At 36.4% G+C, this 273,111-nt stretch overlaps 5 protein-coding genes and 1 non-coding gene across 11 annotated transcripts; 2 read left to right on the top strand and 4 right to left on the bottom strand.

Annotated features, from left to right (window-relative positions):
* Nucleotides 1-24,473: 24,473 nt before the first annotated feature.
* LOC133520326 (uncharacterized) lies at nucleotides 24,474-25,028 on the bottom strand. Its single transcript, XM_061854698.1, has one exon. It carries the CDS (start codon nucleotides 25,026-25,028, stop codon nucleotides 24,474-24,476), a length of 555 nt encoding a protein of 184 aa, XP_061710682.1.
* A 12,413-nt stretch (nucleotides 25,029-37,441) lies between these two features.
* Trnaf-aaa (transfer RNA phenylalanine (anticodon AAA)) lies at nucleotides 37,442-37,514 on the top strand. The gene has a single exon. It is a non-coding gene; the product is annotated as a tRNA-Phe (tRNA).
* Nucleotides 37,515-51,546: 14,032 nt separating this feature from the next.
* On the bottom strand, nucleotides 51,547-148,353 carry LOC133520838 (uncharacterized). Of its 2 annotated transcripts, XM_061855523.1 has the most exons (6): nucleotides 147,013-148,353; nucleotides 79,671-79,777; nucleotides 61,976-62,089; nucleotides 54,145-54,259; nucleotides 52,058-52,217; nucleotides 51,547-51,946 (listed from the first exon to the last, which is right to left on the bottom strand). In XM_061855523.1, the coding sequence occupies exons 2-6, from the start codon at nucleotides 79,740-79,742 to the stop codon at nucleotides 51,820-51,822; spliced, it is 588 nt and encodes a 195-aa protein (XP_061711507.1). In that variant the 5' UTR covers nucleotides 79,743-79,777; nucleotides 147,013-148,353; the 3' UTR covers nucleotides 51,547-51,819. The 2 variants fall into 2 exon arrangements, with proteins under 2 accessions (XP_061711507.1, XP_061711508.1); XM_061855524.1 differs by lacking the exon at nucleotides 147,013-148,353 and having other exon boundaries at nucleotides 79,671-82,395.
* LOC133520833 (dynein axonemal intermediate chain 3) lies at nucleotides 65,084-76,597 on the top strand. Its single transcript, XM_061855513.1, has 2 exons — nucleotides 65,084-65,854; nucleotides 73,043-76,597. The coding sequence occupies exons 1-2, from the start codon at nucleotides 65,734-65,736 to the stop codon at nucleotides 76,342-76,344; spliced, it is 3,423 nt and encodes a 1,140-aa protein (XP_061711497.1). The 5' UTR covers nucleotides 65,084-65,733; the 3' UTR covers nucleotides 76,345-76,597.
* A 17,103-nt stretch (nucleotides 148,354-165,456) lies between the features above and the next one.
* LOC133520821 (alkylglycerol monooxygenase-like) lies at nucleotides 165,457-216,291 on the bottom strand. Its single transcript, XM_061855499.1, has 10 exons — nucleotides 216,086-216,291; nucleotides 200,287-200,437; nucleotides 193,670-193,797; nucleotides 191,924-192,075; nucleotides 189,065-189,168; nucleotides 183,931-184,093; nucleotides 183,168-183,319; nucleotides 181,533-181,667; nucleotides 177,692-177,805; nucleotides 165,457-168,658 (listed from the first exon to the last, which is right to left on the bottom strand). The coding sequence occupies exons 2-10, from the start codon at nucleotides 200,428-200,430 to the stop codon at nucleotides 168,395-168,397; spliced, it is 1,356 nt and encodes a 451-aa protein (XP_061711483.1). The 5' UTR covers nucleotides 200,431-200,437; nucleotides 216,086-216,291; the 3' UTR covers nucleotides 165,457-168,394.
* A 22,876-nt stretch (nucleotides 216,292-239,167) lies between these two features.
* On the bottom strand, nucleotides 239,168-264,274 carry LOC133520820 (alkylglycerol monooxygenase-like). Of its 5 annotated transcripts, none has more exons than XM_061855493.1 (10): nucleotides 264,167-264,274; nucleotides 263,050-263,186; nucleotides 262,029-262,156; nucleotides 259,461-259,612; nucleotides 254,199-254,302; nucleotides 243,552-243,714; nucleotides 243,097-243,248; nucleotides 241,394-241,525; nucleotides 239,900-240,019; nucleotides 239,168-239,499 (listed from the first exon to the last, which is right to left on the bottom strand). In XM_061855493.1, exons 1-10 carry the CDS (start codon nucleotides 264,198-264,200, stop codon nucleotides 239,239-239,241), a joined length of 1,383 nt encoding a protein of 460 aa, XP_061711477.1. In that variant the 5' UTR covers nucleotides 264,201-264,274; the 3' UTR covers nucleotides 239,168-239,238. The 5 variants fall into 5 exon arrangements, with proteins under 5 accessions (XP_061711477.1, XP_061711481.1, XP_061711480.1 ...); XM_061855497.1 differs by having other exon boundaries at nucleotides 263,050-263,229; nucleotides 264,167-264,263; XM_061855496.1 differs by having other exon boundaries at nucleotides 263,050-263,254; nucleotides 264,203-264,244.
* Between the last annotated feature and the right edge of the window lie 8,837 nt (nucleotides 264,275-273,111).

Genomic DNA, 273,111 nt, shown 5'->3' with positions numbered 1-273,111 from the left:
TTATGTCCATGGGCGGCGATGACTGCTTCCCATTAGGCGGCTCGTCTGCTCGTTTGCTACCTGTTACATATAACAAAACACTAGTAAATATAAAACATACATGCAAGTATTTATTTAATGTTTTTAGGTATATTCTATGTATGTGTTTCTTCACATAGGTACTTTTTTTTCGCGTTGTTAGCATACCTTTTTTTCACTAATATTGTCTCCTCCACTCCATTTTTACAAACTCACTCTTTAAATAAGGTTTCAAATTTTCATATTAAAATACCTAAATTGAAACTTTTAGTTTTACGTTTTGTATCAGCATTTGTTATTTCAGCGAAATAAATGTTTAACATTCGAAAAAGCCTGAAAACTGATCATTCCCTTCGCAATTAGGAATGACAGACGTCAAATAACTCTTCGTTAAGCGTCCATTCTTCACTGTCTTTTAAAGTTCGCAATAAAAACAAACGACAAAATAATCTGTTTATTCTCATCGCAGAACTCATCTTTAAGACGAGTAAAGACTTAGAAAAACAAATACTTAAGACGAAAGTAGAGGACCAGCGTGAAATCGCCTATTCATACAAACGTAGTCCTCATTTTCCTCTATGGGTATTAACATTATTGAAAATATTTTGCCTCATTTCCTTGTATATCAACCACAGAAATATCCCTGCGTTTGATTTTTTCGAATTTTTGATTATTATAAGAGTTAAGAGCATTTAAAAACCTATGGTTTGTGTATGAAATCTGATTATTGCTCTTAATTTTATCAATAATCAAAAAATCTAAAAAAAATCAAATGTAGCTTAGGGGTATATATGTTTCTCATCTGCTATGGTTAATATACATCAAATTATCTATAATGCCAATATCCAGAGAGAAAAATAGGGACTACGTTTGTATGGAGAAGCGGCCTTCCCCTTTCCTCTAGAGGCTATTCTTAAGGACGTAAAACTCATGCCGTCCTTTTCTAACTTGTACGGTTTGACAAGAACAGCAGTTGAGTGGAAAGGTTAACTAACATTGGATGTTTTGAAACTTTTCTAGTTAGCTCCATTTTGCTCATTTCATTTGTTTTCTCGAACAAAAATGAGCCATGCAAATACTGAGTCAGGAAATTAGTTTGGAAACTTGTTTGCTAGATTTTTCCAGGTGATTCAGTGATTATCGCGTTTCATAAAAGTGATAGTACAGGGCTATAACCGCGAAAATAGAAGCTTGACGAGCTTGCGGGCATGAGTTTTAATCGATTGCGGGCATGAGTTTTAATCGATTGCGGGCATGAGTTTTATAAGCATAAGATGGTTCTATAAGCATAACTGAAATGAAAGCTTACTTATGATTATGAGGGTTTCTAAAGACACGGGCTGCTAAAATCTCTTTTAAGATGGAACTAAGTCCCTGGCATCATTATAAGATTATGTTTGTTAGGTACGATGGAGCGTTGCCACGTAAATAAACTCTTTTAGCGGAAAAATGCAGCGCCGTTATTTTTTTAAATTTATTTAATTAAAGCTGCGAATAGTAGACAGTCAGTATTGTTGCCATACATAGACAAGAGGTTAATACTTAGGTTTTTGTTTTCTTGTACGAAAATATCGGTCATGAGCATGTCGGGCGATGCCCAGTGTAGGTTTCCGTAGTTACCATTCTGTCAGAATAGGCTAAACGAGGGCTATTAGTAAGTATCATGTATATTACAAGCATAAGGGAGTACCTTCGCAACGCTTTGTACCTACGTATTTTTACTAAGAAAAGAAGACTTTGCAATAACTCAAAAACGGCTCGACTGATCATGATTTCATAGTTTTTGGAGCAATTATTTTAGAAAATATTCACTTTCTTAAAAAATGGTTTTCGTTTTGAAAGACCTATCCAACGATGCCCCACACTATTGGGTTCAAGCAAAAAAAAAAAACATTTTGTATGAGAGGTACAGTCGAGTGTACGTAAAAATATGGGTATACACATCTTACTCAAAAATATGTCCCACGGCATCTTATTCCAGTGTAATAAGAGCGTAGTACCATATTTTTGCAGCTGACTGTACCCTAAAAAATTGTTTTGTTGTTTTTATTTTACCGTTCTGTCATGCCATGTATAAATGCCAAATTCACGATCACGGAGCAAAGCTGCGGACGGACAGACAGCCATGGCGAAACTATAAGTGTTGTGTGTTCCTATATTCTGTATTTTTATTTCGTAGACTAAAATTACATTTCATCTGGTACTAAGACTACGGAATTAAAAACAGACCTTAGTTGATTGAATAACTTGTTACCGTTTTGAACCCAACCAGTTCAAAACGGTAACAAGTTATTGAATCTGAATCGAGCTCTAGAATAGTGCAATTAAGCAAAACGATGAAGCGAACATTTTCAATCCCGATTTAACTTCGGGCACTTTCTCGAAACAAATTCATGGTCCATTTTATATCGCTTTCAGGGATTGGAAAGCGGCCAAGCGTCATTGAGCGATTGGGCAGATAATTGCTTAGTAATTTATTGCTCGTATCGCTTACGCGAAAATGATAATGACGACCGGTCTGGCCTAGTGGGTAGTGACCCTGCCTATGAAGCCGATGGTCCCGGGTTCAAATCCTGGTAAGGGCATTTATTCGTGTGATGAACATGGATATTTGTTCCTGAGTCATGGATGTTTTCTATATATTTAAGTATTTATAAATATGTATATATTATATATATCGTTGTCTAAGTACCCGCAACACAAGCCTTATTGAGCTTACCGTGGGACTTAGTCAATTTGTGTAATAATGTCTTATAATATAAAAAAAAAATGTAGTTAAGCGTAATTTTAGTTATGTTATAAAAAAATCTACAAAAAAACATGGAGATATTTAAGTTATGGGTCCCCCGCAATCTCGGTTCTCCATAGAAATTACAAACGTAGTCACTGCTCTGAGGCTTTGTACTTACAATAGAATAAGGTATATGCAGTCCTGTAATTAGTTTATGTAGCTTCAGACATCATAGTTTAAAAAATACAGCAAATATAAGTTTTTCATACAAAACTTGTTTTTACTCTTCGTTTGTTTTATAAACTAAAACTATATACTAATTTCAGGACTGGATACACCTCATGTCATTGTATGTGCAAAGTTTCATTACAATACAACACGTAGTTTTAAAATGAGAACGAAACTCCGTTTGTATGGGAAGGTGAAATCCGGCCGAGTTTGCCGGGGACTCTTAGGGCTGATTTAGACGGTGCGGTGCGGTGCATTACATTGCGGTATTTGATCGGTCGGCCGAATTGGTTGTAACCTCAATAGTCCGCAATGTAACTAAAATCGCATGCGAGTTCGCGTGCCGTCTAAATCAGCCTTATTACTATAAGTATCCCGTAAATACGATTACCAATATAAAACTCCTGCGAAAACGTTTTCTCCCGAAATGGAATTTCATAGAAAAAGTACCGTTATTACGCTAGGATCGCAAAGCTATTTCTTATATCATATCATTTATTCATTGTGAAGTCATGTACATTTCAATTAAGATGTTATATATACAAATAAGTCAGACCATGACACCCCGTAGGGGCATACAATATTGCTTAAGAGGCTGTCAATACCTAAAGCGCGCACACTGTCTATTTGTATCGGAGTAAATGAGATAGCACTGTCGCATGTTACTGGGCCTGGGCAAGGGAATAATAAGAAAAATATTTAAATAAAAAAAGTGGATTCTTAGTGTAATATTTTACTCAATAGCGGTTTAGATATAAATGTTTTGAAATTGTGATTTTAATTGCAGACCCATAAGTCAAAAGAATAAAGACAGAACCGTTTAATTGTGATTTTAAGACCAATCTTTGCAATTATTTTCTATTGAGCCGATTTCGTTCAATCATGTATCGAGTACAACCACGGTCTTTGAAATATAATTAATATGAACATATATTTTTCTTACTTGACTAAAACAAATAGTCTTTCTTAAAAAACTGTTTAAGTAACATCAATTTCTAGGACATTGGGTGTTGACAGCCTCTTAAAGCTAATTACAGTACCTACATAATTAACTAACAAAATAATTACAAGAATGAGAAACTTATACTATAGGTCAATTATTACATGTCATATAATATCTTTTATTATAAGCTATAAATTATTATCATTTAAAAAATCTTTAACAGAGTAGTAACATTTGTCAATAAGGAATTTAATTTATTTATTTTTAAATACTGTCAATTGGGGTTCTAGGTTTATATAACCAGGAATTTTATTAGTTATAACTATACATTTATACTGAGGACTATTTCTGTATATTTCCAAGTTGGTTTTTGGTAATATTAATTTATTTCTATACCTACTTCGTTCTAGTATTTTCCTTATCTTAGAGCTTTAGTTCGAATAAATCTGAATTTTCCCGAACAAAGAGAGCGGTTTGTAAAATATAAATGCAAGGCAAGGTTAATAATTTAAATTCAATAAAGAAAAGGCGACAACTGTTGGGGATATGCTTTGCCTGGACACGAATACATTTTATTTTGCATCACAAACAGTTTTTTGGAATCGGTACTGTCTCCCCACAGCACCACGGCGTAGGCGTCTACCCTCTAAAATACCAGTGGCTTGCTTAGTCATGTACGCGTCTTCATTATGCAAACTCGCAGCCTCTTAGCTAAATCTTGGCTTCTTATTACACCCTAATTGGGCCGTAACTCCCAGAAAACCCAATAAGGGTCTAAGGATATATAGACCCCCTTGACCCTCGATAAGTGCGGTCGGCTGAGCCTCTTGTTTCTTGATTTATGGACCCACTCGGTGTTGTTTATTATAATATATGGCGTATTAGGATGGCTTGGTTGGAAAAAAACATTTTGTGTGCCTACTTTATTTGAAATTAGAAGATTGTAACGGATTACAAAGCTATTTTGAAGGCTAGTTTCGAGTTTAAAATGAAAGAAAAATTAAAATACTCTAATGAGAGTCGATTCGCGAATCCAACCTCTGCCAACATTATTAAACATTGAATAAGTTTTAGCAAAATACAAAATTTTATCGCTGACTGTACTTTTCTTTCCACGGGCAACTAATACTCATCGAGACAAATCTAAAAACCCCAAACACAATTAATTTTGCGTTGATTTATCACCGAGTTCCCATGGCCACCTCCCACCTCCTGTCGCCGTCATCAGATCAGCTCCATGTCATCATAGCATTGCACTGTCATCCGATTTATATTCATATGTATGCAAAATGTAAATTAAAATTAAGGACGATTTCTTACATAACCACTTCCTAACTCTAATGCTTTTCTCAAAAATTTAAATAAACCATCAACCGGGGAAAATACATGCTAAAAGGGGGTTGCGTCAGGGGGAGGGGAGGGGACGCTAGTGTGTGTAAAGCACCATATCCTTAGGTATCATACTACATTCGTTTCAAGCTGGATATGATTTGTTTGTCTTCCCCATACATTAGAATATAACTAGACAAATCAAACAGGGCAAGTTAACTAAAATCTTTTAAGAATTAGGACTTGCGAACTATGTGATACCAACAAGGCCAACAAGGGTCGGTTTGTTTGTAACAACGAAATCGGTTTTAGGGTATTACTTCTTTATTACTTAAGTTCAGTTATGCTTTGAATTACTATTCATTAATTGAAAAAACACTATTCTCTCTCATTGGAGTTCGGATAATTATTTTTTTCAGTGTACCGAAAATTAATCGTCTGCAGCAAACATTTTCATTGTATATTTCACGAACACTGTGGTGCCATGAGCAGACTTCTCTGCCAAATACAACATTAAACGTGAAACAAGTAAATATTATACACCGTGGGTATAACCCGACAGATTTTAAATTGTTGACCGCATTTAGAAACTAAAATGTCATACAAAGTTTTCTGAAATCGGTCTTGTTTTTGATATAATGACAATTCTTGTAAAAATTTGTTTCTGTAATAACTCAGTGAAAACGCCTTTTTAGTTGCGACGCTGCCACTATGTGGCTTAGTTTAGACATCAACTGACAGAACATTAAAGTTTAAAAGGAAACTCATAATATCTGTAAGTAAAAATACTTTACTTATTCGTTGTATATTTTTTCCGCCGAGATGTAAAAAGCAATAACATGTCGTGTGCAGCAAACACACACACACACACACCAAATATTTTTTTGCTGAATTTGACCCAAAGTCGTCGAAGTGCCTAGGACATTTTTTGCTTCTTATTATGACTTGCGTGACTAGAAATACGTAGTTAAGATCTGTCGGGTTACTTGAGCCCAAGGTGTATATATCTGTATACTTTATCTAAAAATAAATTATTCATATCAATTTCGAAGTAGTAAATTATATTTTTGGGTACCTACACTAGATGAATTTCATTTGCTTGGAAAAAATATATACAATTTTATAGATAAATTAATAAAAATAGACTATAAAAAAACTTAAAATGAATGATATAGGTAAACTTAAAATAAGGGTCTTATAAATAGAAAACGTCCTACAGCTCTCTACCGATAGAAAGTGTGCCCAGAAGGCTGGCCGCATTGCCACGTTGAATGGCAATGATTATACGTTGAGCGAAATGCTGGCCAGCCTTCTGGCCACCTGTGGTGTCTATGAGGCGCATCGCAAAACTCTTCATTAGCCAACGGGCGCTTTGCCCGCACGACCCAAGCGTTTTGACCCCAAACCCCTCTAAAATGTAACCACTGCCGAGGGTTGCGTAGAAACATCGTTATATTCAACACCCACAGCTATAAATAATTCGGGTGACAAATTGTGGTCGAAGTTCACGACATCACGTATTGTATCTACTTATAGGTACTTTACTTTTACCTACTTAATTCCAACACGATTTTTCACACGGATAATTTATAGCTTTTTCGTGGAAGAGAATAAAGAGGAAAGTGGACGAACCATAGCAAGTTAGAATGTTTATTTTTAATTATTTATAGGAGTACGCAGAAAAACAGCTTCTAGAAAATGCCCTATAACCATGTTTTATCGTCGGCTGAGACTACGTTTGTGCCATATCCATTTTTTAGCAAAATCGTATTTTAATGATTCCTAAATAAAATATCAAAAAATATTATGGAAGGTAAGGAATGAAATCTGCATGAACCAAAACGTGTCATCAAAACACCTTAAATAGGTGGCGCTACAATCCCTAAAATACTTGAAAAAAAAATCTAGTCATAGACAGCGCACTTCACTCCGTCAATAACGCCTAGGTTCTTAGCTACTCTAGCGGTACTCTAAATATATAATTGACACTAATCGGTTTTTAAAAAACCTTATTTTTCTAAAATGTTGTGCCATATCCACATTTTATAGGATAATTTACACTCCGTTAACAGAAAACTATCACAAAAGCTGTGACATATCCAAAACTTTGTGTCAAGTCGTACATTGTATGTTGAACATTTACTCATCAAAAACGGACATGGCAATAATAAAATGCTTATATTTCATGATCACCACTATATTCAATATATTTGTATGGTGCTGTAAATAGTAACCATATGTGGCTACTTCAAAATCAAATTAAAATCAAAATAGTTTATTAATACAGTGAAACTTATAATTAAAACAAGGTTAAGTAAACTTATTCTAGTTAAACACTGCTAAATTTGTTTCAAGTTATAGAAATTGCCCGTGACACCTGCACTAGGCTATGCCTGTTTCGCAGGATGGCACTTTTCCTAGTTTGCCAGTTTTTATTGATTATAGGCGCTAAATAATTCACTATCAGCTAAATCTCTTTTTACTAAACTGAATAGTTTGCGCGAGAGACACTTCCAAAATGGTAAAATGTGTGTGGGGGGGTCTGTAACTTCTAAAATAAGAGAATGATAAACCTAAAAAAAATATATGATGTACATCACCATGCAAACTTCCACCGCAAATTGGTTTGTATCAGATCTAGTAAGTAGTTTTTTTTAATACGTCAAAAAATTAAAAAAATATATATATCAAACCCATACGTGTGTGGTCTCTAATCTTCATCGTCTCTAATCGTCGTCAATAGGTCGTCAAAAATGATATTGAGGTTTCTATTATATTTTTTTTCTAAACTGAATAGTTTGCGCGAGAGACACTTCCAAAGTGGTAAAATGTGCCCCCCCCTTGTAACTTCTAAAATAACAGAATGATAAAACTAAAAAAAATATATGATATACATTACCATGCAAACTTCCACCGAAAATTGGTTTGAACGAGATCTAGTAAGTAGTTTTTTTAATACGTCATAAATGCGACGGAACCCTTCATGGGCGAGTCCGACTCGCACTTGGCCGCTTTTTTATTTTCATTTCATTCTTTTAAAACATTTTCTACATAGTATTAGGTCTACTTGGGAGGTTAACAAGTATTTTTTTTGTTTTGTTTTTTTTTGTTACAAGAAACTAAACAAAAAAAAAAACTTGTAAACCAACCAAGTAGACCTAATATTATGTAGGACGAAAGTACACGAACTGATGCATATGTAGTTGTGCACGCACACATACATACTTAACTTGGGGAAGAAATCAGAGATGGCGCTTTCAAATGAGTTTCAATAAAATGCTTAAAGAGGGCTCTCTTTACCTATATACTTACTTTACTCTTTGGCGTTAAGTCTCATTTAGTATTGGATTTAGAAACAGCGCCTCAAGCGGGACGTTTTGGATACCGAAAATCCCATACAAAATGAGACTTAACGTCACGTTTCGCAATCTAATAAATTTACACTAGGGGTACAGGACTAGATATACCTTATTCTATTGTAAGTACAAAGTTTCAGAGCAATCTAGCTAGTCGTTTTGAAATGAGAGCGTAACTAAGTTTGGAGAACCGAGCTTTTTGGGGACCCTTAATTTTGGTCCATAACGTCCACTCCACTCCACTCCACTTCACTCCACTTCACTCCACTTCACTCCACTTCACTCCACTTCACTCCACTTCACTCCACTTCACTCCACTTCACTCCACTTCACTCCACTCCACTCCAGCATGGAATGTCCTCGAGAAACGGATCCTAATCATACTCGTGTTCACGTTTATAGGTTAACTTCGTGAGGGATACATAATACGACTACGAATTTAGATTTCCCGATATCATCGCCAAATTCACATTTCTATAAATAAAGTTTTATCAGAGTAAAGTTGGCTCGTTTTCTTTTATCTTATCATTTTTGTTGGAGAAATAAAATAGTAACAAGTGTAACAACTAGATAATCTGATTGAAATGGAACAAGATTTTACTTATAAGCAAGCATTGAGGCAAGCTTTTAATAGTACATTACGATACAAGTGCGAAAAATAGGAAATCCCAAACGAGTGGCGATAAATTAAAACACGATCGAAGTATATCTATCTGCTGGTTTAATATCTTGGGGGGGGGGGGGGGGGGGGGTATACGCTACGAACGCCATGCAGAACTTTTTAGTACGACCGATAGAAATTGAGAAACTACTGGTATTGAATACTCGTTTTAAATTCTATTTATTTCATTATGTATATTGTTATTGTCAATAAATACATTGTTAATGCCTAATAGTGGAAATAGTATTGAACGAAGCACACGAAATTCAAATATCGGCTTCAGTGCAGTGTATTAAGGCAAATATAAACCAGGGACATAGTCACGATATGTTCACGTCCAACATGGAAGAAGAACAGTCAACTAGACCCTTTCAAAAAATGCAAAGCAAGTAGGTGTTCACTTACTCGTAATATGAATGCTCATTCAACCGCAAGTATTGGCCTTTTTAATCTTGAGCGGAATTATGTCTTTCTCATGCTTCCCACTTTCTTTAAAAAGGGAAAATTTCTTTGATGTTTTATTTACGAATTTAATAAGAAACCAAGTGAAACGGACTGTTTATGTTTCCAGTCATAACTCGGCGCAAACTGAGGCAATAACAAGCTCACGTGGAGGCAGGAACTGTTGGAGTTATTGGGTTTTAATTCAGAGGAGATAGCGGGAATTTTCTGTCAGTTAATTTTATTTATTTATTTATTACTAGCTGTGCCCGCGGCTCCGCCCGCGTGGTATTCGGTCTGTGTCAGTAACCGGCTCATTCACCGCTAATTTCTCTGCCTCTCCCCTGGAGGTGGAACTTGAAGTAAAGTTGACAGATGGATACGCTATAGGACTGTAGTCTAGATAAAATATTTTACAATTAGGTATCACTTAATAAAACTACACTCCGAAATAAATTTTATTTTTTTTCAAATTCGTCCTTATTCAAATTTTTGACGTGATTTAAACGACATAGAGTAGTACTCGTAGATGTATATCGGACAATACAGTTCCACTTTTGTATAATTTTTTACGTCCTTGACTGTAGCTATCCAAATCATGTCCATGGAAAATATCATCCAAATCGGTGCTCCAGACCAATCAGTCTAAAAGGCATGAAAAGGTAAGAAATATACCCATAGAAATCCATACTTCCGAACACTATCGAATTTAGGTGTAATACCTATTAGTTAGAAGTAGGATTAGAGGAAAGGAAAATACTCGTAGATATCAAAAACTTGAGGCCGAGTATTAACATTTTGTTTACAGTTATGTTTATGTATGCACAACTAAATGTATACATATAATTATATCTACAGTTACATACTAATAATTAGGTATGTAATAGTATATTTTCATAACATTGACATTTTACAATATTTATTTGTACACCACATTGCGAGTCTCCCCGGCGGGCATCAGCACGAATAGCTCCGTGCAGCTGGTAACGCGCGAGCACGTCACGTAGAGCTGCCCGTGCGAGAAGCAGCCCGTGCGCAGGTCCACGCCAGCGGCACGCAGCGTCTGCCTCTGCGACTTGTTGATGTTCATGGCGAAGCAGACGCTCACGGAGAACTGTAGGCGCTTGAAGTGGAACGGGAAAATTGCTCAAGATAAGGGGGATGCGCGGGATGAACACGACTTCTGCAGCGCCGCACCCCGTCAGGATCTGAACCTCAATGAGGATTCGCTGCAGCTGGTTCCGTTGCATAACTTTGGAGGCGACAAATTCAGAAGAAGCATGATTGGAACTCCAACTTTCAGGGTTAATGTGTGTGCTGGGAGTCCTGAAGCACTCAATGAGCTAAGGAACTAAGGAACTCTACCACCCGGTAGAGTTCCTTAGTTATGTTGTGACATTGCCTTCATCCAAGACAGTGTTAATGGAATTATATACTGCATGTTCACCTTCGATTTCCGCCTGCTCATTTTTCTGCGTGAGCATGGACCGTTCCTCTATGGGCGTGAGTATGGATCTCTCACAAACCCAAGAATGGCTCAGGTCTCCGTACACGCTACGAATGAGGTTTTCAATGGATGGAACGATCCTGCATAACGTCTCTGGTAGTTGTGGCTACGCCTAAAATCACGATCGTCGCTATAGTTTCGTAACCTCAATGCGTTGCGAGACTTTCGTGTAAGGTTCGCTTTTTTTCGGGAAGGCATTTTCAGTTTTTAGTTCTTATGGCTTTTTAACGCGTATAAAATGCGAGTCCCAAATCGTTTGACATTTACACCGCAAACATCAGAGAATTTTTTTTTTCATAGTAACCACCTTCGTAGCCATTATTAAGTGCTTAAAAGAGGCGATACGTATGAATATGGATACGATAAATTACGATTAGGTATAATTCATGACGGAGAAAATATTTTTTTAAATAATTATGCAGTTATACGCGTGTTGATTTTGCCACTACTTAACTATGTAAGTAAACTCATTTTTAACCGACTTCAAGATTTCAAAAGGAGGAGAATCGAGGGAACTCTTCAAATATGAAAGTCATACATATAATGATTTTTGTATTTTCTTTAACATATCTAGCATTTACATTTAAAAAAGTGACATTTGATGAAGTGGAACTGCTGATGATGATCAGAATGGAATTCTTCAACGATACACAGTACACGTTTGGCGATTTGTCCTCTTCGCTGTGTTTGTTAAGTAAATTAGATTTTCAAGACAATTTTTTGTCAAGTTCGAGTTCTGACGATGGGGTCCATGAGGAATCGAGGGAACTCTTCAAATGTGAAAGGCATACATATAGTGATTTTTGTATTTTCATCAACAAATCAAGTATTTACATTTGTAGAAGTGACATTTGATGAAGTGGAACTGTTCATGATGAACAGAATGGAACTCTTCAACGATGCATAGTTCACGTTTGGCAATTTGTTCTCTGTGCATGTTTGTCAAGTAGTTAGGTTTTCAAGACACATTTTTATATTTCTATCCTATTTAGTTTATTTAATAATTATCTGGTGCTTTATTTCATGCATGGTGTGAAATAATTTATCTTAAATACAGTCGAATACTCTATTGCGGGTATCTTACCAGTCAAGTGGGTCAAGTGTCAAAGTGGGTGCAGTGACAAAAAAAACGTTACCTCCTTTTCTACATAATTAGGCGTAGGACGCTGTCTTTTTAATTTAATTGTATGAAATAAAAAATCAACAATATTCGTTCTTTCACCGGTCTACCTCATTGAAGTCGGTTTTTTTTTCTTAAAAATTATTAGTTTACTTGATTACTAAATTTTTACTCAGTTTCCCAAAAGATAGCACTGTGCAATGTATGGCAATTAATTTACTGTCGTTTAATTTCGTTGTATTATTACATCAACACAATTGAAATTGAATTGATATCCGTACCCCCCTCTTCTAACTTTAGAGTTAATTTGGCAAAATCCTTCCTCGGTGGCTCATTTTCAGCACCATATCTGTTAGTTTAGCAGGGTACTCGATACTCGTAGCACATATTTGTTGTAAAAGTTTGCACCTCCTTCCTAAGTAGCGCCATAAGATTCAGGTGCAAACTTAACTCAATCGAGTGTAGTGGCTACCCCCCCTTCTAAAGGTTGAATTTTTATAGCCTATAACTTGGCCGGGCATTTTCTCGACAGATTAGTAAAGTTTGCATCAAAATCCGTTCAGCCGTTTTCACGTGATGCGAGGTCAAATAAACAGACAAACAGAGAAACAGACAAACAGACAAAAATTCTAAAAACTGATGGAACGTGTTCTGTTAACGATTCTTAGTATCCCCAGCCTACTTTTTTTCGAATATCTTCCATGTACAGACTTTTGACCCCCTTCAGCTTTATTATATGTATAGATAAAAATTAGTTACACAGTATTACTACTAAGAGTACTAAGGCAAAAGGAACTACAAAACAAATGAAACACAAAGACACGAAAAATATTTGTACAAAATACAACTTTAAATTTAAGCATCATCTCATCATGATCAAGGAATTGTACTGCCACTAAATAAAATCAAAGATAAACTAAAATTTTCTGTTAGCTACCCTACATTAGGCTAAAGCTCCCATGTCTATAATTTGAAGAGTTACCTATGTAAGTTTCTTCAGGAGACGTATTTGAGAAAAAAAAAAGATCCCCGCAAATTAAAATTCTTTGCTATGCTCATTGTTTCCCAATGGGACAGCGAATTGCCCAACCTGCATAGGGCCAGCGGCGTGGGAACTATGGCCCAAGTCCTTTCGCGCCTAAGAGGAGGCCAGTGCCCAGAAGTAGGACGTATATAGGCTATTTTATTTTCATGATCAATTTGCTAGACCGCTTTTCTCTCGTAACCCATGTCCGGACCTTTCTGGCGAGTGCCCGACAAGCCCTCCTAATTGGATCAGGCCTGTCGTCAGGAAATAAGATCCTAATTTTATTTGATTAGCCCACAAAGCATCACGACTCTAGAACTTTATTTGATTAACGGCATGCGTTCTATTTATTTTTAATAATTACTTTTAATAAATAAATGCTATAAATGTTGTATTGACTTGTAAAAGAGCCCTTGAGGCCTACTTGCAGAATAAATTTTTGAATTTTGAATTTGAATTTTGAATAACCCTCCATTTTCGATAATAGAAAGTACGAAAAAGTATAAAGAATTATTATTTTATTTTAATATCTCTTACTTTAAAAGTGGGTCATTGTTGTTCTATAAAGTGTGCACAAAGTGATATGTTTCTGCACTAGAGCATTTTACATTACAAGTAAGTTTTTTTTAATATATTTACGATAAGCAAGTAAAATTTGGTTAAAAATAAATTTGCTAGACAGTTTCGATTTTGGTATTGAACTTTCCGTTTCATAAATAACGATATCTTTACCTAAAAAAAATATTAATTGAAGTATTATGTAAGTTTATACGTAGGCATGTTTTTAGGGTTCCGTAGCCAAATGGCAAAAAACGGAACCCTTATAGATTCGTCATGTCCGTCTGTCTGTCCGATTCTGTCACAGCCACTTTTTTCCGAAACTATAAGAGCTGTACTATTCAAACTTAGTAAGTGGATGTATTCTATGAACCGCATTAAGATTTTCACACAAAAATAGAAAAAAAACAATAAATTTTGGGGGTTCCCCATACTTAGAACTGAAACTCAAAAAATCTTTTTTCATCAAACCCATACGTGTGGGGTATCTATGGATAGGTCTTCAAAAATGATATTGAGGTTTCTAATATCATTTTTTTCTAAAATGAATAGTTTGCGCGAGAGACACTTCCAAAGTGGTAAAATGTGTGTCCCCCCCCCCGTAACTTCTAAAATAACAGAATGAAAAATCTAAAAAAAATATATGATATACATTGCCATGTAAACTTCCACCGAAAATTGGTTTGAACGAGATCTAGTAAGTAGTTCTTTTTTAATACGTCATGAAATTAAAAAAAATTTTTTTTTTTTCAACATACCCATACATGTGGGGTATCTATGGATAGGTCTTCAAAAATGATATTAAGGTTTCTAATATAATTTTTTTCTAAACTGAATAGTTTGCGCGAGAGAACCTCCCAAAGTGAAAAAAAGTGTGTCCCCCCCCCCGTAACTTCTAAAATAACAGAATGAAAAATCTAAAAAAAATATATGATATACATTGCCATGTAAACTTCCACCGAAAATTGGTTTGAACGAGATCTAGTAAGTAGTTTTTTTTTAATACGTCATGAAATTAAAAAAAATTTTTTTTTTTTCAACATACCCATACATGTGGGGTATCTATGGATAGGTCTTCAAAAATGATATTAAGGTTTCTAATATAATTTTTTTCTAAACTGAATAGTTTGCGCGAGAGAACCTCCCAAAGTGAAAAAAAGTGTGTCCCCCCCCCTGTAACTGCTAAAATAACAGAATGAAAATTATAAAAAAAATATATGATATACATTACGATGCAAACTTCTAACGAAAATTGGTTTGAACGAGATCTAGTGAGTAGTTTTTTTTAATACGTCATAAAATTAAAAAAAAAATTTTTTTCGTCAAACCCATACGTGTGGGGTATCTATGGATAGGTCTTCAAAATGATATTTAGGTTCCTAATATAATTTTTTTCTAAAGTGAATAGTTTGCGCGAGAGACACTACCAAAGTGGTAAAATGTGTGTCCAAAGTGGTAAAATGTTGAACGAGATCTAGTAGTTTAAGTAGTTTTTTTTTAATACGTCATAAAGGAACCCTTCATGGGCGAGTCCGACTCGCACTTGGCCGCTTTTTAATACACATATATATAAATTTCCTCGTATTCGAAAAATTAGAGTACTTAGAACATCATGCTCAATGCATTGATACCAAATATACCCATATCCGAGATGACTTGTTCCAAAATCGATCTCTAGGAGACTTTTGAACCAATTGCTGAACTCCTACCAGTAATGGCTCTCAGGTTTTACCTAACAAGATTGACGACCTGTCTGGCTTAGTGGGTAGTGGTAGTGACCTTGCCTATGAAGCCGATGGTCACGGGTTCGAATCCAGGTAAGAGCATTTATTTGTGTGATGACCACAGACTATATTTGTTCCTGAGTCATGGATGTTTTCTACGTATTTAAGTCTTTGTATATTATATATAACGTTGTATGACCGGCTTACCGTGGGACTCAGTCAATTTCTGTAAGAATGTCTCTAAAATTTTATTTATATTTAATATATATATGGCGCTGTTTTTGTTCCTTCACCAAAACGTAATAGGTTTTTCGTTTATAAGTTGTAAAGAACTCATTGGTAACGAGTTGGTATTTGAACCCACCTTAGTAACTCGGATATACGTAAAGATATATCAGTCAGATCTATCTGGCAGATGTGTTTATCGAATAAGTCTGTCAAAGTACAATGGGAAGTAGGTACAGATGTATGTCCAGACAAATGTCAAGCAGTCATATTTGTGCTCAATTCCCACGATACATTGACAGATTTTTCCACCAGACATCATCTGCCAGACAGATCTTTATGTATATCCATAGCTATCACTAGGTAAAGTAAGGACGCTAATCACAAAAAAATCATACATTGACACGCCATTTCCTATCTTTGTCGAACGGTCAATGCCACTATGCGTGCAATAGAGATAAAAAATGGGTCAATGTACGAAATTATTCGTGCTCGGTCTTATTTTTCCAACGCTCAATTTTTAATATCCTAATAGGAAATGAGAAATGATTGATATTATAAACGCACAAAAAAAATGGGAGAGAGAATATTTGAATATAATGGATATTAATTGTGGTCCAAGGTTACGGAATTATTTTTATCGTTAAAATATGGCGGCAGTCTTCATTGCTGAATATTGAAGTTGCTCTAATACAAACTTTTATCTTAATACATAAACGTTATAATATTATGTAGAACTTTATATTATGCTTTAAGTGTAATAAGATCCTTTTTATCTGAAATCCCACCAGAAATCCTGATAGAAAGGTTCTTATTGGAGACAGACATATTATTATATAGATATATCACTTAAGTTAGGGGAGATTGGGTCATAGTGGCTCTTATTTTTTGTGCGCCATTTTTAATTCAATTTGTATCGTTTTGTTATCTTAGCCTACAGTATATTAACTCCTAAATCTTATTAAGAAAAAGCTGTAAGGTTAGCTAGAAATAAAATAAGATGACATTTAAATAAAAGTGGAGAAAGATTCACTGTCACCCAATGTGTGGGTAACAGTGAATCACCGTCCAATTAAACGAAACGATAAGAGCTGCTGCATTGATTGAGCATTTATTCATTAAAATATATTAAGTTTTAATGGCATTTTCTCTAAATGTTTAGTCTAACTATTCTTAAGATTCACATAACTTAACGATACCTCCTAAGTATAACGAGGCAAGTGCAAAAAAACGGATTTTATAAGAGAGTGGTTTAAAGATAAAACGGAACGTGACTTCCTTATTTGTAAATGTAGTTCCATAAAATTTTGGATTTGTTCTGGCAAAATCTCATAGATTATGTCTGCATTAATGGAACTGTAAAATTTATCGCAATTTATAATATAAGAATAATATTATACTCCAGTATATGCATATTTAAGCGGAGCCAATAAGCACTTGACAGTATACGTCAAAGGTTGCCAGAGCTCAACGGGTTGGGGGCAACGCGCATGCAACTCGTCTGGAGTTGCAGGCGTACATAGGCTACGGAGACTGCTTACCATCAGGCGGGCCGTATGCTTGTTTGCCACCGACGTAGTATTTAAAAAAAAAAAAATTTTTACATTTTTACGACAAAATTTGATACTAAGTATGTTACCTACCTAATTATCAAAACATTTAAAATTAATCAAATAATTATAATTCAAATTGCCATTATCAGTTTCTTTACTACAAACCCAGTGAGTTGTATCAGTATGCCACACATTTGTTACCCTCCTTCGCGTTAACTGCCCCGCGTACTATGGTGTAAGTGACTTGCCTCTATACAATGTTCAAGTACCTATATAAAATTATGTTAGTTGCATTCATATATATCCCTTTATTTCCAAAACTAATACGAAATTCAGCACGCAGTGAAGGTAAATTTTGGTATGCTAACATAAATATGTTAAATAAAATTGTCACTTGCCTCAGTATACTTAGAAAGTATCGTTATCGTCTGATCCAAGACAGCATTACTAACGAATGCTAAAACCGAAACACATACATTACACATGTCGTTATGCATGTTTTAGTAGACACGTCTGGTACCCAGCTCGCTAGAAATGAACTAAAACGTTACTGCATAAAGAATTCGTAGTTCCTTGGATCCGCAAGGCACTTTGCGGATTATAATATTAATGTATTCTCTATACTACCTACTTTTTTGCAATGAAACACTACACTTGACAACTTAATGCACATTTATTGCTTTTTTACAAGCTTTTATTTACTTTCACCTGACCGTTGTCTGTTTGTAATAGCTAATAAATAGACCCCAAGCTCCCATGAGACGTGGCAAAATGCTGGGACAATGCGAGAAAGAAGAAGAATGTATTATGTAGGTAATTTAATATGTGTTCAAAACGCGAAAGCTTTAAATGTTTATAATTGCCATGATCCTTTTTACTACTGTCGTACTATTACAGTACATTATGGCCCTTTATTTATCGTCATACTTACATAATGTGCTCATTATCGCACTAGTGCGGTAAAGTAGCACTAAAAGTAAAATGTACTTTAATAGTACATTACGATACAAGTGCGAAAATATGAAATTTGAAACGAGTGGCGATAAATTAAAACACGACCGAAAGGAGTGTTTTAAATCGACACGAATCGCGAATTGCCTATTCGCACATGTACTCGTATCGTACAACGTTTTACAGTACATATGGCCCTTTACACCGTGGCCCAAAATTACGTTGACAAAATTAAAAAGTAAAATTTAAAAAAAAAGAACGCCAAACGAATTCGGTTCATTTTCTGTTACATTCTTACACATATTGGCAACGTTTTATGAATAATAGCTTGTTTGAATTATATGAATATTTTTGGTTTTTATGATGTCTACGCAGCGTAAAGCAATAATTTCCTTGCACGAAGCGGGAAAACGACAGTGTGAGATAGTTAGATCGCTCGGTGTCAGTCGTCAACTGGTGTCCAAGACTATTGGGCGGTATAATGAACTCGGGCATCTTGCTGACCGCCCAGGAAGAGGAAGAAAGAGGACTGTTAGGACTCCGAGGCTTCGAAATGTTATAAAAAAAACGGCTTAGTCGTAATCCACGGACCAAAGTGCGAAAAATGGCTCGGGAACTGGGTGTAAGTCGATCAACGGTCCAACGTATTGTCGCTAATGATCTAAAATTAAAGGCATATAAGCTACGTAAAGCTCAGCTTCTAGAAGATAAAGATAAAAAAGTTCGTCTACAGAGATGCCGTTTGATTACGCGACGTGCCGCTACTGAAAAATGGAAAAATATCCTTTTTACTGATGAAAAACTTTTTTGTATAGAACAGGCCCACAATCACCAAAATGACAGAATTTACTCTTCTAGTCGCCCCGGAGAGGTCGCAGTCATTCCCCATCGTCAAAAGCCGGATTCAGTTATGGTTTGGGGTGGTATTTGCTCTACAGGCAAAACTCCTCTCATTTTTATTGAAAAGGGTGTAAAAATAAACCAAGAAATATACAGGAGAGATATTCTGGAAGCTGTAGTTCTTCCTTGGAGTCAACAACATTTCGGCAACCAGCCGTGGATATTCCAGCAGGACTCTGCTCCATCTCACAGGGCCCGAAGTGTGCAGCAGTGGTGTAAAGACAATTTTCCAGGGTTCATAAGCTCGAAAGAGTGGCCGCCCTACTCACCTGATCTAAATCCAATGGATTATAGTTTGTGGTCTATCTTAGAAACAAGGGCCTGTGCTACAAAACACAAGAGTGTAGACGCTTTAAAAGCGAAACTTACCCAGGAGTGGGCAAAAATAACCATGGAGGAGCTGCGGCATATCGTTGAAAATTTTACCAAACGTTTGCGTTTGTGCATGAAAGCCAAAGGGGGCTATTTTGAAGACAATTGATTTTTCTTAAATAAAAAAGGCTGTATTTTTAATTTTAAGTTGTATTGAATAAGTTATGTAAGTATTTAATATTAAAACTTAAAAAAATCTTTGTCAACGTTTTTTTGGGCCACCCTGTAAATGTTCGACACAGTAAAGTAATATGCAAATTTTCGCACTAGTGCTATAAAGTAGCACCATATGTACTGTAAATATAATATTAGTTTATCCCAAAGGTTATAATTTCATATACATTTGACCAAACCTAATCGGTATGGGCATACTAATCTAACTTCATAACATAACCTAAAGGTTGTCTGGAAGAGATAGCTTTTTAGCGATAATACCGCCTGTTGTTACCTGGTTCTATTTTCATTTGAATTTATTTGTAGTTTTACATGTATGTAAAACGTATAATTTTATTGTTGGTGCAATAATAGTATTTTATGCAACAGTTGTATAAGAAGGGTCTAAAAAGGCGAGTGGCGTGAGTTACAATGTGAGCCGGAGCCGAAGGCGTAGGCGAACATTGTAAAGGAATACTCCACGAGCATTTTTTGACCTACTTATACAACGTTGCATACAATATTTTTCCTACGAGTCAACAAAAATAAATTTAATTTAGGTAAACAAATTACAGCAAAAGTATATAGCCAAGACGCGCGAGCATACCTTGTTACGCGCCCAGCCCGCCCCGGGCCGCGGCCAGCCGGTCAGCGACACCTCGTAACTCATGAGGCCCTGGTATTTGCAAAATTAAATTTTTGGACAGTTTTTTCTCAATTTTGGCCACCGTAGCCTACGGAGACTAACAAGCAACGCTAAGCGGTCTTCGTAGTCTATGGGTGTTGCTATATTACGGGTGTCACATGCGTGTTTCTGACTTATGAAGTAATTATTTTTAATATGCAACCAAAAAATATTTTGTAAGTTGGCAGCAATGCACTTAGTTTAAAACTGTATTCGTTTTGGTTTTGTTAGGTTGGTAGCCATTAATCGCAGTAACGTTATAGCGATTAAAAGCACAAGAGCTTTTATGAGGAATAGACAATATAGACTTTTCTTGAAACCTTTTATGTATGTTCTTATATTCGTGTTACTGAATGCATAAATGACAGATAACAGTAGAGGAGTAGGAAAAGAATATTTAAATACTTCATCTTTGTGTTCCGCGTTTTAGGGTTCCGTAGCCAAATGGCATAAAACGGAACCCTTATAGTTTCGCTATGTCCGTCTGTCTGTCTGTCTGTCCGAGGCTTGGCTCCGTGGTCGTTAGTGCTAGAAAGCTGAAATTTGGCATGGATATATAAATCAATAAAGCCGACAAAGTTGTACAATAAAATCTAAAAAATTAATTTTTTTTAGGGTACCTCCCCTACACGTAAAGTGGGGGTGAATTTTTTTTTCGCTTCAACCCTAGAGCGTGCGGTATCGTTGGAAAGGTCTTTCAAAACTAATAGGGGTTTTCAAGAAACATTTTTTGATAAAGTGAATATATTCGGAGATAATCGCTCCGAAAGAAAAAAAAAATGTGTCCCCCCCCTCTAAGTTTTGAACCATAGGTCCAAAAAATATGAAAAAAATCGTGGAAGTAGAGCTTAACAAAGACATTAAACGAAAACTATAGCAGACATGATCAGTTTAGCTGTTTTTGAGTTATCGCAAAAAGTTTTCCCTTCATAGTAAAAAGACTTACTTTAATTAGGTACTGATTATGCAAATTTGCCTATTTGTTTAACTCGGGTGAAAGGTACCGTTTCATCCCTTGGTTAACAATTTACTATACTTTAAGCTCCAGTTTAGCTTATTGTGACGGAAGAGTAACTACGGAACCCTACACTGAGCGTGGCCCGACATGCTCTTGGCCGGTTTTTATAATTTTAATGTATTGCCTGATTAAGACAATCGGTTATGGTATTTTTAAACTGGAAGGGTACGCTGATAGATGTCAATTTCATAGAATTTTGCGACATTTAGCATTTTTAGGTTATAAATTGTATCGAGATCACACACGTCAGCGTACCCTTCCAGTTTGAAAAATACTATAATAGTAGAATAATTCACAATTATCACGACTATTTCATACTTTTTAGTTCCGTACCCAAAGGGTAAAACAGGACCCTATTACTAAGACTCCGCTGTCCGTCCGTCTGTCTGTCTGTCTTTCTGTCTGTCTGTTCGTCTGTCCGTCTGTCTGTCCGTCTATCTGTCTGTCCGTCTGTCACCAGGCTGTATCTCACGAACCGTGATACTTAGACAGTTGAAATTTTCACAGATAATGTACATATTTCTGTTGCAGCTATAACAAAAAATACTAAAAAAAGCACGGAATCCTTGATGGGCGAGTCCGACTCGCTCTTGGCCGGTTTTTTTTGTAGTGTTGTCACATACTGATTATCAAAGACTAATTTTTTCAATCGCTGCAAATTTATCTTGGTCTAATTCTCTTTGTATCCGATACTTCTTATGCAGGCTGTTTGTTCGAATATTCTTTCTTAGATCAAGGATTCATGGCACGATGAATAGTTCATATAGCAAAAGCAGTAAAAGCACCCCTTATCCATCAAAAGAATTTAGAAGTGTCACTTACAACTTATCTATCATATTACATCTTTTTCATGTAAGAGACATGTTAATAATAGAGAGAGGTAGTTTCCATAGGTACAACATTTCGGTGCTCATGACTAACCCATTATGTAAATAAATAAATATTTGGAGACATCTTACAGATATCGACCTAGACCTAGCCTCAAAATAAGCAAAGCTTGTAGTATGGGTACTAGGCGATAACATACACATACTTATATACATCGAAAATATCCATGATCCAGGAACAAATATACAGATATTATTAGTATTACACAGGTTCATCACACAAATAAATGCCCTTACCGGGATTAAAACCCAGGACCATCGGCTTCATAAGCAGGTTCACTACTCACTAGGCCAGACCAGTCGTCAATGTATCGCAGACAGCTTAAATAAATTATAATTATAAAAGACAGAGAAACTTAAATGTTACACCAAGTTTTCTGATATCGGTTTTCTTTTATCTATAATATCAATTTATCAGAAATTTAAAATTTTCTTTCTATAATAACTCCGTGAAAAACTGCCTTTTTAGCAGCGGCGCTGCCACTACGTAACTTGAAGATATATTTCTACTGACAAACATTAAATTTTTAAAAGATTTTTTTCTGTAAATAACAAAAAACTTTACTTATTCGTTGTAAGTCGTGTGCAGAAAAGCCACACACACACAATCATTTTCTGCATTAGTGTTAAATTCCGAAACAATACACTCCTTATGACCTCAGGAATGCGTGACTGCGACGACCGACACATTGTACGAAGATTATCAGTCCCTATTATTTAATTATCTCTGGTTTTTATACACTACAACAATATCTTTCTCACCATAACTAGTAGAAAAACTTCACTTTAGTCACAATGTGCTATGTCTCTAAAGAATATGAAAGCCATGTGGCTTGGCGACAAGTAATATCTTTCGTAATACATTACTTTTATTAAGGCGCACCACTTCGACAACGAGCTGGTTTTGAAAATCGCTAATAATATAATAATATCTAATACTTACTATACAGGATGCTTTTGTTATCACTAACCAATGGCCAGGACAAGATGATGACGATGATAATCATGCGGAATTAGCTTGGTCTGACTATATGGCAGGATGTGAAATACCGCTTGAGGCCAAATTGAGGGGTGCAAATAGTGCTTACACTTGTCTCACTGTCTTGTGCTTTGCGGTAAATAAATTAAATGAAATAAATTAAATATCATTTATTTTCAGGCAACTAAGGCCCATACAGACGACCGGTCTGGCCTAGTGGGTAGTGACCCTGCCTACGAAGCTGATGGTCCCGGGTTCAAACCCTGGTAAGGGCATTTATTCGTGTGATGAGCATGGATATTTGTTCCTGAGTCATGGGTGTTTGCTATGTATTTAAGTATTTATAAATATTTATATATTATATATATTATATCGTTGTCTAAGTACCCTCAACACAAGCCATGTTGAGCTTACTGTGGGACTTAGACAATTTGTGTAATAATGTCCTATAATATTTATTTATTATTTATTTATTTATACCTTACAAGACTAAAAATCTTAAATAGAAAAAATATTTTGACGACGCAGTTTTTCGCAGCACGACAGATTCCCACGAAATATCACACTCTTCGGCCAGAAGTCCGCGCCCGCGATGGTTTCCAGCAGCGGCCGCGGGACGCGCACCACAAACAAGCAAAAGTGCACATAATGGCGTTATCGCAGCTGGAATATTTTCAGCTCGTAACGGATCTTCGGTAAAGTGTAAACTGCGTATATGGTAATTGGACAATATGATTAAGGGCTGTACACACCAAATGTCAAAACAAGTCATTTGTCAAGGTCGCTCCGAGATGCGATACCACATAACGGCACACCATTACTTAGCAGGAAGTCGCCCAGGGTGATGGAGCGGTAGTAAAAAATAAATAAAAAATAAAAAAAATAAAATAAAATAAAATTCATTTATTTCGGACAATAAGGAATCCATATACCTATACAGCTTATAACTAAATTACAATAATAAAAATTGAAAAAATTTAAAAAATTTAAAATTATTATTAAATCAAATATACTACAGCTTTAAAAATAATAAAATTATAAAATTAAATTACAACCATTACAATTAATAAATTGACCATATAAATTACATTAAATAAATATATTATATCACATTAAATTGAACTTATTATTAAGGCTAACGTGCATGGAGGACCAGTGCTTCAAAAGGCCACTGTCCCACCTGTTAGCCACGATCGCCAGGAGGCTATGGCGGCTGTCACGCACCCTACCAAGCATCGCGGCGCAACGCTTGCGGAGCATGGCGTAGAAACCGTCCACGCTCGCGTCCGCAAACATCCCGGACGCGCTGCAGTATCGCGGCAGCCGCAACAGCACCCTGAAGGCGTCGTTGTATTGGACCCGCAGAGCATTTAGCGATCGCTGGGTATATCTGGTCCATAAGCTGCAAGTATACAGCGATGTACAGTACGCTCTGAACAGAGTTATTTTTACTTGGACTGTACATCGATGAAACCTGCGGGCTATCATATTGGCTCTCATCGCCAATGCTCTGCGCTCCCTTTCGATGTCCGCGTCGTCGCGCAGATCTTCGGTTACCAAATGCCCTAAGTACTTGAAGGTCGTCACCCTCTTCAGTCCCTGACCATTCAGGAGAATCGGAGGTACATACGTTGGGCATTTGTTTCCCGCTTTGAACACCATGTACTCACTTTTGAGTTGGTAGTCATATAACGTAGATTCCCCCCACTAGATATTGTATTTTCACGTGACACGTGACTCGTGGATCGTGGAGACACATCAACAGGGTACGAGGAATGCAAACACGACTTTCTCGCAGTCTAGATATCTTACTTAAGAAAATAACTGAATATATTTTTTTAAATATTTATCATATCAGGTTCTAAAAATACAGTTATAAGAGCCTTGGTAAATATGCTTGATAGTATATCTGTAAAATTAGTCTGCTACGACAGTAAATTTAAATAAAATTAAAATCGTAGTAAATAATATCATTTTATATTTAAATCGATTATTGCAGTATTTTCCCACACTTCCCTTAAATTCATTCTCAGATCTTCTGGATCACCAAGAGGATTCTAAAAAGCCCAAAAATCATACCTCAAACCATCACCGAGTTCCCTCGTACTATCTTAAAGTTCATCACTAGGTCCTGCTCGTCACATGAGACCCAACTGATCACCAACAGGATTCTAAAAAGCCCACAAAACATATCTCAAATCATCACCGACTTCCCTTGTATTGTCTCGAAGTTCATCATTAGGTCCTGCTCGTTACATGAGACCCAACTGATCACCTAGAGGATTCTAAAAAGCCCACAAATCATACCTCAAACCATCACCGAGTTCCCTCGTACTATTTCAAAGTTTATCATTAGGTCCTGCTCGTCACATGAGACCCAACTGCTCACCAAGAGGATTCTAAAAAGCCCACAAATCATACCTCAAACCGTCACGATTCCTCTTATTATCTCGAAGTTCATCATAGGTACCTATTAGGTGATCGGATTAGGTAGGCCTAATCCTACCTAAATGACCTAATGACCAAGGACTTAATGGTCCTGCTCGTCACATGAGACCCAACTGCTCACCAAGAGGATTCTATAAAACCTGCTCAACATTAATATCAATCTCAAACCAACAACAAGAGCCCGCGCACTTCCTCTAAGTTCATCATCAGATACATCTCGTGTCATAGTGCATCAATTTTTCATCTTATGTGCTCTATCTACTGATAAGCAGTGCACAGATGCATACACAGTATCGCGGTGTAGTAGTACAGGGATGTGCGTGATGGATGAACCCCTAACAGGGGGCCTACCGCGAAATACGAAAATCGAAGTTACATTATTTGCCTCCCGTCACTCTAGCATTCGAGTGATAGAGAGCCAGACAACGAAATTTCGAGTTTCGTGTTTCGCGGTAGGCCGTCTGACATGATGGACAGAGGAATCTAATTAGCAATGGGCTGCGTTATAATTGATGTTCCAAATGTAATTTTACCAAGGTTTGTAATAATTACCAAGATGATCTTTACGTAATTTATCCCTGTTGATATTTAATAAAAAAAACTCCTAATTTCTGCAATAAGCTTCGTCAAAAACATCTAAACTAACGCCCATTCCCGCCCTGCAACAAGCCCGGCCCGAAAGTTCCCATTATGCCGGCAGCATTCCCATGCTGTATGGCTACCCATTCATTTTATACATTTAATTTTTCTATTAAATTACCTACTAATGAGGGATAGATTAAAATACGATAGTCGAAGAATATTCTTACATAGGTTACCTAGGTTTTTACTGTTGAACCTTAGAAATATTTTGAAGTATAGAAGATACTCGTATCACACTCTGCATACATTGATGAAAAACCCATTTATAATAAGTTTATTTAGATATCTATGGTAGGTAATCTCGCAACAAAACAGCTTAATATTTAAAAAAAAAACATTATATGGACCATGATTACCTTTTGTATTTTTTTCGAACTCCCGATATTTCGACGCAGTTACATGCATTTTGCTTGGGTAACTAGTATAATATCGGGAGCTCGAAAACAATACAAAAAGTAATCACGGTCACGGTCTATGGACCCATGGTCCCGGTCGAATTAAGTCCAGTGAAACTAACCATGAATCATTCTTAACTGTGTTTTAATACATTGTCACTGTCTCGATATTTAATTACGTCTTGTCTTCGCTTCGCGATGATGAGATGGAAAATTTAATATACACCCAGCAAAAAACTTTGCTTGTCACTCACGCTCGCTCTAAATTCTACTTTAGAACTTTTGTTCAATTTTGGAATATTTCGCTTGCTCAATTTAGACAGGCAGAAGTTTTCTTGATAAGACTTAAATTAGATATATTTAATGTCAACGTGTCTAACGCGATTAAATTTCATTATTAAATATGTGTACAAAACGTGAGAGTTTAAATTGTCATCTGGGTAAGTATGTATGTTCTTATTGGTTGTATTGTCTACCACATTTTATATTTAATTTGACTGTTTTTTTTTTATTAAAAAATAATAGGCAAATTATTGATTATTATTCACGAAAACGTGACTTGATCGCATTAAGTCCCGATTTCGTAACAACGTGTGTAAATCGTGAAAGCTTAAGGGCTCAAGCTCGATTCTCCATACAAACGTAGTTACGCTCTCATTTTAGAACGAGTAGCTAAATTACTCTGAAACTTTGTACTTACAATAGGATAAGGTGTATCTAGTCCGGTAATTAGTTTATGTAGCTTCAGATACCGTAGTTAAAAAATACAACGTATTTAAGTTTTTCATACAAGACTTGTTTTTGCTCTGTTTCGTTTGTTTGATAAATTAGAGCTATATTTACTAATTACAAGACTAGATATATCTCATGTGATTCTATGTACAAAGTTTCATTACAGTCAAACGCGTAGTTTCAAAATGAGAACGAACCTTCGGTTTTATGGGAAGATGAAATTTGGCCGAGCTTGCCGGGGACTCTTAAATCAGACATATTGATTCTTGAACTTGATTTTCAAATGAATTACGATTATTTATATTTTTCTATCGGGACAGAATTCGGAATGAGGAGATTCGCCAACGCACAAAAGTTACCGACATCGCCAAAAGAATTGCGCAGCTGAAGTGGGAATGGGCCGGCCATATCTGTCGCAGGAATGATGACCGATGGGGCCAGCGAGTACTGTTCTGGAGACCCCGACTGGGAAGCCGAGGTGACAGAAAACCACGAGCCAGATGGTCGGACGATATCAGAAAGACGGCAGGGCAGACCTGGCATAGAACCGCCGCATACAGAACAACATGGAAATCCATGAACGAGGCATATGTAGCAGTGGACGCGAATATGCCGAGAAGAAGAAGATTGTTTTTTATTAAGCCCCTATTTAGGCTGTTCAAGAATTTGCATGCAATATTCGATGCATTGCAAACTACAGACTACAAAGAATTTACAGTCAATCGGCCAAATACCGCAATGTAACTAAAATCGCATGTAATTTCTTGATCTGTCTATACGAGGCTTAGTAACATAATTCATATTTTGAGTTAAAATACGAAGTGACGTTTTCATATTTTGGGTTAAAATACCATGTGACGTTTTCAATTATTGACCGAGCGTTAGCGAAGGTCTCCGTTTCAGCTTGGGCAAAAATGCTTTTGTATGTCCGGATTTTTTCCTCTGCAGGTCGCATTTCTTAACCGATTCTAGTGACATTTTGTGAGCTGGTATGGTAGTTTCATAGATTTTTCTGTCGTTTTGTTTATTGGAAAGTCTAAAGACTATGGCACTATTGTAAGTGAATAATGACTCAATGAAGGATTTTTTATTTTTTTGGTTTCTGCAACACAGAACCACTAGAACTGCGACTACGACACTGACAAAGCTACTAGTAAATAAATATGGATAGGTATCTAATATATTATAATACTTCTTTATTTTGTAAATAAAGACTATGCAGCTACATTTACTTAATGTCTCACAGTTTTTGCTACGGTACATTAATCACCGAAAAAATTTGGGCATTATTCGGGCGACGTTAATGACCATGTCGCTGTCAGAGTATAATCTAGGTTATTTTCTGCTTTGCTAATGTACCAAGTTTTATTAGGTTTCGTTGTTCGCTGTAAATGACTTCAAAATTTCGAGGGAGGTAATCCTTGTTATTTGAAGTTATTTGTTATTATTTATGTGTGCTCCGAACCGATTGGAATATTTCATTTTTTATTTATTATATATTTAGTTTTCGAGTGACGAAATCGAGCACTCGAAATTCAAAAATCGGTCCCCTGTAACTACCTTTGTATTCCTATTTCTACCACGAAACCCCTTGACTTTACAAAATTCACCAAAACGATTGACTGACCATCGTTACAAATGAAAGGCTATTCTTCAGTCGATCTACCTCCATTTTGCACTATTCGAGCGTGTTTTTCTCCATTTTTACGAAACGGGCTCACACGACCCGTTGCGTCAGATTGGGCCATTTCCCTAGCTTTTGTTTTCGAGAATTCGGGACCGTTTTCGATTCTAAAATATAGAGGGTTATATTGCCCTCATTTAGTGTGCGAAATAGTTAAAGTTTTTTCGGATTTGAGAAATGAACCAGGATTTTGAGGAATGTAGGTACATGTTTATACAGTCTAATACGAACTAAAATGGGTATGGGAATGGTAAAACCAAAACACGGTTTAGAATCTGCAAGTTAAATGAAAATAATAGTATATTATTGCAGAGGCCGGGAAAGGCAATTCGTGGATGAGATTGATTGCTGTTCCTGCCGAGGCATATATAGCGCTTTTCTCCAAACATGCGAGGAAATCAGGTAAAATAATCATAATTTAAACATGAAACAGCACTCAACCTTCACATCAAAAACGTCAAAAACGATTTCCCTCTTTAATTATTAAAAAAGCGGCCAAGTGCGACTCGCCCATGAAGGGTTCCGTAACATTTATGACGTATTAAAAAAACTACTTACTAGATCTCGTTCAACATTTTACCACTTTGGACACACATTTTACCACTTTGGTAGTGTCTCTCGCGCAAACTATTCAGTTTAGAAAAAAATGATATTAGAAACCTAAATATCATTTTTGAAGACCTATCCATAGATATTTATTTATATATGTATGTGTGTATTATGTTTGTATGTATATGTTATTTTATGTATTTTTGCTTGATTTGTTTTGCTATTGTTATTGTAGCACCGCTCTCAATCTCTCTGCTTAGCCTTAAGGTTGACTGGTAGAGAATACCTCGTGGCATTAAGTCCGCCTTTTGTACTATAAGATTGTTTTCTTTTGTGCAATAAAGATTAAATAAATAAATAAATACTCCACACGTACGGGTTAGATGAAAAAAAAAATATTTTATGACTTATTAAAAAAACTACTTACTAGATCTCGTTCAAACCAATTTTCGGTGGAAGTTTGCATCGTAATGTATATCATATATTTTTTTTAGATTTTTAATTCTGTTATTTTAGAAGTTACAGGGGGGGGGACACACTTTTTTCACTTTGGAAGGTTCTCTCTCGCAAACTATTCCGTTTAGAAAAAAATGGTATAAGAAACCTCAATATCTTTTTTGAAGACCTATTCATAGACACCCCACACGTATGGGTTTGACGAAAAAAATTTTTTTTTTTAAATTTTATGACGTATTAAAAAAAACTACTCAGTAGATCTCGTTCAAACCAATTTTCGGTGGAAGTTTGCATGGTAATGTATATCATATATTTTTTTATGATTTTTGATTCTGTTATTTTAGAAGTTACGGGGGTGGGGGGACACACATTTTACCACTTTGGAAGTGTCTCTCGCGCAAACTATTCATTTTAGAAAAAAATGATACTAGAAACCTCAATATCATTTTTAAAGACCTATCCATAGATACCCCACACGTATGGGTTTGATGAAAAAAGATTTTTTGAGTTTCAGTTCTAAGTATGGGGAACCCCCAAAATTTATTGTTTTTTTTTCTATTTTTGTGTGAAAATCTTAATGCGGTTCATAGAATACATCCACTTACTAAGTTTGAGCAGTACAGCTCTTATAGTTTCGGAAAAAAGTGGCTGTGACAGAATCGGACAGACAGACGGACATGACGAATCTATAAGGGTTCCGTTTTTTGCCATTTGGCTACGGAACCCTAAAAACAGTTAAAGGCACAACTATTCTGCCAGTCAGTACCATTCAATATAATTGTGCAATATAAGCTGTATTTGCACGCATTAGATCCTTAAATAATAGTCTTTGATTTTATTAAGCAGTATTCGCACGATCATACACGTCGGTCTTACACGACTCTATCCTATAGCTTGAAATGATGCTGACCGGGTCGTGTAGATGTAGCCCGTAGCTTTATGAATTGGCTGTATGCGTTTTTCTTAGTGGATACATGTTTTTAAAAAGTGAAAAACAATACAGTAATAACTTTCCCGTCCGCTAAAACACGACAACAATGGTTTGAATTTTTAATTTGAGTTTGACCATAATGAAGAACTTCCCGTACTATTTTTGCTACAATAAGGTGAACATTCCCGAGCATATTGGAGAAAATATAAAATAACATGCTTTTGAAAAACATTTTCACCATATATTATACCAGCTAGATGGAAATAAATAATTTTAGGAAAATTTTACACAGATCAAGCTAGTCACAGAAAAAAAGCGCCGTAGTTATACTCTTTTTTTAATCAAACAACTTTAACTATAATAATACAATACTTAGTTGTTTATGTGACTGTTACTTTCTATTCTTTATTTAATTAATACATATTATATATCTATTGTTACTAATACAAATATAACAAATACAAATAATTGATTGAGAAAAGTATTATAAAGTGGCAACTCTAAAGTGTTATTAGAGAATAGAGAAGATAATGAAAGGTATAAAACTATGAGAGTAGGTTTATGAATCGAACGAAGTGAGTTTCATAAAAAGATCAGATGGGTGTTTATTGCCTAATTATGTACATACAGTGTTTTATCTACACATATATTATAAACTTTCTCTAAGGAACCGCATGTCACGACCGGCATTGCAGCATCGTTTCTCTCACGGAACTCCCGGATCTGACATGGCGTCTCTGAAATATCTTGATTCTTCATTTTATACGAACTCAACGATAGTGAATTGCCAAAATTGTTTGCAATAGTCCCTTAATTTCGAATAAACTTAAACTCTATACAGTGTCTTCTACTACCTACATGGAGCTTTAAATGCAGGGCTCGATTCTACTCGCTAAATAAAACTACTTTTACTATAGCGAAAATATCTCAATTTTTTCGCGATTTTGAGGTTGGTTCTATAATAAAAACAGCTTAGTGTAGCGAATAGAATCGAACCCAGGAGGGCTAAGATGGTCGGCTGTCTATCATTTGTCATCATACCTGTCACGCTCTAACGAATACATAAGTACGAAAGTGACGCATGCAAATGACAAAAACACGACCATTATAGCGCTGCTACATTGGCAGCATAGTTTTTGTTTTATCACTTGTCACTATGCCTGCCATTTTCGCACTTGTTCAAACAAACGTGACAGATATGATGACAGACGATAAAAATGCAACCGTGCTTAGCCCGCTGTATTTAATTTTAAAGCCCCCTGATGTAGACTGAATGTGAATGTTTCAAGGAACGAGTTACGTAACAAGATAGTTTGCGGGTAACGAGACGTCGTACAAGTTCTCGCCATAAATGCAAATAAAACCAAATTGCTTCATATACATTCTAGCCAATCAAGATCGGTAAGAGCAGTTAGGATTATAGGGCACGACCACCAGTGTCTCCACTCTCTACAGAATTGTGACCAAAATTGTAATTGTACGCCGTTGGAACAAGTTTATAAACATAAATATTTAGGTGTTATAATTGACAATCGCTTTAACTGGAGTGACCACATTGACTCAGTGTGCACGAGATTACGAGCTTTAATGGCAAAAATATATATTCTACGAAATAAAATTCCATATAATATTAGATTGGATATTTATAATGCACTCGTGGAAAGCATAATTTCCTATGGGTTAAGTAGTTATGGCCGTACATTTAAATCATACCTTGACAAAATATATAAGCTGCAAGTTAGGCTGCTAAAGTTAATAGTACCCCGTAAAATGAGAGAGAACCTTGTGTGTGATAGTGACCTCTTCACTTTATGTAAGGTCCTACCGGTTCACACAAAGTTTAAACACCATATGCTAAAAGAGCAATACTTTAGAAATGAAATCCAGCATTTAATCTCACATCCAATAAACACGAGGCAAGTAACAAATCAAATGCTTCAAAAGCCCCAATTCAACAATTTTTATGGCAGAAGAACATCAGAATACATCATACCAGAGTTAATAAATAAGTTACCTAAAGAGTGGAAAGATAAGATAACACCAAACAATATAGCATATATTCTTAACAAGGAAATGCTTAAACAATTAAATTATTTTAACTAATGCATATTTATGTTATTTCATTTAGTGCAAATGGAGCAGCCTGTATCGAGTAAGCGTGGACCGGTTCTTGTTTTGCTCGGCCGGCCGGTATGATAACAAACGCGCTCAGTTTGTGATATTTGCAATTATAATGTCATTTACGAATTGGATGTATATGTGTATTGCATTGTATTTCTACTTAATTATTAAATACTGCGGAATGGAGTATCGAGACAAACCATTGTGGTTTAACGATACTTTTTGATCAAATATTCTGTAATTGTGATTTATCTGTAATAAATAAAAAAAAAAAAAAACACTTGAGATTCTTGAGGAACTACAAATTGTACACCGACACTCGCTGAGATAGCTTCACATTTAGGTACAATGTATTTATTTCACACTCCGGAATTCGAGATATTGTCTTTCTCGCATTATAAGGAATTGAATATACATAAACAGGTGTCAGATGTTTTTCGAGCCGGCGAAAGTTTACAGTACCCATATTTATGTATGTATGTATGTCAATTTATTGCACATAAACAGGTTAACATAAAACAAAACAAAAAAAAAGTTATGTACAAAGGCGAACTTATCCCTAAAATGGATCTCTTCCAGCTAACCTTTGAGAAAATACAAAAGGATAAAACACTAACAGGTGAAAGACAAATCAATATTAACAGTAGCAATACGAGAATTTTGGATACACGTAAATGTAGGACGAGAGCAATCAATAATAATAAAATAAAATAAAAAGTAGACAATCCGTAGTATAAATACGCAAACTATAACATATACGTAAATCTATATCTGTGGCCCTAGTGAAAAAGGGTACAAGTCTCTGGCAGTTTAGGTGTATAAGGGCATAAGTGTTACGTGGAACTTACACCCCTTTACACCTGCGCTGCCAGAGACTTGTACCCTTTTTCACTAGGGCCACAGATATACACCTATATATAAGATACATATTGTAAATAAATATATGCATACATAAACATATAGTATTTCAGTGGTTATTAGGTTTCTTTAACATACAACAACATTTTAAGTAATGATTATCGTGTAATTCCAGAGAAAAGTGTGATTATATCTCCGACAAGTGTTTGTTTACATGATAGGACCAGTAAAGATGAATACACTTTAATCCGAGATGGTTTCCGATCATAAATCAAAAATTAAAATTTGTAATTATTATTTTGAGAAATAGTGATACTATTGTTTTATTTCCAACCTGATTTTTTATTTTTGATCAAATTTAAAATCTATATTAATACATATCAAGTAACAATTCGACTCCATAAGTCTGACGTAGTAACACCGCCATTGAAATCATACATATATAATTATATATGTAGGTACCATTGTAACCATATTACTGCCTTTGTTACTGCGAATAAACCATTTGTATGTGTATTTGTATTTAGAATTAAAAAAAAACATAAATCACGATAACATGCTTCTTTGAAATTAAATTATAAGTTCAAAGAGGAGAGCTCAATTTTGAATGCACGTTTCATAATCTTAGGTTAGAAAGGTTTGGTGTTAATAGCATAAAGTTGGAGTCAAATGGGGTCGTTTAGAGTTCAAGATAGTTACTATTGTGGGTAAGAAAAAGGTTCCTTTAGTTAAGTTGGCGGACCCGAAATAGAGTTCTGTAGAAACACTGAAAACTGTTGTTTGTAACTATTGTTTTACCTTCCTTTATAAACATACAATACAATTTGACGTTTTATTACATTTGAAAAGTACCATTGTTGGTTGTAATAATTCACATAGGAGGTAATCATGTATATGAGAAAGAATATCCACGAATTCAAGATACGGTCTCAATACAACCCTCGCCATACCAAACGATCCCTTGATATAATACCGAATGCGAATAGGCTAAAACTTGCAAAACGCTCGCCAAATGCAATGGGCTGTGAACTTTACAATAAACTGCCTTACCATATGAAGAATATCGAAAGTGAGAATTCTTTCCGCAAACGCCTGAAAATGCTGCTATTATCTCGCACACTGTATAGCGTTAAATAATACCTCACTAATGACTACTCTGAATTTAACGTTGATATAATAAATGAAAAAACATATAAATCAAATGAAATAATGTAAATTTTATTGTAATATTCAATGTAAATATGCACATAATTATAATGTTTGACGATAATTATTTAAAATACGTATAAGTTTGAAGTGCAAATTTATATTGTGTTTTTATAATGAATAAACTATTCTATTCTATTAATATTAACATCGTAATTTGCCGCGGCAGTCGGAGTGATATCTTGGATACAATAATTACATCAATTAGTTCATAGCTGATTCCAAGTAGCAATATGTTAAATTACTCTGAAAGTCAAACATTGATTTGATATTTAGATATCTTCATTTAAGGTTCTTTTAAGGTTAACTTAACTATCATTGACTACAGTTTCCCAATTTCGTTTTATGTCGCATGCGTTTTAAAATATTTCGCGAACGTTCGTTGATTTTCCAAACGAACAAATAAATTCAATTTATGTTTGCTGCAACGTTCAACGCTGGTACAAACGAAACGTGCGGAAAGCAATTAAAAACTGCATAACTGAGTGGCGAAAAAGCAGAGGGATGTTATAACAGGGTTATATTTTTTTACAGATTTCGAGGCTGATTCTGATTTATCAATGTGTTATGATTTTGGTTTTGTAATGATAGCCAATTGGACTGGAATTGAACTGTATCTTTCGGTAATGGTTATTTGAAATAAGAGTAAACAAAACCTACCTTCAAATGGCTCCTTAAGCCAGTCGAGGGTAAATGAAAATATAATATGATCAAATAATGTAGGTTAAAGTCAGGTCGTTCAGTGACAGATCCAGGTGGTTTTGTATTTGGTTGGTTAACCAATAAATGTTATAACTACCCGATAATTGACAAATTGTTTGTTTACTTTTATTTAAATACCTAAAGATACAGAGTAGAGTGCGTCTCGTTCGCACCAATACGAGCGAATGGAAGATAACTGAATGACATCAGTTAGATGTCGTTCTGATAACAAGCCTTGGCATTAACGAACAGTGAAGCGAGCAGACAAGAAAGACATGGTGGTCTACAGTGACCCGCGACTTGGAACGAGCCCAACTTACCCCAAAGACAACTCAGGATAGACGGTCGTGGCGCATGGAAACGAGGAGAACCGACCCTAAATAATGGGATTAAGTGGCTCCCTAGCACCAATGAATGACCTTCAATCTGAATCCCTTAGTTTTCTAATGTTTTTTGTAGCTTATCATATTAACAGCAACGGCCTTAAGCAATATAGACAATATAGTGTCCCATATTTACTGCAAAGTTCACTGTCTTCGAGATATTTGGCATTAACTTTGAACAATTTTAGGCCAAAAAACTGGTTTTCTGGCCGTAACTTTTGTGTTTAGTTTAAAATTAAAATCTCTGACCAATTTTAGAGACATTAAAGACGGACCCAAATATGTAGATTTCGTATATGTAAAATCCTTCATAGCAGTCGAGTAACGAAAATAGTGTGTTTTAGACAATGTTTAAAAGAATATAAAAAATAATTGTTCGTATCTTTCAAACTCTGGTAGACCAGAATAGAAGTAAAAGATTGAGGAATCTACAGCCGTTTGTCTTATAATTCTATCTATAGTGCAAATGTAGGAGTAACGACTCAAAACTTGGCCAAAATCGATTAAAACCGCGGGGAGCTCCTTGAGGCAAAGAGAAAGAAGAAGATTCAGATAACAATGTACGTCCAAAATAAGCCGCGTTATGAACCATACTTACCAAATTGAAAGATGCAAGTTACCAGAAAGCGCTAGTGTGTACCTTTGCATATTCGGTTACGCATAACTAAGTATTGATCTGTTGATGTTTACGCCAAGATTACCTTCTAAGTAGTTTAGGCTAGCGTTTATTGTAATTGGCCTATTATGTTGGCACGTGACAAAGAGCCCACACGTGCCTCAGTTATATTGAACGCGAAGGCTAAAAGTGCCTTTATGTATTCGAAATAATAATAAACAGTCAAGTTTTCTTCCTGCGAGAAAGTTGTCTACTTTAACTTTCAAGAGATGTAAATTTTAAGCTTAGAATAAATATAAAAGTGGGAAAATTACTGTCTTGGGTGTGACTTAAACTCTACGCTATGGATGAGGTCTTGGTAGCTCAGTTGGCAGAGCGCTGGAGTAAAGATTCAGAGGCCGTGAGTTCAAGTCTCACACAAGGCAGTAATTTTTGCACTTTAAAATTTATTCTAAGCTTAATAGCATCGCAGACGTTTCTGCTTCTCAAAAATTAATTTATGTATTTTTTGTTTCATAGTGAATAATTGAAGAAAACTAAAGTTTGAGTTAGACCAAGCTAAGTTGGCAGCAATGTTGATAGCCCAGAATGTGCAAGTGTTATTTTAAACGTCAAACTTCTATGAATTTATGACTTTTAAATAACCCTTGCACAATCTGGGCTATCAAAATCGCTACCAACGTACATAGATTGGTCTAACTCTAAATTCATGCCATATTTTATTTTTAGTGTCTTTTTTTCCTAGTGCAGTTAGTTGCAATAGTATTATGTGGGAAATTGTATTCGCACACTTTAAACCTTTCGATAAGAGTGCGATACGTGTAGATAAAGATCCTGACCCAATGTTTTAGTCATGTTTTTCGCAAGCGATGCTTTCTGCTCTACACAGCACAACGGAGGTTACCCACCACTTTTGATCCCACATACGAGTAAAAAAGGTTAATTAAGGGATCTAGTGGGTGGCGACACTGCTTATGAGGCCGATGTGTGATGAGCTCGGATATTTGTTCCTGAGTCTTGGGTGTTTTCTATGTATTTAAGCATTTATATGTTACATATACCGTTGTATGGTTGCACACAACACAAGCCTTCTTGAGCTTACCGTGGGGCTTATTGTTAGTCAATTTGTGTAATAATGTCCTATAATATTTATGTACCTGGATGCCTATTCTGTTTTACTAATTTGACATGAATTTCATCTCATTTTGATATGACGAAGATTCGTATGATCTGGAGGCCGATTCGGGCCCATATTTTGATATTAAAATGATGTCATTTTATAATCATTAGCGTGTGCATTTCGGTCGTATTTGATTGAACATGTATTGGTGCAAACAAGACGCACGGGCGAATGATAACCAAATGACATCATTTTGACTGCAGAATTTTAATTCGAATTGGCCTTCAGGCAACTCACGTTGATCAAAATAAAATAAAATGTTTTGTTGTTACCATATCAAACTGAACAAATCAAGCTATGTCATTAAATATCTGGATTTGTGTTTTTTAAATAACACTATATATAAATTATAAACTGAAATACAGTAGAGCCTCGATAATTCGTACACAGGCTAATCTGAACTGCCGATTGATCCCTTTCTTTGAGGGAAAAAGCCTTTGCTTAGTCAAGTTACACCACTTTGTTAATAAGTTTCTTTGTTTTTGTAATTCTGGAGTCTTATTAAATATGTTTTTCAGAATATACTTATGGTTTATATCAGACATAAAATAATCCGAACGCTCTGTGAGTCCGAACAGGGGTTGTTTTTTTGAAGTACGGATCGTATACTAACGGCCCAATTCGAAGAATAATTAAGACACCTTTAAAATTTTGGACAGATCTTTAAAAGATCGATAGCTAAACGACATGTCAAAATTGACGTTTATTTCGATTGCGTTGTGATCCCAACAAGATCTATCTACGGTATTTCTAACGTCAAAGTGAGATTGGTTGCCCGAATCGAGCTGTTTCTGTCAATTATACGACATACAAACGATATGTAAATGAGAACTTATCTAAACCAGCAGTGACAGCATGGTTACAATTTTATCGCTTGTCACTATGCCCGTCACGTTCGCACTTACATGCTTGTTAAAACGTGACAGGCATGGCATGGTGACAAATGATAAAGAGTCAACCATCTTAGCCCTACAGAACTTATCGTTATAGTCTCCCATTCTTCGAATCGGGCCGTAAAGTAAATGTGACTCCAGTGGCGAAGTATGACATCTATTTCAGTTCATATCAAATAAGCAAATTCGGTCTCCTGTTATATTTTGGTAGAAAAAAGGACCAGACCGAATTTACCCTGTATCAGACTTAATGTCCCGTTACTCTAGACCACTATAAATTTTGTTATCGCACATATCCAGGCCATTGGTTTGCATCAAAGAGTTATATTATCATTGGTTTGCATGCTTCAATAGTCAGGGAAATGAAAGGCATGATTACGAGAAGAGAGAATGTTTATCTATACTTATGTGTAAACGCAACTCTTCTTTTGAAATAACACATCAAAAAAAATAGTGCCTTTGATGATATATACTGTGGCAGTATCAAAAATATTTGTAGGCAGCTCTGAGTTGTCTCGTTCGGAGGCCAAGATTTTTTTTGGATAATTGAGGCAAAATAGTCAGTTAGTCAGGTTTGAGTCAATTTGCCTTTTTTTTCTTCGTTTGTGTGGGAAACTATGTGTGTTTAGTTTTTACATTATGTAAAATATATACCCCAGTCAGCCAATGTGGCCTTATATCGTAACACACCTAAATCAAAAAATAAATAAAACTAATCTTAAAATAAATAATTAAAAACTATCCCCCTGCGGCACGGTGCCGTAGATGCTGGCAGCATTTCCTCGTTGTATCGCAATACTTATTCTCTGTGCGAGGAAGCTGCCAGCTTTACGATCATCGGTAGCGTCTGCTATTTTTTTGGCTAAATCCTTGAATAGTGTAGACGCATTCGGACCCCACGGGCCAAGGGTCTCGACGCCAAAAGGTACGAAATCGCATTCGGGGCCGAGACCCCTATATTTGATCTTTTTTAATTTTTCGGCCGCCTCTGCCGCCGCGCCGGGTTTTGCAGTTGTGCCGTGGAGATGAGACGGGGCTAGGGTGTCTACACATTTGGCATCCCACACCAGCACCCGTCCCTTGTAAAAAGTAGTTTTAGGTAATATGACGATGTACAATCGATACAAATAAAATCTATTCTATTCTATTCTATTCATACGTAGTCATTTTCCTCTCTGAATATTGACATTATAGAAAATGTTTTTGCATAATTTGATGTATATTAACCATAGCTATGGGGCATAGCCCTATTTTTGACTTTTTTCCGATTTTTTGATTATTGTACAAATATGGAGCGGAAAACAGATTTCATACAAATGTTTAAATCCTCTTAAATATTTTCAATAATGTGTGTTTTTTCTATCGCATGTACAACGGGGAGTGCTCCGAGGAATTGTTCGGATTAATCCCTGCCGCTTCTTTTCGCCATCGCCCTACGCGACAACATTTCCATCGTCACCACTTAGATGGTTGGCAGTCCTCAACTGTGCGTTTTTCCAGGAACTTTCTGCCTCGCACAGCTAAACTGTGGAATGAACTGTCGCCTGCGGTATTTCCGGACCGATACGACCTTCAAACCTTCAAGAAAAGAGCGTACTCCCATCTTAAAGGCCGGCAACGCACTTACAACCCCTCTGGTGTTGCAGGTGTCCATGGGCGGCGGTAATCGCTCACCATCAGGTGATCCGTCTGCTCGTTTGCCTCCTCTACCATAAAAAAAAAAAATGTTATTATCTAGAGACGAAAATGAGGACTATGTTTGTATGAAAAGGCGATTTCGCGCGGGACCTTCACTTTCGTCTTAAACTTATCGAGTTAATAATTATGTGACCATATCACTTTCCGTGGCTTCTACGAGTCGAATCGGGCCCCTGATCTATTTGTTTAATTTCAGTTTCCTATTCCATGCATAATCCAAGGAAGTCTGTAATTTAATCCTCAGATTAATTACCTACTATAATTAATTTGATATACAATGACAAAGCTAAGCATATCACGTATTACATTCGATCCTATTAACTGAGAATGGTCTTAATTTAATTTTAGTTTGTAGGAAATTGATCTTTATGTTGCAGAGTTAGGGTCGATTTTACAGTAAATGTACATTGGTGTTTGTTGTTGAGATGTAGGTGGTGTATTTTAATTGTTCATACCTCATTTAAAGGAGAAAGGTAGAGGTAATAATTGTAACGCTGCGTGTAAGGACATGTTTGTACACTATTAACTTCTCTATTATTTCTGGTACATACAAATTATAAATTCCCTTTTAAAACTACAGTATGGGATTCTTCAAAAAATGAGTGTACAGGTTTGTAAAGGGTCGGCAACGCGCATGTGTCTTTGGTGTTCCAGGCGTCCATAGACTATGGCGACTGCTTGCATAGGCGGGCCGTATGTTTGTTTTCCACCGAAATTAGAAGTTTTTTAAAGTACATGTAGTCTTCAGAAAAGACGCACAACGCTAAATCATACTAACGGCCCGATTAGAAGAATGATTAAGACACATTTAAGATCTTAAAAAGATCAATAACTAAACGACATGTCAAAATTGACGTTTATTTCGATTCCGCTGTGATCCCAGTAAGATCTATCTACGATATTTCTAACGTCAAAGTGACATTGGCTGCCCGAATCGAGCTGCTTCTGTCAATTATACGACATACAAACGATATCAAAATGAGAACTTATCTAAACCAGAACTTATCGTTATCGTATCTCATTCTTCGAATCGGGCCGTAAAACGTTTTTGACAATACCTCAAATATTTTACGCAATTCATGAAAAGCAGTCGGATCTCGATAAATAGTAGTGCGATAATTACCATATTATAACGTAAATATGTCGAAAATTTAAAGGGCCATGCGTACGATACATGTGCGAATAGGCAATTCACAATTCGTGTCGATTTAAAACAATCCCCTCGGTCGTGTTTCAATTTAGCACTTGTTGCAATTTGCCTTTTGTTTGTTTCGTTGCATTTTTCGCACTTGTATCGTAATGTACTTTACAGTACATATGGTGCTACTTTCCCGCACGGGTGCGTGAATGAGCACTTTCCATGCATATGTCAAAACTTTAAAGAGCCATATGTACTGTAAAACGTTGTACGATACATGTGCGAATAGGTAATTCGCAAATCGTGTCGATCTAAAACACTCCCTTCGGTCGTGTTTTAATTTACCACCACTCGTTGCGAATTTCCTATTTTTCGCACTTGTATCGTAATGTACTATTATTTCTATTATATACGGTACATTATTTAAGGTGTAAATATTGATATGTTTTAATACAGAGAAACTCATCTGTTACGCTTCTGTTTCTTTATTATTTTATATCCCTTGAGAAATCGTGTCTTAAAAGCTAGAAACGAAGCAAGCCTACTAGATTTGGAAAAGTAGATTATACAACTAAGGTGTAAGATACAGTAATCCCGTTCCACAGACGCGGTATCAATACTTAATCTATATTAGCACAACTCAGAAACTAAACTAACATAAATAACAATAACAAGTAGTAATATAGCCATTTGTTCCGAGCTATATAGTTACGTTTCAAATGAGCTTTTTTTTATAATATATCCCTCAGTTCGGTGTGCCGTAAGGCATAGACCACCTCCACTGGGCTCTGTCTCCATTGGGCTCTGTCTGCAGCAACCCACATCCAGTATGGACCTAGAGTCAGACGAATGTCATCTTTCCATCTTGTTATTGGATGCGCTTGCTTTGCTTTGCTTCAAACCGACTCTAAACTTAGAAGCGTGTTTGCTCAAAAACCACAAACAGCTACAAAAGTAAAAACGCCTTAAGCGTGAACTGGATGGTTTTGACGTTTCTTTTTTTTAAACAAGTAAAAATTGGTCCTATAAATAACCTAATTTAAGTTGTTAAAGGAAAAAGTTGCGCCAAAAAAAACCTTTTATTATCACCAATGACCGATGATGATAACAATGAAACATTGTAGTAGGGGTGGTTCAGGTGCTACAGCTATTGCCTACTTTCCAGCTTAGTTTTAGACCATCTATTGCCTAATTTCCGAATAGATTAACATATTCGCACACAAACAATAAAAATAAAGAGATTTAAACACAATGAGTAAGTGTCGACAAAGGAGAGGAAATAGATTATACAATGCTTTTACAAGCTCATCCCTATAACGGTCATAATAAACAATTACGTATGTTATTAACTAAAACGGGATAAGCTAAATTAATATATTATTTATTTAATAACATTTATAAACTTGGGCGAATTTAGGATGCAGTCACTACACTGTAAAAGATTCGTAGAGGTGCAAATACGTAGGTACGTGGCAGGGTGGCCTAAAGGTCATGGCGTATCCCGCGTAAGATGAACACGCCGGTTCAAATCCGGCCTCGGATACTGGAGGGACACTTTTTCTTTTTTTTTCTTGTATATGACATCTATTACAGTCATAAGGTTTTTCTCATTAAATATGCCGCTTTTTATTCCTTAAATTATTGCCCAAACTTGCAATGAAAAGTTAACATTTCATGCAATGTACAGTATGCAAAATAACCATTAATTATAACCATTCATTAAAGCGTTTATCTCAGAAACCACGCCAACGTTCACACGTCGTCGGAATGGGCCTAATAGGCCAATTTGTCAAAAATAACGAGCACGTACAGTAGGCAACATAAGCTGTGTTCGGTGTTGGTGCGGAGTCTTGCTGACAGGTGTACAGGTGTCAATATATATACATATATTATATATATAATGTGCAGAATGGTAATTTTGTCGTTATAATGATGAGTGGGTTATGGTGTAAAATCTCGTAATTATGTGTTACGATATTTAAGTTTGAATTCAAAATATGTATGCAAAACAGGTAATATGCCTTGAAAAATACACTACTAGAACTAGAAATTGTAATACAATTCCAGAAAAATAAGTAAAATTTACGCTTATTATGACCATAAAAATCGCCTATAAATATCGCCGTTGACTATGTTAAAATGGCATTTTGGCAAACTTTCTCGGACTGTGACAAAATATGGATACCATATGGACTCAAGACAAGCCATTTCTTATTTTCTGACGCCACTTAATTTTAGCATGTAAAAAAATCTTCAGGTTGGTCAAGTAGATCAAAATTCAGGTTTCGGAACGTGCCTTACTTACTGTTTTTAGAATATTTCCTACGGCCCCTAAAATAGCAATTTGTTAGGGGAAATTGCGAGGCATTATAAGTGATAATGAAGCACGGGTTCTGATTGATCCCCTAAAAACCAAATGCGTTCCAAGATTCAGTTTCCCATATGACGGAGATGATGTATTGCATTAATGTATAGATGTTTCCGTTTATTTTAGACGAGCTTAACATAATAAAACGCGTATTTTGCAAAAAAAAGATAAGTACCTACTGTGGGGTTGGGTATACTTAGACAGGAAGAAGGTTCACGTCTCTCCTTTAGACCGAAAGTAAAGGGCAATGAAGGCTTATGGGACTCTCTGTGTAACCTACGAATTATACCTACGCGTCGCGCACCGTAGAAGGTGTAAACGGCTAGTAGGCGCCGACGCGACGCTCTCTTTTACGACAAAATGATTTCGGCTCGTACTTATCGTATGTAGCTTGGAAATGTAGTCGCGTTGAAGTTCGCTCCATTGTATTGCGTATGGTTCCTTTTTCAGTACCCTGCGGTGGCATCATGGTTCCATTTTTATCACTTGTCACTATGCCCGTCACTTTTGCGCTTACATATAGGTACTTGTTAGAACGTGACAGGCATGGTGACAAATGATAAAGAACCGACCATCATAGCCTTACTGTATAAATAACTACACAAAACACTAATAACACACAAGTTGTTGTGTTGTTGACTAATAACCACACAAGGTGTAAACATTGTAGTTTATATTCGTTCGTTAAGCACGGCATGGTTGAATGTCGAATGTCGACAGAGTGCCCAATGTAAACACGCCCTGGAGCTAGGCTTTGTTGAACTGCAACTAGTGCAAACATTCGGTTAGCTAAAAGGCTTCCTAGAATGGCATTGGGAGTTTGAAAATGTATCTCTATTTTATCCAATTTTGATATTATGTATTTACAACGCAAATGGTTCGTATCAAATGATCCATAACAAAAGTTCATTGCCCTCGTGGTGCGCTCAACATTTTTCAAGCTGCAATTATTTTAGCTTTAATTTAACGCTAATTTCATACAATAACCAACCCCTTTTATTACAGCCGTTAACTTAAATGTCTCATAAATCTTTTTCATATGGAAAATAGCTTTATTACTAAGTGCTTTAGACTCAAATTGCAACGGCAATTAATTACGTCAAATATGTTTTCGGTGTTTTCATTGACGGTGGTGTTTTATTGCAGTCATTAAGGAAAGTTCTGTAACCGTTTTGAAATTATTGAACCTTATTGTGTTCGTGTTAAGGTATGTTTTTGTGTGACGCCGTCAAAGGTCAGGTTTTAATCGTTCAATGACGCGAGCGTAAAGTGTGAGGTTGGAATTATAATTGACAACGAAAAAAAAAAATGCCATAAGAAGATTGATTCAAAATGAATTTGCATGAAAAGTATTAGTAAATGTGCCTTGTTAACACCTTTTACTTTGCTGAAAAAAAAATTTTACCCAACATAAGAAATTATTATTATTTCTAGTAACATTATAAACTTACAATGGTTTCCAAATGTTTATAATAATTACATTTCTACATACGATCATTGATAATAAAAGTTTGTAATAAACTGTGTAAGTACAACATTTTATTAGTTTTTTTTTTTAAACTACGTCGGTGGCAAATGAACTTATGGCCCGCCTGATGGTAAGCGGTTACCGTAGCCTATGGACGCCTGCAACTCCAGAGGTGTTACATGCGCGTTGCCAACCCTAACACCCCGCACCCTTGTTGAGCTCTGGCAACCTAAGCTTATAAAAGGTACAACCCCTGAACACGTGCACAAAACTTAGACAACATTTCCCCTCTTAAACTTTCTTACATTTAAGCCAGGTTCGCAACTTCTGACTTTGGCAAACATTAATAAGCGTGGCGAGCTTTAAAGTTTTCGAGAGCAGAAGTTCAGAACCTTTTACCTGGTCTCCATTTAGAATAAAGTACAAATTTAACCGCTGCAATCTTTTGAAGAAAATTGCACGTCGTTCGCTGCAAGTAGAAAGTAAATTTACATTGGACAAGTATATTTATCTATGTGCATGAAGGCTCGGAAACCGGTTAAATTTTCAAACCTTTAACCTACCTTTTAATTTCGGTTTCGTTCGTGAAACCTTTATTTTTAAACCGGTATTTAGAAGAACATTTCCATGAAGTTCTTGTCAGATTAACCGGTATTTGTTTACGCAGCACACCACCTGGCCGGCAGGCCGTCTCGTAGCTCGTCGAATAAACCGGTTTATTTAGGTTACAATATAGTTCTTAAACGTTTGCGTCCTTATGAAAGTGTCGAAGTAATACCGAAATAAACCGGTATTTACCGTTATTTTTAAAACCGGTTCCGAGTCTTGATATACATGTACAAAATGTCCTTATTTTAAAAACGGGGATGAGTGGAGATGAATGGAGACGTGCAGAAATTATCAATATTTAGGATTGGTTGCGTGGTTAATCATCAGAGCGGAGCGGATAAGAGAACCAATGTTATTGGAGGATTCCCGCACGCCTCCTTGTCTCCACTCGTCTCCGCCTTAGTGGAAAGGAAGCCTAAAGGTGCAGTGTGAAAATTAGTTTTACAGTATATATGGTGCTACTTTATCGCACTAGTTCGATAATTAGCACATTACGTAAGTATATTAGAAACGGGTCATGTATTTTAAGTAGAAAAACGCACGACATGTTCTACTTTGTACCGAGGAGTATCGTCAGGAGCTTGCGTTGACGGACCGACGTAGACTGCGGGCCGCAGCCCTCCGCGATGATGATGACGTGAGTGTCCCGTTTGTAATACATTTAATATGTCTGAGACTCACGGAACTTTTCTTAGTAAAATTACGTACGTATGTATAAAATTTAAAGGGTCATATGTACTGTAAAACGTTGTACGATACATGTGCGAATAGGTAATTTGCAACTTGTGTCGATTTAAATCACTCCCTTCGGTCGTGTTTTAATTTATCGCCACTCGTTTCGAATTTCCTAATTTTCGCACTTGTATCGTAATGTACTATTTCATTCTCTTAATTCTACGATGTCTACAGGAAAAACGCGGGTTAAGAGTATAATGACTCATGCATGACTCGAATGTAGATAAGAAAAAAAAAATACACCAGATTGATCTATTTATTTACAAAAATATAAGTTACAAGGTAGTAACTAGAAACTATCCCGAATTTTATATTTTAAATGTACAGGTTCCTATTAAAATATAATAATTTAACTAATTTTACTAAATTAAATAAGTTGACATAATTATAAAGCTAAAAACACTTAGCACGCATATAAATTCCCGTACCAGGAACAAAGTCTATTTACACTCAGTACTTAATATGTATTGATGATAAAGCAGAGACGCTTTCACATATATTTTCGTACATTGACTTGCCTGTTGCTATCTCTATTGCACGTGCATACCTAATTATATTGCTGTCCCGCCCATGATGCCACTGTGCGAACTGGACAGCAATATAATAATGCGAGTGCAATAGAGATGTCAACAGGCGTCTCAATGTACTAAAATCTATGTAGAAGGCGTTTCTTCTTTATATTTATGAAAAAATCATACATAATATATTTGCATGATAGGAGATATTCTAATGAAGTCTGCATATAACTGATAAAAATATCAATACCTAATATTATATTCCAATAAATAATACAACTCGTAAGTTGGCAATCGTAATTCGTTTACACGAATCCGCCGCCAAAAAAACCGCCCCCATACAATCGAATATACGCTCTCATTTTTAAAAGTCATGATTAAATTATGATACTTGGAAAGATCATGTATGTAACATTTATCTGTCTCGTAATTTTCGATGCTCAAACTTGTTATACCAGTAGCTATACAGATTTTTTTTCGCTAATCAAATTAACTACATCGCACTCCAGGGGGAATTTTGTGGGCACGTCAGTTAGTAACGTGTGCAAATACATTAATAAATTTTCTAGTTGTCCGAATAAGGTATTTGTACTTAGTATTTTTTACTTGGTACAGTCAGCGTCAAATACTTTGTAGCAACCAAAGTAGCCAAATAGTTCGGTACACCATATATTTAGTATGGTGTACCGAACTATTTGGCCACTTTGACTGCTACAAAGTATTTGACGCTGACTGTACCTATTTAATCATAATGACGTATGACTTTAACTTGTTAAATGTATCTCTCATGACAGTTCATTTTTATACGAAGTAGCTGTCAAGTGAGCATTCACATGTAGTGATTTTTAGAAGTTTGTACGTTAATTTACTTGGCATGTAACTTTTAAGATATAAAAATACGGTAAAAACACATTTCCTATTTCCTTTCATTAATCTCAACCACAGGAGACTTGAAGGAACTGTCATAGGAATCATCATTCGACGCGAGAGATATAACAAATTATTAAAAATCATGCGTCATTATGATTAAATACCGTTACAAACACCTTATTCTGACAACTCGAAAATTAATTGATCTATTCGCAAACGTTACTAACCGAAGTGCCCACAAAATGCCCCCTCGAGTGTCATGTATGCTAATCAAAATATCAAAATAGTATCTAAGACACATGCACACTGTTTGCATCGGGTCACTATTTCACGATTACTTAAATGATGTTTATTAATATACTTATTCATTTGCTCATAGAAAATCCTCTATAACTGTAAATAGGTTAGAGGAGTATCATGTCTCATATCGAGCCTCTTAAGGTAAACTTGAATAATAAACATCACTTTTCTCGTGTTAAAACGAGCGCAAAGAAATTTGAAAACGCTCATCTCACTGACGTCGGTGCGAAACGTCATATGCGTAAATCCGGATCGGAACCCTCTTATAATTACACTTATAATAGTTCTGGTCACCTCTACTGCCCCACATACAATACAGTTTTAAAAGTAAGTTCCGATTTGCAAGCCATATCAGAGGGCCTACCGCGAACAACGTTCGACGCGTTGCCTCCCTGTAGTGTGATAGGGAGGCAACGCGTCGAACGTGGTTCGCGGTAGGCCCTCAGAGCTCACGCTCGTAATTAGCCAGGGTCACCGTTGCCTCGGCATGGATAGCTATACTGAGTTTTTATTTAGTCACCTGCAATAATTTACTGGCTGAATATATAGGACATACCGAGCAACTTTTACTGTGGGACCAACTCAGAAATTCCGAAAAATTATTTTCGCGATTTCTGGTTTGGTCCGATAATGAAAGTTGCTTTGAATGACCTATATATTCAGCCAGTAAATTATTACAGGTGACTAAATAAACGTATATTCGTGTCCCGAGTCCAAAGCACGCATAATTAGAACTTACAATGCAAGCGGAAATCGTTGACTAATAAATTAAAGAGAATATTCTATTATGAGAGTTTTTGCTAAAACTTACAATCCTTTACAAAATGGACCCTATAGTGATGGAGAATTTAATAAGTACTGACTATTGAATCTTTTGCTCTATTTGCTATATTTAAATTATTATTTCTAGATGATAATATTAATAATTTATAGTTAGGTACCTACATCTTAAATTAGGTGTCAATATTACAAAGTTATTTACAATTTTGTAGTTTTGAACTAGGTACATCAATATTTGTAAAATAGTAAATTTATAAGTAAACATAAGTATACAATGTGTTTAGGAAGCTATGCTGTACCGTAAGATGTTCATTAACTACGTATAGTACGATAAAAAAAATCTCATATTGCTACGGTTAAATTGATTTGTCTTTCACCTGTTAGTGTTTGATCCTTTCGCATTTTCTCAAAGGTTAGCTGGAAGAGATCCCTTTTAGGGATTTTTTGTTTTGTTTTGTCTGTTTTATGTTAACCTGTTTATGTGCAATAAAGTGACATACACATACATTAATTATATCGACAAATGAGCCCCATTTTTTTTTGTCTACCATTAAAAATGATAGAGAAAAAAATATTTACATAAACAGTAAATAGTTAAATTACCAAGTGCGCCGGTATTTATATGGGTGCAATTTAAAAATAGCTTAGAAAATATTGGTTATAATTAATAGATAAAGTGTATTCATATCACGCTCAACGAGGGGGGGAGGGTTTAGGGTCGGCAACGCGCATGTAACTCCTCTAGAGTTGCAGGCGTACATAGGCTACGGAAACTGCTTACCATCAGGCGGGCCGTATGCTTGTTTGCCACCTACGTAGTATAAAAAAAATGCTCCGTGATTGCTGCGCCATTTAGGGTTCTACCTAAATTGGAAATTTTATAGCGTACGTATTGAACAACCAATTTAGCTAGGACCCTAAATGGCTCAGCAATCGCGAAGCGTGACTGTCCTTATATTGTTAACGAGTCCACCATAGCTGTCAAAATACATTGTATAATGTATACAATGGAAAATAATTATGTAGCCATCTTTTTTTTTCTATAACTACTTGTTTTCGAGCTATTTCCTTTCAATAAATAAATAAAAAATTGGGGACTATCTCACACAAATCGACCTAGCCTCAAACTAAGCGAAACTTGCACTATGGGTACTAGGCGACGAAGGGTTGTGGGTACTCAGACACAGATTATATAAATACTTAAATTCATAGAAAACACCCATAACTCAAGAACACATATCTGTGTTCATCACACAAATAAATGCTCTTACCAGGATTGGAACCTGGGACCATCGGCTTCATAGGCAAAATATTCTTTTAGCAATCATAAAAACGCCCAATAATCCAATAAAAACCCTACTCCAAGTTATAATTCAATAAATCCTATAAGTTTTCCCAACACAACATAATACAATGTTTGGCTCTAGCCGGATTTCCGCCTGTCTGCGTTGTGGGAGTTCCTTTCATAACTCTGTAAAAGCATGTCAGTTTATATCTGCTTGTATCTGCCTTTAATCGGGCAGGGACGCAGTGCGAGCGTAGGAGGAAGCGGGAGCGGGAGCGTTGTATACAATACTGTTGGAACTTGGTATTATGAGACTTATGAATTAACAGTGTATAAAATGAAATAATTTGTGATGTGATACTAAGAAAGAAAATACATTTATTTAACATCATAATTTGGCTACCATATTATAAAATAAACACATACAACACAAATTAGACGTTAAACAGGATCCGCACTCAGCGTACATACTACAATATGAAATTATGACTCTGTCCCAGAGCAACAGTATATATATATGTATATATATAAGATAAGATAAAATAAGATCTATACATCTAGAAATTAAATCTTAATAAAAACTACTAAAAGACTTTAATAGTAAATTACAAATATATATAGCCTTACTACCACAAAATTTAATTGTACTATAATACAATCCACCGCATCATTCAAACGTATACATTCTATCTTAGTAATTTTCACTATTATCAACACCATTTGAGTCACACTTTTAACGTTTATGAATATGTATTATGCCCATGGCTTCTTAGCACAGGTCACACTTTATATCAACCAAGCTACCCTTCCTCCCTTATCCCTAGGAGGGGTAGGCGCGGGATTTGCGGGCGCGGACACGCGGCGGCGTGCGAGTGCCCGCGGAGGTTCGCGTCATGCGCAGTCAATCCGCGCGCACACGGCCGCGCTCAGGAGCGTAGCACAAGCGAGAGCGATTTGCACGCACGCTATGACGACCAGGTCACGGGGAGATGGACGGGATTCCTCGTCATATGCATCTCTGTAGGATGCAAAGAAAATCAGTAAATATAAATCAAGATTCATGAGAGCGTTTAAGACATACCCAAGTATCAGACCTGTAGACATAAATAAGTATATATTTTTCTCTCACCCATGTTCTAACCCAGGTGGTCCCATTATCGTCCTGCAGCACTGCACTACCAGTGCAATCAGAAGACATGCCGCACCCGCCCATAACACGCTCGCCACGCCTGCGCCCGCTGTCGCTCCGCTTGTCACAGCCCAACCTCGCGATGTGTGGATGGACACAGCTGGAAACAGGATTTAAGTTAATTTATCTGAACAAAAACTTTTTATTTTAATAGGATATTTTCGCAAAAATGCTTTTCCGTCCGTAATGGGCTATGGAAGCATCAAATAATATTGCATCGGAAAGATAAATTGAACCGAGTACAATTTTAACTTTTCCGTTAACAAAATATTGTTGACATAGATTAAAATAGGACGCGGTTAGTTTACAACCTACAAACTTATGTGTGATTCTCCAATTGGTTTTACTTGTGTATTGTCGTCTCACCTTTTATCATACTCTTTCTTTCTGCTAATCATCTGGCACAGTGGGGGTTCTAATTCAACTCTCCGCCCGCTTTTAAACCCTTCCCGCTCCGCTTATCACCATACTCTTTCTCCTCTAAGTGTCGCGGGTAACAAAGCATATCTTGTGAGCAGGTAATGTAATAAGGAGTGTGCCGAATTGTGATACTTTGTGCTTGTGGCACGTGTGCAGAGGTTATTTGACTTTACAAAGGCCTTTGTAGATATAATGAAGTGTGCATCCCATACAATGTTAAATATTACGTTATGAAGAGGCAATGAGATAGGTCAATGTATTCACGGAAGTTAGTTTAAGAAGTTAATTTATAGCATACGTAAAATGATGAAGTAAATGCATAAATGTAACGCTCGGCAAGAGTTTCGGCACCGCTCCACATGGACGAGCATAAAAATAAAATGAAAATCGAAGGCCAGCGTATAGATTTAAAAATATGCAGTAATTTCAAATCTTCGAAATGAAATGACAGGTTGAGAGTTACAGCTTTTTGATGAGCAGAATTATTGCCATACCGAGAATTTTAAAGCTTAGCTTGTGACACAAATTACTGACTAAACTCTAGCAGACGATTTATATAGAGTGGGTATTTTTAGATAAGGAATAAAATATAAGTAAGCTGGTCTTCACAGAACGGGTGGTCCACACTTTCTGCAGCCATAATGAGCGTACATCGCACTTGAGGGGGCATTTTGCGGGCACGTTAGTTAGTTAGTATCGTTTGCAAATAAATCAATAAGTTATCGAGCTGTCAGAATAAGGTATTTTTACTTAGTGTTTGTAACACGGTATTTAATTATGGTGACGCATGATTTTTCTTTGTTCTTCCTCTGACGTCGAATGATGGTTCCTATAAAAAATTATTTAATATGATGTACCTGTCATGTAAATATATGTTACCATTTTTAGAAGAAGTACATTAATTTACTAGGCTTATAACTTTAAAGAAATCTCCTAAACTTTTTTAAATGAAATCCGACCAAAAGAGACTTGAAAGAACTGTCATAGGAAACAGACACATCGATTTTAAATACTATTATTAAATGGATATTTTGCCATTATTAAAGTGGAATTTTAAATCGATGATACAACATCATTCGACGCAAGAGATATAAATTAAAATCATGCGTCATTATGATTAAATATCAGGATTACTAAGACTAAGTACAAATACCATATTCTGACAACTCGAAAATATTGACTTATTTGCAAACTTTACTAACTGGCATGCCCGCGTTTTCTGGCCAAACCATTCGAAATGAAGACCTATGAAGTACATGGAAACACCAATTAACGAAGAAATCGCTTAATGGAAATGGAGATGAATAGAACATACTATTCGAAGAGGGGAAACGAATACCGCTACCAGAGCTTTCGTTTGGAAACCGCCGGACGGAAGCCGTGGCTCTGGCCGCCCTGTATACTCTTGGTGTGCCGGGCACTGTCTCGTTGGCAACGGTCCGTCCAAACCTAAGAGAGCGAGCGGCCGGGTTGATCTGGAGCGAGGCCAGAAGGCGAGCTGAAGATAGGCGTGGCGCGAGCTTGTGAAGGCCCGCTTTAGGACAGCAACAAAATGCCCTCGAGTGCTATGTATGATAATGAGACAGACAGGTCATAAGCAGTATTACCAGCTGCTAAAACGCTGATCCCTCCAGCAGGTATGCCGAGACCCATGTTGAATTTCTGCCTCTCTTCTATGAAGGCCACGCTACCCATCACCATGGCTGATATTCCACATACGATCTGAAACAATTGAAAATGATGAAAATAATGTTTTACGATTATGGAGGCGCTGTCTGATATCCATTTATTATATTTATCGTCTAGTTTCCATTTCACCAGCCTTAAAGTGAGGCCACACTGGTAAGTTGCGTTTGCGTCGCGTCATCGTAACGAATCAATGTGGCATGTCATAAAATATGTAAAACGACGCAGCGTTGACGCTGCGACGACGCTAGCGACGAAACACGGTGGCCTCACCAGTGTGGCCTCACTCTTATTGAGCTTACTGTTGGATTAGGTCGATTTATGTACCATAATATTTATCTTATTTATAAATGAACAGTCAGGCCAAAAACGAGATGGTAAGACGATCTGGACTCATTTTATGGCAACCGGTAGGAGCATGCACAAGCTGTGATGGGTGGTGGAAGACAGAAGAGGCCTTTGCCCAGCATTATAATAATTAATAATTCAGCCTATATACGTCCCACTGCTGGGCACAGGCCTCCTCTCATGTGTGAGAGGGCTCGCGCTATAGCCCCCACGCTAGCCCAATGCGGATTTGGGACTTCACATATACCTTTGAATTTCTTCGCAGATGTATGCAAGTTTCCGCACGATGTTTTCCTTCACCGAAAAGCTAGTGGTGAATATCAAATGATATTTCGTACATAAGTTCCGAAAAACTCATTGGTACGCGCCAGGATTTGAACCCGCGACCTCCGGATTGAAAGTCGGACGTCATATCCACTCGGCCATCACCATTGCCCAGCATTAGGAAAGAGAATTCATTGTAATAGAGGGGCAAAGTCTAAGAAACAACGTGCCCCTTAGTTTGACATCGAAAACAGATGGCGCTGAACTGCACCATATGTTTTGCAGTCAGTGAATTGTCAAACGTCAACTTTTGACAATCAGAGCTACCGCAAAATGTATGGAGCTGTAAAGTGCCATCTCGTTTACCTGTCAAATTTGAAGCCCGAAATTGTCTTTGATTCAATCAATCAAAATTTATAATCACAAAAAAGACATGCTTCGTAAAAGGTCACAGTACATTTCTATATGTTCCTATTCTATGATGCAATTATTCGATAAATTATTTAGTAGGTATTAATTACTCATTCATTTTAATACATTAAATTAAATTGAATATTTTCATGTCATATAATTTCAAAGATAATTCAATATCAGTCAAAATTTACAAGGAAATAATAAAATAATAGTCAATAAAATGCAGATAGTAATTTAAATGACAATAGTAATAAAATAATAAAGTATAAATAGTAATGTCAAGCGAGAACCCCTCTTAACTGAGGGTAAAGGCCTCCTCCAGAACATTTGGCATTAAGACACAATATAGGCTATATATATTTTTTTGCATCCAGTGATATCTCAAAATGATAAATACTGGTGACTGCACTGCAATTTGACTGGAGTTATTTTTAAGCGACTTTAACCGGGACTAGAAAGAAGTTCTAATTTTTTTGGGCCTATACAAACTAATGCAACCAACTATATATTTGTACAAACAATTAATACTATATTGGAAATACAACTATGGGTATGACATTGAGCCTCTCTTAGTCAAACCCGCATTATTCTACTCGTGCCAAATCTAGTGGTCAAACTTTAGTACAATTTGAAATCTGTTCTAGAGGGCCAAAGTTTCCAGTTAGCTGATCCTCAAAGGAACTTAGTTCAAGTTTGGATACGGGGTAAGAAGTTCCTGGAAAGTTGGCTTGAGATTATCCTCCACTAAATGCCGCAATATAAAAAATTGAATAATATTGAATTTGATATCCACAGTCTGGTACATCGTCAGTTTTATCGTAAGTTAACCTGTTGAGCGTACACCAAAGTTTCAGTTTAAGGAATAACATTGGCTGTTACGGCGTATTTCATTTGCAAGCTAAAATATACGTTTTTGGCAAAAAGTAGGAGTCATCGCGGCTGTTTCGTCAGTAGAGATAGTGAATGAATAACTCTCATTTCTGGCATAGAGAAATAAGTAACATAGAGTGCTCACTCCATACATCAGTTTTGGTACCAAAACACTTATTATTTTCGTAGTCGATATCTATAGATGTCGTTATTTCTCTATGCGAGAAATAAGGGGTTATTCATTCACTGTCATCGAGTAGCGGAATTATCAATACCGCAACTTGACACTAGATAGTGTGGCTACCAGAAGTTGGGCACTGATATAAACACTATCGAGAACGTATTTTACTTTCTATACATCTCGCTCGCACTTATATGCAACGTACGAGCGAGATGCACCATGAATCTCTGACAGTGTCAAAACTGATATATACGCTATCGAGAACGTAACTTACTTTCTATGCATCTCGCTTGTACTCGCATATAAGTGCGAGCGAGATGTATAGAAAGTAAATTACGTTCCCAATAGTGTATATGTCAGTTTTGATACTGTCAGTGACTTGGTATGAGTATAGATGTTTCAAGTATCACAACTGACGAAATTAGACCCCTGCAAAGAGATATTCAAATTCATTCAGTCTATTATACAAGCAACGTATCTGTGGCAAAGATGATGTGAAGTTCCATGTGGCTCCGTAAGTTTGTCCTGTTATTCAGCCCAGTTCTGCGATAATTGGTTTAGAACTGTCACTTTCAGAACACATGTTTTACTTCATTGCATGAGCTCTGTCTAATGATGCCGGCTGCTCTTGGTCTTAGGACTATCCAAGTACAGCTACCACCAGTTTTGACATATCGGCTCAAGTCTACGTAAATTACTTTCTGTACATCTCGCTTGCACTAATATGCGAGTCCAAGCGAGATGCATACGAAGCAAAGAGAATTTGAAATAGAGGTGTATTGTCAAAGAAAACTTTGTAGCGACGTAAATTTACTGCCATCTTCCGACACATAATTAAAACTTTTAGACGACATTTGACTTTGATCCTTATTATTTCACTGATTTGTTAAATATCAAAAAGTGGCGCCATCTAATAGATCAAAAGCCAAAGGTATAGCAGCATTGTTTCGAGCGATGGCGCCATAATCTTTAAGTACGTAGTGCCCGGTAAAATGGCGCGTACATGCGCGTTGCCGACCCCAACACTTCGCACCCTCGTTGAGCTCTGGCAACCTTACTCACCGGCCGAAACACAACAAGCAGACTCCGTAGCCTATCGACGCCTGCAACTCCAGAGGAGTTACATTCGCGTTGCCAACCCTAACACTCCGCACCCTCGTTAATTTCTGTGGCAACCTTACTCACCGGCAGTTGGGCTCTGCTCTAGATCTGGAATGACATCCGCTGTGCTTTGCCCTACCACACTAAGCGACATGACATTCACAGTACCCATCCCTTTCTTGCTCTAAGCGTATAACGTATAACATCTATAACGAATGCAAACATGGATTTCTAAAGCAGTTCAAAAGCCTGTTAAATGACACCCTCGTGTTCTATTTGGTGCCTCACAAAGCTTAGGTATTATAGGTAACTTAGAACCTAATACAGTCAAATCATTTGCAATCTTGAGATTGCCTCTCGGCCTCCGAGCCCTCTTACCTATCGCACACATAACCTGTACATTCCAGAGCATGTATGCTTTTGATTGCAGCGGTCATATCGTCAATAAATAACTAATTGATCAATTTTGCGTATCGGTTGGGGAAAGGCTAACCGATATGCAGACATGGAATTAGTTATGCGGTAACAAGTCTCAATCAGCTATTAATCGTAAATGATGTTCGAAAAATAACGCAACATTTGAATTTAATGGAAAACACATAAAATACACTAAAAAGGCTTATGTGTGGAATTGCATGTCAGGCAAATGGCCTCCACAGCTTTACTGGCACAATTTGGCTGAGTGGGGTTGGCCGGTCGAAGTATTAAACAGATGGCGCCATCATAGCTTGCCCTGTCAATCCCTAGAATTGTGTCAAATTCTTGTTTTTTTTTTTGGAATTTTGTGACCTGGATTCCAGTACTTTAAGCCAAATCTCATAGAACAAAACTAGAGACAGGGGCAAGCTATGATGGCGCCATCTATGCAAACCTTTGACAGTTGCTAACCCCATTTGACCGATGCAGCGTCAAAATTCTTCCTTCAAAGCATGGGTGGCTGTGGGCTTGTCTTTCTCTTTCTTGAAATTAATTAAATTGTCCATAAATTTTATCAGTAATTGTATAAACTTCATATTTCTTAAATGTTATCATTAATTAAGTAACTTATTTATAATCTTCATTTTAGCTTTTAATTGCCTTGTTAATTGTTTAATACGTGCATGTTGTTTTTCTCAGAGCAATAATTGTGTTACCTATAAGTGGAAACTGTTCTGGCTGTTGTATTAACTTAATTTGTTAAAATGTATTGTATGTGTAATGATATGCTGTTTGTTTCCCTTTGCAATAAATAAATAAACAAATAAATAAAGTATCGTGTCCTGATTATTGCGAAAAAGTACTTAGAATTTTTTTTTAAATATATTTTCGTAGCTGTGTGCAGGCCAAAAATAATAGATGTCCTAAATGTGTCCAGATTTCCATTATCAATTTATCGAACAATAAGACTATCTGCAGTGGCAGCATGTTTCCATTTTCATGGCTTGTCACTATGCCTGTCACTTTCACACTTACATATTAGTTAGAACGTGATAGGCATGATGACAAATGATAAAGAGCCGACCATCTTAGCCCTACTGGAAAATATACTCTTTCAAACCAAATATACTTTTACGAATACAGGTTCTTTTCTTCCGATATTCAAAAAACCGTGGGACATTTATAAAATAAAAGCAATTGAATCGAGAACATTCTCCATATTGATGTCAGTTAAAAACCAAAACAAGCATCCTCTGTCAACAAATCGGGAGAGAAATGGCTCCACAAGATAAGTGTCGACATCAACAACTAATGAATATGGAAATGCTCTGAAAACACCGTAATCGGATCAGTGGGGATGAATATTTAGCTACCTACGTCCTCATCGCTGAGTATTTATGATTTTAATTGGAATACTTAATCAGTTAGCTACAGAGATGAACGAACTTAAGGTACGTTCAATGTACATAATTATGCACAGGCTTTTCATACTAAATTTTAATATGAAAACTGTGAAAACTTTTGTATGGAAAATGTCTTTTACACATTTCCCATAAGCTAGCCATGTATCACATTTAGCAGACATTAAGCCTACGTCCAAAAATGGACAAACCCACATAATGAAACTTAGTTTTAATTTCTTTTTTTGTATTGTAGATTTAAAAAAAAAATGTGTTAACTCTATAATATATTTGTAACATTTATAGTTGGGTAATAAAAGGCTTTTATTTATTTAAGCCTTTGTCTTTAGTTGACGCCGAACGCTGCTTACAGCGTCACGTTCTATAAAATGGTTGCTGCCTTACCAGTACAATATGACGCTAAACGCAGCGTATGCATCGGCTCGATTATAGAAAGTGGTTGTCTACAATGTCTACTTAGCTGGAGATTTTATAATATTAGATATTTGACAGCTACAGACCCTTATATATATGAAGCTAAGACAGTTTCACTTAACGCCTTAACGTATTTAAAAGTCTAATCATAACTTATTTTTTTCCTTAGCCTGCAAAACCAGAAATGTTACATGCGCGTTACCGACCATTTAAAAACCACGGCAGGGAGCTCATCCCACAGCCGGAGCTTCCGAGCTTCTGCGGGAGGAAATTCCTCTTAAACCGCACATTACGCGACCGATTAAGTTAAGGGCTTGAGGATTAACACCCTGTCGACGAAAAGCGGTGCGGTGATAGAAATCAGCCGATGGTAGGTATAATGTTAAACAAAACAGTCATATACCTATGTGATCTTAGATTGCACCGACTATTTGTATAGTACTTAAAATTTGGGCATACATTGATCGTAACAATAATTTTCTTTAATCTCACACAGGTGTAATAACACAAAATCAGGTAAAAGTTCCCATGCAATTCCAAATAGTCATAGTTACAAATTGAACTGTTCTCACAATAATATGTTCATCCCAACAGTCCTAACTTTACAAAAGTCACTTGGTCAGCGTTTTCACGAAAATTATATTTTACAAGCATTTAATAATCATCATTACGTTTATAAACTATAAGGCATAAATTCCGCATTACCATTCCTACTAGTTCAAAATACTGGGTAGAAATTGCAAACAAGCTGATTTAGTATAGAGCAGGGTCTTGATTCTTGGTCCCTTTTGCATAAAGTTATTCAAATAAGACAAATCAAAGGATATTGTAATCATTGGAAAATGAGTCCTAACTCTCTGCGATATGGTTTACAATGGATTGTGGTACGAGTATAAATGCTTGACTACCCATTTTCATTGTTCCATAAGTCATAACTTTAATAAATAAGGATGATATTATGTGGGATAGAAGCAAGTAGTGTAATTCGAGATCACTTTACGATAAACGTCTTAGCTGTTGTCCGAAAGTCAAAGCATTTTCCTTGTTGACGTTCCTGGAAAATCTAAAGAACGTTATTTTACCTACTGTAATTAAGTCCAAAAAGCACTCTTATTCACCACACAATAAAGTAATAAATAGAATAAAGGAATAACTGTCATATTTCCTGGAACAATACTAAAATCTTGAACCAGGATTTTTCACGCACGGTACAGCGACATCTAGCGAATAATTTTACAACTGAAATTAACTCATTGTCATTTTGATACAACACCGTATCAAAATGCCAATCCAATCAATCGAAGCAATCGAACCATTATTTTAACTAAAAATTCTCAAATTATATGACTACAGTCAGTCTCAACTACGTCAAACTTTTGATACATTTAATATGGTTTGACGGAGATTAGACGCGGGCACAAATCTGGAGAATGACCCTAGTACAAGTATTAATTTCCGATATAAATACAAGTTTTTAGTGGATAATCTTGATTTTTTTTATTACTTTCGCACAAAATATACTTCTTTACTAAATTCACGGCGTTTCTCAAGATTGCCGCCTTTGTTATCCAAATTCCTTTCTGTAAATAAAATATGGACGACGGGTCCTTTCTATGCTAGAAAAGAGATTTAATTTTTGGACAAACAAAAGATTTTATGGATTTATATTTATATGAGATCTAACTTTGCTATGAATAGAGGATCGTTTTCAAATATAGACAAATAAATCAAACTTTTATGGATTCTATCTAACCTGAATGAAAAGGGTCAACATTCTTTTCGTCATCTTATTTTTGACCACTCTGTCACGCTTGTATTTTTGTTTTATATCAAATAAATGAAACAAATGAAAATGAGTGCTATTGCATGTCTTTCTAGCTGTAGATTATATTTAACATGAGAAAAATGAAAAAATAAATTTCATCTCATACAAAAAGCTACACCCCGGCACATTTTTTGGGGACGAGAAAGAGGACAACGAAAAGAATTTTGACCCCAAGTTTTCATTTTCCGATTTTTTTTGTCATATGTCTATTTTATTCGTCAAACTAGTATGGTGTTTTGTTGGACTATTTTACAATAAATAACTTACAATAAAAAAATGGTTTTTTTTGGAAGTCGGTTAACTAATAAATAAGGAATACATGTTTATGATTTGGGACCATAAAAAAATTTCTTTATTTTTTTTGTCCCAACAGGTCTTAAAAGGCAAGAATAGCTTAGCGATCCTAACGAAATAACTGTACTTTTTCTATGAAATTCCATTTCGGGAGAAAACTGTTTACACTAATTCTTGGTTAAAGTTAAAAATGCAATACTAACCTGTAGTACGCGCAGGCGCAGCACCAGAGCGAGAGGGTATGAGAAGCCGAATATAGCGCCGTCTTTGTCCCCCGTCAGCGGCGCCGCCGACTCCTTGCGGCGGGAGAGAGCCGCCTGCAACAATATAAAAATACATGCTTTACTCCTGTATTTAAAAGTTTAAATGTTAGTAAAATAAGTTGTCTCTTTCTTACACACACAAATGTCAGTGACAGTAAATTTTTTTCGGTTCGGGTCGCTCTCAAGATGATAATCCTTCATCGACAAACGCCAAATAGAAAAAAGTATCAGGATAATACGAATGCCACGAAAAGTGACTTGACTACTTCCATACATTATTTAAGATTTAATTGGCGCTTTCTATCAATGATTTTCATCTTCGCTAGGCCCCCCGTTTCGATCAGTTCAATGAGGGCGACCGTTTTTGTACTCACCAGTTGGCGCCACAGTAGAGTGAGGTCCGGAAAATCAGACCTCGAATTTTTTTTTTTTTTTTTTTATACTACGTCGGTGGCAAACAAGCATACGGCCTGCCTGATGGTAAGCAGTATCCGTAGCCTATGTACGCCTGCAACTCCAGAGGAGTTTCATGCGCGTTGCCGACCCTAACCCCCTCCCATCCTCGTTGAGCTCTGGCAACCTTACTCACCGGCAGGAACACAACACTATGAGTAGGGTCTAGTGTTATTTGGCTGCGATTTTCTGTAAGGTGGAGGTACTTCCCCAGGTGGGCTCTGCTCTAGATCTGGAATGACATCCGCTGTGCTGTGTCCTCCCACACAGAACGAGATGACATTCACAATGCCCATACCTCTCTTGTGGACATAGTTTAAGGACATACCCGGGTCCAAAATTCTGCTATGGTTATCTTTTTTAAAGCAATACGTTCTAATATACACTAAGGTATTTTAATGTCTAAATATGCCGTTTTTTAAACCTGTTTATTTTTGCATGGTTGGCACTTTTAAACCACTAAAATTGACAGGTTTGAAAGATTCACGGTTAGTTTTACTAGACTTAGGTCGACGGGGATGTAAACCGTGATTATCTTTTATATTGTTTTTAAGCTCCCGAGATATTTCGACGCAGTTACATGCAGGGCTCGGAACCGGTTTATTTTTAAATCCCGAAAAAGCCCAATATTTTTAAGAATTTTGTACTCTTTACGTAGGACTGGATCATGTATTTAGGTAACAACTTCGCATTATTAGATAGTCCCATTAAAAATGAAATAATAAACCAAAGAACGAAAAAGAACGTAATATGTAATACCGGTATTTTTTGTATGAAGAAAAAACCGGTTCCGAGCCTTGGTTACATGCATCTTGTTCACGGGTAAACAATACAAAAGGTATTCACGATTTATATCCCGGTCGATTTAAGTCCACTAACATTGATTGAACTACCTACATATCATATTAATCAAAATAATAGTATATTAATCATTTTATTATTAATATATTAATTATAGTCATCATCAAATAGAGACCACAATGCCAAAGCAGTGAACATTCGCGATAAAAAAGCTTAAAACCGCCAAAATTTTTATGTATTTTACATTTTGAAAGACATACTACAATGGCGCCCCTAGCGGCGAAATTAAGCACGTTAGTCTAGACGAAAACAAGGCGTGTTATGCAATAGGGAAGTACGTAACTTTTCACTTTCAAACAAATAGCTAAAATAAGGATTTCTAAATAATATTTTTATTTTTTGCTTTAGTTAATAACTTTCTTTTTAATAAATCTGGCGCTACGAGATCAAATATCAAAAATTAATAAGGTAATTTTATCGTCGGGGCGAGCCTCTTGTTCACGGGCAATGATCAATTTTCACGGCTGTCACTTGTAGGGAACGACATCTGTACCCGAAAGGTTCTTCGTCAGAGCTGAGCAGATACTTTCATAAACGCAATTTAAAAAAGTTATGGCTTCCGGACGAAACTTAATTTAAATGATGTGTGTGGTTCCGTAGTTTTTGGACATAGGTATGTAATTCATTTTTTTATGATAAAGGAGGAAAATGAACAGACGGATCAACTAAAAACATATAGCATTTAAAACTCTCGCGTTTTGAACAAATATTAAATCACGTTTTTAACCGGGTAATAGAGCATAAGCTAAAAATGCTATATTTTTTTAATGTACGAGAGGTAAATGGACTGATCATGGTATATTAACCAAGTACAGTCATGTTTGAAGCCATATAACTTTGAAGAGGTGCATTTTTAATATGGTCGACAAAAAACATAGGTATGGGGGTGATTTGTCCATAAAATTCATCATACTATACGTGGTTAACGGCACCACTATACGTGTACACACATTGTAGAATATATATGCATTTAGTTGTATATGTATATTTGTTATATGCCATATACCATTATAGGCCATAAGTAAATTAAAATCATTTTTCTACTAATGTACTAAGTAGGTAGCAAGTTCGCGCGGCACGATCAAAATCTACAGAATTGAATGAATCTGAGGGCCTACCGCGAACCACGTTCGACGTGTTGCCTCCCTGTCACACTTACGTACGAATTTATAAGTGCGACAGAGGGGCAACAAGCACTCCTGCTATACCGGCCTTCAGTAAATGAGTACAAGCGCAAGAGTTAAAAGCGACGAAAGAGCTTAAAGGCGGTCTTCCCTACACAGATCCCGGGTAACTTTAAAAAAGGAGGAGTTATATTTACGAATAAACGTTTCAAACGTTTCGCTGGTTAAGGCCACTCCCTCCTGGTCCGTACAGGTATTGGCGAGAGCGAGATGTACGGCCGACTGATATAATTTAGATTATCATTTTGATTTCACCCTGCTAATTAGAATTACCCTCCTACGCACGAGCGACTGACATCATTTGATATCATTTTGATGTCACAACGTAAGTTAGAATTGGTCTCCAGATCGTACCGTACCTCCTACCTACCTTTCAACCGTGACTATTATTTCCACCGCATTGGTACCACCACGTACCAGCAGCTTCGCGCATGCTCAAACTTCCAACATTTCACGCTAGTGTGTACCATCGTTACCACTTATATTTAACTATTTATAAACCTTATCACCGCGATATAAGGACTAATATTGGTCAGTTATTTCAGCTTCAGTTTTACTTAGCAACAGTTGAGCCAGTATTTACATAAACAGCGCACTGACTGTTAGTGTTTACACTCGTCGTCAAAGACTATCGTGAAAATTTTCGAGCATACAAGAAGTCAGTGGATTGCGTTCAAACAGAAAGGCTTTATTTAATTTTGCTTCGGTAACAACGCAAACTCTTTTGAATCCGTAGATAAAATGTGATAGTTGGTAACTTGTATGCATTTTATAATTGCGTGGAATAAATAGAGAAAATTGACCAAGCTTTACAGAACGCTCAATAAGGCAAATATTGGTTAAGATGTACAGGTGATGGTAGCTAATTTCAAGTGATATGCAGTCAACAAGTTCACCTCAAAGTTCGTAGTTGGTTTTGTTTAAAGGCGCTTTGTGATAGTCTCTGTCAGTTATCATCAAAGCTAAAATACATATTACTTCCACTGCTATTGGCTACCCCCAACTATCCTCACAACGACTGGTTCCTTCAATTGGTTCGATCGGCTAAATAAATGCAATAAGCGATCGACAGCACGTCTGTTTCCATCGGGGCGGACCACGGTACATCATCTATTGCTTCGATCATTCAAGCTCTGGATCGTGGTTGCCATTCATGAACTTTTCTCTAAGAAGACAATACACATATAAGTAGAATTAAAAATGAGTGACTCGGACAGCGATGTCGAAGAGAAACCAGTTGAAGTTGTGGCCGATAGCGAATCGGACAGCTACGAAGATGAGCCTGTGGCGGCACCTGGTGAGGCGCAGACGCTGGTCGAACGTAAGTGACTCTGAACTTTATTATTAGGAAATAAAGATTCAATCTTATAAACAGCCTATCTCTGGGAACCTAGAGGTTTTGGTTACTTTTTTCGAAACATATAAATAAATAAATATTATAGGACATTATTACACAAATTGACTAAGCCCTACAGTAAGCTCAATAAGGCTTGTGTTGGGGGTACTTAGACAACGATATATATATTATATAAATATTTATTAATAATTAAATACATAGAAAACACCCATGACTCAGGAACAAATATCCATGCTCATCACACGAATAAATGCCCTTACCAGGATTTGAACCCGGGACCATCAGCTTCGTAGGCAAGGTAGTGACCCACTAGGCCAAACCGGTCGTCAGACCTTATACAACGTTCTTACGGTAGATGTCGCTAGGGTCCCCTAGACCCATATGGTAGAAAAATTTGCTGCCTATGGATGACGTCTTGGTGGCTCAGATGGCAGAGCGCTGGAGTATCGATCCAGAGGCCGTGAGTTCAAGTCTCACCCAAGACAGTAATTTATCCACTTTTAAATTTATTCTAAGCTTAAATTGTAAAGCCATTTAGGGTTTACTTTACATTGGACATTTCATACCGTTAGTATTGACAGCCAAATTAGCTTGATCGCTAAATGGCTCAACAATTTAAGTCCGTGACTGTACACTGACATTTGACTGTCATTTAGTTATATTCTCGTATTTGCCCTTACATACATGTATTGGAGCGGGCGAGACACACGGTAACTCAATAATAGAATTTCTGATCTAAATATACGTTCGAATAGGCCTGAAGTCTCATTTTGTATGGGATTTAAAAATAGCGCGCCAAGCGGGACGTTTTGGAAACTCAAAATCCCATACAAAATGAGACTTGACGTAAACGCGTACGATACGTTTCGCTATCGAATAAAACACTAGGGGTACTTATTAAAGTCCCGTTTAAGTAAAAAATTACAAATTTTTGATTCGTTTGAAAGTCATCTAACCTGAAAGCAGTGGGGCAACGCTCTCTCTTTCGGGCATTCTCGGCTCAGCATTGCTCCGAGCAATTATTAGGGTTGGCACAACTTGACGTCCCTTTGCGTGCACGACCACAGATAAGACAATGACTTCAATTTTGACAACTAAATAGCTGAAATCCCACAAAAGAAAGGACTTTTTCAAAGGGACAGCAAGATTCGTCCATGAATCGCTGTCAAATTAGGAGTATCATTTCTGTACGGTAGTACAGTCACGTTTGAAAACATCGACACAATCGAAGTGCCAACAATATGTATATAAGACCTTATGGCCCATATATTAGGGTGGTGTATACATATTTTTGGCACTTTGACCGTATCGATATTTTCAGACGTGACCGTACTATTATTTATTCTGTGCTGAAAGTTTAATTACAATTTAATACAGCACAAATACCGGGCGTTTTATAATAAAAATTGCTACTCCAGCTGAAAAAGAATTACTTATTCAAGAAAATCCAATTGAAAATGTCTTCCCCAGACTTGTTTGCTCGCGGTTTGCTGAAACGTAACTTTTGAAATTATACTCAATAATTGCTGTGTGTAAAGTGTGTTTTTTGTGTAATATTGCGAAATTTTAGATGTCTAAATAATGGCTTCTGCTACCTGCACTTAGCCAACGTCAAGTATTTAAGATATATCTAGTCTTCTTCTTCCTCGCGTTGTCCCGGTATTTCCTGGGGTCCGCTCGACTAATCCCAAGAATTGGCGTAGGCACTTGGTTTTACTAAAGCGATTGCCATCAGACCTTCCAATCCTTTAGGGGGTAAATTAGGCCTTATTTGGATTAGTCCGGTTTCCTCTCAAAGTTTTCCTTCACCGAAAAGCGACAGGTAAATATCAAATAATATTTCGTACATAAGTTCCGAAAAACTCATTGGTACGAGCCGGGGTTTGAACTCGCGACCTCCGGATTGCAAGTCGCACGCTCTTACCGCTAGGCCACCAGCGCTTACTTTAGATATATTTAGTAGTCATGGATATTCAGTCATCCGTCGAGGCCTTCACAACGCACTCGAGGATGGCTGTAGTAGCAGTATAAAGTATAATGTCGGAAGATCACGAATCGTCGAGTGATGTCGAATTGGTCATTCGCATTTCCAGAAGATTTCTTCATTAACTGCACCATGTCTGCACCTGTTGCGCTTGCCATTCACTGCATAATATCAAATAATATCGTATCAAATAGAAATAAGACAGATATTTTGTGACATTTGATTTAATTGACGTTTTGAGTGAGTCAAACTTAGACAGATAATAATAAATTGTCAAATAAACAAATGACCTTGAACGCAGTATTTTTAATAAACTAAAAAGGAGGAAGTTCTCAAATCGTTTTTTGAGTAGACAGGTTATTTACGTTTACATTTGATTTTATAATCTTGAGATTGTCTAAGATATATAAAGACTTCGAGTTTGTCAGCTAATGTACATGGCGCCGTACGGCTCTATCCAAACATTAATTAAATTGCTGTTACTCGTACACTGTCAGCCTCTTTAAGTTTGCGTTGGTGCCATCTAGTTCAGCTGTCAAACTCGGGGGCACGTGACCTTACTTTTATAGTATTTTCACATAGCTGACATGGTGACAGCCAATGCCGGATTTAGAGGTCTGGAGGCCTCGGGCAATAAAGGAGTGGAGGCCCCCTGGCCCGAAATTATTTTCCAAATAAAATTTAAATTTTCCGAAGTCTTTATTGTGGGGGCCCCTCTTTTGTGGAGGCCCCGGGGCTGTAGCCCCAGTTGCCCTCCCCTAAATCCGGCCATAGTGATAGCTGTCATCTCAATACATATTTTGCCGATTTTGAGTTTTAAGCAGGGTTTGCACGGCGGATCCGAAATGTATGGTAATATCCGCGTATCGGGATCCAGATCCGGATAATTTCGGATCCGGGTTGCGAAACCTAGGTTTAAGGTTACAAATTGTATGGAGATGACAGCTGTCACCAGTTCGTCTAGCTTCTATAGTCTTGTAGTAGAATAAGTTCCTAGATTTAATACTCAACTGTAGTTTGTTCTGTACATAGTAACTAAACTAACTGCTTTGGCTCAGCGATCCAAAAAGAATCATGGCCTCCGAAACGAGAGAACGCCACCTGTCCCGATCCAGCGCGGTTTCCTGCCATGAATTGGCATTCAGCCGACGCAGGTCCGCCTCCACGACATCACACCAGCGGTACCTGGGGCGCCCGATCGGTCGACGGCCGGTTGGTCGCCCCAAGTACGCTTCCTTGACTACGCGATCCTCCCCCATTCTGAGTGACCGAGCCAGCGAAGTCTGTGGGATTTAGTTACGCCGATGATATTGGGCTCATCCACCAACTCTTCGATCTCTACATAGTGTAGTGTTCATATTGTTTAATAGTTGTATGTAGTCTATTAGTAAGTGGTAATTTGTATGTCTTTGCAGATTTATCGGATACTCCACCGAACACTGTCTATAACCGTAATATGATAAGATTTATATACTAGCCGTGTCTTATCCAACTTCGACATTGGCAGAATCAACAACACCTTGATGGAGCCATAACACGAAAAATTTATTGATTATAGTCTTGTAAATGTGACTGTAATTATAGCTAAGAAATTTATTGACATGTGTACATACAACGTGTCCCAAAACTCAACGATAAGCCGGCACCAGAGGATGGAGCTGCTTATGATTAGTCGAGAAAAAATAAGGAAAAAAATATATCTCAATTATTTTAGAAATTACAGAAAAAAAATGAAATTCATTGAAAATCGACATCCCTAATGGTATTTTTAACGACCATGTCTACAAATATTCAAATATTACTGTTTTTTATTTTGTTTTTGGAAACTTCAGTAGCCCTGCTATCTAACACAGTTCTTAAAAATACCAAAATACATGTAGTTTTTACACAAAAAATAATCAAAATTCATTTTGTCCCTACAATTTTGAAAGATTGTTTCTTACAGTCCACTTTCAATCATCATGGTGTAAAAAAATAGTATCGACACCACTATGGCAATTATTTTCAAAAGTTGACGCAACTAACCAAGATTCCAAAATGGTATAATACTTTGGGAAACCTAGTCACAACAAAAAACAACGAATTTTTAAACAAGAACCGACATTTTTAAATGTTGATATTAATCACTTTTGAAAAGGGTTGTTGTTGCAAGTTTTAAAATTTCAATGGAAAATGTGGGTAGTTAATACAATTTTCAAGTCAGTACACTCTGATCCTTTGTTCGCTGTGCACCGTTCCGTATTAATTGATGTGGCTCTCATACTAACAACTCTTGGCTTTGCTTTTTGGACTGGTGATCTGCAAACTGTACTGACCTGGCATTATTTTGGACTGTGATTGTGTTTTGTGTATTGGACTTTTTCCGTATTCTGGATTGTTTAGCGTTTATCATGCCGCTACCGTACACACCGTTGGTTCGTGCAGTGCGAGAATACTTAAACCAAGAGTATCCAGGGCGTTGGATCGGGCGACTTGGTCCTATCTTGTGGCCACCCCGTTCGCCCGACCTGAACCCCCTGGACTTCTTCTACTGGGGCTGTCTTAAAGACAAAATCTACTCAAAACCCATAGCAACAATGGACGAGCTTCGCCAAAAAATCACACAAGCTGCGGATCATATCAATGGTAGAAGATATGCACGACGGATAAAACGATCATTTCTAAGGCGATGTCATGTCTGTATTAATGCCGGTGGCAGGCAATTTGAACATTTACTGTAGTATTAATAATGTAGTAAATGAATTTAAAAAAAAGGAAAAAAAATTGTATCATTTCTTTGCATTTATTCAACATTTTTCAACAACAAAAATCCTTTTTTGGGTACAGTAAAAGTGATTACCGCCAACATTAAATAATGTCGATTCTTGTTTAAAAATTCGTTGTTTTTTTTTGTGACTAGGTTTCCTAAAGTATTATACCATTTTGGAATCTTGGTTAGTTGCGTCAACTTTTGAAAATAATTGCCATAGTGGTGTCGATACTATTTTTTTACACCATGATGATTGAAAGTGGACTGTAAGAAAAAATCTTTCAAAATTGTAGGGACAAAATGAATTTTGATTATTTTTTGTGTAAAAACTACATGTATTATGGTATTTTTAAGAACTGTGTTAGATAGCAGGGCTACTTAAGTTTCCAAAAACAAAAAAAAAAAACAGTAATATTTGAATATTTGTGACATGGTCGTTAAAAATACCATTAGGGATGTCGATTTTCGATGAATTTCATTTTTTTTCTGTAATTTCCAAAATAATTGAGATATATTTTTTTCCTTATTTTTTCTAGACTAATCATAAGCAGCTCCATCCTCTGGTGCCGGCTTATCGTTGAGTTTTGGGACACGTTGTATATTTGTATATTATTTATACATTTCGGAATAATATTTGTTTCCTCCATATTTTGCATGCCAGATGTTGGTAAATTGTGTGAATCTGTAAATATTTTTGAATTACCACTACTGTACCACTTTTTATGCAAAATAAAGACATTGAATTGAACTGAATTGAATTGAATTTTTGTATACAATATTTATTTACAATAACAATATACATAATGGATATATACAGATGATTACTATAACTAGCTTATATCTAAAATAGGCCCTTGAGGCATTGTACCAAGGATGCTGGCGGCATTTCCTCCTTGTATCGCAATAATGGAGTTTTTTATTTTTATTTTGAAGTACGGCCCATATTAAACAGTAACGAAAATTTGTTTCTAGAATCCATCATAGAAAATGTAAGACACATAATACAGTCACAGACTTTAATTGTTGAGCCATTTAGGGTTTACTTTCGCCCTCAAATTATTGAAAATGTTAATTTATTGTTAAAGCATATTTGTACAAGGTATTTCCGCTCTCGTGGCCAAACCCTCCAATCAAAATCTTAAGCATTTCTTAATTAAAAGTAAATTAACTTCCATTTCCAATACGCAAACTCCAAATCTGCCTATTTACCAAGTTAATTTTAAGATGTCGTATTTTCATACAAGTTTATAAGTAGGAAATTAGAGAATGTTAACGATACCGGAATTTCCCTCTTTTATTAAAATTTTATGTCGTTGAATTAATCGCCAGATCATAATGTTTTATTACTGCTTTGTTTTAAAAAGCCGTATTAATTTAAGTAATGCTTTTTGAATTATTTGTTATTAAATGATAAGCTTACGATTTTGCCTATGTACAGTCAAGGTATTAAATATCGACACGGATAAAATGCCAAAAATATGTACACACTACTTTAATGTATGGGCAATAAAGTCGTGTATACATATTTTTAGCACTTTGTCCGTGCGATATTTAATACCTAGACTGTACCTAATAGGGAGTATTACTGCAATGTTCTGCCGCCAGAGTGCAGCACTAGCAACTTTCATAAACCATAGATTAAGTTATTCATACTGTGCCTTAAACTGTTTTTGACAAGTTTTTACAGATAATAAAATATGACATTGATGCATCAAGGCGGTTTGTTTATAAAGGGCCTTCCGGGAAACGCGAAAATGGAAATTGAGTTATCTGCCTATTCATCGCTCGAATATGCAAGAGTGATAGAGAGGTTAGATAACAAAATTTCGATTTTCTTGTTTCGCGGTAGACCCTCAGATTGTGATGGATTGTGGTAGTGTCGCCCCCTACGTAGAGTTTCGCGTAATATTCCCAATTGATGTACATCGTTAAAAATTTCAAACCTCATTCGGCCTCATTCGCACGAGAACTTATAAAGCGGTGCGGTAAAACCTGACGTTACAAGTTTCGTACGCTAAATTCGATTTAGCGGCCAACGCTCAAAGTCGAAAATCCAACAACGCACGATAAAAAAGCGCCACCGACATCATGTTAACACATACATCGATTCATTTGCGTCATTCAAACGTTTTTTTAAAGTGCTTGGAAAAAGCGTTCGTACTTATGGGGCCTTAGAATTTTGAATTTATTTGATCGAATGTTTGATCGTTCTTTTGGTACTTGTGTAAAAAGTTTCAATTACTTACACTCATATTGAAAAACTATTGAAAAACTAAACTAATACGTCAACTTCAATGACACGAGTGATTGATTACTGACATGTAAACAAATATTTATTCCATATTTACTCAGACAATCAATTATATATAGTAAACTTGCTTTGAGGATATTAAAGTTAAAACATATTTATCGATTACAGTACACGCTGACCACGGCAAGATGGCCGAAGCACCGCCAAAGCCCAGAAGAAAGCGATTCATCCCAAAATATGATGTGGAAGGAGTGCATCGGATCGCTATCGGCGAAGAAACCCAAATACAAATTGAAATGGTCATGGGCCAGGACATCACCCCCCAGAGCCCTTGGAAGCTCGTCAGTAAAGCTAAGATTATGGAAAACATAGATGTTGGCGGCGAACTATCTGAATTTTTCCCGTTGAAAGCAGAATTAGAAGCTTATACACAAAACGAAGTTCTAATGGGGTTCATAGAAGATGACTCTAACGATCTCGATGAATTCTACGTCTGTACTACTGTCGAATCAAGAGATCACTGTAAATTTCAGTCAGAGAAATTTCTAAAAAGACAGGCAAAGAAATTAGAAAAGGCCGTGCAAAAGAAACCACGTCCTTGGAAGAGTCTTGGAAGTGAAAAAGAGATAACTGAGCTTATTCCCGTAAATACTCGGCCGTTCATAGAGCTGGAAATAAAAACTGCGTTCCCCACTGTGTACCAGCCAAATAAATTTAGTGTCAGAGACTCGAGCTCCGTTCGAGATGGTTACTTAGAACTCACACCGTATAGACAGAAGTTCAATTGTGTATTTCAACGAAGAATAGACACAGAGGTTCAAGCAAATCCAGCTAGAATAACTAGATATGCGCAAACTGAGTTGAGATACCCGCAAAATGTCTGGACACAATCTATCGCTGATGCTCTTGGTGGCGACACTACAGAAGCAGGTGCTGGTGGCGATACAAAACCTGAAAAAGGTGCCGGTGGTGATGGTGTTGCCGAAGATGACGATGAAGATGAAAAACCAGAAAAGGAACCGATAGATGAAGCCGCACTTAAGCCATTTCGAGACGCTGAAATGCGCATGCGACGGGCGTCTTACATAAAGTTGATGACCAATTTCATGTCAACTAAAAATCCTGAAATGGACTCTATTATAGCGCTTAATACAGTCATGGATATGTATTGTAACGATTATCCAAACTTAGTGACTCAGAAAGCGACTGGCGTAGTATACGACTCTATGACGTTTGAGGATTATGTTTGCTTTACAGACGTCAGAGCCAAGAATAAATACGTGTCCTCTGCAGTTTTTCATCCTATGTGGACAGGAATTGTCGCTATCGCCTACGCTGATGCTTCACCTGCTGTGATGAACACACTTAGCACACGTCCTGATCCAATCAAAAGAGCGGTGTATGGATTGAACCCTGTTATGATCTGGAGTCATATCGACAGTTTAATTCCAAAACTTTACCTCGAATCTCCGCGTGAAGTTAAGGTGCTTTCATTTTGTCCTTTTAATGAAAATATCCTCATTGGTGGATGTATAAACGGTCAAGTTGTTGTTTGGGATTTGACTAATAAGCTTGAAAATGTAGAGAAGATTGAAGTATTGAGTGAAACGAGGGAAAAGTATCATATAGCGATGAATGCACATATGGGATGGATGAAGAGGATTTCTGATAAAGCAGTGGTGCCCGCAACGGCGTTGAGCAATTTGATGACGAATCATTACGGCGCTGTTACTGCTATCGAGTGGTTCTCGCCAAACTTTTTTATATCTCAAACTGGACACACAGAGCTACTAACTGACAGGAAAAAATCTTCCATATTTTGCACTGGCTCAGAGGATGGTACAATATTAATTTGGAACCTGTCAGTCGAAAATGTGGCAGTGTTTGGGGGCAAGAAGGTTAAGAAATCTATGCGAATTGCTAGAAGGCCATCTGGGCTATTAGTTGATGTTTCACCATTCTGTATCTTAGATCGCGTGTTCCAACCCACTTATAAAATTATACTTGGAATAACTGGGCAACCCGACACGCTTGCACTACAAAGTTTGGCTATGACCCCTTGTCCGATTACTTATACTTATACACCTAAACCTATTGCGACAGGTAGGAAATATTTTACATGTTCCATCTTACCTCAGAAAGAAGAAGATCTTAACATAGTCATGTACTGCGGTTCACAGCACGGAGAGATGAGAAGGATTACATGGGAGGGTCACGCGTTCAATACTGGAGAAGTTGTCAACTCTGAGTACTGCGCCATGAAGTACCGTTGTTACATTCACGATGGAATAATAACATGTTCTAAGAAAAATCCATTTCTTCATCATGTCACCATGACTGTTGGAGGAAAGATAATGGCAATCTGGTCTGACAAGTTGATGAATCGGCCCTTGATATGGAAAAAGCGCCCTCATAGGTTAACTGACGCTGTTTGGTCACTTTATAAGCCTAGTCTGCTTTTTATCACCACGGCTGAAGGTAACATGGAGACTTGGGATTTACTACTGAGAAGTGATTTACCTATTGCAGTACAAACACTCTCCGGCACACAGCTCACGGGTATAAACTTACACACGTTACCTTTAGCAAAAAATATCATCGGAGTAAGTGACTCCAATGGTTCCTTTCAAATGTTCTTAGACCCACCGATATTTATGATCGAAAATGAAACTTACAAAGCTCGCGTTGACAGCATGCTTAGCAGAGAACTTAACGTAATGCAGTCGTTTATATCATGGCAAGATGAATGGCTGAAACAAAACCCTCAAGTTTTGCTAGAAATAAGGAGAAAAGAAGGTGCACTGCTGTTAGAAAAGGAGGAAGAAAAGAGAAAAGCTAAAGAGGCAGAAGAGAAACGACTAGAAGAGGAAGCGGAAGCGAGAAGATTAGCAAAACTGCGAGTTATAGGACCGGCAGAAAGATGGACTATGATAGTTAACAAATTGATAGAACGAACTATTGCAGTCAAGAAAAGAATAAACAAAGCAGAACTCATAGAACAAGAGAAGCCACTACGCGAGTTGGAAGCGCAGCGTTTAGAAAAAGAAAGAAGAATGGTCGAGATTATGAAAAACCAGACAAATATCTTCAATGACACCGTGGCTATTCTATTCCCTGAGGCTATAAAAAAGCCACCAAAACCAGCTAAGACGTATCTACCTCCTGATAAAGGAACAGTAAAGAGAGAGTATATAGAAGACTATGAATACCTGAAAGAATCAGCAATGAGGACTGTGAAAGAGAATCCATACCACGCGTCGTTCTCATGGGAAGCTACCCTCACCGAAGGGAAGGAGAGACGCGAAGCGCTGAACACTTATGAGGAGTATCTTAACGTGCATAAAGCTAGACTAAACTTTGAAGTACAAGAGATGGTGATAAAACCACAGTTCAAGAAAGAGAGTAAGAAACTAAGATCGAAAGAAGCAGTTTCCACCGTTGAGTTTAGTGAGGCAGCGACCGAGACGTGAGTACTTTGTGTTTGAAACGGTATTTAATTTTTAAGCCGGCTTCAGTTGGCTAGCGTTATTCCTATTTGTTTAGTAAACATATATTTGTTTTTCTTTATCTGTAGAAATTATGTTCAAACTCTGAAAAAATACTTATACAATTTAGTCTCATATATCGAAGAGGAAACATATTTAATTATTTATATAAATCGAATAATACAATTTCTTTTTTGTGATTTTAGACAGCCTCAATCAAATATATTCTTATGTACTACTGTTATTTTTAATTCAACCGTCACAATTATTAATTCGTGTTTTCAAGGAATAGCTGAGCTAGACTTTGAGGCGAGAGCTTTGAGAAGTCGTCAAAATGTCAGTTGAAATTAATCTCGTTTAGAATTTTGAAGTAAACAATAATTATTACTTTACCATATTTATGAGATTATGATGAGATTCTCATTGCATGAGATTAGAACTGTCAAAATTCTCATATACAAAAATCCTCGCCGGTTTAATGTATTAATAAATTTTGCGTACTATTCGTCGTCAATCAAAATTCACAATCTTTAACTATTCTTCGAAACGTCATACATATGTCTATAGCACAATCGGAATCTCGAAATCTCAGGAACAGTCATGAAATTTGGTATGTATATAAATTAAAGGCCCCTTTTTCATGCCTACACCATTTGACATTTGGGGACTCCAAATATTAAATCGTTTTTCCTTCTAGCGCCTAAACTATTAGGCGGATTTATATACGAAATATGATTCAGAAGTCAAAAAGTTGTACTACTGACGTTTTATTCAAATAAAACTCGGCAAAAATAAATATTTGTAGGTACTTACTTTTGCCTTTCTTTCTAAACTTTGTAAACTTTTTTCTTTCGTTAATTTTAGTAACTTTGTATTGCATAGCACTTGTGTACTAATTATGAATCTACTGATGTCCATTTTATTGAAATCCTCTATATAGTTTAGACGCTAGAAGAAAAAATATGATTTAATATTCGGAGTCCTCTCAAGCCGGCTGTTTTTTTTTATTTATTCGTTCATAACAATACAATATTGTGTTGAACATAGCTTAAAATTAAAACATTACATTATATTGAAGAAATTAAAGTTTAATTTAAAAGTATTAAAGAATATATGTAAAATATTAACTGAAATTGTATCATGCCAATAAGAATTAAATATCAATCAAGCAAATAAAATGTCAATAAAAAATATTAGAAACTTAAAATTTAATAACTAAGATATATTAACAATAAATAATAATATCGTCACTTTGGTATCCTACTAGAATAATACACTAATATGTACAGAGTAAAAACGTAAACTCAGTAAAAATTCAAATAAACTATAATTAAGTACGACTTTTTTAAAAGATAACTCTTGAGTCTTGCATTGAAAATTTTACTGTTAGTAATTGTTTTAAATACAGTGGGTAACTTATTGAAAAGGAAGACGGCCTGGTAACTTGCGGCGTACTTCTTAACGTTAAGCATCGGGACTACAGAATTTTTATGTATTGATTCTGATATTCTTTACTAGAACAAATGAAAATTCCTATTAAGAGAATATCCCCTGAAAGGGTATAAGCGCTAAATCTGGGTTCAGCAAGTATTTTTATGGCAAGATGTAATTTTTCCCCAAAGATGTCTAGGACTATTTTGTGTAGAATTTAATAAGCTTGAATGTTGCCTTACACGATATTTTCATAAAGACAGTAGATTTAGAGTAAAACGCGAATTTCTCCTGTATGGTACACATTTTCCATGATGGCTGCGATTCCTCGAGGTCCCCAAATGTCAAATGGTGGGCATGAAAAGGGGGCCTTTAATTTATATACATACCAAATTTCATGTCTGTTCCAGAGATTTCGAGATTGGTCCTAATCCGATTGTGCTTCTACTAAATCGAACACATATTGGGTTAGAGTCAGACCAAATTAAGTTGGCAGCGATTTTTATAGCCCAGACGGTGCAAGCAATTACATAAAATTTTGACGATTAAAATAACACTTTCACCGTTTTGACTATCAAAATCGCTGCCAGCCTAGTTTGATCTGACTGTACGAGTTATGTACAACTACATTGCACACTACCTCTATTAGTGAGTTTTTTTCTCAATCGATTTTGTTTGGATCTCAAATCCACTCTGTATGGATTTTTAAAATGAGTCAGTGATGGAAACTACCAGATTCCGCTGCTTCGCGAAAATGGTCATAGTCTCTAAGGAGATTTCCAACTTTTTAATTCGTTATTATTAGAATCTACAGTTGACAAAACGAAAACTCATCCAAAGTCAGCAAATGCCAATTATCATCAAAGTTAGGAAAGTTCCTCTTAGACCATTTTCGCTTAGTTACGTAATCTGGCGGCTGCTTTTATTGAAACATTTAAAATATCCAATTTGTATAGTATATCCATGTAGATTTCTATAAACTATAAACTTTGACAAAGGTATTAAACTCGTGGAGGTGTAAATAGAAAGTGAATGAATCTCTTGAAATTAGACAGTTGCCAGAAAGGCTATGAGCGACTTCCAAGAATGAAACAGAGCAATTACTTTACGTTATTCAAGTCGTAAAAATTATAATTATATTGTGTTCTATGCGCAAATTCAATGACCATAAGGTCAATACGGATAAGTATGGCATATGGGTAAGTGTGGCTGGGCCGTTACATTGAGACTTGTTTACCCATTGATTCATACATTCGCTTCTTGCTTCTGGCTTTAGTGGCCATGTATGAACTCGCAATAAACACTAATTTACGAGTAATAAATTATTGTCAAAAATTTCATTTTTGATGCAAGCTGTACTTTTCTTGAAATAGGCAAATAGTACTCATCAAGACAATTGTAAAAAACCCAAACGCAGTTAGATTTTGTTGTTTTATCTCAGAGTTTCCAAGGCCACCCCCTACCTTTATCATCAGATCAGCTCGATGGTACCTTAAAATGCATTGTCACCCAATTAACATGTGTATTCAAATTTTCACCTTTATCACAAACCGGGAAATGGGTCTTATTGTAGGTCTTCCGGTCTATAACTTGCAAAATTTAACCCGTTAAACATACATAGGTACATTGCAAGTTAAATAAAGGCTTGTAAAAAGACCCCGATATGAAGGCCGCACTTATCCCGCAGCCACACTTACCTGTATTGACATTATAAGTTTGTTCGGATCTTATTGTACAGTGTAGTAAAGAGATGGCTATTAGCGTTATGTTTGGTGGGAGAGACAGAGTGTGTATGCGTGTGTGTGAGTAAGTGAAAGAGAGAGATAGAGATAAGTAGGTAAGTGTGTAAAAAAATAGAGAGAAAGAAAAAGATAGCTTACCACATTCAGCTCCTCCATGTCGTCTTCGCATGAGAAGTTAAACGAAGGACCCGCGCATAGTTTGCGCTTCATAGCAAGCCCCGGCGGCGGTCGGCGTCGATCACTATCTGGAACAACAGTATTGAGTAAGTAATATGATCGTATTCTTATATCTATAACATACAGATCGAGTATCCGAGCAGCCCTAGTGAAGCCAATTCAACTATGTGAACAACAACTATCATAGCGAGACTTTCGATACCCGAGTTAATTAAATAAATAAATAAAATAAAATGTGCTGGTGCCTCTTTTTAAGTATTCAAGATACCTGTATTAACAGAAAACCGCTCATCTACAAAAGGTTATGAATTCTTAATCTTACCCCCCTAGTCTTGCCCTCATATGATGTAGTAGGATAAATATTCGTTGATAACGTTGTATAATTTGGCAGACCGTGATGCATGTTGTCTTCTCGCAGATGCAGTGCTCGTGGACGGTATAATTTGAGTCTTTTTTCGAGTAAATCTTTTTAAAACTGATTTCGCTTCGCGCGATTATCAAACGACTATAAATGCTTTGAACCGCTCCTTTGCAAAATCACCTAGAGATTAATGGTTTAATCCAGAGGTGTGGTGAATTCGCAACGGCTTACCTAGTGCGAGAACACCTTTGAAACGGGTAACCAGCATAGACTGATCACCGAATAAAAGGGAAGGAAGCTGGGGAGACCAACTTTGTTGATAGATTATTATATTTATTATCATGATTTAAATTTGCATATAACGCCCCGCCCGTGCGACTGTTGTTACTGCGTAAACAATTCTGCATTTTGTCTTCTCGGACTGTCATTAAACGATTAATTCGTAAATGTCACAAATGCTTCAAGGCTAACCCAAAACCTGCCGACTATTTAATGGCTGATTTACCTCCATCAAGAATCATATGAGTTAAAACCATCCTGCTTACCATCAGGCGGGCCATATGCTTGTTTGCCACCGTAGTATTAAAAAAAAGAGAGGTAAGTGGAATCAATGTCAATATTGTAGCAGTCGCATCGCAGCAACGTCAGTATTTATAATCCTCTTGAGGATTACCTATCTCATCTCCGAAAATTTTAATTCTGATTATTAAAATCCAGAAATTTTCATTTGACCGAACGCGTGTTTTCTAAAAACCGTTGAATTCACCAATCAAACCTTAACGAACCCGAAGATTTCTACATGATGCTTTTTTCAAAAGTTTGAAAAATTTAACGGTTTTTGAAAAGCACGCTTTCGGTCAAATAAAAAGTGGGTAAATGAAACATCGGGCAAACATGTTTCAAAGTTGAGACATGTTACCAGTCTTGAGGCAAGGACACATATTGAGGTACCAGTGGATGGTGGGACGCGGTTAAACATCGTTTCTTACAGCTCTATAACAGTTATCTTCGAGCAACACCGGCAAGGGAGACGGCATTCGTGCTATATCCCCTCTGCTGAAGCATAGGTACAACTCTCTCTGAGTATGTCGCAAGATTTGTAATTAGCCCTATTTGCAATTAGCCCTAGCACAGGCTTCGGTCTTTTTGGGCTGTTACTGCACACTATGTCTTTAAACGCTGGTCGGGAAAACCTTTTTTATGTTATTTTGTATAAATAGTGAATAGTTAGTAACTTTGATTTGTTTTTAAATAAAAATAACTAAATAACTGTACCTAGGGCGGTGCATATTGTGACTCGTCCGTACACATAGATCGAGGTGTGGAAGATTTGTCATTGAAGTATGTCATTTTCTAGGTATTTGTGTCGTCATTACAGATTGGATTTCGTATGTAGTGAGTGAGAAGTGCGACTGTGAGCACGTATCTCCTCGCAAAAAATGGCAGAATTATTTGTACGGTATGATACCGCTTGAGCTCCTCCCTTTCGACGTGTCGGATTGGAAGCCGGCGTTGCTCGAAGACAGTTATAGATCTCAAAATTGACGGTGTTTCAACCTATCTTTGTTTACACTCACATTGAGCTCCCCTACCTACGGCCCTAGCTTGGAGTCCTTGCAGGAGTTAGCTATCAGCTAGATTGTGTAATAAAATATGTAAGAGCAGTGAATACTATATTGTTGAATGGTTCAAACGAGGATACCAGAGAAATTAAGGTAACCAATGTAGCCCGCAAAACATGCTTGTATCTTTATAGGAATAACCTGTCAAGCCGTCATTATGGCAAGCGACAGGAATTAACAGTCACGCTCTCATTTTAAAACAATATTCTGAAATAAAATGAACGTTTTTTTTTTAATGAGAGCATAACTTCGTTCGTATGAGAGTGGCTTTAGCGACGGGTTCGTGTGACTTAAGGTACCGTAGGTTCAGAGCGGAGTTTTTTTAAAATCGTACCGTTTTTTAGATCACAATGCGGTTGCCAAAAATGTAAACAGCAATGATGAGGATTTTCTCTAGTGACTTCATTGATTAAAATCCTGATTGTTTGACTTTCACTCGATAGAAAAAAATCACGAACATAGGTCTAAAACTCACTTTAAAAATGTGTAATAATAATAAAATATATAATAATAAATATTATAGGACATTATTACACAAATGGACTAAGTCCCACAGTATAAGCTCAATAAGGCTTGTGTTGAGGGTACTTAGACAACGATATATATAATATAATTATAAATATTTATAAATACTTAAATATATAGATAACACCCATCACGCCGGAATAAATATCCATGCTCATCACACGAATAAATGCCCTTACCAGGATTTGAACCCGGGACCATCGGCTTCGTAGGCAGGGTCTCTACCGGTCGGTATACATAAAAGCTAAAAATATGAAAAATGCTTCTCATCGATTACTTTTTTTTGTTAAAACTTAGGTACTACATCAAATTAAAGTCAATAACATAATATCCGCGGTCCCGAGCACGTACATCCGTCTCGCTCACACTTACGCTCAGTTAGAGTGAAAGAAAACACGAACCTACGGGGACTTCGACGCGCTGGCCGTGGTGATGGCGGCCTTTGACAAAATGGACGAACATAAGACCAGGTACACAGCATTTATTTTTCCCGTATACTGTATACGAGATTTTATCGAATATCGGAGTAGAGTAGAGTAGAGATTCGTTGCAAAATAAAAGAAAACAACAAGTAACATAACATAACATATAAGCCACGAAATGGTCCCGACTCAGCATGGTGCTAGCCTGGCTGGGCTAACGCTGGTCTTCCGTCGGGGCCATAGTTAAAGCAAACTGTGTATAGCACCTTTCAATATCTTTCATACGGCGTCTAAGTATGCAGGAAAATCTATTTTCAAAGTTATCATACAAATTTTGCTGTCACTAGGATATTCGATATAGTCTCGTATACGGGAAAAATGAACATCGTGTGAATCTAGTGGGTCGCCGAGAGCCGGTCGATGCGACTTGAGAATTACCACATTTTGTGATATAATCTCTTATTCTTCTTGGTTCTCGCCTTATCCCGTTACGCGGGGTCGGCTTTCTTAATTTTGAGGCGCCATCTATTCCGCTGTTTTGCATCGTCGACACATTTTTTCATGTCCTTTTGGACGTTAGTCATCCACGTGGTCTGTGGCCTGCCCTTCCCTCTCTTTTGTTTAGTGATGGAAAGGCACTTTTGAACAATATGGTCATCGTGTCATTTTGTGATATATAAATACATTATAAATATCGAGCTCATGTTACACTGGTGTGTTAAAAAATTCAATTCGCACGATTGTGAGCGAATAACGTCAGCTTGAGATTAGACTTTAGATTTAAAGCGATCCCTTTTAATATCGCGGTAACCGAGCTACTATGCGCAGTGAGATTTTATAAATGAGAGAAATTCGAAGAATGGCAAGACGAATAGAAAGAAGAAGAATTAGTGCTGAGGAGCTACTGTATTTAGCTACTGTACGTAGGTAAATGGCATACCAACACAGCTATCCTCTTAATATCTCAGTGTTATTGTATGGACCCGGGTGTGTCCTTAAACTATGTAGAGGTATGGGCATTGTGATTGTCATCTCGCTTTGTGTGGTAGGATACAGCACAGCGGATGTCATTCCAGATCTAGAGCAGAGCCCAACTGCCGGTGAGTAAGGTTGCCACAGAAATTAACGAGGGTGCGGAGTGTTAGGGTTGGCAACGCGAATGTAACTCCTCTGGAGTTGCAGGCGTCGATAGGCTACGGAGACTGCTTACCGTATGCTTGTTTGCCACCGACGTAGTATAGAAAAAAAACTTAACATATTTTTTTTATTTAATTCTAATGTGGAGTTTTTGTTAGGACCTAGGTACTATGTTTAAATTTTTTGGACATTAAAACTTCAAACTTTCAGGGGTGATAAGCAGGCAAGATTATCTTAAGGTGGTTTGGTTTACATACAAAAAACGATTTCGTTTTTTTTAAAGTCAATAAACACTATTACTACATAAACATGTGCGCATCTATTTACTTTCGAATATTCTTTTGCGCTAAATTGATAGAAAAACTTTGTTACACAGAAATCACACAAAAACCGTTATTTTGGCGTTACATTGATAAAAATGTAACGTTCTTTTGCGTGATTTCTGTGTAATATGTGTGATAACTTAGTAAAACGCAATTGTTTTTTGTATGGAAATCGAACCACCTTAACTGAATACGTTATTAAAAAAAAATACTTTAATCTAAATATTATCGGAAAAAAGTTGGTGTGCGCCAGCTCTAGAACCCTCGTCTAACCTAAATTAAAATTGCTACAGCTTATAATGCTTTAATACTGGCGCGGTGGGGCGTCTCGATAGTTAGCCGAGGCAATTTCTTGCGAAATGGTTTAATCTTAGTTAATGAAATAAGGAAGCCGGGTATCGGAAGTGTCGCTTGATAAACAAGTCTTGTTTTAAATAGTTTACGGCCCGATTCCAAGAATGAATAATCCCAAGAAAAAAAAAATGATTAAGACAAGTTTAAGATCTTGGAAAGATCGATAACTAAACATGTTAAAATTGACGTTTATTTCGTTTCCGCTGTGAACCCAATAAAATCTATCTACGATATTTCTAACGTCAAAGTGACATTCTTTGCCCGAATCGAGCTGCTTCTGTCAATTACGACATACAAACGATATCTAAACCAGAACTTATCGTTATCGTATTTCATTCTTCGAATTTTAATCAAAGATTCTGCAAGTCTCATGATTTAAGCGAGGTTTACACTAGCAAGAACTTGCATGCAATTTTTATTACATTGCGGTATCTGGTCAAACTTTTTAATGCAGTTTACCTTGGCAGTCGGCAATGTAACGTAAATTGCATGCAACTTTTTGCTAATCTAATCGTCGCTTTAGAATAAGTCATATTAATAGTTTTGTGTACGGTTATGGCTGTTGGACACATACGTTATTTGAGAGTTAGACCAAGATAATTCTGCAACGATTTCAAATATTGCTAAGGGAATTTATTTATGTGATGAACATGAATATTTGTTCCTGATTCATGGGTGTTTTAAATGTATTTAAGTATTTATATATTATATATGTCGTTGTCTAAGTACTCACAACACAAGCCTTAGCTCAATAGCTTACTGTGCGACTTAGTCAATTTGTGTAATTATGCCCTATAATATTTATTTATTTATTTATTTATATTAGCTGTAAATGGTTGAGCATTAGACTTTTCGTTCGTTGTAACATCTATTGTTGTAGCGGTACTGATAATTCCGCTACTCGATGATAGATGTCGACTACGAAAAAATAAGCGTTTTGGTACTAAAACTGATGAATGGAGTGAGCACTATAAGCTAACTTCTTATTTCTCTATGGTTTTATTTACTTATTCCTAAGTGTCTACCTATAAATTTACATAAACGAGCATATAGTTGGACCCGGGTACGTCTTAAACTACGTCCAAAAGGTATGGGCATTGTGAATGTCATCTCGCTTTGTGTCGCATATCGGCCAAGCGCGAGTTGGACTCGCACAGGAAGTACAATATCTATAAAAACGGTCACATATCCAAGTACTGACCCCGCCCGACGTTGCTTAATTTCGGTGATTGGATGCGAACCTCGAGATTGGAAAGAAATATTTATTTTATTCTGTTTTTAGTATATTTTGTTATAGTGGCAATAGAAATAAATAATCTGTAGAATTTTCAACTGGCTAACTATCACAGTTCATGAGATACTGCCTGGTGACAACGGACGGGCGGACGGACGGTCAGCGGAGTCTCGGTAATAGGGTCCCTTTGTTTGACCCTTTGGGTACGGAACCCTAATCTTCATGGTTCTACTTATCTATTCCTAAGTTCCTGCCTATAAATTTACATAAACAAGCACATAGTTATTATTCCACTTACATAATTAAAATGGGTAATCCTCATCAGTCTTTTATAGAATAGCCCGCTATATTTCGTGGCCACAATAGGTACATTAGCGGAGTGGGTATTTACATATTTAGATAGTCTCCATTAGCTTAATTGGCGCTGATATGGCCGCGGCCGGGCTAAGCTATTGTGGTGATAATATTGTCTATTCTACCTGTAAATTTGGATATTAGGTATTTATAACAATATCGGAAATTAAGTTACATATATATACGTATTATACAGTTCATTTTTATATGGTATAGCTGTCAGGTATAATATTTGAAGCAATTTTTTGGAAATTTGGCATATTTATTTACGTAGAAATGTAACATTTAAGAAATAAAAATACGGTGAAATTATATTGAAGAACATTACTTACAAGGAAAGGTATTCAACTGTCCGGTTCCGATTTGATTAATATTATTTGTTTATGTTATAGAGTAGTCTAAAATAATATTTTTTTAGCTGCCCAAACTCAACCTATTAGGAGAAATTGTCCTCCAAAGTACTAAAGAATTTCTAAATCTTCTAGAAAGTGATGCTAAAGCAACTTGCTAGTTAATGGCTGGTTTGATAATATGTTTGAGAGCTGGAAAAAATAATGAGCACGTGTTTTTTTATATCGGCTGAAACTCATTTTTTCCTAAGCTGTTGAAGCGGACTTGCGCGATGGCACAGGATCGAGACAACTGGCATGTACTCGTGTCGGAGGCAAAGATTAATTTTGGGTCGCTGCGCCATTAAGTAGTAGTAGAAGATTTAGTAACTTTTTTTAATGCTTTGGAGGACAATTTCTCTCAATAGGTTGAGTTTGGGCAGCTAAAAAAATACATGTCCGTTATTTTAGACTACTCTATAACATATATAAATATAAACCAAATCGGAACCGGATAGTTGGGTACCTTTCCTTGTCAGTAATAAATTACTGGATTGAGCTGTATAACGTATAACCCTAAAATCATTTCCACTTTCGCCATTTCTACAGAAGAAAAGTGAAGAAAACTATCGAAATAACGGCGGCTACAATATGTAAATTTCAAAGTTCATATCACTCATTCAGGATTCTTTCAAGAAGATAGAAAAAGGGAGGAAAAGCGGGAGTACATTTCAAACCATTCATTAACCGCGATCGAACATTAAAAACATCCAGTTTTACATAAAACAATCTTTATTTTACCTTCCTATTAAGCTAACCTACGTTATGAGACCAAAAAGGTCCAAAGAGCATAAAATGCTTTTGTAATGAAAAGTACAAATAATTTTCAAAAACTCGGTTAAGTGTCCTAAACCCAAACCTCCCTTAAGTGACTTAATAAAGAGCCTTTTTTGTGTTAAATATACTTGAAACAAATTCGAACCCAATATTAAGCTCATTTAACCTAATCTCGTTCTCCGTTCTGGCCCCTTTAACTCAAATGCCGAGTCTCTGTGGAAATAAAATTGTTTAACGGTCTTACATTCATTCTGCTCAAAAGATCTATTTCACTGTGAAGTCTTGCATGTCATTTGAAGGGTATTTATTCAGAAGTAGGGACGGAATATACAGTGTATAAATCCAATAACAATCTATCCGTATGCTTAATCATTAATTATGAAGTTGTTTGAAGAGAAAACTTCTTTAGGCGCGTTGGGCATTTTTTTGAGGTGGGAAAAACAATTGAACTTGCGACACTGTTACCGTTATCGTAACTGACACCTCTGTATACATAAACACATGTGTATGTACGTACATAGATACACATGCATGTTGGCATGTTTCCTGACGATCCAAAAATACACACCCGGACAAAAATACTTACGGACCCGGGTACGTTCTTAAACTACGTCCAAAAGAGAGGTATGGGCATTGTGAATGTCATCTCGCTTTGTGTGGTAGGGCACAGCACAGCGGATGTCAGTCCAGATCTAGAGCAGAGCCCAGCTGGGGAAGTACCTCCACCTTACAGAAAACCGCAGCCAAATAACACTAGACCCTACTCATAGTGTTGTGTTCTGCCGGTGAGTACGGTTGTCAGAGCTCAACGAGGGTGGGAGGGGGTTAGGGTCGGCGACGCGCATGTAACTCCTCTGGAGTTGCAGGCGTACATGGGCTACGGAGACTGCTTACCATCAGGCGGGCCGTATGCTTGTTTGCCACCGACGTAGTATAAAAATAAATAAAAAAAACATAATTGTATAAGTTTTCATTTCTGTCGGCACTCCCGGAGTGGCACGGTTTTTTTAAGTCACAATTATGACATGACATGACATTTCGAGATACGAGATTTTTATAGTAACTGCCAACAAGCGTTGACAGTTACTTTAAAAAGCTCGTATCTCGTAACTTGTGTGTTGCTTTATATTGCGGGCCGAAATATTTTGTATGGTTTATGTTTTCATTGTATTTTTAAGCAAAATTGACAGCCGTTATTGACGCTACGACTTAATAGGATAAGTTAGCGCAAAAGCAAATTCACTACGCGCGAAATATCGACATGTGCGCGAGTTTCGGAAAGCAAGCAAGCAAGCGCGGCATCTTAATTTTTAGTTGCAATTTTCAAATACACCACAAGAATTAAATATTACGGTATATCCCTGGTGGTACGGTACGGTACCTTACAGTACATATGGTGCTACTTTCCAGCACGCGTGCGGGAATGAGCACTTTCCGAGCATATGTCTAAACTTTAAAGAGCCATATGTTCCGTAAAACGGTATACGATACACGTGCGAATAGGTAATTCCTCCCTTCGGTCGTGTTTTAATTTATCACCACTAGTTGTGAATTTCCAATTTCTGCACTTGTATCGTAAATAACTATTCCCAGTGAAATACCTTTAGGTACAGTCAACGTCAAATATATGTTTACACTGCGCCTTACTCATTTCTAACAAGGCGAACACATATATTTGACGTCGACTGTACTTCTTGCTCAAGGGTACATATAATATACATATGTATTTTGTAACAAAGGAAGTAATTTTAGAACGGAGCATATTCAATTTATCGTACGTAACAAAGAAAATTACTTACGTAGACCTACATTTATTGTTATTGCCTTATATTACAATTACGTGGAGGTAAGAATATGAACTCTGCAGAAGGCGATATTAAATCAACAGTTAAAGCGGCATTTATCAAATTATCACACATGACTTGACAACCTAATTTAGTAGTTTGGAACTACGAGAACGCAATGTAAAACTCTCTAGAAGTTTTACTCATTTTTAGGATTCCGTAGCCAAATGGCAAAAAACGGAACCCTTATAGATTCGTCATGTCCGTCTGTCTGTCCGATTATGTCATAGCCACTTTTTTCCGAAACTATAAGAGCTATACTGTTCAAACTTGGTAACTAGATGTATTCTATGAACCGCATTAAGATTTTTACACAAAAATAGAAAAAAAAAACAATAAATTTTGGGGGTTTCCCATACTTAGATCTGAAACTCAAAAAATCTTTTTTCATAAAACCCATACGTGTGGGGTATCTATGGATAGGTCTTTAAAAATGATATTGAGGTTTCGAATATAATTTTTTTCTAAACTGAATAGTTTGCGCGAGAGACACTTCCAAAGTGGTAAAATGTGTGCCCCCCCCCCCCGTAACTTCTAAAATAACATAATGAAAAATCTAAAAAAATATATGATACAAATTGTTATATAAACTTCCACCGAAAGTTGGTTTGAACGAGATCTAGTAAGTATTTTTTTTAAGACGTCATAAAATTAAAAAAAAAAAAAAAAAACATCATACCCATACGTGTGGGGTACCTATGGATAGGTCTTCAAAAATGATATTTAAGTTTCTAATATCATTTTTTTTTAAACTGAATAGTTTGCGCGAGAGACACTTCCAAAGTGAAAATGTGGTTCCCCCCTGTAACTTCTAAAATAACAGAATGTTAAATCTAAAAAAAATATATGATAATTACCACGTAAACTTCCACCGAAAATTGGTTTGAACGAGATCTAGTAAGTAGTTTTTTTAATACGTCTTAAATGGTACGGAACCCTTCATGGGCGAGTCCGCCTCGCACTTGGCCGCTTTTTTTATTAAAATCACAAGGCCTTTAACATCTTGACGGATGATTTTATGCAGCGTTTGTATGTAAGGGACGTCTCTCGTGGCTGTATAAGCCAATGCGGGACCGGCATTTGCGACCACATTTGTGACAGCTAAAGGAGGGAGCCAAGTCGGCAACAACTTCAGGTGGGTTGTGCTTTTTCGCGCGTTTTCGGGCAAGTTCTTGGAACCACGCGTTTTCGTGAATAACGCGATCTTTCGCGATGGCACTCCTCCATCCATGTCAATAGATGTCAAAAGAGACCATGTCGCGTTTTTTAAAAGATGAAAAAAAAGTATTAGAACACTGATCCAATAGCACTTAATCAACTGAGGAAGCTTACCAGAAGCGTGTGAGTTTTTCTATTACTTGACACGACTTAATGAGACGCAAAACATTGTAGTATAGTTTTCAGATGCATCTAGTTGATAAACAAGTTTGGTTTTAAGTACCTAAGTTTTACTCTTAGGAAACGTGCAATAGCAACGCCATCTCTTGGTAGAGTTGTACCAAGTTGCTTAAAGATACTGATAATTCTGTGGCCCTAGTGAAAAAGGGTACAAGTCTCTGGCAGCGCAGGTGTAAAGGGGTGTAAGTTCCACGTAACACTTATGCCCTTATACACCTAAACTGCCATAGAGTTGTACCCTTTTTTACTAGGGCCACAGAATTATGTTTTGCTACAAATACAACACCGACAGTGATAAAAACCGACAATCATGAAGGTTTTCTCAACAACTCACGCTAATTGGTTACATTATTTTCTGGAATGTCCCATATATACCGACGATATCCACTTGGCTATTCCAAAAGTCTGCACTATTTCGTCTGGTTACTATATTTAACCTTAGATACGACTCGACCCTATTGTTTTAGGAAAAACTTCATTAGCTAGTTTACATTTTAAAAAGAGACATCTAGCGAGCAATTCAGTAACTAGAACAAAGTATGGTACAGTCAGCGTAATAGTTCGGTACACCATATAATATATGGTGTACCGAACTATTTGGCTACTTTGACTGCTACGAAGTATTTGACGCTGACTGTACAAGCCGAAAGGACTATAAAGAGTTAGCAACATGACCGTGACGCCATTATTCTGTCTTTCATAAAGATTTCATAGTCGCTAATCTTTTTGATAGTGTGAAAAAAGAAACTGATTTGACTAGTCAGTCAACTACCCTATTGGTGATATAACCAGCTGTCAATTAAGTCTCATGGTGAAGGCCCATAAAGGATTTCCGGTTCGAGCGCCATCTTAATTTAATGCTCATAAAAAAATAGGTGCGAAAACCAGACTTCATACAAATTTTTAAATGCTCCTAGTTCTTATAATAAATAAAAAAAAACAAAATGTAGGAGAATAGCTGTGCTAGCATAGTTGATATACAACAAATTGTGTCAAAATATTTTTAATAATGTGAATATCCAGGGAGGAAAATGAGGGCTACGTTTGTATAGGAAGGCAATTTCGCGAGGGTCCTGAATTTTCCTCTTAACCACCATTTTGGAGTCAACGGCGGGACGGTAGTCCACGTGCTACTTGTAAAGTCCAGCTATCGCTTTACAAGAGCTGATAATATCACCGTACACTGTCTTGTACTAACCGTACAATTTTAGTCGTATTAAAAGCTCTTAGTACCTTGATACTGACGAAATCCTCCCACTGGACTCCCTAATTTTAAAAGAATAAATCAATGAAAAGGCTCATAAAAGAACCATTGAGGGTTTCGTTTTGTTGACAAAGTCTGGAAGACAATAAGTCCTACTCGAAGAATTTGCTTTCAAGGTATACAAGAATTCAGAGGATACTTACTACGATTGATTCTGATCAAATCTTTTCAAGTCCAACAGAGCGGAGAACGTTTAAAGTCAAACAGAACGTTCATACCTAAATAAGTGGTTGCTATGTCAAAGGAATTTTCTTAATCTTATATTCGTAATAACCCTTTCACATCGTATTCTCTTTTATTTTTTTTACCTTCTGAGACTGTCTGAAGTGGCATGATGATACATATACATGAAATAGGTACCAAAAGCAACTTGGCTATTAACTAGAAGTTTGCATAAGAATAATTAGATAGATAGATATATGTATTATTACTAAAGATAGTCATTTGGTTTAAATTTAAAAAAAAAAAAACACAACAAAATGTAAATGATGATGGCGTACATTGAAAATAATACCTTATTTATGAAAAATAGGAAATCCAAAAACTTGAACAAAAGTGTCACCGTTTGAGGAGTATAATCTAAATTTTTATTATTTGCTCGTATCACAGGCCGTGAGGCCGTTATATATTTAAGACTGATGCAAAAGTTATTGCGATTTTTTATTGAAATGTCTATATATACAAAAATACTTGTTATGTGTACTTACACATCGCACTTTCCTAGAATAGGGAATATTAGGTACGTAAACTCTTCGTAGTGGGTGCCACTATAATCAATTTAATAAAACTTGTGTTGACAGTTGCAAGCAGACTAATTTTATTTCATTCGAAATACACCGTTATCGAGTAACAAGTTTTTACTTAGCACTAACAGATGGCAGCACTGGTATGGTAATGCATGGAGTGCATATTATAAATAATGATTTTGTTACAATTTTAACACAATCCATCCATCACAATCTGAGGGTCTACCGCGAAACAAAAAAAAAATTTCTTTGTCTAACCTCTCTATCACTCTTGCATATTCGAACGATAAAGAGGCAGATAACTGAATTTTGATTTTCACGTTTCCCAGTAGGCCCTTTGTAAACAAACCGCCTTGATGCATCATCAATAAGTAAGTGCTCAATCATGTTCACTAATGTATACCTACTATTCTGTAACTACCTTCTTAACTATTTACTAAGATCACGATTTGACCTTGTGGATTACTGTAATTGGCTTTATACACTTAAAATTTAAAATTGCACATGTAATTATTATAAGCTGTTGTAATCCTGAATAAAAAAAAAAAACTGTGAAAACTTGTCAAAAAACAGTTTTAGACAGTATGTGTAAGTTACTCTATTATGATGGGTGCTAGTGCTGCACTCTGTTGGCAGAACATATCCCCAATAGTAATACCATGCTGCGTTTAAATATAATAATAAGTTTTTGTCCAAAATTTAATTTTTGGTTCAAGCTTTTATAGCTGACTATACTTTTCTTTCCACAAGTAACTAATACTCATCGAGACAATTCTAAAAACCCCAAACACAATTAGGTTACGTTGTTTTATCACAGAGTTCCTATGGCCACCTCCTGTCTCCATCATTAGATCAGCTTGATGGTACCATAATATTGCATTGTCACTCGACTTACATATATTATGTATGCAAATTTTCAACTTCATCGGAAACCGGGAAGTGGGTCAAATTTAACTTGCAAGATTTGATTACAAACAGACAACGGTCCGGTGAAAGTAAATAAAAGCTTGTAAAAATAGACGATTTTCATGTAAAATAATGAACTCATATTCTCTTCAGTCAATTTACATGGTCCATAATTACAGTCTCGCTTCGCTCTCTCATCCTAAATTACGTCGAGGCGTTTGCGGCGCGGCCCAAGTGGGGGGCGTAATGCGATCAAACCTCACAGTAGAGTATAACACAGTAAGAGATACCCAACCCAACACTAGCGTCGCGAGCGTCGGCATCTAAACGGCTGCCATGACTTGGCATTTGACGTTTACGACTGCGTGAACTCCAGGGCATTCCCTCTCTATCGCACGAATACATCGAGTTTACGCATTCGCTAACATAAACGTCAAGTGTCAACTCGTGGTACGGCTACTAGTCAACTCTATGGCGGCTCAGTTGCTCAACGCAACTGCAGGTAGCTTTTATATTTTATTTTGCTCAATTTAATTTAGTAAGTATATTCAATTATTTTATACGTATATTGTACCATGGTACATATAGTTGTATAAAAACATGCAGTAATATATATTATAAAATCTTCAAGCTTCAGTTGATGCTTGTTCCCTAAAATTGCTATAAAATTCGCATCAACATTGATGGGGAAAGCCCCGCCCCACATAACTCATATTGGCTAAATAAACATCTCGTTCCACAGATTTACGACTTTGCACAAAAGCTTTCAATACGGTATACTTGTGCAATAAAATCATAAATTCTAAGTATTCCATATTATTTTATCGAGCTTACAGTTCTGGCAATACTTAACATTTTAAAAATACGTGGCAGATTGCCAGATAAATAAAATATAAGCAAAATGCTGAATAGAAAACTATTCTGTTGGTAATATGTGATTGCACCAGAGATCAGTACAAAAACAAACTAACAAAATCTCTGTAATTCTGAACGCAACCCTTGGAAGACAACATAATGGTATAGTCTTTAGTTTTCAAGCTGAGCCAGTTGGGTTTATACTGTCTAATTTATTAGAAATCATCAAAGTATTGTCATCTCTATGATCCTAGACAGTAGATACATAATGAACTGTACTAACAAATGGCAGAGTGCGCTAAGAAGGCGCGTCTTCAATAGGGATGATGGCACAGTCATGTTGAATTTTATATTAGAATCTAGTAAAATAATTTATTAGACTATAAACTGAAACATATGTCATATATAGATTGCATAGACTCGATAAAATTGCCATGTCTAGGTGGCATCTGTCGATTCTGTCGCGAAAGTCTCTGATTCGATTCCAGGCACTGGAAGTATTGGTCACTTTTTCTTTCATATATGACATCTATTTCAGTCGGTTTTATTTATTTGTCTCTGTGTTATACGAACAAGTACCAACTGGCGGTTACTTCTCGGTATAATTTGGATCTATACTTGGAGAGTCGTTGAACTTTTAGGAACTAATATCGAACTTTGACTTGGTGCCGTATTCTGCTTGACTTAACTTAATCCAACATTGATCCAAATTGACAAAACCCACTAGGTATCAATGTTTCAGTTAATTGAAAATACGGGTTGGCAAAAAACCCACAGTAAGTCGTATCATTGGTTTATGGAAATATTAAACATTTAGGATTTGGAATGTTTGAATATAATTATCATAGTAAAAAAAAATAAGGCGTCCCTGTTGGTGGCAAAGATCGGTTACCTTTTATATATTGCTTTTACTTTTAAAATTCGAATAGCGAATGATATTTCGTACATTATTAGTTCCGAAAAACTTATTAATACGAGCCGGGGTTTGTTTGACCCCGCGACCTCCGGATTGCAAGTCGCACGCTCTTACCGCTATGCCACCAGCGCAGCGCTCTTATCCTGTTACCTATCTATATATCTTACCACCCATATCTTGGAATATTATGATACAAAAGCAGATAATATATGACTACGAGTATATTACGAGTAAATATACATCCAATGACACTTGACATCATTCGGATTTTCGTGGCGCTTTTGATTTTTGAAAGGCGATAGTACAGTGAGCTGCTGAGATAACTGACCCACCTGCATAGAAATTCATTCGCAGGGGGTCAACTATCTCTGCAGCCGACGAGTACGATACTTTTTGTAGTAACGAAACGGCTACCCACATATTTTGACTAAGGTATAGAGTTTGTGAAATTAGGGCTTGTAGAGATCTGATAACTTTTTGATTTCGTTATGTCAAGATTTTACATGAAATTATTTCGATGGGATTTCACTTTTTTTGTAAGTGTTAATGACAATCTTCCGCCCCCACTTGTAACTTCTGTTGACAGCGTCTATGGACCCCAAATGTTCTCCTTTATCAAACATATGACAGAAATAATATCTCAACAATGGAACCGCTCACTAAGCACCATACTGGGCTGGCTGAGATGTAGGATCAGTATCGCCGATATACGCGCCACCAGCATATGCATCTGAGGCACGCGCCACCGCTCTAAGTCCGCTGCCGGGTAGCTTGGGTTCGACGACGGTGCCGCCCTGACGGTGACGGTACAAATGGATTGAAATCCCCCTTTATACCCTAAAATTTTTCAATTTGTACTTTATATATTTTTTTAAATCAGGGGGAAGATGATTTATTAGGTATTTAAAACAAGGTGTTCATATTATCAATTTTCAGACTTCTGGCATCAAAATTTGCGGAACCCTCATTCATCATCCCCTATTTTAAGGGGTTAGGGGGTACAAGTTAAAATTTTTAGACATTTTTGTTGTTTGTGTACTAATACATCTTCATTGTTGCTTTTTATTTTTATCTGTAGCACATGAAATTTCGCCATCGGTTAAAGAACCCGAGACAGCAACATCTTCATCCACCTGAACAAACTCATATAAATTCACACCGCAAGTTTGAACTTGTCTCAAAATGTAGGGTACAATGTACTTACCCCTGCAATTTGATAACTTTGAATTGTCGAGTGTTTGACGCTTTTCGAATGAACGCGTCGCGTCGTTTTGTAACGTAGTGATGATTTTTTTGTTCGAATTACCAAGTGTTTTAAAATGTATTGATTCTTTTCGAAATTTGAATAACTTTGAATTATAAATAGAGAGGTTCGAATTATCGCTAGCAGTCGGGTAAAAGTTCCATGTTTTAGGATGTTTTTGTTGTTTGTTTAATACTAGCTTACATGCCAAATTTCAGCTATCTAGGACTTCAGGAAGTACTATAAGTATTATGATCATCATCATGATTTTTAGTTAAACTTAACCACAAGAGACTTGAAGGAACTGTCATAGGAATCATCATTCGACGCGAGAGATATAACAAAATAAAATCATGCGTCATTATGATTAAATACCGTTACAAATACCTTATCCTGACAACTCGAAAATTTATTGGTTTATTTGCTAACGTTAGTAACTGACATGTCCGGGTCAAAATTTTTTTCGTTGTCATGTTTTCGAACACTATGTCACGCGCAAAAAAAGAGTGCTATTGCATGCCTTTATACCATGAGAAATGAGAAAATTAAAAACGAATTTAATTTTGACCCGCCCGCAAAATGCCCCCTCAAGTGCGGTGTGTCGGTGTGTGCTCATCGACAATGTTTAGGTGTATGTACTGTATGTGTGTACACATGTAACATGTATTTTCTCCTATTCTGCTTTCAGCAGGTACTTATAGAACAAAATCCCGCGTGTAAATTCTACAAACAATCCCCAAGAAACTAATTTGTTAATGGTCCTCGTAAATACAGCCGCTCCATAAGTCATTTCTGAAACAGTGCTACAGACAATTCACAAATGGCCATGTGTTGTTATTGCCTGGCCGAGGAAGAATCGAGTTCGTTAAACCAGTTTAGAATTACCTTAAAATCCGTAATAATTTAAAATACTCTGCCTTTAAAATTAGGCCTTCAAGCGCTTAAATCATGAAAACAGTTTTGATTGCTGTTTCTCGGGAATGTTTAATTTAAATTATAGTAAACGACTTCGTTTCCATACAGACGTTATCTTCCCTTGGTATTGACATCATAATTTTTTTTTACTATGCCTGTTCCTTACATTTTTTCGATTGTATAATTATTAGTCTTCTTCCTCGCGTTGTCCCGGCATTTTACCACGGCTCATGGGAGCCTGGGGTCCGCTTGACAACTAATCGCAAGATTTGGCGTAGGCACTAGTTTTTACGAAAGCGACTGCCATCTGACCTTCCAACCCAGAGGGTAAACTAGGCCTTGTTGGGATTAGTCCGGTTTCCTCACGATGTTTTCCTTCACCGAAAAGCGACTGGTAAATATCAAATGATATTTCGTACATAAGTTCCGAAAAACTCATTGGTACGAGCCAGGGTTTGAACCCGCGACCTCCGGATTGCAAGTCGCACGCTCTTACCGCTAGGCCACCAGTGCTTTTGATTGTATAATTATTAGTAGATTAAAAAAAAATATACTTAGATTATTTTGGCTTCCCTTTTTAATTATAACTAAAAAATCTAAAAATCAAACGAAGGGGCATAGCTATAGCAAATAAACATCTAGAGGTAATTTTATAAAAACATCTTCGTAAAGGGGGACTAATACTATGTTTGTATGGAGAGCCGGTAGTCCCTTTTCCTCTTTAAGACTAGCATTTTTGCTATGTTGAACATCTTTGAATTCACTTTGCGTAACCAGGTATATATCCCATTTAAAATAATCTCTTAATCAATTACTTCGCCAAGCATTTGAAATGTTTTCTTCATCTACAAAATTTACATAGCTGTTAACGGCACTGTTGATGAAAACGATCATAAAATTTAAATGCCCACTTTGATAACAAGGAATTGCAACTTTGTTTGTAGGAGTTTCTTCAACAACCCGTTGTAGCATGCCGCCACTTAGTCCTTTAATGAATATTCAATTTTAGGGGATCGGGTGTCCTTATGCAAATGGGGAAAGGCCTGTTCCCAGTTCCGATTTTGATTTGTTTATTGTTTCTTAATGATCCTTAACGAAGGTGTCAGTTTAATTTTCGACACACCAGCTCGTTTATTCGTCAAAAACTGACGAGAAAGTTGCATTTTACTCACAATAGCGGCAAAAGTAATTATGACTTGTTTCCTCATGTTGGCTGCTAAAATGGACTTTTAAGTGATTAAATGATAAACAAAAACTATTACATTCTTAATTACTCTAAAAAAACGACTAAAATGGACTATAAACTAAATAGAAGTAAAAATAAACAAAAAGAAAGACACAAATACAAAAACTAATCAAACAACCCGTCCTGAGCCCTCCCAGACGCAAAGGTGCCCATCACTCTCGCCGCGTTGCCACGCTGAATCGCGATAGATATATTTAGATAGGTAGATAGATAGAATACTTTTTATTAGCATACCTCCCAACAAGATACAAAAGAAAGAAAAGAAACAATTGACTAAATAATGCGCCAAAGAGCGATCTCTTCCAGACAGCCCTTGGGTAACGGAAACAGAGAAATTAATCGATAAAGTAGATGTTGCAAAAATGTTATGAAGCCTAGATTCACACACACAATTGGATAAACATACACATATAAGAAATATAAATAGACTTACATAAAAATATAAAATAAATAAATAAACCAAAATAAAGCTATAGGTAAATACGACAGCATGTCAGCCACAGAGCAAAAATAACTATGTACTATACAAACACTAAGGGAGAGATAAATAATTTTCTTTAATTATTTAATAATGTTTATTCGGATTTATATTGTAATGTTTTACAGTAAGAATTTTCCTCGAGTTGGTGTGGTATAGTAGATTGTTAACCAAGGGTGGAAAGTGAAAAGGGGTGATATGCACCCCAAATTTTTTGGCGCTCGAACGAAGTGAGACTTTTACTCGAGTTAAACACTCTACTTTTCATTTCGACTATGAGGAATGTCAAACACAAGAAATGTAGGTTATCTGCTTTTTTCCGACCAAAATATAAATGGCGCCATTACATAAAAAAATCTAAAACCATAGACAATCTGATCTTAAATTGGTAAGTGTCTGAAATGGCCTTAATGTATACGCGCCTTAAAAAAAGTGAAACTGAATGAATGAATGAAATGTAATGATAATATTTTAAACATTCATCATCATTTTTATTGATTTATTAACAAATATTTATTGATTTCATACATTTTAATATTAAATAGAAGTACATAGTATATTTTCTTTAATAATACAATGCAGTTGCATGCTGCCACCGCAGATTACCATTCCCATGCATACATTTGAATTCAACTGCTTAGAGATATGTTTTCTCTACCAACCAATTTTTAAATCTTGCTGATAAAATAATGTTTTTTTTTGTTTAATATTTGATAATGATGACATTTTTTAAAAGTCAGAAGCTTATTAGTGTCCTAATAAAAAAGATAATCAAAAAGGTTGAAGAAGGTTCCATACTATTCTTTGAAGATATTACCTTAGGAGCTACTAACACATACAGGCTGCTCCAAAGTAAAAAATGGTAATTTGTTAATTTCTTCGAAACCGCTACACCGGTTGTTATGACACTTTGTACACTGGTTCTAAATACCCTAATGCATATTGTACATTTCGGCTTTGTCCAATGGCTAGGGACACACTGTATAAATATAAATCATGGTTTGAATTGGTGATGTGTAATACCTACTACCTATTTACGGACTTTTATTGCTGACCCATCCACGGTTCAAGCTAATTTGGTAGTCAATAACGCTATGATTTTTTTTAAGAGGTTGGACACTATGACCTGGCCCTCGAGAAGCCCGGACCTAAATCCAATTGAGCACGTATGGGACGAGCTCGGGAGGTGTGTAAGAAATCGAAACCCCGCCCGAGCTACACTTAGAGACCTGAAACAGGCGTTAGTGGCAGAATGGGCTAATATTCCGCAAGAAGGCATAAGAAAATTAATAAACAGTATGCCCAATCGTTCAGAAGCTGTAAGAAGAGCCCGAGGAGGCAATACGAAGTATTAATATTTTTTTTGTGTGAGGACTGTTGATTTTTTACCTATAATTAATTGATATCGTGTTTACTATGTAATTTAAATTTTATGATATCTCCAAAGTAAAGTACACCCTAAAAGGCACAATAATTAACGTGACTGGACATCTGTACCCCTAGTTTAAATTTTATCGACATCATAACGTGACGAACGCGTTTGCGTTAAGTGTCATTTTGTATAGGATTTTGAGTTTCCAAAACGTCCCGCTTGACGCGCTCTTTCTAAATCCAATACAAAATGAGACTAAACGCAAACGCGTACGTCACGTTTCAAAATCGAATTTATTTACACTAGGGGTACAGTTTTCCGTACAGTTATGGTAGATTTCAATTCTATCTATTTGTCTGTTAATGATATTGTTACTACCTCAGAAGCTTGCTCAGAAGCTCAGGAGCTTGCTGGAAGGAGGTCTTCTTGGCATTCTACCATCCATAACGGTGTCAAAACATTCGAAGATAACCGCCTCACTAGCCTAGACATGAAACGCCAGTTACGGAAAGAGAGACCTACGCCCTCCTACGTGTACACGTTCAACGCAGCTGGCCAACTTTATTGTCACGCGTGCAATAGAGTATTTAAGAGCAAGTTTGGCCTGGCCAGCCACATTAGGGCTCATGCTAGACAACGTCCATAATGTGTTTATTTGGGGTCGCCGTCATCGAATACGATGAGGAGGACTATATATTTATATTTATATATATATACTACCTCAGAGCCAATCTAATAGGTATCTAGGTTTTTCGAAACTAGCGATTTGTGTGACCTAGATATGCAGACTAACAATGTAGGCTTAACTCTATTAATAGCTCTGCTGCTCTTGTGTAGACGAGGGCCCATTTTAGTGGTTTATTGATTATTTTTGAAAGCCGTACAGTCGTCATTAGATATATCGGAGCGGCCAAGGTGTTCACAAATATCTGAACACGCCTCTATTGTCATGGCGTTAGAGCGCGTGTTCAGATATTTTTGAGCGCCTCGGCCGCTCCGATATATCTGATGGCGATTGTACGTTATAAGTAGGTTTTGCTCATGCCCATGCTCATGCTCATGCTAATGTTCATGCGCATCCGCGTTCGTGTCCGTGTCCATGTCCGTGCCCATGTCCATGTCCGTGTCCGTGTCCGTGTCCGTGTCCGTCATCCTCATCCTCTTTATTTCCCAATCGAATGGGTTGTGTCGGAATAATCTTATACTTTTTCGCCTAGGCCCAATCCGCGAAGTTTGTAGTATATGTACCGTCCGAGGAACTTCGTTCCAAAAACTCACTCACATTTTTGTGAACAAAAACACGACGACCAAAAATAACCTTATGCCTTAGCCCTTTAATATCTTATAACAAGCGTAGGCACCTGCTAAACTTTATTTTGTTATTACCTAAATTTATCATAATAAAATATTATGAGTAATATAAGTATCTACTCGTTATTTAATTAAACTCGCAAAACCAGCTTATGCTAACATTATTTACTTACTTTGAACTTAATTGGTGTTTAATCATTTGAGTCTGACATCTAAGATGCTTAATATTGTCATATACAAATATTCAATGTTGACGGCCTCATAGGCCAATTGGTAGTGGCCCTGCCTACGAAGCAGAAGGTCCTGGGTTCGAATCTTGGTAAGGGCGTTTATTTTGTGTTTTTATCACAAACATTTGTCCCTGAGTTATAGATGTTTTCAATGTATATAAGTATTTATATATAATTATATACCTATTATATATACCGCCTTCTAGTACCCATAACACAAGTCTTAACTGTTAGACTAATATTTGAGAAATATAAGATTTAATATTTAAAATTGTATAATTAACCAATTTTAAAAGAACTATGAACGATATACAAAATGGATATATACAGATGATTACTATAACTTGCTTATATCTAAAATAGGCCCTTGAGGCATTGTACCAAGGATGCTGGCGGCATTTCCTCGTTGTATCGCAATACTGATACGTTGTGCGACGAAGCCGCCAGCTCTTCGGTCACCAGTTACGTCAACCAGACGTTTCGCGATTTCTCCAACAAACTTGTGCGCGCTAGGACCCCATGGACCTAGAGTTTCAAGCAATATTTAATTTAAGATTACGGTGCAAATTAAATTTCTCGCAGAATGTAATATCTACCTTCAAAGCATTACGTTGAAAGACTTGGTAAAAACTTGGCAAGCTTTTTAGCTAAATAAAATTCTAAGGCATTGTTCTTTTTATCACAGATCATTTACAGAATTAGATGGTGCACGAACTTTACCAAGTGTCGTATAGGTTGATGAATCAACTTTCATTATCACTTCTTAAATTACTTTTTTTTTATACTATGTCGGTGGCAAACAAGCATACGGCCCGCCTGATGGTAAGCAGTATCCGTAGCCTATGTACGCCTGCAACTCCAGAGGAGTTACATGCGTGTTGCCGACAAAGATGCATGCCTTGTATCAAAGATGCATTTATGTAGTCATTTTAGGTCGTTTACGTAATGTGTCACCTACTCTGCATATTACCGTTATTAAACCGTGGTTCTTCTTTAAATGTTTTTTTTAAATTTAGTTTAATGTTTTGCATTTACCCAATAGTGTGGCATATCGTTGGATAGATCTTTAAAAATATTGATAAACTTAGTATTTTCAGAAATAATCAGTCCAAAAATCCCCCCCCCCCTCCCTCTAACTTTTAAACCATGACTCCAAAAAATATGAAAAATATCGTGAAACAAAAACTATAGCGAACATAATCGGTTCAGCCGTTTTTGAGTTATTGCAAAAAATCTTCTCTTCTCAGTAAAAAGACGGACAAAGCGCACCAAAGCGCTCTTAGTCCCTTATTAACCGACTTCAATTTCATAGAATTAGATTGTGCCTATTTTTTTTGACGTTCACCGATTACTCCGACACCCGTGGTCCAATTTGAGTAATTTTTTTTTTTAAAGGAGTTATCTCTAAAGTGGTCCCATATTAATTTGGTTCTTCCCATCACCACTAACTCTTATAATTATTAAAAGTTTGTAAAAAAACAAACAAAGGGGCATAGTGAGCATGATATCAAATAGTGTCAAAATATTTTTAATAATATTAATAATATGTCCAGAGAGGAAAGTAGGAACTACGTTTGTATGGAATGGCCGTTTCGGGCGGTCGTCCAGTATCGTCTTAAGCAGTAATATTGGTATGAAGGCAAGTCTTGAAACCGAGTATGGGTACAGTCAGCATCAAAAGTAGCGGATGAAACAACGCGCCAAAAGTATCTGATATTCCGGATAACTTTTCCAATTATAGATACATTTCTAAAATTCGGGTCGAAAGGTATATCTTTTACGGTCTTAGTTGTTTTGTATTAAAGACATCACTTTTTGTTAAGCTGTTACGGAATGGTAAATACTTATGAAGCGTTATTTGATCCGCTACTTTTGATGCTGACTGTACCTTACCAATTATCAGCGACTTTGTGTTCTCACAGATGCGGTGTCTCTGAGAGATAGTCTTTTGCAAATAGGCACTTACGAAGGCAGTAAGGGCACTCAATAACTTAGAAACAGGCGCTGCATACACAAAAGGTTTCTAATTGTATTGGGAACACGATATAAACTGAAACAATGTATTTTTAAAAGCTTTGGCACGTTGCAAGCATTACCACTTAGGCGATGAGGTTGCACTTTCGCTTATTTGTCTTTACTCACTGGCTAATTCGAGTTTCTGTTATTTGATCCGATATCTACTGATCTGTCAGTGTCAAAAATAACATTCTTTCAACCAAGAACGTCACTTTCGACACATATCGCAAACAGATCGAATAACTAAGACTCGAATATATCAGTCGTTTCTTCCGAAGTAACCACATATCTACAATAACGCTTCCACTGAAAGATAATTGAAAAATGGAAAAGGGAAGCTATTACGTATTCATGAGTTCTGGATTATGGAGTGTCTGACTGGTGAGTGGTTAATTTCAAACGGCAGCTTGAATGGAAATAATTTATTCAATTACACATTATTTCTGAGTTCAATAGTTCCAATGACCAGAGGCGGCGTTAGGCGTGGGCAACGTGGGCCACCGCCTACGGCCTCGCGGTCCAAGGAGCCTCGCGACTCATATCTCGGACACAACGTAAAAAAGTTCGTTATATCTTGCGCCACCAGGGGGCCTCGCTAAATGTACTTTGCCCACATAAAGTGTTGGTCTTGCGCCGCCACTCCCAATGACATGTGACATTCATTCCTATTTTACAAGCTTTTATGTAACTTGCCATGTTACTCTGTATGTTATTTCACAGTACATTACGGTGCTAATTTACCGCCCTAGTGCGGTAACTAGTACTATACGTGCGTATGTAGAAAATTTCAAGAGCCATATGTACTGTACAACGTTGTACAATACACATGCGAAAAGGTGATTCGCAACTCGAGAATTTAAATTTCTGCTTTTCGCACTTGTATCGTAAATTGTAATATACTAATTGTTAGTGTCAAATCTTGGTAACTAAATTTGACCCACTTCTCGATTTCAGATTGAGCTGAAAATTTGCATACATATGTAAGTCGGGTGACAATGCAATATTATGGTACCATAGAGCTGATTAGACAGGAGGTGACCATAGGAAATCTGTGATGAAACAACGTAACCTAATTGTATTTGGGGTTTTTAGAATTGTCTCGATGAGTATTAGTTGCCTGTGGTAAGAAAAGTAATCAGCGACAAAAGCTTGTACCAAAAATGAAAGTTTTGCCAAAAACTTATTCCTCATTCCATTGATTTGGATTCAATCATTTCATTAGACTTTATGCCCATGGGTTTGGGCACCTGTTATTTTAACTTTCCATATACAATGCAATTTGTGCACATATAGTGGAGCCGTTAACCACGTATAGTACGATGAATTTTATCGACAAATCACCCCCCATACCGATTTTTTTCTCAACCATTTTAAAAATGAAGCCCTTCAAAGTTTTATGGCGCCAAACACGACTGCACTTGGTTAATGTACCATTATCTGTCCATTTACCTATCGCACATTTAAAAAATAATAATCATTCGATAGCTTATGAATTAGGGCATAAATGTTAAGCATAAATGTTACAGCGAATTTTCCACAAATACTCGAGAATTAATAACGAAAATAAAAATTGTCATTGATAATAGTTGTCCTATTACGTATAGATAACGAATTGTGAGCAGCCCTGCAAATTAAACATAGTTTTAGACTGATAGTGATAAGTGATAAGCATTTAACCCTCGTTTCGGGCAAGCGGGGGATTATTCCCAAATGGATTTAGACCTTACCCTAGTTAAAAGTTGTACAAGCTGGATTGCAAAGATAGGGCTAAATTGGATGGGTTTAATGGAACAATTAATCGCATAGCATTCGATTTTATGCTGAAATGGTCGTGCTGATTATAATCACAGTAAATTAGTGGGTATTTATCAGGTCAATTAATTTTAATCAACTTCTATTAAACTAAACTTGATCCAAACTTATATTAAGGCACTACCGTTCGAATTTTTTCAAAAATCCATGCGGCAACACTGATCTTGGCATTTATTGCCGACGGCATTGCTGCCACAAAGGCCCCCACGTTTATACTCAAGTCGTAGCCATTTTGGTGGTTACAATGCTTTGTATGTGTGCGCAAAAATGTGTATGTGTGGGTTTTTAGGGATGTGGACTGGTCGATTTAAATCATGTTATATATCGATAAGCGCTACACAGCGAAATGGTAGGTATAGTGATTAATTGATGCTTCGATATTTTTAATAAAAATAAACATCATAGATATGCTAATGGGCAGTAACTATTTTATAATATAATAAAATAACTCAATTCTTGCGGATAACATATTTAAGTAGTTATCTATATATTGTAATTAAGAATTCGAACCTTCCCTTCGTTTCAACCTGTATCGTCAGGATAAAACCGTGACACGGTAAATAATAAAATCGTTTTTATTAGGTATATAGTTTATCCTTTCAAGTAAAATTAAAAATTGTAAGAAATGCCGATAGTTTATCGATATGACTTTACCGAAATGATCACAGCAACAAGGTTACACATTGTTAATCGTACGTAAAAAGTTAAAAACCAAGTGGTGACGGTGACAGTGACAGCTGGATTTCGCTTCATCTATTGAATCTCATTATCTCTATGGCTGTCAAAAATGTCAAATCCAATGTTGCCTGGATTTTTTTAACTTTTTCGGCAGTAATGCAGTCGGCAGTAACGTCGCACTGCAATACCGCAGTAATACTGGTGCTGAATTCAAACGATACCTTAAATTCACTACCTACTTGAAGTCGTGAGTACATTCTAGTAAAGCATTGTCAAAATTACCACAAAGCAATCTCACACATTCACATTATCGCCACAATCTGTCTCAACTAGACGATATATCTCCCTTTTGTCGACGAATCGTATTACTGTCACACTCTGAGTGGTAATCCGTCTTCCTATTTCTGTGTACTATTTTGCGGGAATACTAGCGGTCACAGACCACCTCTACCACTAGACTGCATTGAAAATACGGAATTCGAGGTTAAAATACAGGACTTAATGAAAGACTTAAAAAAAACAATATTACTATTAGAAGTATTAGAACAAATAAAATTAATTTTAGAAAATATTTAATTTGTTTTTATTTCAAGTAGAAACACTACTATATAAATTATAAACTAAAATAAATGTCATATACCAAGAAAAAGTGACCAAGGCCTCCAGTGCCCTAGGCTGGAATCGAACCAGCGTCCTCTGCTATCGCGGCAGGGGCCCAAGGTAACGAAAATTTCTTACTTCTTCTAAAACGTTGGCTCTTAGGTAAACAGCAGCATCGTTTCCAGGTTTTCCTCGTGTAGTTTGTTTAAGAATCTGAGTTTTAATACGGTGTCTACATAATAGTAGTCTGTGACTAGTGATATACGAGAACCTAGGAGGCTAAGTAAGACGATGTATTAAGTTGTCACGTGAGGAAAATGTACCTTAATAGCATTAACATCTAAATTGACAACCTTTCATTATTTCAAGTGGGCTATTTTATCTAATGTATCGAAAGAAAATTAAATTTTAAGGATACGTCTTTTTTTATTTTACCTGAATACGAACTTTTCATTTAAAAATATGAAATCTATAAGTACTCAATTCCAAAGGGGCATATGTGTAGTATAACGTCATTATATACTACAACTGAAAGGCTAAAAGAATAATTTACTGAAAGAAACGTAAACACAGAAACGTGACATTTGTGACAGTATATGACAACCGGACACAATTCAAATTTTATACATAAAATATTTTATCTTATAGAGCCATAGCACATAATAAAAAATAAACAGAAAGTCCGTTCCCGCCGTTCTTGAAAATACATACCTAAACTTGCCTGACTCACTAGGGTTGCTTCTGATTAATTTCGAATTTTAAAAAGGAGTGGGTAATATAAGTTTACAGACATACATACATCGATTCGTTTATACATACATCTTATCATGTTTACATTCCTTAGAGACTGCATTTTGACGTACATGACAGTAGGTACCTACGTAGCGGCGGGGACGTCAAGTGAGCAACGCGCGCACAGCCCGAGAGTGCCCGAGAACGTCTGTAAATGTAACGTCTGTGTGCGTAAATGTCACGTCTGTGTGCGTGCGGCGAAAATGGCACTTTGTACTGAGCGAACTCTCTGCTCCGGCGCGCGCCGCCGCTATTTTACTTTGTGGCCATAGTGATGACTTTTTCGGGATTTTATAACAAACTAATGGGAAAAAATTAATAACTTAGGTACTTATTACATACAGGAAGCATATGTGTTGAAGTTTAGTTAAAGTTCCCACTTAGATTTGTTTGTATCTTTATACGAATAACCTGTCAAAATGTCCTCATGGCAAGCCATAAAGTGGGTCTTTTTGCTTGGAAACGACATATTTACAGGAAATGTTTTTAATGTGGCCCACTTTACAAATATTGAAATTTTATCAATTTGGTCAAGTTGTAATCCTACAAATTTGGTCTTTGTCACATACCTAGTTTTATTTTGCTTACTTTTTGATCCATCATCTAAACGGCAAATGGCGGCCACTTTTTTCCTTTAGATGAAGTCAAAAGTAAGTAATATAAAACTATATCACACAGATCATAACGGCTCAGGACGTCTTCGTCCACAACCCTATGTTGTCACCTTTGTAAATCGTCCACAGTGCCATGTCGTCAGCGTACAATTCCTAAATCGTCACCTTCGTAACTCGTCCACATTCTTATATCGTCAATTTCTTATTTTGTTCATATTCCTATACGGTCACAGTGCTAACTCGTCACCATTCGTATTCGTATGTCTTCTTTGTACCTATAGTGCTAAGGCGCTAGAGGAATGGTCACAAGTTAACATTGAGGTCGATATGGGAATGGTGACGAGTCAGCACCGTGGAATATAGGAATTCGGACGAGTTAACTATTGGAGGTTGTATATGTGTATGCTGGCACAATAGTAAACTATTACGACACATATATGACACCCGTTTGAATTTGTTATGTTTTTGTACAGCTGTCTGATGTCAATCACTTGCAATATAATATTCACCACGAGAACTAGTGTTTTAACTATCAGCTCCACTATTCTGCTTAAGAGCCTAAACTAGGTGTCTTCCAATATTAACAAGACGACCACATAGAAATGTCGACGAAACCGGACAGTGGACCATATGGCAATGAGTACAATTTAAGAAGTTGACGAAATAGAACTAAGGACAAAGTCGCCCTGAGCCGTCAAAACTTGAGGAATAAGTAGAACAACAACCTTTGATATACTGAAGTATACAGAAATGAACTGGTTTATTAGAAAGCACACCCGTAATGAAGACGCCATTGGACGGTCGATGTCCTCAGACAGGGAATAAAACAAAACTCTAAATACCCTCTATCCGAAAGCTTGAAACTTTACTCAACAAAACTCAAAAGATCTAAGCTGCGTAAATCTCTTGTCCACAGAGCTGTCGGGTCATAATTTTTTTTAGCAAACTCTTTCGCGTGTTTCCTGTAGACATCGCAAATTTAAGGGAATCTTAAGCAAACTTTTACGCGGCATCTTTATCCCACTGCCAATGTATCCCACATTTAATCAGTACTTGAGACTCAAATAAGAATAAGTTTTTGGAAAAAAAAACATTTTTGGTACAAGTTTTTATCTCTGACTGTACTTTTTTTCCACTGGCAACTAATACTCATCGAGACAATTCTAAAAACCTCAAACACAATTAGGTTGCGTTGTTTTATCACAGAGTTCTTACGGCTACCTCCTGTCGCCATCATCAGATCAGCTTGATGGTACCATATTGCATTGTCACTAGACTTACATTATGCAAATTTTCAGCTTCATCGAAAACCGGGAAGTACTATCAGGTACTCAGTACTATCCATACATACTAACAGGGCAAGTTAAATAATAACTCGCTTCTGATAGCAAAGTACTAAAAAGTTCTAGTTTGCCCTGCTAATGAGAGAATGACAGGTCTCCCCGGGTTAATTAAGAACTCTCAAATGAACTTTCGACAGTTTTGAAGAGGCTTTAGGAAAGGTAGTTTTGGTTGGTATGGTTAATAGTTTGTTTTGTTTTGTTCAGTAGGGATACAGTCAGTATTAAGCCTTTATAAGACAGAGGGAATATATTTCACCCGATTTTGAACTTTATTCGAACTAATAGGGATCAGTTTTGCATAATTCCTGACAGCCTTATGGCTTATAAATTGTTAAAGTTAACGAAGCAGACTTTGCGTTAAAAGTCATCTAGCAGCTTAGAAAAAAGATATAATTCCCGGCATGTAGAATAACTGAGACATACTTTAGAATGCAAACTGTAGAGATATATCTCTATTAAGGAATGTTTTCCTGGATTAGATAAGGAATAACCTTTTTTTATTTCGGGAATACGTGGTTAATCTTTGAATGCCAAGAACACCTAAAGGCATCTTAACTAGTCGTGCCCACAGCTTGGCTATCATACTGGCCTACTAAGATGGGCCAGCATGTTAAGAGAGTATTGGTGTCGAATAACTTATGGCGCGGGGGGATGGCGATGGAATGGCCGTGGCGTCAGTTTTTCGTCCCCACATCAAAGGTAGTGGATACACGTGGCCTATGCGCTCAACCATCGCATGGCCGTCTCGCTGGTCCAGCGCTGGGCCATCATGTAGAGGATCTATAATCAGTACCCCTAGTGTAAATAAATTCGATTTCGAAACGTGACGTACGCGTTTGCGTTTAGTCTCATTTTGTATTGGATTTAGAAAGAGCGCGCCAAGCGGGACGTTTTGGAAACTCAAAATCCTATACAAAATGAGACTTAACGCAAACGCGTTCGTCACGTTATGATGTCGATCAAATTTACACTAGGGGTACTGAACACATAAGTGTAATGACGAACGCTGTCATAATAACCTTCACATTTTCAAGTAAGGCGATCTTGGCGTGTGAGTGACGTTTATGTAGGTATAAAGCGTTCAAAGAGTTAAAATCCTTCGGATTCCTCATAAATAATTTGTTTGATTAATAAAACAACGCTTGAGGCTTGTAGGAAATATATTCGCGGCTGGCGCATGACACATGACATATCTGAGTCTACCCTGTGATATACCTACATAACAATAAAGAACCTTGCAAAGACACAAATAAATTTGAATCCCACATTGCAGTTATTACTTTTATATTATAATTACGATTAAAGCTACAATAAAACTGCACTAAGCCTGCAGAAAGCTCGGTAATAGAAAAGCAAGCACTCAAGGCAGAGTAGAAGCGCAGATAAGCAAATAAATTTACTGCACCCCTTAAGCAAATTCAATCGCAGTGCTCCTTATTTGTATTTTACTGTTTACCTCTTCGGTGTTTACTATTTCCCTGTTAGATCTAGATAGCACGTTTTGCTTTACGAGTATATATATATATATATATACTTATCATACACATTTTATAGTATGGTTAACGACCCGATTCGAAGAATGATTAAGACACGTTTAAGATCTTGGGAAGATCTTTCAAAGATCGATAACTTAACGACATGTCAAAACTTTATGGGCCTGATTTAGCTAAATAATGCATTGTCCCTTTCTTACAAATACGTAAGTCAAAATGGCAGATAAAGACAAACGATTCATAGCGATTCAGGACAGTAACGCGTTTATGAATAACGCCATAAATGTTTATGAGCGACATCCAGGCCTCTAAACTCCTATTTAGAAGGAATTATTAATATTAAAAAAATATCAAGAAAAGAAATGCAAAATCTCCAAGACCACAAATCCGTTTTGTTACGTAAGAAGCAATTTCATCCGACGGCTAGGTCGGCCTGTTGAAGTAAACAAAGTAATAGGTATTGAGATGGATAGATTGCTCTGGAACTGCAGTACAGAATAAAAATAGGCAAGGTAAGTAAAAGATAGATCAAATTAAAATGGCTAGAATAAAGGATGACTTACACTAGAACGGTCCGGGCCAGGGACGAGGCGGCCAACACTTCTTTGTCTATGACAGATCAGCCGTGATCACGTGGTGCTTTCCATAGAAAACGAAGCGCCGGAGGCTCCGGCCCGGCCCCGGCCCGTTCTAGCGTGAGTCATCTTTAATCGGACTTGGTGTTTTAGAATTTAAAACACAGAGATATAATTGCTCGTAGTTTAGCGGTAGGGCGTGCGGTTTCCAAACTATATCGGCCCCATTCGATGTTTGTCGTATCTTAAATTTCAAATCGGATTGTAAAGGCTGGCGAAAAAACATAAATTTTTTTTAACAAACGAGCAGACGAGCCGCCTGATGGGAAGCAGTCATAGTGATGACTGCATGAGCAGTGGCTCATGAATATAAGCAACATCATAGAAGCCACTTAAGCGTTGCCAACCTTTGAGAATAATACCTGCTGTTTAAGAACCCCATAATATAGCGCAAGGGAAACACCTCAGAAGGAAGCTCATTCCACAACTTGCACGTTCTGGGCAAAAACGAGCGAGATGCTCGCTTGTTTTTGGTTTGTCGCGTGTCGAGAAAGTGAGGATGAACTTTGTTTCTTTGGCGGGAGGTGCGGTGGGTATGTAATGAAGCTAAAGGAAAGTATTATTTAGAAGACAGCTAGAATCACTTATCTAAACCTAACGTTTTGCTCCACATTCGAACATTAGAATGATATTGGAATCATATCAGTGAGCTGTTAATCGCGCGGGCGTCTCACTCGCACAAATACTTGTGCGAACAAGTCAGAGCGAAATGACCTGATTGGCCTGTAAGAGAAGTGATTGTAGTTTATATTTAATTACATTTTGTAAAGGACGTGTACTTAAGAAAAATATTCCTAAAAATTCCTTGTCAGCTTATTTTTGGGCCACCCGAGATTGAGGGGGGATTTAAATCTTCTCGTGTCAGAGGTGTAGGGTTAGAGCCAGTGTAGCTTTATTTGATGTTCATAAGCGCATTGTAATATGCCTACTTGAATAATAAACTACCTTTATCTTGTGGGTTATAAGACATTATTATACAAATTGACTAAGCCTCACAGGATGCTCAATAAGGCTTGTGTTATGGGTATTCAGACAACGATAAATGTAGTATATAAATACTTAAATACATAGAAAATACACATGACTCAGGACCAAAATCCCGAATCAATTTTTATCCTATGATCTCATCGGAAGATCGGCGTTGGAAGTCGTCAGCATCAAGTTCAGATAAAGCCATTTCTTCACATTTTCTCGATTCTGTTTTTTTTTGATATAATTATCTCCTTTGTAGGTATTTGTGTTTTATGAATAAAATACTTTTTATCTTATCATGTCTTACTAGTTTTAGAATAAGTATTTCTCAACTTGTTTTCGATACGGAAACTGGAATCATTCTAATAATACCTACTTGACAAACGTATATATAAATAGCAATATAGGTAAATAATTTAATCAACATTTACGAAAATTGGGAATTAAGATCTACATTACTTTTCTATATTTTATCTCAAAAAGTATAAACATTGGTTGCATAAGCATTTAATATGATAATGAAATCTATACCTCCAAAATATTACCAACAATATTTCATGCCTTTCCCTACGATTTGCTTACTGGCTAGGGACTTCAACCAATCAATCAATCAAATATTTATTGATAAAATATAAGTATTTTACATGTCAACACTTTTCAGCTAATGGGATTACACATATTATTATTTATCTAATTAAAACATTACTTATCTATTACTTATCTAGGGTACATCATTATCTTGAGCCAAACAAACATTTTAATTTATTTTTATTCAAATTATACCGACTATTTTTTATTCTTGCATTTCAATACTAGTTATTTGCTCTACGATTCCCAGTAGAGTAGTTGGAAGTCCACGTCATAGATCGCTTATAGTAGATTAAGTATTTTGACGATATGCGATTATTGGCGCTTCTGTACTAAGTGTGGCACTACTAAATTTAGGGCATCTTAGTTCAGTTGAGTTTACAGTCCCACATCATCTAAGTTATTTGTATAAAGTTTTTTGGGACGGATTTAATGTAATATGTTATTCCAGTTAATATTGTGTAAAGGGAACAAAAGAACATATTGTCATGTTTTTAGTTTAGTAAGAGAACTAAGAGAAGCACGTTCATCTCGCGCGCGTTCTACTTAAGCTTTTTGTCTGTAGAACTTCAAGTCATAACTTCATAGCTTCATTCATGTAGATCGGAAATTTTTATTAGGCATTGGTGGGAAACTATTTTATATTATTAAGATCAATGTGGGAAATACCCATAATAATCTTAAAATAAATAATTACTACAATATAACAGAGATGTATAGTCTCTATCGTTAATAATATTTACAGTCAGCATCAAAAATAGCGGATCAAATAACGCTTCATAAGTATCTACCATTCTATAACAGCTTAATATAGAACAACTGAGACTGTAAATGATATACTTTGGAACGTGAATTTTATAAATTTATCTATATTTGGAAAAGTTACCTGAGATGTCAGATACTTTTGGCGCGTTGTTTCATCCGCTACTATTGATGCTGACTGTACACTAAATTTGGAGATGTAAAATGTCAGAGTACTAATACTAATTAAATTTGGAGGTGTTAAGTGTCTCCAAGTGTCAAAATGAAATTTATACTAAATAAATCGCGTTTAGACGGTTAATTAAGCAGTGTCATAAACTAATGCTACCGAATACATAATTACATAACCAGTATGTATCCAATAAATCAAGTATATTATTAAATTATAAAAAATATCATACGCTTCAAAATGCGAAGTCTACGGTACGTATTCTATGCTATAGACGAGTTTCAAACCATAAGTTATGTTTTGACGAGCTGCCACGTATACCGGATGATTTATGAAGGATAACTTTAACCAGAATTATGGTTGAATGAAACTTCCTTAAACTTAGATTGGGACTTGGAACTCTCACCCTGTAAAGGTTTTGTAACACGTTCAAAACGTTAAGCGGTACGAGTAATGTTATTACCTACCCCCAAAGAGAATTTAGTTTAGAGATGTGTTGTCAAAGTAAATTTTGTAGTAAACTAAATTTACTGCCATCTTTCGACACAGGACTAAAACTCTTAGAATTACATGTGGCCATTTGACCCATATTCTTTCACTGATATATCTTATAATCAAATGGTGTCCCTATCTCCTCGAGTAAAGGCCAAAGGTCACCATACATTTGAGCATAATTTGATGAAAAATCAAACGTAAGTAAGGGGCATAGCTAATTACAGGACACAACTCACTAAACTAACACCTACACAATATGGGTAAAACTTACAGACAGCACACCCATGTGCAGAGCGTGCATGAAAGAAGAGGGAACAAAACACATTCTCCTAGACTGCAAACAGGTAGAAGTATACAGAAGCAAATACCTAGGGACTCCGTGCACACTAAAGAAGGCAGTTAGCAGCCTGAAAGCATTGCTAGGCTTCGTGGAGGAGCTGGGCACCGGTGAACATAAATAAATGCTTCGTAGATGTCGGAGTTCGAACCCGTGACCTCAGGTTTGAAAAACGCCTTAAGAGGAATTCCTTGTTGCGATTTGTCCATACAAACGCTGATTAGGTACTATAATGAAATTATAGTACCTATAATTGCGTGCGTCTGGATTACATTTTTTCAGGTTGTATTTTTTGATGGCTGACTAACGTGAAAATTTTTGTGTACTACACGAGATCAAAGTTATTTACATCTCGTGCGCTTTTGAGTCCCTTACTACGCTCAAGATTCTAAATTAGATTCTAGATTCTAAATTAAGATTTCTAAATTAGATTTAGAGATTCTATTATAGAATCTTTCGCTTGCACGGGACTCAAAACAAGCACTCGAAGAAATATCAAACTTTGCTCTATTGTTGTACAAATAACTATTTTTTTCTTTTTCAAATTTTAAATAAAAGGAAATCCTATAAACCTAGTTTGTCATTGTGTCAATAACATACAAAAAAAATTAAAGAGGAAAAACGTTTTCTCTTTTTGTATGGACGATGGGTATACATGCCTCTTAACAGAATGTTACAAAAAAAATTATAATGTTAAAAAATCTTATTTTTTATCATCACGGTATCAAAATGTATAATCACACCTTTCTCCTAAATGTCACGACCTGTTACCTTAAAAACCGACAGCGAAATTGAATTTTTGCCCTCTGAGATCAAAGGTGGCACTCATTTTCTCTGAAACATTCCTTGTAAATAAGATTGGATGCTTTTAAATTTCATTTTTGCTTGCGGCAAATGTTAATCTTGAGGCCGATTCCGGTCCAATATTTTCTTACAATGGTGATCTTGTTTTGATTCGACATTGACGAAAGCTTACGCTGATTAGTGCGAGCGAAATGCACTGAAAAGCTGCATTTTCACTTACTGTTCTGTAGCCGTACCATGAGTTAACGGTAATGTTAGCGATTGCGTAAACTTGATCGCAGACCATCTTGCTCGCACTGATACACTGGTGCAATAGAGAGTGAATTCAATGCGATCAGGTTCACGCAGTTGCTAACGTAAATGTAATAATATACCGACTCATATAGCCGTCTTGAACGGTTCTGCGCAAGCAATTGTTTTCGTTCGTTCGGTAAATGGAAAAACTTGCTCTAAAAATAGGTACTAAAATGGGAAGGGCAAACAATAGCTCAAATCAAAATGTTTGATCGGAACACTAAGTAAAAACAGGGCTGAAGTCATGCTATATAGGCATCATGCTCGTGCGCTTTTTTGGCACGCACAGGCCAATTCGAACGTACACTGATATCAGAATGATCTCTGAATAATATCAGAATGCTATCAGTTAGTTAACGGGCAATTCGCTTACGCCAATACATGTATGGAGAAGTACGAATTTACCCAGCAGTGCGAATTGTGTCAAGGTCGTGTCATAACAAGATCAAAAATGTAACCAATTGGTGAATCTGAGTCGGCCTCGTCCTTTGTCGAATCCGATTATTTTTACATACCTATAGCTTCTCTTCTGGTAATGATACTTTGACATATTGTTACGTGTTTTTGGGAGCTGAAATTAAGTCAAATTCAAAGTTTAATAAGGAATTGCGTGTTCTGTACTACCGGTCTGGCCTAATGGGTAGTGACCCTATATGAAGCCGATAGTCCCGGGTTCCAATCCCGGTAAGGGCATTTATTTGTGTGATGAACATTGATTTTGTTCCTGAATCATGGATGTTTCTGTATATACCTATAAGTATGTATTTATTCATATACGTATGTATATCGTCGCCTAGTACCCATAGTACAAGCTTTGCTTAGTTTGGGGCAAGATCGATCTGTGTAAGATTGTCCCCAAATATTTATTTATTTGTTTACTATAAAACTCATGTTCACATGTTCGATCAACGTCGCCGTCAAAGATATTTTTTTACACTTTAGTGCTTTAATTTTTGCAACATATATAAATATATTTTCGACTGTACGAATATCCAAGGGCCACAGATCTCCAGTGTATGATATAATCCAGCTTTTCGTACTTTCCAGTCCGCTAATCTTACGTTTTGGTACAGTCAGCGTCAAATACTTCGTAGCAGTCAAAGTGGCCAAATAGTTCGGTACATCATACTAAATATATGGTGTACCGAACTATTTGGCTACTTTGGTTGCTACAAAGTATTTGACGCTGACTGTACATTAAAGCGGCCGTAAGAGGCCACTATGAAGCTCAAGAACGGTTCATATTACTATACGTAATGGCTTATACTTCTTTGAAATTAGTAAATTTATAATGAATTTAGGTGTTATAAATTGGAAAACGTTCTTCTCAGAATCTCTTAAAATTATATCAGAAGTCTTAATTCAGCAGTTTGTAATGCTTTATGTATATTTTCAAATATGGCAGTTCTAAAATTTTAATATTAATTCCGAAAATTAAAACAAAAAATCTTACTTTATCAATCGGCGAAAAAAATAACGTGCTAGTCAACCAGTGCTCACCCGTTATAATTAATTGCATCTTACTTGTGCGTGTGTGTTAATGTTTAATTTTGCGGTGGGAGGGTATGGATTTCCGCAAAGCAACGCCTAATTCTATTCATTATAAATTCCGCTTACTAATGAGAGTAAAAAAAACTTATTTAAATATTATTATTCGATGTTTAGGAACACTAAATAGTATTTCTCAATTTATAAGTTGCTATAAATTTTATGATTTAGTTAATTTATAGGTCGGCAAGTATATTTCAAGCAATCAAATGTAACATCTAATCTGGTAGCGACATAAATTATTTTGTTTTAATTCAATCCAATCTTACCCCAACACATATTGTATTACTAATTAAAGACATCACGCTCAAAGTATAAGGAACTCTTCAGGTGCGTTCTAATTATTATAAATTAATTGAGATGTATATTCATGACTATCCTATTCACCATATGCAGGGCAATTCGAATGTGCACCTGAAATCAAACCGATATTTGAATAATAACTATTGAAACCATATCAGTTAGCTTGGACCCGGAATACCCGGATATGTCTTTAAAATACGTCCAAAAGAGAGGTATAGGCACTGACAATGTCATCTCGCTTTGTGTGGTAGGGCACAGCACAGCAGATGTCATTCCAGATCTAGAGCAGAGCCCAACTGGGGAAGTACCTCCACCTTACAGAAAACCGCAGCCAAATAACATTAGATCATACTCATAGTGTTGTGTTCCTGCCGGTGAGTAAGTTTGCCAGAGCTCAAACGAAGGTGCGGATAGTGTTAGGGTCGGCAACGCGCATGTAACACTTCTGTAGTTGCAGGCGTCCATAGGCTACGGATACTGTTTACCATCAGGTTCGTAGTATAAAAAAAAGTTAGCTGTCATTCGCGCGTTCATTTCACTTTGATCTGACTTGTCCGAACATGTACCGATTAGTGCGAGCGAGATGCCCACGCGAATGACCGCTAAATGAGGTGATTCGAATATTATTCAAATATCATCGCGTTAGAATTGGCTTGCTACTCTGTTTCAATAAAAATCCCAGGTAGGTACTCTAGAAATTCATTTTGTTTTACTGTGACATTTAATGACCTGTTATATTTAATAAATCTTTTACGTCGTTTATTAAAGACATTTTAATTAAAAGTATTAATTTTAACCTTTTGAGGGATCAGATTAGCTTCATTTTTAATACCTCTTGAATATGCTATTAAAACGGGAATTTTTATTAAATTTATAAAAGTGATGTTTGTCGGATATTGTAGACTGTGATAAAATTAAAAATGGCAGTAATAAATCAAAACTTTAAACAAATTAAATTCAATTGTCCTATAAACAGATACAATAGGTCAATAGCTATACAAATTTTGCAATACTCAAATATGAAACAAAGAAGTGGCCTGTCGTTGTCGAAAGTGGGTCGTTGTTATTCTATAAAGTGTGTATGTATACGTTTCTGCTCTAGAGCATTTTACTTTCCAAGTACGATTTTTAATATTTTTTTAAGATAACCATTTAAAATTAGGATTTAAATGGATTTGTTGGACCGTCTGATAAATTAACTCCCCATCTCATAAATAACGATTCTTTATTGTTAATTGTTACCTAAATTGTTAATTGAAAGTCTCAAAAAATACTATAAACTACTTAGTTATAAACACATTTATATTACTTCCCTTAGTATTCGAAATGAAAAGTAGAGTGTTTAACTCGGACGAAGGCATAATTTCAGCCTCAGACTATGCCTTTCATTCCTTGGTTAACAATCTACTATACTTTAACGGAACTTAATCTCGCGCAGCTTAAGTATAAGCGATTATGTCCAGATAAGTAACATATATTATTATCTGTTACTACGATTTCAGTACCCCTAGTGTAAATAAATTCGATTTCGAAACGTGACATACGCGTTTGCGTTTAGTCTCATTTTGTATTGGATTTAGAAAGAGCGCGCCAAGCGGGACGTTTTGGAAACTCAAAATCCTATACAAAATGAGACTTAACGCAAACGCGTTCGTCACGTTATGATGTCGATCAAATTTACACTAGGGGTACTGACCTTGGTCCATACAGTGTTAGTTTAACTTACTCTTAAAAATTATATTATATTATTATTTAAATTATTTTAACTTAAAATATTTTAGGGTTTAAACTGGAGCCACACACCAAAACCCCAAAAGTCCCAAATTAATCAGAACCTGCCTCTTCGTACCCACGTCAGTCATGTGACGATTGGAACTATTGTCCGGGCAATTACACTTGTTAGAAAAGTTTTTGGAATCGGCAGCGGCCATTTTAATGTTGGTATCCCACTAGGTTTCTTCTGAGCAGCGACGGAACATATATGAGTAATGTTTTACTTCAAACGGTCCACATCATATATAGATGACATTTGACACTTATTACTGACAGTTATCCTTTCTCCATAAATATACCCCGCACGCAGCTTTGAATATTACTCAATACACAATTTCCTGTTATTCAAAAAAGTTATGATTGGTCCCTAAAAGTTTTGATTGGCTCAAATAAAATTCTATACTTGTGTCAAACATCGTGCGCAACACTTTCTGTTGTGGAGCTACGCGCAGTACAGTTGAGTCGCTCGCGACACAATTCACGTGGAGTAATTTTTAGGTTTTCGTAGTCATCTAGAAACCCTTATAGTTTCTCCATGTCCGTCTGTCCTAAGCTTTGCTCCGTGATCGTTTGTGATAGACTGCTGCAATTCGGTATGGATACTTAAATCATGCATTGCGACAGAACGCTAAAATAAAAATAAAAAATAGGTTACCTGCTATATAAACTGTTTTTTTTTTGCTAAATACTTTCAATGAAAACTATAGCGAACATGATTGGTACAGTCGTTTTTTAGCTAAGCGCTGCAAAGACACCCCCTTATGCTTGTAATGTATGATATCTAATAGCCCCCGTTTGAACTATTTTGACAGAATGGTAACTAAGAAACCCTACACTGAGCATTGACGTGCTATTGGCCGATTTTTTTTTAATTTTTTTGAGGTCTGATCTTTCTTATCTGATTCTTAATTAGTTTAGTTGGCCTACCTCATAGTTTGTAATTTTCTTAATTTATCATGTACTAACACCACCTAGATGTGGGCAAGTGCTCAACCTGTGGACACTTTACAGATTTTGAACTATTTTTGAATTTAAATAAAACGCCTTCGACAGTACTATTACGGTCTTTATTTTATTCAAAGAACAAATCCAAGACAACTTCTGCTTAATTTTACTTATTCATCACGCGATTTGTACAATGTTTTTTTTTGAAATAATATTCTCGTAAGTCATAACTCACTTCTAAAGTTAATAGTTACAAAAACTTTGTCGATAAATCATCTATCACAACTCAAAGATACTTCGACGATGAACCGAATCCCCGATATTCTCAATAATGGTAATAAATGGTCAACGAGTGACTTGCTTGAAAATCCCTGTTACAAGATAAAGTTTATTATAAAATTCAGTTCAGACACTTAAAATTAATTAAGTAAATTTGGTGATAGTCTAGATGTCGAGAATCGTGACTTGAGACGAAGTGTTTTCTGCGGAATTTCAATCACGTTTAAATTTAGTATTCCGTGCAAATGTAACAAGCTTGACACCCAGTCACGTGAATTGATTAGAGGCCTGGGCTGTTATTGGATCCGTTCAGATATTCGCCTGTGATAAAATTTTCCATTCTGCCTTTAATCATCTTAATCTGAAATAGACGTCATAATACGAAATACTAAGTTACCATAGTGCGCAGGACAAGGATCAAACTAGCGTCCTCTGCATTCGTTGCAGATACCTAGACTGGTATAGGTGGATTTTTTTTAAATATATGTAATCCAATGATTTCAAAAGTAAGGATAGGCTCTTGCGAAGGCCACAGCGCCATATGTTACATATTGCGTAAAACTACGTGAACTCAGCCCATATCCCGCCTGCCTACCAAGCGCTCGACGCGATAACTTTGTACGGGCGTACGTTGATTCGTGGTTTATAGTGTTTATACCAGAGGAACATCGTATAAAGTATAACGTTAATAAAAATCATATTTATTGTAATAAAATTTATTTAAAATGTACGAGTATTAATCTAACATAATAATGTAGAAAAATATGGAACAGCATGAGTCCGTGGCTAGTGACGCCCAACGGGTTAAAACGCATAATATGGATTTATTGACGTTTATTGTTATACATCGTTTATTTTGCATTAGAATAAGGTAAACAATCTAAACGTGTTTTTTTATTGTAAACAGCTTACATATTCTTGAGTTTTTGTGGGCTTTAAAATAAGGCTCATTACGTTGACTACAGAAAAGGTCTGGTATTAAATTATTAATGGAGCTTACCTGGCGCAATTTAGGGATGACTACACGTTAATTCAATTTAGAAGTTTGTTGAATTAGATGGTAATCGGCACCTTTGATAGCCCTGACTTAAACTACAAAGCAATTGTATCTGTATTTTAGGTGCCTTAGAATTTAAAATTGACCACAGGTGTTTGCTGACTTCCGTTCAAGAACTATGAGTCCACAGGAATTTCAACTTTAAATCAAGCATGATTTGAAGTTGAAATTCCTTTGTCTTCCGAGCTCTATTGTAACGGTTCAACCAGGTTTTTACTTATAAATATAACTTTATCTTGACATTTCAGTGCTCGGGATATTATTTAGGAACAATGGAAATTATCTTTAGATCTTATTCAGTGCCTAGCAAGAGTATCTAAGTAGAATGTTTCCATGTATTTTGTACATCAGGGTCAAGTGTGATAGTCTGATAGTTATGACGTCGCGTCATTAAATGCGACGTTTTAAGTTTAAACAAACCAGTAGGGCTAAGATGGTCGGCTCTTTATCATTTGTCACCATGCCTGTCACGTTCTAACAAGTATGTAAGCGCGAAAGTGACAGGCATAGTGACAAGTGATGAAAATGGAACCATGCTGCCACCGCAGCGATACATTGCTTGATGAATTATTTTATATGGAAAAATAAAAGTCGTCCATTTTTAGGGTTCCGTACCTCGAAAGGAAGAAACGGAACCCTTATACGATCACTTTATTGTCCGTCCGTCCATCCGTCTGTCTGTCTGTCAAGACGAGAACGCGTGGAGGTATCAAGCTGGAATTTATATCAAATACTCAAGTCTACTGTCCCTTGGAGCTGTGTAAAAATAAAACTTCTAAGCCAACGAAATCAAAAGATACAGCCGTTTATGCCGCAAATTTTCGACTCTCGCAAGGGAATCAAAACCTACATGGTACTTCCCGTGAACCCAGAATCTTGAAATTTGGTACGAAGCAACGTCTTATAGCACAGATAAAGGAAAAATCGTGAAAACCGTAAATTTTTAGTTACATTATATAATAATATATACCTACAGGTTTGTACGGAACCCTCGATGCGCGAGTCCGACTCGTACTTGGCCGGTTTTTTTATAAAACCTACGAAAGTGTTTTCATTAAGGCATTAAAAACTAACTAATTTGTACCGTTAGCAGTGGAGACCTCCGGGTGTTGGTATGCTGAGGCCAAAATTTTATTGTTCTTGCGTTGCGTTGCAAATCTAATTTGATCGCTAAGTTAAATAGCTTTAGAGCTTAAAATGTAAATACGACTGCTATTAGAGTCCCAAGTGTACTAATTTATGGAAAAGTAAATCATACTAAAGAGGCTTATATTTAATATTAGCGTTAATGAAGAAAAATAAATGTTTAGCGTGTACGTTTTGTGGCGTAATGCCATTATATGTTTGTTTTGCTTGTTTTGTTTTGCTCGGCCGGCCGGTATGATAACAAACGCGCTCAGTTTGTGATATTTGCAATTATAATGTCATTTACGAATTGGATGTATATGTGTATTGCATTGTATTTCTACTTAATTATTAAATACTGCGGAATGGAGTATCGAGACAAACCATTGTGGTTTAACGATACTTTTTGATCAAATATTGTGTAATTGTGATTTATCTGTAATAAAAAAAAAAAAATGTACGGAAACAAAAATAGAACCCTATTGTCTTGCTTTGCTAAACTAATTATTTCCCTTCGTCTATTTTTAATCTTTTCTTTTGAGTAACTATTGAAATATAGATTGGTAGATGGAGAGATATAAGCTTTATTTAGCTTAGCTAAAAGCCAAATCTGCGTGTCGTCGTTGATGACACGTACTCAATTATACAATTATTGTATAGGGGATTTGGTACTAACATTTAAAATGAATTTCTTAGTAATAAAAATACAGGTTAACATTTACAAACAGGAAGGAAAGAAGATAAAAATAAGATAGATTAAAATAAAATGTTCCATTTATCTTGACTTCGTATTTCGTCTTAATTTGTTTTATTAATAACATCTACTAAGAAGAAGGCGTATAAAACCATAGTCAGTCTTCTTCCTCCTCGCCTTTTCCTGTTATACGGGGTCGGCTTTCCTTATTTTTAGTCTCCAGGCCGCGTAGCCAACGTTACAATCGTTAACGCTACGTAGCGTAGCGTAGTCATCTCTCTCTATCACTCTTCCATATTAGTGCGACTGTGACAGTTGCGTTTCGTTCGCCACGGAGTGTGAACGATATGCACGTTGGCTACGCGGGCAGGCCAGAGGCGGTGTTAGGAGTTAGACGTGGGCCACCGCCTACGGCCTCGCGGTCCGAGGGGCCTCGCGCCTTACGCCTCAAATAACTCGGACAGGTAAAAATGTTTGTTATTTCTTGCCTCGCTAAATGTCCCTTGCCCACAATCATAAAGTTTAGGTCTTGCCCTGTCACTGCTCAAGGCAGTTCTATTCTGAGCGTCTTCCTTTCACATGTTGAGGCTTTCCATATCCTTCTCAATAGTTCTCGTCCATGTGGTAAGCGGTCCTCCTCGTCCTTTTTTTATGATATTCATGGATAGGCATTTTCTGAAAATATGATTTTCCGGCCTTTGCATTATATGACCATCATATCAGTCAGGATTTAGTATTTTATCTGTGATGGGTGCGACTTTAAAGCTGCCTCTGATGTATACGTTACGTATCCTGTCCTTGACTGTCACCCCCGCTCACCACCGACGCGTTCGCATTTCTGTTATATGTAGCTTTTGTTCAAGGCATTGTTTGGCTGACCAGGTTTCGCAACCATGTATGCTTTTATGTTGCGATGTTCTAACATTGCAATATAAAACCATAGTTAGTATTTTGAAAATAAGAAAAAACATTTCCGAGGGGATCTAAATATTTACGTAAAATAGAGAGAGCGGCTAAGGAGGATTAGACTGCGTTCATAATTTAATCTTTTGATCCCTCCGTTTTGAGTGCTGTTTGTAAAATGTTTTTTCGGCGATGTTAAGTTGCTTTATCCCTTAAGCTCTGGCTTCAATCAATTAGAATTTTTGATGTGGGTTATTTATAGATATAAATGTTGCTCCAAGAAAACATATGATTCGTTGAAGTGTGAAATAGTTGAAATTGATGTTACTTATGGATTTTTTTTAGAAAAACTATTTGTTTTAGTGAAGCAACAAAAATAAATGTTAATATTCAATATTCATCATATTTCAAAGACCGTGGCCGTATATGAATGGACGAAATACTTGCAAATATTGGTATTAAAGTCACCATTATACGGTTTTTTATTTCAATCGTTTTCTTATTATTCCCTTTTAAGGTCCAGTAACAGTGACACTGCTATCTCATTTACTCTGATACAAATAGACAGTGTGCGCCGATGCACCGTGCTTTCGGCATTGATAGCTTTGAAAAATCATATCCATTAGTTTCATACGGTAACAAGCATTAAAACTCTCATTAGTAAAGTAAGAACCAAATATTCTGGCATGTACCTCCACCTTACAGAAAATCGCAGCCAAATAACACTAGACCCTACTCATAGTGTTGTGTTCCTGCCGGTGAGTAAGGTTGCCAGAGCTCAACGAGGGTGGGAGGGAGTTAGGGTCGGCAACGCGCATGTAACTCCTCTGGAGTTGCAGGCGTACATAGGCTACGGATACTGCTTACCATCAGGCAGGCCGTATACTTGTTTGCCACCGACGTAGTATAACAAAAAAAAAGTTCTTCATAAAAATCCTAAGGACACATCCCAGCCTTTCATCACTGAAGCCTTTCAGTCTCAAGGCTCAAGCAATTACTTGGAGTGACCGTAAGGAAAAATATCACCTTTCATTTTCCGTGAGAGTAGACTTTTAGCCATTAGGGATACTTGACGTCCCATTAGGCCTCAAAATGTGTTTGTATTACAAAGTAAACGCATCTTCATGTTGATTTATAATATGGTTCAAAAGTACATGGACAAGTTATGAATGAAATTTAATCATTCATACCTAAATTGTCAATGCAAATTTGAACCTAATGGTACGTAGTAGTGCTCGTCACTACCCGTTTTATTGACACCTTTATTCCTTTTGACACTGATATATCTGATCCATATCGTATCTATAACTAATATTTGACGTATCTTAAAGTTCGAATCGGGCTGCTACGAATAACGAAGACTCAAGAAACATGAAATTTTTTGAAGAACACGATCATCCCCATACGTATTCTATTTAATTGTATTTGTTTAGTATTTTTCGTTGAGCTTATTTTGTTATTGGAGTCTGTCAATCATAATGCTTAATGGGCAGCTTTAGGTATACAGAAAGAAAACAATTTGTTTTAAATAACTCTAATAGAAGAAGCCATAATTCCTAATAATGTCTATCATTTCTACAGATCCTGATGAATTATTTATCTTTAGACTTGAGAAATTGTCTCGTGTAGCAAATTAATGATCTCTGTTTATGTAACTGGATATTATATATAATAGTCTAGCCACGAATAAATGCCTTAGCATATTCCTAATAATGTGTATCATTTCTACAGATCCTGATGAATTATTTATCTTTAGACTTGAGAAATTGTCTCGTGTAGCAAATTACTGATCTCTGTTTATGTTACTGGATATTATATATAATAGTCTAGCCACTAATAAATGCCCTAGCATATATTTAGATACTTTTCAAACAAACATCAACCATTTATACAGCAAATAGGTCACAGGGGCACTTTTACATGTCAAATTTTTAAAAGCAACTGAAATTACCAATAATTACAAATTACAGTTACAAATATGAAATCAATGAAATATTAGATAATTTATTAGAGATGTATACAGCCTCCAAATGTTGGATTCCACAAAAAGCTGATAAAAATACAAAGAACAAATAATTTAATTCTTTAGAGTTGTAAAAGCCTCTAAGTGTCAGAGATAAAATATATATTTTTTAGATTTTTCATTCTGTTATTTTAGAAGTTACAGGGGGGGGGGGGACATTTTTTTACTTTGGAAGTGTCTCTCGCGCAAACTATTCAGTTTGGAAAAAAATGATATTAGGAACCTAAATATCATTTTAAAAGACCTATACATAGATACCCCACAAGTATGGGTTTGATGAAAAAAGATTTTTTGAGTTTCAGTTCTAAGTATGGGCAAACCCCAAAAATTATTGTTTTTTTTTCTATTTTTGTGTAAACATCTTAATGCGGTTCACAGAATAAATCTACTTACCAAGTTTCAACAGTATAGTTCTTATAGTTTCGGAAAAAAGTGGCTGTGACATAAAGGGACAGACAGACGGACATGACGAATCCATAAGGGTTCCGTTTTTTGCCATATGGCTACGGAACCCTAAAAGAAATATAAAACAATCATGAAATAATTACTGATATTTTATAATTAGTGGATCATCACAAATTTTTAATAATTTCTAAAAAAACCGCTGGACATATCTCGATAAAATTTAAATGAGACCGGAAGTTTGAAACATAAAAAAATACAAATCAGTTCAGGCGTCTTCGAGTAATCGCGGGATATATATAAAAAGGACGGCGTAGATGGGAACCTCTTCCTTTTTAAAAGTTGGTTAAAATTGAAAGATTTGTTTTGAGTTTTTCGGAATTAATGTACGAAATATCATTTTATAACTACCAGTCGCTTTTCGGTGAAGGCAAACATCCTGAGGAAACCGGACTAATCCCAATAAGGCTTGGAAGGTCAGATGGCAGTCGCTTTCGTAAAACTTAGTGCCTACGCCAATTCTGAGGATTAGTTGTCAAGCGGAACCCAGGCTTCCATAAACCGTGGCAAAATGCCGGGATAACGCGAGGAAAATGATGATTGTTAAAAATTGAAACCTTACACTGAGCATGGTCCGTCATGCTCTTCGCCGGTTTTATTTTTTTAGTGTACAATCGACCTTCTACCGCAATAAACCACCACCATTTGATCTAAATTGAATAACCAATGCGGCGCCTGCAGCGTATTGGTAATTGGTGTTCAAAGGGAACGAAATGGAAATTTGGATGAACATGGGAATTGGCGCTGTATATGTTCTAAATATTACAAGCTTTTATTTAACTTGCAATGTAGGTACCTAAATTGTACCTATGTATTGTACGAGTCAAATCTGGCAAGTTAAATTTGCCTCGCTTCCCAGTTTGTACGGGTCAAATCTTGCAAGTTACATTCGACTCACTTTCCAGTTTGTACGGGTCAAATCTTGCAAGTTATATTTGACTCACTTCCCAGTTTGTACGGGTCAAATCTTGCAAGTTACATTTGCCTCGCTTCCCAGTTTGCACGGGTCAAATCTTGCAAGTTACATTTGACTCACTTTCCAGTTTGTACGGGTCAAATCTTGCAAGTTACATTTGACTCACTTCCCAGTTTGTACGAGTCAAATCTTGCAAGTTACATTTGCCTCGCTTCCCAGTTTGCACGGGTCAAATCTTGCAAGTTACATTTGACTCACTTCCCAGTTTGCACGGGTCAAATCTTGCAAGTTACATTTGGCTCACTTCCCAGTTTGTACGGGTCAAATCTTGCAAGTTACATTTGACTCGCTTCCCAGTTTGCACGGGTCAAATCTTGCAAGTTACATTTGACTCACTTTCCAGTTTGCACGGGTCAAATCTTGCAAGTTACATTTGACTCACTTCCCAGTTTGTACGGGTCAAATCTTGCAAGTTACATTTGCCTCGCTTCCCAGTTTGCACGGGTCAAATCTTGCAAGTTACATTTGACTCACTTCCCAGTTTGTACGGGTCAAATCTTGCAAGTTACATTTGCCTCGCTTCCAAGTTTGCACGGGTCAAATCTTGCAAGTTACATTTGACTCACTTTCCAGTTTGTACGGGTCAAATCTTGCAAGTTACATTTGACTCACTTCCCAGTTTGTACGGGTCAAATCTTGCAAGTTACATTTGTCTCACTTCTCAGTTTTCAAAGAAGCTAAAACTTTGCACACATGAACCGAACTGGAACTTCGAACGTACACTGATATCGTATGCGTCTCGCCCGCGCCAATTCAAGTACAAATAAGTACGAGCGAAATGCACGATAAGCGTCTCTATTGTTTTCCAAAAAGTTTTAGGTCATACTGTATTGTTTGTCCGCATTTTCGTTAGCCATACTTTGGTTTTTGTCAGAAACGTGTAACTTTTCAAGATTGCCATAAAACAAACCTAACCTAACCTATCTATAGGATAACCTAAGGAAAGTTACCGGTTTTAGAGTTATGACTAATGATAATATGACAATCATTACATTATGACTTTCGATAATTATGCGAAAGAAAGGGATCCGGCACGTCCGGCACGATAACCAACAGAGGAATTCGAACGCATACTGGCATCAGAATTATATCTTAATATTGTCATTTAGTTATCGTGCATTTCGCTCCTACTTGCCCGCGCATTAATTGGCGCGAGCGCGACGTACAATAACTAAATGATTTCAATTTGATATCAATCTGATATCAGTGTACGTTCGAATTGGCGTAAGTTACTTTTGCATTATTAAGCCCGAGAAAAAACAAAATGGCATCAAAAATATAAAATAAGTATCTCAATCAAAATACATCGCATTCAGCATCATCCAAACAGACGCAAAATACATTTTCAATCCGAAAAACGGCTGTTCAAAAGGAACATCACAAACTGCAAAAACATTTTCATGAATAAGATATGCGAAATTCAATGCAAACACTCAAATATGCCCATACAATTATCGACAAAAGTTTTCCGCCAGTCGTCTTTTCCCCTTTTCTTACTCGTCTTTAAGTTCTACACAATAAGGTTGATTTTCCTGGAATTTTTGTAGCTGAGAATTTCCCTGACTGTGTACGTACATTAATAAAGCATGACTTTTCAACCCACGAAACGGAGGAACTGCTTTCAAAGGCGTGGTTTTACTTTATTATGAATAATCCAAGTCCTGAAATCCGTTTTGTTGAATTCCAGTTATACGCCATTCAATAAGGGCTTTTCACGTTTTTAATTACTATAAATTATTAGAGAGATCAAATATGCGCGAAGTCATGAAAGTAGTTGTTATTTGTAGATGAGGAGTATGAATTTAAGATAAAAAAATTCTTGATTTCTGCCTGCTACTTTTGCATTAGTAATCGCTTTTATTGCCCACTGTACCTTAATTTATACCATTCAAACTATTCCGTTTATAAAATTATTTGAAATATTTATTTTCTCTTTCGCAAAAAGTTTTTTTATACCCCTGACGCAAAAAAGAGGGATGTTATGTTTGACACCAATGTCTGTCTGTGTGTATGTTTGTGGCATGTGGCGCCAGCTCTTAAACGGATGGACCGATTTCGATGCGGATTTTTTTACTTGAAAGTGAATTTCCTTGCGGTGGTTCTTCTACTTACAAGACTTTACGTTGTTATAAAATATATTTTACAAAAGGGACTTCAAAAAAATTGTTGCAAGGATCGATACATTTTGGAACGGAACGTTTTGCAATTTAGACTAAAAACCCAATTGACGATTTGTTTACTTGGTGTTTCACTTTTAATTTAAATGCGTCATTCTATGACATTTGACATTCAGGTAGCTATTTTGTATACCTTGCACCTTACTAACTTGTTAAACAACTTGTAGAAGTTGAGATTCGTCTAAGCAGTACACAATTATAGTCCGGAAAACCAATTTTGTCAGTAAGAGTAGAATAAAAAATCATGTCTTTTTTAGGGATTATAATATTAGTGTAAGAAAAAGATGGTATGATTATCTCTGCCCAAATTTCACTGAAAAGTGACTCTTGCCAAAGTGTAATTGCGTAGTCGGACATGTTAACTGGACTATCCAAATAATATAAAAGTCTTGTGAATCGAATCGAGTTCCATTTCATCTCAAGCATAAATTGAAAATTTTTAATACCTATTCAAATATCGGCGACTTTCAATTTAATCATCGTTGGTTTCATTAAGGTGACGCATCGTTAAACAATAAAATATAAAAATGTGGCACTTGCTTGCTTGCTTGCTTCCCGAAACCTGCGCTCTTCCTGATACTTCGCGCGTAGTGAATTTGCTTTTGCGCTAGCTTCTTCTATAAAGTCGTATGTGGCAAAATGGGTTTTACTTTAAAAAAAAAATCCAAAAATCACAACTACAGCATTGAAGTGTGTGTTGTAGTTGTACTACTAGTACTACTACATGGAAAATTTACACTTAAATCGGTCCCATCAGCCTGTACAATGAAAATATTTGTAAAAAAAGAGGCATCTTTGATACGATTTTCTCTGCTATACATTTTTTTGCGTGTAACGGCAGCTACAGAATTGAAGTTGATGTCATCCAGTTCACCAAACAATACTTTCATGATACCTGACGTGACGTGACGTGACGTGACGTATGGTAATGCGGCGCGATATTACTGCCGACTGCATTGCTGCCGCAAATATTAAAATCGATGTAGTTGGTTGGTTTTTTTAAATACTAGGTCGGTGGCAAACAAGCATACGTACCGCCTGATGGTAAGCAGTTACCGTAGCCTATAGACGCCTGCAACTCCAGAGGTGTTACATGCGCGTTGCCAACCCTAACACCCCGCACCCTCGTTCAGCTCTGGCAACCTTACTCTGCGGCAGGAACACAAGACTATGAGTAGGGTCTAGTGTTATTTGGCTGCGGTTTTCTGTAAGGTGGAGGTACTTCCCCAGTTGGGCTCTGCTCTAGATCTGGAATGACATCCGCTGTGCTGTGCCCTACCACACAAAGCGCGATTATATTCACAATGCCCATACCTCTCTTTTGGACGTAGTTTAAGTAAATATCCGGGTCCAAACCCGACACAGTACCAAGGCTGGTGGTAAGTATCAATTATACTCGGAACATTAATTTCCCAAAAAACAAAAAGAATCCAGAAGCACCGAACTGTCATCGCTAGATGGATGAATCTACTTATCCTAATTACTACTTCCTTCAAAACATTTTCAAAGAAACCTTTCAACTCCGATGTTAATTAAAATGTTTTGAGAAAGTTGGTCTCAAAAGTTGGCGACAATTCCTCAAGCCGGGGTAAATAAGCTATTACCTCGTTTGGCGAAGTTGGGCAGTTAAACAAAAAGGGTCGAGAGAGGTTTGGGCTCAAATTTCCGTTGGCAATAAAAAAAAAATACAATTTCCTTGCTTAACTTCAAACTAAGCTACAAAAAATCCGGACAAGTGCGAGTCGAATTCGCCCACCGAGGGTTCCGTACCTTTTAGTATTTTGTGTTATAGCGGCAACAGAAATACATCATCTGTGCAACAGGCAACAGAAATGTATAACGGTTCATGAGATACAGCCTGATGACAGACGGACAGCGGAGTCTTAGTAATAGGGTCCCGTTTTACCCTTTGGATACGGAACTCTAAAAACTATGAACTTTAATTTTGTCAATGCATGGAAAAGGCTCTTAAAATTGGTGATTTGAATTAAGGTTTACAAAAATATCGTTTTCTAGAGTAGAGTATTTAGTAGAGCTGTGCTTTTGCACACACGGTATAATAATAGTTATTTGTTTTACAAGGGGGCAAAGTTGTTGTTTAACCGCTCGTGCTAATATTGATACCCGAGCAAGCGAAAGATTCCAAAATTGAACCACAAGCGTAGCGAATGGTTTGAGAAGTGGAATCTCGACCGTTGCGAGAGTATCAAGGCACGAGGGTTAAACAAACTTTGCCTCCGAGTGAAACACAAAATTATTTACCACACCAACTCGAAGAAAATATTACTGTATAATATCAAACCACCAAATGAACGTCATCAAATACGTAATACGTACAGCTGCGTTCGTGACCCACAAATGATCTAGCCGGAAGATCATTGCTGACTTTTGGGTTAGCATTTATGCTGAGGCGGGACCATTTCGTGATAAACTATTTATTTATTCTATGTTTAAAAAAATCTTTTGTTATGCTAAACTTTTGTATGTTATAGTTTATCACGAATAAATGCGATTATTTCTGAATTCTGATTTCAAATATTTAATATTAAAAGTCAATAGGGTTGTTTCCATCTACAAATGTTAGGGCAGAATTGTATCCCAATAAATTCTTTTGGATTATAATAACATGTTAAACTACTTTTAGGGGACCTGTAATGACCATATTTTTGTAAATATTTAAATTAAAATATCTTTTGGCACACGTCACGTGACCAAACTCGAAAGTCTCGAAACGTCATTGAAGATTCTGATGACGTCATAACTCTCGGATTGACACTGTTGACAGTTAGGCGATAAACAACAAATGACAAATGTCAGTTGACAGTTCGTATTTTCTACGTGTATATATGTAGTTATGTGTCAAACTGTAAACTGTGACGTCACACGATTTTCAAAGAGCGTTTTGGGCGCGAAAGCATCTGTCAAAATATATTTTGTTAATTTAACATATTTAAAGCCGTTTTTAGTATAAAAGATGAATTTTAGGGCAACTTTTCGTTAATATAGAACGTAATACAAGCGTTTCAAAAAAATGGAAACAACCCTATTCTACCAGCTCACATAAGGAAACAACTCAAAATTTGGATCAGATTACTTTGGATAAAATGCAACTTTCTCATTAGTTTTTGAACAATCAAGAGACCTTTACCATAAATCATAAATCATAAAAATCTTTATTTGCAAGAACACGGTTTAAAGGGCTTAAAAATAAACAAAAGTTTCACGTGCTCAACCTGCATGCAGGTGTGCAAATTTTAGGTACATGCAACGTGCTGCTAAGAGCATCACTTCGTTACTTAAAAGCTAGTATTATATATTTACAATCATATTATTATACGTAATTACATTATGCTAAATATTCCTTAATGCTGTAAAAACATTTTTCTTGAAGCCATTTTGTCAACTTAATCTTAAGTGAATTGTTAGCTTCCAATTTATTTCGTCAGGTAATTTATTATAAATGGTTATACACATATTAAAACAGTTCTTTTTATAAATATAAGAGCGGCAAGGAGGCTGGTGCAGCAAATTCTTTTATTGCGCCCTTGTGTGTCTTGTACTTGTCTCACTACGAGATGTGAATAAGTTTGGGTTATGTTTGACAAGTAGGCACGCATCTTTTATAAATTGGCATGGGAGCGGTAATATGCTAAGTTTTTTAAACAACGGTTTGCAACTTTCGAAACACCACGTGTTATCAAGAGCACGGATACATTTCTTTTGAACTATAAAAACTCGCTCTACGTCTACAGAGTTTCCCCATAACACTAGTCCATAACTTAACACTGAAGATACGTATCCATGGTACGCCATAAGCGCGGCTTCTATTGAGACCGTTTGTCTCAGACGCTTAAGAGCAAAAACGAATTGATTTAACTTTTTACAAATATGATCTATGTGGAGTTTCCAATTTAATTTTTTATCAATATAAAATCCTAAAAATGTGCACATGTCAACTAATTCTACTTTGGCGTTATCATAATTTATGTTTAAAGGTAGGGCGTTTTCAGTATAATTACAAAATTTCATCGCGTCTTGTGTATATTAATTTGCAACTTGTTTCTTTTAAGCCAAGTAATAGCATCTGCTAAGGTTTTATTAACAATGGTCTCAAACGTATTTATATTGTCTCCTTTTATTACTAGCGTAGTGTCATCAGCAAATATAATACAGTCTTGACTAATACAATTGGGGAAATCGTTAATTGCAATCAAAAATAGTAATGGACCGAGGATACTACCTTGAGGGAGTTAGTATGGTCAAAATATATTTACAAGTAAATTTGATTCATTCTTCTGTTATATTTGTTATTAATTTTCGTTAAATTATTGCGCGGCTACTCCCACTAGCCTATACACGAGCCCGGTAGGTAGGAATGCTTTTAATCGGGAGCGGGAGAGGATTCAACGACTTGTTAAGGTTTTGATCTGATTTAGATTTTTCTTATTTGATCTGGTTTTTGTGTTGTATTGTATTTATTTCAACCAGCGTGGCTCATAAAAGCTTTGAAACAAATAAAAATATAAACTTAAAATTTCAATATTACTCAAATATTAACTAACTTATAGGACATATTCAAAAATAAAAGAATAAATAGAATATGATTAGTATAAACATTTTAAAACTATCTAATATAATATGAAATTCAATATCTAATGTCATAGTCGGGTAAAAAATTACTTCTATGTCCCTCATAAATTAATTAAATTAGTTTTTGATACGACCTAGAATTGCTACGTGTGAAATGAAGTGAAAGTTGCGTGTGAGATGTGGACTTGATCACTCTTCGTTCGTGTATGATATCTATTTCAGTTTATAATATATATATATATATATAGTAAAGAGTTCAGTCTAGTGTATACACGGTGCTCACGAGGAACCACGTACTTCTGAGGCCAAAAGAAGGAAAAAATGTTATATGAGTTTCAATAATTTCGCCAAAAAAATTTTTTTTCTTTTTTGTTTTCAAATTTTGAACGTATTTGTACATAAAAGTTAATGTTATGGTAAAACTGGCACTGAATATATTTTTTTACGTTTTTTTTTTGTAAAAACTAGTTCTTGCAAAGGTTACTTGTCACTTTTTGAAATCTATCAATAAGGATATTTAGACTACGTTCCATAATGGCATCATCAAGATCAAAAAGGCGTTTTGCACTAAGTTACGATAAGATGTTTTTTTTTTTTACATTGGTATTAACTCTGAAACTAGGTGAAATCCAGAAAAGTTTATGACATTTTAGTCTCTAAATGTGATCAGGAATACACTGTCAAAATCTTTCGGTTTTCTCATGTAGCACCGTGTATAGTAATGTGACCACCGTAACCTGAGGGTTATTTGGACCAAAAATAATTGGAATTTTTGAAAACGCTCCTGGCATTTCTACGGTTATTAATATATTAGAACGAGATAAAGTTTAATAGTTGCTTAAGAATATATACAGTAGATTTAAGACCTGTGTCATAATGTCCAAGTAAAGTATTGGGTAACTAATTCACAAATAAATTAACTGCTAGATAAAACTTTCTGCAGAACTTGGCACTTTAACTACCAGTTAAGATTATATTTGAAGATTGTAAAATGCCAACGATGTCTTTATTCATCAGGTAAGTGGCAAATAGCGTATTCAGGTCTTTACTTGGATGTTTTGAAAAAGACGGGCCTATATGGGTAAGGACCCATATAAAAAGAAAAATACACACATAAGTATTAATATTATTTTTTAATTTGGGGCCAATGTTGCCCGTAAAGCGGGATAAACTTTACCTCCTTTTATTTTAGACAAATATCACTACTCAAAGTTAATGAATCTTTATGATCTTATGGTTATATTACTAATGACATAAATAACTTTAAAAAAATTATACAGGATGATTCAGGAGACGTGAGCAGGATCAAGCCTGTATATTCAGTAAATTATCAGCAACTGTTTCGTACCAGTATTTGTGAGATTAATGTTAATTTAATTTTTACTGTAAAAAAAAAGAGTTTTATTTTATTTACGATATTTATGGTCACCCTCTTTGTTTTATCCATAATAAGTCACAAATTGAATGTCATCGGAGTGTGGTTACTTTTATAAAATCGTATCTCACTCAAGTGTGACATTTTATTTTCTTCATAATCAAAGTGCTGTCATAACGGTTAAAGAGGTTTTATCTTTGTTAATTAAGTGTTGTAGGGTATCCATGATTGTAGATAATCAAATTTGCCCTTAACAAAAAGTTAAATAACAGATAAAAAGCGTGATTGTTGTACTTAAATATGGTGAACGATTCGTTAACATTTACTGATTGTGTAGGCTTAGTCCTGCTCACGTCTCATGAATCACCCTGTATTATACAGTGTTCTTACCAAAAACCAAGGTAGTAACAAAAAGTTTTCAGGGGTATTGTTGCAAAAACTCACGTGTCCGCACTTCGAGTATGACTGACAGGTATGAACACAATTGCGAGACCAACCAAGCAGTGTTCAATCGGGTGCTTACATTGCCATCTATAATTTTCGGCTAGAACTCTTACGATTGACCAATAGACAATGACATAGTAGCTAGTTTTTTTTTTATTGGGCTAAAGTTATCCTCCGGGGCTAAAGTAATCCGCAGGCGCACAGGGCCGCTAGAATACTTAAAAAACACAAATCAAAAAATATTTCATAAAATAATATGATTTGTTCTCTAGTTGGCTTTTCATTGGTCCGTATTCTTTAGTCCCCGTGGGATGAAATCATATTTGACCTATGATTTCGATGTCAGTCTTAGGACGTAAAATAAATGGCTGCTTGGTTCGTTTCTCTGCCTCATCTTGTTATAATCTCTAGAGAATACTGTACAGTTCTGTATATGTGGTACTGTAGATTTATATTTAATATTCGATTTCTCGTACAGTCAGCAACACAATGCAGCAAAAATGGCTGAATGACTGTACATTGTTTAACCGGTATGAATCGTGTCATTCACGAAGACGCGTGCCTTGATTCGTATCGTCATGTTATTAAAGGTTAGATTTGACAAATCTGCGCGTCATCGTGGATGACACGAACTATAGAGAATGCTTTCTGGCATTAAGTTTGCCTTTTGTACGTTTTTTACTGTGCTATGTAGTTAAATAAATATAGTCGACGTGAAAGTTAACTGTTAGCACTTCCTTCTACTTAATCCCTTACTGTATGTAATAAAAAATGTTTATTTAAATCTGAACTTTAATTACGGTCAATAGAGTTGAATATCGCAACCGCCATGTATGGCTGCGTATGCGATAAAGGGTTAAAATTTGGCAAATATATCACAACCTTGATGAAGCAAAGCAGCGGCCGGACAGACAGACAGATGGACAAGGCGTAACTATAAAGGTTCCTAGTTGACTACGGAGCCTTAAAAAGGGTCTAAATAAGTTAACCTTTAGGCCTCGTGGGACGAAATGATATTTGACCGAAGATTTCGATTGCAGTCATAGGGTGGAAAATAAATGGCTGCTTGGTTTATTACCTAATCTTGTTACAATCTCTTGAGAATACTGTACAATAATGTATACAGTGTTTTTTGAATTCCGTTAGCTTCAGGGTATAGATCCGTTTGGACACGTTTAAGGAAACTAAATGGTATAGATAATTATCAAAAACTAGTACGAGTATTTATTTTTATTTTTGTAAGAAGTATTTTAATGTTGCATATCTCTCTTCTTCAGTCGGTCCCTCAATGCTGAGGATCGTGACATCATGTCCTTCTGCATATGTTATGTTATGTACATGTTATGTTGCATATAGCGTTGTTGTTATACGGGCATTACATTTAACCCAACCAAACAATTGAAAACTGTGGCATATTAATGTCATTTCGTACATCGATCGTCCGAGATAGTACTAACGTTTAGTAGCAAATGTATAAATTCGTACTTAACACTAATCAATATGTAACAGGTCCTAAGGCACGTGTACACGCTCGTAAGGCCCTTATTTATTGTCTAGTTTTTGGTACAATTGAAATAAAACCGTTTAACTTAAAACTTTTTTACTTTAATTTATTACTTGTAAACTTGTCTCTATAAATATTTAAATCCTAAATATATTTTATTCGTGAATCGTTGTTTGTATATTAGCCAGCCACATTAGGGCTCATGCTAGACAACGTCCATAATGTGTTTATTTGGGGTCGCCGTCATCGAAAACGATGAGGAGGACTATATATATGTATATTTAGATCTTTGCTTGTTTGTCACTCAAATTTACACTACTGTTTTTATACTGTATAAAGCTATCGGATTTCTTTGCATAACCAGACACGAACTTGGTCGGTTTTTGCTGTTAATTCTCGCAGTGAAACATTATGGAATTATTATAGTACAATGTGCAACGAGCGGGGTATGTGAAATATTGTACGAGAGTTTTATATTCACGATAGCCGCAGGCTGGAGTAGATTAAAGAATCGAGTAACAATAACAATATTGTTACCCCCGGAGTTACACAAAATGTTTTTCATCAAACACAACAGCGTAGAAAAAACTCAATTTCAATCGAAATAATTCTTAAATACGGTAACATTTAAAAACTTTCGTCCGCCATATTGTCATTCTTTGACAGTTTAGGCATCGAAGGCACATACCTATCCGACGTTCAGCCACAAGTGAATATTGTGTAAAAATATTTTAAACGGCTATTAAATTAATCAAATTAAATATTTTTAATCAGGAACAAAAATAATAAATTAAAAACGTTAATATTTTTAAAGTAAAACTCATTTTTACCTAGTTAATTTCCTGTAGTTGACTCTGTTCACCCAGTTCAAACCACCTGGGTCAATTAAGTAAACTAAAAATACACTTTATTCACCTTTACGAATCTTCTATGAATTAGTAACATAATTAAAAAAAATTAAAGCTATAACTCCCACGGGAACAATATAGGCCTTTGTGCTTCAGTACACTTGCATGAAATAAGATCGTTCTCGAGCAAGTGTGATGAACAATTATAAACGTTCTCAGTTCAGACGAAATTATTTTTTGAGTCTTGAATATTTTCATGAAAGCTTTACTCAATGTATGGTACGAGAAACTTGATGAGAAAATACCTTTATCTTGGATAGGGATAATTATCTACTTACCACTTTTCCCTTTATTTTATAAACGAAAAAGTTTCAGGAGTCAAAGTTTGTTAGTTGATTATACGTACTTACTTTAACCACTCACCGGACTTTAATTGATGTAAGTTATTCTTCTTTTTGAAAGCCTCAAGCGTCGCAAGTATGTCAACCTCGGCAGTAGTTACATATTTGCGGCGTTTGGGGTTGAAACCCTAGGGCCGTGGGGGCCTAGCGCGCGCCGCCTCTATAAGGAGTTAGCAAAACGCCTCATAGAGGCTTCGGGTGAAATGAAATGAAATGAAATGAAATGAAATGAAATGTGTTTATTTGCTTAACATTATGTACAGATAGGATGGTATAGTCAATATTATTATGTCCAGATAATGTCAATACCTTATACTAGTAGGCATGCAAAATATTTTAAAAACCTATTTACATTATATTACATTAAATTACATATTTGCATAATCAATTACAATAACATTATATTTCAATAAATTATTATTATTAAATATTAACAATGAAAATAGAGCCAAGAATAGAATTAATAAATAATAAAATGTCACAATATCAATAGAAATCTATATTTAAATATTCCTTAACGCTATAAAAATTGTGCTGGCTTAAAAATATTATAATCGCTCGTTTAAATTTAATAAGTGGCATGTCTCTTAGCGATTGTGGCAGTTTATTATATATTGTGTATGTCATCCCATCGTCATTATTTCGATAAAGCGCCAAATTGTTTTTTGTTCCAAGAAGTTTGTTCAGTCGATTAGCTCTAGCATTCGGATTTACTTGAGCTATAAAAGTAAAGTATTGGTAATGTTTTTTTACAAAAATGCATATTTCTGCTATGTATATACATGCCAAAGGAAGAATTTTAAGTTTTTTAAACATGGGTTTACACGATTGCCTTGTACCAATACCGCTTAATGCTCTGATGCACTTTGTTTGAGCTTTAAATGCTCTATCAACGTCAACTGAGTTACCCCAGATTATAACGCCATATCGTAACACAGATGATACATAGCTATGGTAGGCGTTTAAAGCTGTGTCTAAGGATGCGATATTTTTTAGTCGTTTGAGTGCGTACACAAATCGGTTCACTTTAGTGCATACAAGGTCAATATGTTTCTTCCAGTTACAGTGTTCGTCAAGAGTTAATCCCAAAAAGACAGTCGAATTAACCATTTCTACTTTAATATTATTGTACATTATATTTATAGATAATGTTTGGCTCTTATTTGTTCTAAATTGTACAGCTTTGGTTTTACTAATATTAATTCTAAGATCATGATTATTCAGCCAATTTACTATGGCTTTAATAGATTCATTAATTTCATTTTCAAAGGTGTTTACGTTCGTAAATTTAAACAATAAAGTAGTATCATCAGCAAATAATATAGATTTGTGTGTTGTTACATCGGGAAGGTCATTAATATATAGAATAAATAATAATGGTCCTAAAATGCTTCCTTGAGGAACTCCTCGGCCATTAAGTTTATATTCTGACATGACACAAACTTTTTCATCATTAATTACTTTACATATTTCAGTGCACTGTCTCCTATCATTTAGGTAGCTAGTAAGCCAGTCATGGGCTTTACCTCTAATGCCATAATCGTAAAGTTTATTGAGAAGCGTTTTATGGTTTACAAAATCAAATGCCTTTGACATATCTAAAAATAATGCTATAATAGGCTCTTTACGATCAAGACACTCGGTAACATATTTAACTAAAGAAAAACTAGCCAGAGACGTCGATTTACCTGACTGACCAGGGTGACCAGAGGGCTGGCCTGTACTTCGCCCAGCGGATAAACATTGCTATCCAGAGGGGCAATGCAGCCAGCCTTCTGGGCACCCTGCCAAGCGGTCTCGATCTGGGACAATTTTTTTATTTATAAGTTTTTAATTGTTTTTCCACCCGTTTGTATTAATAAATACTTTTTTGAAATTGAAATTGAAATCTTTATTGTCATATTGTGAGTTACAATGATCTTAAAATTATGTCAGGGTAGAATCATCACAATCAACCGCGATGCGGCGTACAGTGTTAATACTAAAACTAATCTTACAGCTAAATAATTATACAAATATTGTACACCATGTGATGCGAAGAAAATGATTGGTACTGTGTCAATAGGTAAATTAATAAATAATATGTCATACTAACTCGACGGCATAAAGTGGTCAATTATCTTATAGTAAGCTTTGTCTAATAATAATAATCTTTATAATTAACTAAATTTACCGGATTAATGCATGCCGCAGACTGCATGTTGTCATTCAAAAAGACCATTCATAGAACTATCTTAATCTAGTTAATAATAAATATAGATAGATATATTCTATTTACGATTTTGATATTTTTTATTTAAAGACAATAATATTAAAATAATAAAGTTAGTTATAAAGAAGCATCAGCCATGTCAGTTTGCTCCATATATTTTGATATATTTCTTTCGCATTGGGCGTCCTCTTTTTTTAATACGTCAATGGTGATATGATACAAATTCCAGTTAAAATTATACATGTTATATTCTTTAATACTTTTATTTTATATCATCATCTTGGGATCACTCATTATGCTTCAATTTCTTCAATATAATGTAATTTTTTTTTAATTTTAAGCTATGTTCAACACAATATTTTTATGTAATGTATGAATAAAGAAAAAAGCGGCCAAGTGCGAGTCGGACTCGCCCATGAAGGGTTCCGTTTATGACGTATTAAAAAAAACTACTTACTAGATCTGGTCCAAACCAATTTTCGGTGGAAGTTTGCATGGTAATGTATATCATATATTTCAGGGGTGGCCAACTTGATTAGACCCAAGATCTCCTGTTTACTAACGAAACCCTGTGCGGTCTACGAATTACATACTTCTTGAAACCTTCAATGAAACTGCTGGTCTACGTATTTATATTTTTTGCCTTGCCACGATCGACTGGACTAACAGTCGCGATCGACCTGTTGGCCACCCCTATATAATATAAAAATATATTATATATTTTTTAGATTTTTCATTCTGTTATTTTAGAAGTTACAGGGGGGGGGGGGGGGGGGCACATTTTTTCACTTTGGAAGTGTCTCTCGCGCAAACTATTCAGTGTAGAAAAAAATGATATTAAAAACCTAAATATCATTTTTGATTTTTTTTTTAAATTTTATGACGTATTAAAAAAAACTACTTACTAGATCTCGTTCAAACCAATTTTCGGTGGAAGTTTGCATGGAAATGTATATCATATATTTTTTTTTTTGATTTTTCATTCTGTTATTTTAGAAGTTACAGGGGGGGGGGGGGGGGTTACACATTTTTTCACTTTGGAAGTGTCTCTCACGCAAACTATTCAGTTCAGAAAAAAATGATATTAGGAATCTAAATATCATTTTTGAAGACCTATCCATAGATAGGTACCCCACACGTATGGGTTTGATGATTTTTTTTTTAAGTTTATGACGTATAAAAAAAAACTACTTACTAGATCTCGTTCAAACCAATTTTCGGTGGAAGTTTGCATGGCAATGTATATCATATATTTTTTTAGATTTTTCATTCTGTTATTTTAGAAGTTACGGGGGGGGGGACATTTTACCACTTTGGAAGTGTCTCTCGCGCAAACTATTCAGTTTAGAAAAAAATGATATTAGAAACCTCAATATCATTTTTAAAGACCTATCCATAGATACCCCACACGTATGCATGGGTTTGATGAAAAAAGATTTTTTGAGTTTCAGTTCTATGTATGGGGAACCCCCAAAATTTATTGTTTTTTTTTTTCTATTTTTGTGTAAACATCTTAATGCGATTCATAGAATACATCTACTTACCAAGTTTGAACAGTATAGCTCTTATAATTTCGGAAAAAAGTGGCTGTGACATAATCGGACAGACAGGCGGACATGACGAATCTATAAAGGTTCCTTTTTTTGCCATTTGGCTATGGAACCCTAAAAAAGATAAAGAAAGACAATATAGCAGGTTTCATACATCGTTACCAAGCTTTCTGGAACTCCGATGTTTTTTTCGACTGAATTCATTGTACTCTGTAGTTAGCAATGTAACGAAAATTGCATGTAAGTTCTTGAACCGCCTTAATGAGGCTTTCGATTTTTATTTAAGTTTCAAGTCTGAGAAAATATTTGCCTTTAATTTACTTTAGATTTAACAGTTTTAACATTTAAGTTTAAGTTTTTTCCTCGGAATACCCAACTGGCGTGAAGTGGCGCAGGATAGGGCAGAGTGGCGCTCTCCTGTGTCAAAGGCCAAGATCCTGTTTGGGTCACTGAGCCAGTGAAGAAGAAGAAAAAGAAGAACATTTAACCCGTGTATTTTATATTCAACTTCGAACGCAAAAACAAACCTAACGATGTGACGTCTTTAGGTAATAGTACATTACGATACAAGTGCGAAAAATAGGAAATTCGAAACGAGTGGCGATAAATTAAAACACGACCGAAGGGAGTGTTTTAAATCGACACGAGTTGCGAATTACCTATTCGCACATGTATCGTACAACGTTTTACAGTACATATGGCCCTTTAAATGTTCGACACAGTAACGTAATATGCTACTTCTCGCACTAGTGCTATAAAGTAGCCCCATATGTACTGTAAAGAATAATTTCTTGCGCTAAAAATGCACATAGAAATATGTGAAAAAATTGTATGCAAAGTTCTTAGCATTTTTAAGAGTGCTAATGCAACTCATTAGCTTTGTAAACTCAAACCAGATGCAAAACAGAAATTTCATCTCAAAGACGACCTTCTTTTGAGTGCTGAGTTTCCTTCTTCAACCTTAGAGATAATACTGCTTTGATGGAGGTTCATTATTGAGTATGAAAAACGACCGAGTAATTCTTTAGAGCTTCGTTCAGAAGACTTCATTAAGGATTTTTTAATGTTAAACGAATGAAAAGTCCTTTGTAGTGGAGAGATAATTGGTAACTTAAAATCATTATCGTTATAAACCGAGTGTTAGTAAAGGTCTTGCTTTCAGCTTGGGCAAAAATGTTTTCGTATGTCTTGATGTTCTCTACAGGTCACAATTCTCAACCGATTCTCGTGAAAATGTTGTGAGCAGATTCGATGGTTAAATAGATATAGTCTATTGAAATTATATCCCAAGAACTTTATGAATCTGGTATAATCCAAACCCAAGTTATGTGGGTTCAAAAAAACGGCCAAGCGCTTCGAGAAAAGGTAGGTAGTGCCCAATGCGCTTCTCGTTGCTCGTCTTGGCGGCGGCACTACCGTGCTCCCAGATTTAATAATAGAAGCGAACGAAAAAGTAAAGAAAAAACATACGACGGCGTTATCTGAAACGATCAACGATAGAACATGTCAACAGATTTTCAGACAAGATTTTCCGGGATCGAAACTGATCTCTTTGAACCTTAATTAACAATATTGTGTAACGTACAAACAAAAGAGTCTTCCTTTTCAGGAGTGAGCGGAAATAATTGCTATTTGGTTTCATTGATCTCGTATAATAGGTATTAATCTCTTATTAAGTCTCGTACCAAGTTATCGAGTATTTAACACGTGTATTTAGTTCTGTTAGAAGTAATTTGTCTGTCTGTCTATTACCTCTCGCTTAAACTTCTAAACCGATTTAAATTAAATTTGGTATGAAGATTGTATGAGTCCCGAGGAAGGACATTAGACAGTTTTTAGGGTTCCGTTCTCAAAAGGTAAAACAGGATCCTATTACTAAGACTCCGCTGTCCGTCCATCTGTCTGTGGTGACAGATCACCAGGCTGTATCTCATGAGCCATGATAGTTATTAGACGGTTGAAATTTCGGACAGATAATGTATTTCTGTTGCCGCTATAACAACAAATACTAAAAGCACGGAACGCTCGGTGGGCGAGTCCGGCTCGCATTTATCCCGTTTTTATCAATTATCATTATTATTCCACGTAGGCGAAAACGTGGGCAGAAGCTATACTCTGTATCTTTAGGTTGTTAAATAAAAGTAAACAAAATCTACCCTCAAATGGCTTCTTAAGCCAGTTGAGGGAAGATGAAAATATTACATGATCAAATAATGTAGGTTAAAGTCAGCTCGTTCAGTCACAGATTCAAGCGTTTTTGTATTTGGTTGGTTAACCAATAAATGTTGTAACTACCCGAAAATTTAAAAATTGTTTACTTTTATTTAAAGATACATTAGGTATAAAGATACAGAGTATAGTGACATGTATAATTTATAAAATGCTAACAAATTAGGTACCAATATTTTTACAGCTCATAGTACTCGGCTCCTGGATTATATTTAAGTATAAAACGTAGATTTCATGGTGGTTTTTTTTGGAGGAAATTGGAAAACAAATTGCTTCATAAAACGTCCTGTTACTGTGGTAATTAAATAAGACCTCATTTTAAAGATTTTAGAATCTATTTTACCTAACAACTGAACACTTCACATTGATAAATCAAATGACACGTTGATTATGACATTTAAGATAACCAATTGTAGACATGAAAGTGTTAAATATCTTGTCAGTTAAATGCACATGTGATTGTTTTTCGAAAAAAATTTTTTTTTTGGTTAACAAAACAAAAAAATGATATGAAAGTTTTCTTAATATCTATTTATAGTTATTGTTTTAAAGTATCATCTTTTAAAATATCGGTAACTTATTTGTTAGTACCTTATAGTAAAAAAACTGGGCTAGCAATAAACCTCTAAGCATGATTATCTATTTTCTTTCTTACAATAAAAGACGTTTTGATTTCTCACGTTCTGAAAATGGCTCATTGTTTATGAAGCGGGCTAAAATTTATAGGTTTAAAAAGTAGAGTGTTTAACTCAGGTGAAATCTCGAACTATTAACAGATAACTCGTCTAGCATGTTCGCCTTTTATCCCTTGATTAACGATTTACTATAAACATTATGTTTATTCGGCAATTTTTTTATATTTAAAACAATCATGAATTATCAGATTTGTCTGTGACTTGTGGTATTTTGATGTGGGTACATTATCTTTGACCGTCTTTTTTATTTATTTTTTTCTAAAATAAAATCAATAGCACTACTTATATGTAATAATTGAGCTCCGAGAGGCTTAAACTTACGAACTTTCAAGTTGTTTGCCAATTAAAGGGTTAAAATTTCATGAACTACGTAAGCTTATTAAATAAAGTTTACATTTTGATAAACATGGTAAAAACATTATTAACAAAAATTATTTAATATGATCGCACTAAATACTTTATCATATGAAAATACGAATAAAAACATATTTTTTATTATTTCATGTTTGGCATTAAAGCATAATTATATCTAATTTTTATGAATGAATGAATCGTAAAACATACCTCATATACACGAAAACACCGTTACTCAGTTATTAAAAAATTCTAAAACACCTCCGACCACTTCACAAAACAAACAACATCCACAAAAATACTTCCAACGCACTTTTCAAACTCAAATTCTAAAATAGAACGTTCGCCGTTCGAAATTCGAATTCAAGTTCCCGGCGCGCGTGCTCAAGCTCGGGAGGTTTCAGCCAAACTGGCTGAATGGACCGCCGTTGTCACACGATAAAAAGGTGCTCAGCGCAGAAAAATGTCAGTGACGATGTGAATGCAAAATGACTTGAAATATGGCGGGTGCTATCTATCAAACTTTTGTTGAGTTTGGGAGTCGAATGGAGAAAAATTAAGCTTGATGACCGTCATGAACTGCACGTTTTCATAAATATAATGATGGCTCTTTTTTTGCCCGACTACGGGCAAACGTTAAAAAAAGGTCGATGATTGTGGATTTTTTTTGTTTGTATTTTGTGTATCAACAGTGGATAGCGACTAAACTACTGGACAGATTAAATTAACGAATTTCCAAAAAGGAGGAGGATCTGCTGGTCAAAAACTCGTAAACTGGTTAGGTTTTTCAAATGTTGTGCTTTTAACGTTAGTATGAGCATTTCTTAAGCACGTTCGTTTTTTGTACGTAAACCATTGTTAGAATCGTGTAAAATCGTAGCTAATTTTGGCGCGTCTGCCAGCGACCTCAATGCATAGACTGGGGATTTAAACTGTGCCATTCAGTAACAACAGGCACCGTTCTGGCGACCCTGTTGTGAAACTATATATTATTGCCCCAAATTAAATGTCACAAATTTAAAGCCCTAGCCAAGAATAGTTTTGCAAATATGAGATAAAGTTAAATAAGAGAATGCTCCAACAAAATTTGATTACTTACCACTGAAGAGGAATTTCCACCCGCGGTCACTCCGGTTGAGGAAAGAGCTTCCTGCCGAGGTATTCTCGAGGGTCTACAGCAGGGATCACCAATTAGTTCTCTCAGTCTTCAGGGGTCCGGTTTTTAAATTAAAATTACTATCGCGGTCCGTTTCTACTTGAGTTTATTAAATCAGTAAAAAAATAATATAGGTCGCCATTCGGGACCCCTGGTCTACAGTATGGGGTTTAGAAAAGGAGGTTACAGGTTTTTTAATTGTCGTCAACGCGCATGTAATATCCTTGTAATTGCAGGCGTCCATAGCCTACGGTGACCGCTTACCATCAGGCGGGCTGTACGCGTTTTTATATACTACGTCGGTGGCAAACAAGCATACGGCCCGCCTGATGGTAAGCAGTATCCGTAGCCTTGTACGCCTGCAACTCCAGAGGAGTTACATGCGCGTTGCCGACCCTAACCCCCTCCCACCCCTCGTTGAGCTCTGGCAACCTTACTCACCGGCAGGTACACAACACTATGAGTAAGGTCAAGTGTTATTTGGCTGCGGTTTTCTGTAAGGTGGAGGTACTTCCCCAGTTGGGCTCTGCTCTAGATCTGGAATGACATCCGCTGTGCTGTGCCCTACCACACAGAGCGAGATGACATTCACAATGCCTATACCTCTCTTGTGGACGTAGTTTAAGGGCGTACCCGGGTCCAAACGGGTTTTGCCATCGACGGGGTATAAACCGTCGACCGACATTCTCCATACAATTGTTAAACGGTCCGAAAAGTTCAGGATTGGCAAACAAGTACAGAAAAATTCTGCGACCTTTCACAAGATAGGCCGACGATCTAGTAAACAAGAGAGATAAGATTAGAAAAGAGGTCATCTGCAGGGGAATCAATGTAAGGAATTGCCAAACTTAGGTATAATAAAGGGATGATGACACCTATGACTTTTAGAAGTAAACATTTTTATATACGTGCAATATATCATCGGAAAAATATTTTTTTTTTGTTTTAAATAAATTTAATACTTCAAGACAGCTTAAACCCAAGTACCGTTCTGTAAGAGTCGTTTCGTGCGTAGAGTACGATTGTCAGACATTGATTATCGTTTCTGAAGTTTGTAATCCTAATATTATGAATTGATTTTAATAAATTAGCATTGTAATATAACCAGCGAGCAATTGGGCAAACTTTCCGTATTGGTATGGAATACGGAAAGTTTGCCCAATTGCTCGCTAGATGGCGCTAGCGTCGAGATAGATCGCGCAAGCGTTAGTCTATCACAGTTTCATGGCATGTATTAGACATTAGTGTGCAAACCATTCGCTAGATAGCAGCGGCGTAGAGATAGAACGCGCCAGCGTTTGTCTAATTGTCTTTCATAGAATAGTTAAGTTCTAAGTTTGATTTGTTAATTTGATTATTTCGAATCAACAAGTGACGCGGTTAATATTATGCGAAGATTCAGCTACTCTGTGCACTTTCCTATCTAGTGTATGGAAATGGAAACCCGTGGTTAAGTTTGTGCTGACGGTGTTTGCTCCTGCGTACTCTATAAAGGTCGACACTTACACAGTCTGTATTAGAGTCTGAACAAGATAAGTTGGCAGCGATTTTGATAGCCCAGACGGTGTATGGGTTATTTTCAACGTCAAACTTCTATGAAATTATGAATGACGTTTATCTTGGTTTGATTCTACTTTTTTTTTGTGCACTGTTACTAACTCTGTGAAAAATTCGCCAAGTTTAAAAATAAACTAATTATCGTTAAGTACTGTCTTTCGCTGATTGGAACGCCCTATAGATCTGATAGATCCCGCCACGATTCGTGTCAAGTGTATGGTTGCGATTTTTTTAGTAATACTTGCGATTATTAAGGTAAAATATACTCATTTATGACTGTACGGGAACTGCAAACCGAGCGAGGAGAAATGGTACCGATGGTGGAAACAGGCTGATTTTATACAAAGGTAATCACTTAATATATTTATTATGTGTATTTTACCGTTTATTCAAATTTTTAGAAGGCTCACATGCAGTTTTTCGTCTTATATTACGAGTGTTCGATCGAAAACAAAGCTTTGAAATATACCTGTTTATACAAGAAGGCGTTTCATTTTCGCCCGCCCTACGATACTATCAGATACAATTTGTCGCACAACATTGAAGTATTTTGGAGAAAAGGGAGAAGGTTTACAATTTATTTGAAAAAAAATATGTCATTTGACAGTGACAGCAGTACTGTTATGAAGTCGCCACCTGGCGTGATGAAATGTCAGTTTGCCTCCTCATTCGGGTAGCAACATTAATTTTGACATTAGCAGCAGAAACAGTCAGCAATAATGTCATGCTGCAATACTGCAGCAGCAAAGCTGGTGTAGTCGGAATACGAACAGTACTTGAAAGCCGACCATACAAAATGAGACTTAACGCTAACGCGTAGGTACGTCACGCCACGCTATCGAATAAATTTACACGTGACGTGACGTGTTAAGGTCTTCGCACACTATACCAATTCCACACCAACTCAACTCACTTTTGGTTCACCTTAGTGGACGACGAGTAGACCACCCGACAGTTACCTAAATTTTAAAATTGTACTATAGGACATACAAGATAAGGCTTCAATTTCATTATTTAATTTTGAGTCGAGTGGCTGTTGAGTTGTAACAATGTGCTAAGACCTTTAAAAGTGGCATTTTTCTAATTGTTGACTGTAATGGTTAAATTAAGATTTCGTATAACAAACTATAAAATATTGCGTTTTTTTTTCTTATTTTTTATATTAAAAAGATCATGAAGTATCATGGAATTATCAGATTTGTCTGTGGCTTGTGGTGGTGGTTTTGTAGCATTTACTTTTGATGTGGGTTTGACATTATCTTTGACCGTCTTTAAGATTTTTTCTAAAATAGAATCAATAGGAGCTATTTTATAATATTTTTTATTGAGCTTAGCTCGAGAGGCTTAAACTTACGAACTTCCAAGTTGTTTGCCAAATATATATATATATATTTTTTTAATTTATTTAGGATCACCAACAGACAATACATCAGAGAATTAAAGGGTTAAACTTTCATAATATACGTAAGCTATAATAAAGTTTACAATTTTATAAACATGGTAAAAATATTATTAACACAAATGAAAATACGAATTAAAAACATATTTTTATTTATAATGTTTGGCATGAAAGCATGTGTTTAATTTTATGATAAATTAATTATGTCTAATTTTTATTCATTAATTAATCGTAACACTTACCTCATACATTACCGTAGTGTTGTAAAAAAAACTCGCTGAATGTTAAATTACGTCATTTTTGCGTCAACAGCATGAAAATAGGCGTCCATAGGCTACGGTGACTGCTTACCATCAGGCGGGCCGTATGCTTGTTTGCCACCGTCGTGGTATAAAAAAAAAGTACAGGCCCCGAATTTATAAGACATACAAACGATATCTAAATGAGAACTTATCTAAACCAGAACTTATCGTTATCGTATTTCATTCTTCGAATCGGGCCGTTAGTTTATATTGAAGCTGGGCTATAATTTCGGCTTGTACACGACCGAGCACACGGTGCGCCAGCTATTCAGATAATGCCTGGTGTGCAAACGCGCTAGTGATGCGAAATAGCTAAACTCAGTGACGTTCATATTAAATGTTATGCAATAGGTGTATGAAAGACGTTCACTGCTGCATCACTAAACTTATGACCAGAGGGCCTACCGCGAATCACGTTCGAAGTTTTGCCTCCCTGCCACACCTACGGATGAATTTACTAATGCGACAGAGAGGCAACACGTCGAACGTGGTTCGCGGTAGGTCCTTAGTATCCGTACATTTCATGCCGTTGACGCAAAAATGACGTAATGTAACATACAGGGAGTTTTCACACTTAACAAGTATTTACGTTAAATACACTGTTAATTTTTTATTTATTTAAAAGAACAATCTATTATTTAGTTAAGTGACAGTAAGATAGTAGAAGTCAGTTAGATGTATTTTAATGATTATTTCAAGTTTAAATATCGGTAAACTAAAGAGGTTGACAAATGCGTACATAATTTTTACGAAAAGACTAATTTGAATTATCTCACTCTATGCAGCGTGACGTATTTTTCCGTCAACGTCATGACATGTGCGGGTCCTGCTTATGACGTACCATCCGTCATTTATTTTATCAAAAAAATCGATAAATGCACCGCAGTAATGTTGCAATACTTATACAGTTATAGTTGACATCCGAATATCACCTTAATATAGATCGAGTCATTCACGAAGACGCGTGTCTTGACTCATATTACCATATCATTAAAGGTTGGATTTAACAAATCGGCGCGTCATCGTGACACAAATACGAGTCATCATTCGCATGCCCTTATCCCATTCATTTGGGGTCGGCGCAGCATGTCTCTTTCTTTAATATATTTCTGTCACTCGTCATCTCATCATTCACTCGCGTTTGTTTCATGTCATCTCACACAATCCATCCTTTTTCTAGGTTTTCCCCTCCCGTTCCATCCCTCCACATTCATTCGTAATACCTTTCTCGTCACACGACTTTCATCCCTCCACATCACATGCCCATACTACGCTAGGCGATTCGTTCTTACTTTTTCTACACTTTTTTTGCACGAACTATACGAGTTAGGTAACAAAATATTCTGAGGTACATTAAATATTAATTGCTTCATAACTAAAACAGAAACCATATATAAAGAAATGTTTGCATAACAGTAACAACTTATTTGTTACTTACTTAATGCTGGAACTTGCGAACTATTTGTGCTATTTTCAACCAAAAGGGTACTTATTACTGGTTTTTAATAAGACGCTATTTCCATAAAGCTTTAATTTCAAATCAACCTTGTCGACAACCGACAATGTGGTACGTTTTAGTTGAAAATTACACATGTGTTACGTAACATATACAAAATCGGTTTTAGGGTAATGAGCTAAACTTACGTCATTACTTGAGTTCAGTTTTGCTTTTGAATTAGGTACTCAATGAGTTTGGCTAATTTTTTTTCACCTCAGCAGCTCGAACAAGCCTACATTCGTCACTCCAGGGAGTGAGACAAAGAAGCTTTTTAATTTAATGAAGGCCATAAATTCAGGAATATTTCTAGAAGCTTTCGTCATAATGATGATGCCTTTCAGTCATGAATGTAAATAAATGTGGTTAATTTTACTTGATGTTCATTTTTTTAAACCTTTGATATGTTCCCACTACTGAAGTGAAAAGTTGTATGTGTCACACGAGAGCAAAGTTATTTTACATCTCGTGTTTTGGAGTCACTCGCTACGCTCAGGATTCAAACATAGAATAACTCGCTTCGCTCGTGACTCAATTATAGAATCTTTCGCTTACTCGGGACTCAAAATCAATACTCGCAAGAAAAACCAACGTTCCTCTCTTGTTGCACAAATAACTATTTCAGTGTAGTACAAATGGCGGACTTATTGACTTAAGGCATTCTCTACCATTCAAAAAATGGGCTAAAAGAGAAATATTGAACAAACTTGTTAAGTAAGTTCCATATCCGCACTTTATTTATATATAACATTTGCTCATCACTACAATGCTTCGACATTAAACGCCTTGCAGCATAAATCATCTATATAGCTAGGTTATTAAATATTTCCACAATGCGGCGTTATCCGTTGCACGTACGTACAATATATACAGGATAGAATCGAGTTCAGTAAATATTGAAAATTTCCTGCTTTGCTTTGCAGTAAAATGCGATTTTGCTCACTGTTTTTAAGCAGCAAATTACCCTTGTTCGAGCTGCTGACATGAAAAATATTTTTACAATCATTTAACAGCTCTTATTACTAAAAGTTTTTTTGGCACTGCAACTAAAATATATAATAAACTGCCAAAAGATATAGCCAAACTGGAAGGCATTTAGAATTTAAAAAAGCTTATTTAGATTTTTAGTAAGGAAAGCTTACTATTCACTCACAGAATATCTATCTGATGTATAATTTAATTGTTGTTAGTTATATTTATAAATTACTATAGATTATACATGTAAGCTATCTTGACTTAAATATTTGTATGCCTAATGGCAAAACATGGTGATACGCTACTATAATTATAAGACCTATTATGTATGTGTTTACAAATAAACATATTGATTGATTGATTGCAAACGCCATTAATATGTGGTTGTTCGAGAGACCAGCATATTTGCGGCGCTCGAGAGCTTCAGCCGCTCCCGCCGCCCGGCCAGCCCTAACTGACGTGGTGGCTAGATAAGACGGTGCTAGGGTGTCCACATCCACACATGTGGCATCCCAGATGAGCGGTTATTCCATCGGGCCTCTTGCTATCATTGCGCGCCAGACCGGGTGGATCCAATGCGGCCGGCACGCCCACGCTGGCAAAAGACCGACGGATGACATCGTTATGGTTGGCATGGTGGGACAGGCGGCCGGCACTCCTTCATCAGGAGAGGCCGTGGGACTGTGAACTTCTGTTCCGCAGGGACAGCAGTGGGGGACAATTATTTCAGCGCCTAGTTGGAGGCCGACAGCCAGTCCGAAAGAAGAATATGGAAATTCCTAGATTGAACTGTTGGTGGATGTGGAACTCAATAAGGCCCATAATTCTATAATATAATAAATGTTTCCATCTTACGGCCTTGAGTCTTGTCATCAGATATCTCACGCGTACAAATTAACGCGAGCGACGACTGGTGATTTCGTTTCGTGAGGACCAATGAGCGTTAGCGATTCACGTTGATTGTGGCAGCGCACGCAGACTCAAGGTCGTATCAAAATAAGATGAAAACCATATAAAATTGTTAAAACAGAATGGACCTTCTGGTAAATTTGGCATCAGTGTAAATTTGCTAGCCGAAAACTCGGTCAGACAAAAATATAAGCCAGTCTTGTGTGAGATACAATAGCGCTTTATTTTAAAAGTATCCACGTCAGATCAAATAGCTAGTTTTGTGTTTATTGTTTTGGTATAAGAATCTGCTGTGTTTCATGTTAACTTTTGATTTGTAAATAGAACATTACACCAGACTGAATAGTTAGTACACACCCCTGTAACGGTACAGGTACCAGTAATAGAATGGTATAGACAAATGCTGGAAAACAAGTATTTACCATCAGTTTTTAATCGCTGGCAAGATCTTACCATAAACAAGAGCCAAAGAGCTGCTTAAGTTTAATTTTTCATTTAAATTTGTTATTTTGAAAATGGCTGGCGCCTTACATTCCATGACTCGAGCAAAAAACCAAAGTTTTAATTGGTTAATAATATTGAAACCAATTCCAGTAGCTTTTGTTAAATACATAGAAAACATAAAGGATGAATTGGACATTCAACTTTTAAAGCGTAAAGCGGTAGAAATTTTACAGGTGCCGGTGAAATATCAAAAACACTCCAAATTTTCTCTTAAATGTTCCATGATTGGTGCTGTTAACATATTCGTGCAGTCAACTACCTCAAATATTAGGTTTAGAATACGATATGGATTGGATAATATATGTCAGTGTCATAAAGAGACGTTATTGTTTGAAGAAACGTTACTTTTGACACTGCCATATCCGATCCATTTTTTGAAAAATTACCTTACCGCAATATACTGCAAACATTACGAAACATGAAATTACGATACGAGATATACGCTTGTTGACAGTTACTATAAAAAGCTCGTATCGCGTAACTTGTGTATTGCTTTACATTGCGGGCCGAATTATTTTGTATGGTCAATATTTTCATTGTATTTCTAAGCAATATTATATCTCAATTATACTTATTAGGTCCTATGCTATGCTGAATTCACACACTGTATTTATGGAGAGAGAGAGAGAGATCAGTCAATTAATGGACCTTTATTTAAAGTTTAACATGTACTAAGAGCTTCGTCTATATAATTATATTCCATCGCTATGCACGGCTTTGAAGACGTGTTTAATTTGCTTCATAAGGTAAACCAAAACTTTAATTACTGTTATTTATGTAACACTGAATTTAAGGCGGATTTGTGTATGTTCAAAACTACTAGACGGTTACACTTTGGTCATAGTTAGACAGACTTCGAAACTTCGAGTAATTATTGGTAGATTAAGGGCCTGTTTCATAATGTCCAAGAAAAGTCCTGAATAAGCTACTTGCCACTATTCCGAAGAATAGGGACATCGTTGGCGTTTCACAATCTTCTTCTTCTCAGCATATTAGCGTCCACTGCTGATTTTCATGTTGTTCTGTATGCGGCGGTTCTATGCCAGGTCGGCCCTGCCGTCTTTTTGACATCGTCCGACCATCTGGCTCGTGGTTTTCCGTCACCTCGGCTTCCCAGTCGAGGTCTCCAGAACAGCACTCGCTGGCTCCATCGATCATCATCCCTGCAACAGATATGGCCGGCCCATTCCCAGTTCAACTGGGCAATTCTTTTGGTGATGTCAGTAACTTTCGTGTAATAATAAGCTTAACTGGTAGATAAAGTGCGAAGATTTGCAGGAAGTTTTATCGGGTAGTTAATTTATTTGTTAATTAGCTATCCAATACTTTACTTGGACATTGTGAATCAGGCCCTAAACACTATAGGACCTATTAGAAGCACCCCAGAAAATTAAAAAAGTGATTTTCTTGTTTCCCATACTTCCAGATGCAGTATGACGTCACGATCCAGTTTAGTGGGACGTTTCTCACGTTGTTTACAAGACTTAGATTGTCATTTCTGAAATTTGTTTTGCTTTAATGCAATAGACCCCTTACACACATTTCGATACCGCCTAAGTATAATGAGGCAAGTGCAAAATCAAGATTTTGGTTCGAAGTTACAACGGAACGTATCTTTCTTATTTGTTAATGAAGTTCCACAAAATTTTGGATATGTTCTGGCGAAATCTATTAGATTACGTCTGTATTAATAGAATTTTAAAATTTGTCGCAGTTTATGACATAAGAGTATATACTCCAGTATACGCGTATTTTAGCAGAACCAACAAGCACTTGACCAGTATACGTCAAAATTTGTAAATATTTAGGATAAACTTTGAATCAAACAAGAATTGTATGTTACATTAGTATCAAAACATTTATAATTTATCAAATAATTGTAATTCAAATTGTTATTATTCGTTTCTTTACCACGTTGACCTAGTGAGTTATATCAGTATGCCTCACTTTTTATACCCTCCTCCACGTACAGTGGTGCAAGTGACTTGCCTCAGTACTTATACTATGTTCAAGTAAATGAAATGATGTTAGTAAATAAAGTGACGTATACGGATGTACCGTATACGTCACTTTATTTCCCAAACTAATACGAAATTCAGCATGAAATTTCAGTGGGAGGTAAATATTGGTATTTTAATCATATGTAAAAAACGTAATGACAATTTTATAATGATCACTAAATTGTCATTTGCCTCAGTATACTTAGGAGGTAATTTATTCTGATACCAATTAAAATAAATTGTTATCTAGCCTAATAGTTACCTATACATAAATAGGTACCATAAAATTCGCCAGGTAGAAAATAAAATCAAAACTTTAATGAGTTTCATGCCAACTACACTGTATGGGACGGTATTAAATATATTCAGTATTTAACCACAAACAAACCTTGTAGAGGTGATATTGTATTCAGCCCCGCTGTGAACGTGACGAGAGGTAAGAGCACCGGCTATTATAATTATAAAGCTATGCACATACTGCTCTGAAGTGAAATCAAAAACGTTAAAACTAATATAATCAAATTAGTTCCTGGGCTTATTTTTAAATAGACCAATAGTAAAACGGCTCATTTCATCGGTAAAATAAGAATTGTACTTACCTATGCTTTTTAGGGTTCCGTAGTCAATTAGGAACCCTTATAGTTTCGCCATGTCCGTCTGTCTGTCTGTCTGTCTGTCCGAGGCTTTGCTCCGTGGTCGTTAGTGCTAGAAAGCTGAAATTTGGCATAAATATATAAATCAATAAAGCCGACAAAGTCGTACAATAAAATATAAAAATTTAGTTTTGTTTAGGGTACCTCCCCTACACGTAAATTGCGGGTGAATTTTTTTTTTTTTGCTTCAACCCTACAGTATGGGGTATCGTTGGAAAGGTCTTTCAAAACTAATAGGGGTCTTCAACAAACATTTATTGATAAAGTGAATATATTCGGAGATAATCGCTCCGAAAGAAAAAAAAATGTGTCCCCTCCCCTCTAACTTTTGAACCATAGGTCCAAAAAATATGAAAAAAATCGTGGAAGTAGAACTTAAGAAAGACATTAAATGAAAACTATAGCGGATATGATCAGTTTAGCTGTTTTTGAGTTATCGCAAAAACTTTCCCCTTCATAGTAAAAAGACTTTAATTAGGTACTGATTATGCAAACTTGCCTATTTGTTTAACTCGGCTGAAAGATACCATTTCATCCCTTGGTTAACAATTTACTATACTTTAAGCTCCAGTTTAGCTTATTGTGACGGAACCCTACACTGAGCGTGGCCCGACATGCTCTTGGCCGGTTTTATTAGCGATAAGATCGCCTGTGGTGTTTACTTCTACTTGTGTTGCTGTTTTCTTTTATTGAGGTGTGCAATAAAGAGTACGAGTATTTGTATTGTATTCGTCACTTTTTTTAGCACAGTAGATACGATTGATCCGTATTACTACATAGGTGCTTGCTCGAAAAATGGATACCAGCAACCGTAAAGACGACCGTAGCGACAAAAGCGACCGTATGTCATACAGGTAATCACCTGTATGACACACGTCGCTTTTGTATGTATCGCATGAAACATCTGCATTTAATACCCCTCTTAAATGCGGCGAATATAATATTTATGATAGGATTTTTCACACTATATCTACGTCAGATTTCATTTCAGCATTTGTTCTTCACTATTTTGTTCAATTTACTTACCTACATCATATTAAGTCATCATATATATGTACTTAGTGGTAAATCAGGAATTCAAATACATAGACATAGTTTACTTTTTTGTACAAAGTGTTCGTTTGTCTTTCATGTTTTACTTTTTAACTCTCAATTCCTCAAAGATTGACTGGAAGAGATCTCTTAAATGGAAATGAAAAATGAAAATGAAAACCTTTATTGGTAACAACTATTATAGGTCGGTTTTACATAGTGTGCATATACCTTATTAATTATTAAAGTTTTTTTTTTAATACTTCGTCGGTGGCAAACAAGCATACGGCCTGCCTGATGGTAAGCAGTCTCCGTAGCCTATGTACACCTGCAACTCCAGAGGAGTTACATTCGCGTTGCCGACCCTAACCCCACCCCCCTCGTTGAGCTCTGGCAACCTTACTCACCGGCAGGAACACAACACTATGAGTAAGGTCAAGTGTTATTTGGCTGCGGTTTTCTGTAAGGTGGAGGTACTTCCCCAGTTGGGCTCTGCTCTAGATCTGGAATGACATCTGCTGTGCTGTGCCCTACCACACAAGGCGAGATGACATTACATTGCCCAAACCTCTCTTACAGTTATCAGTATAATTATGTATCATTACTAACAATGGGAATATAATCAATACAATATACAAATGTCGAGCTGTAATATGCATCAAATTATTAAATCAGAAGTGCTACTACTACATAGGTGCTTGCTCGAAAAATGGATACCAGCAACCGTAAAGACGACCGTAGCGACAAAAGCGACCGTATGTCATACAGGTAATCACCTGTATGACACACGTCGCTTTTGTATGTATCGCATGAAACATCTGCATTTAATACCCCTCTTAAATGCGGCGAATATAATATTTATGATAGGATTTTTCACACTATATCTACGTCAGATTTCATTTCAGCATTTGTTCTTCACTATTTTGTTCAATTTACTTACCTACATCATATTAAGTCATCATATATATGTACTTAGTGGTAAATCAGGAATTCAAATACATAGACATAGTTTACTTTTTTGTACAAAGTGTTCGTTTGTCTTTCATGTTTTACTTTTTAACTCTCAATTCCTCAAAGATTGACTGGAAGAGATCTCTTAAATGGAAATGAAAAATGAAAATGAAAACCTTTATTGGTAACAACTATTATAGGTCGGTTTTACATAGTGTGCATATACCTTATTAATTATTAAAGTTTTTTTTTTAATACTTCGTCGGTGGCAAACAAGCATACGGCCTGCCTGATGGTAAGCAGTCTCCGTAGCCTATGTACACCTGCAACTCCAGAGGAGTTACATTCGCGTTGCCGACCCTAACCCCACCCCCCTCGTTGAGCTCTGGCAACCTTACTCACCGGCAGGAACACAACACTATGAGTAAGGTCAAGTGTTATTTGGCTGCGGTTTTCTGTAAGGTGGAGGTACTTCCCCAGTTGGGCTCTGCTCTAGATCTGGAATGACATCTGCTGTGCTGTGCCCTACCACACAAGGCGAGATGACATTACATTGCCCAAACCTCTCTTACAGTTATCAGTATAATTATGTATCATTACTAACAATGGGAATATAATCAATACAATATACAAATGTCGAGCTGTAATATGCATCAAATTATTAAATCAGAAGTGCAATGTCAAAAAACTCGCTATAATCATAAAATATCTTTCCAAGAAGCCACTTTTTTAGTTTAGATCCTATTGTAAATAGTGTAAATATTTTCGACAGCGAAACGTGACGTACGCGTTTGCGTTAAGTGTCATTTTGTATGAGATTTTTGACCTTCCAAAACGTCCCGCTTGGCGCGCTGTTCAAAAACCCATACAAAATGAGACTTAACGCAAACGCGTACGTCACGTTTCGCTATCGACTAAATTTACACTAGGGGCACTGATAGGGATAAGGGATATAGATACATTGCCAAAATTATGTTTTATTGTATCTTAACCTGTCTTATGTATAATAAAGTATTTACATAGATACATACACGACGACCGGTTTGGTTTAATGGGTAGTGACCCTGCCTACGAAGCTGATGGTCCCGGGTTCAAATCCTGGTAAGGGCATGTATTTGTGTGATGAGCATGGATATTTGTTCCTGAGTCATGGGTGTTTTCTGTGTATTTAAGTATTTATAGATATTTATATATTATATATATCGTTGTCTAAGTACCCTCAACACAAGCCTTATTGAGCTTACTGTGGGACTTAGTCAATTTGTGTAATAATGTCCTATAATATTTATTTATACAAATATGCCCACAAAGCTCGACAACATGGATCACAGTTATAGTTCCGAACATTACATCATAGTTAACGTCGAAGTTATCCGAGTTAGCGAACATGCCATGATTAAGTTACAGGTTATGGTTATTACAGAGTATAATGTTATTAGAAGGGATAGGAATATTTTAGCGGAAATATGACTGTCGAAATTTCCAAAGTACACAATACATATTTTATTAATGTCGATTAAGAGTTCGCAGCAAGCTCAGTTCTCCATACAAATGTAGCTACGCTCTCATTTTAAAACGACCAGCGATGCTGCTATGAAACTATGTATTAAAAATACGATAAGGTATGTCTATGTCTGTAATTAGTTTATGTAGCTTCAAATACCATTGTTAAAAAATACGGCGAATTTAAGTTTTTCTTACAAACTTGTTGTTGCTCTATTTCGTTTGTTTTATAAGCTGGAGCTATATAAACTTGTTACAGTCTTAGATATACCTCATGTCGTCCAATTCGCATCTACAAATAGGACATTTATTTGTGTGATGAGCACGGATATTTTGTTCCTGAGTCATGGGTGTTTTCTATGTATTAATATATTATATATATCGTCTAAGTAAGTCAATTTGTGTAATAATGTCCTATAATATTTATTTATTAATATTTAATAATGATCGTATACAGTAAAAACTTTTCTTTATTATTTATTAAACTAGCATCCGTCTAAACATGCCTTTAATGTTCACTGTCCCTTATTAATTTGTACAAGCCACAGACACTGTGTCAACAAAGCTAAATTAAACTTTAGCAACATGATATATTTAGGAGAATTAATTCAGTCCCCTCCTTTTTGCCTCAAAATATTAACACTACAGCGACTTTGCAATATCATTTGCATTTTTTGGGTTGTTTATTAAAAATGTAGATGTTTATTATGTGGTTACAAAAGCAACACATTATAGCTTTGATTTAAAATGAAGAAAAAAAATGGTAAAATAAAATCGTGAAGCTGTAACAGACGGGCGTACCGGACCGCGATACGAGTATCGGTCCGGTCGCCATATCTCTTTCTCATTCTCACTTCTGCTTCAGCTGCGTCCTTACCGGATGTAGGGCGGATCACCTTACACTCGATCGATCGAAGCTGAAAATTTGCACATATGAAGTCAGGTGACAATGCCATAAGGTACCGTCGAGCTGATCTGATGATGGAGACAGAAGGTGCATGACCATAGGAACTCTGTGATAAAAGAACGCAACCTGATTGTGTTTGGGGCTTTTTTTTTTGAATTGTCTTTATAAGAATGATGAGTATTACTTGCCTGTGGATATAAGCTTCTACGAAAAATGAAATTTTTGTCACAATTTTTTATGATCTCAAGTAGTAAGGTATAACGTCGATAGCGGGATAAGTTTGAGAGTCGATAAAATTTGCTGAACCAGAAGAACTTCAGAATATTACTTTACCAATACTTACGATAGGTACTATAACGCTTACTGAGGCATCTTGTCTTACTGTTTATGCTGTAGAAAGTGCTTCAAAGTTCGATGTTTGCAATTTTCAAAATTACTGTTTTCGAAGTTTTGCGAATACATCTTACAATTAAAACTTTTAAAGGATTAATTTTGATATACTACATATTTCGTAGCAACGTCAAATTCCCCGGGGCAACCAAATTGTGTAGGCAGAGCGTGTTTGGACGATGTTATAAGGAAAATACTCAGAAATTCAGTTAATATTAATATTACATTATTACTTTTATGAGGGCCAGAAAGTATAAGCTCAATTATCTTTTCATTTCTTAAATGAAGATTGTATTTTATGAGAAAAAGATACAAAATGATGCCTACTTATTCATCGTCTGACTTCGCGAGGTTTTGGCATCATAATTTTTTTTCTATTACACTGCAGTTTTTGATCACCCCGAGATTACCATTAATCAAGGAAGATGATGATAACTTCCTCGCGTTGTCCCAGTATTTTTCCCCGGTTATGGGAACCTCTATCCATGCTCAGGAACAAATATCCATGCTCATCACACGAATAAATGCCTTTACCAGGATTTGAACCCGGGACCATCGGCTTCGTAGGCAGGGTCACTACCCACTAGGCCAAACTGGTCGTTCGAAGCCTGGTTACTTTTGAAAAATCGTATCTCATTCAAGTGTGACATTTTATTTTCTTCATAATCAAAGTGCTGTCATAACATAACGGTTAAAGAGGTTTAATCTTTGTTAATTATGTTGTATTGTATCTTTGTGTTGTTGGGTGTTCACGATTGTAGATACTCAAATTTTTCCTTACCAAAAAGTTAAATAACAGAAAAGAAGCGTGATTGTTTTACTTAAGAGCATGGTGAACGATTCATTATCATTTACTGATTGTGTGGGCTGTAGTCCTGCTCACGTCTCATGAATTATTTTGTATATGTTATATAGTAACACTAAAATTCGCAATCTTCCACACTCAAATTTATTAACGTAGGTATAATAGAGAATTATCTCTTTTTATAAAACTGCTACTCAAATTCTCCAAAATATCATAAATGCACAACGTTAATATTAAAGTTTTCAATTCTGCCGGCACTCCCGGAGTGCAACCCGTTGTTTTTTTAAGTTATCTTCATCGCTCGAGGTCTCAAACTTGGACTATTCATTGGCCCCCATCATAAACAAGTCTGCGAAAAATCCGAAGGTGATAGTTTGAGGCCTGAGGAGGAAAAAATAGTTTTTATCAAACATTATCATTCATCCTACGTGCTTCTACGTAGGATGAATGCCATCACAAACCAAGTTGCGCATACTCGACGATGATTAAAAATTTATCTTCAGTTATCTTTAGATTCCACGAAATTCCAATGAGCGGACCCGGGTATGTCCTTAAACTACGTCCACAAGAGAGGTATGGGCATTGTGAACGTCATCTCGCTCTGTGTGGTAGGGCACAGCACAGCGGATGTCATTCCAGATCTAGAGCAGAGCCCAACTGGGGAAGTATCTCCACCTTACAGAAAATCGCAGCCAAATAACACTAGACCCTACTCATAGTGTTGTGTTCCTGCCGGTGAGTAAGGTTGCCAGAGCTCAACGAGGGTGGGAGGGGGGCTTAGGGTCGGCAACGCGCATGTAACTCCTCTGGAGTTGCAGGCGTACATAGGCTACGGATACTGCTTACCATCAGGGAGGCCGTATGCTTGTTTGCCACCGACGTAGTATAAAAAAAAAACCACTGCTTTCAGAGTAGGTATAGTTGCCATAAAGTTCATTTTTATATTTTTAGTTGAAAATTCAAGGAAAGTAACGAATGTAAGCCTCAGTCGTTTCTTTTGTGATACAAAGCTTCTGAAGCAGAATCAAAACATGTTGTACAAAAACATCTATCTTGTGGAAATATTTCGTCTGAAATTACAGAAATATGGAGAGATTATTCCGTTTTGAATACACTTCCGGCGTCTATATTTCCGGAGTTGAGAATTTCATGTCTAATCCTTTGAACGCACACAAATGCTAAAGATGTCATGTCAGCTGTCATTTCACGCTAAGAACGAATAATAAGAGAGATTCAAAAATCTCTTAAAATACAGTATGTATATTTGATATAGACGTTGGTTTTAGTGCTATAAAACGATTCAGAAAGATTTCGTTAAATTTAGACTTTACTACAATTTTTTTTTTTCGGGCGGAATTGTATTATGTACTTAGTAGTCATTTGTGACATTAAATGCAACGTTTTGAGTTGCTTGCTGAATTATTTTATATGGAAAAATAAACACTTACGTAGATAGGATAACGATAAGTTCTGGTTTAGATAAGTTCTCATTTAGATATCGTTTGTATGTCGTATAATTGACAGAAGCAGCTCGATTCGGGCAACCAGTGTTACTTTGACGTTAGAAATATCGTAGATAGATCTTATTGGGATCACAGCGAAATCGAAATAAACGTCAATTTTGACATGTCGTTTAGTTATCGATCGTTTAAAGATCTTTCCAAGATCTTAAATGTGTCTTCATCATTTTTCGAATCGGGCCGCTACTTACTCCGTTGGCTCAGCGACCCAAAATGAGACTTGGCGGAGAAAGGTGGCGTCTTGTATCAGAATACAAGACGCCACCTTTCTCCGTCCTGGGCGACTTCTCGCCAATTGTTGTCTCGAGGAATAAAAAAATCCAAAAAAAATCGTCTGTTTATTTATAAAAACCTATGAGAGCGTGTTCATTCAAGCCTAAACTAATCGGTTTATTATTGGCTATGCGGTCGTATCAAAAATACACGCTGTATGTGTAAGGTCATATTATTTTTAAACAGGAATTTTCATATTAATTCTACATAAAATCAGGAGCTATTTTGATCCTGACAGAGTTAAAAAGCGTCCAAAGTTTATATATACATTTTTTTTAGAATATTAAATCTGCTAAGATAAGGATATCGCTAATAAGAAAACATTTTATTGATCGATGTTTTATTCCAGCAAAGCATAATAAATAATGATAAAAAAAAATAGTTTACTTAAACTATGATAACAACGTCACTATTTGCAAACAATCTCAGCCTTTGCATCTAATAGGAAACATTCAAACGATATAATTGTAGTCAGTGTTGGCCGAATGTTAATTAGAATTGACAATATTGAAACTAACCATTACAAATTGAACCGTAAACTGTAACCATTCGGTACGGTTTACGGTTCAATTTATAATGGTTCTTATTTAATATGGTCAATTCTAATTAATGTTCGGCCAACACTGATTGCAGTATTCCTAATTTATCCGGTTATTTTAGAATTCTGTCGCAATAGGGTTGAAATACTTTGGCAGTGAAAGGTGCATAATAAATGACAAAATTCTAAAATTACCCGGCAGTTAGGACACAGAAAATAACCGACAAACTATTCTGCTAAAACTTAGTTTTAGGTACTATAAATACTGATGCTCCAATGAAAATGAATGGGATCTTATATAATTTGTTCGAAACTTATTACCAGACAATCATCCCTCCAAGTTTTGTTTGTAACAATATAATTTTGTTGAAAGTATATAAACGAAACATACTCTTCTCACTTCTTCTTTGTTTTAAAAGGATATTCAAATCTTGATACCTACACATAACCTAGCGGCCATTTAAAATAGTATGCTTTGTGTAAATTTTATCCCAACAAAAACATAAATGTGAAATGGGAGCCAAATTCAATATTAAGAATATGAGTCGTTGTAGATTCGCTCACAAAAGAATTAAGATCTATATGGGTGCCAAGTTTTGTGCTGTGTAGAAAATCCTGAAATTATTAAGGATTTGACTTGACTAATTTTTACCAACAAACCAAATTTTAGAAAAGTAACATAGACAAATAATAATAATAATAATTCAGCCTATATACGTCCCACTACTGGGCACAGGCCTCCTCTCATGCGCGAGAGGGCTCGGGCTATAGTCCCCACGCTAGCCCAATGCGGATTGGGGACTTCACATACACCTTTGAATTTCTTCGCAGATGTATGCAGGTTTCCTCACGATGTTTTCCTTCACCGAAAAAACAAATATAATATACGTAAAAACCCTAACAGTTTTGAATGATTCACGGTTGGTTTCACTACACTTAAATCGACCGGGATATAAACCGTGATTACCTTTTATATTGTTTTTATTGAGCTCCCGATATTTCCCGTGAACAAGATGCATGTAACTGCGTCGAAATATCAGTGGACGGATACTCTCTATACGGAAGTGGGTTAGGTTCTTGGGAAGTTTTTTATCTATAAGTCAGTCAGTCACAAATATGCCGGTTTTAAACGTTAATTTATCAATCATTGTTTGAGCTACGTTTATGAAATTTTGTATTTTAGACAAGCCAAGGGGTTTGAATAAGTGTGCCAAAGTCAATACGTTTCAATTTGGGAAGGGGTCAAAAGTAGCTCGAAATGGTTCGTGTTATAATTATGTTACACACGGTTGCGTTGCCGTTTTCTTTTTTTTTGAACTTGGCTGGACTTGCTGCCGCGTGTCTAGAAAATCATTTTAAAAAGAATACTTAGGTACTGTCAAATACTTTAATTGATGATCAATCTAAGGTTCAAGCTAATTTGACTGTCAATACTAACGGTATGAATTGTCCAATGTAAAGTAAACGCTAAATAGCTCAGCAATTAAAGTCCGTGACTATACAACATACAAAACTAAACGTATTTACAAACAAAACTTAGAGCGATCACTACGTATATGCGAAAAACATGAATAATTGAGTTTATTGATTAAGGAACTCCCTAGAGACCTGTCATTAAAGTTTGTCCCCTGAAATCCTATGTCTGCTTGTCTGTTTTCATTAGAGCCACGGTAATAATTACGATGACGTGGAAATATCTAGATCCCCATAATACATAAAACGGTCGTACACTTGCTTTAAATTATACAATACTTACGTAATTTCGAAATTAACATTTTATCCATTTTTTATTTTTATAATGTTTCTCAGACATATTTAGATAAACCAATAAAAAATATGCGAGAAGCTTAAATCTAATCATAAAATTAGTAGGTAAAACAAGACAGGGTAACAATGTACTAACTATACACTATATTTAAGGCACAGTAGTGGCAGGCTTTGGTACTAAATAACATACAAAGTAGACCAAAAGAGGTACAATCCATCTTAACTAGACGCTACACAAAAGATTAATCCTGTCAATATGATCATTACTCAGAGATTACAAAGTTCTAAAAACTGGGTCTGTATTTTATTTACATAAATTGTTGACCGTGACTAGGGTTGGCATATGTCAGAATTTCCCCTGAGGATTTTTTGTCCTTTATCAAGATTACCTGGTAAAATTGGATAGCAGGGAAAAGGTCTGGATGAGGACGCCAAAAAAAATGCAATCCAATCCAATCAAATGCCAATCAAGTCCAATGCGTTGGTCTGACCAGGCCCGCACCGCTCTTGACTCCACAGTTCACATGGCTGTCAACACCGTCAGAGACAGAAACAGTTGGAGAAAGATCAGGAGAGAGAGAGTGATTCAAAGGACGCGACTCTAAATATTGAGAAATACGACGCAAGAAGGAGGATGAGAATTGCGCGGGGACTTGACTAGAATCAGGGTATTTTGGAAACCTCAACTAGCCTAGTCTGGAGCTAGCTAAAGTCTGGAGTAGGGCAAAGAAAAGGGAAGGATATGCTGTAGCTACGGCATGGGTCGTTTTTGGAGAAATAACTGTCCATGAGATGTTACGATGAAGGGTGATGTCCGGATTTTTGTCGGGATATTCCATTTTTTTATATGATAACCCTAACCGCGATGGCTATGCGATGTGTATCTTCTCTAGCTTGATTGTAAACCCAAGTATCAGTAATATTCAGGGAACTCTTGCGTAGCGCCTATCAGCTCTTCACTCAACCTTCTTAGTCTTCTTAATCTCCAGCAACTTCAAAGTATACAGGCTCCAGAACATCGCAGAAGCCACATACACTATCTGCAATGCGGTTCCATACCCTGGGCTAATGGCCAGACTCCTCGTGAGGAAGGCCAGCGCTGAACAGCGGAGGACCTCCATGAGGGGAGCGTAGGTCGAGGAGTCAAAGAGCATCCCTATGACGGTGAGGGACCAGATGATGTAGCAGACGGATATTAGGACGGAGAGTGGTGACATGCCCTGGAAAAAAAGAAATAGTGATAGATAAAACATTATACAAATACGCTTATTCATTACTTTTTACAGCAGTTTTTGGGTATAAGTGTTAGGTAAGTAAGTAGTCCATCTTAGGTATAAAGAATAGGTAAGTATTTATCTCAACAATGTGCAACAATTTGATGATGTAAGTAATGAAAGTACTGCGACCATTGTAAAAATGAACTGCTGTTAATAGAAGGTTAGGTTAGAACTACGATCCTTGCAAAAACTAACTGCCACCATAAAAGTGGGTTTGGTTAGGTTGGAACTGCGACCCTTGCAAAAGGGAACTGCTGCCATAAAAGTGAGTTAGGTTAAGTTAGAACTGTGACCCTCGCAAAAAAAAAACGAAAAATTATGCTTAATAATTAGGATAAGTAATCATTATGGCAAGTGTTATTGGGGCAAAAGACCATTTGATAGGCTATGTAAAAGGTGCATGAAAAAGGTGCGGGTACAGCTTGCTGGTTGTAAATTAAGCCCGCCCTTGGTCAGCTAATTGGAGAGGTATCAGAATGATTTACCGAATTACACAACTGACATAAAAACAGAGAACATTTAGTTGGTAACAGTAGTTTTTTACGGGGTAGTTAACACTTGAACAGAATAATAAATAACATATGTTTCATGAAATTTGTATTTGCCTCATAGTTAACTTTATGAACGCGTCCCTCACCGGGCTGGGTACGTGTATATCCTCGAATCCTTTCGATGATTCATGTACAACTTTATACGCCTAGATATACGCTTTATACGCTTATAGGGGGGATATCATTTCAACACTGTATTTGTAAATTGTATTTTTAAACTTTTATATGAATGTGATGGTCAAAAATCAAAAAATTCTAACGCTGTGCTTTAATACAGCAGATAAAATGTCTAAAATTCGGTCAGGATCAATATCATACACAGAAAAGAGGTTAAAGCTAATACAAAAAAATAATAAGTATATAGAGTTGAAAAACAGGCGACCTTAATAATACCAAATCTTGATCTTGAGAAAATGTTTCGAACTTATAACAGCGTTAAATCATAACCTACAATTAAATAACCTTAATACACCAAAAGGAGATGGATTAAATAAAATAAATAAATATTATACGGACATTCTTACACAAATTGACTAAGTCCCACGGTAAGCTTAGAAGCTAGGTTGGTCTTTAAATATTAAAAGATTACGTATTTATGTCTCAAAATAACTGCTTTCTGATATCAATAAAATATTTTAATCTGTAAAAAGTATCCAGTTAAGATTTCTTGTATATATCATAAAATGAATGCACTTTAATGCCTAATTTTCGTACTTTATCTTTATGGGCATATTAAAAACATCAACTTCTTAAATCTGTATAATAATAATCATTAAAAAAATTATCCATAATCCAAATCAGTAACTTCTGTAATATCCACAAAAGAGACGCCGAATTTTCCAAACTTTTCTGACTCTTTCAAACTAATTATAGCTCACAGAAATATTTAATGTAGTTCTAATTTCAAGTTGTTAAAGTTTGGTCAATAATTGGACACCTTCACTGTCCACATCAAAAACCTTTCAACCCACAAAGAAAATCACCACTGAAACGTTTTACTCCGTCGTACTGTTTACACTTCTAACAAAATAGTACTCAATCAATCGATCTCTCGCAGATACACAAATCCAGGTCAGATGAAGTGTTTGTTTACGCTACCCCAGTTAACGGATCTAAAAATGGAACTATACGAAATCCTTAAGAGGGAAGAATAGCTTGGCGATTCTAGCGAAATAACGGTACTCTTGATATAAAGTTACATTTCGGGAGAAAACGGTTCGACTAACTAAATCTTAACAAATCACTTTGATTTTGATGTCGATCGCTTTGGCATAATATGTATAATCAAGGTTTATAGATTCCGCTTAAAAAAATTAATACCCTAAACCTAGTTTTTCATTGTGTCAATAACATACTTAAAAATCATGGAGAATAGAAACTATTTTGAAGTGGAATTTTTTTTTTCTCTTTTTTATGGACGGTCATGTTGTACAGTCAGAATCAAAAGTAGCGGATCAAACAAGGTTTCACAAGTATCGACCATTCTGTAACAGCTTAACAAAATGTGGTGGTTCTATATGTAGAACAATTGAGACCTTAAAATATATACTTTTGAACGTAAATTTTAGAGATTTATCAATATTTGGAAAAGTTATCCGGAATATCAGATACTTATGGCGCGATGTTTCATCCGCTATTATTGATGCTGACCCTACACTTGCCTCTTAAGCGTTAAACGAGCACTTAGGTCGTCGAGAATTTATCCGCACTCGATAAAATTTTATCGCGTCCTGTTACGATTGGAGACGGAGATGATAAAGACCATCTATCTAGTATGTCAGAGAAGCTTTGGTTTGATATGGCTGTATAGAGGTAGATAGTTAATTTGAGAAATCGTGTGGCGGATTATTCTTTATTGTCGTTTGACGACCTGTCTGGCTTAGTGGGTGTGACCCTGCCTATGAAGCCGACGGTCCCGGATTCAAATCCTGGTAAAGGCATTTATTTGTGTGATGAGCTCGGATATTTGTTTCTGAGTCATGAGTGGTTTCTATGTATTTAAGTGTTTATATAGGTCTTATATATATCGTTGTCTAAATACCCACAACACAAGGTTTATGAGCTTATTGTGGCACTCAGTGAATTTGTGTAATAATGTCCTATAATATTTTTCTGTATATGGGCAATTTTGTTTAAAGTTGTACACTTCATTTTTTATAGACTTTAGTTTTACTCATAATCACGAGATTTTTCGATCCTAATATGTAGGAGAAAAAAAATACTCCACATTTTTATTTCTATTCTATTACCATTTTTCCATAGGCTTTGTATGACGGTAACAGATTGGAAGGAACTAAATACGTATGGACATTTTGGAACACTTTTTTCCTCCTGTTAGGATCAGATGCAGATGCCCTTTGTTTAGATAAAACTTGCGTTTTGGATTTTGCTCTAATCATTTATTTGGATGCCTTATTTCTAAAATGTAAATACGCGCACAAATGCGCAACAGAATAGATGATAAAAATGTAGTCATAATATTAAATTTGTACAGAATAAACTTACGTTTAAATGTTATCTAAATCGAAAGAAGAATGTTTGTATACTGCTTATTAATCTCTCAAAACAGCCTCTACGTAATGGATCAATTTATTTTATTTTATTATTTAGTTTTTGATGCTGGTACGTCTAAATCAGAGTTCACTTAGCACGATTTGACTACTTAGATAGCTCCTCCTCACGCAAGCTTATCAAAATATAGGTTCGTGAAATCCAAAATGAAGATACAAATAAAAATTAAATCTTATGCACCACTAAGTGCTTTATGGTACCTCAATTTAACGACGCTTTCGAATGAATTTTCCCTCTAAATAACATAAATTTTCAGAAAATATCTTTTTTATTACGGATATCATTATTTCTATATTTATTACATGTGCGTGTTCATTCACAAAATAATTTACATTTTCCTCATAACGACCGCCCCACGGCTCTTTAGGGAGATTTTTTTTATATTTTTTCCATATCAATGGCTGCTGTAAAACGTGATCTTCGAGAGACACGTTCAGCCGGCCATTGGCAACGTGACTGTAGTCCCAATTACTAGTAAATTGGTCCAATCATAGAGAAATAAGTAAGCATGGAGTGCTCACTCCATTCTTACTAAAACGCTTTTTTTTAATACTACGTCGGTGGCAAACAAGCATAAAACCCGCCTGATGGTAAGCAGTTTCCGTAGCCTATGGACGCCTGCAACTCCAGAGGTGTTATATGCGCGTTGCCGACCCTACACACACAACGCATCCTCGTTAACCTCTCGCAACCGGCAGAAACACAACACTAAGAGATTTAAAAGCACCGCTACTTGACACTAGATGTCACGAGTGTCGAGACTGACGAAAAGTGTATTGCTCAACAATTTACAACTAATATTACAAGCAGCCTTCTGCTCTTTAACCTTCTTTTTTCAACGCCTTAGTTGAAAATATAGTTGCGGTTAGTCCGGTTATAATATTAGCTGAAAATTGTTGCGCATTACACTTTTCGTTCGTCGCGACATCTATTGTCAAATAGCAGTACTGATAAATCCGCTAACTGACGCCAGATGTCGACTACGAAAATAATAAGCGTTTTGGTAAGAAAACTGATGTGGGTGAACCGTCTATGCTTACTTATTTATCTTTGGTCCTATTGAACGAAACCCCGAGCGAATTTCAATCGTTACCTATTTGAGTAGTTTCGGGTAATCGTGTTTGATGATTTAATAATAGTTGATCGTATTAAACTACTCGTATATTCGAAGTAACATGTCTACGGGTTGTGAGAAAAATAGTGGGTACCGTTTAAGGGCATATTTGATATCGTGTTTCGACTAGGGAAACTTTAAGAAACTTTTTAAGCGTCGAAAATCTTTTTCTTCTACTTTTTTATAATCAGAAATGCCCTTAAACGGATTCCCGCTATTTTCGTTACACCTTGTACGTGTCTCAGGAAAATTAATATAGTCTGGATCCTATCGAGCCCGAAGGGATGCAAGGGAGGTTCAAATTACGCAGGATACCTGAGAGCCACTTTATTTTAAAATCCTTTGAAAAATCCCGTTATTTGAGTAAATAGATAGATCAGTTTAGAGAAGTAGCCAAATAAGCCAAATTGACAATCGTGTACTACCCTGAACTAACGGCTACCTGTTCTGTTCGCTTAAATTCCAGGTAGCACTATAGCTATTTAAATAAAATTAAACAAACAATTGGATATGGGAGAAAGTAAAGCCCACAGACTCCGTTGGTTGGGCCACCTTGAGAGAATGGACGAAGATCGGAACGTAAAAAGAGCGCACCTGGGTCGCCTAGCAGGAGGACGTCCTATTGGACGCCCTAGGTATCGCTGGAGCAACAGGCGGATCTGCGCGAGCTTCGAGTCGACAATTGGCGAGAGGTCGCCGTGGACCGAGAAAAGTGGCACTGTCTTGTGTCGAAGGCCAAGTCTCATTTTGGGTCGCTGAGCCAACGGAGTAAGTAAATAAGTAAATTTGTTTTTAAGTGGATCATACAACCTTTTAATTTAACAATCTTGGTTACTTCAGAGGCCCATTTCTCGAATGGTATTAGACTAATATCATTAGTGTGTTGCCATGGTAACCCATACGATTTGACAGTTCGTGAACTAATAATATTAGTCTAATACCGTTCGAAAAATGGGCCCATGAGGCCCATTTCTCGAACGGTTTTAGTCTAATATTATTAGTGTGTTGCGATGGTAACCCATACGATTTGACAGTTCGTGTACCCCTCGATATAAGTTACACATATTTGATAATACTATAGTTTTATTACCCCAATAAAGTAAAAATTGAGGTTCGGCACTCAATATTTTATTACCTAGTCCTTAATATTCTGCCGACAAACACTTTCACGCACAGGCTTTTAAGGAGTTGTAACAATTTTATAGCACTTATTGGAAATATAAAAGAACCAGTGGTTCTTTTTGATAGGTTCTCTCCGTAATAGGAAATCGATTGTGGACTAAATTAGATTGTCAACTAAACAGCGACGAAATACTATTATTCTTTAATGAGTTGCTATCGTATTAAAAAAAGGCTTGGAAAATTTTTGTTAAATTCTATCCCTCTCTAACAAACACAAAGATAAAAATGACAGATAAGGAAAAAACGATTGTCAACTTTTCAAGGGCATGTATACTTAACAAGCGTTTTTGAATAACGCTGTTTTTAAAAGTTGTAACCTTAATGAGCTAGGATAAAATAACCTATATGTATATAAAGTTTATTTGTGTAATTACTTTAATCGATGGGTTGCCTTGTTACATATTTACTTACATAACACAACCAAGTTATTTAAACTTATTTAATCAAACCAGACTCGGTTAACAGATAATTTTCACCGAAAACATTTTGCGGCCCACGCAATAAGCGCCTACGGCGTAAGTAAAAATAAAATGATTGCATCAAAAAGTCGGATTTAGCGCAAGAAAATATATACTTTGTGACTTTTTGCACTTGGACATTTGAAATAATAAAGTCATGCACCTGCCAGAATGAAGCTGACGGTATGAAAACTTTTTATGTTATGACCTTTAATTTTAGTCAGTTCTTACATAAGCCAACTATGTAGGGTAGAGGTAAGGAGAACAATCTATGTGTATGAAATGTGTCCATCAAAAAATCTTAAATAGGTGGTGCTACAATACATCTCGAACAAATTTTTGACTTTGATAAAAAAAAAACAAATCACTGACAGCGCACATCACTCCGTCAATAACGTCAAGTTCATGTGCTTGTCATGCCCTTGTGCTACCCTAGCGCCACCGGGGAGATTTAGAATTTACAGCTGCCAGCTGAACACTTTAGCAACAACAGTTCTCCCTGAGAGATTGTTCTCCTTACCTCTACCCTCTACCTCTAACGAAACGTAGCCGTTATTTGAGTCATGATAATTAGTTATTGTGCATTTCGCTCGTACTTGTCTGCACATGTATAGGCGCGGGCGAGATGCATGATAACAAAATAATATTATTTAAATACTCGTATCATTCTGATGTCAGTGCACGTTTGATTTGGCCTATAGGTTGAGGATCTATCTGTTTTTGCATACGAAAATATACTTGTATCCTAAACTTCTAAAATTCTGGAAAATATAGCACCGCCTCCCCTCGTGTCTCTTCCCCTGCGTGGGAAGAAAGTGACCCATTCGAGTTCTTAACCATGAGGGGCTCAAACCCTTTTTTTTTTTTTTTTTTTTTTTTTTTTTTTTTTTTTTTTTTTTTTTTTTTTTTTTTTTTTTTTTTTTTTTTTTTTTGACGGAGTGGGAATGCATTTACGCACAGTGTGTGGGACTCGCCGCTCCTTTCCCCTCTCCTGGCAAGAGGGGGGGGAGAATTGGCCCTACCCACTAAACCCACTCCGGCGTTTCACCCACTTAGCCGTTTATGAGGGCGCACTGGGATCGATGACATTCCACCACTGCGCCCTCCGAGGGGCTCAAACCCTGGGTCACTGCTTAGGTTTTAGGACATAGCTCTTAAGACTAGGTATATATAATTTTGCCTCACCTCCAGAGTGCAGGTACTATTCAGATATTAAGCATAAAAGCCCTGAGCAGCTCGGCTTAAAAGTTCACATAAAAAAAAGAGATGGACAGATCAAATTCGGTCAGCTCCACGCTCAAAAAGCTCCTCGATGCCCATTCAGCGGCGGATAGAAAGAGGTGGCAGCAGATTGTGAAAGAGAAGCTGTTCCCTAGAAGTGGTCACGACCCTCAGTGATGAGGAAACTGGTGCAAGTAGGGATCTATATGTATATAGATATGCAGTTTTCTACTTACAATATTGTGATCTCACACTAGATGTCGTTGTTATGATTTTGTCGTATTTTTTTAAATGTTATTGTTTATTTACATAAAATATGGAAATAGATGTATGGAAGTCGACTTAACGTTAAACATTGGAACAGCACACCGTTTATTTTAAAATAGCATTCTGTCTACCCTGCTCACTTTGAACGTATATTAGTTTATATTCTATATTATAAGAATACATTTTTCACGTTGTCTTCGTCGTCGTCTGAATGTGAAAGCTAATAAAATGATACAATTACCGTACTTTTATATTATTTAAATTGAGTTGATGTGAAATTTTGAAATGTATACCTTGATTACATTCCCGAGATAAATTTAAATGAAAGAAGGCGTCCCTTTGTTTTTACCTTGATTTGTAATTCAATATCGCTCGATAGAGCGGTTTTTGGAATCGTAAAAGGTCGTCTATTTTTACTATGTTTTCAGCATTTTATCCAATACATCTATACAAGGTTTGAAAATAGTTAACGTTTAGAATAGACATGTAAGTTTATTCAAACTTAATTGACTTCTGAGTAGCAACAAAAAAAATCTTTGGTGACCAAATGTATGCAATGTATATAAATATATTGAAACAATAGGTCCGTGGGGTTCCAGCGCGCACAAGTTATTTGCAGAAATCGCGAAGCGTCTGAATGACGTAACTGGTGACTGAAGAGCTGGCGGCTTCCTCGCACAACCTATCAGCATTGCGATACGAGGAAATGCCGTCAGCGTCCTTGGTACAATGCCTCAAGGGCCTATTTTAGATTTGAGCTAGTTATAGTAATACTCGTACCACTGTATATATCCATTATGTAAAATGTTATTGTAAATAAAATATGATTTCATTGTCAAATATATTTAGGTATTTAAAAGTATAACGTATATCTGTATGTATGTAAGTTTGTATGTAAGTCTTATCAATATATCATTATTTAGAATAATTTGATTTGTGTTTCATATTTCATCTCGTTGTCTACAGTCCCGCACTAACTACAAGTTTCTGTTTGACCCAATGGTTGACTGATAGAAAATGCAGACATGAAGTCCGCCATTTGCACAATTTTATATCGTGCAATAAATTTTAAATAAAGAAAGAAATGTCTTATCAAAATCAGATGTGAATGAACAAAGCAATAGGTACCTAACACAAGACTAATAGGTAAGTATAAAGCAATTCAACGTTTTATGAGGACGTTTAGCAGGTTACGCTACGCTACACTACGCTACCCAACGCTACTCTACGCTACACTACGCTACGCAACGCTACTCTACGCTACGCTACACTACGCTACGCTACGCTACGACTGAAGTTTAGACGCTTTTTACATAGATTTTCGTACATTGAACCGCCTGTTGCTAGATCTCTTTTGCACGCGCATAACTATATTGCTGTCCCGCCCATGATGCCGGTTGTCAGTGTCACTATGCGAGCTTGACAGTAAGAGATCGAGAGTTATCATGTTATTAAAGGTTAGATTTGACAAATCCGCACGTTATCGTGGATACATGAACTATATGTATAATTATGCGCGTGCAATAGAGATAGCAACAGGCTGATTTATGTACGAAAATTTATGTGGAAAAGCGTCTCTTCTTTGTTACAAACGGCTAAAAACTATACTAACCATGTATCTAGAAGCGAGTTCGAAGAACCCGTAGAAGACCACAGCATAATGCAGTACCAGATAAAGATTGCACCACGCCGGTAGCGCTACGTCGTATTTCTCTCTCTGCTCAATCTGAAACAAATGATCATCATGGTCATTATTTTATAATAGAACTATCTATGCAGGCCGACCCTAATGTAACAATAGTTGTAGTAAAAACAAGCAGCTTACAATAATATTATAAAAATTATATGACTAATACATGACCCAAAACAGTTTCCAGTAATGGAATATAACATAAATAATAATAATAAAAATTCAGCCTATATACGTCCCACTGCTGGGCACAGGCCTCCTCTCATGTGCGAGAGGGCTCGGGCTATAGTCCCCACGTTAGCCCAATGCGGATTGGGGACTTCACATACACCTTTGAATTTCTTCGCAGATGTATGCAGGTTTCCTCACGATGTTTTCCTTCACCGAAAAGCTAGTGGTAAATATCAAATGATATTTCATACATAAGTTTCGAAAAACTCATTGGTACGAGCCAGGATTTGAACCCACGACCTCCGGATTGAAAGTGGGACGTCATATATCCAGTCAGCCACCACCGCTTAACATAAATGCTTAAGGGAATTTTGAAAAATGAAAATACATTACCTATTATTCATCATTTCAATCAATATAGAAGACAGAGGGAGAAAAGAAAAGACCAATAATATAGTACACCAAAACAACATCATGAGTTAGCAAAATTAATGCCTATAATCTACAATTGATGTGCAAATTGTTACCTTTATATAATTAAATTAAAAGAAGATTTTATCTATCATATTTGACGCCAAAAAATACATAAGATTAGATACATGCATTATCATTTTAGATGAACTAGACGTTATTCTTTAACGAAGAAATTATTTTACCAAGCTTTGTACTGAATGAATCGAGGTTTTAATATTTTGAGTTTACATGTTATTTATTACGACAGAATGGAGTTGCGTAGTTCGGGAACTTCGAACCTAGTTCGTAGTTCGTTTAAAACTGATTTTGTCACCTTGAAGATCGTTTTGGTGATTAGCAGTGTTGGCCGAAACGATAATGCAATGACCATTAACCATTACAAATTGAACCTTAAACTGTCCCCGTGCGTTACGGTTTACGGTTCAATTTGTAATGGTTTGCGGTCAATTGCAATTAACGTTCGGCCAACATTGGTGATTGGCGCGTATCTCATTGCATTTCGCATGCACCAGTCAGCGTAAGCGATCTTCAAGGTAATATCGAATACGATTAAAATCGATACGTTGTTAAATCGGAATCGACCATGAGCTTATTATTATTATTAGTCAGATGCAAACCCGTGAGCCGCTTAAGTTACGTTGCCTCAAGGTTAAATTATTAGGGTAAAGAGAAATAGGACCGGATTCGTCAGGTCGATTCTGATATCCATGTAAAAAAAAGTCGTGTCAAAATATGATATCGAATCGGTAAAACCGAATCGGATGGATGGAGGGGCGCATTTTAATAATAGTGTATCTATATAGTCCTCCTCATCGTTTTCGATGACGGCGACCCCAAATAAACACATTATGGACGTTGTCTAGCGTGAGCCCTAATGTGGCTGGCCAGGCCGAACTTGGTCTTAAATACTCTATTGCACGCGTGACAATAAAGTTGGCCAGCTGCGTTGAACGTGTACACGTAGGAGGGCTTAGGTCTCTCTTTCCGTAACTGGCGTTTTATTTCTAGGCTAGTGAGGCGGTTATCTTCGAATGTTTTGACACCGTTATGGATGGTAGAACGCCAAGAAGACCTCCTTCCAGCAAGCTCCTCCCAACGCTCAGGGTCGATGGCGCAAGCGCTCAGATGCCGTTTGAGCACGTCCTTGTAGCGCAGGTGCTGACCACCGTGCTTCCGCTTACCCACCGCCAACTCAGAGTAGAGCACAGCTTTAGGCAAGCGGTGGTCATCCATTCGAAGGACGTGCCCGCACCACCTATAGTGTATCTATACGTACATGTTGTATGAACCCAATCTACAACTGAACCGATTGCCAAATAAAATGTTGAAAAAAAAAAAACACCCACACTCAAGCGCAAAAGAATCAGGTCATTACTTATAGAAATTTCCATAAGAAAAAAACACCCACACTCAAGCGCAAAAGAATCAGGTCATTACTTATAGAAATTTCCATAAGAAATGACCCGTAAAATGTAAGTAAAGCATGAAATGTGTGGGCCAGTTTAAATACCTTAAAGTTAACTTGAGAAAGGTGAACGCGTAGGCCAAATTGTTTAGGATCTTTAAAGTACTTCTAAATTAGAACACTTGACAAAACGTGTTTCATAATGAAGTACATAACTTAATAAAGTACCTTACGCCCACCGCTGCCTAAAATATTTCTTAAAGTTTATTCTGTTTCGGCCAAAGTTGGAATAAACCTAATTTAACAAACAGGAGACTGATTGTTTCAACTATATTTTAAAGTTTTGATTTTGTTATAGTATCACCTTGACTCATCACTCTGCATCTCACCACCAGTCAGCATGAGCGATCATCAAGGTCGTGTCATCACAAGATCAAAACCAATCAAGATGAAATTGTTAACCCTAAAGTTGGCAAATTAAAAAAAAAATCATCCGTTCTGGCCTCAGTTGCGCCCAATCGAGCATAAAATTCTGCATCCAGAAAAAGATGAATGTGTGCATTATCACTATCATCAGGTTCACTGCCACACGGAGACTTGACTTTTGAGATCGGGCCTCCGTAGCAATAAACAATAGAATATATTATAATACCATTTTAAAACATCACAGATTCCGATTCCTGTGATAAACATGGCCTTTTTTGTAAGAAAAAGTGACGCAACATTGTTTACTCCACGTTTTTATAGACGCAACATTTTAAAAGTGCGTAGTGCAAATAGCAAGTCACCAAACAATTACAAAAAACGTAGAAAAAACAATTGCGTAGTAAATATTACGTCACAGTATTTATAAGGAAAAAGCTTTTTTTGGCATTATATAATATTTTTGGTTATATGAATTCCACATTGACGATTGAATGATTTGTGACCGCAGCCGGCAAAACGTTCTACTTTGCCGCTTGCAATAAGAACGCCTTGACCGGTTATTCGTACAAAGATATAAGCAAATCTCGTCCTTATGGCAAACGACAAAGTCGGACGTTTTGCCGGCATTTTATTTTGTTAACTCAATGATCAGATTGAGCGGGGTCCATTTTCACAATTAACGTGTTTTAATCTCATTTTGATATGACCTTGAAGATCGCTCACGTTGATCGGTGCATGCGAAATGAAGTTAAAGTCATGCGTGAGATGCGAACCTATCACGAAGACGATCGTCAAGGTCGTGTCAAAACCGGTTCGTAACTGTAACAAAATGTATAATTAGAATCGACCCCCTGCTCTTATTAATTGCTATTTGAAATATTTTTCAAATTATTATAAATCGTGTCTCAAAAGATAAATATATTAATATTTAGTATTGCAAATAACTAAATGGAATTGAATTTGTAACGTCATTATGTAATTTTATTTATTATTAAATTTTGATTATTATTTTGTATTTTAAATAGGAGATTTTGTTCTTTTGTGATATTTTTATCTTTATTTGACATTTTAATGACAATTCCAAATAATATACGTTGAGATCTATTTAAATGTTATATTGGTTTGGGATCCTTATTGGGAGACACAATTTTATTATTTTAAATTTATAATCACGATTCATTTTTGACGATCATGATGAGAAGACAAACATACTTTCCACGAATGTAGTAAATTTATATTGTAATAAAGTAGAAATAATGAAATCTAATCTAGTCTTTTAGTACTTACATCTATTTTTTGGTTTTCATCCCCCAGTCTCGCCTGGCCTGGCTCCCAGCTGGGTCCCCAGAATATCGCCTTGAACTTGTCACCAGCTGTTTCTAGCCGACGGAACTTCTCCACCACGTAGCCTGTGTAAAATGCCTGTCAAACAAAAATATTCTGTTAATTAGGAAACAAATTAACAATAACTTTGGCAAAAAAGAACTGCCTTTCAATCAGGGTGCATTTTATCGTCTGCTGATGAAGATAATATGCAAGATTTACTATGAGAAAAACACCACTTTATATTTCTCCAGGATATTGTTAGTTTTTTTGTGTCAACGGTGGGACATCCCCAGTCCAAAGCGTTCAAGTTGATAAACAAGACTAAGAGCGGGGAATTCAGAAAACTGGCGCACCAAGAAGATTTTGATATCCAGTTAGGCTAGTCTTTCTCCGAGACCAAGAAGACAATTCTGTACGTGCAAAGTTGGAGGTAATTTTAAAGTTAAGTCCCGTTAAATTAAATAACATTATACAGTAATTAACAACACATGGCACGTACGTGTGTTTATGGTTTTTCTACTGTCGAAATACAGATTCAGTGTAAATTGCCACCCAAGCAATAACATCGACAATCTCAAAATCTGTAGCAAACAGTGGCATGTTAGCTCTTTGAAGCAGGCACGAAACAAAACTGCGGCAGTCTGAATATATCAAACTCTAACAAATGTATATCAATATCTCAAAAGCCGTATGTGCTCTCCCGTTCTCAATAAACAATCAACCTTACGACTATACCAAAAAGGTTTATGATACAATAGCAACAGATTTAAGGATATCCGAATATTCATTCCTCAAACACATGTCATACATATTTCGGCGTATAAGACGACATTTTCCCCTTAAACCGCATTTCTGACGGGTACCTGTCCTGAATAATGTTGGCAAAACCTACCGCAGTGTTCCTCAGCATGGGTGACAGATAAATATTACTTTAACGACTGCGATATGTCATACAGGATTTGGTAATAAATTGAAGCATATAAGTTTTTATACGAAATGACGGTAGTTGTTACAAATATAATTCAATTGTTATTATGAAAATTGATCGTCACATGTTTTGCTAAGTTTCACAATAGAATGCTTGTACAGTAAATTTAGAGATTAAATAAATACTTGGGGACAATCTTACACAGATCGACCTAGCCCAAAACTAAGCAAAGCTTGTACTATGGGTACTAGGCAACGATATACTCGCATATACGTATTCGTATAATAGATAAACACATACGTACTCGTATATAGTTGAAAACACCCATGACCCAGGAATAAAATCTGTGTTCAACACACAAATGAATGCCTCTTATACTATACAAATGGATTCAAACCCGGGACCATCAACTTCATAGGCAGGTCACCCACTAGGCCAGACCGGTAGTCTTTCGTCGGTCGATAAGAGATTGCTATATATTAAGGTCACAAATTAGAACGCTGAAGTAAATAACGCTGTAACTAGATTGTCAAAATCTACTCGTAGCGCCTGACAAGTTTATCGTAATATGTTTAACTTACGATGACGACAGAAGAGTTATGGTTGATGGTGTACAATTTGTACTACAATGGATAGCAAGCAAAATGTAATAAAGAACAAAAACTAACCTGCAAATACATGGGATTGAAAGAAGGCTGGTTGTAAATAAGGCCGTAGACAATTTGGATCTTGTCCGTCTCGGGGCGGAAGGTGCCGAACAGCCTGTCCCAGATGATCAGGACGCCTCCATAGTTCACGTCTAAGCAGTATTTGTTGCTGCCTACAATAAAATAAAACAATATATCATTAATTAAGTAGCAGTAGTAGTAAACTCTTTTTTGTACAAAAAGAAACACAATAAAATTAAGCTTTTCCAAACTATAAAGCGTAGTAAACTTGTGACCAAATTGGCCACTTAAAAAAATAAGACTATTTACATGTATCAGTTCTGTTTAGGTCCATAATTTTTGGATTCTATCTATGAGAAAGTCCTTTACTGTGCGCACTTATACCACACTGCGTCGCGCAGCGTTGCATTTGAGCATTGTTTATGCTGGTGGAAACGCCATCGACAATATCTCACTTCATAGATAACATCACATATGTATAGGCTCACATATCGTGGTCGTTTTCTATCACCGCACCGCTCGCCTTTGGCAGGGTGTTCATCATATCATACCTCGCTCCTGGCTGCAAAGACAGCCGATAAAGGCACGGCCATTGCCAGACATGATGAGTTGAAACCAGATTAGGTAAGAGATAGATCTTACCATGACGCACTGTATATTAGATAATTATGTTATGGAAGTACTCCAAAGCTCTATGGCTTCAGTGTAAATCCAGAACATCTTGAAGAAATTTCCAGCGCTAGAAAGAGAAGGAGGGTCTTACCATGATGTACTCTATGGTGGCTAGGTGTATTGAGGATGTACTCCAGAGGTCCGAGGCTCTTGATAGTTTCAGTGTGGATCCAGAACATGTACAGGTAGCTAAACTGGTGGTGCATCACGAACTGGGCTGGAGGGATGGCCAGCGCCAGAGGGAGGTAGAAAATCTGTTGACAAGACATAGTGTGACTACTTAAAACACAAATAAATTAATATTTAATAAAATTATTATCAAGGTAAAAAACGAGATAGACTATGTACTCTCATCAGACTCTCAAATTATAAAAGATGTGGGAATCATCAATCAATTTAAATACAACTCCGATCACAGACCCGTTAGAGCTAAACTTAAATTTAATATCAGGATACACAGGCATAAAATTTTTGATAAACGCATCAAACGACTCGAAAGAGATACACTACTAGGAAATATGGATAAGTTTAACCTAGAGCTAAAAAATAGTTTCAGTGCTCTCTCTTCGGTTCCGGAAGTGAGTGCCGAATCTCAGTACAAAGTCATTCTTGAAAGCATAAAGAGAGCAAGTAGAAAAATAAAGCAGGAAAAAAACAAAACCAGAAAACTGTCACACGCAACATTACAATTAATAGAGAACAGACAAAACAACAAACACAATAGAGAACAACGTAACATTTTGGACAAAGCAGTTAAACGGAGCATTAGAAGGGACATGAGAGATGCCAATACAAAACTTGTAGAAGCAGCTCTAAAGACTCAAAGATCCCTTAGAGCAGCCAAAGAGGGTATGACAAAGCAGAAATCATGGATCACTTGCTTAAGAGATGAGAACGGAGTTAGGCAGAGCAACAGACAGAAGGTCACAGAAATCTGCACATGCTTCTATAAAGCCTTATACTCTGACTCATCTCTTGAAGACTACAATATGGAATACTCCTGCTCTGATATACCTCCAATATCAGGCTATGAAGTAAATTATGCCTTAAAAAGTATGATTTACCAAAAAAGCCCCGGTGAAGATGGCGTTACGACGGAAGCATTGAGACTGGGACGACATGTTCTTCTGCCGCATATCACAAATTTTTTCAATAGTATACTTTTCACAGGAATAATACCCAATAATTTTTGCCATTCCAATATCATTCTGTTACATAAAAAAGGTGACAAAGCAGACATAAATAATTATAGACCAATAAGTCTAGTATCCCACATCTACAAGTTATTCATAAAGGTCATTCAGAACAGAATCGCTCCGCTACTAGACCAAAAACAACCACCTGAGCAAGCCGGTTTCCGTCCCTCCTTTTCTACAATCGACCACCTTCACTCCCTAAATCAAATTGTAGAGAAATCCAACGAGTTCAAACAACCGTTGTATTTGGCATTTGTTGACTATAATAAAGCCTTCGATAGTGTCACACATGGAGCCATCTTATCGGCACTGAGTAGTCAACAAATAAACCAAACGTATGTTGAACTCGTTGGACGGATATACAAGAATAGTACGGCCAGCATCAAGCTGCACGCACCAGGTCCTAAATTTAAAATCCTTAAAGGAGTAAAGCAGGGTGACCCGCTCTCTCCTAAATTGTTCACCAGCTGCTTGGAGGAAGTTTTCAAAAAACTGGCGGCCTCTTGGGAGACAAAGGGTATCGAGGTCGGCGATAGGAGGTTGACAAACCTTCGATTCGCGGACGACATCGTACTTTTCTCAACATCGGCAATTGAACTGCAGAGTATGCTACAAGAACTTAGCGACGCAAGCCTTGAGGTTGGTCTGACGATGAACCAATCTAAAACCCAGTTAATGACCAACAGCAAGAAGCACGGGGTGACGGTGGATGGGAACATTTTGCAATATGTCGACGAGTATACTTATCTAGGCCAGATAGTCTCCTTCACAGATCGCCAGGACAAGGAGATTGATAGAAGGATCGAAAACGCCTGGCGGAGCTTTTGGTCTATGAAGGAACTCATGAAAGGTAAACTCCCAATTGCACTAAAGCGCAAGCTCGTCGACATGTGCATCTTACCCATCCTCACCTATGGTGCCCAAACCTGGTCATTAACTGAGGCGCAAAAATCACGGCTCAAGGTTTGTCAAAGAGCAATGGAGCGGAGTATCCTGGGTATCCGAAGATCAGACAGGGTGAGGAACACAGAGCTTCGCTCCAAAACCCGTGTCGTCGATGTTGGGATGAAGACCGCCAGGCTTAAGTGGGACTGGGCTGGACATGTCTGCCGGATGAATGATGACAGATGGGCTAAAATAGCCACTAGCTGGCATCCCCGGTGTAGTCGTGGCAGAGGCAGACCGAGAAAGAGATGGCGGGACGACTTGGATGCGTTTCAGCGGGACTGGCGGGACCTTGCTCAGCACAGGGAGGATTGGAAAGCTAGAGGGGAGGCCTTTGCCCAGCAGTGGGACACACAAATAGGCTATTAAAAAAAAAAAAAAAAAATTATTTTTTGTTTCCTGGTTGTATATATGGCAACCTCATCTCTCTCACTTTACCGTTATCTCGTAAGGGATTCGCATAGGAGATGCGTACATACTTTCTGCTTGGCCTTCTAGTCTTTCAAAAATTGCATATGTTCCAGAAATTGGGATGGGTACCGCAGTGGCCGGGTAGCCTAGAGGTACGCAATCTTATCCTTTTTTTCTCGAATTTAGAAGCGAAAATACTCCTGAGACACGTGAGAATAGCCCTTTAATAGTAATAAATTTAATATTCACTTTATTGAACACATATCATCTTGAAAACCATATAAAGGTTATCCGAAAAATTGTTGAAAGGTATTCACTATTCAGTGGGTAAATCTATTTGAAGATGTTGACCCTTGTCAGCTGTGACATTGGGTGTCTCAAATAACAAAGCATTTTTACACTCTTTTTATATTTTATTTACTTTTACTGCGTCTATTTGTATAATTTAAATAAGTTTTACACGTTTAAATGATATTTTTGGTATACAAGCTTCAATCGCTCACTGTATTTTTCCCACAGGCATCTAATACTCATCAAGATAATTCTAACAAGTCCAAACATGCTCCAAAGTTCCAAACACAGTTAGTGTTGTTTTATATTTCAAGAATTTCTTGATAGACATGCAAATGAGGTGTGTTACGTAAAATTACAATAACTTTTCAATGATATAAATCTTTACCAATATTTCAATTTCTGACACAAATAAGTTATTGCATTTGTTTTCACTAATTTATTATATTATATTAGAAGTGTCTCTCGCGCAAATTATTCAGTTTAGAAAAAAAATGATATTAGAAACCTCAATATCATTTTTGAAGACCTATCCATAGATACCCCACACGTATGGTTTTTTTGAGTTTCAGTTCAAAGTATGGGGAACCCCCAAAATTTATAGTTTTTTATTTCTATTTTTGTGTGAAAATTTTAATGCGGTTCATAGAATGCATCCACTTACCAATTTTGAACAGTCTCTTATAGTTTCGGAAAAAAGTGGCTGTGACATAATCAGACAGACAGACGGACATGACGAATCTATAAGGGTTCCGTTTTTTGCCATTTGGCTACGGAACCCTAAAAAGTGAATATAAAATCATTGTACAAATTTTCTAATAAAAAATAGTTTTTCTAGTCAATTTTAATACAATTGAAAAAGGTGTTTACAGTACATATGGGGCTACTTTATAGCACTAGTGCGAGAAGTAGCATATTACGTTACTGTGTCGAACATTTAAAGGGCCATATGTACTGTAAAACGTTGTACGATACATGTGCGAATAGGTAATTTGCAACTCGTGTCGATTTAAAACACTCCCTTCGGTCGTGTTTTAATTTATCGCCACTCGTTTCGAATTTCCTATTTTTCGCACTTGTATCGTAATGTACTATTTTGCAATATTTTTTCTCATCGCTCTGATATAATCCATTCATAAAAGATATCTAGTGCATGACAAAATAACTTATGGGATTATTATAAAGTCGTGCTAACGAAAAAATATGTACCATGCTCAAAATTTTAAAACAAGGATGATATATAGATATACATGTTGTGTCGGGTGAACATTAATTAGGATCATTCGTTGGCTGGTAGCGAATGCCTTCTGGCATTAAGTCCGCCATTTGTACTCTTCATGTATTGTGCAATAAAGTTTAAATAAATAAATAAAATAAATAAAAAACAAATGAATGTGAACACAGGTAAAAACACCATCAAGTTTGATTCGTAATGTCATGGCATTAAAGGTTAGATTTGACAAATCTACGCGTCATCGTGGATGACACGAACTATAAAGATTTTTTTCTACAAACCTCTCGTAAATGCTCTCTGTTACAACATCATAATTACAACCAAAATATGCTAAAATGGTAAATATTTGGTAAGCAAATTCCTAAATATAATATATTCACAACTTCAGCACAAAAGAAACAATAGCTCTTTTAAATAAACTGAACAGAGCATTAAAATTACGACTAATTTGTGAGTTGAATATTAAAGTTATTTCTAAAAAGGTTTTAAATGGCATTTGAAATATGTAATTTCTAACAAAAACATTTAAAATCTAGTACTGTATGTTAATGTTTGAAATAATAAGCGTGTATTTTATTAAAACAGTATCTTCTCAATTAAAATTAAAATGGTATCATCATTGTGTTTGTCTTTGCTATCCAATTAATCATTTATACCGCATGTTCCAAATGTTTTTGTGGTTTTTCTTTTCAGTGTATTTCAATTTCGAATGGGCATGGTGGGAAACAAGACCTAATTTGTTCATTAGATATATGTACCTACAAAATAATTATGTGTGGCCGTATATTAATGACTAGACGCCGACGTTCGGAAGGCGCTAGTGTGTTGTGGCTCTTAGTTTCTGAATGATAAAAAGGCAGTGTGCGTAAAAAAATGCAATTTAGAGCCAATCCACACTAGCGTCTCCCAAGCGTCAGCGTCTAGTCAACTCTATGATTGGTGCTCGACGGAACGTTGGCGCAACTGCACAGCGACGTAATTTTCCATAACGCCGACTACGTGCCGACGCTCATAGGACGCTAAGGGGTGGCCATAACTGGCGCGGACGCGTGCGGCTGATTTTACTTACAACGGCACCCGCTCGACTCAGCTAGCGGACGCCCTTAACATGATTATAATATAATATTTTCTTAACAAGCAATACTTACGAATCCGCACCACCCCTGCAGTATGGACTGTCTGATGCCGACGCCCATGTTGAAGTCTTCCGACGTGTGGTGCACCTGATGCTGAGCCCATAATATGTGCACCTCTGGAAAGGAAGAGATACTGTAATATAAAGTAATATATCTTTTGGCGTTGGTAGCAACATAGTATAACACTACGAAAACATCTAAAACAAGTGTCCTGAGATCTTTATTTCCATTCCGTTATCATTTTCATAGACTGTATGGCAGTAACGAAATTGAAGGGACGAAAAAAGTATGGACTTTCTGAGACACTTTCTCTCTTATTAGGATCAAAAGAGCTCGCGATTCTAATTAAAAATATTTTATATAAAAATTCTCAAATCGGAGAAAAAGCGTAATGTTCAATTTAGTAATATTAGTAAGAGTATTTTTATACGTCCGTTTTTTAGAACATTTTTGATCCAAATATATTATCCCAATCTTCATCAAATATTTAGGCCTAAAATCTTCAAAGAGCCGGGAAGCATTGGAAGTCACTCAATATATTTGATTCAAATCGCAATACAATCTATTTTTAGTCAAGTAAAACATTATGAAAACACCTCGTGTTTTTTGATTTCCTTTTATGAACAATATTTTTATCGGTATTAAAGTTTTATATTTAGATAGATACCTACTCGTACACATAATGCAATCTCTAGTGTTTCCTCCAGTTCACATTTGTTTTCGTAACTCAATTGTTTTTTTTTCTATGTCGCTAGTCTGTCCCTTACTGCAGTAATATATTTTTTGCGACAGAAGTGATTAGGTACTCAGAGTAGTAGAGAGGAAGACAACTGTGAACATGTGAACAAAATGTGAACTGGAGGAAACACTAGAGATTGCATTCTTTTTGTTTTGCAGATAACGACAAACTTAAGTTCGCTATATCTATTAGACACCTACTTCATCCGACAGATAACACCCCTAACACCTTTGATGTGATATTTAAATGTCAGACTTCAGCTGCATTATTGTTGCGACATTATTGCGACGGCGTTGATGTCGCCGCAGAAAAGTCGCAACGATTTGCTTGATAAAATACGAGTAAGTAAAGTTAACCACCGCATTACTGCGCACCGATTATGACATTTTGTCCGTCATTCGTTTCATTAAGTTGACAGATACAGGCGGCAGCTAATGAAGCTGTAATTGACATTCGAAACCTTTAACAGCTATCGGAAAATTCGTTTGAACTTGGTATTTGTTCAATTTGTTGCCTTACAAAATTTGTTTTTTAATTTAATGCTAACAGACATCTTAAAATAATATTCATATTCAATAGTTTCACAGCTTACGTATATAACGAAAAGAAGAAAACAAAGACTTCCTCAACAACGACGGGAACTCAGGGGAATCATCAAAAATCAAAGGATGGAAATTTGAAAAACTCTAGAGGGGAATCTGAATGTTCTTTTTATTCTAACACTTTGAGGAAATGTTATTTAAATTTCGTCGTCAAGGAAAATTATGAATATTCAATTTTTTTACTCGAGTAAACATTTTTTCAATGCCACTGACAATTTATGCTAAGATCTTTTGGTACTCTTTACTTATTTTGTTTTCTCGTGTATTGTTGATTATTTTTCTTAACAATTTCAAACTTGACGGAAAACAGTTTAGAATGATTCACGGTTAGTTTCACTAGACTTCGATCGAGCGGGATATGAATCACGATTACCTTTTGTATTGTTTTCGAGCTCTCGATATTTCAACGCAGTTACATGACGGAGATACTTATTTGTTTATTTGTTTTAACCAAACCTCGCGCGTCCAATGACGATCCGTATGGCAGACATTTTTATACGTAGTAGTTATCTTTCACGTAAATTGTTTGCAACTTTTTTGGAAGTAGGGTATTTATTTAGATATGTAACATTAAATTTAAGTAATAAAAATGCGGTAAAAGGATCCGGGTATATTCGTAAAATAACTTCGACCAAAAGAGGGGTATGGGCACTGTGAATGTCATCTCGCTTTGTGTGGTAGGGCACAGCGCAGCGGATGTCATTCCAGATATAGAGCAGAGCCCAACTGGGGATGTACCTCCACCTTACAGAAAACCGCAACCTATTAGGTAAACCCTACTCATAGTGTTGTGTTCCTACCGGTGAGTAAGGTTGCCAGAGCTCAACGAGGATGCGGAGTGTTAGGGTCAGCAACGCGCTTGTTCTTCTGAAGTTGCTGGCATACATAGGCTACGGAGACTGCTTACCATCAGGCGAGCCATATGCTGGTTAGCCACAGACATATTTCTTCAATTATTTTTTTAACATAAGTCTATCCAAAAGCGACTTGGAGGAAATGTCATAGGGTTCATTATACGCGTAAGGTACAGAGGTCAAGGGGGGTTAACCGCGTAATATAAATAACCACCGTCTTTATATTACGTCTTTAAATCCGGCTTCTGAGATTGGAGGGCTTGATAATTTTTTGTCTAATATAATTACATCTATTTCAGTTTAGAATAAAATCCCATTTTTTTTTGCAATTTTTAGGTTAACTCATAGTCATAAAGTAATGAGTCAGTCACTTACCACGCTCTGTGCATCCAATAGTAACAAAAGTTTACTCCCAGCGCCGCCTCGTACCGAGTTCACACATTGTCCCAGAGCAGCTCACTATTCTGAAGTTGGTAACACGTAATCTAGGTATTGCCTGTAGTAGTACTGAGTTGTATATCACTTACTATTTACACGCTCCGTGCATCCAGTTGTAACAGAAGGGGAACTCCAGCTCTGCTGCATACCACGTCCACATGCCTCAGCTTTGACTATTCTGAAGTTGGTAATATATAACCTAGGTATTGCAAGAAGCATTGAGTTGTATATCACTTACCATGGCATGCTCTGTGCATCCAATAATAACAGAAATCGACCCCCAGCGCTGCTGCGTACCACGTCCACACGTTGTCCCAGGGTAACTCCACTATTCTGAAGTTCGTGTATATCCATGTGTACAGGTATGATTCGGCGCCTCGCCATAATATTCTGATAACAAAACAGTAAATTGATGGAAATAATTATGATTAACTAGTTGCCCGCGCTTCTGGTACTTTTATTACAATTTCGCCTAGATATTATTTGGTATTTAATGAACTGTACTGAATGTCAAAAAAGTACACATGTGGCTATGTAGTGTGTGTGCTATGCCTCACCGGTGTCAATGTGTGTACAAGCTTATTCATATTCATATTCTTTATTTGTACTGATCATACATTGTCATAATTTACATTCATATATTATTCATACATTAGCCCTAGCGTATAAAAGCGCATGCACAAGATCGCACTGGCAGGGTCGCCATGTGACGTGGGACGTTCAATGAGACAACTTGTTTCCGATAAAAAAGTAGGTATAATAAATTAAAAATATCTTAAACATTGATTGGTTATTAAAAGTTTTATTTGATAACATATAAATATATATGTCAAACCTCTTGCACGGCATTAATATTTGACGTTGTCAATATTCGCACAGTACAGTTAAGTCGCTCGGGGCACAATACACGTACGGTCATGTTTGCTGAGCTTTAGTAAGACTTCTTTAGTTATTCTAGTTCGGTTGGAAATTCATCAGAACAATATAAATATATCACTATAATTCTCATTTATTGCCTCTAGAGTGCACAACGATACAGAGCAATGGACTGAAAGAATCGCATGAGTCACTGAATTTGAAAATACTTTTATAAAAAAATGTCTGTGACCTTTAAAACGATCACTTTATTCTATAAATAAATCAAGGTGGTACCAATGACCTGCCAATGTCCTTACTATTTTAAAAAGAAATTTGTTTTCAGGTGATTTTGAACACCCCATAACAAATTATGTTACGTAAAATATTCTTTAACATGCAATTGTATGGTGTTGTCAAAAGTAAGGCTAGAAGCCTGTTTTGAAAACTTATAGATAGAGAACTAACTTCGGAAAAACGGTAAGCCTTCACTGATGAAGTGATGAATAACAGCCAGACGCCCAGATCAAGTAACAACGGATAATTTAGAACACTAACTAGAGGGGTTTGAATAAAATTAATAATAAATATTATAGGGAGATTCTAATTCAAATTGACTAAGTCTCACGGTAACCCAAGAAGGCTTGTGTTGTGAGTACTCAGACAAAGATATATACAAATACTTAAATTCATAGAAAACATCCATGACTCAGAAACTAATAACTATCTGTGTTCATCACACAATAAATTGCCCTTACCGGGATTCGAACCCAGAACCATCGGCTTCGTAGACAGGGCGACTACCCACTAGGCCAGACTGGTCGTCGAGATCGGTTTAGATGCTTTAAAAATTATGTATCTACTTATACCTATAGCGTGGATAGCTTTAATTTATTAGCTCCTTACTACTTGTGTTGTTGTTATTGTTGTCCTAAAGCACCCCAGAGGTATAAAGGGCCTTCACAAGCTCGCGCCACGCCTTCCTATCTTCAGCTCACCTTCTGGCCTCGCTCCAGCTCAACCCGACCGCTCGTAGCTCTTTTAGGACAGACCGTTGCCAAGAGTATACATGGCACTTTTGCCATATAATATCTAAGTGTGCCTGTAATGATTGTGAATGAACAGATACCTGCCACATTCCTGCAGGATCCCGTGGGAGATGCTGGTGATCCCGTCGTTCAGTCTGATCCCAGGCTTGCCCTCCAGCCTTAACACTATGTGCTCCAGTACCATGAATATCAGGAAATACGGCCATGACTGGAAGAGAAAAAAATGACCAAAGTTTAACTTTTGTTCCCGTTTAATGAAATGAGTAAAGTACCATAAAATGTGCCTGATTTGCCCCAAAATTTTCTCTAAAAGCATAAAATTATTATAATTTGGTAGGTACTTAGATACCTATCACATAGTTAGGCTTTATTTATTTATTTTATTTTATTTAATCTTTATTGCACATAAGAAAACACACTGTACGATAGGCGAACTTAATGCCGTAAGGAATTTTCTACTAGTTAACCTTTAGGCAAAGCAGACAAGTTGTAGGCGGTGCAAAAACAGGAGGTATAGATGATACAATTAGGTACATGTACGAACACAATACAATTATAAAAAATATGTATATACACTATAAAATCTTTAAAATATGTTTTTTAAGTCTTACAACAATATATACCATGTATAGTGAGCAAAATTTAATTATATTCTAATGTGTTACGCATCAATGGTCAAAGTAGCCTTCTTTGAGCTACTGAGTTAAGAAAAATAATAACGTTGATAGAGTTAAATAGCACATGATTTGTCCGATATAAGTTACGAGGTCCCAGCGCCAGCGCTTTCCTAATCAATACCACGAAACCTTAGATGTGTCCAAGCAAGCTTAAAAATTAGGGTCACCGCGTCTGCACCCGAAGTTTAAGACTCTATAATGAATGTTCAAATACGTACAGAATATTAAGCGTTTTTATAATTCGAGATCGCTTGGGAATTCTATTGGTGGACTCAAATTAACTGTATTACTGTAGCATTACGAATAATGGGGGTCGTATTTCGAATAATTGAATCGGATTATCAAAATTAGTCGATGTAAGGTACTTAGAATTAATTAATTTGGATTATGTTTTCTCGTAATCGAATGGAATTACGAAAAGTGTTTGTTATTTCATTTATTTTTTGAAGCCGGTTATCTTTTGATGAAAAGACTAGGTTAACCTACTCTAGTTTATTGCGTATTGAAATAGGATAAATATTTTCAGAAACAAAAGGTGCTGTTTGCTATGTTTTTTTAACCCTTTGACCACCAAAGTCGTCAACTAAGTAAGCTGTAGGTAGGAGTAAAGATACCCCAAACAATGGGTATCCTTATTCATTGCTTCAAATATATAAAACAATATTTTATAATGTTGATTTACTGATAGAGTTATGTTAGATAAGATCTTCTTTTTCTCATATCAATACATCTGAATAATTAACCTCTTACTGCATGTAATAAAAAAACATTTGTTGAAATTCGAACTTTAATAGCTGCCAATAGAGTTGAATATCATATCTGCCGCATATGGCTTCGAATGCGGTCAAGGGTTAATAGTAAATACTTAATCTAGTAATCTCCGTGTGGTGTCCGGCTTAAGAATAGCACCAAACCTAAAGGAATGAGGGTGTCGTAAGAGGCGACTAAGTTCACGAAGGAAGCCGTCATCTAACCCTTCGTCACAGGGAGATAAGCCTCTAAGCATTGGGTTGCAACTTATCTAGGAGAAGGAAAACTCCAAAATCAAACCCGGGACGGAGTCCCCGTTAGGCGTGAGTAGGGTCCAATCTGAAATCTGCGGTAGACTCCAGCAGCCAACCTGGCTCCACACGTATTGGCTTGCCTTTCCTGTGGGTCCGGCCAGTGAGGTCGAGAGGGTGGCGCAGGTGCTGGGCATCCCTGCGTTTTCCTTAACTCCGTCCCAGGCGGTGTAATGTCTCTAGACATTGCATCATAGATCGTTTGAAATAGATGCTAAGGCCAGTAGTAGTTTAATAAATATTTATAATTTCCTTAAAGTCGAGCAAATATTGGGGCAAAGTTGGACCATTTTACGGTATACGTTTTATGGTTTCTATTTCACGCTTGTAGTGTCAACCCTGATAATAGTGCTAAATGTCACCGGATACCATTACACGCGTTGCAACAGCATTGAGAAACCACTGTCATACAATACCCATACAAGTGCATTTATAACTCTTTCTACTACGACAATATAGTATTTTATACAATCGTGATATAATAGAGAGCTTTTCAGTCGAGTACCGTGTTTTGGCAACGAAGCTTGCTGAGTTGCCAAAGTGAGGTACGAGATTAAAAAGCTTGATTATATCACTATTGTATGTACAATACTTTTTCTATGAGTCAATAAAAAAATACTTTAAACTAATAAAATCATACAGGTAAACAAGCCAATTGTATACAGCTATTTAAAATACGCGAGCAGCCGCGATACCTTCATACTCGTACGCGCTCCGGCCGCCGGGACCCGGGACACCTCCTCGTAACTCATGAGGCCCTGGTACTTGCTCTGCGCTAAATTCAATTTTTAAACAGTTTTTTATCAATTTTGGCCACCGTAGCCTATGGAGACTAACAAGCAATGGTAAGCGGTTTTCGTATTCTATGGATGTTGCTATATTAAGGGTGTCACATGTGCGTTTATGACTTATAAAGCAATTGTTTCTACTGTACAACCTGAAATAATTAATTAATTTGAGCTATCGTTTTGTTTCGTCCTCTTGACCGCGGCGAGCTGTGATTGTGCCATTTCTTTATAGTCGACTAAACCGTTTCGAAATGAATATTATAGTTGAGTTGGGAGCCCATACATGAAAAGTACCCAATTACAGTTTGGTATACGGAATCTTAATTCAACCATTACAGTCGACGAGTAGAAAAAGTACTATTTTAAAACAGCTTGAGTCAAACAAGTGTTATACCTCCTATTAATAGTAAAATTCTTATTGGTATAGACCAATAAGTACTATTTTAGATCAGCCCCTTGAGGATAACCCAGTTTCAGCATTGCATAATAATTCTTGTTCCTATTTAATTAAAGTACAATTTCGCATGACTTGTGATTCGCTTGCGATATAATAATATATTTATAGCATTATTAGGTATATATATTGAGTTGCAGATCACTACATAACACTAGATGGAGTATAATATTATAAATTATAACCTATTGTGGTTAATACTTTGTCGCCGACGAAGCAATATTGCTTAAAAGTAAAATATCTTATTATGTTTATTCACTAAAGTTATAATATGTTATATTGAAGCAGCACAGAATAGTATAAACAAATAACACAGTTCTCGAGATATTTAGCGATGTCACAGATAGATAGACGGACACATCATTTGGGTTCCTTTTTACTTTTTTGGCTCGGAACCGTAAAAATTAGATTTTTATACAAGTATTTAGATACCATATAATAGATAAAACCGCGTACAAAAGGAAACAACAGCTACTTTTGTAGTCTCGTAATACGAGTGGTTAGTGTTATTAAATCAATAAATATTTTGCATGTGTTGCTTAAGACAAAAAAAAAACATAATTATATTTATTCTACAATGAAAAATATTTTTTTATGCAACGAAATTACTATTATAAATCTATGACTAATTTCCGATCCACATAAGAAATTAATACCTAGACAAATTAAATCGCAAGCAAAACTTAGAAAACATAAACGAAACTGAATCGAAATTTCGCCTTAAGACTCACGCGGGAGTGTAACTTATCTGACATGTCCTATCTAGTGATGAGTGGTGGTCTACATGAGACGTGTTAGATGTAACAAGTAGTATAGGGCGTTGAACTTTGAACTTAAAAGTTCATTGAAGCCTTTCTTCGTATGAAATACACGTCTCACGAATGAAGTTTGCTGGGAGTACTTCTCATCAGAAATATCATTGTCGCCATAACCCTGACGGAATTGGCTGACTGAGGACATTGACATTTTAAGTCTTAGGTTGACTTTAATTCATCCGAGCGGAGATGAGATACCACATGGTACCACCAACCATGGCTGATGACCACATGGTACGAGTTGCCCTGAACATACCCACGACAGCGCGAGGCGCCGGAAGACGGCCCGCCACCCGGTTGACGACGGTCCAGAAGGACCTAAAAGAGCTAGGAATAGATGACACCGTAGCCCAAAACTGGGAACAGTGCAGTGTGCTGTGACACCAGTTGTTTGTGAATCTTTTTAGGGTTCCGAAGTCGACTTATAGTTTTGCCGTATCTATCTGTCCGTCGTGATCGTTAGTGCTAGAAAGCTGCAATTTGGCATGGATACGTCCAGCCGTTTTTAGGGTTCCGTAGCCAAATGGCAAAAAACGGAACCCTTATAGATTCGTCATGTCCGTCTGTCTGTCCGATTCTGTCACAGCCACTTTTTTCCGAAACTATAAAAGCTATACTGTTCAAACTTGGTAAGTAGATGTATTCTATGAACCGCATTATGATGTTTACACAAAAATAGAAAAAAAACAATAAATTTTGGGGGTTCCCCATACTTAGAACTGAAACTCAAAAAATCTTTTTTCATCAAACCCATACGTGTGGGGTATCTAAGGATAGGTCTTCAAAAATGATATTTAGGTTTCTAATATCATTTTTTTCTAAACTGAATAGTTTGCGCGAGAGACACTTCCAAAGTGAAAAAAAGTGTGTCCCCCCGCCTGTAACTTCTAAAATAACGGAATGAAAAATCTAAAAAAAAAATATGATAAACATTACCATGCAAACTTCCAACGAATATTGGTTTGAACCAGATCTAGTAAGTAGTTTTTTTAATACGTCATAAATGGTACGGAACCCTTCATGGGCGAGTCCGACTCGCACTTGGCCGCTTTTGAATTGATGCAAATCTTCTCTTCTTAGTAAAAAGACATACAAAGCGCAGCAAAGGTACTCCCAGCTTACTACTATTCTGACAAAATTGTAACTACGGAACCCTAAACTGAGCTCATTTCAAAGTTCTTTTCATTTCCTTTAATGCAGAACCATAGTTACATTAAGAACATGGTTTCAAACGTTGCCATTAAATCACTCAGGCTCACCGCATCGCAACAAGTAAAATAACTAAACCAATTATTTTTTCAAACAAACTTCGAAGGTAAAACCGAGAACGATCAATCAAGAAACGTTGCCAAGTTGAGCAACATCGAAAGTGCCGTGTGACCTAAATAGAAAATTTGCTTCTGTGCAAATTAAACCCAGTTGCTGACAATGTATTGCAACATACTAATAACACTTTAATGCAAGGGGACACTGCATATCGAGTTTCATTAATTTTGCTGAAGGTTATTGGTCCCCGGATTGTATTAATGGTCGAGTACACAAACATATTTACGAATCAACGTTTCGGAAATATATTTTAAAGATGTATATAGGTTGGAGTCGTGTAATACATTACGATACATGTGCGAAAAATAGGAAATTTGAAACGAATTGCGATATATTTCAAATATAAAATATATTTACAATACATATAGTGCTACTTTAACGCACTATTGCGATAATTAGCACATAACGTTACTGTGTCTAAAATTTTCAAAAGTAACCAGGTTTCGTGGACATTCAATTTGCACGTCAACCAATAATAAACGTCACCTTGATGTCACGTGTCCGATTTACTGATTTTCAATCTGACGATCACGTGACACCTGAGAGCCTACCGCGAACCACGTTCGACATGTTGCCTCTCTATCACACTTGTAAAGCCGTACGTAAGTGTGACAGGGAGGCAACACGTTGAACGTGGTTCGCAGTGGGCCTACCGCGAACCACGCGAGTTTAACATTTCTTTCCCCATTACAAAAAGTGCACAGTGCCGCTAAAGAAGATTTCACTTAAAAAAAGTTTGGCTATTGCTCTGAAAGTGAAATTTTCCATATAGATAGTTTCCTTTTAATTTAAAATTCAGCTTCAAAATTCCACTCAAAAGCCTACCTTTGCCGCATCATACTTTTATGAGGCATGCATTTACCGGACGATATTGCCCTGAACATCCCGCGCTAAACATAACGTGTCTTACCAATGTACATTCAAATGTTTGTTCAATTATGGACCCTATCTTCTAACATCAAAGTTCATAATTGAATGATTTATTAAATGTAGTTATAACAGATTTTTATTAGTATTTCGGCTGCCCAATTTCATAAACACGTGTTCGGAGTTAGGGAATGTTGGTCGCTGGATTATTAAAAGATATTACTGGTATGCGTTCGCTAAAATGTGGCCTATAAAATATAGTGTTTACTGTTTAGTCTAGAAAAATAAATACGCGTAGTGTGCAAACATAATATGCAAGCACACACAAAGTTTATTGCAGGCCTGTAATTTACAGGAAAAGGAGATGATTAACGTCAGTTACGCCTGTCAGAGTTTTCAGAAAATATTGTACCCAATTAGCATTCGTTGTTAAGAAAAGTTAATCGCTGTCAATTTTGTAACGACCATTTAGCATGAAATCTGTATGAGAATCAACATTTTGCCTTTTTTTACATTGAAATATCGCTTATAGTTTATGGAATGAACCAAAACCAATTTTTTATTGAAACTTAATGCTTAATTAATGTCACAAACTGACAGTGGTTAACTTTTAATTGCTTATCGTAATAAGAACGAAAACAAACTTACTGGGAAAGTAAAATGCTCTAGTGCAGAAGCGTATCATTTCAAGACAATATCAAAAGTATACCTGTTTAAAAAAGTTAGGCACATCCTCCTTCCTCTCAAACATGTGTTCTTGCGGCGTGATGAGGTAGAACAGCCTCCCCACCACTTTGAGGTGGCTCACCATTGCCGACTCCACCAGCGTCTCGTTTGCGTACGAGAACTCCATGGTGTATCTGGAATAAAAATATTATTTTATAAAAAACCGACTTCATGAAACAGCTACAGCTAAATCTTAAGATATTTTTTGCAATGAACCTTAACAATTATACAAGGCTCGGAACCGGTTTATAAAATACCGATAAATACCGGTTTATTTCGGTTTTCTTCCGACCTTTTATATGAACGCGAACGTTTTAAGAACTTTATTTGTAACCTACAAAAACCGATTTATTCGACAAGCGACGAAACGGCCTGCCGGCCTGTTGGTGTGTCACGTAAACATAGGCACCGACACAGGAAGAAACCGGTTTATTTTGATCTAAACCGGTTACATAAAAGCGGTTTAAAAGTAACGGTTTTTCGAGCGAAACCGACACTAAAAGGTTTTGCGCCAAGTCCATGATAACGGTTTAGAAATTTAACCGGTTTTCGAGCCTTGCAATTTTAATATGAAAGAGAATTGCCTCATCGCTCCGCAGGGTGCGGGCCAGCTCCAACCCCATCCTGCCTACTGTAGCAGACCGATACGACTCACCCATAATGCGGCACCTTGTCTGTGTCACGGTCACGACCATTACTAGTTGATTGTTATTGTTATAGGTGCTATTTCGCTTTCTGTTTTTGTTCAACATTTCGTTTTTATAAGCTTTTTTTAAGGAAGTAATAACGCTACCATAATTATTAATTACTATAATCAACTTAATTAAAATTCTTTTGAAGAGGATTCTCAGTTCAAGCAATAATTAGATTAATAATAATCCATCTACAAATCTTAGGGCAGAATTGTATCATTTGTATCCCAATAAATTCTTTTGGATTATAAGAACATGTTAAACTACTTTTAGGGGACCTGTAATGACCATATTTTTGTAAATATTGAATTTAAAATATCTTTTGGCACACGTCACGTGACCAAACTCGTATGGGGGTCCAGGCAGGAGGAGTCAAGTGTAAACAGCGGTATAGTCAGTTAATCTGACTCGGTGTTCCATACTCGAAACGTCATTGAAGATTCTGATGACGTCACAACTCTCGGATTGACACTGTTGACAGTTAGGCGATAAACAACATATGCGATGTCAGTTGACAGTTCGTATCTTCTACGTGTGTATGTAGTTATGTGTCAAACTGTAAACTGTGACGGCACACAATTTTCAAAGAGCGTTTTGGGCGCGAAAGCATCTGTCAAAATATATTTTGTTAATTTAACATATTTAAAGCCGTTTATAGTATAAAAGTTGAATTTTAGGGCAACTATTAGTTAATATAGAACGTAATATAAGCGTTAAAAAAATATTGGAAACAACCCTATTCTACGATCTGTTTAAAACCGTTAGCAAAGTAATTTTATAAGTAATGCGAATTTGGATTAAATTAATATGAGAATAAAGTTCATTTTTCTCCTAAGCGCAGCTTCAGATACAGCCTTTTTATTGTACAATACGTAAAAATTTGTAAATGGGGGTAACTTGGGGAAGTGTTTGAAATTTTTTTCGGTCAGGTTTCTACTTCAAAAAGTTTCTCTTGAAGCATGAATTCTTGGGTGAACTCGAAAACAACTGAAAACCAAAAATAACCTGTTTAAATTGCTTTTTATCGGATATTTCTATTTATAAACAGCCTACTGTTTCATAATGGCGAGTAGGCTTTATTTTAGATACTTTCCTACATCTTAAAATCGATATTTACTTACATCTTTCATTATTTTGTACAATTGTACAACAAATCCATTTGAGACCAATAGAATTTGAGACGTATCGTAAAAATTAAATTAAAAACGTACTTGGCAAGTAACATGCTCTAGAGCAGAAATGTATCACTTTCTGCACACTTCATAGAACAACAAGAACCAACTTTCGGAACATGAGAAATTAAAAACTTTCTTTATTGTGTATGTACGTAGTAGTGTATGTAAGTAGGTACACATTCAATAACATAATATATCCATTATCTAGCCTGACTTGGTCACTGGCAAGATATCAGCATATGTAATTTAGCACAAAGTGTATAAAAGTCATATTATTTCTACTTAAGTGATAACTTGACCCCAAGCGGGCTTTTATCTCTGAAATATATATAAATATGATTATAAATGCCAATTTATATACAGTCAAGTAGTGTATATTCAAGAAACTGATGAACTAGTTCTACTGATATATGTACACCATACGAGTATTTCTATAAAACCTACAAACTACCTAATATTCTCAGCTAACAACTTCTATTTGCAAATCTTCTGTTTCTTCTAAGTTGAACTTAAATTAAAGAATAAATCTTTTAAAATGCAAAAACTTCATGTTTGCTTCGTTTTCCATGGAAAGCACCACGTGATCACCGATCAGCCGTCATAGAAAATGACGTGTCGGACGAATCGGCGGGCCTAGCATCCTTTAGGGTGCCTTTCGAGAAACTACAGCTACGTTTCAAATGTATGAAAACATAGCATAGCAAACATATCACATCTCTGGTCGAAGGGCACCCTTATGGTTCTTTCGTCAACATACAATAAATATAGTATTTTTATATATACCTAACCATAATACTGATTGAAACATTCACACATTATTAAATTATAGAAATGGGTCTTAATCGCGTATTAAGTTTTACTACTACTACAATAATAGTTTTTGTATTAACCTGTTTCGCGAGTTATTTCAAATGGGTCATAGGTAGGTCTTGAAAAGTGCTAAATTGGTCTCGTTTTTACTCGTACATTAACAGTTAAAATGTGTCAGAGTTATCTAAGTGTAATGAGTTGGTAAGAAATTAATCATTTACAATTATTATAAAAAAATATTAATGAGATTATATGTATTAAATCTGCGCTCCAAAATGACGAGCTGCGTTAGAAAAAGTAACTGCGTAAAGGGCAAAACACGATTTTCCTCACTGTTTTTGCAGCAAAATATGCTAAGTTAGCTGCTGATGTAAAAAAATAATACAAAAAGTGAATCATGCGTATCCTACAAAAACAAAGTATTAAAATTAACATTCCATACACTGAAGTCGGCAAACGTTAATCCCTACAACCACACATCGGTAGTGCAATATTGTATCACGATTTATATTATTATGATGACCTATTACGGCTATCAGTTGACATGTTGAATATCAATTGAACCCCTGCTAAGCTCGACATGTGTTCGTGGACAGTGTTGCGAGAATAGACGACCTTTCTGTGAGAAAGGTCGAAGTATTGGCGAGAGTGTTTTGTTAGAACGTGTACTTTTGGAACTTAATTTTAGTTTTATACAGAATGATTTGAGATGACGTTACTCCAAGGCAGTGGTGGCCAAACTTTCTTACAAAAAACATATCGTACAAAATTACGACCTACATTTTAAATGAGCAACATATTGGATAAACAAAAGGTACCTATGGTAAAGTAGATGAATCTTTCACTTTTAATAACAAAACTTCCGTGTGAGCAGACATATTAAATATATTGAAACAGGCTAATAACGTATTTTAAGTCGTGACATGTTGTTGCGACTAAAAATACGTGAGTGACCCGTTAAATTTAGTAAATTTCTTAGCTTTTTTTAGTCTACGCTTTATTTGATGTTCATAAGCTCATTGTAATATGCCTACTTGAATAATAAAATATCTTTATCTTTAAGTATGGTCATCAGGCATAATTATTTAATAAACAGGTTATGAATAACACTAGATCAGTCAGTGCCAGAAGTTACGTTTCTGGTTGAAAAATGTGTCACTTTTGACCCTTTTGCCCCTAGTGTAAATTTAGTCGATAGCGAAACGTGACGTACGCGTTTGCGTTAAGTCTCATTTTGTATGGGTTTTTGAACAGCGCGCCAAGCGGGACGTTTTGGAAAGTCAAAAATCTCATACAAAATGACACTTAACGCAAACGCGTACGTAACGTTTCGCTGTCGAAAATATTTACACTAGGGGTACTGTAAATATAAATCCAGCGGGTGTAGCACGGTGCACGGTTAAATTTTGATCGCTTGTCACCGTGCCTGTTACGTTCTAACAAGTTTGTAAGTCCGGAAGTGACAGGCATAGTGACAAATGATCAAAGTGCGACCGTCCTACCCGGCCAGTAGGGCTAAGATGGTCGGCTCTTTATCATTTGTCACCATGCCTGTCACGTTCTAACAAGTATGTAAGTGCAAAAGTGACGCACGGCATGACAAGTGATAAAAATGCGACCATTAGGGCTATGATGGTCGGCTCTTTATCATTTGTCAGCATGCCTGTCACGTTCTAACAAGTATGTAAGAGCGAAAGAGACGGGCTTAATGACAAGTGATAAAAATGGAACCATGGTGCCAGCGCATGATACCGCTGCAGATCTTATTTAAGTATATCACCTTTCATTAAAATCAGAAAACGCCTGCATGTTTTGATATCCCAAATTTTCTTGTTCTTCATTTCTTCCTCTGTAATAGACTTTTTATTGGAATTTCAATAAGTCAGATTTCTACGGCCCGATTCGAAGAATGAGATACGATAACGATAAGTTCTGGATAAGATCTCATTTAGATATCGTTTGTATGTCGTATAATTGATAGAAGCAGCTCGATTCGGGCAACCAATGTCACTTTGATATTAGAAATATCGTAGATAGATCTTATTGGGATCACAGCGGAATCGAAATAAAAATCAATATTGACATGACGTTTAGTTATCGATCTTTTAAAGATCTTAAACGTGTCTTAATCACTCTTCGAATTGGGCCGATAATATTTCATTGACCATGGCCCCTACGACACACATGTTTTACGTAACAAGTCCAAAATACCAAACCCGTTCGCGAACCGGCTAATTTAAGTCTCTAGAGACATCAGAAAAGGTCATAACTATTAACAGTGAAGTTATTACGGGAAGCATAATATTCTTGTACGCTTGACAAGTTGTTTGTTTACGAGCATGTGCACAGGACTATAACCGCGAAAATCGAAGTTCGTCAATTGCGGAAATTTTTCTCTGTCACTCTAATTACGTCTTAGTGAGGGTAATTGAGAAAGATCCTCGCAATTTGCGAATTCCGGTTTTCGCGGTAGGCCCCCAGATCCATGTGGAATGTGTGGTATGACGGAGGAAGTAAGAGTAAGATAATGGGGACAATCTCACACAGCAGCAGTGGCATGGTCGCATTTTTATCGTCTGTCACCATGTCTCACGTTCTAACAAGTATGTAAGTGCGAAAGTGACGGGCATAGTGACAGGCGACAAAAATGGAACCATGCCATTAATAGGTATTAGATATTTAGTTAAATTTAATATTGTGTGCCCTAACAAGGTGTCATGAATTGACTAAATTAATTGTAACACCTTATTATGTAACTATGTTCATGACTGCAATAAATAAATGAAATGAAATAAAATGAAATGCTGCCACCGCATATTAAAGGAGCCCCAAACTAAGCGGAGTTGTTCTTGGACTTGAACCCGAGACTTGATGCCTCCGTAGGCGGCGTCATTACCAATAAGCTAAGACGCTGATAATCAATGGGACCTTGAGACCACGATGGGATATAGGTGGTAACGTATGAGTGGCTTATACTTTTAAAATATTAAAAATATAAGCCACTCAAAGATAAAACGATTTTCCAAATACTACTTTGATAAATCAGAAAACATGCATGTAGCCGCCGTGCAGGTCAGGATCTCGACGACTTAAATAAAACTTCGATTTATAATGAAGTATAATCTTCCAAAGGGTACTGGTTTACAAGGGTTCTTGTCAAAACGGTTCAATGTAGAAAAGTGGGTGTTGATAGTATGGAGGATGATGAAAGAGTGATTTGCAATATATGATCAGTACAAAAAGGTAGTTTAAATTTAGATGCTTCTAATTGGCCGCGATACAGAATATGTGGAGCGCTCCTATTGGTGCTTTTAAAAAGCCTCCGAATACTAGCCGAGCCCGACGGCTGCGGTTAGATCAGCATCGGCCCGACGGCTACTGCATTGATTTTTATATAATAATAAGTTGCTTTCGCAACAATGCATGAATAAGTATTTCATTTTTGGTACAAGTTTTAATCCCTGACTGTACTTTTTTTACCACAGTCAACTAATACTCATCGAGACAATTCTAAAAACCCCAAACACAATTTAGATTGCGTTGTTTCATCACAGAGTACCTATGGCCACCTCCTGTCTTCATCATCAGATCAGCTCGATGGTACCATAATATTGCATTGTCACTCGAATTACATACGACTATGGATGCAAATTTAAATCCCAATCGGAAAATGGGGACATACGGTCACATCTGAAAAAAATCGATACGAGAATAGTGCCAAAAATATGTATACACGACTTTATTGCCCAGGTAGTGTATACATATTTTTGGCACATTTTTCGTACCGATATTTTCAGAAGTGACTGTACCACACCCACCCATACTACATGCACACCTACTAACTGGTCAAGTTAAATAAAAGCTTCTAAAAAATAACAATGACCCCAAATTGAGAACGTAGTTCAAAATCATCGATTAAAAAATGGCTGGTTGTCAGTTGTGATAGTTTGTCACTGCCGCGAGTATTCTATACAACTTTGCGACTAACGAGCAAACAAAACAGTCAAGGTAACTAGCTTGTCTTGATATGTGCCCTTCCTTTAAGCTGTGTACATATTGTCGTATATTGTACATGATTGTCGAGGCTCTGAAGTAGCTACATGCTGGCTGAGGATTCGTTTTAAACGGACGACCTTGGGAGTTCTATTTTGATCAAATATCAAATATCAAACATTTATTCAGCAAATAGGCCACAGGGGCACTTTTACATGTCCATTTTTACAAACAATAAATTAAAAAAAAAACAATTACAAATATCGAATCTATGAAATAATAAATACTTTATTAGAGATGTAAACTGTCTCTAAATGTCAAATTACACAAAAAAAAACTATGATAAAAAAATAAAACCATAAAATACTAAAATTCTTTAGAGATGTATAAGTCTCTACGTGTCAGAGATAAAATATAAAAATATATATTAAATTATCCTTAGAGATGTAGAGGGTCGCCAAGGCTTGAATTCTTATATAAATAATTAAAAGACAAAAAAATTAAAACAGACAAGAACCGAATGAAGTGTCTCACGTTAATGTCACTCAAAAGTAAAGTTACATACTTTAACATAACCTGTACCCCGTGTAAGCTTAAACAGACCGGTCTCCACAAACAGCACCCGTTCACGAGTATGACGTGTATCTCAGCCATGATGTCTATTATGAAAAGATGTAGACAAATTGTTCGTCAGACACAATATGTAGCAACATTATTTTAATGAGCTAGGATTTAGGTATTGACGAAGAGAGAAGGGTGTGAGGACGACCGAAGATTCCAGATGTCGTGCTTAAATGAATTTTAAAAGTGAAATTATTTTTCTATGTTCAATTTTATTTATTAGCTAAATAACTGAGTTGCCGAGGGTTGAGTTTTGTACAATTACCTCAGTTCATTTCCATAGTCGTCCATTGTTCGGACGCATTGAATTGGATAAGTAACTTTTTTCATTTCTTTTTCCTTCAAGGTTTTTTTGGTTTGTAAATTATTATTCAATTTAATCCGCTTGAGTTTTTATGGTTTTTTAGGGTTCCGTACCCAAAGGGTCAAACGGGACTCTATTACTGAGACTTCGCTGTCCGTCCGTTCGTCTGTCACCAGGCTGTATCTCATGAACCGTGATAGCTAGATAGTTTACATTTCCACAGATGATGTATTTCTGTTGCCGCTATAACATCAAATACTAAAAACAGAATAAAATAAATATTGCAGGGGGGCTCCCATACAACAAACATATTTTTTTTGCCGTTTTTATAAATAATGCTACGGAACCCTTCGTGCGCGAGTCCGACTCGCACTTGCCCGGTTTTTTATTATTCAACATTCGAAAGCTTTAGGCCTCAAAGCGCATTTTTTATGAGAATCAACCGCCTTGCTCGCTCACGGTTCACCGCATCGCTACCGTTAGTCTGTCCACAGCTTTATCGACTCAATTTGTGAATGGATTGAATTGAACGAACGTTGAATGTTGTTTATAAGTTCATTCACTATTTACGACTCTTTAGACGTCGACCTCCAATCGGTTACTATCTAGAAACGTGATACAAAACGTGACTTGGACATGTGAACGTAATTTGCATAAATGAAGAAACAAAAAAATTACGACATTTAGTAGCCTATGTAGGCGATAAAGCCACAATTGTCATATTTAAAAAAATATCTTTAAATGTAAAATGATTGTCAGTACTTATTGAAACTAGGTTCTAGAAATCCGACACTATAAGAAGGACGATATATGCATTGGAAAATAACAATTGTAGGCTGATAATTGTTTATTGCAAATATTATATGCTGATACGAAAAAAAAACATTAATTAAATATAAGAGCTCCGTGAACTAAGTTTTGTACGGAGCACTAAAATATTTTAAACGAATAAACTTTTCTAATAATAATAATATTTTCTGTATATACGTTCGTTTCGCCACTCTAAGACGTCTCCATTTCATAGTGTGAGACGATTCGAGTTTAGGAAACCTCTAAAGAACTGTGCACACTGGATGCGTGTGCGTACACGTGCGCGTGCGCGTTGTACTCGTATTATAGAGATCCATATAAGAGACGGCACACCGCTTGCGTCACGTGTGCGTACGGCTCCAAAATTTTAGCGCACGCGCAAGTGCACGCTACGCTATGCACACGCAACTGTTGTGCTCCGGCCTTAGCTCACATTTCCGGCCTTTTAAGCAATTGGTCTCATATCCATACTATTACTATATTTGGTTGTGATAAAAAAGAGGATCAATTGAGATCAAGTGTTACTGGATCCGGTGTTTGACCCGGGTACGTCCTTAAACTATGTCCAAAAGAGAGGTATGGGCATTGTGAATGTCATCTCGCTTTGTGTGGCAGGGCACAGCCAGTGGATGTCATTCCAGATCTAGAGCAGAGCCCAACTGGGGAAGTACCTCCACCTTACAGAAAACAGCAGCCAAATAACACTAGACCCTACTCATACGTGACACGTATTACGTGTTGTGTTCCTGCCGGTGAATATAAAGACGTAGTATAACTCCAGTGATTCCTACTAATGCAAAAGTAACTCTATATGTCTGACTGTTACGCTTAAACTGCGGAACCGATTAAGATAAAATTTGGTATGGGGATAGCCTGAGGCCCGGGGAAGGACATAAGAAAGTTTTTATCAGTTATCATAATCATTCCACGTAGACAAAGTCACGGACTGAAGCTAGTAATAAATAGTTAGTTATACTTCCTTATTGGCAAAGCAGCATAGAATCCACATGGTTCAAGATTGTTTAGTGGTGTTGCATTGAGGCGTAGGAGAGAATGTTGTTTTGCAAACTATTCATGAAGTTGACCAATCATATCACCATCATTACTTTGAGCTCTCACAGCGCACAGTTGTTATAAATCTTAAGTTCAAGTTACATTTGAGACAAACGTTCAACTTTTAGGAACGTGCAGAACGTGTTTTGTAAAAAGGTGACAATCAGATAGCAACTGAAGCAGCATTAATGGGGGAGGGGTCAGATGACCGAAAAAGATGCACTTATGGAATTCAGCAGGAGTAGCAGAGAAAGCGCTATTATTGTTTGTCCTTGTCACAGTCTAATTTTTTTTCATTCCCCCCGTAAATTTTAGTATGGCTGATGGTGGGCAACAAATAACCCGACCAAATTACATAGGTTGTTTTTGGTGTGTTCTCAGGAACGTTACAACGTGTTTTTAATTTTGTCGCATTTCGTATATTCTGTCCCTTACGAGCGCACGCGTTTAGTACAATGAGTGACTTCTTGACACAATGAGTGACTTTTGTTACAGCATAAAGATGTCATTGGTGTCACCCCCGTATGTGTCAAATTCTTTGATAAAAGGAGTGACGTTCGCTGCCGCATTCCTGCTATCGAGTGTGGAATAAAAGGAGAAAAATCTATATGTATGTAAAGTGTCCATCAAAAAATATTAAATAGGCGGCGCCACAACACACCGAAATAAAATGTCATAGACCTAGTGTTTATATAGATGTGCTAATGCGTGCGCCCGTGAGAACAGAACTTACGCAATGCGACAAAATTTAAAACACGTTTTAACACTTCTGACAACATACCATAAACAACCTACGTAATTTGGTCGGGTTATTTGTGGCCCCTCCCCCACCTTATCTCTATATTATTATACCTCTATGTTTCATGTAATCCATGAACCTACCTAGCGCCACCGGAGAGATAAGGAACTATTATTTAAAGCTGAAAGCTGGTCACTTTTGCAATAGTTCTGCCATAAGAGATTTTATTCCTTTTAATTCCACACTCCACAATTACTGCCGCGAATATGACATTCCGTCACTTATTTTATCAAGGATATGGTCAGATACCGCGGCGACATCAACGCCGCCCCAGTAATGTCGCAACGGTAATGCAGCTGCAGTTGACATCCGAATGTCACCTTAAGTTACTGGCGTGAGAGCCTTGGCCTTGCCATTACTTACTTTGTTTATGCATTTTAATGTATTTCGGTAATTTTCCTGTTGATACGATTCGATTAGATGGCATAATTAATTTTATTATAGTAAACAGTTCCACAATTATTTTGCGATTTCGTTGGTGATGACTTATGAAAACTGTCTTTTGTCTGTTCGTTGATAATAGATTATGTTTGCGATTTCGTTGGTGATGACTTATGAAAACTGTCTTTTCTCGAGCCTCAAACATTCTCGTTACTATTTTTAGGGTTCTGTACCAAAATGGTACAAAAGAAACCATTCTGGTGCGACTCTGTCAATCCATCCATCTGTCTGTCTGTCTGTCCACTGAGCTAACCCAAACACATATTTTTTTATTTATCATTTCTTTTTTATTAACTATAATATAAAAGATAATGCCTAAATATAGATAATGCCCAATATAAAGAGGGGGCAAGATTTCAAAGTCACTAGCTCAAGTTGGGTATCGTTTGTAAGAGCTCAAGTTCTATATTCCAAAACATTTCATTCTGTTTTTTTTAACATTAAAAAAAAATTATGAAGGAAAATGCGAAAAAAAAACCATCCCTCTCCCCGTATCTCAGAAGTTTACCAATGAAAAATTATGAAATTACATAATATTAATATTCTGATGTGGCGGCATGTGGCGGCACGGACCCCGATCCTATAAAGGTAGGAGACGGATTTGTCGTGAAAACGAATAAATACCTTGGTTCCGTGCTGCACGAATCTGGTGAAATCGATCACGACGTCCAAGCCCGAATAAGTGCTGCTTGGGCAAAATGGCGACAAGTAACCGGTGTCATCTGCGACCCTAGGATACCGGTGAAGCTAAAGGGCCTTGTGTACAAGAGCATCATCTGCCCAGTCCTACTATATGGTAGCGAGACCTGGCCTGCCCTCGGAAGACATGTCCAGCAGCTTCACGTCACCGAAATGAAGATGTTCCGATGGATGTGTGGCGTCACGCGATTTGATCGCATACGTAACGAACACATCCGTGGCAGCCTCGGAATTGGTGACGTAGTGGATAAGCTGCAGGAAAGTTGTCTCCGATGGTATGGCCATATAAGCCGCAGACCAGTAGACTACGTTGGAAATAGATGCCTCAACCTCATTGTCCAAGGCTCTAGATCACGCGGCCGTGGTAGGCCTAAGAAGCGCTGGCTGGACGTCGTAAGAGCGGACATGGAAGAGAGCAATCTCACATCTGAGGATGCCGAAGACCGGGCATAGTGGAGAAGATTAAGTAGGAAAACGGACCCTGGCGCTAGGCCGGGAAAACGCTAGGTTAAAGAAGAAGACATAATATTATATTAATTTTACAGAAAAAATATAATCAGACCTCTATCTTGGTAACTTTTTTTTAATTAACAAAATTTTTCCGAATTCAGTTTACAATTTAACCAACTTTACGTGTTTACACTTGAAATTTCTATGAAATTAGGGCCGCTGCACTAGAGGAGTAAACGATAAGTTAAAAGTTATTTAACAATATATATAAATGTCTTTCCACCCATGAGGAAATTCCAGCTATTCAAGAAATAAACGCCCGGATACGAGTAAATTGAGGCCACATTCATGAAGTAAGGTTTATAGGTCGACTTTCCGAGATAAAGATATTCAGACCATTTCCTACATTGTTTTACGACCTAACTTGGGTTGTCAGAACCATTTTCCGAGTGTTCGTGTCATATTATAATATCTTACACCAAAATTATTACGCTTCATAAATTCCCGAGTGCCAAGTTGCCAACCGACTCGATTTTATATTTGTGAATGTAATAAGGGCAGCTTGTGGCGAGCTGTTGGGGAGTAACGACCCCACGGACCCGAGTACTCCCGAGAGTCTGTTAGGGTCTCCGTTGTGGCGTCCGGCGTGGTGTCTTCGTCGGTCGGAGTGGACCGCAGGACTCTCAGCTCTGGCTTGCCTTCATTGGCCATCCAGGGAGGCGTCGTTATAGCCAAATGCTCCAGGGGTGGAAGTGAAAACTTGCATAAGACGCGAGTTGGCATAGTGGCTGTTATCAGCCACTACCTATCAAATATAGACAGCGCACTTCACTCCGTTAATAACGCCTAGGTTCTTAGCTACTCTAGCGCTACTCTGGAGAGATTTGGAACTATTATTTATAGCCGACAGCTGGACCCTTTGTTCATCAGTTCTGCCTATGGAGATTGCATTCCTTGCCTCTACCTTTCATAAACTGTATGTTTGGACAATAACTTAAAAATACATATTTTCTATAAAATAGTATAATAAAAAACGCTTAGCATGAGAAATTTAATGCACTGACCCGCTTCACCCTATCTCTATCCCACGCGCGTAATTATTATTATTATTGCTGTCCTACCCATGATACCAGCGGCCAATGAAACTCTGTGCGAGCGGGACCGCAATATACGCATGTGGGATAGAGATAGGGTCAAGCGAGTCAATGTACGAAATTCCTTGTACTAAGCGTCTTTTCTTTACAGTGCCTAAGTAATGATTAGAGTTGCCAAATACTTTCTGTGCTCTAACGCACTGTACAATTTGATACTATTCCAGGGTGATTATCCAACGTGCCAATCGTTAACACTCCATAGCGTAACGTAGTCATCTGTCTCTATCACTCTTCCACATTAGTGGCACACGACAGTGACAGTTGCTTTCGCTACGAAGCGTTAACGATTGGCGCGTTGGCTAAGCACCCTGCTGTCTTTAATCTTACAAGTGTCTTCATTTAATTACTGTTTACTTTGTGATAGTTTCCACAATAATTATTCAACGGAAATAATATCTCTTTGATATCTCATGATAACAAAACCTTGACCCGTGTTCTAGATAGCCGTGCCAAATTCAAAATGCCGCTTGCAAAATTGAGAAAGACAAATTTTCATTCTATTGCTATATTAATAAAGATATATATGAAATATAATTATCATAAAATAACATTTAGCAGATAATTTAACGATGCCATACGGTTTGGTGCAAACCAGCCCTAAATATGGTAAAATAAGTTAACCAGTTGTCTATAATAATAATATTTTATACAATCGTGATATAATAGAGAGAGCTTTTCAGTCGAGTAACGAAGCTTGCTGAGTTGCCTAAGAAAGGTACTAGATTGAAAAACTTGATTATATCACTATTGTATACATTTTTTTTACGAGTCATCTAAAATACTGAATACTTTTATTTCTATAAATTAATTTATAAAAATTAGTACAAAATACATAAACGCGCGACTCCCTCTCCTCGTTTTTTAATAGTTGCATACAGTTTAATAACAGTAATCTATCAAAACAAAGCAGTCTTGTAATAAAAACAAAAAATAAACGTAAACAGAATTTTCATCGTCATTTTACTAACAAAGACTTGATTGATGATTAGATTAAGATTTAAAAAGAAAACAGAGATAACAATGTCAAAGAAGGTGAAAGTGCCTCGTGTACTATGAATAAGTAAGTAAGTAAGTAAATATTCTTTTCTCAAACTTGCTATGAAATGATGACATGACTTACGTCAAATTAGGTCCGGAAATACTACATATCAGGTGCGATGAGTGAAGATGATATGTAAAGGAATTTCATACTGCCTTACACACCTAGGACTGTAAAGCAACCTTCTTTTGTTTTTTTTTTTAACGTCAAATTGTGACACAACGTCTTGGCATCCAACCATCAACTAGCTTCAGTTAGCTTGGTACGGTGATTTGTTGTGTATATTCGTTGCTAAGCAACCGCGGTGGCGCATCGCGCAGGCGCGCGGACTTACGCGCGTAAGGTTGTACACCGCTGGTAGAGTGGCGAGCCGAGTAGGTCGCCACAAAGCAAATTGACTACAATTTTTTGTTTGAATTGCAAGTTTGAGAAAAGCACTATACATATCTCGGCGAGAAACGGGGTTACCGGCCGCGTATCTCTATCCGTATCCGTATATATCTACTTGGACTGCAACCCTACGTTTCCCGGTTACGTTTCTATAGTAATGTACTATTATTGCACCACAAAGAAAACAAATTCAAAAACAGATTTACAATGTAAAGAAGGGTAGCAACAGGCAGTCTTATCGCTGTAAGCGATCTCTTCCAGACAACCTTAGGGTAGCAGGATAAGGTATTCTTATTATGAGAAAACAAATAATGAAGCTTGAGAAAAAAAAAATGTGTAACTTTTTTAAGTATACAATATTTAGGAAGGTAATATGGCGATACTATAAATATGTAATTTTACTTTTTAACAGATTTCAAGATTTCAAAAGAGGAGGTTATCAATACGGCTGTATGTTTTTTTTATGTTTTATTATTTGGGTTTACGGTTAATGCGTAGTGTTAAAAATAAAATTATCTTCTTTGAAGATGGGAGTATACATCGTGATTATCCATACAAAAGGAGAAAACGTTTTTCCATTTCTAAATATTTTCCATTCTCCATGATTTTTTAGTATTGACACAATGAAAAACTAGGTTCATAGGTTTTCTTCTCAAAATTAGCAAAACAATTTTTTTTTAAAGCGAAATCTATAAACCTAGAATACATTATGCTGAAGCGATCAACATCAAAATCAAAGTGATTTGTTAAGATTTAGTTAGTGGAAAACGTTTTCTCCCGAAATGGAATTTCATAGAAAAAATACCGTTATTTGGCTAGAATCTTAAGCGTGAAATATTTTGTATTGAACATAATTTGTTGTAAAGTTGAACTACAATTGAAATTTAAAAAAAAAACTGTAAACAAATGTGACAGATTTTGTTAGCGTTTGACACCTAACCTAAAAGTTTTACGATGGTTGTTTTCATTTACATATTAATATTTAACATATGCATTAACTAGTAACTGTTATACATAAAAGATTTAAGTACATACCCTATCGAAAAAAAAAACATGGTTGTCTTCAAAAAATGCGAGATCACAAAGAAATGAAGGTTAATTACAGTGCGATATAAAAAAAAATAGAAATTAAATGAAGACACCACTTTCTTGGTAACTGTCACATTTTTGACGTTAAATGCTTAAACCTGGCAACAATTTAGTATGGATTTTTTAGTTCAATTTTATTTCATTTCTATTCTTTCATACATGTGTCAATTATATTATTTGCAATTTCAATCGAACTCCACTTTAGGTAACTCCTGATCGAAAACGAAAACAATTAAAATTGAATTAGAGAATAAATTACTTACCAAGAACAATCACAAACTTGTAGCACAAACTGTCAATACACAACACTCACACCTAACATTATAACTAATCTCAAGATAACCTATCTTCAAACTTAACCCTTCACCGCGCTAATTAAATTCAATTGGTAATTCAATTTGAAACTAGTGGAATGAATGAACGTACGATTGATCGACCGCCGCGCCGGCAAACAAATGAATGCATACGACGCTGTGAGTGGGTCGTATTTGTATAAATAGACGGACGTGTGTTAACACTTTGTTTGCCTTTGCGTTGACACTACGAATATTTCGCTGATGATTACAATTGCGATTGAGTACGAAAACTTTTGTGTAAAATATTTTTTTTCATTTTTCTTTTTTAGGGTTCTGTACCCAAAGGGTAAAAACGGGACCCTATTACTAAGACTCCACTGTCCGTCTGTCTGTCAGTTACTAGGCTTTATCTCATGAACCGTGATAGCGAGACTGTTAAAATGTTCACCGATGATGTATGTCTGTTGCCGCTATAACAACAAATACTAAAAACAGAATAAAATGATTATTTAAGTGGAGCTCCCATACAATCATCCCGTTTTCTGCGTACTGGTACGTAACCTTTCGTGCACGAGTCCGACTTACATTTGGCCGGTTTTTTAATACCACGTAGGTGGCAAAGAAGCACCCGGCCCGCCTAATGGTAGGCAGTCACCGTATCTGATGGACGCCTGCAACTCCAGGTTGGCGACCCTTTAGAAATCTGTACAGTCCATTTAGTGTTTTCTTTAACTTGAAACAAAACATTGATTTTGTTTTCGACATTTTCATTGTACTTATCTTTTATTATGCCATTTTTTGTGTCTATTTTCAAACGTTTTTAATTAACTGGCACATCTTTAGCTGATAAAACTTTGCAAATGGACACATTGAGCCATAAAAGATTTTATGTTTACTTGTTTAGCAACATTGTTGTTATTATGTATTATGTGCAAACAACAGAACAAGTCTAATAAAATATGTAGGTAAGTTTTATTTGCACAGTACTGTATTAGTTATATTTAATATAATTGCTTGAGAAAGAAATCCGTTTTATATTAATAACGTGTTTTCCCTGTGTGAATCGTCTTTCCGAGTCTGTGTATTTTTTTAAGTGTTCAAGTAAGCTTTCTTGTAATAATTCGTTAAACTTAAGCGTATATTGTTTTCAATATTACTTTCTGTACGAGGATCACCTTACCACTTGAAATATGAAATTGATAAAGTTGAATCGAATCGATAGCCAATTTAGGAACTTAAATTGAATGTTACGAAGATCTACGAGACGATTACCAATTTTTTGTTTAGGAAAATTGAAACCTAGCAGCGTGTTTTATTACATTACAAGTTTACCATGCAGCTGTAGGTACTAAAAAAAGACATGTTTTTTATTTTATTTATATTCTTGGTATTCAGGATAACAGCAGCCGTAAATATAACTAAAAAATATTAATGCTTACATAAAAGAAGGCCAATGACAGTCATCATTAAATTGCAATATGTAACGATTAATAATATCAAAAAATTTAACAACAACGAGAACGTGCTTCACACAAATGCTCGAAACCTTAAAAAGTACTAACCGGTCCTAAAATATGTACTTATTATAACTATACGTAATAAATAGAATTAATTTTAAAAATAGATAATATAATATAAATATAAGAATACACAATTCATACTTTTTTAATTATAATACATATACCAATCAAAATATTTTTTCTCATAATTATATTATAGAATAGGTACTCGTTATCCATTAGCATATACATACATATAAGATATAGAAATTATTTGCTATTTTTACTTTTTAAATGTATAATTATGGATAACATAAACAGAGTTAATTAACACCAATCGACAATCAGTCGATTCGACCCCGCAGCGGCAGGGTTAATGCTATTATTACCAGAAGCGGCGCCGGTGTTTGCTTTCTGATAGTACCTACCGATAAACGTATGTTTCTTATTTTTTAATAAAAAGTTTTAAGGAATTATCTCTAATTCAAATGTTTTTGAGAGCCTGTGATATACCTAAGTAGGCTTAAAATAATAATATCTAGAAGGTTACCTGTACATATACTTTACTTGTTGGATACATACTAGTTATGTATTCTGTAGCATTGGTCAATAAGACTGCTAGATTAACAGTCTAGACGCGATTTATTTAGCATAAATTTTATTCTGACACTTAGAGACTTTACACCTCCAAATCTTATTAGTATTAGTACTATATTAATTTATTAACAATAAATACTATATACATCTCTGTTGTATTGTAGTAATTATTTATTTTAAGATTATTATAATGTAATGTTAACTCGGGTATTGGCTATTGTATTTATAAATGTTGCTATGTCTTTTTTATGACACAGTAATGTAACATCATATTATGATGTAACTATAAATGTTGTATCAATTTATAAAAGAGCCCTTGAGGCCTACTTGCAGAATAAATTTTAAATTTTGAATATGTGACAATGCATCAAACTAAGTTTGGCAGATCGCTACACATTCTGTTACCCATATCTTGAAAACGGCTGATCGCATGAAACATAACTTACTTACTGCTGTGGCGCAGCGACCCAAAGTGGATCTTGGCCTCCGACACCAAAGACCACCTTCTCTGTCTGTTTCTATCCAGTCGACCGCGCCGAGTTCGCTAAGGTCTTTTTTGCACTTCGTCTCTCCAGCCGGCATATAGGGCGGCCGTTTGGTACTCCAGAATACGCCTTCCATACTGCACGATCTTCATCTATCCAGACTTAAATTGACTTTACCCGGATGGATAAACTTGTGGGTACTGGTTTAGCGTCTCAAGCAAGGATTTGCTTGAGACATACCTTGTCGCAAATTGTATACTTTACTACGAGTATTTGTGCCTAGACTTATTGGAGCTATAGAAACCTTGATATTCGCGAAAAAAGCTTGTTATCTCTCATTTTTAGGGTTCCGTAGTCAACTAGGAACCCTTATAGTTTCGCCATGTCCGTCTGTCTGTCTGTCTGTCTGTCCGAGGCTTTGCTCCGTGGTCGTTAGTGCTAGAAAGCTGAAATTTGGCATGGTAAATAAATAAAGCTGACAATGTCGTACAATAAAATCTAATTTTTTTTTTAGGGTACCTCCCCTACACGTAAAGTGGGGCTGAACATTTTTTTTTTTTGCTTTAACCCTACAGTGTGGGATATCGTTGGAAAGGTCTTTCAAAACTAATAGGGGTTTTCGACAAACATTTCTTGATAAAGTGAATATATTCGGAGATAATTGCTTCGAAAGAAAAAAAAATGTGTCCCCCCCCTCTAACTTCTGAACCATAGGTCAAAAAATATGAAAAAAATCGTAGAAGTATAGAGCTTAAGAAAGACTTTAAATGAAAATTATAGCGGATATGATTAGTTAGCTGTTTTAGAGTTATCGCAAAAAGTTTCCCCTTCATAGTAAAAAGACGTACACACACAGTTCATCCCTTGGTTAACAATCTACCATACTTTAAGCTTAGCTTATTGTGACGGAAGAGTAACTACGGAACCCTACTCTGAGCATGGCTCAATATGCTCTGGGCCGATTTTTTAAATATTTATTTGCAAAACTTCAACAAACTCCGGCGTTACTGGCCTGAATTAGCTATGAATCGTTTGTCTTTCCCTGTTATTTTGACTTATGTATTTTTAGGGATAAAACATAATATGTATAACTAAATCAGGCCCGTAAAGTTTTATGAAAAGGGGGAAAGTTACCAAAGTTTTCTTGCGATCTAGACCTTTTTGGGTCTTCCGACGCTGTGTTTTCCGGTAAAATAAATAAATAAATATTATAGAACATTACACAAATTGACTAAGTCCCACAGTAAGCACCCCTCCTCCCCCTACTCCCCTCTTAAGTGAACTGGAAACCAGGCATCTTTACCCTGTAAGTTTATTAATTTTCTTTTCTATTTTCTACTCAACTCATCATGTAGTAATATAGCATTTTCTGTATTTTAAGTTAATCTGTATCGCCTTTGTTAATTAAGATACTTTACTGCGGAAGAGCGGTGTCTCTTATCACAAGTATCTCTGAATACTTAAATGTCTCATCTACCCTGTTATTGTCAAAAGAATGTAGGTTAACGAATAAATAAAATTGTATATATTGTATATAAGCACAATAAGGCTTAAGGCTTTAAGGTAAGTGGTATGGCTTCTTAATTCCAATCAATATTGGTTCTGTAAGGTTAAGATGGTCGGCTCTTTATCATTTGTCACCATGCCTGTCACATTTTAACAAGTATGTAAGCGCGGAAGTGACGGACATAGTGACAAGTGATAAAAATGGAACCATGCTGCCACCGCTGGTCCAGTGCAGTGTCGAGTCCTGGGAGTCTAGTCAATTGTTGATGGAAAACGCGAAACGAAACTTAAATAATGGAATTAAATATTTTAGTATCGTGATTTATCGTATGAAGCGCTGGTGGCCTAGCGATAAGAGCGTGCGACTTTCAATCCGGAAGACTCGGCTTCCAACCAAAGAGTTTTTCGGAACTTATGTACGAAATATCATTTGAAATTTACTAGTGAAGGAAAACATTTTGAGGAAACCGAACTAATCCAAAGTCTAGAATAGTTTATCCTCTTGGTTGGAAGGTGATATGGCAGTCGGTTTCGTAAAAACGAGTGTCTACGCCAATTCTTGGGATTCGTTGCTAAGCGGACCTCAGGCTCCTGAGCCGAGGCAAAAAGCCGGGTTCGTACTATTTGACCCGGTACATTTTCTCTTTCCGTTTGGCATTTGTTCGAGTGTCAACTTGGCTAGGCCCCCTGAGCGGATAAAGTCGCAGGCAAAGGCCAGTAATAAATATACGAATCCGTATCCGGTTGAACTATAGTTTGAATCTGTAAATAAAAACGTCAATAATACGTCAATACCTATCTAATAGTCAAATTCGTCGCGAAACTGGTTTAGCATCACGTCAACTACGATTTTAGATACTTGGCAATAATACAAATAAATAACATGGAGAGATACTCTGATTTAATAATTAGATCGCTGATTTGTGTAGGGGAATACAATGAAAGTCGTGTTATTAGGCATCTCACTCGCACTTATAAGTACGCGTGGGATGTCTAGTGACGACAAGGCTCGAAACTCGGACCTAGTTTAACGTCCCGTGGCCGCTGCTGGGGACCTACCGCGAAAATTTAAGTTCGTCAATGGCGGGCATTTTTCTCTTTCACTCTAATTACGTCTTAGTGAGAGTAACAGAGAAAGATCCCCGCAATTTACGAATTTCGGTTTTCGCGGTAGGCCCCCTCGAAACCATCGCGAGCGCGGACTTCTGGCCGAAGAGTGTGATATTTCGGCGGTTTCGTGGGAATCTGCCGAATCCCGCACCGGGACAGGTGGCACAACCGAAAACTGCGTCGTCAGAATGATTTTTAGATTTTAAGATTTTTTATTGCATGTATGTTCGTTTGTAAGGTATGTATATATGGGCTTTAGTTGCCTGAAAATAAATTGTATTTAATTTTAATTTATTTTAAAAATAGCGGTTTTACTCGGAACTTTCATAAGATCTCGAACGTTTTAATAACTTTATTGTAACATAATCGACGAGCGACGAGATGGTCCGTATACCCGGTGGTGTCTCGCGTAAACAAAGACACTGATATAGGAATAAACCGGTTTTTATTGTTCTTAACCGGTTAAGCTGACAATAACTTTCTAGAAATGTTCTTCTAAGAGCCCGGTTACAAAATACCGGATTTACAAACAAAACCGAAATTAAAAGGTTTTGCGCCAAGTACGTGATAACGGTTTGGAAAAACCGGTTTCCGTGCCTTGATAAACACCGTAACAAATTATGAAATCCGAATCGGCCTCCTGTTATAAAAATAACCTACATTGAATACAGACGTTTGACTATTAAATTTATGAAATGAAAATATATTGTTAGCGCATATTCAATACAGATTTTATTGAAACATCGACCGTTTTATGTAAGCAATAAAGTTGAAAATTAAGGTAATTACGAAAAGGTAGAGATTCAGAATTAGGTAGACTTGTAAGTAAATGAATACTTTAGCAAATTGAAACTTACGATTGTTTCATATAATGACAATTAAACTTTAATAGTATTTTATCCAACTGTTGTATACGAAGGGTCAAAAATGGTGAGTGGCGTGGGTAAAGTAATACACCACGAGCATTTTTTGACCTATTTATAAAACGTTGCATGCAATACTTTTTCTAGGAATCGACAAAAATAATGCTGTAAATCATATAGGTAAAAAAACAAACCAAAAGTATACAGATACGCGACCATACCTTCTTACGCGCCCGGCCCGCCCCGGCCCGGCCGGGCAGCGACACCTTCTCGTAACTCATGAGGCCCTGGTACTTGCTCCTTGCTAAATTATGGGGCCGTTTTTTTCTCAATTTTGGCCACCGTAGCCTACAAGCAACGCTAAGCGGTCTTCGTAGTTAATCAATCAATCAATATCAAATGTTTGTTAGAATAGGGACTCAATTTATGGATGCTGCTATGTCACATGCGCGTTTCTGACTTATGAAGCAATTGTTTCTACTATACAACCTAATGAATATTTTGTAAGTTGGTAGCAAGGCACTTACTTATGACTATGACATTGTTTGTACCTATTCAGTAAAATACTTGAGTTATTAATGTAACCAGTTGTCAATATCAAGTAAATACCAAATTAAAATATTAAATATTCACTTGTAATAAAAAAAAATTTATTTTTTTCGTACTATAATTGTATAGACAAGCTATCTCTGGTAATAAAACAAAAAATCCATTAACCAAAACATAAACAAAAAATTATATGAAATTTATACTGAAGTTATCCCAAATCCTAAATGTTCAAGTCGTAGAGACGAGTCTTAGTGGGCTAAGACTCCTAGCCAATATGACAAACTTTGACAGAAAATAACAATCAAAAATTAAATAATGTATGAAATAGTCACGTGACATTTCGGAGCATGTATCATCCCAATACATTTTTTTCGTTTGGAATCATCTTGTATACACGAGCTTCTATGTCCATCTTCTGTAAACAACTACAATGGCTCCTCTACATGGTGGCCCAGCGTATATAGGCCAGTCCTAGGGACGCATTTATGCGTTAGAGGGAGCAAGTGATATTGCTATCTCATTTCACGGCATAACTGCGTTCCTTGGACTGGCCGACGCTGGGCCATCGTGTAGAGGAGCCATAAGACTAACTCGATGGTATAGCCATATAAATTAAAAATGAATGCCAATTTAATAATTTTATTATTGTTATCAGCTAATATAATTTACCTTTCATTGTTCCGTTCCGTTCCGTCCGACAAAGTCGTATAATAAAATGTAAAAATTTAATTTTTTTAGGGTACCTCCGCTACACGTAAAGTGGGGGTGAAATTTTTTTTTCGCTTCAACCCTAGAGTGTGGGATATCGTTGGAAAGGTCTTTCAAAACTAATAGGGGTTTTCACTAAACATTTTTTGATAAAGTGAATATATTCGGAGATAATCGCTCCGAAAGAAAAAAAAATGTGTCCCCCCCCCTCTAACTTTTGAACCATAGGTCCAAAAAATATGAAAAAAATCGTGGAAGTAGAGCTTAAGAAAGACATTAAATGAAAACTATAGCGGACGTGATCAGTTTAACTGTTTTTGAGTTATCGCAAAAAGTTTTCCCTTCATAGACTTACTTTAATTAGGTACTGATTATGCAAATTTGCCTATTTGTTTAACTCGGGTGAAAGGTACCGTTTCATCCCTTGGTTAACAATTTACTATACTTTAAGCTCCAGTTTAGCTTATTGTGACGGAAGAGTAACTACGGAACCCTAGACTGAGCGTGGCCCGACATGCTCTTGGCCGGTTTTTATTCTATCAGGCAAATGCGCTTCCTTGCACTTTATTATTTCGATATAATATATATATTATTTTCCTCATCAGCTCCGTTGTTCGGGCAATCACTCGATTCTTCATAGAAATCTTCTGTACGATAACGATCTTAACAAGTTCTTATATTACTTATCCTCCTAATACCCACGATCCTACACGATACCTACTCATTACTTCAATATAATTTAAACCATTTTCAATTGGAACAGAGTTGAATTTTTTATGCGTTTGATTTCAAAACAAAAGGAACTCAACCATACTTCCTTCACTATTGATTTCAAATTCAAATGGCTTTTTTTGGGTGTTAGGAGGATATAACATGTGCGCGTGACTTGATCCACGCAAGATGGACCTCGATCGGGATCGAAATCTATCGAATTCTCATTAATAGCCACAGATAACGTAACTACTTTTAATTGTAATTACGGAAATTGCCGTGTTATGTTAAAGATGATACTCTGAAGAATCCTCAATTATACATAACTGCCAACGAATTAGAATAACTATATTCACATAAAATTTGAGACGAATATACAAGTAATAATATATACCAGTTATATGGCTAGGATAACTTAACGAAAATATCATTTCTCGAGTAAAAATAGCCTCAAGATGGTATCGCTTGATAGAAAGTAAATAAAACATCAATATATATCTGATCCCTCAATTTTCGTCCGATAGCATTATTGTGAAGGAAAAATCAATTTCGAAGGCATTAAGTGTCTGATACGTAATGTAGGTTGTACGTGGGTGGCATTTGGGCATTGCTGTATCTCTCAATTGGGCGAGCTCGGCTCACGAATGTACGAGTACTTACTGAGCAGTAATTAAGCGTTACACGATCTCTTACAATCCCAATTACGCTCTCATATTGGAAAGATAAAGTGGCGGGTATATGCACTAAATCTTGACGAGTGGCGGAAGAAAGGGGAGGCATTTGCCCTGCACTGGGACACAAAATAGGTTACAAAAGAAAACAAGAAAAAAAATGCTTTAATTATATGGGACTGCTAAAATTACATAAATCAAATGGGGCTGGGTCGGTCACGTTTGCATCCAAACAGGTGGGCTAGTGTAGCTACCAAGAGATGGGCGTGGACGCGGTAGGCCCAGACGGAGATGGCGGAACCTAGACACCTTCCTCAACAACTGGTTGGAAGAGGTGCTAGATCGGGAGTCGTGAAGATCAAGGGGAGCTTTTGCCCGGCAGTGGTACACTAAAACAGGCTAGAAAAAAAACATGAAACTTGATTATGGTCATTAACGCAGGTTACCTGGGTTAATCAACTATTTCTTGTTGCTATTGTGTCCCGTCAGCCAGGCAACAATAGTAGCGAATGTTGTTAGAAGACCTCTTGTACTATGTTATATTATTATGCTTGTGGAAAGGGCTTATACCACAAGACGCATGTTTGATTAATTTGAATTTATTTATTTTGAGCTGAGTGTACCTAGAACCGACATTAATGCACGAAAAATATTGGTGCTCAGGCTTTTATCATCAGGGTCTTCTTAACAGCTTTGTATGGGGTCCTTTTATGAAAAATTCCACAAACGCCTTTTTTATTTGAAACTTTAATGTTTTATATTCGGATATGAGCCCTTTTGACTTTTAAAAAAAATTATCCTCAATTTTCCATATTTTATATAACAATATACCTCTCGTCCTTGCATCGGTTTCCTCATCACTGAAGGTCGGGACCACTTCTAGGGAATATATTCTGCTTCAACCTGCTGCTACCTAGCTCTATCTGTTTGTCGATGAATATCGGCGAAAGGGCATCTTGGAGCGATACGTCGAGGGTTGAGCGAATTTGGTCTGTCCACCTCATTGGACTCCTGCGTCTCGGCTTATCGCCTTCGATTTTGCCAGTGATTACCAACAAGTGAACTAAAAAAAAACTTAAAAAATAAAACATATTATTATTAATAAAATTTAAATAACCCCACTGCATCGTACCTGGCCCAAAGGTCCCCATAATGCCCGCAGCCTTCCCCCGCTGAACTGCTATGGAGACCTGTTGGACCACGTACGACCCGGAACGAGGTACGACCCTTTATCTATAAATCCCTAAATAATTGGCGGGCTTCCATCCTTACCCCACGGCCCCGCGGTCTCTACAGCCACCGGCACAAAGTCGTACGCCAATTGTTTAATTACCTAGTTTTGGGCAACATATTCTCCGATTTGACGGAAAATACCCAGCAAAATACGAGTACCATAAAATTGGTCCTATTTAATTATAATATTAGAATTATTTTTAAACTCCGGTTGCGCGCTCGATTAGTAAAAGCAGTCTTTAAAAATTGTATCCAAACATATCAAGCGTTTATTACATTTAGTGTGCCGTAACTCAGAATGCCTTTTTAAGAATATTGACATTTTAGGTATAGATGTCTAACAAGCTCTTGAATAATAATTGACGTGCTTATATGTTTTTAAATATATTATATGCTGGCACGATGATTATAACATTTACAGTAACAGATCAATTATGACTTGTCAATAGAATTATTTGATCAGGTTTTAGATATGTCTCCACCTGAGCGAACGTTACGCATACAAGGTTGCAACATTTGCAACTAACATTTAGAACTGCCAAATTTAGTATTTATTAGTTTTTAATTTAAGTATTTTTATTATATTTTATGTACTTGTTTTTTGTTGTGTCAATAAATGTAAAATATTTAGAACTTAAATATCTACAATACATTTTACTACTGAAACAGAAACAGCTAGATAGTAATGAATCGAAAAAAGTCGTGATGTACAAAGGTTCTCATTAAAATGTTATAGAATTTACGTGAGTCCATATTACCTACGAGTATGTATTCCTAATACAAGAGATCTAATTGAAATAACAAAGATTTTCAAAAATCTTCATTCAAATGATAACAGCTAAAAAAACCAATTCTATTTACAAATATAGATTTTGCACCGTTCTCTCTTATATAAGTACAATACAAATACCTAGTTACTTGTCCATTGAATGAGTGTACCTACATTATATTTCGTCAACTATGTCCAATGAGTTATCAAACGAGCAATTATAAGTTAAGCACAGCTAGTTGTCGTTTAGTTTTAGCAACTTTTAGTTTCAGTTAATTAATAGTTGCTTGTTAAATGTTTGCAGGCGCATTAATTTATAAGCGCCCAAAAGTCGAGTACATTTTACAAATGGCTACTAAAACCTCCGTAAGCAAAGGTTTTTAAAATGTCTTGCGTTTTTACTAAGCGTTAAGGTAATATATAGCACGATCGGCCGTCCATATTCAGGTATTTTTTTGGAGATAACATAACGTGTTATGCCGCCATTTGTACCTTCATGTATTGTGCAATAAAGATTAAATAAATAAATATCTCCGAATGAGCATGAACTTGAACCTTAAGAACCAAATTCAGTACTATACCGGTGCATATTATCAATGAAAGCATTTATTTCGGACACAAAAACATCTATATTATGTTAGTAATAACTTGTATGGACATCCAGTGAGTGAGGGCTGTCCATCCTCTCAGCGATCACTTTCAGGGGAGTGTTGGTACTGCCCTGCACGCGCTCGTCCAGGGACGCCACCCGCCTACGCAGCGCGGCTTGGAAACAGTCGGTTCTCCACGCAGCGAACATTCCTGGTGCGCTGCAGCGCCAGGGCAGCCCCAACAATCGGGTACCCGGCGTTATTATACTGGACGTGCAGAGAACTGTAGGCTTTTTTGCTGTAGTCACTCCACAGGTTGCACGTTAGTAGGATTTGAAATAAAAGTGATAAAAGTAACAGTACCTTTTGTTTAACAAATTAAAGGTTTAAGCCCATAAAATCACCTAAGAAAATTCCAACTATACTCAAGTAGAGACAAGACATTATAACCTACACGCGCTTATTTGTAAGCGGCCTTAAATATGTCCATATAATGTAGTTCATTAATATTAATATGTGGTCAATATCCTAATGTAAATAAACTCTGTAATGATGCAACATAACGTGGCACTTTCATAATAAGATCTAACAGGTTTTTCTTATAGCTTATTTACGTTAGTCGATTACTGCGTTTTAATTCCTGTATAATAAAGCTCTTAATCATTCTATCAATCGATCTGTTATAAATATAAAAGGCTCGGTAGAGAGTATCATTTTGTACCTTTTGGCTTTGAAACTGTAGGTCCATGGGGTCCCAGCGCGCACAAGTTTTTTGCAGAAATCGCGAAACGTCTGGTTGTCGTAACTGATGGCCTAAGAGCACCAGATGGCTTTCTCGCACAACGTCATCAGCATTGCGATACAACTTGGAAATGCGGCCAGCATCCTTGGTACAATGCCTCAAGGGCCTATTTTAGGTTTAAGCTAGTTATAGTAATCCTCTTTATATATCCATTATCGATCTAATAATAATATATGATATAGGTAGGTACATAAATACAAGAAAGGCTAGAGTCAGCTGTCCAACATTGAAACTATCGAATGCAATGAAATTTTTGATATCGTCGGCTAAAGTTGCAAACCTCGTAACTTCATTACAGCCATTAGGGTACTGCTACTTTGGTCAATAGTACCTAAAGTTGGAAACCTCGTAAAGAGGAGTTACGAGGTTTTAGACTTTAGCAATCGATATGTCTAAAACGCGTCTTGGCAAGAATGTAATGGAATAAAGAAATCTTTTTTGTACAAATTTTAATTAACAATATACATTAAACAAAATAAATAAATAATACCTACATGAATACATGCAGGTGTGGTAAGTATAGTAAGCATCAATAACAGTTGATGAATCGAGTCAAAGGTAGCTACCAACCTGGAATAACTTTCCAACTGGAGATACAACTGTAAATTTTGCATTTCAGAGTACCTATTATAATCTAGTTGTTTTACACATATCTCTTTTTGCTAAGCGGTTAAAGAATGGTGTAGATACTTTTGACGAGTAGTTCGATCCGCTAATTGTGATGCAGATTGTACGTGGATACAGTGAACCAAGGCTCCCATTTAACTTGAAAAAGAGTGCACAAATAACCCAGGACCATCGGCTTCATAGGCAGGGTCACTATCCACTAGGCCAGACCGGTCGTTAATATAAATATGTTTACCTTGCTACAGAAAGTCACAATCGTAAGTTCAAGAATGGATTATTCGACGCTCATGCCATTATTGTTTCTTCCTAGTCCTAGAATAACAGCGAATAGCGATAGAAAGGTTTGAAATTTGAGTGTTTCATTGATGGACAGGTGTGATTTTGAACCACACCCATCCTTCGAAACATAAAATGAATACCTAATGTAGTTAAACTGATTCCCTACTAATATTATAAATGCAAAAGTTTGTCTAACTCTTTCTGTCTGTACCTCTTCACGCATAAACCGCTGAACAGATTTAGACGAAACGGCCATAAGCAATTTTGTATGGAGCCTGGTCCAAAAACCAACAGCAATGAGAGTTCGGTCATTAGATAGGTATTTCTATGTTCTTCATTTCGTTCTATGGGCACCAAGCGGAAGTCCATTGCAGAACTGAGATATTGGTATTTTAATCAAAATGTCATCACCCTTATTACCTAAGTAATAGAGTCTAAGTAAGTAAATTAATTGCTGCAGGGTAGAGGTTCGCGCACCGCTGGGCTAGCGCAGTGAATGGTTTGCCGCGCTCGCCCAGCGATGGACTCTATTGCCTAGGTAATAAGGGTGACTGTGGAAAGTTTTTATCAATCATCATCGTCATTCCACGTAGAAGAAGTCGCGGCAGAAGCTAGTAGTATAAGCCTTTATTGAAGGAGATATAGTTCGTGTCATTCACGATGACGCGCAGATTTGTCAAATTTAACCATTAACAACATGACAATACGAGTCAAGTCACGCATCTTCGTGAATGACACGATATATAATAAGTAAGTAATTAATAATCTTGGTGATATTGATCTATATATCAGTAAGGTTAACTTATTTACTCCGAATATGGTAAAGCAAAATTAATTTTTATTAGATAGGCAATAAAATTTAATAGACTAGAAACGATTAAATATAGAACCATTAATAAATAACTTCTATAAATAGCGATTATCGATCTTAAATTCTTACTCGGATTTATTAATAGAATGTATCAAAATTAATTTTAATAAGAAAACTTCCGTGAGACATACAAATGCCAGTTCGAATGTGCACCCGGCATCAAATCGATATTTGAATTGTAGTTAGCTGTTATTCGAGCGGGCGTCTCGCTCGCACCTATACGTGTACGGATAAAGAGAAATGGACGTGCGAATGACAGCTAGCTGATATGATTCCAATATTATTCAGGTGCAAGTTTGAATTGGCTTGATAGACATATTATTACAACGGGTCACTGACGTAAATATATTTAAGTCGATATTTTATTTAATATTTATTATATCAAAATTAACTTGTGATGATAATTACAGATTATCATATACATCTTTTTTTATTACAAGGAAGTTTTTAAATATATGCATACGATGCATAAGGACTTCTTAAAAAATATGAGGTACAGAAACTTTAAAAACATCAACGTAATTGATAGATATAAGGCACATAAACTTAACTCAGATTCTAACAATATATTATATTCCTATTTTTTTCATACTAGTCATGTGTGACAGTTTTTAATAAAGTTTATACATTGCTAGTTATGGTTACTTCAGTTCTAAAGCCTGTAGGGCTAAGATGATCGGCTCTTTATCAGTTATCACCATGCCTGTCACGTTCTAACAAGTATGTAAGCGCGACAGTGACGGCCATAGTGACAAGACTGACAAGTGATAAAAATGGAATCATGCTGCCACCGCGGTCCAGTTAAAATTAAGACATGATCTCGCGCCATATTGCGGAATTTATTGAAACTATTTTTTTCATACTGAAGTGAACTGTCACTTTATACGTGAGAATAACAGCGCCCTCTTTGCTAATGATCATATATTTCTAGTCGGGTTTTAATTTAAATTGAAATTCATTCAAATTGACACCTATAAGTGCAATGTTCAATTGTGCAGACGTCCTTAAAACAGAGAAAAAAAAAACTGAAAAAATCCCTCCAGTGATGGCCAGATTCAAACAGGCTTCTTTGACTAATCGGGATAACGCCATGAATCCCTAGGCTACCTCGCCACGGCGTTACAACGGTACATATCCCAATTTTTCGACTAGATGTCATCTTAGTAAGACTAGGCGTCTTTGAATAAATTACCAGACGAACTTAGAAACGAAGAACTAGACTCTACCTTCATAAGACGTCTTAAAAAATACTTGTCTTGAAGTAAACACAAAGACAGCTGGATATAGACTGATTTATTATTTTTAAAAACCTACCCACACCAATACATATTTATGAATATACTACATCTCCCTCTTAATGAATTGTTGAAGTAATCCAATTATTACAAGTTTTAACCGATTTGGATTACAGTAATTATGCTAAGTCCTTACAGTATATAATTATAGCTAGTACATTTCATGAAGAGCCTTGATGTTCACTTTTATTATTATGTTATCAAAGTCTAATACCCGCCCATGCCCGGCCACCACATTACCTCCCTGGCGCGCCGCTTGCACCGGTCTATGCCGAGGTGGCCTTCGTGCACCCGCGATACCATCTCTGTTCGGAGTCCGGTCGGAATATACACCAGATTATTCTTGAATAAGACGCCGTCTGTGTATTCAAAGCATTCCCTGCCGTCCCATAATGCTCGCACACATTCATCAGACTCGTGTTTTGAGGTTGGCCACCCGTTTTTGATGTAATTTATTAAAACTTGACATACCTTGTCCTTGCAAGTGACTTGTCTTATTGTATCCATCTTGTTATCACTTATGCGCACCGACCGCAACAGGAAACAGGTTTGATCGTCAACTTCCTGTGAGATCTTATCGGTCATTAAGTCTGGAAGGGCCGCACGTGACAAAGTATCCGCGATGAACATGTACTTTCCGGGTTTGTATACAACAGAAAAATCATACCTCTGAACACGCAACATCATACGCTGCAACCGAGCCGGTACAGCGTCCAGGGATTTCTTAAACAGCGCTTCCAAGGGTTTGTGGTCCGTTTCAACTACCACGTCTGATTTCCCGTATACATACTGATGGAACCTCTCGAGAGCAAAAACAATCGCCAACATCTCCTTCTCGATCTGCGCGTAGCGTTGCTGCGTGTCGGTGAGCGTGGCAGAAGCAAACTCTACCGGACGCTCCTGTTGCAGGACAACAGCTCCTAGGGCCTGGCTACTCGCATCTACGGAAAGCACGCAGGGACGATCCGGCGCGAACAGCGCCAGCACCGGCGCTTCACACAGCGCCTGCTTCAACGCGCGCACCACGTGCTCCTCGCACTCGCCCCAGCACCACTCACTGTCTTTTTTAAGGAGGTTTCTAAGTGGAGCTACTTGTTCCGAATAACATGGAATGAACTTGGCAACATAATTGATCATACCTAGAAACCTTTCTAGAGAGTGCCTGTCACTAGGGCTCGGCATTTCTTTAATAGCCTTTAGTTTTTTGTCATCGATTTTAACCCCTTCCGAATTAAAAGTATGACCTAAATATGTTACCTCACTCACACAAAATTCACACTTTTCCTTATTAAATTTTATACCTACTTGTCTCGCTCTTTCAAGCAAACTTCGTAACCGACTGTCATGCTCTTCCTCCGTGGCTCCCCAGACGATAACGTCATCGACGAACGAATCGACACCTTCGAGGTCTTCCAGCAGCTGTCTTATTTTACTATGAAACACCTCAGAAGCCGAATTAATTCCATATGGTAAACGTAAAAAATTGATACCTACCATATGGCGTGCCAAATGTGCACAGATCGGCACTGTCATCGTCTAACTGGATCATCCAGAACCCGGACCTGGCATCTAACTTACTGAAGTAACGCGCTCCCTTTAACTTTGTCGCTATCTCTGTTACGGTAGGCAACGGGTAGTGCTGACGACGTATAACGCGGTTCAATGGTCGTGGATCGAGGCACACTCGAAAACTCCCATCTTTTTTAGCAACCATAACTATAGCATTTACCCACGAGGTGGGGTGCGTAACCTTACGTATGACACCTAAACTCTCCATGCGAGTCAACTCGGTCAACAGCTGATCCCTGACACCTAACGGTATTTTGCGTACAGGACAAATGCATGGACACGCGTCGCTTTCAATAGGTATCTTATACTGACCTGGAAGTTTACCTAGGCCACTGAACAAATCAGTAAAGTCGTCAACGTTTAGCGAATAGACACGTTTTACTAGGCCTAATTCTCTCAGAGCGTATTTTCCAAGAATACTTTGATATTCCCCCTCCGCTATAATAAATTTCAACATAAATTCCTGTTGTTTGTATATGCATTTAATAAAACACGAGCCTATAAAGGGAATATAATTGCGACAATATGATTGCGCTTTTATATTGTCGGCGCTTATATCCGAGAGACTAAAGCCTAATTTCACAAAATTAGATTTAGATATTACATTGAGATCTGCACCAGTGTCCAGTTTAAATTTATGTCTTAGTAATCTATCTGAACAAAGTAACGGTAATGATTCATACCACTCAGAGTCCTCAATGTGATCGACGTTTTTGATAGTGTCCAAATAATACAGGTCGTCGCTGTCCTCCTGTAGTTGATACACTTTGTTCGATTTACGCGCTGGACACACTTTTTTTAAATGACCTCTGTTTCCGCACAAAAAACACTTAACACTTTTAGCCGCGCAACGAGCCCCGCCGTCACAATAGCTTTCAGCACACGATGCACATAATCGCTCCCGAGCGCTCCCGGCCGCTCCCGCGCCGCCGGCTGCCGCGCCAGCGCCGCCGACGCCGCCGCCGGACGCGCGCGCGCCGCCCCCGCGGCCTCCGCGCCAGCCACGACGCACCGACCCACGCCCACAGCCCGAGCGATTCCTCAACGCATCTACCGACATACTCACTGACTCCTTCTTCACGCCTTCGATCTCCCGGTTCTCTTCACTCGTTATTTCACCAGACTGACATATTCGTATAGCTTTTTCTAATGTCAACCCGTCTGTGCGCAAGAGTCTATCCCGTACTACGCTATCCTTAATCCCGCACACGATGCGATCGCGTAGCAAGCCATCTTCGAGTTTATCAAACTCGCACTGTTGACTAATGATTCTCAAAGCGGTTACATATTCATCGATGCCTTCACCCGGCTCTTGACTGCGTGTGAAAAACTTAAATCGCAGCATAATAACATTTGTTTTTGTGCCAAAATGCTGATCAAACTTTTCAATCAACTTATCTATGTCGTCGCGATCCTCCTCTTTATCAAACTTGAACGTTGTGTACACGTCGTATCCCTCGGACCCGATAAGATTTATTAATAAACTCGCTTGTACATCCGAAGTTTCCTTGTATACACCAGATGCCTTTAAAAACACTTTAAACTGCTTTAACCATTTGCGCCATGAATCAGCACGATTCGCCGGGCCGCCTTCTAAAGCTAATTCCGTAGGAGGACGCGCGTGCTCCATTGTTAAAAACACGTATTTACTAACAGTGCACTTGTATTAATGTTAAAAGTTCACCGCACGACACTTAATAATGTAATTTATTCGATATTTCCGAGCACCGCTGTCACCATGAAGTAAACACAAAGACAGCTGGATATAGACTGATTTATTATTTTTAAAAACCTACCCACACCAATACATATTTATGAATATACTACATGTCTTACAATGTTATTATATTATTACTGAGTACTTTGATGACAATTTAACTAATTCTAAACTTGACATTTAACTAATTTATACATTATTTATACTATTTAATTATTATCATTCGTATTTACTTTAATTATTTCGTAACAATATCTCACCATTGTTCTATATTATTTTATTACGAATTGACTACCTAATATTATATTTCCACTGCAACTACCAATTTAAACATTTTTTTTTGTTTAAATGTACTTTAGCTTTAAACTAGCTTTTAAGACAGTGCTACGCCCTTGCAGGGTGACTATGTACCAAATCTTTCATAACCATGGTTTTTTTCATGAAATAAATAAAATGAAATGAAATTGACCAACTCTAAGGGCGAGCAGTACGTTCTGGCACCTCCTATTATTCGAATCAGGGGGCCTACCGCGAAAACCGAAATTCGAAAATTGCGGGGATCTTTCTCTTTGACTCTCACTAAGACGTAATTAGAGTGACAGAGAAAAATGCCCGCAATTGACGAATTTCGATTTTCCCGGTAGCCGCCCTGTTACTTACTACGAAACAATGGAATGACTGGAATTGATGGAAGAATGGGATTTTTTTGTCTCAATGGAATTTAAACCTTCATCAAAACAAACAAAGTAGCATTTCTCTTGTCTTGTGAAATTTTTGAACATATGAAATTGAACCCAATTAAAATACAATTAGATTTAAATTTATTCCATAGACATAATTTTGTAAGGTGGGCAGCACTAGCGGGTCGTTATCGTTAACTTATGGTATAATACAAAGCAGTGTGCAAAAAGGTTGATTTAATTACGCACTTGAAGGATAAAAAACCGAGCCTTAAATAAATTATTAACGAATAACCACCTTACAATTGTAATCGTGCAGGTAGAGAAGCAACTAATCTAGTTTGTTGCATCATTTGACATATTCTAGATTAAATCTTTTATTTATTAAGATAAGCCCCTCATTGCTAGTAGTGACAATGTATCATAGTTTAAGTGGAGTTCCATGCAAATGTAGTTGTTCAATTAGCCTATTCTATTTTATTATTAATTCGAAACATAAAACGTGTGACGGCAATTAGACACGAAATCTTTTTGCCTTTTTAGGGTTCCGTGCCAAAAAGGTACAAAAGGAATCCTTATGGTGTGACTCTGTCCGTCCGTCCGTCTGTCACAACGTTAATTATCTCGAGAGCCACTTAAGCTATCGATTTGGAATTTGGAATAGTTATGACTTCTTATTTTAGAAGCTGTCCCCGTCAGCGCGACGGAGATATTTACCTAAAATTCTTAAATATGAGAAGGGGTTCAGTGGGTATTTCCTCATAAAGTGCCCGCTAAATTGGAACTGTCTTTATCTCTGCGAGTTAGAAGTTCGCGGGACTGCGGTCAATTGTTTCTGGCGTCTTATTCTGACTAGAATTTATTAGTTTTTAGTTTTGATCTGGAAGCAAAAAAAATACCATTTTAGCTAATATGTAGCCATCCTCGATATCGCTTTTTGTGGGGGCCCATTTTTGGGGGCGAGTCACTGTCTGCCGGAAATAAAATTGGATACCGTTTTATTAGGCAGGCGTCCGGTTTTATATCCCATAGCGCAGTATTTAGTCCATCACTTTCATCCAATAGTCCAGTTCATTTTAGACTCCATCATTTTCAAATAGTCCTTACACCCTGGCGGGCTGCTTCTGCATGTCACGGGCAAAGGAAGCATCCGCTCGGCGTACCCCTTACATTTCATTAAAGTGTCAAAAAGGCCTCTATGTGTTGGATTCGGCTAAGCGCACGCCTCCCAAAGGTCCGGAACACCATTGTCCGTGATAGGAAAGATGTGTGTCAATTCCATTTAGAGTCCATCTAAGCTTACTCGGCACCGACTTGAAAAGAACGAAGTTTGTTCAAAAATTTGTTCCCTAGTTGTAGCACGTCACGCCCCAGACTTGAATTACTATTCAATTAAATTTATTTTAATTCGGACCATGTCCATAGTGTTAAATAGTGTACATTCCCTTAATCCTATGTTAGTTAAACCAATACTAAATTATAGGTATGATAAATTATAAACCAAGCCTCTGGATCCCATATGTACATCCTCCCCGTGTTTCCAGAAGGCACAAGCAGGCGACTCTAACACTAGGCGCAAGTGGCTGTTAGAACTGTCACGCACGCGACGCATCAAGGAGACAGTTCTATTATTATTGCACCGAAGAGATCAGTGCGCGCCTCCGCAAACATATCTGATGCGCTGCAAAAACGAGGCAGTCCCAACAGCATCCTGAACCCATTGTTGTACTGGACGTGCAGGGCAATGAGGGCCGTTTTAGTATAATTGGTCCACAGGCTGCACGTATAAAAGGTCTGGCAAAACGCTTTCAATAGCGTTATTTTGACATTCCCATTACACCGCGCAAACCTGCGAGACAACATATTACAACGCACCGCCAATGCCCTGCGCTCCCTCTCTATATCGACGACTATATGCAAGCAAGATTGGTATAAATTATGTTAAGTAAATCTAAATTTTCATTTACGAATACGACCACTCATCTAGTAGTTCCTTTAAGTAATCCCTTTTACAGTGAAATACTTCAAGTTGAATAGAACTTGGCGAGATTAAGTGACTTCTGCAGACTCATTTGTCTCGGCTACTTGAAACTCAAGTTACTTGGGTCTTGAGTATCGTTCGAGCTAGTCTTAATTATGTATAGGATGGATTGAGGATTATGGACAATCACGATAGAGGACTTTAAAAGCAACCAATCTGATACTCAGGGATTCCCAAGGGAAATTTGGTTTAATTACATTGATAACCTTCAGAAGAGTTTTAAGTCATATCTGGTGGAAATGTAGTAGATTCTGGTCTTCTAATGATAATTGTATTAGGGAGTTTACGACTGACATTCATAATTTTTGAAATACACGAATTAAAAAAGTTTTTTAAGTTCATCCAGGAAACAAATTCGATAATTTTTTTGCTAAAAATATATGGAGGTCAAATCGGTAACGGTATTCTATGTCAAAATCTTAACCTAGTTTATTTTATTTTATTATTTATTAATCAGGCAGGCAGTTGAAACAACTGACAGTTGCCTGTATCCGAGTGATCTTCACTTAAAATGTATTCTTTGCGCTGGTTAAGTGTTTGTCTGGTCTGTTCTTAAACTGATTGACATTCAGTGCTGAGACCACATCTTCTGATAATTTGTTCTCTGCTTTGACCACTCTGTTGCTGCTGAGAAAATGTTTAGCGGTTAATATTTGGCAAAGCTTCTTGCGGATTCCGTAAATTGTTGATAGATGATGATACCTGTAGCTAATTTGCACAGAATGTCCAGCGGCAGATTCCCGATTTCATTTTATACTAATTTTTGAACTCGAAGTGTGGGAGAGATGGGGAGGGGTGGTGTTTTATATTTGTGAATGTTGCAGATTGATAAGTAAAAATAAATCGCTGGCTAGAGACCAGTGTGAATACTTGGCAACTAAATGACAGGAATTGGCGTAGGCACTAGTTTTACGAAATTGACTACTATCTGACCTTCTAACCTAGAGAGTAAACTAGGCCTTACTGAGATTAGTCCGGTTTCCTCACGATGTTTCCTTCACCGAAAAGTGACTGGTAAATATCAAATGATATTTCGTACATAATTTCCGCAAAACTTCCTGGTACGAGCCAGGGTTTGAAACTTTGAACCCGCGACCTCCGGATTGCAAGTCGCACGCTCTTACCGCTAGGACTCCAGCGCTTCGCGTTCTGAAATAAACAACCTGTATTCATTGAGATAGGTTGAGTCTAGTTCGTAATTGGTTGATAGAATGTTGTTAGTTTGTTGGACGTAGTTAATTGTATAAGGTAGTTTGGAAAATGTCTATTATCGTTAGGGTGAGCAGGTAAAACTTTGTTTGATAGTATCTTTATTTTATTAAACACAAGCTTCTAACTAACGATGTTATATATCTATAAGTAAAGATAGGTTATACTCCAACATAAGGAGTACAAAAAATACTTAAGATCTTTGTCATACTCGATTTAACCTCGTGTTATGGCGGACGCTGTCAAAGTGACCTTCACACTTTCAAGTAAAGTTTAGGTATATTAGCTCCCTTGCGCCCGGGAGCTTAGCGTTTGAGTGATGTTTGTTTTTATGATATAAAGCGTTCAAAGCGTTCAAATATGAGCTTGTCCCTTTCTCTATCGGTGAGCGGGAGTTCATTAGGACGTGCACATTTCTTGGTTGCCCAGGTGTGACTAAAGGCAACTTGTACCATTTGTCACAAGGTAAGCGCTTCAATTTTCGAACGCGTAATAAATATGGTACGAGTATAAGTACTTACCTATCAGTTTCTTGGTATAACTCTATAAGGGAGTGTAGGATCCACTCGGCAAACTAATTATAAGTATTGGGATATTAACGTGCATTTAGATTTGATTGCTTTAAGTCTTCTAACATCAAACTTGAGAATGAAATGAAACAGAAAACATTTACTTCCAAAATATTTATTCAAAGTTTTAAATGAAATATAAAATATTCTTATTGATCATTCACAACTCTTTATCCGTCTTTATCGCTATATTTAGTGGCCTTAATCTCCACAGTGTTGTACACAAACACAAACCAGAATAAGCCAGAGACGATGTACAAGACTTGGACAAGCGGGTTGACGGTCAACCACCGCATGATGAACACTGTGGTGACGCAGCGGATTGTCTCGAGGAGTGGGGCACGGGGCGAGGCGTCCAAAATCATGCCGAAGACTGTCAGAGAGCCGAGGATGTAAAGCGTTAAGATGATCACTGTTGTTGATGGCATGGCCTGAAAAAAAAAGAATTCGTACCTTCTTTGTCTTTTTTTAGTGGCCACATTTAAGGAAGGCATCCAAGCTTTAGATATCTAATCTTGATTTTATGTTAATTGGAAATTGGTGCAAGAGACTTGCTCTAAAAGTGATGTTAAATCAAGAATCGATTTTTAGTTTCAATGCCGCTCCTGATTCCTGATGAAGTGTTCATTGTTTTTTTAAGCCATTGCGTAAGAATAATGAGATTGTTTTGATAATACCTTAATTTATAACCTTAACTTCTTGTACCAGAATCTGTGTTAACACTGGATGTTCTAAATGGACTAATCTTAAAATATTTATTATTGTCCTTTTTGGATTAGTTGGTTGCGTCCAAAAATATTTTTTAACCAATAAATATTTAAATTTACTTACCATATGCATCAAAAACAGCTGGTAAAATCCATACATGATGAACGCGTAGTGCATCAGAAGGTAAGCTGTGCACCATTTCGGCAGGATGACGTCATACTTCACGCGAGCATGCAGAGCCGGCTGAAACGTTGTATCATTAATTAAAAGTTTAGAATTTATGAGGTTCATTTTAACGATATATAAAGACCTAACCCGGTATTAGACTATCTAGTTTAATACTGCTGTAGAACGCAAACAATTAACAGGGTTATTAAAATAATCAGAAACATTTTTTATAGCTTTGAGAATTTCAAACTGGTAATATACCATTTCTTAATTTGTGATAGAAAATTTTCCACAGCATTTTAATTACTTATTTAAAATGCCATCCCATTACGTTTTTCTTTTGTTTAGAAAAAAACAAAGGACTAATGGACATTGTAAGGAAAATAATGCAGCAATTAATTTAGTTTTAATAAAAAAAAGTCCATTAGAGCATACAGCAGTTTTGTTAAATACAGCAATACGGATATGATGGTCGTCCTTGTCTACGTGACAGCGTGATAAAACGGTGTCCGTCACTTTCTGTCCCGCGGTGTTAAAAAGTGAGTTATTTTATCACTTGGACAAGACATCCGTAATACACTTACACAGTAGTACGAGAATTTGGTATAAGATCTTCCTATTCAAAATATATTCAATTGTTTTTCAATAAAGAGTATTATTATCTATCTTTTTATCTTTTTCATCGATCATAAGTTACTCATCATGCAATTGATTGAAGATCATTGGGCATATGAAAAAGTTAATATAGAAGTAACAAAAAAATGTCCAGCGTCTATAAAATAAGGTTATTTATAGGTTTTATTCCAAAAACTTATATATATCTTTGAGAGAATTGTATTCTAGCACAACATTAAGTGTTTGTAAGCTAATTGAGGAAAATTACATCGCTAATAGAGAACCTCATTAGCAGGGTGACATTTAAATTAGCGCAGAGAAGGTCTTTTATTAAAGACCTAAACATGCTTTGCATTTTGCGCTTAAACAAAACAAAATAGAAACGAGGATGAAAAAAAAGATGAAATGAAAAGTACCAGTATAAATATAAAATTAGTTTCTTTGAATGTCTTTTATAGTAAGGCCATTACAACTTTATAAATTGCAAATCAGACAGGCTTTTTTTTATTTAACGCCTACTGCCTATGTAATTAGTAAACCTAATTGACGTTTCGATCTCTATTTCGATAAGTTCAGCAGTTCTCATCGAAACAGTTCTTCAACATTTATTCAGCAAATTCAGCAAAGTTAGATTAATTAATTGTAAACATGTCAACTGACACCGCGATCTGCGCTAAAAATCTGATGTAACTATATACATTGAACACTTGCACACGATTTTAAATCTGTCTGCAGCAAATAGAATAACAATAAATATAAACTATTTAACACCGATACCGACAGTTTCGGAGGAGTTAACTTAATAAGCGCCAATCTAACAAATTATAAGCTTACATCTTCCTCCATATCCTTGAAGCGGATACTATGCCCCGGCTTCCAGCTGGGTCTGCTAAAGACGGCCCTGAACTTGTGGGTCCATTTCTCGTATTCCTTGAACCTCTGGACTACGTACTTCGTGTAAAAGGTCTGGAAAATAAAAGTAGAGGGAAGAGATATGAGAAGGTCATTAAACATTGTTAAACTTTTCATGGTCCCGAAAATATCCTTAAAATTGCCTGTTACATAATATGATACAAGACAATGATTATGACACAAAAACGAAATCGAGAAAGCAGGAAATAGTTTGTTGTAGGCATCACTATAAAATAATAACAGTTTCTTGTTGTGTAGATAATTTTATAGAAGAAGTCATTGGCTACCACTAAATAAATTTCCGTAGATATAATGATAATGTAAAAATAACATAAGCGCTTGTAACTGATGCTTTAATTCTTAAAAACATACCTTTTAAATTTAACGTTTGATTGAATCTTAAGCTTTAAGTATTTATCCCACTGGAAATTTAATAATACAAACAAAATGAAAAGCTAACTAAGCTGAATTACATTTAAAAAAGTGCCGTGGCTACTTCAAATAATGCTTCAAACTACAGAACAGACTTTTATAAATAAAAATGAAAAATACGCATATTATATAAACAACTAATTCAAAAAGACAACGTAGCACTAAGACGCTTACAAAATTCTTTGGAGATGAGTTCGTTTTGAATAAAACTTATTTTACGGAGTTTCCAAGTTAGTTCATTGCAAAGTTCACTGCCTTGAGCAATTCAGCATTTCTCATGGGAAGACAATTTAATCCTAGTTTATAAATAGAATGAGATTAATTTCAAATTATTATATCAGCGGATTGCAAAAACGGATAACAAAGAAGATAAAACCAAGGATAGGGAAAGATAAAGTTTTAATGAAAATGAACTTGTTGACATGAAATCTTTCATAGGCATCTATTGTCTCCCAACTTTCGTTTGAACATCCAATTGTTATAGTAGATGAGAAATAAAGTGAGCCGACGAATCCTATCTCTAATCGCTCTTTTACAATAGGACAATAAAACAATTAACTCCCAGTATTGCTTACGTAACTACTTTGACTTCTATGTTTTATTAGTATTCCAACTTTTCAATTCGAAGTCTATTGTTTAAAAAAATATGGACTATGTGTGTCGAAAGAAGTTTCATTTACTTAATAACGTGTCGATATTATCCCAGAAACAAAAAGTATCATAATTCATCATAGATTTTATGACCAACCGGCTCAATTTATATTTAGTCTACCATATCTAGTAATGATTTTATGCACTTACCTAATTAGGAATGTATGTCTAGAATCTAGTTGGTTGCTATGTTACTATTACCAGGGGTATTTATATAGATGTTACCTGACATAGATGTTTAAAGTTTATTACTTCTGTTAGAAAACATGTATTGGTTTGCACTTCAGCAGCTCAAGAATGACAAACAATCTAGTAAAAGTTGCAGGTGCATGCTGCAACTAATACCTATGTTACGTGTGCAGGTCACAAAAAACCAGATACTTTTGAGATCAATGGGTTCAAGTTATATCAGTAAAACAAATTTTGCTTAAACCATATGCACCTACTGCATTTTGTTATACCCAGTATAGATATATAGCTTAAACCATTTTCGCCTACTGCATTCTTTTGGGAAGTGCATTAATTTACCCAAATGATCTTACCTGTAAATGCAGAGGGTTGAATGACGGCTGCTGATAGATCAGACCATAGACGATGCGGTCAGTCTCCTTCTCTGGCCTGAAGGTGCCGAAAAGTTTGTCCCATATGATGAGGACGCCCCCGTAGTTCACGTCGATGCAAAACGGGTTGCTACCTAAAAGGATAAGACAAATAATGAGTAATTGCGTAAACTTACTGTGATGATTATAATTATGATAATAATGAGCATGAAAGTTAAGCAATAAATGGCTGATGTTTTTTAGCCCAAATGGACAAAAATTTCTGAGGAATCCTTTTGCATAGGTAACTTAGAATGTTATGTCCAGATAGGTTATCTTTCCTGATAAGTTGAAAGTCTTCATCATCCAGAAACAAGCCAGCCAGAAATTTTATCAATTGATTGTAAGTTGAGCAACTGCAATTTTTACTCGAATAATCTCAATAAATTAGTTCTAACCGTGATGAATCCTGTGGTGGCTAGGCGTGTTGAGGAAGTACTCCAGAGGCCCGAGGGTCTTGATGGTCTCAGTGTGGATCCAGAACATGTACAGGTAGCTGAACTGATGATGCATCACGAACTGGGCTGGGGGGATCAGAAGGGCTAGGGGCAGGTAAAATATCTGGTGGAAGTGAAAGATTTATTATTCAGACATTATTCAAGTGCAAGAAATTTATATTTAAATTGCATGATGCGTCTAAGCCAGGCTATAGAGGTGCAAAATATAACCTTGAATCAAGTAACACTCATATTGAATCTTTTTTTGTGGGGGATTATTTCTAAAGTAGCTTAACGTACAACCGGTATGTACAGTCGGTCATCTCTAATAACTTAACAAAAGGAGATATTTTTTTTAATGTAGAACATAATGTGTCGTAATGTGCGCTCGGGGATAGTATCCGCCACGTCTATCCCTTGCTTATAAATTAAATTGTCTTAAAGAGCCTGTGCGCTGTTGGCTTGGGCTCCTACGCACGCCTCCCAAAGGTCCGGGTACCCATGATCCCAAGATATGGGAAGGACAAATATATCATATTAATCCAGCCTATATACGTCCCACTGCTCGGCACAGACCTCCTCTCAAGTTCGAAAGGGCTTGGGCTATAGTCCCCACACTGGCCGAATGCGGGTTGGGAACACAATATATATACCTACTATTTTAGATACTTTTGTATGTGAACTGCAGATATATTTTATTTGGAAAACTATTCAAGGAATACATTTGGCGCGTTGTTTCTGTTACTAATGATGATATGATATGATAGTTATAGATCGTGTCAGTGACGAAAATCATGCCTTGATTCGTATTGACATTTTATCAAAGGTTAGAGTTGAAAAATCTGCGCGTCATGGTGAATGACATGAAGTATATTTATTTCATAATATTACATTTCATTATAAATTATTATGTCAATAGGAACTAATATTATGATCATCAAGAGTACATTATAAAATACGAGATATTTTAACAAACAATACAACACAGGTCAAGGTTTCAGATGCTGCTTGTAACAGTACCCCTAGTGTAAATAAATTCGATTTCGAAACGTGACGTACGCGTTTGCGTTTAGTCTCATTTTGTATTGGATTTAGAAAGAGCGCGCCAAGCGGGACGTTTTGGAAACTCAAAATCCTATACAAAATGAGACTTAACGCAAACGCGTTCGTCACGTTATGATGTCGATCAAATTTACACTAGGGGTACAGTTGTAACATGGCAAACTTGCATAGTGCGCACTGGCCGGTGATAAAAAAAAACTAAGCCATTCCGCGCGTTTTTTGTTTTTTTTTTTTTCACATAATTTTTCTCCCTGATCTGAACATAAACTTCGATTGTATTTATTTAATGTTATTCGGTTCTCATAATTTATTTGTGATCAAAGTTGGGCTGCCTCTAACGCAGTTTTTCTCTGTGGGTGCCTTAGTGAGACATACAAAGACATCCGAAGCTACATTCGTTCGGTTCCGAGCTACCTCAAGATCTACTGACGTTGAGGCCAGTGACTATCTTTTACTTTACACTATATACGGCTTACGTACTGACGGATCTTAGTTTTATTTATTGCATATACAAGGTGCCCGTGAGCATTGCGAGACATTTTAACTAAGCATTCCTGGTAATATTTAGAAACTAAAATGTCATATAAAATTTTCTGGATTAGGCCTAGTTTCAGAGATAATTAAATGTTTTTCGAAATAATTCTTTCGCCATAAGTCGGTACAAAACACATTTTTGACTGCAGTATTGCCACTTTGAGGTCTAGTCTGGACATGCCTATTGATTGACATCGAAAAAAAAAATGTATTCGAGAGGCTACCCCCAAATAATAAAAAAAACTTTTAAGTTAATTTTAGGCTATGTATTCATCAATAAAAATTACGTTTTATGTACAGGAGTGTTCAAAAAAAGGAAAAAAAACAAAAAAAAATATTTTTTTGTCAAATATCACAAAAAGTCATATCATATTTTTGTTGCCATCAGGAATGCACCGTTAAAATCTCTCGCAATGCTCACGGGCACCTTGTATTTTTATTGCTACCTACATTGTTTTTACCTTAAGAACCTAGTTTTCGTTTACCGCTCTAGTCAGTCGGCTACACAATAGATCAAAAATTCACTATTATTTATCGCCAGATTTCTTAAAAGAGAGTCTTACCAAAAATTCCGTTAGATTAATTTCAATCAGACTTACAGTTACTGCTATCTAGGGACACCTTAAAAAGAAACACAGGTGTATGGACTTCATATCCATAGATCCTGCATATTCCCTATTCCCTAAAGGTACTTGTAGGTATTTGTAGACGTTATGTAAGTAAATAACCCACCGTGCAAATTCCGATGTTCAATGAAAATATTTATTTCAGGCAACTAGTGGCCTATAGATTAATACCACGAAATTATCATACATATTATGAAAAATGTATTTTCAAATAAGCCACTTACTTGCTTTTGGTAACTGTACCAGCTGTCACCCTTATTTTAATAATAGAAGTCACTGCCCAAACTTAATGTATTAACCGTGGAGACTATACGTCTCTGTCATATTGTATAATATACTTGACTTGGTACATACTAGTTATGTACAGAATGTAGCATTAGTTTATGAGACTGCTAGTTTAACAGTCCAGACGCGGTTTATTTATTTAGTATAAATTTTATTTTGACACTTGGAGAGACTTTACACCTCCAAATTTTATTAGTATTAGTACTCTGACATTGGGGACCTTTTACATCTCCAGATTTAATGTGTTTTTAACCATAGAGACTATACATCTCTATTGTATTGTAGTAATTATTTATTTTAAGATTATTATAATGTAATGTTTACCCAGGTATTGGCTGTTGTATTTATAAAATGTTGTTATGTATTTTTCATGTCACTATATGATGTTACTATAAATATTGTATTGACTTGTAAAAGAGCCCTTGAGGCCTACTTGCAGAATACATTTTTGAATTTTTTTTTTTGAACTGAAAAATATGAAGAAGTTGCTAAACACTACAAGTCACATTATGGTTGCGATGCATTGCGCAACCCCGCAGTGTCAGGGAGCCGGCCTCGGAACCGCCGAAACTTGACACTCTTCCGCCAAAACTCCTCCTTGGTGAAGGTAGCTAAGACGTTCAGGCGGAACGCTCACCACAAACAAATTAAAAATATTAGAATTCGCATTCCGATTCGAATCCGGACTATGCTTTTACATACTTTACTTTTTTAAAGGGTCGGCAACGCGCATATAACACCCCTGGAGTTGTAACTGTAGGCTACGGTGATCGCTTACCAGCAGATGAGCCGTATGTTTGTTTGCCACCAACGTAGTATGAAAAATAAGTATGATAAATAAGATACGAGTACGAAGTCATGCAATTCAACGTAACTACTCGTATGTCATAAAATTAAAGGATTTATACAATAACGCGCCAATCTTATAAAATACACGCTCGCAACTGTTAGAGGGCTTAACGCGAAATACGACAGTCGAAATTTTGTTTACTGCCTCTCTATCACTCTTGCATATTCAAGCGATAGAGTAGACGTAACAAAATTTCGATTTCGTATTTCGCGGTAAGCCCTCCGTTGTGGATACGAGAGTGTGTATTTCTGGGTACAAATTTAAATAAATTACGTCCTAAATCCCGTCCTAATGTCCAAATAAATGGTATTTAGTACTATTTACTCTTTTCTCGTCTCCAAACGAGGGCAATATTTTTTAATATCCGCCATGAACCCGCTACACAAACTTAATGACCTTAGGATCCGACATTTTACGTTCCAGAATTTAATAAACATAAATCAACTGTTCATTTAACGCCATAACTATGGTAATATTCTTCTTTGAGTAATATATAGTCTGGTGAATTGATGTTCAGACGTGGGGAAAAAAGTTTTGAAATCGCGTGATAAAGTCGGAGGAAAAAAGTTTGGTGTTCAATATAATTTTATCAAAAAGTTTGGCGAAATTGAGGAGTCGACAAACTATTACTTATTCTGGAGTTTGTCGAACATTTAGGATAATACAGGATACATCCAAAAATATTCTTCCTACCCTGTTCTTTTTCATGTAAGGTTACAAGAAATTAGAGCACGTAATCTGCTCTGAATTAGATACTAGTGACTTTTTTATTAAATTTATTTTCGGCTAACTTAGGTAAGGACAAACTGATGCGACCATAAGGTCAGTGTCTTACAGGGCTGTAATTTTTTTTTTTTGAGAAATGGCTGGTAAACATGTTTGTGAACTCGACTTTACAGTCGCCATCAGATATATCGGACCGGCAGAGGTGCTCAAAAATATATGAACACTAACGCCCTGACAGTAGAGGCGTGTTCAGATATTAATCACTTTCGCCGCTCCGATGGCTACTGCTGCGAAATTTTCGAGTAAATAACAAATATACTAATATATTAAATTTCACACTCTTTTTCTTAGGTATTTACATGAATTGAATAAAATCTGTATACAATGTTTCCACGAAAAACCTTAACACAACTTTTTCCAAATAGGACGAAATACGAAACGTTGTTCTATTGTAAAAAAAAATAGACACAAAAACAGCACTCAAACTCTTGGAAAGAAAATACGACCAAGAAAAAACACATAACCAAATTATTCTGTTAAAAATCGAACCTTAACGCGTAAAATTTACGTGTCAATTTCGAGTGGATATGATATGCAAAAACTTGCGGTCGTTATAATAGGAAGCTGCCTCGTTGAAATACTTTCTTGTTTCCGTTTCATTTAGTTGGAAATTGAAGGTTGTTTTTGCTTCGAATATAAAATCACTCGGTACTAATTTTAACCAACATTAACATACAAATGCTTGAAATGCTAATAATGCACAAAAAATAAGGGTGTTAGCTTGGAATGAGAAATATTAAGCTGGAAACTCCCTTATTTTATTGGCCAAAAATAGAAGTGTTGGTCACAGGTTCACTGTCGGTCACTAGTGCCAATAGGTACGTTACTTATACAAATACATAATGTCATAAACAAACATATTATAAGGACCTTTTTAGGGTTCCGTACCCAGAGGGTAATACGCGACCCTATTACTAAGACTTCGCTGTCCGTCCGTCTGTCACCAGGCTGTATCACATGAACCGTGATAGTTAGACAGTTGAAATTTTCACAGATTATGTATTTCTGTTGCTGCTATAACAACAAATACTAAAATACAGAATAAATTCGATATTTAAGGGGGCTCCCATACAACAAACGTGATTTTTCGGCGTATTTATAGATAATGGTACGGAACCCTTCGTGTGCGAGTCTAACTCGCACTTGCCCGGTTTTTATTCTTCGTCCTTTAGTTTTGTTTAAGATATTTGGAGACAATTCTCCACACACACACTAATGAAGTCGCTCAAACAGTTGAACTAGTTAGTTGAAACGCTGGTCATTTAGACTAAGCCCAGTTCTCGAGTCCAAATGAATAGCACAAAGACAGCAAAGTAAATTAAATCGCACGTGTTTGCTCTGTGCTAACTAAATTTATATATGAGCTTTTGTATTTGTGACGTAAACTAAGCATTTTCATCAAATTATTAGGAATGATAAATTCATTTCATTAAATTCTGTGACCAGCTTTCTACTCATGAAATGAACATAATTATAAATTCTCTAATTTAAGGTGCCGTAAGTCCAGAGAGCGGAGATTTTGAATAATCATACCGATTTTCTACAAAAAAAATATTGCCAATCTTTAAGATTTTCTCTAGTAACGTCATAGATTCGAATCCTGGTATATTGACTTTCGCTCATTAAAAAAAATCACGAACACAGATCTAAAACGCATTTATTAAAAAATTTTGAAAATTTATGCACAAAAGCTAAAAATGTGGAAATTCTTCTATTTAGGGTTCCGTAGCCAAATGGCAAAAAACGGAACCCTTATAGATTCGTCATGTCCGTTTATGTCACACCCACTCTTTTCCGAAACTATAAGAACTATACTGTTCAAAATTGGTAAGTAGATGTATTCTATGAACCGCATTAAGATTTTCACACAAATATAGAAAAAAAAAACAATAAATTTTGGGGGTTCCCCATACGTAGAACTGAAACTCAAAAAATTTTTTTTCATCAAACCCATACGTGTGGGGTATCTATGGATAGGTATTCAAAAATGATATTGAGGTTTCTAATATCATTTTTTTCTTAACTGAATAGTTTGCGCGGGAGACAATTCCAAAGTGGTAAAATGTGTCCCCCCCCTGTAACTTCTAAAATAAGAGAATGATAAACCTAAAAAAATATATGATGTACATTACCATGCAACCTTCCACTGAAAATTGGTTTGAACGAGATCTATTTAGTAGTTTTTTTTTTAAATAAGTCAAAATATTTAAAAAAAAATCATCAATCCCATACGTGTGGGATATCTATGGATGGATAGGTCTTCAAAAATGATATTGAGGTTTCTAATATCATTTTTTTCTAAACTGAATAGTATTTCGAACGGCAATATATTTCGTACATTATGCTGGTCACTTGTGGCAGTTGTGACGTCGCGGCACAACGCGCCGCGTTAAATGCGACGTTTTGTTTTAAAACAAATTAGTGATACATTGCTGGCTGAATTATTTTATAAGGGAAAATAAAAGTCACCCATTTTTAGTCATCCAAATTCCCAAGTGTGTTCATTGAAGCCATAACTAACTGTTTTTTTTCTATCGAGAAAACTTTCACTCTGCCTATAGTTGTGCCGTTCTCGATAATGTTCTCTGTTTACTATAGAGAATGTTCTCCCACGAGAACATTCCCTATTCAAAACCGAGAACGTTTTCGAGAACGGCACAACTATAGGCAGAGTGAAAGTTTTTTGAATAGGGAATGTTCTCGTGGAAGAACATTCTCTATAGTAAACAGAGAACATTATCGAGAACGGCACATCTATAACTCTGCCTTTGCAGTATGGTCCCGTGTAAAAATTCAATATAAGAATTAAAATGTTGCCCTTTCATAATGTACATTTAATTCAAATTTCAAGTTCATTGAAACAATTATTATAACCTAAACCTGAAAAATGAAATAAAATAATTCCTACTACTTTCTCTTAAGTAATTACACCAATCTAATTAGTACATAATAAGCCCGAGTGAGTTTGTCCGACAGATCCCGAGTAATTATTAATTAACTTAAGGTGGACGCTGGGAACGAACACGTGGGGCTCATTTACTTTCTTCAGGGTTAAGGTTACTTTCGGTTTGTGACAGCAATAAAACGGGGTGCTTCAAGTATGCACTGCTGCAAGATAAGTCCGTTATCCAAGACATCGATATTCACATTGACATTCCCTTCAAATTCAAATAGAGACATAGATAAATATATAAATAAAAAATATATAATAATAATTTAGCCTATATACGTCCCACTGCTGGGCACAGGCCTCCTCTCATGCGCGAGAGGGCTCGGGCTATAGTCCCCACGCTAGCCCAATGCGGATTGGGAACTTCACATACACCTTTGAACTTCTTCGCAGATGTATGCAGGTTTCCTCACGATGTTTTCCTTCACCGAAAAGCTACTGGTAAATATCAGATGATATTTCGTACATAAGTTCCGAAAAACTCATTGGTACGAGCCAGGATTTGAACCCACGACCTCCGGATTGAAAGTCGGACGTCATATCCACTCGGCCACCACCGCTTACACAAATACAAATAAATAAAATAAACAAATAAATTAATGTTATAGGACTTTCTTACACAGATTGACTAAGCCCCACAGTAAGCTCAAGAAGGCTTGCGGTGTGATCACTCAGACAATGATATATATAATATAATAATAATAAAATTCTTTATTGTGCACTGTTCGGTACTTTTGTATATGTACGCACAAATACTACATATTTTCGTTTATTATTTTAAAATCAATTAATACTTAATGGACCAGCATATTCCAAACGGGATAAGCCTAAAACGGAACGCTTTTCTCAAAGCGCGCAACACCGAAGCTCGAGTGTTGCCATTCTCTCTTCCCAACGATCTCCAAATCTAAACGCGCGATATCTACTCGCTCCGTCGAAAGCTTGAGCCTAAAAACCCAAAATCAAATTGACAAATAGTTCAGCACAAATAGAAGTCGTCTCCCGACGCCAGCCTGTGAGATTACGACATTTCACCATCGAAGGAACCAAACCCCTGAGGAAGCTGCATACCACATCACAGGTGAGTCCCCACGGTTTATGCTAGTCATTTATCCGACATGCACTACTAGAGAAAAGCTCATATTACAAAGAAAGACAGGACTTAAATGAGTAGGTAACAACAGGCAGGTTAAATGGGTAGGTAATATACAGACCCTTAAATACATAAAAAACACCCAAGAATTAGGAACAAATTTCTGTGTTCATCACACAAATAACTGCCCTTACCGGGATTCAAACCCGGAACCATCGGCTTCATAGGCAGGGTCACTAGGCCAGACCGGTCATCGTCGCATTGCTGAAAATATTAATATTAACGACGTGGATGATGTATAGGAAAACTTTTAAAAATTACCCACCTGGACAATAGACATTCTTGCAGCAAAGCAGTTTGCAGCATCTCTGCTGAAATGCTATTGCAATCGCAATGTGACTCGCGATAAATAGAGAGTAATTAACTAATTAACAAGGTTAAATTAAACTTTATTACCGACATGACGTTAATGTTTCCTGGAAGAGCGAGACAGAAAAAAGGACATTAAACAAGTAAATTAATAATAGGAGTAAATATAAAAACCCGACTGCTACATAATAATTATAGTGTTGAAATGAGCTTTCATTTGATACACATATTGCTTTGGTAAGAAAAAACAAACCGCCCATTTTTTTTTTCATTTTATAAATTTATATAGCCTATGTATATACCACTATATAATACCACGATTGTAACGAATTCAACCACACCTTATATATCAAAAACCATCCTGTCGTTTGGGTTGTAGGGCGTGCCATAGAAATGGACATACATATGTATTTATGTACATACATACGCTCGAAAAACATTACCATCCTTCTGATGCAGTCGGATAAAAACGTAATGCTAAATTGTTTTTAATAATGTCTCAATACCCTAGTAAGGGTAAGGTTTTTTTTTAAGAGTTATAAACCCAATACTTATCACCTTAAACTGTTAGGTAAGGGGTTTGTGAGGGACCCACCTAGGGTCAAATTATTTTTGGTGTCTTGTGTTTTTTCCCCAAAAAATGTGACGGAATGTAGCTTTTTGTATGAGATGATTTTTTTTTTCTCATGTAAATTATAATCTACAGCTAAAAAGACATACAATAGCACTCGTATTTTGTATTTATTTGATAGAAGAAGACCACGAAAATAATTTAGACCTAGTTAATGGGTGTTAAGTAATAATGTTCTTTGACGGGCACATTTTCCCTCTAAACGTCATTTTGTTTGCTTTATTCCAAAATGAACTGCGCATCCAGATTTACATCTAGAAAAGTAATTTCCTGAATTTCTGTTTAAGACATGACTCACGATACTTGTTAAGGCTCAGAAGGGCTTATATGTTGTAAAGTTTTATCAAAAATCCACCTTGATGTATGCTTATCAAAGCTTACTTTCAAATAAAATGTGGTTGATTTCTAACAGAACATTTCACCTATTTTAGGATTATTTTAATAAAAATTCTAGAGTTGCATACATTCGAGGTCTGATCACACCGCTGCCTATATGCTCAACATATCGCTGCTTGAAAACCACTAACCAAATCGCAGTGACATAAATGTCACAATTTTAACGCATTTTCTCCTAATAAAGTCGTAATATTTACGGTACGTCAGTGCGATTCCGTACCGTCACCGTTTTTAGGGTTCCGTACCTCGAAAGCAAAAACGGAACCCTTATAGGAACACTTTGTTGTCCGTCCGTCCGTCTGTCAGTCTGTCAAGACTCTTCTTCTCAGGAACGCGTGGAGGTATGGAATTTATATCGAATACTTAAGTCTACTGTCCCTTGGAGCTGTGAAAAAATCAAACTTCTAAGCCAACGCAATCAAAAGATACAGTCGTTTATGCCACAAATTTCCGCAAATTTTCGACTCTCACAAGGGAATCAAACCCTACAGCGTACTTCCCGTGAACTCAGAATCTTGAAATTTGTTACGAAGCAACATCTTATAGCACAGATAAAGGAAAAATTGTTTATTGATTTTTTTTTAGTTATATCATATAATAATATATACTTACAGGTTTGTACGGAACCCTCGGTGCGCGAGGGTTCCGTACTTGGCCGGTTTTTTGATCCGCGGTGTATGAAGCATGCGGTAAAGACGGTACGCTTACGATCCGTCACAACGTTTCCGTAACGTCATCGTTTTTTAAGCAGCAGTGTGGTCGGACCTTTACTCCACAGTTCTAATTCGAAAACAATTTCACGCACCAAATGTCGACATTTTTGCAAAGTTGAGAAGAGAGTACGAACAGTTTAAGTAGGTATACATTTTAAGCTTAGAATAAATTTAACAGTGGAAAATTTACTGCCTTGGGTGAGACTTGAACTCATGGCATTACGATAGAGTTCAAGTCCCAGTAGCTATCTGACCCATTAGCACTTGGCGTGGTGTGGAATAATAATAATATTATATATCAAGGATTACTTACAAATCCGCACCATCCCTGCAGTATGGACTGTCTGATGCCGACGCCCATGTTGAAGTCTTCCGACGTGTGGTGCACCTGATGCTGAGCCCATAACACGTGCATTTCTGAGGACCACACGTTTTTTATTAAAGATACGAACACCTTAAGGCTCAACCACCAGCACCAATTGTTTTTGTTAATTTGTATTTACTAGTGAGAACCTATGATTGGCTTTTTGTATCACATTTATATAACCCATAGACATATTAACAGCTATTGGATCTCTGAATAGTAATAAATAAGTAAATAAATAATAATTATGTTTAACAACATAATTATGAAGAGTACTGTGCAATTCTAGTGTGTTACCTATATGGAAAGTTATTTTATACTAAAATATGGATTCAAGTGTGGCTACCATGAGATCGGAATACGTTACTCGATACCGAGAACGTTATGGAAAATGTATGGAGAAAGTGTACAGAGCTCCAAGCGGTTACATATGGTACTAAAATTTATAGCTGGTTGGTGGTTGGTAACGTTTTTACTTTATTGTTCGTGTAGTTTTCGATACGTGCCTAACTTCACACATAAAGCGCTCTCTTTCTATCTGAAATTTTTGGTGGATTTTTTTTTGGAAAAGTATACTAATACTATGGGATGATTTTACGAATAAGAAGTCAATCAAACAAATAATGCTTATTAAATTTTTAACAAAAAAAGTTTATATTAATTTTTTTGTATGATGTACCATTTTTATGCTACAGCTGGATGAACTAGAGCATAACATAGTACTGAAGAAATCGTATAGGGAACCAGCTTGTTCAACGGGAAAATTTTGTCGAAGTTCATCTAGCTATAGCTTGTTTTGAAAATGGTGCATCATATTAAAAAAATAATATAAACTTATTTGTTAAGAATTTATTAAGGATTATTTCTTACATAGACACTTTTTTCATAACTCTAGTACTTTTCTCAAAAATGAAAATAAACCGCTAACCGGGACATATTTGATGGTAAAAGGGGGGTTGTGTCAGGGGGAAACGATGCTTTTAAACAAAAACATATAAACAAAATAGCGGAGGCGGACGAAATCGCGGAGCAACTAATACTCATCGAGCCAATTCTAAACAACCCAAACATACTTAGATTGCGTTGTTTTATCACAGAGTTCCTATGTCCACCTCTTGTCTCCATCATCAGATCAGCTCGATGGTACCATGATATTGCATTGTCTCCTGACTTACATATGTATGCAAATTTTCAGCTCGATCGGAAACCGGGAAGTGGATCAAATTTAACTCGCAAGATTTGATTACAGACAACGGGACACGTGAAATTAAATAATAGCTTGTAAAATTAAAAAATGGCTAGTGGTATGCATCTTAGGTACTCGTAACTAAGAAATCATTAAAATGACGACCTGTTTGGCCTAATGGGTCACACTACCCTGCCCATGAAGCCGATGGTCCCGGGTTTAAATCCTGGGAAGGGCACGGAAATCGTTCCTGAGTTATTGATGTTTTCTATGTATTTAAGTAGGTATTTATGAATATTTATATATTCAATATATCGTTGTCTAAGTACCTATATCACAAGCCTTATTGAGCGTACTGTGGGACTTAGTCAATTTGTGTAATAATGTCCTATCATATAAAAAAATTAAATCAAGATAAAAAAGGTAAACGAAGCTTGTTCAATTAATTATGGTTTGAATTTATTTTTATTATCAATTAATTAGCTAAAACAGTATAATTAAAAAAGGTGTACCCATTAGAAGTTAATTCAAGACCTTAATTGCCTTAATATAAAACTCCAACCGGAATAAATTATTAGGGTCAACGTTGAGTTAAAATAATAAGGGTTTCAAAGGGTTGAAAGTCTATAGATAATTAGGAGGTCAATTCTGTTCTCACAATTTGATCTGGTCCTCGTTTTATTTTGACACGACCTTAACTGTGAGTACCAATCATAGTTAGCGGCCCATGCCATGGTGCTGACGACATGCAGTCCGCGGTGGCAATATGTTTGCTTTAATCGCTTGTCACTATGTCGGTCTCTTTTGCACTTACTTGTTAGAACGAGACAGGCATGGTGACATGTGATAAAAATGCGACCGCAGGAGTCGATCATAAGACATTTCCTTCGCACTTATGACGAAAGCGGGATTCGCCTTTTCATACAACTTAAAATATTTTGACGCAATTTGCTGGTACATTAACAACAGCTATGCCCCTATGTTTGATTTTATTCCAATTATCAATTATTATAAAAGCTATGCGCATTTAAAATTTTGTATGAAATCTGTTTTTCGCTCCTAATTTTTACAATAAAAAAGCCAAACACTATGGTTACTAAATAAATATTATAGGACATTATTACACAAATTGACAAAGTCCCAAAGTAAGCTCAATAAGGCTTGTGTTGAGGGTACTTAGACAACGATATATATAATATATAAATATTTATAAACACTTCAATACATAGAAAACACCCATGACTCAGGAACAAATATCCATGTTCATCTCACGAATAAATGCCCTTACCAGGATTTGAACCCGGGACCATCGGCTTCATAGGCAGGGTCACTACCCACTAGGCTAGACCGGTCGTCTAATATACATAAATTGTGTAATAATATGGTGTTGCTTATGTCCATGGGCGACGATGACCGCTTCCCATCAGGCGGCTCGTCTGCTTGTTTGCTTAATATGCTAACTCATAATATAGATTTAAACGAATAAAGGAAATAATAATATTATTTTTCATAATGTTAATATCCAGACAGGAAAATGGGGACTACGTTTGCATGGAGAAGCGGCCGTACCCTTTCCTCATATTGATGCGCTCAATGCCTGAAAATACTATTTACTATTGTATCAATAGTGGATTGTGTCACATGGGAGCAAAATTGCATCTTGCATATATTGAATCTTGAATAATGCGACGGCTTTTATAATTAAAGGCAGAATCCTAAGCGTTAGTAAGGGATTCAAGTGTTTGCCCGGTGGAAATAATTTTGCTACTATATGATACGTATTGTTTTTCATATCACCTATGAGGAAATTACGGCCCTATTCGAAGAATGAAATACGATAACGATAAGTTCTGGTTTAGATAAATTCTCATTTAGATATCGTTTGTATGTCGTATAATTGACAGAAGCAGCTCGATTCGGGCAACCAATGTCACTTTGACGTTAGAAATATCGTAATAGATCTTATTGGGATGTGGGAATTTTGACATGTCGTTTCGTTATCGATCTTTTAAAGATCTTTCCAAGATCTAAAACGTGTCTTAATCTTTCTTCGAATCGGGCCGTTATTATGTATTCTAGCATAAAAATGATTTGGTTTGATATTTGATCAATATGATTTAAGCTAAAAAGATTTTACTTGTGCAAAAAATAAAAAAGATATAGCCCTAGAAGAGAAAAGTGAAACTTTGATCCCGCCTAGCAGAGGAGAAAAGTGCCACTTTCATTCCTAGCAGGGAAGAACGTGCCCTTTTCCGAAAAATTATGCGATGTGTAAAATTATGAAAATACAACGTATCGATATTATTTAAGCAAAAAGATTGTATACGAATAACTAAAAAAATGATGCCCTAGAACGGAAAAGTGAAACTTTGATCCCTCCTATTGAGAAGTGCCACTTTCACTCCTAGGAGAAAAGTGCAACTTTCACTCCTCCTAGCAGGGAATAATGTGCCCTTTTCCGAATAGGTGATGTGAAAAGTTATATCAGTCTATATCAGTTTATTAGTAACAGAATCAGCCGGTGTCTGAAAAGTTTTTCACTTCAACTCTTTGCGGCAACGTTATTAAATTTTAAGGGAAACTTTGAACTCTTAACTTGGATAATTTAATTAAAAAACGTAATTTTATTTATTGGTCTCTTGAGTTCAGCAATAGGTACTTGAACTAAAGTTATCTTTACGTAGGTACAAAAAATGGTAATTCCGTTATCTACTTCGTAGCTCGTAATAAAATTGTTAGCTTGTCTTGTATTGTTATTGTTATTGTACAGTCAGCATCAAAAGTAGCGGATGAAATAACGCGCCAAAAGTATCTGATATTCCGGATAACTTTTCCAAATATAGAAAATTTCTGGAATTCGCGTTCAAAAGTATATCTTTTACAGTCTTTGTTGTTCTATATAAAACACATCACTTTTTGTTAAGCTGTTACAGAATGGTAGATACTTATGAAGCGTTATTTGATCCGCTACTTTTGATGCTGACTGTACCTATTATTTGAAATTTCAAAGACTATATAAAAATTGTGCTTGTTATTTTCAAAATTCCAAAGTATGCTTGTTATAATTGTTAATCGTGCTCGTGTATTATCTTATTTGCTGAATGTTACTGTTAAATTCAAATTTAAATTAAAAATACCCAATTATTGTACTTTTTTTCGGAGCAAAGGAATTTTGTATTAGCTATCAGTGGAAACTGTTTTGGCTTATGTTCTAACTTTGTCTTGTACCTTATTGTATTATTATGTGCTGTATGTTTCCCAAATAAATGAATTAAAAATTTAATTAAAATTATATGACAGTCAATCCTACTAATGACACTTTCAAAAGTATGACCTTATTTGTGACGCCCCACTTTATCACTTGCCATGAGGAGTTGCCTTGGCAGGTTATTCGTATAAAGGTACAAGCAAATCTCGTCCTTCCGTCCAAGCGACAAAGTGGGACGTTTTGCCGGCCGCGGTCACATTTTGTTTCATTATACATTTCTTGAAATAGAATTCCATAATACGAATGCCTCAGAATCTGTGACTGAATTTAATTTACTTCATTTTGGCCTACAATGTTATAAATTAGATTTGCATGTTTGACTTTAATTATTGCTTAGAATGAACAGGAAAAGTACTTATATATTTCATTTAGCGACATTGTCAACAAGAATAGAATAGAATATAAATAGAATTTATTTATTTGCCAGAATACGTATGGTACACGATGATAACAGAAAAGGTTTTACATGTATCAGTAATATCAGTATTCAGTCGAAGACACGACATGCAAATGACTGAAACTGCTGAAGTGTTGTCTAAAGCCTTTATTTAACTTTTTTTTTCTTTTTTCCGTTTTTTGCTCCTAATTTTTACAATAATACAAGAATCGAAAAAAGTCAAACGTAGGGGAATAGCTATGGTTAATATAGATTAAATTATGTAAAAATATTTTCCAAAATGACAACATTCAGAGAGGAAAATGGGGACTACGTTTGTATGGAGAATCGGCCGTTCTATTTCTTCTTAATTTCACTCACCATGACAAGCTCTATGCATCCAGTAGTAGCAGAAATCTACGCCCAGCGCCGCCAGTAGCCAGGTAGACACGTTGTCCCATGGCAGTTCCACTAGTCTGTAGTTGGCGTATATCCACGTGTAGAGGTATGCTTCGGCGCCGCGCCATATGAACCTGGGAAATAATATATGGTGAACTTAAACGTAAACATATTCTCATAACAATCTACATAAATAAATGCCTCAAGGGCCTATTTTAGATATAAGCTAGTTACCTATAGTAATCATCTGTATATATTCATTATGTATATTGTTATTGTAAATAAATATACATGTCATAAATAAATACTACAATATTCAATCCCTTCGCCTCTTTGAAGCTTTTGTGCCTAAGCATGAGCAAGATATCATTTTTCAAATTTCAAACTGTCGTTAGTTTTGAAAAAGAAAAAGTAAACGCTGAGTTCTCTCAAAAATAAAATTGCGCATCATAGAAGCAATTTTCATATTTTTAGTTTTTGTGTATAAATTGTTAAATTTTTTAAGTGCGTTTTAGATCTATGTTTGTAATTTTTTCTGACAAGTTAAAGTCAAAAAATCTGGATTCGAATTACTTAAGCTTAGAGAAAATTCTCAAGATTTTTAATTATATTTTTGGCAACCGTAATTTTATCTAAAAAGCGGTACGATTTTTCAAGATATTCGCTCTCTGAAAATCCTAAATATTTTGTAAAAAATATGAAAATATTATTTTAAAGAAGTGTAAGAAGGTGGTCATTTTTAACATAGGTATAATATCTAAGTATATAAAAGATTGATGGCGCTGTTTTCAAAACTGTACCTATTTATATGTAGAATTTTTGATTCGTTTCTATCGCAGCTTTTCACGTGCTAAAATTAGCACGGATGGGTATGTATAATTATGCAATACTTATAATGTTAATTCTAATTTGGTATTTTAACTACATATTTATGCAATTTTGTGTGCATGTCATTAAAGTGAAAAAGCCTTCCTATATAACGTGCAAGGATCGAACTAAGGTCGAGCTATCACGTATATCTTTGGAAATTCGGTAACACCGCAGTTTATTTGGTAAAATGTTTATAGAAACTTATTCACCTAATTTATTCACGATTTTTTTTATTTATATAAGTATATTTATTGAAAATATTAAATCATCTTTCCAGAAACTGCGACGAAATACGACCTAAAAACCAACAACAATCTATGAGTTCAATGTACGGAACGCAGAGTGCGCACAGCGCGGCACGTGACGTACGGCTCAGCCTCATGGAAATGCCAACGTGTAATGTTGTATGAATATCCATTACTGGCGCCTCGACTACCTGTACCCGAAAATGATACTTTGATATTTATTATAAGGTACAATCAGATCCCTAACAAGATACATTGATTAAGTAAGATCTGTATAATCTAAACGTGAGGTCACACTGTTCGCGTTTTTTCGTCGCAGGCTGGCTACCTCGCAGCGTCGATGCTGCGTCGTTTTACATATATACTTTATGACATGACACATTAAACGCGTTGCGACGATTCGACGTAACGCAACGCACCAGTGTGGCATGGCCCTAAGACAATTTCGTGCTTTGAATGTGAAAGGTAAACGAGATGGCGCTGAACAGCTCCATACATTTAGACAATTCACTAACCGCAAAACATATTGCGCAGTATAGCGCCTTCTGTTTTGGATGTCAAAAGTTTTTTTTTATATTTTATTTTACCTCTCTATTACTATCAATTATTTTTGCTAACAAGTATCCATTTTTCTATATAGCTAGCTAGAATGGTGACGTGGGTACTTAAGTTCGAACATGTATTGTACAGTCAATGAATTTAATTTCCTACCCATTTCGTACCTTGTCACGGTGACAATAGTATGAGGTCTCCAGCGAGTTTCATGTTGTTTGTCACTGTGACAAAGTACGAAATGGGTAGGAAATTAAATTCCTTGACCGTACCTACATTACCTCTATCATAATCTCCGTGTAGATTCGGCAAATAGTACATTACTACAGAGGGTGGGACACGACGGGTTGCGGGCTAAATAGATATAGACGGGTAGGGATAAGCAGCCGGCAACCCCATTTGTCACCAAAATTTGTATAGTGCTTTTCTCAAACTTGCAGTGAAATAAAAAAAAAATTAGTCAATTTGTTTTATTTGTAGGTTTACACAACTAAAAACAAACTACGAATCTACTACTATTTGATGGTTGAATGCCTTGGCATTAGCCAATTGCAACATAACGTCTTGACGTTATGTTACAATATGACGTTTAAAAACAAAAAAGGTTGCTTTTTAGGTGCGTGAGGCTGTATGTTTCTTTACATATCATCTTCAGTCATCGCACTGGATACGTAGTATTCCTGGACCTAATTTAAAGTAAGTCATGTCAACAACATTGCAAATTTGAGGAATAGAACAATGTGCAACGAGGGGGTTAAGTGAAGTTTTGCAAACGAGGTCTTTAGATGCATTAAAGACTTAAAAGTTTGCAATATTCTTACCCCCGGAGTTACACACAATGTTTTTCATCAAACCTGCAAAGAAAAAACTATAAATAATTTACCTGCCGCCTTCTAGGAACATTCCGTTGGAGAGACTTGTTATTCCGTCATTTAGACGAATCCCTTTTTTTCCTTCTAGCTTTAAAAGTATGTGTTCCAATACCATGAACATAAAAAAATATGGCCATGCCTGAAATTAAAAAAAAAAACGTGTATTATAATTATAGTCATGAAAATGGGTGACATTATATAACTGCAGTGGTGTAACTTTTATTTGTTATGTTTTCAAACCACTTGCCGATTGTCGATAAGATTGATTTCAAATTGAAGTTTTAAGGAAATGTCGCCTTATTGAAAACCGACAATAAGCACCTTTTAGGTTGAAAATGGCATGATACGTTCATGCGTTCAATATAATATTAGTTTTAAAAAAATCCGGTCCACTGAAATCAGATTGAAATATTACTTAATATTTGTGGACCTAAATAATTATCACTGCACCAAAAATGTACATTCTGGTTTAATCTTGATATGATTACAATAAGACACAGTTTTTGTATTAATTAACAAATAGCGTTAATAAACACATTTTCTAAAACATAACTTTTAAAATAATAACTTATGTTTTCGAAAAACACAATCAGAACCCCTAATGTAAATTTATTCGATAGCGAGACGTGACGTACGCGTTTGCGTTAAGTCTCATTTTGTATGGGATTTAGAAACAGCGCGCCAAGCGGGACGTTTTGTAAATACAAAATCCCATACAAAATGAGACTTAACGCAAACGCGTACGTCACGTCTCGCTATCGATAAAATTTACACTTATTTACAATTTACTATCCAGATAAAAAAAAAAAAACTATGGAGCAATTATATGTATATTGGAAATATCCCCTATTAAAGCATAATAATTGTACTGTAACACGTAAATTTACTGAAATAAAATTAAATGAAAAATATATACTTATTGACTTTCTAATACCAGACACCTCCTTGTTTATTGCGTAATATTGGTAACGGATCATATTGCAATAAGATTTCCATATTGTCATCACATTAATACATTTCACATACGCTTACCTGGACATAAAAATTAGGGACATCTTCCAGCTTTTCGAACGCTGTATCTTTCGGATTTATTACGTAGAACATACGTCCCAGTCCTTTTGCAAATTCCTTCGGGCCATAATCATACACTGTAGAGTTATCGTGGTAGACTTCGTCCATTTTAACAAAATATTAATTATTATGTATATGAAACTAAAGTTGATATTTTTAGAACACACTATGTGAAGAAACGGTGGATACTCGCTCAGCGCAAGAGCAAGTACTTTGATAAGAAAATTGAATCAATTTATATGGAAGCAGATTTAGGAACCTGATTGATGTGACAATTAACGCTTATACTGGACATGTATATAGTAATATTACTTTTTGTTATGCAATGCAAGTACGCGAATAAATTTAAATATTTATATTCGAAAATTAACAAAAAATATACTTTTAGCGTCTAAAAAATTACCACAATGTTTTATATTAGCCAACAAATAGGTAAAAAACTTAAAAATAGAAGCTATAATAACATTTTGAAGCACATTTGAGCTAACTACCGTCTAACTTTATATGTAATTCATAGTTTGATAAATATTTTGAAATTATTCTTGCTCCAAAAACTCCGTGGTATAAAATCACGATGTGTTTGGGTGCTTTACATACGGTGCAAAAAAAATGACGACATGAAATTTATATGACCAAATACATAACCAATTTTTTTTAAATAATAGAGCAACATTTTGATCCTGCAATTAGACCCTTGGCCCGTGGGGTCCGAATGCATCTACACTATTTAAGGAATTAGCCAAAAAAATAGCAGACGCTACCGGTGATCGTAGAGCTGGCAGCTTCCTCGCACAGAGAATAAGTATTGCGATACAACGAGGAAATGCTGCCAGCATCTACGGCACCATGCCGCAGGGAGATAGTTTTTAATTATTTATTTTAAGATTAGTTTTATTTATTTTTAGATTTAGATTTTAAGTTTTATATGTATTATGTTGTTGTGTTTTTAATACTTGATTTGTTAATAAATTGAATAGATAATTAGTATATGTTTATGACTTTAGAAGGCTGTTATATCAATTTAATTGTCATTTCACTTTCTAATTACACCATCACAATTTTATGTATATTATTTTACCCAGTTTTAAAAACTTAGAGCACAACGTCAACATACACGTAAGTCTTTGATGTTCTTCTATTATTCACTCGTGATAATTTCAGCACTATTGAATAAACTATGTCATTAAAGCATGACACTGTGTATCATACAAAATTGTCATTCGATACCTGCATTGCGCTAGTTTTTGTTCGTTAAACATGAGCACATAATACAGGCGGTTCTATTATTCACCGAGATCCTCATACGAAAGTGTTTTTTTAGGGTTCTCAAGGGTCGGCAACGCTTAAGTGGCTCCTATGGTGTTGCTTATGTCCATGGGCGACGATGACCGCTTCCCACCAGGTGGCTCGTCTGCTCGTTTGCTGACTATACTAACATAAAATTATTTTACAGTACATATGGTGCTTCTTTACCGGACTAGTGCGAAAATTAGCATATTACGTTACTGTGTCGAACATTTAAAGGGCCATATTATGTACTGTAAAAAGTTGTACGATACATGTGCGAATAGGTAATTCGCAACTCGTGTCGATTTAAAACACTCCCTTCGGTCGTGTTTTAATTTATCGCCACTCGTTTCGAATTTCCTATTTTTCGCACTTGTATCGTAATGTACTAATAATAGTTAGGAGCATTTAAAAAATTGTATGAAGTCTGTTTTTCGCTCCTAATTTTTACAGTAATCAAAAAATCGAATAAAGGCAAACGTAAGAGCATAGCTATGGTTAATACGCATCAAATGATGTAACATTATTTTCCATAATGTCATTATCCAAAGAGGAAAATGGGGACTACATTTGTATGGAGAAGCAGCCGTCTCCTTTCCTCTTTATGTTTTAAATGAGGTAAAATTAACGTGTCATGTAGGGGATACTTTTTATAACAAAATATCGAGTACAAGCTCATTTGTTCTCCTACGTTTGTAACTACTCAACCATCACTTTTTACTTCTTACTTTTTTCACTTCGAAAATCTCCACTACTTCACTTAGAATGTCTGTTGAGCAGAAATAGTGAAGCTCTTCCTTTCTGAATCTTCTGTTTCTGTTTCTGACACATGGGACAGTTGTCATATGATGGTCTTACCTTACCTGCAAAACGTTAAATAGACGGTCTTACCCACATTGACTTTTAGTAGAAATAAAGTGTTAAGGTCTCAATTTTGCTTCAATTCCATTCAAAGTATCATGAAATAAATAAAATAAAAAAATAAAAATCATTTATTTCAGACCTTGGTCCATACAGTTTTAGTTTGACTTACTCTAAAAAATTATATTAAATTATTATTGAAATAAAATCTCTATTAAAAACCTCTCTAGAACTGTCTTTCACCTCTTTGTAGTTGTTTAAAGAACAGATTGTTCAAAATCGAATTTTACCAGTTTACTTATATATTACTTCTTTTTCCAGCCTCTGGCACTGCAGGCCTTGGTCGTTTTTTCCTTTGTATATGACAATTATTTCGTTTATAGTTTAAATATTCTCAGAGAAAGTATTTTAATTTGTTCTTAGAATATTATTTTTTTTTGTCTCTTTATTTCAGCCCTTATTTAGCTGAGTAATAAAGATTGTCCTTATCTCTAAACTAAATAGTTACATTTATATAATATTTAATTGGATACGGAGGTACTTTGCTTGAATGCCGAAAAACTTAGTAATGTTTCAAGTTTTTTTCCAAAGTGCAACACTATGCAACATGGTAACATTAAAAAAACGTATCTAATTGTTGCAGTTGGTGTGCAGTCGGCGTGCAGTTTCCATACAAGTTGCAGTCGAATTGCAGTCCGTCTATTCCGGCCCTATCTGTTGTTCCACAGTTGCTCCACAAAGCTAACTCTGGTGTGGATCCACCATATTATTCAGAACTGTTATATTTCTGGTCAACAGCCTGTATAGTGTGTGTTATGAAATAGGTGGTTTGATATTAATTTCCGCACCTACACTAGAATATCAGAGTCAAGTTACACAATTAAGTATTTATATTTACCTAAACTTTATTAAGTACCTAAAGATAAAGATAGTTTATTATTCAAGTAGGCATATTACAATGCGCTTTTGAACGTCAAATAAAGCTACACCGACTCTAACCCTACACCTCTGACCCGAGAAGATTTAAATCCCCCCTCAATTGGAGGAGGGTATCCCAATATGGACCGGCAAGGAATTCGGCGGGACATATCTTTTCAAAACATTACATCTTATAAATTAACATGCATTAAATAAGAAAAAATACAATTTAGATTACTATAGAATATAGATACTTTCGGTCCGATTCAAAACTTTAAGAAGTCACGTCAAACATTTGCTAAAGATACGATAAACTTTAGATATATGTCAGTGTCAAAAGTGACGTAATAATAATAATTCACTTACTTTTCTTTAAAAATAATACAATTAGTTATTAGTTTTAGGCGCTGGTGGCCTAGCGGTAAGAGCGTTTGACTTGCAATCCGGAGGTCGCGGGTTCAAACCCCGGCTCGTATAAGTTATACCAATGAGTTTTTCGGAACTTATGTACATAATATCATTTGATTTTTACCAGTCGCTTTTCGGTGAAGGAAAACATCGTGAGAAAAGCGGATTAATCCTAACAAGGCCTAGTTTACTCTCTGGTTTGGAAGGTCAGATGGCAGTCGCTTTCGTAAAAACTAGTGCCTACGCCAAATCTTGGGATTAGTTGTCAAGCGGACCCCAGGCTCCTATGAGCCGTGGCAAAATGCCGGAACAACGCGAGGAAGAAGAAGAAGACAATTAGTTATTAGTTAGCATTAATATTTTCAATGAGTAGTATTTTATAATTGTTAATGTGCTTGTTTTTGCTTGTATGTAAATTCCATGTTGACGTGTAAAAGTGCCCTTGTGGCCTATTTGCTGAATAAATGTTGAAGTTGAAGTAGAAGTTGACGTTTCTCCAAACAAAAACGTCACTTTTGACACTGACATATCCAATACATAAATCGTATCTCTAGGAAATTTTTGAGGTGACATGGTAAAGTTTGAATCCAGCTCTTGTCTGTATGACGTATGGAAATACTGCAGTTATTTTTATATTGGAACATAGTTCATTAACTTTTTACATTTCAAGATTTTATAGGTAAAATTTTGACTGCAAAATTAGAAATAATAATTTTTATAGTTTTTCTCCTTGCTTCGTATATACGGTATATGCAAAATATATATTATTTGATTTCTTATTTGGCTTGCAAATAATTATGAAACCAGTTTAAACAAATTGATTGAAAATGGGTTGAAATTAGTAATAGTTATAATGAAAAAAGTAAGTAGATTATCCATTAATGATAAAAAATTAATTATATTGACTTAAACAATATTTTTACTGTTTTATTGAACACTCACACCGTTTTATCAAATAGCTATGTTACGATAAAGAACAAAAGCTGTATAAGGTCCTTAACAATTAAATCTAACCATGTAACGCGAAGACACTTAGAGGTTATTTATCACTCAAACAAAAATCGCTATGTATTAAAAAAAAAGTATTTTTTTTCATGTAATTAAAACTAAAATATCTTTTCAGGTAATTCCTTAATGTACATTAAAGTGCAAATACATTTTATCATAAAAATATTGATTTATTTATGTCCAACATGGCAACTTTAGTACGCAGTGTCGATTTTAAATATCTTAATTACATTTTTAGATTGGTCTATACGAGTAATAAAAAAATACACAAACAGTCGTTAGCAGTTGATAACTTTTATTGCATCACATGAGGGGGCTTAGCCAATGTGGCAATCGTTTTACGTGACGTCACACTAAATGGCGCATTTTTTAATGTTTCTTAAGACCAATATGGATAAGATCGTCTACAAGTGAAGCCCGTCATTAAGCTCTTTCGTCGCTTTTCACGTTTGCGTTTGTACACATATTCCACTTACAGAAGGTGCACTTATAGCAGGAGGAGTAAAAACTCTTTCTTTCTAACTTTGTTTGAGCGGAGTTCAAACTGTTCAAATTCGAATTCGAGAGTTTCTTACCCTATAATGATCACATCAAATCTACAACAGTTTTATATCTCTACCACGCAGTTAGTAGTGCAAACAATATTTCTTTATTTGGTTAAGTTAGTTAACATTAAAACTAATTACTTCTCTATTATTTTCTCTTAATTGTGTTACACCTATGTATACTTTATATTTCATGTCTAATCGTATGTTGTATTCTCAGAGCAAAATTGTATGTTTGTATTAACTTCCAGTGGAAACTGTTTTGGCTAATGTGTTAAAATACCTTTCTTAGGCTATAAGAATTATATTGTGCTGTTTGTTTCCCTAATCAATAAAATAAAAAAATAATATAACGGTCTTCCCAACAATTAGTTTTATATGCCGATCTTATCCACATTGACCTTAACAAAATGTAACTATGGTGAATAAATTGAAATTTAATATGAAATAACATGTGATGACAATACTAGTAGGAATATGGCCTAGAATTCTGTTCTATGGTTAGATGTAAGCATCTATTATTATATTAAGATAATTACACATTAATTGACCGCAGGTTTAAAATTAGACTTTCATAACATATTGATACATATTTTACGTCATATTTTGCGTCATTAGATACATTAACTTAACATTTTAATTAGAACTGTATTAGGGACTAATTATATACTTAATAAGAAACCTGTTTGTGATAGCAGCAGATGAAACGACGCACCAAAAGTATTCTGTCACCCTGGTATACTTTTTAAATAATTGTATTCGTTTGTTTCCTTTTAAAAATAAAATAATGTTCTCTTTAAGTAAAATGAGCTAGCTTAAGGTCTTAACGCACTTTCCCTCTAGGGCCCATTATTTTTTCCATCCTGTAACGTGATGGAGGCGAAGGCTGTGTCAGTGCGCCTACCTTATCGAAAACTGCTTATTATTTACTTTATTGACACAAAAAAATATAAATACTTAAATTAAAGACTTATAATTCAAAAAATGGCTTAAGTCGAAGTCGCTCGGTAGAGTGTCCCGAAGGCTGGCCGCATTGCCCCGGTGGATGGCGATGCTGATCCGCTGAGCAAACTACTGGCCAGCCCTCAAAAGCCTTAAGGCGCTTTGACAGCTCCTCATAGAGACGACGCGCGCTGGTCCCCCACGGCCGCAGAGTTTCCACCCCAAACGCCGCAAATAATAATATGTAGCTACCTAGTGTGACACACTTGCGACGTTTGAGGCTTTCGGCCGAAGATGCGGCCGCACCAGCGCCAACTTTGGCTTATAGAACTGATTATAGAATACTATACTAGTAAGATTACTAGTGGGTAGCTTGCAGTTTTATTAGTATTAGTATTACTAGTACTAGTAGGGCGCACTTCGCCCCCTCACTTTATACCCACAGTTTGCGTTCAACAGTTTTCATAACAGTACAATTGTTCTAAATATAGCGATATAATCTATTGTCATTAAAGAATGTTAGATAGGTATTTCTACCGCGTAGCCTGATACACTACTTTTGATGCTGACTGTCCCTAACTGTCGAGATTATGTTGTTATTTTTTTTATTTTTTTTATATATACTACGTCGGTGGCAAACAAGCATACGGCCTGCCTGATGGCAAGCAGTCTCCGTAGCCCATGCACACCCGCAACTCCAGAGGAGTCACATGCGCGTTGCCGACCCTAACCCCACCGCCCTCGTTGAGCTCTGGCAACCTTACTCACCGGCAGGAACACAACACCATGAGTAGGGTCAAGTGCTACTTAGCTGCGGCTCTCTGTAAGGTGGAGGTACTTCCCCAGCCGGGCTCTGTTCTAGATCTGGAATGACATCTGCTGTGCTGTGCCCTACCACACAAGGACAGATGACATTCACATTGCCCATACCTCTCTTTTGGACGTAGTTTAAGGACATACCCGGGTCCATGTTATGATTTATATTTCTAATAAAATTAAATATTTCATACATTACAATTACATCTATTACTTGAGTAAGTTGAAAGGCTAAACACCTTAATATTTTTTCACGATACAAAAATACTGAAATGTTTAATTTAGGTTGAAATTGTCGAAGGAAAAATCTGTAGAAAGTAAGAATCTTCAATTTTTCCTTTCGTGCGTCATCACCCATAAAGGTGCGACCAGACCGCAGCTTAAAAAACGGTCACGATACGGAATCGCAGTGACGCGTCGTATGCGTACCGTTTTTGACGCATGCTCCCCACACCGCTGCTTAAAATACGCTGACGCACCGTAAATTGATCTGCGTAAAAATCGCAAAAAATATTATTATATACGCAGACACCACACCGGTGACGTAAAAGACGCAATTGTTTTGCGAACAAAAAAGATTCGCGTGAAGCACGTCACTGCGATTCCGTACCATCACCGTTTTTTAAGCAGCGGTGTGGGGAGCATGCGTCAAACACGGTACACATACGACGCGTCACTGCGATTCCGTATCGTGACCGTTTTTTATGCTGCGGTCTGGTCGCGCCTTTATAGAGGTAGCGTGTAGCGATACCTTCACTAGTGAAGCCAAGGCAAATACCTTATATTATGAAATATAGGAGAGAAAATGAGGGAAGAATATTTTTTCTAATTTATTACTTACTTCACAGTATGTGAAAGTAGGTATCAATAAAATAACAAATATTATGTAAGATCGGACGCTAAATAAGTACGTCAATGTGTCGAAGTCTAGTCAAAGATCCTACTTTGTCGTTTACCTTAAGGACTAGATTTGCTTGTAACTTTATACGAATAATCTATCAAAGCGTCCTTATGGAAGGCGACAAATTGAGTCTTTTTGCTTGGAAACGAGACATATTATTTTATTTCATGCAAACTAAATGGGTTTTTTAAATGTCCTGCTATAATAAACTTGAACAAATAATACACCTGAACCTTTTTTAATAATCACTCTATTGAAAGGTGAGAAGCGCACGAAAATCCGTTCAGTAGTTTTTGAGTTTATCGCGAACATGCATACAGAGATACGCGGCGGGGGACTTTGTTTTATAAGGTGTAGGGATAGTAATCATTTGTGACGTTATCTATGAAAAGGGACCTTATTGTCGATGGCGCTTCCGCCGTTATAAACGATGCTCTGATACAAATACGACTGCGCGACGCAGTGCGGCGTAAGCGCAATCGACAATAAGGTCCCTTTTCATAGATAATGCCACATTTTAAGTTGAGAAAAAGACAAATTTTAAATATTATACCTGTGCCTACCTAATTGATGGTTTCATACAATAAATACACTACGACAAAACAAAACAACTAAGTACACAACAAATTATCGATAACTGTACCCCCAGTGTAAATATTTTCGACAGCGAAACGTTACGTACGCGTTTGCGTTAAGTGTCATTTTGTATGAGATTTTTGACTTTCCAAAACGTCCCGCTTGGCGCGCTGTTCATAAACCCATACAAAATGAGACTTAACGCAAACGCGTACGTCACGTTTCGCTATCGACTAAATTTACACTAGGGGTACTGGACTACTTGGCATTATAAGTTACTCTAGTTTCACATATTTATATATTTAATATTAAGTCGGAGGCAAACAAGCATACGACCCTGATGGTAAGCAGTCTCCGTAGAAACGCAACTCAAAAACTGCAACTCCAGAGGAGCTGCATGCGCGTTGCCGACCCTAACATTCCGCACCCTCGTTGAGCTCTGGTAACCTTACTTACCGGCAAGAACCCAACACTATGAGTAGGGTCTAGTGTTATAAGTGTTGTTTTGGGTTTTTAAAATACCAAAAAGCTGACTTGTATTAGTACATTACTATAGAGGACGGCAAACGAAGGGTTGCAGGCCAAGTAGATATAGACGGCCGAGCGTAGCGAGGTCGAATAGGGAGACGCGGCCGGCAACCCCGTTTCCCGCCGAGATTTGTATACTGCTTTTCTCAAACTTGCAATGAAATAATTTAAAAAAAAGGATGATGATGATGATGATGATGATTGTTTCTTGTCCTAATGTGATAGGTTATTCAGTGCGTGGGGTATTGAAGGGGAACAAAAATGAAATTATTTTGGCGCTACCACGCACGCAATTACGCTTTTTTCTTTTCTTTTTCTTTCTTTTTTCTTTTTTTTCTTTTTTGTGTTTATTGTTGTTACCGAAAGGGGAAAGAAAATTTGATTAATTTTACGCTACGACGCACGGTTTAGGAGATACAGCCCTATAAAGATTTCTGCATGACTGAAAAAAATAAAACTTTTTGGGGCTGTATCTCCTAAACCGTTCGTCGTAGCGCAAAAATAATGAAATTTTTGTTCCCCTTTGAATCCCCGAAAAATAGTTTACAATGTCATAATATTTTGGTCTTCATCAGAAAAACTACATTAAATCGCACTCGAAATTTAAAAAAGTCGGTTCAAAACAATGAGGCTCAAGTGACTGCGTGAACTCGATCGCATTCTCTCTCTATCGCACCAATACACTAGTACGAGCGAGATGGACTGCGATCGAGTTTAACGCTGTCGCTAACTTAAACGTACAAGGTACGGCTACTTGAGTAAAATAAGTTAAGGCGTTATTCATAAACGCGTTACACGCCTGAATTAGCTATGAATCGTTTGTCTTTATCTGTCATTTTGACTTATGTATTTGTAAGAAAGGGATAAAACATAATTTAACTAAATCAGGCCCGTAAAATTTTATGAATAAGGGGGTTAGACTTTTACTAGTATGCATCTACTGGCTCCATAAACAATTTCACCTCTGTGATACCAGATTATCGTATTATCATCAGCAGTAACTATATAGGTATAACTAGAGTCAGACCACGATAAGTTGGCAGCGATTTTGATAGCCCAGACAGTGCAATTATTATTTGAAACTATGAAATCATGACGATTACATAACACTCCTTGGATTTCACGGGCCTATAAATCCCGGTCTTTTGATAGGCTTGCGTGGGTATATAGATCCAACACGTAGAGGCTCCTTGGAGAGCTTTAATGTCATGTAGAACGCCTGCTGGAACCCGT

This window comes from Cydia pomonella, chromosome 8 (assembly GCF_033807575.1).
Source record: "Cydia pomonella isolate Wapato2018A chromosome 8, ilCydPomo1, whole genome shotgun sequence".
Taxonomy (NCBI): Eukaryota; Metazoa; Arthropoda; class Insecta; order Lepidoptera; family Tortricidae; genus Cydia; species Cydia pomonella.
This window is presented reverse-complemented; position numbering and strand designations above follow the sequence as displayed.

Excerpts from the sequence above, each read along its gene's own strand:
- LOC133520838 (XM_061855523.1), bottom strand. The coding sequence starts at position 79,742 with ATGAAGCGCAAACTATGCGCGGGTCCTTCGTTTAACTTCTCATGCGAA. Across the intron at positions 54,260-61,975 it reads TGCGCCTGCGCGTACTACAG|ATCGTATGTGGAATATCAGC; the intron begins GTTAGTATTGCA and ends CAATTGTTTCAG. Across the intron at positions 51,947-52,057 it reads CCACCTGGGTTAGAACATGG|AGATGCATATGACGAGGAAT; the intron begins GTGAGAGAAAAA and ends TGCATCCTACAG.
- LOC133520820 (XM_061855493.1), bottom strand. The coding sequence starts at position 264,200 with ATGTTGACGTTGTGCTCTAAGTTTTTAAAACTGG. Across the intron at positions 259,613-262,028 it reads ATGTTCCTAGAAGGCGGCAG|GTTCATATGGCGCGGCGCCG; the intron begins GTAAATTATTTA and ends ATTATTTCCCAG. Across the intron at positions 241,526-243,096 it reads TCAACCCTCTGCATTTACAG|ACCTTTTACACGAAGTACGT; the intron begins GTAAGATCATTT and ends TTTATTTTCCAG.
- LOC133520326 (XM_061854698.1), bottom strand. The coding sequence starts at position 25,028 with ATGGTGTTCAAAGCGGGAAACAAATGCCCAACGTATGTACCTCCGATT.
- LOC133520821 (XM_061855499.1), bottom strand. The coding sequence starts at position 200,430 with ATGGAGTTCTCGTACGCAAACGAGACGCTGGTGGAGTCGGCAATGGTG. Across the intron at positions 193,798-200,286 it reads TGCCTAACTTTTTTAAACAG|TCATGGCCGTATTTCCTGAT; the intron begins GTATACTTTTGA and ends TTTCTCTTCCAG. Across the intron at positions 168,659-177,691 it reads AACTCGCTTCTAGATACATG|GGCATGTCACCACTCTCCGT; the intron begins GTTAGTATAGTT and ends CTTTTTTTCCAG.
- LOC133520833 (XM_061855513.1), top strand. The coding sequence starts at position 65,734 with ATGAGTGACTCGGACAGCGATGTCGAAGAGAAACCAGTTGAAGTTGTG. Across the intron at positions 65,855-73,042 it reads GGCGCAGACGCTGGTCGAAC|TACACGCTGACCACGGCAAG; the intron begins GTAAGTGACTCT and ends TATCGATTACAG.